The sequence below is a fragment of the Tinamus guttatus genome, unplaced genomic scaffold, assembly GCF_059628265.1.
Source record: "Tinamus guttatus ecotype Peru unplaced genomic scaffold, ASM5962826v1 Tinamus_guttatus_pri_ptg000240l, whole genome shotgun sequence".
Taxonomy (NCBI): Eukaryota; Metazoa; Chordata; class Aves; order Tinamiformes; family Tinamidae; genus Tinamus; species Tinamus guttatus.
Genome location: NW_028288774.1, coordinates 14,931,890 through 15,220,247, shown reverse-complemented (window position 1 = coordinate 15,220,247; position 288,358 = coordinate 14,931,890). Strand labels below are relative to the sequence as shown.

The following is a 288,358-nucleotide window of genomic DNA, read 5'->3' as shown; positions in this document are numbered from 1 at the left end:
GTAATATACATACAACAATAAATTTAGTCACTATTGTTAACTCCTCATGAACAAAGTAGTTTGGTAGGAGGTGTTTTCTGTTGTTTATCTTTTTTTTTTTTTTTTTTTACTGTTTAAAAGTTCTTTCTGTGTTGGATAAATTACCCTCTAGAAAGGTGTGTAGTATAAAACATTTGTGATCTGCCCAGGACTAAATGTGTGTCAGTGCTTCCTGCAGGCTGTTCCTATTTATGATGTTTCTGTGTGTTTGCATTTTTGCTTTTGTACTGCGGTAACTTCTCAGGGGTACCTGTCCTCTGAGCAGCTATCTTGAAATGACTGAACTTCCAGTCGACATTTGTTCCACATTAATAATTTGTTGAGGCTAAAAAAAAAGCCCTAATCCAGTGAGTGGGCTCTGAGATAGCCCTGTGGTCCCCCTGGGAGAGTCTATGATGCTCCCAGCAGAAGCCAGACAGAACCTGGGGAAACCTTCCATTGAAGAAGCAAAAAGGCAAATAGACCTCAGCACCACCAAACCCACTGGATTTCCCAGCACTGCTTCATCTCAAGCTACTTGAAGTCTGCCGTGATGGTTATGTGGCTTAGCTTCCTTTCTGATTTGAGATGGCAGATTTGGTTTAAAAGCACCTCTGTTTGGAAAGCTGTTTACACAGGTAATCTACATAACCAGGAGTCCTTTGATCACCTACACCTTCAATCTTTTGAGCCATTAATGAGATGCCAAAGGCTGGTGGAAGCTTCTAGAAAGGGAAGATGCAATTAAAGCATTGTATTTGGGTCAGGCTGAAGATGTTGAGAATTTGTTAGGCTTCACTTTCCTCTGCAAGGGACTGAAAGAGGAGACTTGGATAAAACCTGTGTCTTTATAGTTCATCACGTTGTGTCCACATGAATGCTGAGTTTGCCGTTTCCTCAAGGTCTTAGCACAAACTTACAGTAAGATTGCGAGTGCTTTTCCTGAAACGGAGAAAGCTGATAGCCTGTTTATGTACTGTTCACTTGCTCTTCTAAACTGTTATGTATATTAAGAGAAGCACACACAGATAGAGAGAAAATAGTCTATTTTGAACAATCTCGATTGTGATTTGGTACTACAGATTTGTTCATTTGTGTCTGTTCTGTCTTCTTTTCATAGCTTTTATATTTGAAAATAGAAATGTAGGTATTAATGCTATTTTATTTTCTCCAAACCTTATCTACATAGTAAACAGAAAAAGGGGTCATTTAGCTTGCACAGTGATGTGGTATCACTGGGTAGGTTGCAACAGTTACATATCTAATACATCCTGCAATATAAATTCTAATTTTCAATGTTGCTGTAAAACAGTTTTTTGTTTGTTTGGCTTTTAAAAAGTCGGAACAATTATTGCATAGAACAGTTACAAATAAAATGTTTTTTTCCTCAGGTGTTCAGGTCATTAATACCTCAAGTTGCAGGTGAGAATAACTATATTTGCTATGATCAGTTCAAAGGAATCCATAACAGTTCTGTACAGCCACAAAACTCGCCAGATTGCTTAAATGGTAAGTGCCCAAAGTGGCTTATAGGTGTTTCTTTTGTTTTGTTGTGCTTTTGGCTCCTCTTACAAGCTTAAAGAAAGATGTAAATAGATAATGCAATAGTTTCTGGAGATAAGAGATTGCAGCATAAACCTATACTTACCCGGTATGCTAGTATAGCTAAGAGGATTTGAGAATGGATCACTGCTTGTTTGTATGTGTTCATGTGCTTCAACCATGTAGTTCAGTGTTTTTTTTTTTTTTTTTTTTTTTGAGGCGGGGGTGGGGTGTTTTCTGCTCCCATGCTTCTTTCCTATTCATTCATGGACTGGGGAGAAGATATTCTTCCCTGCAGCACAGTTTTTTTTTCCTTTCATACTGAGGGATGAGGTTTTTATTTTGTTTTGAGGATTGACTGCAAAGGATGGCATTTGGACAAGTTGCACTCATGCTGCTGCTGATGTGAAGTTCTTCAGCAGTTGTTAGTATTCTGTTCGTGACTTTTCCACAACCCTGCTCACAGCTGAACTGACTTCCAGATTTGGTCTTACAAGGTTTATCCTGGAGTCTGACAGGACCAAGAAAAGTGAAGAGTCTATGTTCATATCTGCTGCTGATTTTATAATCTTTAAGTTGTTTGTATCAGTCACTGCTAAGTGAATTTTAGCAGAAAGGCAAATAAACCTTTGGAGAAGCATCAGACAGACACACATAGAAGCTTCTTTCCCAACAATCCTGAATTTAAGTTTCTTGTAAGAGAATAGTCATTTTTTTTCCATAAGAATGCAGTGCTGTAGTGGCACTAAAACTTTTTTTTTTTTGTTCTTGTTGATACTATCAGGGGCTCCTAGTCTATAATACTGATCTCTTAGTAAGTAAAGTGTTCTTTATTTTACATAATAGACTCTGCTGCTGGTGACTGTGCCTTACCTCAGACAAGTGCTTCTCTCTACGATGAAATTGTAAGTATGCATGTAAGATTTTGTTGTTATTATTGGAAGAATTTGTTGCTTATTTTTTATTTTAAAAAAGAAGAACTAAGTACCTAAAACAGTTTTTTTTTTCCAAGTGCCAGCAGGCCAAAGGTTCTTTCTGACACAGGACTGTTTCAGAATCTAATCTTTTCATGGAAGAGCAAACAAAAAAATGCTGCTCCATAGATGTGGTACAGTGCTACACAATACAGGAAGGGCAAATAGAATCTGGATTTTTCAGCTATTTCAGTTCCTATTGGCTCAAATCCTGTTGACTGCTCTCTGTCACTTTCATGTTCTGGCCAATTTCATGTTTAGACCAATTAAGGATAGGGCAGCTTGAAGAGATTTAGACAAAAATCATTCTGTTCAAGTATTATAAGAAGCTAACTGTCCCCAATATTACATTATTTACTTTGATATGCATGATTTATACAGTTAAAATTTATATTTATGTATTTGCATTGGAATTTAAAGTATCTTTTAAAGTATGCCTTTTAATATGTGAAGATATTTATTTTTTTTCAGGCTGAAATAAGAGAGGCAGTTAGTAACGTTATGGAGAATGACCAAGATGAAGCTATTTTTCAGAATTCAAATGTAGGCGAGTCTGGCTGCAAGTTATTAGCATTACACAGTGTCCTGGAAGAACCCAACTGTTCACACAGAAATGATTCCAGTCCTGTGGTAATTACATCTTGAAATCGATAGCAGAATTATATGCTAAAAGAAGTTATTAATTTATTTGTGGCACTAGCAGCGAAAGGTCCCCCTTACTAGGTGTGGTAGCTAGAATAATAAAGCAGTTGCTTTCTCAGACTCATTCTAAATGGTATCTATTGATAGTGATATTTTATCACTGTATTTGTTTTTACCCGGGAAAATCTAGATTTACAGAAATAAATGAAGTGAAACTTAACAGTTTCAGTTCAGTTTCATGTTCTGGTCAGGAAACTGAATCCTAAGACAGCATACTACAAAGCTAATTGGAATATGTCCTGCAAAACCCCATAGAGCATAATAGAGAACCAGGAATTCATCTCACCTGGGCTGAAGAGCTATAGTGCTGGTGCTTAGTAGTTGCTTCCAAGAACAAACAAATTGAAAATAAAGGTCAAAAAACAAATATCTAAGTGCATAATGGTTCATTCCTCTCAGACAGAGACTCCAATCTGTGATTATGCAGGATTTTTTTTTTCCAGGTGGCACTGTCATGAAAACCTTTGCACCTATATACAGGGAATTGCTGTTTCTTAGATGGAAGATAATAATTAGTTATTTATTCCAGGTGATATGCCAGTTGGATGGAGGTACTCAAATACTCTGTATAAACAGTTCTGGCACAAGAGAGCTAAAAACAGTGCATTTAATTCCCCAGTATCAAGACCAACATAATTATCCTCAATCAGGTACAATGAAAATGCAAATTATCTCCAGCATGTCAAATAGTATATCATAGATTGTTAATGTGCAATTGCATGTGTTTATGTTCCTAAGCAACATCATATGAGTTGAGCCAAAGTTAATGGAGCCATCACCATTTATTATTTTACTTTATCTTACAGTACCCACAAAAGTGCTCTGCACTTAAATGAAATAACGAGAATGATGTAATAAATAAGTTGAACTTAATGTTAATAAATGTTAAAGTTGTTAATATACAGAGTCATTTCTATATGAAACATGTTTACCATAATCAGCTGACACATCTGCATTTACCCCAAATTGCCACCATATGTCACTGTTTCTCTATCAATAAAGAGTAACTTTGAGGGCTATGCTTGTATTTTAGCCTTGGGTTTCACAACCTGCAGAGTATGTGTCATTGATTTTTACATCACTATGTAAACTTGATTTCCATTGTTTTTTAAATAAAGTGTTTTCTGTTTTACCTGTTTAGATGCTTAGTAGAGTAATACATTTTCATCTGATCAACACTACAGTTTATAAGTGTAGGTTAAGTTTAACCTAAATATTTCTTTTCCTAAATATAGCTTCCTCAGAAACAGTATTGTTTATTTTATTATTTGTTTTATTACTTATAAAACACAAAAGCACTTAATGGTGCATATGAGTGGCAATATGAAAACAAGGCACTTTTAATATTAAGCATCATACAAGCATTGACTGCATCTTTGAATAGACACTCCAAATATAGATTATGTTTATTATGAAATAAGTACAGTTCTAAGAATTATCTTGTTATTTCATTAAGCCTGATCTTTGCTTGTTTTCTGCACAGGCTGGGATGCTTATATAATTAAAAGCACAGTTTCACCAGGACTTATGCAAAGACTTACTCTTATGGCTGTGGTTTTCTCCATGGGTTTTTAGTATTTTTTTTCTCATAAGCTCAGTACCTCAACACTAGATGCTCTCTCAGGACTTTGGAAAGTCATCTCAGGATAAACATATTCACATGTTTCTGCCATTTTCTTATTTCATCAAAATAATTTAGGACTATGGCTTTTGAATTCAGATGTACTTGATGTCACGAAGTAAAAAAAAAAAAAATCCTGTGCTTACATTCCTAGCTGACACATTGTTGGCGTTCTTTTTCTGACTATTGTTTGTGTGTGGTGAGGTTTTATGAGGAAGAATATTGTTTGAAACAAAAAAATCTAGGCCCTCACCTGACAGTGTTTATTGTAGGAAGAATGTAAGTTTGTTTTCTGAACTGAATTGTAGCAAAAAGTGCTACAAGAAGACAGATAGCATCAGGATTTTTTTTTACTAAAACAAATTAAAACTTCCCATTGGTGTCTGTGCTTTGTTCAAACACCATCATGTGTAGAAGAAACTTCATATGTGGTGAGTAGTTCTATTTTCTTTAAATAAGTGTCTTTTCAGATGTGGGTAATCCTGTAGCAGCTGTACTTGGTCAGCTTTTACCAGTTCCAGATAAACTTGATTTGAATGAAAATCAGGTAAAGAAACCTTTTTCTTCAGATTTATTAAGCACAATATAAACTCATTTTTCTTTCCTTAAATTGGTTGTAAATCTATATAGGGAAGTGACAGTTGCATGTAGTCTCTAAAGAATGCTTGGTTAGCATATACACTTTCAGTGCTGCATCCAATATACTGCTTAAATATAATGGCTTCTAATTGATTTCAACATTTTCTAGAAATAATACCAAGAATTAAAATCACAGATTTTCATGAGAAATAAATTTGTTACAAATTGAGACTTGAATTCAGTATTTGTATAGGCTGTTATTTCTGAAAACCATGCTAAGACTTTTCTGGATGGTAAAGGAAAGCACATTGACTTTTAACAGAAGAGAAGGAATATTTTCTTCCAGTAGGATTTCTGGCTCTGTTCTCTTTTGATCAAGATTTAATGGTAATCTTTTTTACTTTTTTTTCAGTTATTTTTTTGCTGATGGAGTAAGTAGTAGATCAGTATTACAATTTATTTTAGATAACAAAAGGTGAACACAAAGCTAATAAATTTTGGAACTGTTTGATTTCTAGTGAAATCACTGATTCCAGCAGAGTTTCTACAATGTTTCTGCTTGCAACAGAGGTCTTAGCAATAGTCACCAATGCAATAATCACCAATTTGCACCAGCAATGCAAAATTTTCCCTGATATCTTTTGATTTGTGTGAAATGAATATGTGATATCAGTACAGGCACAGAGGATGATTCGTGGATAGTGGCCACTTTTTTATCCTCAGTCTGTTCTTCTGTAGATTCCCTCATCATGCTTTAAATATACTTATTTTCCTCTTCTTGACTATCAGCTAGATTCATCAATGATTCAAATTAAGGGTGATTTGCAGTGATTCCCTGCCTGATTTATCTGTAAATCCAACATAACCTTTCTTACCTTGTCTCTCCACAATAAGGCCCTTATTAATCATATGTCTGTCAAAGAGAGCAGCAGATCTGCAGTCTGTTCTGTTGGCTTGTGAGATGATTCTCTTAAGTTTTGCTTTGTCTTCAAGCTATTACATGCCTTATTTCATCCATATTTAATATAAATAATCAGTTCACTAGCCAATTTGAGATGGCTGGAATCAAAAGTAACTGAACCCAGAATTATGAGTAAATTGAAAATAGTGTGCCACCACTGTGCAGTATTGGAAACTGTTCTTGGTTCTTTGCCCTGGGGGATGCAGGGGTCCCAACATACTTTAGATTTCAAAGAGAATGAGAACAGTTCTCATGACTTTTTGCCTTCATGAGTTTTCTGGGTATTCTTGGTAATCAAATAATTCCTGGAGCATTTTCACTGTATTAAATTTTCTCTGCTAATTTCCGGGAGCCTCTTTAAAAATGTAAGAAGGTTTTATGCATTTTATCTTGAGCAGTTTGAAAATGGATCCTTACAATCAGTAGCTAGTACTGCCACATACCATTCAGAATCAAATCTCCAAGGACCAGGGAAAATAACTTCGGTCAGGTAAGAAGTGTGAAACAGTCCATGATTACTTTTGAATTTAAAGCTGGCAATGACTTCTAGACATTTTAATGTTCCAAAGCTTTCCCCTTCTAATAAAAATGCAATTCCGTAAAAATGCTTTGTGTATCTATATGAGTAGTCATGATGCCAGTTGCTGGCAGTCAAGACTGTCACCTGCTTCAGAGTTTCTTAGGATCAATGTAGTTATGCTATCCATATGGCTGAAAATATTTAATTTTCTAAGTTAATAGGAACATTTTCAAATCTACCTACTATGTATTTAGCTTGTATTTCTAATCCTATTGGAAGTCTTCTAATAATGTTTAATTAGAGATCCTTTTAAAGTAAGACACAGATGCAATTCCAGTGTGAAAGGTGAGAGACTTTAGCAGTCACATAGCCCGTACTTGATTGAGAAGTTGGCAGCCCTTACTGGTGACAGTTGGTGATGCTACTTACTTAGTCTTCTCTTTACCTTACTGCACCTCTGGGAGTCTATGCTTGTTAAATACTGCTGATATTAGTGTCAAGAAAAAAGAAAAGTATTTATTTTTTCAAAAGTATAAAATAATTGATTTCCGTGCTAACTGTATTTGTGTATTTTTTCTATTTTTTTCCTTTTACAATCTGTCTAGCTTACAGTTTGGCTCAGGGGATGCAAAGTCCAAAAAACCATGTAACTGCACTAAATCTCAGTGCCTGAAATTGTGAGTAATAGTTTACTTTAGAAAATGTAACATTGAAAGAAAAGCACTTTGTCTATGTGTTTGTTGTACTGCATCATGTTTCTTTCAAACTAGACTACTGTGAAGTAAAATAAAACTTAAACCCAGTTAATATTTTCATTTTTATGTTATTTTATATGTTCATTACAGATATTGTGACTGTTTTGCTAACGGTGATTTTTGCAACAATTGCAACTGCAATAATTGTTACAACAATCCACTTCATGAAGCTGAGAGATTTAAGGCCATTAAGGTAATAAAAGTACAATACATATTGATATTTGCTTCATATATGAAAAATACAACAGTATTGTTTTTTGCTTTGCAGTAATTGGAATATATTATTTTTAACCTAAATGAAGTAAAGCCAAATTTGCCTTTATGTTACTCTTGCATAGAACAGATTTGGGGATTTTTTTCTTTCCCTTTATGGAATTTATGCTACTCTGCATTTTAACTAGTGGTATGTTAATGGAATGGTCATTTTTGTTCTTGGAAGGAAGCGTGCAAACCCAAATTTCATTTCAGAACATATTTTCACTTGAACAAAAATATTTTGTCTCCCCTAATCAGACAGTTGTTAATAGAAACCAAATAATTGTTATTATTACCTAAATTATTATTTTCCCTGGACAGATTATCTGCAGTTGTCTGTGTTGTTCTCTTTGTTTGACGTATGCCGTAGTCCAAAGAGAGCTCCCACAGCAGCAGTGTTGCTTCTATGCTTGGGGTCTCTGAGTTTACAGTGTATAAAGAATAATATGTGGGCTAATTGTGGGCAGCAGTTTAATCAATTAGATATGTCTTATATTATGTTGTAAATTTTAAAGTGAAAATAAAAATATTTTCTACTGTTTATACACTACAATAAACATGTTTTGCTATCTTTAGACTCCTTGTGTGCAGTTCTTCTCTGTATCATTCACATTATCTCTGGATTGTAGGAGTTATTGATCTAATTAGATTTAGAACTTTGAATGCAGAGCAGTTTTTGGTATTAACATCTAACAGCTGTTACAGTAATCAGATGCTCTAGAGTAGTTGAGCTGATGGACTTGGTGGTGTTGAAGCACTCTCTTCACTGTGCAAAAAGCATCTTTTAGAGTAAAACAGGTCTTGTGTTTCCCTGGAAAGAGCGTTCTAGTTTCTCTGCATCCATAAATATTGTACATAGAGGACATGGATTTTTCAGTTTGCTTTTTAGCAAGTCATGGCAGAATGAGGTCTTTGGACCTAATTAAAATCTGCTGTTCCAGAGGAGTGTCCAACACTGTTTTCAGTAAATGGGCTTGTATTGAGCCATTAATGAAACAAGATATTAGTCTTGTTAATCTTGTTAAACTCTCTCTGCTGAGATACGCACACCACTATTCAAGGGTGCTTTTTTCATTGAGAACTTTTTATTTCTGGTGAGAGTGGTTTCAGTAGTGAGAGAAATTCCTGCTCTCACATGCCCTGCAAGACACCTCTACCCATTCACTTCATACCTCAAAGGATGAGAGTGACAAGTAAAGTTTTTTTTGTTTGTTTATCATTGAATAGCAGTCATTTAGGTTAAATCACTTAAAAACATGTGTATGAATTTCTCATAATCTAATACTTTCTGTTCTAGGCCTGTCTCGATAGAAACCCAGAAGCTTTTCTACCCAAGATTGGGAAAAGAAAACTGGGAGAAATTAAACCTCGCCATACCAAAGGATGTAATTGCAAGCGCTCAGGATGCCTTAAGAATTATTGTGAGTGCTTTGAGGTCAGTCAGGTGAATTTTGCAATCATTAGTCATGATCTTAACATGGATGAGTTTCTGTAACTATTTGTCACTAAAAATAACTTCTTTTTTTTACTGTTCATCATAAAACTTACTGAAGATGAGGGGAGGAGTCTCTTTTTTGGTATGGCTCTAGCTTCCAACAATTAAATCAGGCTGAAGTTGATCAGCTAAAATGTTTGATATCAGGTTCTAAGAACTCTAGTTCCACAAGAAAGAAATGAGGCATGGTTTTCTGCTAATCCTGGTAGTTGACTTTTCATTTATTTTTTATTTTATATGTATATAAATATATATATAGTTACCTTGCAAAGATACCTTCAAATTGAGAGGAGTGAATTGTCCATGATAATCCAGAGATAATTCAGATACAGATAATCCTTGGAGAAAACTAACTTGCTTCCTTACTATATTGATATTGATGATCTTAATTTGCAAGTGTCCAAGCCCATCACATCTAAAATAAGTCCCTGGAGATACAGCTCAAATGGATACTCATATGTTTGTTTAATATAAGATTTATACATTTTTTTATTCTGAGTATTCTATATTTGCCAGGCCAAAATTATGTGTTCCTCTATTTGCAAATGCATTGGTTGCAAAAATTATGAAGAGAGTCCAGATCAAAAAAAGCAGTTGAATATGCCAAACTACACGGACATTGGAAATAATGAAGGAAATAGCCCAGTTTTAACATCAGCATTTGAAATGTTCCCAAAATTGAAGACAGACAGGTGAATATTTGGGAATGACAGTGCCTAATCCATCAATCTATCTGGCTTCATTAATTTTGTTATGTGGTCATTATTATACTTAGCAAAGTGACTAAATGATACATGGCTTGTATACACACATTTGTATACACACGTGTGTATAATGCATTTTCACTTCACATTTTTTATTTATAGAAAAAAGAGAGTACAAGACTATCTTAGGGAAAACCCTTTAGAAATATGGTATGCATATTCCTAAATATGTAGAATTAAGGGTTATATTTATCATGCTCACAAAACATTAATTATTTATGTGTTTATCACATATTTCATTGTCTCTCTCATTTTAAAATCCTTTATCTACCATATATTTTTCCTTCAGTTTCTCCTTTCTTTCATTTTTCTGTGCTTAGGTATCAATTTGTAGGAAAACCTTGCCCAAAGGTAAAGTAAGAAAATTATATCAATACAAAGTTTGTGTTGTTCAGTTGATGAGCATGTTTGTATCCCATGGTCCATCTCCTCTGAATTTTACCTCAGTTGATAAATTGGGCAGCATTTGCATCAACTAATTTTGTAGTGAATATAGAGTCTTTCAGGGGATTAATTACAAAAACTCAAGCCATCTTCTGGCAGCAAAAACTATTCAGTGAAAAACAGTGAGATTCCTACAGGGATATGTTTTGCAGTAACAGTGCAGTGACTCTGATTCAGCTCTTTGCATTCTAACTCTTAGTTAAGAGTTTTAAATACAAACAGTAATTTGTCTTTTAAATTACTTTATGTATTTAAAATGGAGATATTTTATACTAGTTTCTTCTTCCCCGTCAGGCAACCGGCTGTATGTATATCTTGGGAAGAAGTGAAAGCAACGTGTGCTTATCTCCTGGTGCAGGCTGAAGAGGCAGAAAAAGGAGGTTACTCTGTCTGTTTATCTGAACGAATGATTTTGGAGGAATTTGGGAGATGTTTATCCCAGATACTACATGCATAACTTACATTTAAAGAACTGAAAGTTGGATGATGTTCAATATAGTATAAATCCAATGAGTGTTAATTTTGATATGTTGCTACAGTCTCCATAGTTTTGCCTCTTGATGATGTTACTTTAATCTTTCATAGGACTATTTGCATTGACTTTAGCTGAGTAGTTTCTGATTATGCTGGGTTGATGTGATTGTAATCACACCCAGCATTTTTCAGAGTAGCCGTGTTAGACTAAATTTAATATATTTTCCACTATAACAGATTTTTTGCTGTAATATCTATACTCTTAATAATAGTGAGTTTAACTTAAAATGTCTTTGAGATGTTTATGTAAGTAGAGATATAGTAAAAACAGAGTAAGAACCTTAGACTTTTGTGTTATTACATGACTTGGGAAAAAAGTCAATTTCCAGCTGTAGTGGGTAGTTCTACTAAATTGAGCTTTGAGACTTCCAAAATTTGGCAATTAATTTTCCCAGTCTGCAGATTTACTTTATTTGGATTAACATAATTTGATGTTTAACATTGAAAACGACATAAAAAGCAATTTTGATATCCTTCTCACAACTCCCCTTCCCAGTGTTAAATAGTAGATGTTTTAGACAAATGATTCCCATAAAAACAGGAGAAAGATGACCTGCTTTTTTCTTCTATTTTAAAATGCCTTTTACGAGAATGTGACACCCTTTTTTAATATACGTAGAATATAGGATCAAAATTTGCTGAATCCTACATTTGCAGTCCACTTTACTGTAAAGCTCAGAAGAGTTTTTGTTTATTTTTCTTTATGTGGACATTTTATCTGTGGGTTTTTTTTTTCCTCTTGTCATTCTTACTGGTAGGTTAATAGTTTTAATTCTCCTTAGCTAGAGTAAATGTGAAAAAGAAATAAAAAGTACTGAAAATGAGTTGAGTGATTATAAAAAAAAAAAAAAAGCTAATGATATTTGGTTCTGACATTTTATGATGCATTAACAATGTGGACTTAGATATTTTTAGCTTTTATGCTTAAAAGAATAAAGGTCTTGTGTTTTGTTGAATCATGAAGTTTCTTACCAGGACAGCAGGTAAGACTGCAGGCTGTTTCAACCATTTGCTTAATAGTGGGTGCTGGGTGGCCTGGGGGGGAAGGTTATGAGCTGTAGCTGATATGTGGCATTTGTGTCTGTGTTTTTAACAATTGCTACTGGCAATTGCTGAAGGTCATGGAAAAAAATGCCTTCCTGAAGTGCTGCAAAAGGCATCACCTATGAGCTTCGTATTTTCCTGGCTGTTTCACTTCCTGAAAGCATTTTCTGTGGCTTTTGGAGTGAACACCTATGTAAAGGCATCATCTTAAAAGGTACTTGTCTCCAGAGAAAGTTACAGTGAGGTTCACAAGGGCTATAGAGCCTCCTCTAAAGGAGAAATGAGTTAATCTCAGAAATCAGCTTGCTAGATTCATTCCCAGTAACGGTGGTGTTCAGTAGGATGAAAGGTAATAAAAAAAAGAGACTAGGGTTGGGACTTGTGACAAAAATGGATTAGAGTAAAATCAGAAATAGAACTGCGAAATAGAAGTAAAATGATTGAAAGGAAAGGAAAAAATAAACTTAAAAAATTGTCAGAATCTTTGGAGGAGAGAAAAAAAAAAAAGAGAGAATCTAGTTTCATCCTGGTACAGATGCATCTCAGTTTGGAAACAGGCATCAAGAGACGCTGCCATGATGTAAAGTGACAAATTATTAAGCCTAAAAGAAAGATGACCTCATATGACAAGGAAGAGGGGAATCATAATAATAAATAAATAAGATTGTGGCTATTGTGGTTGGAAAATAATCATAAAGAGAAAAAAAATGCAAGGAAAAAATAAAAGTAGTAATCCAGAGAATTAATGTGGAAACAAAGTGGGAAAGAAAAGATAATTCTATAGCTAAAATTAAAGCATAGAAGTGAAGAGAAGCTGGGCAAATAGCAAAAGAAGTGAATGAGAGAAATCCTGGGCTACCTCTCTAGGCTCCCATCTCTGATAAACATAATACAATGCCAAAACCCAAGATGTCATTTAAGAACTCTTAGGAGTTTTCATCAAATTTTCCTAATAAGAAAAAAAAAAAATGCTACAACAGTAAGGATCATGATGGGAAAGTGACTGTATAAATGAGAAGAACAGAAAAGGAAAACAGTAGAAATTTGAGTTCTGGGTGATACAAAAGATCAGAGCAGCACTAGAATGGATAAAGGGTAAAAAAAAAATACTACAGATGTAAAAAGCTGAAATTCATTATTTTCTGATATTTTAAGACCCATAAAAGCAGTTTGAATTAATATATTTTATATTGCAGGTGACGTAAACTCAGTCTGTAGAAACACTGCCACACTCTGTGTTGATGAGGAGTGAAATTATATTCTAAAAATAAATACAGGGCAATAGTTGGCAATATAGGATGGAATGGGCAAGTCTAGCAGAAACACTTTCTATTAAAGTTAACCGACTTAAAAATAAAACTGTTACCGAGAGTTTGTAAGCAATAAAGAAAGCTAAAACTGGCTTTATGTTGTTGATGGGTTATACGTAAAACATTGATAAAAATACTGGAGAACAACTGGGGCACATTCACAGTTCTGAGAATGTCAGATAAGAAAGATGTATCAGTTCTTGTAACTAAATGTAACCCCTTTTCTACTAAACAAAGGTTCGGTTTCATAACAAATACCCCAAGAGAAAAGTTATCTTGGGGAAGAGAGAGCCATAAAGCCAGTTCTGAGTAGGTCAAGGCAAATTGAAATTTGTACAGAAAAGACTCAGAAAAAAACTTAAATTGATTACAACGGCAATACCTATGTACTCCATTAGGGAAATATTAGCCTTTCAGGTAAGTTCAGAATTTGCTTTTTTTGCTTCATATAAGCATACTAAAAAATAGCTATGAATGAATGAAATTTCTTTAAATGGCTTTGAGTTAACAATTGGAACTAAAGGGCTGCCTTATGGTGCTGCTGCGCCATCTAGCGAAAGAAATCCTAGTCCCTACAGTTAAATACAAGAGAAAAGGATAGCTCAGAGCTCTCTTTACAGCAGCTATTGTGCTGTTCTTGGTAAATCATCCTCTCTTTTTACAATATTTTGTGGATGTGTTCAATTTCTGAATGTAAAATTATGACATAGCAGAGATAATTAGATATTCACCTTTCTGAGAAAATTAAGAAGGAATTAAGAGTAACAAGCAAGCTTGTGGGTTTGTGTAACTCTGTGAGCTACTAATATTTAAACCTTGCAGGTGAAGCACAAAGACCTTTTTGGATCTGAGAATGTGTCAGTCTGGTCTGAAAATGATCTTTCTTAATATCAAAACTATCTAAAACAAACTATTTATTAATTTTCCTGTGGATGTACGAGACAGCAGTTTAATGGCTTGGCAAACCGTTTTCAGGATTTTTAGTGCAGAGACTGGGGATCAACCTGTCAAAATTACTGAGAACTTCAAAGATAAGGTGTTTCTCTTGACTCAAGGTAGTGGCCTATTATCATGAAGTTCTACTGAAGGATGTTGTAATACGGTATGTGAAATTTTATTTAGAGCTATGGATTGATACAACCACGGAAAAATTATGTGAAGACTGAGTTTCTCATTTTATGTTGGATGAGAAAGCCAACCATAATACAAACCATTCCTTGATATCTCTACATAAAAATTAAAAACTGCTTTCTAATGTCTTGCCCATTAATGAGCTTGTGTTTTTAATTTAAAGTTTTGTAACAAAATCTGACAGGAGACCAGAGGAACCTGAAAGCAGGTGGAGCTGTGAGAGGGAAACCTGGAAGAGAATCACAACTGCAGCAATGCAGAGAGATTTAGAAAATAGCTTATAATTCTTCCATTTTTTTTTTTTTTGCATCAATTTGAGGTGAGTCATCTCAAAGATGACACAGTTTTCCTATCCTTTACTAAAAAATATATTTTCTAATATTTCCTACAACAGCATTATTTTTTTTTCAGAGCTGTGAAACACTGCTACCTCAGAGCCACCTTCTGATCGACCAGTAGTTGCCAGACATGCGACAGGGTAAGCCCAAGGTCAAACCACATCAGCAGCTCAGGATCAGAAGGGTACATGGCTGTTCACAAGCATATTTATAAAGCAGCTCAGGCCAAGAGTAAAGGACTGAGCTTAAACGCAGCTCCTGAGGAAAAAGGGGAGGTCCCCCTCAGGGGTTCTTTCTAACATGGACCATAAAACTAATAATGTCATCATTTGGTCTCTGTGACTTAGGCATTAATTATTTACATTTTTCAGTTGCAGGAATCTTTTTTTTTTTTTTTTTTTTTTCCTCTATTCTTTTCATTAGACCTGTTGCAGTAGGGGTTATGTGTATGCTTGGCACATGGGACGTTTGCAGCGCTGCTCCTAGGGTAAAGCGAGGATAGCTCAGCTCATTCTGTAGGGCTGTGTGTAATCAGCTAATGGGGCCTGGGCAATCCTACCAGATGAGCTCCATGCCAACTCCTGCAGCGTGGCAACCTGCTGAGAGGGCGTAACTCAATTGGGCTTAGACAGGAAGACATTCTGAGAGATGCTAATACATTGGTTGGCAAATGTACTAGTTGATAGCACACCACCAAGTTCTGTGTTGCAGAAATTGCGTGGTTTGTGGCTAAGGAGCAGAAGGGGGATCAGGGAAACCCGAATTCAGGTCTTAGCTCTGCTACAGGCATCCTGGCTGATTGTAGAGATATTCACTGAATTTCTTTGACCTTAATTCAGGAAATATTCAAGTCTACATTGACTGATAAAGTTCAGCATGTTGTAAAGCCCTTTCTTGAAGAGGACTTTTGTTGTCCCCTCTATGAAGTGGGATAACAGGCCACCCTTTTTGTTCTTTCATCTGCCTATTATTAGGGACTTGACCCCCTCGCCCACCCAAAGTCCCTCCATTTGCTTCAGCAGACCCCTTTAGGCAGGAGACTCAAACCCTGAACCTGTCCTCAATACAGTGGGGTCCTGGTCACAATTGTGGCCTTTACTGTAATGTAAAATGTAGAAATACTGTTCTTAGGTTAAGGAGAGGAAGAGGTGTATGGTGGATTTGGACAAACCCGAGAGCTGTCCTGTGAGATGCCCCAAAATAACACTTCCATAAATCTTCATTATAGTGTGGATATTTGCCATTCAGTATTACCCACTTCAGAGACCAAATGTGACTCATTATTGAATTACTGCAATCTGTGCTGATGTAGAAGCACCCCTGACACTATCACTCTGTGAGCCATTTTTTCAGAGTAATTGCATTAGTAATAGCTGGTTACACAGCAATCTCATGTTCCTACAAAATTAAGGTAATTACTGTAGCTAGAAACACATCCTTCTCTATTCTGTGCTAGCAAGGAAGCTGGTAAAAGACAGTGTAATGTTTTCAAGTCTTTGTAACAAGAGAAACATTAAGGTATAATTATATTATTGACTTGGGGGAGGGGAAGTCTACATATTTGCGAAGAGCTTGGAAACAAATTCATATCTTAAAATTACAAATTACTGTTGCACAAAGGGAGAGAAATAGAAAGAAAAAAAGATCTTTTTTTGTTTAGGTTCCTTATTGCCACTAGTATGTAGGAAATGTATTTGGAATATTTGAAGAGGGCTGTGTTCTGTGCTTTGGAAGAGGCAGATGTCTGTCTTTGAAGCAATTTTATTATGCAGAAGGTAGTATGTGCATTTTTTCTTTGAGATGGATTGGCCAGCTAGTGTGGATTCATCATTAAACTAATGTAAATAGGAATTAATTTGTTCTTATGACAAACCTCCTGAATACTAGTTCACCTGCTGTAGAATTTTTAATTTGCTTTTAATTTTTACCTCAGTTTGGTATATTTGGGGAAAATCTGACATTTCACATTTTCTTTAGCAAAGTATTAGATATTTAGCATAAATCTGAAGAATAATAGGCCATTTCCACAAGCTTTGCTAGTGCATGTTTAACTCCTAAATAGTTTAAAAGAGATACTTTTCACAGGTATTTTGCAGTGTCAGAATTTGTTAGATAGAGGGTGATAGAGGTAGATAGAGGTCCTTTGAGACCAACAGCATGCCAGGATTTTTGTATGAAGAGAAAGGCTTGGTGGAAATACTGTATTTATCTGATATATGCTAAGAGGATCGGGGGCCACAGAAAGCAACTTGAGTAAGAAGCTATCCATATCTGATCTGTAGTCTCATTTTTCTATCACTAATTCCAATCCCATTTCATTGCATATCTTTTCTCTTGTCAAGGTTATTAAGATGTAAACACTGTCATAAGCAGGGAGATGTCCTCAATCAAGTTTCTGACTGCAGTGAATATAATAATCATTGTCAGATGTTGCTGCAGATCTGCTGTGGTTTGCAAGCTGTAAATGCTAGTGCAGATATAATTATAGAAAAAGTATGTAAGCTCCGTATTGTCAGCCTCTATTCCTCGTGTCTGCACTGTTAATAGAGCTCAGTTAAGAACTACTGTTTGCAAATGAGAAGAGTAATAACAACAACAAAAAGCCCACTGGTGCTTCAGTTTATCCAACTTTTGGGGGGGTTGAGGTGGAAGAGGAATGCAGCGCTGATGCCCTGCTGCTTAGGAGATGTTGTTGATTATTTATTTTATCTCTATGAATCACAGTAGTGCTTAGATAACAGCACATGCCAAAATTGTGACTATTGCACTAAAGCAACGAGAGAAAAATCGTTCTGAAAAGAGCACGGAGTCTAACCCACAGATGTAAATAGAAAGTAAAGAAAAACAAATGTTAGTTATCTATTTTTTTTAGACAAGAAAACTAAAGCAGAAAAATTAATTGTCTGGTTTGAAGTTTCAGGGATTTTCTCAGCTTAAAGACTTAAATTTCAGGCTGTGTGTTGCTCCATCAACACAAAGGGGCCTTAAAGAAACCCATTTTTGTAGTTTTCTACTTATTCCTCAAGTACTAAAGAAAAAGAGAGGAACAGCTGAACACTGAATACCTTTTTTGAGTGAACATGAATCAAATCTATTACATTGTTTTTGGCTTTAGTGGCAATGAGTATGCTATATTTTTCTCATTTCCATGTTTTAACATTTTTGCTTCTTCAGAAAAGTTTTTTCAGAGCTTTAGGCTACTTTTTACTGAGAGTCTGTCTTCTAAAACAGCTTTTTCCAGTTTTAAAACTTACATATCCCTTCACTCCTGATGGACCTGAGCATGTGCCACAGCTGACTTATTTGTTGGTGCAAGAAACACTGGGCGTTGAAAAGATCTCTTCCTTGGGAGTTGTCCTTGCAATTAGACCTGCCAGTAGGATTTTCATACCCACATGGGTCATGTTGAATATTTGGAGCATGGTTTCTGCTTTATAGGACTGGGACAGATAACAAGGGAAGATTTTCCTGTCTGATACAGGCATAAGATTCAGTAGTTAGTGAAATCAGTGGAATTCACTTGGCTTCAGTGAGTTGTGAAAGACAGTGGTCTGTTAGAAAGACTTGCCTGTATGGAGCTTTGTCTGTTTACATCTCACCCACTCACAGCACTGTTTCTTCTGGAGATAGAAACTGGTGTCTCTGCAGCATCATTCCCCCTTTCCTTGCACAGTTCTGCAAAAGGGAATAGCGAAAACTCAATCTCATATTTTTCCCAGCTTTGCTAGAGGGCAGAGTGTACAGCATGGGCTAGACAGCTGTAATGTTAAAAGCATCATGTGCAACAAACTTCAGCAACAGCAGAGCTGACAGCCAAGGTGACCCTAGGTGATTCTTTAACTGTAAACTCTACGGGAGATTATGGAAATGATCGTCGTCTATTACAATGATAAAATAATAAACTTAGATGACAGCTCCACTGTTACTGTTTTGTTTGCTTATATTACTATTGTACTTCGGATTCTCTTCCTGACAGCTAATGGCATAAAACCCATAAAAATTCCTTGAGGGTAAATTAAAAACTAAGCCAAGGAGAACTGATTAAAGAACATTATAAATGTTAGTGTGAGCAGGGTAGGAGTGCAAAAGGGGAGATGCTACAAAGCAGAGTGAGCTCAGATCAATGTTTGAAACTTATGTCAACTTCATACCCCAACTCCAACTGTGACTCTTTGCCAGATCGTATCAGTATAAATCAAGTGTTCTGTTTTATGGGACTGAATGCAACAGCTGTTCCTGTGTCAGTGTGATGAGGGAGCAGCTGACGCAACATTGCTGTGGGTAATAAACAAAACTTGACAACTTGACATTTGCACGGAAAAGTTCAGAAGCACCTTGCTTGCGAGACGCTGTTATTTTTTTCTATATATCTTGGGCAAGAATCCAACTTTTTTTTTGGAGAGAGTTCATGAAATCGTCAAGTACAACAGTCCTTAAATATCTCTTCAGACTAGCAAAGTTGGAGAAGAAAACAATCACTGTAAGTTTAGTTGAATTTAAATATATGAAATGATACCAATATAAGATATCACTTATCTGCATATTGATGCTTCTGGCAGCTATCTGAATGAGTTACAAACACATTTAATTCTTATTGAACCTGTTTTAAAGATAATGTGTCATGTACATATGAAAGATATTTGGCATTTTCTGTGCTGGAACAGAAAATCACAAAGGCTCTCTCTACAGGGAGACACCTCATTCTCTTCAGCAACTGAGTAGGTGAGAGTGAGAGGCCCAACACAAAGAGAAGCTGAATACGACTTGTGTGGAGTTGGATAAACATTGTCTCATTGCATAGGGCAGGTTTGGAAACATTTGAAATAATCTTTCTGATGTTCTGAATGGTACTGCTTCCCATGGGCGTTTATGAAAATTACAAGGGCAATTCTAAACTTTTCTTTTACTTATGTTGTTTCTTGCTTATAGCGTAAGAAAAAAAAGAAAGAGAAGAACCACATAAATAAACCTTTGGCTTCCATTACTTTCAAATGTATTTTTAATGATATAACATGAAGATTGTGTTGAAGCAAACAAATTTAACATTCTCTAGTCTCTAGAGAGACTTGCACTGTGACATTTACAGCAGTAACATTCAGTTAACATTTTTTAATTATTGTTTTTCAGCATGAGGAGAGGTTTGCAGCAAGTAAAGGAAAGCTTTGTTTTATTCCAAGTATTTAATATGCATGTTTTGGGGCTGTAAATCTTCTTCTGATGTTCAGGAATTCCATTGGTGCTGAACTCAAAAAGCCTAAAATGAAAGAAAACAAACAAAAAGATATGTGTTTCCTTGGCATTCTTCTAGCAGGAAGCAGAGCTTGCTATCAATAGCTAACTGCTATAAATTATTCCAGCTCTGCTGAGTTCAAGATCTAGTGTCTGACATGAGCAGGCATTGGCTGTGGAACCGTCATCTGTTCTACAACTGCTGCAGGTGAAGATTTGTGTATCTGAAATATTGTTCTTGTTCATGCAGCCTTGAAAACATGCACTCACCTCGTGGTATAGACAGAGTGGAAAACCCTAGATGTTCTCTGTTGTCCCAGTTCAGCTGTGGTGCTTTCCACAGTAGCGATCCAGGAAGGAGGAAAAGATTACTTGGATGACTTTTGCCCTATTTTCTTTTAGCCTTTTATCTAAGTCTCCCGGGACAGAAAAGCCAAGTTGTGTACTCCATTTTCTGTGGGTGGCTGAATGGGTAGTGGGAATAGCCTTTTCCTTCCCATTTAAAGCTTTGTCGCTACCATTGCTCCTCTGCTAGAGCTTGCTTATAGGGGCGCTGTTCCAGGAATGACCCGGGGGACATATTTAAAGTAATGCCTACTAAGCAGGTGCTTAACCACTTCTCTCATATTAGAATGTTTTCCTAAACTGTTGAATCAGTCTGTTGCAAATCGATCCTGTAAGGCTGACAGTTTCTCAGAAGCATTTGAGGATTGTACTAAAGACTCCTATCTTCCTCAGAATTTATTTTGGCCTCAGTTACAATAATAGGTCTGGTAACTTGTGTGGCCCTGCTCCAGAATATGTGAGGAAATGTAATGTGATGTGCTGTTGTGTTGCGACTCAGTGGTGCTGTGTCTCCAAACAGCCACTTCCCAACAGTGCAGCTCTGCTTTGTGCTTTCTTAGAGGCACTCTCGTGTCATGAGCAATGGAGAAACTGTGAACTTACTCTTCCTTTCTGCCTCCTAGCACTGTCTCATTTTGCCTCCATCTGATATTGGGACTACTTCACCACAGCTGAGACTCTGCATCCTTCTCTTGCCAGGACTGCGCCTGCTACCTGCTCTCTTCCTCTGTAGTCTAAACTGTTCAGTGAAGTTAGGACTATTTACACAAGGAAAAATATTCCTGCTGCACAAGGATTTTGCCTTTAATATGTTGAAAAGAAAAGAAATATCTATAACTTATATACTGGTAAGTTATTTATACTTCTTTTCTTTAAATACTTATTAAAATTAAAATTATTAAAAACATACTGAGGTCCTCCAGGTTAAGCTTGTAATGGTGTTCTTTGTTGTCAGGGGCATACCTTCTGCCATCTAGTAATAAACAAGAGAGAAAAACACACAGTTAGGAAAGCTGTTCCCTCAACACTCAGTTTAAAACAACTTTCATACCCATTCTGTGCATAATCAAATATTAACTTGATTTTGTGAATTTGTGATATTTTTCCTTATGAGGGAGTAGCAAGTACCATTAACTATTCTTTTAATGCTAGCGGTATGAAAAGGTGTGATTTTTTTTTGGCTACGTAGGAGGGAAGTCTGTAGCTTATATGATCTTAGGCAAGGTAGTGAGTAAAACTTCAGCTCTTTGGAGGAAGCCCTGAGGCTGTGTTTTCCTGTTTCCAACAGACAAATAATTCTTTGCCATCATCAGGCATTCTCATCAAAAGAAGTGAAACATTTGGTTGACTGAATTCTCTGGTATAACCAGTGTTTGTAGATTAATATGTAAATATAGTCTATTTATGGAAGTATTTGTAGCAAAAGGTATAGTCATTTAGAAATACAAAAGCCTTAAGCTTGTAAGTTTTTAAGACCTTAAGTATTAGAAATAGATGGAGGTAAAATCGTTGTCTTGCATCTGAAGTCTTTAAAATGTTTGTAAATTTTGAAGTATTAGCTCCAATTTAGCTTACAGAATCTTTTATAGCAACAACATACTCTTTTTTTTCTAGAGAAATCCATGTGGCTGTACTTCTTCGAACATTCTAGTCCTTAGGTTATGAACTGTTTTTATTGAAGACACCAGCATCACAAGAATTGACATTTTAGGCTGTTCTCAGTTTTGTTTTAGTTGGCCTGGTGCTGGGGCATTCAGCTACAAACCTAATGCAAACCAGAAGCAGCAGAAAGGTAAAAGTAATTTTTAATTCATCTCTTTATTCCTTTGGTTGTGCACTAACTGCTGCTGGCTTGCAGCAGTCTTCCACCAGCACAACTCCAGTAACTTGGAGAAGCTCTAGTCTGCATTGTTTTAATGGATTTTTCCCTGGAATTCCTGGATATTCCAGGAATAATTGGAATTGCTGTGGAAGCAGCAGTTTGTACCCAGCTTTTTTTCTCAGGTACCAGTGAGAGAGAGGCATCTGCAATATTGCATTATGGTGTCTCTATTTAGCCTCGATTATCCTCCTTGTCCTGGGATGTGTTAAACTCAGAGCTATTCCATATGTGCCTCTGAAATACTTTGTTTTCCAGCTGAGCCACTCCATGATTGTTCTAGTAATATCTCAACCTACATAAACTTTCTCAAAGAAGGCAGATTTTGGAAATAAGGAACTAAAGGGCATATAGTAATTTAGTAATAAACCCTTGGCCAACAACTATTCTTTGGGAAACATAATGTTTCCAAATTTTGTCCATAAAACCTTAAAGTCAAACAAGCAGATCAGGTGTAGTCCATAGTCTCAAGAGCAAGTGTCACTGAATAATCTCTGAAGATACTGAGTAGGTGTGCTCAATATGGAGCTTTAGTGTTTTGAATACCTCGTTAATTCAAATGCTGTGTTTTCAAAGATAATTTTAGAGGAGCCACCTACTCCGTGGCATTCTGCTGTCAAACAGGAACAAACTTTCCACTTACTCGTCACTCACAAGCACTTGTCTTCTTCCAGTTATTTAATATAATGAAGTGATTGCTTTCTGTGAGGATTCCTCTGAGTATCAGCAAAGCAAAACAGCTATTTACCAGCTAGCCTTAAAAATTACCAGAACAGGAGTTTAAAACTGTGCAATGAAACACATGGTTCAATTTGCAGGTAGGAAGACAGACCATTATGTTAGGCTTTGTTTTGAAAGGTTGGACATAAGCAGAACCGTAAGATAAAACATGCTTTAGTCATATACCATCAAACCATCACTAAAATTAAGAATCTTATAATTCTGCAAATACTATTGGACAGTTGCTCTATGAGAAAGTGCATATAAAATAAATATGCATTTTTTCATATAGAAATGTGTGTGTGTATATATATAAGTATTGTCATATAAACAACAACAAAAAAATCTTCTAAAAAGAAATTCCTGCATAATACAAATGTGCTGACCAGTGCTTTGTTTTGGCTATTGCCTAATACAGGATATTAATCTGAAAATTCGTTTTTGGCACAATTTTCATATCTTAACCAGCTAGATTAACAGATCAGACAGCTTAAATTTTCTGTGATTGCTAAAGAATCTATTAATACTCTTTTAGTTTTTTAGTCCAAATAAACACGTCTTCGCTGTTCACAGGAGAGGTTTTTGACTCTGACTTACAGCGTCCTTTGAGGTACAGCATTGATTGTGGGCCCCAGTTTCTCCCTGTGACTTTACTCTGCAAGTTACAAAAAGAAAGTGGGTATCATTTCACCAAAAACAAACCCTCTCATAATAGTCAATAAGAACATTTTTAACCTGCTGTTTACCTTTGGAGCGCACCAGCTTTCAGCTACAAGGAAACTCATGAAGATGGCACAAGCACAAACCAGTACAGTTTTAGCTTTCTGAAAGAAAATAATGGTAATTATAACTACTTTTGCTTTCCTGCTGCAGTTAGCAAAACGGAGCAATGAGTATGATGAATAGCTTCATGCACATGCTGTGATCTTACCATACTACCACGTCTCCTGTCACTCCCTTGTACCATCCAAGTGTGTGTCAAAGGTTTGGTTTGCTACCGTCTTATGCGTACAGAGCTCAAGTAGCTGAAGATCATAAAATACAAAAATCTCAGTTCAGATGATCATGGTTCTTTCCACCCCTCTGCCTGACAGCTAACAATATGTGCATGCACATTAGTTTGTAAGAATTAGATATAAAGTATTTACCTTCTTTTGTGATTAAAGCAAGAAAATTATGTGTCGGGCTCCTTTATACCAGGGTAGCTAATGACAGTTGGCCCCAGGGGATCTGGAAACAGCCTGTACCTAAAAGAAAAAAAAAAAACCCACAGCACAAAAGTTGCCTAAATGTCAAGCACTCTCAGTAGGTGGTGCACACATGTAATCTTCATCGGTCCTGCTTCCTTCAATAACAAACAAAAGGCTAGAAGGTTTGAAAAATCATTTCCTGTGTATAAAGAGTGTATAATGTTGTGTCATAGCATTCATGGGTCTGTAACAATTTTGTTTTACCCTTATGTATTTTTCAAAGCATTTTCCATGCGTTCATTACAGCCATTATTTATGTTTTTATTGTCCCCTTATTGTATAAAAATACATTTTTATTTCACTTTTTTTGATATGACTGTTTCAAGCCTTTGATCACTTGATTGTAGTAACAGTGACTGCATGCATTTAATATAATTACAAGTAGTAAAAACAAAGCAGTTTGTTCATGTTAAAATGCCCCCAACTGATCATATAAGGTTTGATACTGATCTGTTAATTTTATGATTTATAGATTTAATAATGAAACAAGAGGTTAATTAACATTTCACTTTTTCATAAAACACTCCAGAATTCAAATATATTTGTACCACAAAAGAAAGAAAGGTTGTATTTTCAGAAACCAGTATATGAAAATGAAGCTAAGGATTATAGCAAACTATTTTGAAAAAATAAAATTAAGTGATAAAGAAAGTATAGTATCTTCAGAGGTCCTAGTACTTTTTATTATAAGATAAAAAAGATGGAATCTGATTCTCTGTTTCATTTTCCACTCAAAAGTTCCTGTTGTGATTAAATTGATTTTTGGAAAGGTCTGAAAGATTAAAAAGAAGCCAGGTCATTTTTTTGCTCTAATTTGTACTTTTCCAACAGCACTGAAATAAACAGCCTTATAACTCATGGAAAGAGACACTGAATGGAGCCTGAGGATCACAGAAGCTGTGATACCAAATGGTGGATCATCAAGGAGGGACCTTTCGGATTTGTCATGCATGTGACCAGATAAAGAAGAGAAGCAACACGTCAGTGTGCACAGTTAGTCTTTTTCCTGCTCAGATGTGGCTATCTTCATTATAACTATACTGCATTTTTTTTTTAGCCTATATTGCATCCTAATGTTTTGTGATTCATGACAAGGAAGGAAAGGTACTCTTATTTATTTAAATATTTAGTATGGTCCTGACTTTCTGGTCCTCATTTAAGGATATTGCACAAAATATTTGGTGACCTAGAAGAAGATCAGCAAAGAAAACTTATTCTGAGGAATAGTGTGAGCTAGTGTATCTAGCAGAGCAGTGTGGTACTTACACTGGCTCAATGCAGATATCTAGAGAAAACTCTGCAAGGTTTTCATGCCAATGAAATTTGTGGTGTGAGACTTCCTTCTCCTTTCAAATGCTTTGGAGATTAACAGTTATGTCTAGAAAAGTACATTTACTATTTCCTGTGGAATGTGTCTACTTGCATTTTTGTCTGCTTATACTTTTGTTGCAACCTCTTGTGATGAGTTCTGCTATATAACATGTTGCACGATAAATTATTTTCATTAACTTGCTTCTAGCTTGTCCTACGTAACTTTTGCATTGTAAGAGTGAAGGAAAACTATTCCCTATTCACCTATTTCCTATTGTAGGCCCATGTCAGATTCTAATATACTGATCTCCATCGTTCTATCTATCTTGCATTTCTCCTTTTAATGAAGGATCTTCCATACTCTACCCTCTATACCTGTTCTTGCTGCACTGTTTCCTTTGCTGGAGGAGGTGACCAAGCCTGTATGGTGTTTGGAAGATGATTGCAATGCCACAGACAGAACTTTTCTGTCTTCCAGATCCCTATGAGAACTCTTTTTAACAGCAAAACTGTTTACATGTGCACATTAATATATTCTTAAAGACATCAGTTGCCAGGAAAAAGCAAAACTTACATTTTAAGAAATACTGCTGATTTGAGTAGGTAAATACAGGTCCTTGAAAGGATCTTAATTTTCAGAGGATAAACATGCATTATATTGAGAAATCCACTCCTTGGAGCTTCTAAAATTTCTTTCTGAAAGTTTAGTCTGTTGGAAGTTTGCTGTGTGTGTGTTGCCAATGCAAGGGATCTCCTCAGCTTTAAAAATACAACTGAGAGAATTGTTTGATTTTGCTCTACTATCAGCTTTCGGGCAGTGAAAAGTGTTGAAATCTGGAGATCTTAATTTCAAAAAATGTGAGGTCTACTTTTTAATATATAACATCCTCTGTTTTTTTCAGAACTCCTAACTACAAATAATTAAATACATTGTGAAAATTAAACTTTTAATTTTCCTCACAAGCCAGTCTGCTTAAGCCATGAGACTTCTACTGTTTCTTGTTTGGTCTGTGTGCAATAGCTGATCTTTTCTTCACTTATTACTGACTTTGAGAGGTGCCCCTTTGGAGGGTTTGTCTGTCGCACTCCATTGACTTCTGTGGCATATGTTGTTAGGCAGAGAAGAGCCTGTGGTTTTAATGTCATTTAGTCCTTTGCACAAATGCATCTTGACAAAGCCTTCCAATTCACTGAGAATCAGACCATGCAGATTGCGTTTTATGCTAAAGTTTATTCTGTCTTGGTATGGGTAAGTTTCACGTTTATTTTAATGAGTTCAAAGGGCACAGCTGAAGAACATTCAGTGCAAGAGATAGGGGATCTCCCATGAGAGCACTTGCTAGAGATTACACTGGAGGAACATAGAGGGATACCTCTCTTGGAAAAGGTTAGCTTAAGCTATCCACTTGCTTTGCTGACAGAAACCTGTGCTGCGTTAGTGTGAATCATATAAAAAAAAATGTAGCACAAATATCTGTTCTCTTGCTGTTGCAGAGTGATGTCCAGAGTATCACTATGTGCTGAGATGTGCATCCTGTGAAGAGTGGAAATTTGGTTACTTTGTGTGCCTGAACAGCTGAATGTGGACTTCTCTTAGCCTGTTTTTTTATTTCTCTGTTAGCATACCTGTATGTAGGAAAGATAAGATGGTGAGAATACTCAAATAACTGTTTCCCCCAAACAACCCAAGAGTTTTGTTTGGCTGCAGTTCAAAACATGAAGAAACTAACTTTTCCAAAGTGAGTCTGCCCATACATAGTGGTGATATGAATTTTGAGAAAAATTGCCCTGCCCCGCCAAGGAAAATTCAAATTCATTGGAAATATCCAGAATGTTTTCCAGAGTTCCAGCAGCAGGCATGTAGACAAGAAACATAGACTGACCTATTTCTATTGTGTTTTTGGCTGTTGAGCAATTCTTTCTTTCTGGAACTTACTCTTTCAGAGCCAGGATGATATTTCGTGAACTGGTCCTTGATGAGATGAATTCTGCCCTCTCACAAGTCTTTCATATATTACAGATGATAAAAGGAAGAGGTGCAGGTGGCTTGTCAAGTACTCAGCTGTTTCTTAATGGAGAAATAATGTCAGCTTTGGAAGCAGCTGTTACTTGTGTTGTAAGGTGGTGTGATAGCAAAAAACACAGGAGAATCTTTTATATAAGTCTAGTGTGAGTTGGTTGTTAAGACTATAACTATAGTCAACCTACAGATATGAAGATTTTTAACTCTCTGCTAACTCAAGAAGCTCTCTGAAATCAATGAAATAGTTTCATACTGTCTATATGCTGCCTTGTTAAAAGTTGCATCAAAGCCAGTCAAAATCAACTTAAATCAACTTTTCTTTTTCATGCTGGTGGACTCAAACCATCCTGAAAACAGCAAGCTTTTTCATTGACCTCAGTGTCTTGGAATAAAGACTTCTGTGACCAGCTCTCATAATTTTCCTTGAAGTCCTGTCTGAAAGCATCTAATTGTGGCAAACCCTTGTTATATTTTTTCAAGTAAGCTTTCAACTTCCATAATTGCGGAGAAGATGATGAAAAATGGAACTATGTGTTTTCTTTTAAAATGAAGGACCTCTAATACCACACTCAGTTTATTTCATTTTAATTTCCAGTTTTTTAACCTTCCTCATATTTTTAGTGGCTTCAACAACAATTTTTGATTGTCTGAGTTTGGCAATGACTCTGTGTAAGACAGCATAGCACATGGTTTCTTCTGCGTTAACTGTCATGAGCTTTTCCCTTTCATTTAGCAATGGACAATGCTTTTCTTTGTCCTTCTCTGTAAACACAGAAGAACCACCTTGTCTTTTTGACTCTTGTGATCCTTGCTAGTTCTGAGCTGTTTTTCACTGCAGTTGCTCTGATATTGTCTTTACATGCTGATATTTTTTCTTTATACTCCCCTTTAATTATATATGGCCTTTTCTCGGGCATTTCTTTTTCAACTTGCAGGCACTGACACAGCAAACCTGGTTACATTTCCCTGTCCTTGGGTTGATTTGCTCTTGAGCATTTAAAATGGTGTCTGTTACTATCTGCTTGCTGCCTTGTGTCCTTTACGCCTTAGCTGGTGTTCGCAAGTAGCCCCAATTAGCAATTCCCATTTCATTATTCAGCTTGCTCTCACTCCCTCCTGTCATTTGAAGATGTGATTGCTTCTACCCTTATCTTCTAACAGTTCCTCTTCAACTGCCTAAATCTAAATCACCCACTCCTCAAAGAAATTCTTCCTTTTTAAAATCAGCAATATCGATACCCAGTACACTCCAGGTGTTTGATGGATTATTATCCTGTTTTCCCAGGCCAGGTAAAGGCCCCATTGCTATAGTTTTTGATCCTTGAAATGCTTCATCAGGGCATTGCAAAAAGCCCCCTTTCCTTGAAGAAGAATTTTATAGGATGTGTCCCATTATATCACTGCCTCTTCATCTTCCTGTCCAGATTTTGAACAAGTTTTCCACTTGTCATCTTCTGAATTTCAGGAAGGAGTAGGTACACTCCTAGATAGAAAGAGTCCCAAAACTCTTCCTTACCTCCTGTCCTATCTTTTCCTGAGCATACTGTAGCAATCTGTAACAGTTTGCCCAAGCAAGCTCTCCTAATGTCATTTCAGTCATAGCTTTCATTACCTATTAAGATTTCAATCCAATATACATGCACCCCTCACACTAATGCTAGGCTTAATTGATAAAGGGAATTGTCAGGCATTCCCCTTGTACCCACTTAAATCTTTTGTTGCCTTGTTCAGTTTAGTCCCCTTGATGCTCTCAAAGTTGGACTGAAAGGATTTTGATTGTCTTTCTGTGAGGAATACAGGAGGAATATTGGATAGGTTATGACAAAGGAAGATGTAGCTTTCTTGGTTAGTTTCTGTGAACTAGCTATTTCAGAGCATCCATGTTGTGATGGTCATTCAGGACAATAAGCCAAGTAATTGCATTAATAATGTAACATGATGCAAAAAGTATTCACTGCCTGTTGAAAGATGTAGCATTTGGTTAGGCCTATGCAGCATGTGCTCTTGTAAGGAAAGTGCTGAAGGCATCTGTCAGAAATGTTGCATCTTGAATGAACTTTGCAGAGGTGCTGGCTGGTTCAACCCTCTAGAGTGACTTTTAAGCTGAAACTCCTCATACACGGTCCTTGCCTTACCTGTGTTGCAGCAGTTGCCATGCCATGTCTGTGTACCCTGTTGATCTGGACCCCAGCCTTGACCCAGACTTGACTTCTTGGCTTGATCTGGGCCTTCTTCATTGCCATGTGCTTTGCTGGTGAGTTGGGCTGTGGGCTGAACCTGAGCGCTATCACTGGGCCTGCTCTGTCCTTCTTGCTCTAGTGCTGTGGGACTGCTATCTGACTGGTAAGATCCCTGCCTTTTTGCCACCCTCAGCTCCTTCCTCGGTTTCCTTGAGGAGTAGCCTGTCCTTGCTGTTCCCACACACAGAGTTGTTGGACTGTGAACAATTTTGCAGCAATATAGGCCTAAAAATACTGAAGATTTTGCCTGCCCTTCACCATGACAGTGTGCCCATATGCTAGAAAGATATACATCTTTTTAAGAGGCATCTGATATTTTGCTGTGCGCAAAAGGTCTATATGAACTGGTTGCCAGAAAGATGAAGGGACAGTGCTTGAATGTTTTAAAAGGTTCTTGTTTTGTACAATCCCTGAGAGTGGAGCCTTTATACTTACTGTGCCATTCTGCATACTAATTGCCCGATATTAATGGCCGATTCTGCCTCAGCCAGTTTGAAAGTTGTTTATTCTTGTTGCTACTGGCCCTAGTGGTGGTTTCTTCTGAAAATCGTTAACACAGTTCAAATCTATGTGCTAGGCACCCCATGTTCAAATAAGCTCTTCCCTGTTCAGCTGCTGAATTCACTGATGTTCACTGCACCATTACCTCTTTCACAGGGAAGGTAGGGACTTACTGTAAACTTCAGAGTGATTAAAAGCAAAATCTTCAGATAGGTCAATGAGGTCAGGAGGAGGGAGACAGCAAACAGGATGATAATTAAATCTCAGCAGAGAAAAATATAATGGCAGGTTTGCAGGAGGAGAAAAAAAGAAAGTCTGTGAGAAAGCAGACTAGTCGCTGTCCTGTTACATGCTTAAGAAGGAACCTCTTTATACCATGACAAAAGCAAAGTGCTGTAGGGCAAGGTAGTGTTATTTTTTTATTTTTTTTATTTTTTTTCTAAGTGACCTGCCACCATTGAAGAGATTACAAGCTCTATCCAGAATGTCATTAAATAGTCTTTTTCTTCAGCCTGTATGAAGTAAACTCCCGTGTGAATAGCCAGTGATTTATGAGCTGGGTCCTTATGGTGAAGAGGGCGTGAAGAACACTCATTAACCTCAAATTAGATAGCTGGAAGATGAACAAACTATTACTCACATAATTCAATAATCCAATTACTGAAGATAATTGATGCAATCATTCTGCTTCATTCGGCCAAGGATAAAAGGCCTGATCCTGATACTCTTTCTAGGGCAGGTGAACTCTAATAGTGCAAATAGTTGCTCTGCTTTACAGAGGAGAATGCACCAGACTAGTCTCAGAAGCTGGATTCACTACCGTAGTATTTAGATGCATAGTTTTCCTGCTCACTGGGTAGAACTCCGTAGGCTATAAAGTCTGGCACAGGTCGCAGGGCTTGAGTACGGTGGGAGGAGAGTTACAGACCCAAATCCCCACCCAGCTGCACCCGCAGATTTGGATGCAGTTTTAAATTATGAAAATACTGCTTTTCAAATATTACCTTATACGCAGTAAAAGCTTGTAATAGAATGGCTCCCCACATAATATTTGCTGAGCTGCATGATTGAAAATCATGTTTCAGTTTGCATGTGTCATAGCCTCTATTCTGCTGGCATATAAGCTACCTCCATCTTCCAAAAATTAATTTTCTTTTCAGGCAGCTTTAATGCCATTGTGTCCTTGGAGTCCATAGGGAGACATAGTGTTCTAAAAACATATTTCTGAATGTTTATTATACAGTTCAGTGCTGCTGATTTGCCTGAAGGTCAGACAATTGATTTATTCCTAGGACTGATTGCACTATCTCCAAATCTTATGTCAAAATTTATGATTTGGAGCTCTCAAAGAATAAAATTTACTTAATATTAATCATAAAATTAAAAAAAAAAGAGAAAATTTGAGCACAGAAAGTATACTCCCATTTTTTCTACAACCACTAAAAATACACAGCTTGTGGTATTATTAAAGAAGAATGAGATTCTCTCATAGTTATAAGACTTCAAGACCCAGAGCTTTAAACAACACTCTAGAGACAACAAAACTAATAATATCCCCAAAAGCTGGGAAAACAGCATCCTCTCGAGACATGGCAATACTCTTCCAGTGACTGACGTTTTTTTCTGAAGGAAATGACTGTTCAGGCTTTCCCTTACTGTGTCCTTAGCTTGGCAGGTGACATAAGTAGCAGCTTTAAATCAAAGACTTCTGGCTGATACTACCCTGCTAGTAGAGGCGGATGTAGTGGACATGTAAAACTGATAGGTTGGTTCTCCCTTCAATGAGAATTCGTTAATGAACTCACTTTATGGCATCTTTCAGCAGTTTAATTCCTTTTTGCTTTGGATGAGATACTTGGATGGATGAAATCTGACGGTCGGAGAAGTTTGCTTCAGACAAGTAAAGGTTTTTGTTTGTTTATTTGTGTGTGCACGTGTATATATATATATATATATTTATTTATTATATATATGCGTATGTAAAAATCGCAATCTCTTTTACCAGCCACTCTGACTGTGGTTGGCATCACTCACTGTTGATGAGCATCTGACCATGACTCACTCCATCTTTCTATCATGACTTAGATGCATTAGACTGCAATTCTAAGAAAATGACTTTTCAAAACTCTTTCTTCCTTTTAGGTCCCTCAGTTTTGTGGGACGGTAGTGCCTGATATCCAGTGCTTCAGGTCTGAGTCCTCCAAATGATAGTGTCATTCTGAGTAAGGTAAGTCAGAGCCACCAGTGTATAACTTATAATGCTAGACCTTAGCAAGTAAGCAGGCAAGATGGTCCTTATCTCTTCACTCTGATTAGTTGTGCTCTGCCTGCCCTCTATGTCACATCATGTCTTCTTGCTAAATGTCTTCATGTCACATTATGTCTTTTTTTTTGCTAAATTAGAGGCTTTGTAAGAGGCAACTTACAGCTGTGAGGGGAGCTGAGATAGCTATAAGAAAACATGCAAGTAGAGAGGAGCTTCAGGTTCTCGCTTTCCTGGTGACCACGATGAGGTGGGGTAGCACCATGTCTGCTGCCTGCCCTGTGCTAAACGTCATCTAACTGAAATACAAGATGCATTTTCAGTGTTGCAATTTTCCTGTTTAAATATTACTGCAGCACAGCATATACCAAATATTGGGCAATGACACCTTCCTTTCTAGCACCCATGAAAATGAGTGCCAAAATTCTGTATGTAATATTTTACACTGACATCTCATAGAAACGCCCCAAGTGCCTCTAAACTTGGGGCCATCGCCCATTAATGATGAGCACAGACTCTTAAATTGACACTTTCCAAATCCAGAGAATAAATTCGTTCCAATGATGTTCTTAAATGTTGTCATGCTAGTGTAAGGGCCTAATTTTAATAACAGGTGGGTATTGCTAAGCCACTGTATTTCTCTCCATTTGCTACACACAGTGTTTTATTAATTATTTTTGCTTCCTACTTTGTAAAAGCACACTCCAGTAATTGCAGTTCTATGCAAATTAGACTTTTGTACTGATTTCTGTTCTGCATTAAACAGCCTTGAGATTTTTGCTGTAGAACAACATTACCACCTCGTGGCTGTTCAGGTCATCTACTGTTAGAACAAGACTCAACTGCCTAGACTTCTGCTAAACTTGGCAGCTTTATAGTTGTTCCCTACTTTCACTTGAACAAGAGAAAAAAAAAAGAACAACTAAAACACTAAGAATAGTGACAATGAAAGAGTTCTATTTATTATTTTAAAGCTAAAACCATTTTTTTCTAAAAGAAACAGAAAATCTATAAACATTGATACTGCAAATACTGAACTTCATCTGTTGGAAACCCCTTACTGTGTTACACTCACTAAACCCTGATAATTCAGGTAGTATCACAAAGTTGTCCTGTTTAACACTTTTTTCGAACTCACCTTTGCTTTTACCGTCCTTCTTCAGGCTGACTCTCCAAATAGTATAAATCCATTTTGTTTCCCAGAAATCGACAAAACTTCTCAGCTTATACCAGTCCAGCCTTTGGCTGTCTAACACAGTCACATTGAACTATACTGTAAAAGAGCTATAAGGCTCTTTTACAAATAGTATTTACAAATGAGGAAACTCAGGAAAAAAATTTAAAAAAAAAAAAAAAAGCAGTCATCAAAGCTTTTAAAACCCTGTATATTGCAAATGCTACTGGCCTGTGTGGTGGGCTTAAAACTCTACCTGCAAGTGCTGCTTCAGAGCTGACCCCACAGAACAGGAAACATTGCCAGGAAAACAGAAGTGTACCCTCTGGATATGATTTTGCTGGGACTGTGGTTAGATGTGTTTGAAAGCATAATGACAAAGAACAACTTTTGTCAGGACAAGTTAGTAGTGTCACCCAGGCTTTCTCCTGTAGGAGTCAGATTTTTTTAATGTACTTTGACATCTTGAGATTCAAATTAGCATCAAGCTAATACTTATAAGTGTACACAAGTTCTGTCTTTAATAATGTTTTACTTTGCATATAAATAAAACTTTGACTCTCTTTGCAAGTTCAACACCTGACCTGCTTGCACAATTCTGTAAATTGTCATGTGTGTCTGCATCTCAGCATACCTTAAAGCTTCCAAAAACCTGGCCTTAAATCGCTTCGGAAAATAAAGGATCAGAATCCTGTATCTTGATTCTTCAGAAAAATGTACCTCAAGTCTGTCTATTGCACATACGATTCTGCTCTGAATTCAGTAAAAGTAGCAAGGTAAAAAGGTTATTTTTATATTTGCACAAGCAAAAGCAGCCTTTCTGTCTGGCTGAAAAAAAGGATAAGACTTATGCATAATGACTACTGTAGAGTAGAGAAACCAAAACATGGTAAATCTGCTTCCCTTACCCAGTCAAGAAAGTGTGGCTTGTTAACACTATCATAAATATGCATTATTGGTAATTACTCTGTATTATGCTAATAGGTAGGTAGACTGGGGAGTAGGATACCAAAATAATGATTACTGTGACAAAACTTTTATCTTTTATCAAACCGAGTCCTGGAAATAGATGTGTGAGGGCTGTGGTGAGTGATAAAATACTGTTTATAATATATGATGAGAAATGAATAGAAATGAAAATGGAACAAGAAGCAGAGAGAAAATGTATTAATTTAGAAAAAGTTTTATATAGTTTGCACTAAATGAAATTAATTAAGATTTCACAGATTAGGGCACATTTCTAAATTATCAAGAGAAACAGTATCATTTTTTTTAATGGCCTCTTCGAATCAGTGGAGGATTCTGAAGGCATAAAATGACAAGAGGATTTTGTGAATAATGTACTGTGTGGCTGCAGGGAAAGAGAACAGTGCGCAGAGTGAGAGTGACGATAGCCATTTTTTCTGAAGATACATTCAGTGCAAAATCTGCTATGTACAGATCTAAACTGTTCTGTGATACTTTAAGTATCATAAAAAATAGTGATACTTAAACAAATGTGTTATACCTTTCTGTAAAAACATGGTTATTTTACCTGTAACTAAGACCTAAGGCCTGCGTTCATCTTGTTTAGTTTGAAGGAGCCAGGGAAAGCACCTAATGGAAAAACTTCCTCTGAATTCTGAGCCAGGCTCATTTTTCAGCCAGCAGAGAGAAAAGGTGATTCACATCTCCACATAGCAGAACTGTCCTCTTCAAGTTCTCCAGCTCCCTTTGTCAGGTTATGGGCCTGAAGTTGGTGGGAAGGGTTGCCCTGCATGTGTAGCTGTAAATACTGATTTTATCTTGAAGCTGCAGAAGGACCTTTGCAAAGCAGGATACGATCCCTCGGCATAGAAATCTGAACAAATAGCAAGCAAAGAATACTAGTTCTACAAATGTGAGATGGGCACTACATTGACATGAATGATCACAGCCTCAGTTTTAAATCTTTTGGGAATGTGTTTTGGTAATTTCCCAAATGTGTTTCCAGAATTTCCCCTGAGATAGATATTCTGTATGAGAGTTGTGAATGTCCCCTAGCAGTCAGAAAGGCTCTGTAATTGAGAGTACTTAATCGGTGAAGAATCTATAGCAATCAAGTCAGACGGAAATAGCACAGATGATGGGACATACATGAGCTGCATCTCAAGGACTCCAAGAATGCATATTTGGGAGAAAAGTAGTGCTTTAAAAGGAAGGACGTAAAATAATTCTTCTCTTGTAACTCACTTGTGACTTTGCAAAGCTCAGGTCAGTGAAGCGCTTGTTGCTGCACACGAAGTTACAAATGCCTTTCTTGGCAAGATATTAAATATTGAGCCTGACTGACATTCACACACCCAAGCACTGAGTCTGAATAGTAGAGCAGTCTGTGAGCTGCTGCTTCCTCTAGAGAGTCAAGATACACATAATCCCCAGTCCATGCTCGCTCCTCACAAAATGAAGCAGCAGAACTCTTACTTGCTTTAGTGTACAGATGATCAATGTTGCTCAAAAGGCAAAAGAACAGCTTAGTTGTTAGAACCTTTTGTGAACTAACTTACTCTGAGCCGCTCTGTCCCCTCTGTTAGTGTGCTGGTCAGGCAGAAGGGACTATAGTTCCTTTTTAACTGGTATAATACTGAGCTTGAAAGCAGATGTATGTTGATCCCAGTATCAAGCTTTCTCCGTATGCTGAGTACCTATCTAATTTTTGTATGCTAATTTTTATGCAGTCTGACCTTTACGTGAGGAGACAGGTGGGAAAATACACGTATCCTGCCAGCTGCGTAATGACTTCCTCATCTGAACAGTCTGTTTTATCTCAGCCCTGCCACTGGAAATAGCCTCTTCTACAGCAAGCCAATCTTCATTTTAAAAAGTCTCGGTGAGATTATCTTATAGGTAGAGCACTGTATCAAAAGCATACTTTTGGGGGGGGTTAAATTTAGTATTAATTTCTGCAGAATTGTTAGCCAAAAAATTGGGATTTTTAAGTCTCCTTTGTAAATTGGTGTGGGATGCTATGCACATGAGGAATCTTTAATTAACTTTGAACTGTGGGTCATGTTGTAAGGGCGGTTTTGTAACTCTGTGCATGCAAATGTCAATAACGTTCCAAGAAACAGTTCAATCTGGGGCTTTCTGGACCAGCTTGGACCAGCAGCCTTTGATGGACTTTTCTTCCATGAATTTAGCTGTTTCCTCTCAGAACATGTGAAGCTTCCACAATGCACTGCACCTATCAGCACCCTGATTTCATTATAGAGGACACAAAAAAGGACTTCTCTGGGATGCGATCCAAAACCTGTTGCTTGATACTTTCATCAGGTGAGTCATTAATTCCTGGTTACAGGGAGTGAATTCCCCAGGCCCTTTCTCTGTGACATTCCAGACTGTCAACTCTCCCCTTAATCTTTCTCTAGATGAAGAGTCCGATCTATTTAATCTGTCTATAAATCCCTGGCACTGAAGATACTCAGCCCTTTTCCTATAGCTTTTCTAGTTCTATAGGACTCTTACCTGCAGTGAGGCGGCCAGAGCATCAACTGGTGTCCAAGCTGGGCATGGTGGTATAGGGATGTTTTCTGGGTTGTTTCGGCTTTTTTTTCATTATAATTCCTAACATTCTATTTTGCCTTTTAACTGCCACAGTGGTTTAAAGCGAAATTTCGAGAGGGCCGAGTGCAGTGAGTGTATACTTTTTTCCCTGAGGTAATTTAGACTACTATTACATGTAGGTAAAATGAAGGTTGTTTTTCTCCACGTGCATTTCTCTCCTTGTGTCAGTATTTAATATCACCTGCCATTTTATTGTTTGGTCTCTCAGAAGCAGCAAGCCTCCTGTTCGCTGTTGGTTCTAAGTTTGACCACTGAATAATTTCCTATCATAGACAAACATTACAGCAAAATTTTACTCATTTTTTAACCTTCAGCTTTTGTCCTGAATGCAGATATGTTTGATCTAGTACTGTGCAGAAGTGGGATATGTTAGGCAGAAATGGACAATTTAGTAAAATAAGAGTCTCTTTAGTAAAATAAGGCTGTCTTTTATCCGATATTTGTTTGAGAGACTGATTATAGAGATATTTATCCAACTATTTATGACTTTAGATCTGAGACATGGAGATGTAAGAATTTCTTTAAATAAATAAATAAGAACATTAATAAAATAAGAGTGTTACTGAAATTGGCATAGGAAAAAAACCCACCATTTACCACTTTTCCTTTGATTTTAGAAAGTTAAGAGCAGTGGAGGATAAAGAAACTTTACAAATTATATCTCTCTGTATTTTGGAATATGAGTTTCAATGTGATAATCACAATGTGAAAGGGTATGCACTATCTTAGGCAATTAAACAGAAATGATTCTTTGTGTTTTTATAATCTGTGCATATAACAGAGCAGTGTAAAGATCTTGTGAGACTCCCTGCCTAGATGCTGTTGGAAATCTTCCCAGGAACTTGATCTCATGAGATTTTTCACTGCAAAGAATTTTAACCAACCATTGCATTGCAATGAGGTTGACAAAATATATCTTCCACCATGCAGGATGCATTTTAACTTTAATGTGGTTGACAGTGTGCTAATTTGACTTAAATAATATCAATTGTTCATTTTAACACATAGTTCTTGTCTTATGTAACAAGAAAACAAATTAATACTAGAAAATAACAATATTAACCAATGGTAGGATCGCGTTCTCTTTATTTGATCGTAGATTCAGTTGCTTTTTTATAGAAAGATGTCTTGTGACTGAGTGCTGCAAATGCATACTGCTTTTTAGCAGTTCAGAACCAGACTCCACAGAGGTCAGTGGAAAGAATCCTCTCGGTTTTCATAGGCTCTGATCAGGTCTCTAACTGGAAATCTGACTGTTGCTGGTGAGAGCCTGAAACTCCTGAATTATGTTAATATATGCAAGTTACTTTTGATTCTATTCTTTTTGTAAGTTTTGGAATTCCACTAATTTCTCAAATAGAGTAGGTTCAGCAGGACTTTCAGTGTACACTTTTTATATTACACGTTCTGAAAAAAGAAAAACTCCACAAGGTAAAACTCTGCAAAGCTCTTGCTTGAAAGCCCATTGAATCTGATGGAAAATGTACTCTGATAATACGGGAGATTAGATCAGAGACTGGGTGATTATCAAAGGGACAGCACAAATTGATTGACAAGGTGAGCCCTGTGGCTTCAAATTAGCCACTAATGGCTTGGCTTCTAGAACATATTCAGCTATGATAAAAGTGAAAAACAGGTTATGTAATAGTTGCTCTGTGAAATTTCCTGTCAGTTTGTGTGCTCTGGTAAGTAACAGTTTGAAAAGACAGAGTTTCATTACACTATGGCTCAGCAAGAGTGTCATCTAGATGTGAAGAGCATTAATAAAATTTTGCATCTTTTCAAACTTTTTCTTAATCTTTATGCAATATTTATTCTGTAGGGGCAGAACATTCTGATTGTGGTGCATGGAAGCTCTTAATGAGGATGCCTACTTCCAAATTAAACAGTTAAAGGGCACAGAACCAGTATGGTAGGCATCGTAGGAAGCACAGAGCTTGTGTAACTAGTCCTTTGTTTAAAACGGTTTGTGTGAACTTGTGCAGAACAGTTACATTTGTATCCCTTAGTGACAGTCTGGGACTGGTTTATTACAGGTGAATAATATGAAATGGGCACCTGGAAATGTAAACCTAGTTCATGTAAATGAAAACATGGGCAGGAAGCTTTCCATGTCTCAAAGAATACAGGCACGCCAGCTCTGTGCCATAAAAAGACTGTGTAGCAGCAGTCAGTCACACCATTGTCCTCAGAATCATTCAGCTGAAGTGTTTAATAGGCAAAACTTCTTTATTGTACTATAATTTTCATTAATATAGATACACTCTAGTCTAAATAAATAAACTTGGGTTTGGCATACTAGGTAGTGTGTGCTGTTATGTATTTAGTTTTAAAATTCCACTCAAAGGGAAATGAATCCAAATGTAGTTGCTTCTTATTTTTATTTTATCATTTACCTACAGCAAAATTTTACCAAGACAAAATTTTACAATGCAATGTCACAGAAAAAAAGAATAAAGAAAAAAAAAAGAAAAAACAAGAAGTCATAAAGCTTTTTGCCATTTGTCAGATTATTGTAACCAGTAATTCTCATTTTTGGTCATTTGGAACTTTTGTTTTGTTTAGAATTCAGTTTAAATTTACAACAAAATAAGAGTTTTTTATTTTTTGTTTTTCAAGATTGGTTTGTTTCATCTGTTGAAGGTAGACTGTCAAATGCTCCCGCCTCTGCAAAAAGAAAAGAAAAAAAAAAAGAAAAAAGAAAAAGAAAAATCTGAGAATTAACAAATATGTAAGTATCTGTTTAAATATTCACTTTGTGTTGCAGGTGAAAATTTATGTCTAATTGGAATTACCATTCCCCAAATGCCATTTTCAGGATTGTTTTTCCAAGTGAAAATATTTTGACTAAATGTATTTAATGTAGCACAGTGAAATTTAGGAAGTTTTAAAACACCTCTACTATGTTAACACCTAGTATTGTAGCAAAGATTTTCACTCTGAAAATCCAAATTTCTGATTTTGTGCAAGAGTTTTTAGCAGAGACTGCTATAACATTGTGTCTTTTGTTACCTGGGTATACAAAACTGTCTCAGGGAAAAGCCATTTTATGTAATTTGGAGGTTTCTTTTCCACTTATTCTGAAGCTAATGGTAGCAATACAGTCTATTCTGGCTAGAAGGAGCTGTATGTCATTGCTCCTAAAGAGCTCACATAGCAGGATATTTCTACACCCTGAATGTTTTTATAGCCCTACATGGTTAGGACTCCTTTTTCCTTATAGTGGCACAGTAACCATATAGTAAATTTCTTCTTTGCCCAACAGTAAATATACATGATTAAACTGCTTTAAATATATATTTGAGTTAGGGTCTTCATACAATGGCAACATTCTCACATATTTTTTGTGTATTAAGCATAAGGAATTCCTGTAGCATATGCAAAATTGGTTTAGTAAACACCCAGCTGACACTTTCTGTAGAGAGAATTATTTTGTTTGGATGGGTGCAAATCATTTAGAAAGTGGTGACAAAGATGGCTAGAGTTTCCTTCCAAAGATATATAGCTTGAAATTGATAAATATGAGTTCCTTCTTTTAATATTGAAATTAAAAAAACAAATGTAACAGCTCTTCGGTATTATTCCACAATATGCACCTTTGCTACAAAATTGGTTGTAATTACAGGTGAAGGTAGGAATATAGTAGTTACAGATTTAGTGAATTGTCTGCTGCCTGAGTCAGAGAACCTCAGTCTAATAGTTACACTGACAATGTTTTTTCCCCATTATTTTATTTGCAAGAAGTTAGTACTTTTTTTGTAGACAAGAGCTTAAGAGGGCTGGAAAAGTTACAAAATTGTTTGCTTTTTTTTTTTTGAGAGCCTAATTCATAAGTTCATAACTGATTAAAAAAGTCTCATAAGTCAGGTTTCCCTTTCACTTCATGCTATAATAAAAGCTCCAAAGAGAATGACTCCAAGAGAATTTAAATAGCAGCATTTTGAGCTGTTTATTAACATGCAGCTGAGTTTTTACAATGTTACAGTGTGAATTTATTGTAGAATACATACAGAAGGGGGAGGTGAAAGTCTTCATCATGAAAATAAATGTTTTGGAATCTCCACCAACTGTTCTTGACAATAAGTTTTAATACTTTTTAATAATTAGGTTTTTAATAATTTATTGTCTACCCTGTACTCAGACTATAAGTAGTCTGTGTTTTCAGCTTTTCTAAAACTTGGGTCCATACTATTTTAGCAGTAGATATTGTTATTTTTACAGTGCCCCGGAGGAATCAAATGGGTCGGAGATTCGTTCACCTGCACTGTACTAAAATGGAACTGACAAGCCTTCTCCAGAGATGCTCTTGCACACACAAATGGGTAGGAAAGCCTTGTACTTTCAGGAAAACTCCTATTTCTTAATATTTTTTACACTAATAAGACTGACAGAATCATATCTCTAGTGATTCTCTTAATTGTAACCAGATTTAAAAGACATTCACTAACCTTTAAGATGCAAGTAAGTCAAAAATTCGATTACTGTGCGCACAATGTTTTCATCAGCCAGTGGTCTTCCAAGATTGCCTAGAAAATCTGTTGGTTATTATTTAATGTTAACATGATAAAAGTTTAATGTATGTACTATCATGTCTAACTTTGTAAGCACTTGAAAAAAAAATCTCATTTAAAAAAAAAAATCCTTAAAATCATTAATGGAAAATGTCAGGGCAATATTTTGTCCTATACAGAGAGACATTCCATGGAAGAGCAAAGGAACCGAAAAGTAATTGTGACTCTCAGACTTAAAGTTGACGAGCTTTACATGTTGCTGCTGTGTAAAAGCTGCTTTGACACTTTAATGGTCATGCTTTTTTTAAGGCCATTTGAATAGGCCTTAAAGTTGAATTTGATATCTTGTCTTCCACTGAGCTAACATGAACATGTTGATATTTCTTACCTTAGTTATATTTGTATTTTTATTCACTTTTTTCTTAATTTTGTTTTTGTTATGGTCAAAATTTATTGCAGATTAGCAACTTCCCTAGTTTTTATTGGTAGATTTTTTTGATCTAGTGTTCCACATTGTCTCGAGAGCTTGTAAATTCTGCAGTATTCCTTCAGGAACAGAGTACAGCCCATTTCATCAGTTGAATGTAACTAAAAATTTTTTTGAGATTCTGAATACCTTATCCAATTTTATATTAAAATCTTGTTTTGATAGAAACTACATAAGGAACTTCAGACTGAGCGCAAATTTTGCTAAAGAACAGTGCTTGAAGCCTTAAAATCATAGATTTTCCTCTTCCTTATTTCATCCAGACAGGTTCATTCAGTAGGTTTGTTGATAATTGTGGACATGCAGCAGTACCTCACAGAAATAGTAAGCAATTCCTTTTGCATTTCCATAGCTTTTAACATAAAGATCACACTGACAGCTTGTTTATAGAGTATGTCCACTACTGGCAATGTTATCCAACAGTGCAGCTCACAAGGCAGCACAAGCACTGCCTTCCTTTCGTGTTTCTGATTGGGAAAATATTTTTATGCTGGTATTTGAGGATATAGTTCTTTATTTGCTACTATTTGCTGTTAATGGAGGGATGAACATGTAATAATACTTATGTTTAAGTACTGCTTGCTTTTATTGAGGTGGGAACCTGACTGCTCTGCCAATCAGGGGATGAGCTTCATCCTGTCTCTCTTAGAGATCTGCAGCAATTTAGTTTCTTACCATCAGGAGAAAGAAACAGGTGTTCCTAGGTCTTACTAAAAGCTGTTTTAAATAGGTATCTAAAATAGATCCTTAAATTGAAAATATCATGGGACATAACTCTTTAAATGTTGAAGAACCGTGTGACCAAACAAGACCATACAGTTTAGATGACAGACTTCAGGTCTAGACTAGGCTAGCTGCCAGTTGCCATAGCTTTTCCTATGAATCAAATCCTTTACGATCTCCCTTCTTTGCTGATGAAAAGGAAATCACTTCAGTGTCTAGGACAAAGTTTGAAATACTTATTTTGAATGTACATAAATAAAAAAGTTCATTCAAGCTTGTTACTTTACAAGTAGTGGGCAGTCCCTGAGCTATTTAAATTATAAGTATGTTTTAAAAAAAAAAAAAAAAAACACACACACACACACACACCTCTTGTCCTTTTTCTCTCTTGCTTATCTTTAAAGAGACTTTTGTTTCCACGTGCAGGCATAACCTTGTTTTGAAGTAGCTGAATAACTCAAAGACAGTAAGTAAATCATTACACATAACAAATTAACTCTACTGGTTTTCAGAGCTTCATTACCTGCTTTTATATCCTCTTCAGGCTGTATTTCACGTTTACCACTGAAACCATGTTTGTCATTAAAGGACCTGTGGTTATCTACTGCATCTGACAAAGAAATAGAGATTAGAGTAGTTAGCTGATTGATAATATAGTTCGGCCTTTTGGCTTGCTTTTCATGGACTTCAAAGAACAGAACACGATGGGTGCTTTTAATGGAGTGTTGCTTATGTGCAAAGTGACAAAGAAGCATTTTCTGTAATGAAAATGTCACTAAATAGCATTTCTTCCAAAATTGGGCTTATGATTTGTATCAGTCATGGACCCAGTCCTGTAGTACACACTCACCCAGACTCTTACTGAATACAGTGGGAGTTATACAGGAAATGCAAGTTTGTACATTCATGCTTAATTTAGGGGGTTATTTTTTTGCTACTCTTTCCCCTGCTTTTAGAAGATGTTACCAATGAGTTTGCTTAACAGTAAGCTGCAACTAGTTTACATAAATAACCTTCAAAAACTATCTTACATTCCCCTGGTGCCTCTTCTCTCCCCCTTGCCATGGGCATTTCCTTTATCAGCAAAAGCTGATCAATACGACCTGCAACAAAGGATGAAGGAGGACGCCTATTACCCCGCCTTGGGTACATGCTGCTTGGCAAGTACATTTCCCCAGAGGCTCTTTGCCAATTCAGTCAGTTCTGCTTTGGGGCAATATACTTAGACATTTACAGAGCCAGTAAGCACATTTAAGACACATTAATTTGCTTTCAAGTATCCTTGAAAGAGGATGAATGAAAACAGGCATATTAATGGATAGTAACAGTCAGTATCTGGGAGACTCGGCAGGTATCATCAAGATCAAAAATATGCAAAAACTGGTAATGAGTATTATTAAATTAGCACAAAATAATGATAAAAGAAAGAGAGGAAATGCAGCACTTAGCTGTTTTAAATGTTCTTTTATATTAGGCATTTGGGCTCTCAGTCTTCATAAACCAATGTCCCAACTTCAAATACACATTAGATAATTTTCCCCATAGTGAATTGTTAATATTTACAATCTTTGATTTTATGTTTTATTGTTTTAATTTGTTTTGTTTTTATTGAAAGAAATAGAACAAACAAAGCAAGGTAGTGGAGGCATTTTCAAGTGGATTTACTGTTAAATCTGAAATATTTTCAATACAGTCAAATGCCATTAAAAATTGTAGCAGTTACACAGGAAAAACAGTCTCATGCAACTCTGAATTCAGAGACCAAGGTACAAATTTGGGTAGTTTCATGTTTGCTGCACCATACCTGCAGATACCTGGCTCACGGCACAGTTTGGCTTTAGAAAAGGCAAGTTATTGCCTACAATGACTTGATCCTATGCAAGGCAGGAAATAAACATCTAAGCAAATACTCTCCCAAATGAGTCTCTTAACAGATTTAGAAAACACTGCTAGTCAGACAAAGTGGGCAGCATGCTTTAGCAAGGGAAAAAGCTTTAGAGTTTTGAAATAACACACGCAAAATGAGTAGTCAACTTACGTGGTCCAAGCAGGTAACCAGCACTGTTCAAGGTCCACCCTCTTTTTTCTTTTGCCTTAAAGAAAGAAAGGAAAAATGCATGTGAGTGCAGATGGAGAAGAAAGCAGCACACACACGTGGTTCTGGGGGCAGAAGCACCTTCCCAGGGCTCTGGGGGCAAGAGGAATTTTGCAGGAGGGAGAGGAGCCGATACTGAGGTGGGTAGGGGGTGGCCTCCTGCCTTTCCCTATCTAGCTGGTAGCTCGGCTGCTGCTATCCAGATAGCGGATGCGGTTCTATAGACACACAGCCACAACTTACACTTCGGCAGCAGCAGTTTTCCCCAGCCGCGGAAAGCGCGGGCTGCTTCCCGGCCATCACCTTAGCAAAGAGCAGCTTTTTCCCCTGAACTCCTGCTTGGGCTCCCGAACTCGTTCCGGTGGGAGCCCATTCAGCCACGGGAAGACATCCATGGAAGTCTACTCTAAGACCCTCCTCTCCGCCCCGGGGAACTAATATTCTGAAGTCTAATAGCATTTATTAATATTGCTGCAACGCTCTTAATTAAGAGCCTGCTTGTTGCCTAGGTCGCTTCTGCGGCGGAGCCGATGCCCTCGGCCGCGCCCCGAGGGCGGCGGGCGCTTACGGACAGGACGAGCCCGAGCGTCTCCGAGAGGGCGGCGAGAAGGATGAGGGAGAGAAGCAGGAAGCCGGCGCCCTTCGGCATCTGAAAAGAGACGCTACGGTGAGAGGCGCGCGGGGCTGGGGCGGCCCGGGGCAGCCCGGCCCGGCCCTCGGGTACCTTGAGCCGCTCCTCGCCCGGCGGCGGCTGCTGGTGGCGGCTCGGCGGGCGCTCAGCGCATGGCCGCGGGTGCCAGGCGGCTGCCCCGCCGCTCTTTATGAGCCGCGGGGCAGCCGAGAGCCGCCCACCTTGGCCCTCTGCCCGCCCCCGCCGCCGCCTCCCCTCGCTCTCTTCCCCTCGCCGACTCTCCGCGTTAGGAAGGGCGCAAATGACAGCAACTCAATTAGAGGCGGTTGGGAGCGCGGCGCGGGCTGCGGGGAGATAACAGCGCGCGCAATTACCTCTCATTATGGCAGGCGAGAGTGGATCTGGGCGGGCAGCCCGGCCTCCCCCCACCTGGCACCCTGCGCAGCTTCGCCAGGGCTCCCTTGCCTCTCGGCAGGGTAATGGGGAGTAAACCGAGCGCAGCTCCCTTCGTTGAAGCAGCTGCAGAAGCGAAGCTGAACGGGGACATCTCCGTGTGATGCTGCCTAAGGAGGTGCACAAGGTTTGGGCACAGCATCCGGGAACAGAGGATATTCCCCTCTCTTCACGAGCCGGGGATCTGGTGGTCCCTTAAAGCCCCTTTGGCTCCTGCCTTCTGCTCTACCGTCAGAACAAAACGGGACTTTCTTGCTGCTTCGAAGTGTTATGAGGTGAGGGAGTTTAGAAACCTGTCTTGTTGCCCAGGCTGCAAGCCAGCAATATTTTGAGTCTGCGATAAAACTTTTTTTTTCTAAAACTTTTGTCTAAAAGGGTAAAGATTGCCCACTGACAAACAAAAACTAGCCCCCACTGTGTCAGCTTGTGCACCAATGAAGTTTTGCTCACTCATGTAACTTAATTGTGGTTATGGCATGCAGAGGGATGTGCAAACAGAATCAAAAAGGAAGCAATGTCAATGTCAGGTTTTTTTTTTTTCCCTGCCAAATTATATTTTCTCTGCAGCAGATGAGCCCCTCAAATTCCTCTGTCAGCGTGAAAAGCATGATGGATGTTACACAGAGTGCGCCAGACGTGCAGCTCCTTCCTCTGAAACTGCTTAAGCTTCCCTGCACTCTTGGACGTGGCCTGTGTGCTTGAGACACTGCTGAAGCAGAGGCAGCTATTGAACAGCTCAATGCTCTCTCCTTTTCCAGGTGCTAAAGCAGGTAATGCTTTTACTTGAACGCAGCATAACATTCACAATCCAGGCGAGGAACGCAACCTGGTCTTGGGGTTCTGTTTCCTACCTGCCAGTTTGTTCTTTCTCTGACAGGAGCAGTAGGGTTTTAATAATTTCCCTGTCAACAGATCCCTGGTATAAAATGACTTGAATACGGTTTATTGAATACAATCATTAAAAGCTAACGTACATAAATAAGAAGCATGAACTTTGTGGATTTTGTCTGATAATTCATATTGCTTTCTGAGGGTGTTCTGTCAGCCATGACCTGATCTGTAAATTTCAGACTGAGTATATCTGGAAAATAATAACACATTTTTTTGCAAAATGTAATTTTTCCTCACCTTGTGAAAAATGGACTTGATGAAATTTCCTGGCAATCTGTTCTAAACTTTCAAAAAGTCTTTTTAAAAACTTGAACCTTCTCTGCAACAACAAAAAAGTTTTATTTGTATTATTTGAATAAAATCACAAGAATTCTGTCAGTGGCATCAAAACGTGGATTTAAGCAACATATAAAAATATGTTAATTCTGCTAGATTTTTCTACAGTTTGTTCTTCAATTTCCCATCAAAAGTATTTGAAACAATGTATTTAATCTGTAATTTTTATTCTAGTTTCCCAACATAATTCTTGCATCTTCCTGTCAAATTGTAGAGCAGAATTATCTTCTCATCTTCATTGGAGTCAGATGCAAAAGAAAGCCGCCTAGTGTACCCAAAGGCTTCATCTGTCACTTGCCCATCATACTTCTTGTCTTTAGGTTAGTGTCAATTAAACAATTTTATCAGTCATTCCTGCAATTTATGTTCTCATTCCCTCAAATTTCCCTGTCAAGAATGCTATTAGTCTTTCCTGTATTCCTTTGGAATTCTAACCATCACTGCTCAGACAGAAGAATTAGAATTTAATCTGAGGCCTATTTTAGCTTGGAAAATGGCCATCTATTTGAGTATACAGTTCATTTTCTTATTGAGGTGACTCTTCAACATGCTAATTCTTCTAGTGAATTATATGTTGATTTTTTGGTTGGGGAGGCTTGATGCATTTTGCACAAGCTCTTAGGTTATGCCTGGTCCTCAACCACAAGCTCACCATGAGACAAACCCGCAAGGAAACTCATGTGAAAGCTGCTGAAGACAATTGTACAATAAGCACAGATAATGAACCTGTCTCTGGTGTCTTTAAATTGATTCATGAGAGACTGGATCACTGCCTGTCTGTCTGTCTGTCTGACACAGGAACACGTACTCTGTTCTATAATTAACTGCGTTTCCTAATAATGGCATGAAAAGGAAGAAATATTGGGTTTTTTTTCAGCCAGAGTAAATCTTTCAAAGAAATGTTTGAGGAAATGATGGCATGGGTTAGACAAACAGAGTAGTGTAATATTGGGCTCTGGCAAAAAAATAACTGATTTTTGTCACTGAAGATTTCATTCTAAGGACCCATAAGCAATAAATAGTATATATTTAATAGAGAAAAAATCTTTGACGTACAGGTAATGAAGTAAGAGGACCTGTTTTGTTTTTAATTAACATAAGCCATTAGGAATGACTACTTTGTACGATGTTCAGGAAGAACACCAAATAAAAGTGGATTTTGCAGAATATTTTGAAAGGATCTAAAGATGCAGTGACTCCCCTCACCATAGAACTTCTTGAGAGATAGTGAAGTGTGAAAAGGCATCTTTGCTATTTCTGTGTGACAATCATATATGACTTCAGTGTGTGTATAGCAATGGATTAGTAGTATTAATAGTTCGGCATTAATATCAGCAGCTTAGCTTGTGCTACCAGTTTCATTCACTCTGAAGCAATTTTAAATTTTAAAGATCAGTATTTTAACATGGAGATTTACCATAACTGTGTGGCAATCACAAGTGCAAGGCATTAGCTGATGCACAAATTTCTCTCAAACAGAATACAGAAACTGTCAGGTCTGAGTATCCAGAACTAATGAGGAATTACAGTTGTCATAAGGCTGTGAGCTGCCTTGCTGACCTAAAGATTAAATGGTGGCAAATTACGACAATGTCACAGAGGTGAGAAGTTATTTGGAGTTTTTCTTTCTATCCAACAGCAACTCTTCGAGATCTGAGTTGCAGACAACTGTTCTTTACTGAACTGAGGATCTCAGTGAAAAGAGAAATTGAAGATGATACTATTTGCATTTGATCCGGAGATGACATAAAGCTTCAGTTTGCAGCTGTATCATTCTTTTAAGGTAGTTAGCCCTTTAAATCTTCTGGAAACCTCAAAGCTATAGAATCTGTTTTCTCCTTAACGGAACAGGGAAAATGAATAATAATAATAAAAAGTAATAGTAATAGAAGGGTCATTTTCTTCATCCTTCAAAGTTTTGCTATTGTCTTCTTCCCATTTTCCCATTTTGTAATTCTCATCTAACTCAATAGCTGAAATGTGGGTAATTTTCACTGAGTTAGTCTTTTGCCCATTTTACCACCTGCAGCTCAGTGTCAAATAGAACTAAATATTATAGATATCTTCTGAATGAAGGATTATTTTATCTTCTAAATTACACAGGTATCAACTAATAATTTCCAGTTACTATATCAATCAGTGTGCTATTAATGCTATTATTCACACTACATAGATCACTACAACAAAAATGTGATGAGGATACATTAAACTATCTTAAATGATTTTAAAAATGATTTTTTAATGATTTTTGGCTCAAGAAGCACATGAATTTTAGAACTAACTTCATATGAGAAAGATATAATGGTGTAAAAAGATTGAATAATAGAATTAGAGAGGACAATTCTGGAAATAAACTGCTATACACATCAATAATATTACGAGAAGTGATAAAAATCAATCTTGATTCCTGTGTCTTAAAGCTTACTTAAGGAGTGTTATGCGTCTGTAGGATTGATTAAGTTAGCTAACTTAAAAACCAGTTCAAAACCAGTAATGACACATTGCCAGCCAGCACAATCAAGAGAGCTTCATATTGTAAAGAAGTCAGACTAGAATAAAATCTCTTTCCATGCAGGTTTATATAAAGATCCAAATAAAGGTCTGAGAGTCTGGAGTATTCCAAGAAATCTTGTATGCCGGGGTGTCTGATTGTCGTAGCAGAGGATCAATATAGGTTGTGTGTCCCACTGCCAGTATGGAATCACATAGAGCACGTCAGCCCTTGGTGGTGTCACCAAGCTGCTGTAAGAGGCAGCTGTTAAGGTGCTAAGCTTAAGCTTAGCTGTTAAGGTGTTAAGCTGTTAAAAATGAGCCCATGTCTACCCAAAGCAGGACAGCTCTTTCTGCTCCTTCAAGATCTCAAGAGGGAACAGCGCCTACCTGCTGCTGAGAAATGATGGGAGAGATACGTGTTGCCAGCCTCCTCTCTTCTGCTGAGCAAGCTGTAATCTCACCAAAAGTTGAGAAGCTGACCTTATTTAGAGGCATCAAGGATGTTAAATAGTTTTTTCAAGCTCTTGTTGGTGTGAAATCATACATCTATTACAAGCTATTTCTCATTTTAATTACTGTGGGTACACATGTAATGGCTCTTCGGGTGTAGTATATAGGTGTGTCATGCACACAATATCCTTTTTTTCTTTAGAACATCACATAAAATAATCTTTTGGTGCATTTCAGTGTTAAACAATCTGAAGATTGACTGCTTTTAAAAATATTTGCCTGCATTACAAACAGTATTATTTCCTTATTTGAAAACAACATCATCATAACTCAATTGGAATTTCTGTAGTGGCTTTGAAAGCTCTTAAAATGTGCTTATGACTCATGATGCAAAAGGTTCCTATTATTAAATTATAGCTTTGCATTTAGATGAGAATGAAGCCGATATTGTGCAGATATTGTCATTTTTTTCATAAGACTTCATCTCTGTGTCCCTGGATGAAAGAAATCTGTCAAATATAAACAATTACCACACATTTTCTTAAATTGCATTATAGAATGGAAATTAAAATGGGTTAATCTAAACATTTTCAAAGAATCACAGAGTGGTTGAGGTTGGAAGTGGTCTCTGCAGATTATCTAGTCCATCACCCTGCTCAGGCAGGGTCACCTGCAGCACATTGCCCGGGACCATGTCCAGACAGCTCTCTACTTTCTCCAAGTTTGGATACTCCACAGTCTTTCTGGACAAGCTGTTTCAGTGCTTCTCAGGAAAAAAGTTTCTCCTGACATTCCGATTGAGCTTCCTGTGTTTCAGTTTGTGCTCGTTGCCTCTCACCCTAGTGCTGAGTACTAAAAGTGTCTGGCTCCATCCTGTTTACAGCCTCCCTTCAGATGCTCACACACATTGATAAGATCCTGCCGAGTCTTCCCTGCTCCAGGCTGCAGACTCCCAACTCCTCCAGCCTTTTCTCATATAAGAAATGCTCTGGTCCCTTCATCACCTCAGTAGCCCTTTGCTGGACTCACTGCAGTAGCTGCAGACCTCTCTGGTCCTGGGAGCCCAGCACTGGGCACAGCAGCCCAGGTGTGGCCTCACCAGGCCCAAATAGAGACGAAGGATCCCCCGCCTCGACCTGCTGCCAGCGCTGCCCCTAATGCAGCCCACGACACCCTTGGCCTGCTTGGCCACCAGGGCGCATTGCTGGCTCCTGCTCACCTCATTTTCCACCAGGACCCCCAGGGCCTTCTCTGCAGAGCTGCTTTCCAACAGCTCAGCCCCCCAAATTCCCTCCAAATATTATTTCTAAATTACAAAAAGTGAATTTTCAACTTGAGTAATAAAGTAGTATATGTTTCACACACAGAAAAATAGGTTAGTGCTTTTATGGCCTTTTTTTTAACAGGAGAAAATACCAGTTACATCTTAAAGTATATTCCGCTATTATTATACAAAGAAAAAGCCTCATTAGTAGCCAGCTCAGACATAAAGCATATACAAAGTAATGCAATAAGGAGATACAGAATGATATTTACATTAAATACTTTGCATCACTATTTTTATATTAACTTTTAAAGTATAAAATGAAGTATAGAGTATATTTTAAAGTATAAAATAATTGGATAGAATGTTTAAAGATATATTTGATTACAAAATACATTTTTATATCTTCATTCTTGATATTAATTTTTGTTAAGGTACAAAGCTAAACTACTAAGGTATTATATTATTACATACCTTTCACCAGGTATGTACCTTTCACCTTTCACCAGTGCCATGGCACAGAATTAGTCTTTTTCTACTTTGATAAGAAATTATCTATTTACTTTTCTAGGACAAATGCATATTTTGAAACACTCTGGGGAAAAAAAAATGGTGTTTTGCATCATGTTCCAGAGACAGAAGGGCTTGGGCTCATTTGATCTCTTGGAGGGAAGGCTGAAAGCGATGCTAAACAACTATCACTCCGTATTCTCCCATATTTTCCTGTAGGAAATAGAAACAACTTTCTTCTCTCCTGTAAGTCTTTTCTCTTGTTGCCCTGGTGGTGGGAATACACTAGTTAAAGCTGAAATTGGTCACCCCAGTGCTACAGAAATCCCTCCAAAACAAAACAAAATGAGCAAACAAAAACTCCAGAAAAAGACGACCATTTGATCTCAGGCTTAAAACAGTTTTCAGTGGTGCAGCTTGCAAATGTGTAATTTCAGCTCAGATAGAGATAGTGGATTTTATGAAGCATTGAGATGTATGATTCAAAAGAGATTGTGTAAAGAAAAAAAAAAACCTTAAAGTTATCTTTGTTCACACCTACGATTCATACGGAGGCAAAGCCTCTGTTTTACTTGTTAGGATGTATCCTCAGATCCTGATGTGCACTGAGCACTCACTGTGCTTCTGATCCCTGTGGGAATGGAAGTACTTAACAGCTTTCAAGATCCTAGCTTTCCTACCTTCCATCAGTATTTTTGACATATAAGGTGGACACATTGGCCTTTTTTTATATTTGAAAAATCTTTGGTTAGTACATTTTAGTATTTTCAGTGGAATAAGGAGGAGAAATGTCAATATGTCTGTGCTGCATGTGACCTTTTCCATGGCTTTGCAGAATAAAAATGCCAATTATGTCAAAGTGCTGCAAAAGATAGGATAAATAGGATGCCTGAGCAAGGGTGTTATATTGCTGAAAAGGAAATGCTCATGCATTCTATACAAAAAGTAGTTTGTTTCTGCTTAGATGCTCTTTCTTGCCCTCTAAAGTGCCTGTTCTTTCCACTGACTACAGAGGGAGCCCATGCTCTTAATTTAGACAAGGATTTTAAGCAAGACAGAACAATATGGTCCTTTGGGTTTGGGGGTAGTTTAAGGCTGAAAGTGTTTTGTCCAGCCAGACCTACAAAGGAAGGGCTCCTCGGGTGCAGGCCCCATCTCTAGAAATGCTGGGGTGATGGTTGTTGCTTTGAAAGAGCTATTAAGCCCTACTGATCCAGTCCAATATACAGTGAGTATTCACTAAGTCTTTGCTGTTACCAGCCATTTTATCAAGCCCACTAACAACACGGAGAGTCCAGAGGCGCAGTGAATGTGCTGTCTGCACGTTGTCTGTAGTGCCTTCATTGAGTAGCTCAGTCCTGAATAAATCCCCTAGGTTCTCACTAGCGCAAGTATGTTCTGTTGCTTTTTCTTGAATCCCATGTGTACTTTTTACCCATAACTGCCTGTTCTTAGGGCTGCACAGATGCAGGGTCTCTCTAATAGCAGTCCAGGCAGGCACATCATGATGGTCCAGGAAAAAAATCATGCTCTTTCTTCTTCTGCTTACAGGGCTTCACAGATTTGTTCAGTTTCTTTTTACCTTTCCAAGAAAACAGAAGTGAAAGAGACCTTCTAGCTGCTTCTAGACATCCATGTTGGGTATTAGATGTCAACTCTTCAGTATCAAACAAGAAACCAAGAGAGAGTTTCCAGGAGTCCCTTTTTTTTTCTGCTCTCTTGTGTCAAAGAGGTAATAGATTTCAGTCCAGTCTGTTACCGGCCAAGGCTGTTCTTTCATCAAAGAGGAGTTAGAGGAAGAAGCAAGGGAAATTAATAATCACAGAACTATGAGTCATTATTGTATCCAAGGGATTAAAGAACTCCTCTGGGATAAAAGACTGCGTGTATATCCATTATAGAGGCAACGTTTGTGCATTGCTTTTGATCAGGGACAGCTGCAGTGGTTGGTTAAACTTCATGTCTTGGGGAAGCCCCAAGAGTTTTTATTAAATAAGTTAATTAGGTAATTTTCATGGCAGTAATGGGGTTAGGACAGTACATTTCCTACTTTTTTGCTACTGAAGTTGCAAAGGAAAGCTTCCATTCAGTTTACAGAAAAGTGCTGATATTACATGTATTAAGAAAACCTTTGCACTATCCTTTTATCTTCTGAATATGAAGGGTTATTCTGTTCAAGATCACACACTTTGTAGGTTGACACATCGTGCTCCGCTTGTCGTACCAAGAGGATTTACTGCCTGACAGTGTCAATATAGCATCCTAAAGCCTGGCCCTTGGAAGGCAGGATTCTGGATGCAGCAATCTCTCTTTTTTTTTTTTTTTTTTTTTTCTGTTATATCAGTGGACCTGCACAGAGTTCACATTGGCTTTTAATAGTTGCAGTTACAAAATTATAAGGCTTTAAAGCAACCACATTGCAAGTAATAACAAAGTAGATAAAGCATACTTCCAGCAGCCTGAATATGATGCTGGATGCAGGTAAATAGGAATGGGATTTGATTATTGCTGAGAAAGTGAAATATGAGGCTACTGTGCAGTTTTGAGGCCACATGGTAAATTATTAATAGAAAAAGAATTTAAAATTGAAAAGTTCCCAATCCTTTATATGTTGCAGTACAACATGAAAGCTGCAATTCAACATGATTTCTTAAATGTCAAAGCGTATCTGTCGTCACCTAGTAGCTTATATTCATTTTTGTAATGGTTAATATTTGTTTTAAACACTATTGATGGCCAAGTTCTATACATTACTTCGTTAAGCATAGGAAATCAGTGTTACTCACTACAGATTAGCAGCACACAGACTTCCTGACTCCAGCAGCTACTTTGAAATTCAGATGTCAGTGACATTTGGGCTACTCTCCTATAGTCTTTTCAGCTTCGCAGCAGGATCCTGATCCCAGTCCTGCGCCGTTTTCATTGTCCTCAGGAAACCCCCACACCAGTATATTCTAAACCTTTCTTCTCAAACGCTGACCACTCCTGCCTTTCTAGCAGAAATTCTCTATATTAGAAATCCTCTATCATACCCCTTCCTCAGTATGACTTAAGAGACCGGCTTTAGGTTGCCCTAAAATCTACTTAGTACAAAAGCCATGTGTCTAGAACACCATAGGGAGGCACTGAGCCCCTACATTAGCTTAACATTTCCCTTCGCTGTGAGCCTGACTGTTTCTTAAGTTACAATAAGTATTTTACCTTTGAAAACCTGCTATGCTCTTCTCTAAAAGAACTGGTGATTCAAACTGGTGAATTAAAAATGTCAAATGAGTAAGAGTTGTGTGCTGCTGTTTAATGGGCTGTGTTAACATTCCGATCTTGAATCGAGTAGTTGTAGTGGAGACTGGTGGAATCAATAAATACATTTGCATAAGGCAGAAGATGACCTACCTCAGAGTCTCCCTTTGCCGTTGAATAGAGTATCTTATTTCTATTAAAGATAAATGCTTCACAAGGATACTTAATATACTGGCAATGACTCGCCAGATAATATGAGCAATTTTTACAAATCTGGCCTCTGGGAAAACAAAACCAGTTATAAGCAGCAGTGCCAGTTATAACAAACCCCGAAGTCTCTGATATTAAGAATGTCTTCTTTTATTTGAGAGCTGCATCACGAAAGGGCAGATTTTCATAACTGTAGTGATGAGAGGTACCCAGACTGAGGCTCTGTGTTTTGTAGGTGTGTGGTTTTACACGAAATTGAAACAGCCTCCGATAGGGACTTTGTGTCTTTGAATTCTGTTGCACACCTCCTATTTTTCTTTCGCTTTTCTGTGTACTTTGCTAAGTATTGTTGCTGTGATAAGATAGGCATAGAAATGACTATTCTGTAAATAACTGAGTTTTATGAAAGGTGGAAAAAAAGGATGATATAAATTTGTTCTCAAGTTAAGATTTTCTTGATATATTGCTTAGAAAACTATCCTTGGCAGATATTATTTTTCTTTTAAATTTTCCAAAATAAGTTTTAAAAACCAGTGGATCTGATCAAAGATCTGACTTCTTTATTATATACATCAACTCAATTAATTCTAACTTTTTGTTGTTAGCAATGGCTTCAAAAGCTTATGAAGGTGTTGAAATGGCTTAAATCCCATAGATCAATCTGCATATAAAACTGCTAGATTTTTGCTCTGATTGCTCTCTGTTTGTTAGGTAGAGTATCCTGGGGGGGGGACTTAATTTGTGTTTTATTTTGCAAAAAATAGATGAGGTTGGATTTTCGTCATAAAGTATGACTGAAAATTTTTGTGACCTAAATTACATCTAAAGGTTTCCTTGGAAGAATAAGATTTTAGAAAGTTCTCTCTTACCTCTCGATATCCCTTACTGCTCTGAGTCAGGGCAGCATGCCATCTTCTTCGACATGCTGTTCAGGCTGTTTTCTGGAAAGATAATAGAAATCGTTATGTTTATACTACATCCTGTAGAGTATCATAGAAAAAATTCAAGCTAGCTTTTAGCTGAGCTAGTTTGGATACAAGGAACATGATGCTCCTGCTTTTCTTGGCAGAGTGCATTGTTTCTTGGTAGGCTAATTGTGTTATTTCAGTTAAACTGTTACTGGAACCTGAGTCAACTTAATCTCTCTACGTATAAACTGCCCAAACTAACCAGATATCTCTACACTCCATTGCTGGAGAGAGATTGTAATAATTTTATGGAGAGGAATTCAGTAAATTTCTTCTAGTCCACCTATGAAATGCCTCCAGAAACATATCGAAAAATGGTTTCAGGGGATGTCTCAGCACAGAGCACAGTTTAAGCCTGTCCCCTTGCTGGTGGCATACACACTTTGTGCTGATCTGGAAGGACTCATTGTGCTTGAATGTGGTACTCCTTTGTCATGTTTTCTCCTCTTAGATGGGATTCATCCACTGTTGCTAAAATTGGGCTGATACAGCCTGGAATCTAAATGTAACAAAAGGCACCTCCCGGAGAGATTTCTTCAGGAAACGTTCCTCTCATCAGTCTCTGCTCATGAAGAATGAAAGTGATGCTTCACATGGATTCTGCTTTAGATTTGCAAGCACCTCTTGCCTGTGTAAAAAGATTCCTTGCAGCTGCACCTCTGACAGTGGTGACAGTCCATGTCTTTTTCCGCTACAGACATAAGAATTTGTTGACAACTATTATTTCTCACATCATTCCATCTTACCAGCAAGAACAGTGAGGCAGGACATGTTCCATGTTCCTCTGCAAGGCTGGCAGCCCAACAGTGTAGCTGAGAGCGTACTTTGGGATTCAGCTGCAAGGCTGTCCTCTCTGGGAACGCCTCCTGGATGGATAAGGAAGGCCTGAGCAGCAAGTGCGGCCCGATTGCTTACATGTGTAGAATTTGTAATGTGCTAAATTCTCATAAAGGAAAAGACAGGAAAATAATCACATTCGCCCCTCAAGATGACCTGCTGGACCATCAACAGCCCCAAGGCTAATCCTGAGTGGACAGGTTCAGGAAATGACTTAGGTACATGGGGCTGGACTCAGAGGGGCTCTGGAATATCCTACTCCAAAAGTGAAGTTTTGATATCCCTTCCTGAGCTCTCACCTTAACTCTGGAGATGCCCAACTTCTGTTTTTTTAACTTCAAGTTCCTTTGCCTTGAGTCTGATGGATCACCAGGAGCACCTCATCCTTCACAGCCTGGGAAGGTTGCAGAGCATTCACAGGGTAGCTTGGTATCGGGTGACTGTCTGCTTTTTTTTTTTTTCTGTTCTCAAAATGCTTCCTTAATCATTCTCTTATCTGCCAAACATATGACTGAAATCCAGTTCTCATGAGCACTTGCTTCCTTTTCTTCTTCTTCCCCAAAGATTTTTCTCCTAACTCATCTTCATAGATTTACCCAGATTTTCCAAGTATCTTGCCTAATACTCTTTTGCTAGATTTTTCTATAACTTGATTTTTTTTTTTTATTTTGCATGCATAACCGGAAACGTCTAAAGCGGAAGAAAGGTGATTGCTGCTGTTTTAAACTGAGTATAGCCAATCTATATATGATTATAGAATACTTGTATTGCCAAGTAGATGTTTGCGGTCAGGCCAGAATAAGATATCAACTTTAGCTTGCGTTTACACTGCCCATTCTGTGCTAGTGTGCACAGTGCCAGGCCAGGTGTCCCTGTGAGGTGTTTTAGAGGCTTTTCTGTATTTCAGTATGGGTGAGCAGTGCCAAAACACCTGGCCACTCAGCAGAGGCACTAAAGCTGTGCAGGAGGGCAGCTAACCTACAGGCCTGCTCACGCGTCTGCATTGCTTTCGAGGTTCTAATAGCTCACTAAATTTGTCAAGGTGCAAAAGGAAAAGAGCTTAATCTCTTGCATCCCGTCGCATTGTGTACATGTTTTGACTGTCATATGTGTCTTTCAGCCACACTATTTTCTGCTTGCACACTGTAAGATTGAAGACATCACAGTACAAGTTTGATGCTTTGGACCAGAAATTCTGCTGAAATTGTACAGTTGCCCCCTTAGGCATAACGCATGTAAGTGCCTCCCTGCCCAGTGTGGTTCATTTGGCTTCAGCCCCTGGTGCTTGGCATGCCCAGGAAGAGATTGGCTATTCAATGTGGCTTCAGCTCATGTCCTGCTCTCTGAATGTGCCACCTGAGTAGTTTTCATTGAGGTAACCTAAGAAGAGATTGTTAGCTTTCCCAAGAGGTTCCCCCAGTCCAGACAGAGGGGCTTGAAAGATTTTCATGATGCCTTAAAAAGAGTAATTCCCTTTTAGCACATTCCACTAGTCAAAAAAGAAAATCTCTCAACATCTTTCAATCCCTCAACAGCTAAAGCAAATGTTATATACACCTAAGAACAGGCAAATATCAAAGAAGCAATCCTGAAATCCATCCTGGAACTGTTGCCTCCGTCTATCAGGCACAGCAAACACAAATCACCACAGCTCTTATCCAGTGAGGCAACTGAAACCACGTGTTTTTTTCAGATACATTAACTCAGTAGTTCCTGCAGCTGCCAAAAAGAGCTGTTTAGTTCATGAAATGGATAACAATAGGTCAGGTATTTTGGACAAGTAGTCAGATTTTTATAAGGTCTTCAGCCAAAAATAACAAACTGCCAGGCCCTCCTCACTTGTTGCAACCATTATGTTTATGATAAGATAGATACTCTTCAGTACTCTTACCTTTGTTGTCTGCAAGAGATTTCCTAATCTGGAGGTCATTTCATCACAATAACTTCTTTAGAGCAGAGAAAAAAAAAAAAAAGCTTAATTTGGCTAAGACTGTTCTGATTACAGCATCTCTGCAATTTGTTGCTGCAGGTTTCTGTGATGTTGCCCACAGCCCCCTGTCTGTGTCTGGAGCCTTTGGAAGAGCTGCTCTGTCCTGGCTGCAGGGCCTTGTGCTTGTGGCTTGGGTGCCCGTGGGCACAGGAATGTACCATCTTTGCATGAAAAATCCCATTAATAGTCCTTGCCTCTATAAAATGAGAAGCAGTGTCACCACCATAAACATTCCTAGGTGGTACACGCAATACCTTTTCCTCTTTTAGTTTTCTTGCATTCTGATTAGGCTGATATTGTTTCTGATGTGAAAACCAAAGAGGGGCTCCAAACTACTGAAAATTCTGGAAGTCCTGAAATCTGGATGAGCAACTGCTGGAATGGAAGGTGCAAAAAAGCACATGATAATACAAGAATGCTTGTAAGGAGCTTGTGGCTTCTTAAGCCACAGGCTTCAGTCATGCTGTTTAGAAAGCATATTGCAGAAAGCTTGAAACTACATTATCCAAGCCCCTCATTGTATATGAAGCAGAAATTCTTTGTAGCAGGAATTCAGAGTTCAGTGTTAAAATGCTGTGGTGGCCATGGCTGCTACACTCAAGAGGAAACAAATGAAAAGAAATGAATGGTTGTAAATTTCCTCTAAGGATGTGCGTCCGTCTGCTGGTCTGTCCTTCTGTCCAGAGAGCTGTTCTTCTGGCCAGGAGCAGGAGGCTGCAGCAGCGCAGAGAGGAGGCGGCCAGAGCTCATCTGCGCCTCTGACCTCACACTGATTCATACGGGCTCTAATGGCCTTGCTGGCAGGATGGCCAGAGGTAGTAATAACATTACCACACACACACACACCTGTATATACATATATGTATACACACACACACAGATATATATATATGGACGCAGCAATGCTGCAAAAATCACTCTGTCTGCCACAAAACAGCACCCACTCAAAGGCCTTTTAAAGAAAAAAAATGGATGCTTTAACTTATGAAAACTTTTGTGTTGCCACTTTTGGAAAGATGACATGCTTTTACTATGTAGTCCTGAGTAGAGCCAGTGTAAAAATGCCCTCTGGGGAATTCATGTTTCATTCTGAATTTAGCTGGTTTAGTAACTAGAAAACAGTACTGAAATTAGTACTTTCCCGATCACCTCTGTTGAAGTGCTTTTTTTGTGTGTTACTCACAGTAAAATAATTGCCATCTTAGTCTATAATATTATATGCGTTGGGCAAAAAAGCTAAAAAAAAAGAATGACTGGGGCTAACATTTCAGGCTCTTCAAGAGCTCACTGCACACGGCATCATGGCTGTAATCGTAACACTGGGACTGTGTTTTTTGGAACAGCATTTTTCACACCAGGTATTTATGCAGCCACATTAGGAATCTGGGCTTCTATGATCAGTGAGGTCTCAACGAAGTTGAGTTGGAAATTCACTTGGAAACTTCAGTTGGAAATTTCTCTCTCTCTGCTAACAATATCAGTAGTCATTCTTCACCCCAAATTTTAGTATTCCAACTGTATAAATGCTAAAGCAATAGAGTGTGTGGGTTTTTTTTTTTTGGTTTGTTTTTCAGATTAGGCTGGTGGTTAGTTACATCCCTGTGTGTTTGTTTATTTTCTTTCTTCCTTTTTTCTTTTTTTTTTTCCAAGACAGCACAGCAGTTCAATTATTACTGAAAATTTACAGGCTCCATTTTCCCTAAATAATTGAATAAAGCAAATTAAATAAACCAGAAAAAAGCAGAAATATGCTTGGCAGACAGCTAGCTTACTAGTTTTCTTGGATAATTGAATAATATTTATGAAATAAACTTTGTATGTACTGAAAAAAACAAGAAACATTATAGACTATTAAGATACTTATGCCTGTTTTTTGTTAGCTATCGACTGTCTTGAAAAGGTAAATGGTGTGCATTAGCACTTAGGAAGAAAAGAAGCAATTTCATAAATGTTTCAGTAATAGTAGTGATATAAACACTTGTCTCAGTGTATTTTGCTAGCATGACAAGAAGAGGAAGATTTTTTTTTCTTATAGAGTATTTTTCACTATAGAACCTAGATGCCATTAATATATTTATGTGAAATAGATATGTATATCAGTAGCATAGCACGGGAATCTGGCACCATCTGTGTCTCGCAATTCATAAATGAAATAGTCTAGGTGGCCAGAAAGACTACCTCTACTATTGGTTAAAAATAGCACAAAAGTAGGAAGGTGAACAGAATGCCTCACTCTAACCCTTGGAAATCAGTGTTTCTTAATCAAAGTCCTCATACCAGAAGCATATTACTGAAAACCTATATGTTTTGACAGATGTCTCAGTTGTAAGATGATATTCTTTGAGAGGGATGGTGTTTTCCAACAGAAGGGTTTTTAATTCCTTCAGGCTTTAAAGACTGTATCTGGTGACTCAAGTTAGGGAAAATAGGCAGCTTCAGAGTGTGTGTGGGGAGGAACAGTGTGTGTTCCACTTGCAGACAGCTCTCTAGACTTAAAAAAATCACTGTAAAATTTTTCCTTTGACAAAATATGAGGAAAAAAAATGGAGGTAGGAATTATTTTGCCTACCTACTGGGGGACCTGCATATGAACTTATGAGGGTCCCATTTGCGTTAACGGAGATCTATTCCATCTAGTTAGGGAGCATTTCATTTAGCAAAACATAGCTGTGTCTGATCTCTTTCTAGGCTCCGGTGCTGCAATAGCAGCTTGAACAACTGGCTCCTCTGTAGACAACGTACCCTGTGGACATGGAAAGCTCCTTCTCAGAGCCCTGCGTGCAACCGCAAACCTTTGCTTCCCTCACCCAGACGTCAAGGCCAAGGTGCAATGCGCAGCCGAGCCGCACGATGGGCTATGAGAGAAGACAGCTGAGAAGGCTATTGTCACAAACTGGCTTCCATTGCTTCAGGTTCTGGGTATTACAACCAGGTATCTGTGGTGAAGAGCTGGTAAGAGCTTGCTGAAAACGGAGGTGTTTCAACAGCTCGACTTGGAGCATAAGTGGTTAGAAGATTTCATTGTATTACATGGGGAAATCGTGCAAAGTCATGCTTCTGTTTTGATCTCGGTCCCTGTTAATTTGTTCCATTGTTCTCTGAGAAAAATAGACACCTCAACAACATGACCAGAGCAGGATGATCACTGGCCTTTCCCGTAATTTATGTCTTTTTGATTCGACAGTAGAAGTGATCATCTGTTCCTTATTTTATTCATTTATCATATGAGTAAAGTGAAACTGGAACAATAAAGAAAACATTTGCAAAATAATGCTGAACAATGGGACTATTGATTGAATCTTATTTCTATTACAGATTTCAACCAGCAAAAAAAAATGGCTTGTTACCAAAAAAATTAACCATGAAATTGAAACAGTGTATTTTATGCTGTCCTAAGATTGCACTCAGTTGCGTATCTTGAATAAATATGGCAGATGTTGCTGTACATTTCAGGCTGCGCCTGTAAAATTGCATTTTTTTTTTAGCCCCTCTACTTTTTATTTGAAATACATGCATGGAAATGCCAGCTAAAGGGAAAAATTGTTGGAAGAGGCATTAGGGACTGTAAAGAGGAAACACCTGCCACAAATTCACTCCTTCATTGCAAAGGTCCTATAGAAACTGTGCACATTATACTAGCAATTACTGTAGTTTTGGGACCCCCTAAAAGAATTTATGCTTTGAAGTGGCAGTTCTTCTTTTTTCTGATGTGAAGCTCAGATGTGAGAAATAGCTCAATCTTTTTCTTTTCCAAGATTTCTGTTGCCACAGAGGTCTTGCTCATGAGTTCAGTAATTGCTACCATATCTTTAAAGAGCATCACATTTTTCTGTCAGTTATCGCTGTATGGCCTGCCGTTTGAAAATGACATTCATAGTTTATATAAATGAAATTTACTCATTTTGCCTGTATTTATGGTTAGCTTGCTTATTTTATTTGCATTTTTATTCCAGTATTAGTGCTTATTTGAAAAATGTATGTGATATTTAGGCAAATTTTAATGCTTTCTAAGCCATTTTAATATTTAGAGGTGTTTAAAATATTTTTATTAGACTTTTTAAAACTAAGACCTTTAAAAATGCAATTGGTGTCAACCATGAAGTTTTGTGAGTCATTCCAGGCTATTAAGAAACATACTTGTATTTTTTTCTGGCCATATTTTGTAAAAAAGGCCTAATTCATAGACAATTTTTAAAACATTAAATAGCAAATATTTGTCTCATCTGCAGATCAGTTCTGGATGGAGGTGATGGGAATTGCAGTTGTCTGTATACAGTTCTGGGTACCCTTTTCATTCGGTTTGCTACATACAGTCTCGTTGCTCAGTCTGCTCCCTCAGGTCTTTTTCATATTGAAGTCTGCTGAAACAGTCTTGCTCTTTGCTGTTTCCTTTCTCTCTTATTTGTTTTGAACTTTTCCCTCCCCAGGCTCCTACTGACTGCTGCAGTGGAATTCTTCATGGAGCTTGAAGCTGACTTGAGGAGCTGACTTGAGACTGTATTAAAATACAGTGGGGACCATGGGAGAGGGGAATGGGATACAGTCCTCTCCGCAGAGCAATAGCCCCAGCTCTACCTCGGCTCTTTCGCAGCAAATGCTACCATACAAGGGAATTTGGTATAAAAAGATTAGCAGGTAAGATGCTAACCTCTAACCTCCCTTATTAAACAACACTTTTTTACATACCTAAATTTAGGAATCTAACTGTGTATTTAATACTTTAATATATTATTTGATTACCTCTAATTTCTAATTAACCTCCTCTGTATCCCTCTGTATCCGCTCTCTCCGCACCCACCACCGCGTGTGCTCAGCGCAGGTGCCTCTCACAATTTACCCTTCCTCTGGGGGGCACAGGGTGCGAGACTCCCACCACTGAACCACTCCAAAAGAGCATAAATTTGGGCTGGCAAGTTTCAGTGATGCAATTGGTGCAATTACTTTAGTAGTGATCTGAAAGCTAAAAACTTGTAAAACTGTTTTTTTGTACTAACTCTTGTTAATATGGTATTCCATACCTGGTCTTGTCCCAGCAAATTACAGTCATAGCAGTTTCTTTTCTATGTCATATATTTGCACCCTGCACATTTTGTTTTAATATATTTCAATTCAAAGTAGAATCCTCAAGAATACAAAGTATTTTGCTTACTGCTACTAGCTTTTTCAAAAAAAACCTACCCCCAATAATTCTCTGTTATAGGGAAAAAGGTTGAAATTCCAGTGTGAACACTTTTTTTTTTTTTTCCGAGAAATCTATGGGCAAATAGAATAATTGAGGATGAGAAAAGGCAAATGTTTGTTTCTATATAATAGCAATTACAGCTATTTCACTTCCAAAATGCGGGACTGGAATCTGTGCTTACTAGAATTATGATGCACAAAAAGGTCTTTTGGGAATAAATGGCCTCAGGCTAAATTCCTGTTATAAAACCGCAGTCAGAACAACTGGAACATTTACACGGAAAGATATTTAAAAATGTTTGCTTTGTGTTGTTTGGTTGTGGATTTGGAGAAACCGCTATCAGTTGCAATAACTACTTGCTTCTCAAAGGGTTATGTACAACCTCAAATGATTATGTATGAGTTCTTGCAGCTGAACACTTTTAACATTAACTATATTATTTTTTGGTTAGTTCCCTCTCTAAGAAAGCTCATTCCTCTGTTTTGGAGTTGTTTTGCCCTTTAAAAGCATGTCATTCTGGTCCACACTGACATGATGCTCTGAGTTGCAGGGTTTGAGGAGACTGAGGGATAAGAAGAGAAAGGAGCCCGCAGTTATGTTGTCCAAGGTCACCTGGTTGTCCAGAAACTCCCAAGGTAGAACATGTGCCAAGTGACTGTGAGCTGGAAGTGTTAGAGATAAGCAAAAACTCATGCTTGCGGTTCCTTCCTTGGCATTTAACTGACAGCACGACTGAAGTGCCTTGTTCTTACTGTACTTTCAACTCGGTTTAGTCCTAATGATAGCAAGGTCAACCAGATGGCTTGCTTTGGAAGGAAAGCCACCAGAAGAAGCTCCTTTTCTTCCCTGCTTTTCCCAGTCATTTATTCCTGCCCTGCAGAGACTTTTTACAAAGTAAAACCAGGCGGGGATTCAGTTCAAAGTATAGCTCCTCACATAATTACATAAACTGCATTCAAGGGCATTGCTTTCTCCACTATGTGATTCAGTTTGAAGCAGCACATGCAGGAAAGCACGTTGTATCATAATGCAGCTTTATTAGAATATAGACACCTATATCTAAGCAGAAACTGCATGTGGGAGTTAGGATAAACTGTAATCACTCATACTGGCATTTGAACATGGCACAAAAGTCCCTATTATTTCATGTCATGAATATTACAAGATGCTGATGACTGCGAGCGGACAAAGCGGCTCATTTAAGCACGTGGTTATCTCTGTAGTGATGCCTAGTTGGTGTCTAGTCCTCCTACAGCCCTGATTTTTTTTGGCAAATTTGGTGACAACCTTTCCTCCAAATGGAGACCCTATGTGACATAAGTCTAATTTTCAGTAAACTCTGCCCCTTGGACAGTTCTAGGATGCTGAGCAACCTGGTTGCTGCTACAACTTTTCATTAACATTTATAATTAATCTTTTTAGCAGAGTAGGGAAGGCTCAGAACTTTGTGACTAATCCTCACACACAATAGTTTTCTTTGGTGGAGAAAATGCCTTCTAATAGCTTTGTCTTGTTTCTGCGTGGATCAGGAAACTAACCCAGTTTCTTTCTTTGCTAGACCTTATGCCCTCCGCAGAGACAGACGTTCTTATAGCTGATGTCAAAATGGCCCTAGGCCCCGTCTCTGCAGCACCAGGTAACATTCTCCTACCATTGCACTCATTGCTTAGAGACCACAGGATTTGGTCAGCTCTGTTCAGGTCCTGTTAAACTAGTAGCTAAGTTATGTCTGTTGCTATACAGCTATGTATGCGTGTTCACATATGTATACATATATATATACAGGTACACATATACTCATGCGCACACACACGTATATGTAGGGCCACACACATGTATGTGTGGTAAATATGTTGCTATTGGAATAATTCATAAGTGTACTTCCATCTCCAGGCATTAGGATACAGTTACTGTGTGCTGGACTCTGATAAATCACTCAGGTAAATTTCAGAAAAGAACATACGGGGGACTTTTGGTACTCACTGTTTTTTTAGAGACTGTCAGAAACCAGCTGAGCACCATGCCCCAACTTCAGGGTGACCCAGGTGGCTTCCTTCCCTCTATTTTCCTCAATGATTTCAGCACTTTCAGAGTACAGACCAGATTCTGACCTGTGCTGCCTTCTTGTCTAACTATCATCTGCTATTACACTTGCTCTTCATAGTCCTTCTGCTTATTGGTCATGGGTGTAGCTGATTTTTTTTTTCTACTATTCTGTAGGTATGCCTTGAAGAAACTTTTTTTTTAGTGTGTTTTAGTGTTTTTAATGGAGGTTTTATGATAATTTCATCCAGATTTTGGCATGACTAACTCACTATCACAATGACATGGCTTAGCCTCCACAGCTACTAAGCTCAAGTGTGAGGCAAGGGGCTGATGTGTTATAGGCACTAACTTGAAAACTAAAATATTTTTTCAATTGCAGTGGGCAAAAGCAATTAACTGACACAAAAGGCCTGTATCTTGGTAATGAATTAGATGACTCCAAAGTCAACCTCCACATTCAAAACCATTTTTATCCCACTAGACGTATCCAGCACAAAAATCCAGTGACGATCAGGCAGATTGCTTGGGGACACGTTCCTGCAGCTGGCGATGCTGCTGGAGTGCTACTGATAGCTCATCTAATAAATCCAATACTTGCTGGTAGGAAATTTCCATCTGTACTTTAAAGTGTCTTCCTTGATTCCAGTATTTCCGTGATTAATACACAACTCTGTTTACACGAATGAGAAATGTTTTACATTTTAATACCTCCAGTGATAGGGATTTGGTCCAGAGCTGAATCTTTCAGGCAGGCGTCTGTTGCGGATCTGACTCAGCGAGGCAGTAATAGATGGCTGGGGAAAGAAGACAGAGCGCAGTGGTAGCACTCCAGTTATTCCCCCATTTACAACAGTCTGTGGCACATGCTGGACCTGAGGGATGTATCTAGCTGTTTAATAGCCCTGATGCTCCTATTCTTTGTCATTCAGTTACTCAGTCACTTTTGAACCTTTTGAAACTTTCTGCTTCACTTGTAGTTCTACATGTGGCTCAGTAATTCAGTTCAATGCCCTGTACTTCTTACAGTGTGGAAAACAGTGATCATTTCTGTATGTATGATTTTATAGAAGTTTATCATGTTCTCTCTTTTTTCCAATGCAGAAGACTCCAATTCTATTTCATCTTATCTCTTGAAGATGCTATTTTGTATTTTCAATCATCTCTGCTGTTGTTCTTGGCAATTTTTATTGTTGTCCTCTCTTCTTCTTGTTTTTGTGGGGAAGCAGAACTACACAGCATGTTCAAGATGAAGGTGTGTGATGGATTCAGGCACAATTAAGTTACTCACTTTGTTTCTAGCAATTCCTAATTTTTTTCCTGGGTTTCCTGATTACCCCTCCATCATAAAGTTAATAAATTAAAAAAACTGCACAAGCAGTTCCAAGTTCTTTTTCCTCAGTACATTACCTTGTTCGAAGCCTACTATTAGATTCTCTCTGTATATTTTTGGTTGTTTTAATCTCAGCCCCTTTTCTTCGAAATTACCTGAATATGATTGAATGTGCTCTGTTATTGTCCACTTTTATTCAGCACTGTGCAGTCATTTTGGAACTCCCTGCTTTTGGGTTTGCTTCCTTATTTCAGACTGGCAGGCAAACTGCATTGCCTTCCCATGCTCACCATTTTCTGCTTTTGTAGGAATATGCTAAAAACAGAGTCCTAATTAATAGAGTTTCCAAATAGGGAGAACATCGTCTAATAGGACCATAAAAAACAGAGAGAGGGAAACATGAAAAACCAATATGATATCTAAACACTGGAGTCAGAAAATCCTGTAGTGAGTATCAGCTGGTGATCGGGCTGTGCCAGCACAGTACAAACTTAGCCAGTAGCTGCTACTCCTTTGGCGGAGCAAGAGTTAAAAATCTTTCGTGTTAGTGAACCAAAGAAAGTTGAAGGTAGGTGTGAGCAGGGGCTCTGCTGTGAGCATAGTGGCAAACAGCCTGATCCAGAAGCAGAAGACTGGTTCAGCTGTGGGCTCAGAATGACTCGGTCTCTCTGAACACGCTGTGTGGTTAAGCGCCGTTTTTCACAATATTTTGTTGCTAGGAGTTAGGCCCTTTTTTTTTTGCTCTGCATTTTACAGGTATTCTTGCTCTCTGGCAGGAATCTGGTTCAAGAGATCGTATTTTAGAATGCTTCAAAGCTTACAAGCTTATTCAGATTTTTTTGCTTTACGAATTTAGTCAAAGAAAATTGTATTAATAAAATGGAAGGTAGTAGAAGACAGTGGAAAGATCAGCTCTAAGGACATATAAGCAATAGCAGTATTAAAGAAATTAAATTATGTCGAATGCACCTCATTTATTTCATGAGCGATATGAGTAAGTGTGATAGAGGAAAAAGCAGTTGTGGCTCTCTAATGTGAGCATGGTGGGCAGTTCAGCATCAGGAACCACATGCGTTATAGAAATGAGATTTGCATAGGGTCAGTATTGACTAATGTGCTGCTGACTACTGCAGCCAGCCAAAATAGTCTGTCAGGGCATGCAACGAACACAGGAAGCAAGTCCATTTTCCACAGTATTTCTGTTTATCGGTCTGTGATAGACAGAAATAACACAGAGCCTTTGGCAGAGCTCTAGAGTCTGTGCAAATGCACTGTGCTAAATCTCAGACATACACCAGAAAGTGGCAAGTAGCTGTGGGATGAGGACAGGAACGAGCAGCATTTGGGTCTGTTGCCTGCACTTAGCAGGCAGAGATTCCTAAATCCACATTTTCCCTTAGTGCAGGGGGACTTACTACATTTCAATAGGAATGAAAAAAAGACCAATGTTTTTGTGCACTGACTTGATTGCCACACTCCCCACCCCGATGAAACTAATATAATATTGCAAGGTTTGTCTAGGCCTGGGATGAAAAATGGTGCAGTGGTACAAATTAGAGGTTGTGGATTTACAGATGTCCTCATGCACAGTACTGCATCCTCACAGATCACAGAAATATTGGGACTCCCTGTGAAAGTGTCAGCTCAGTGGCAATACTCTGGTATTGCCAGCACTTCTTAAAATACATGTGTATATATATATATGTGCATTGGAAAATTTACTACCCATTAGGGTTTGCTAATATAGAAGTATCCTTGCATAAATTGTGCACTGTATTTTTGTGCCTTCCAGAGCAAGCACAGTCTAGTGTTTGAACCACAGTATTCTTTTTATATTTGTAGGTATGAACTTATGCAAACAACTCGTGACGAACAGAAGCACTCTCTGAGGGTAGGGAGATACAGCAGTTTGCACATTTTTCTCTTCAGCCTCACACTTGTCTCAAAACCACTTAATGCTGGCCTCTTAGAGAGCTGCTCTGAGCCCAGGCTGTGAGGAGCGCCGTAGCCTTCCAAATAACATGGCACTGTTTGCCCCAGAAGAAAGAAACCTTCCAATTGCAACCTTAGCTTAAAAAATGAATTAAAAAAAAAAATTCAGCAAGCACCTGGCAAGGCAGATTGAAGCTGCCAGCTGCTATCACTTTTCCAAAGCCTAAGATTTACCTTGGAATGTTGTTGTATGATGTGTACTTCTGCCCTTTAGCACATCACTGTGTGTTGCTAGAGATCTCCACACATGATCTTGAGCACAGAGAGAAATGTGCTCATCCCACTAATGAGCCATGGCAGTCTGCCACAAGCAATCATCCGTCTGGGAAGGAGGGGAAAATACTTCCTCGTGTGCCTATGGGTCCGGAGCACATGGAGGTGACTGACAGGATGGATCAGAGATCCAACACCTCAGCAGGCTGAACATGCAGCTGAGCATGTCTTGAAATTATTTTCTTCTTATTTTTGAGCAGCGCTGGATGCAATATGCTTGCTGTATATGTTCTGCTCTTGATTCATTTCCTGGGGATACTTTAAATTGCTTGCTATGAAGGGTGCACCCTTTAAAAACCCTTTAGCATTTTCTTTTTAGTAGTGTAAATTTGAGTCTTTAGACACTCTTTATTAATATTCAGTAGTGTTGACTGTTACTATGTGTGGCATTGTGGAAGTGCAGGGCTCTATCTGTCGACTTAACTATAATTCTTTATTACCTCTGAAAGCTGAACTTATCAGAATGTGATTTATGGGGGTGTGTGTCTCAGTTGAAAATGTACCTAAAGCTAGAATTGAGTTAAGGGCTGGATGTTTTACAAGGAGACCATATGGGAGTAAGACGTATTTCAGAGTGCATGAAAGGGCTCATGCGAGCTTGAGACTTCAACTTGAATCAGATTTATACCTGCAAAGGGGTATTAAGGTTATGGAGAAAGGAGCACGGGTATTTTTCAACAAAGCTAAGCTAAAAAAAAAAAAAAAAAAGTCTTGAGTTTAGCTTAAGCAATTCCTGATGATGACTGATTGAAGGTCAGACCCTTAGGCTGAGGCCTCTGTTTGCATAGCCATGGCCAGGGCCAGTGTAGAAGAGCCACAGTTAAAGCTTCATCCCATTTAAGAAAAAACAAAAACCAAAAAACCTATAAAAAGCAAATATTCTGGAAAAAAAACCACAGGTTTGCCAGCAGAAGTGCAGTGGGAAGCAGTGAGGCAACTTGAGCTCATGCTTTCATTTAAACAGCCCTTCCTGGGAGGCTCCTGCGCACGACGGGAGGGGAATCGCCACGTAAAGCGCCCGCCGTCGCTGCCCCACGCGGTGCCGCTAAACCCGTTCGCTCTCCCAGTGAAAGGCACACGCATCACATCAACTTGGAGGACAGACTCCAGTAGTAGCCCACAGGCAAGGGGCAGCTGCACAGGATGACCCTTAGCTGGGGTTGGACAAGGGCAATCCAGCGTTATCAGCTTTACTGACTCTTTCTTTTAATCCCATCACAGGGAGTTAGAAGCCCTGACAGCCCGTGTGTGGCACAGGCCTCAGGTGAGTGGCCAAAGCTTGATCACTCTGCCTGCTGGTAGAGCTTCTGTTAGGAGAATAGTGGCAAAAATGGAGAGCCACTAAGGATGGACACTGTCCTCCTTTAACAAAATCTTCCCCCCCTAAAAAAAAAAATTCAGTTCTGAACATGAGGTACCTGTTGCAAAATATATGTGCAAACAAGCAAAACTGCAGATAGAGACTGTAAAACAGAACAGAACAAGGTTCTTCATTCAAGCTCAAATTATTTAAGCTACAGACTTAAAATACAGGAGAGGTAAGTTTACCTTTTGAATGAAGAACTAACAACTTCTGGTCTCTAATAAGGACACCAGAGAAATCCACAAAGGAAAAAAAGACACACCTTATTTTTACTTTTTGTTTCCATCAAAATAGTCTTGACATTTCTGCAGCAATATTTTTGTGAGTCAGTGCAAATGAAATAAGCTAATCACTGCGGGGCTGTTTTATTTGTCGTTTCATTTCTGACTACAGAGCACTGTGTGATGCCTGCTTGTGTGTTTTGCTCACGCAGTTCTGCATATTCCACCTTTGAAGGGTGTGTTCTCCCGTGCAGGTTTGCATGAGAAATAGATACCTGTGTCTTAGAACCATAAATATCTTTGTATCATAGGAAAGCAGAAAATAAGTTCTGGGTTCCTTGTTCTGCCTTTTCCCCCCTTCCCTCCATGCTGTCTAGATACCCTATCTGCGCTGTACATCTTCACAGGATTTTTTTGCATTGCTACCACCTAATGGTCATAATGTCTTGCCTTAACTCTAATGGCAGTAATTTCGCCTTACTCGCACACAGCTTTCAGACAGAAAGCATACAACAGCTTTTGTTCACTTTAGCAAAAAAAAAAAAAAAAAAAAAAAAGGTAAAATACTAAAATTACTGTCAGCCTTTCATCACCCAAATTTTTCTCTTTGCCTGGTAAAGTCTTTTTTTTTGCTCAGTTTTCCTGAATTTCTCATAATAAAGAGGGTTATGATTAATTTGCAGATTGAGTAACCTTTTTCTCAATGCATCCTACTCAATAAATGAACAAGCTGCTTGCAGTAATTAAAGTAATGTCATCCTGTGCTCAAATTGCTGGTGCTAATAAGGCTAATTGGCAACAGCAAGCATTAACTGTGATTAGTCATATGCATCTAATGTCATCACCAATGCCTATAATTTTCCACATAGAGGGAATTTCACATCTGTTTTAAATCAGTTGTCTGTTGTCTGCATTGGTGTTCATCCCTAGATGATTGTATGAAAGATTCCTTAGTACAATAGATGACAGAAAAGTTGATTTTCAAGCATACAAAGACACATGACAGAGGACCAGACATTGAGCTTTTTTGAACCACTCACTCTTAAGCAAGCCTTTGATTTCAGTTAAATTCATGTTTCTCTTCTTTTGCAGTGGTCTCTACAGCCTGATATCCCTTTCTACAGGGTACAGATTATTCACAGCAAAGCTTTCATCTGATCAGTTCAGACCACAAACTTTGTCGCATTGAAACAGAGGAGTCAAAGATTCATTTTGTGTGTGTTTTGGAAATCTGTGAGAAATATTTATCAGAATGATACATTTTCCAGGCTTTCCTATAATTTATTAACAACTTTTTTTTCTGTAAATAATCAATTTGTTGTGTCAATGTAATTTGGCAGGCGTTAAATTATCAAAAGCTCAGCTGTCTGATAACACACTTTTAGAGACCAACTTTTCCTACTTCTTTGCAACTTCTTTTTTTTGTATGTGAAGACTCTCCTCAGGCTTCTGTCAGCCAAGTGATGGGTTCTATAAGCATTATTCTAGACATCCAATTTGGGCAGTTTTCGGTGTTTCTGGTCAAACAGCTACAGCTTTTCCAGGAAGCTCTACACTGCTCACGCGCTCACGTTCAGCTGGTGTTCAACCTTGGGCGCCACAGCTCATTGGAAACCTAGATGTAAGAAAGTTGCCTAGCTCCTTGCTTTATTTGGTCAGGTCATTGCTTTTAAGCCTTCACTCACTTGTCTAAGACTGCGCTTTCAAGAAAACCCTCATAACTCTGCAGCTTGTCCTATTACTCATATGAGTTGTGTGTATCACTCTGACTTGCCGCTGTGGTTAATGTCACATTAACATCAGCGTCCTTATTCTTTCAGAGACGACAAGAACAACCTTGTTCTAAAGATGCAAGGTGCACGATCCTCAACACCAAAGCAGCAAGTTCAAATTCCTTGATTGTTTTTGCCTATAGAGAGCCTGGGTGGTATTTTTTGGAAGATCCTCACCATAGTGAAGGAGGATTGCAATCACTTAAGCACACCAGACACAGACAAGTCTGTCAGCCCTGAGAGCTGAGGGGGCTGGTGGATGCAGCAGTTTTGGGGAAGCCAGAACAATTCAAGGCGGAATTCAAAGCATAATCTATCTGAGCAAACCGAGGTTAACATTTAAAACTAAGAGCCTAGGCAGTTCCAAGGCAGCATAGCTATGAACAGTCCTGGGCTTGCTTGTATCTGCAGCTCCAGCTTTAGCTGAAACATTTGCATTAAGTGAAAGCCCTCTTTCCAGCCAAATAGGCTTTATTGGCTGCAGTGAAGGTATTACTGGGTATTAGGATGCATTGCTCTCTCTGCAGCACTAAGCATAGTGCACTACAGCAGATGATCAACTTACTCTTTGCAAATTAGTTAATAGATTGAATAATTAATGGCTATGTTAAGACAAACATTAGAAAATTAGTCATTTTTTGTCTGATGAAAAATAGTACATGATGGGATTGTGCCAGACATTTATTTTGATGGCTGCTTTTTATTTCAGATTTGACAGAAGATTTGTTTAAAGCCCATTCTTGAAGTAAAAAAGAAGAAAAAAAAAACTAGCTCTTACCCCTGCCATCAAAACTTTCAAGGAAAACTTTGCTTACCAGGTAAGAACAGAGTCCTAAAATAATGACAAATCCATGGTCAGTTTAGAGACTGGATATGCTGCAGAAAGTCACAGTACAGAAGTCATCCTCTGCACTTAACACTGCCCCCTAATACCCAGGGCAGGATTAGAGATATTTGGACAGCAACATGTGAAAGGGGATAACATTAAAGCTTTTCTTTCATAGCACAGGAATCTTGATAATATTAAATGAGGAGATAGTAAGAGATGAGTACAAAGAATTTAGCACTAACATTCCCTCACCTAAAAATTTATGTCAAGCATAATATGCAATACCAACAATTTACAGAAAAGTTATCTCTGTCTTTGCACTCCAACTTTTGCAACAAACACTTCAACACAAATAGTACCCAGTTCTGTCTATATTGAATTTAATGACTGCTTAAGGTTGATGTTGGTTTTGGATGGAAAGCATTGTGCACTGCCTTCCAGAATTTCAGTGCTACAACCAAGACAGGCAAATGTGGTTTTTAGTTATGGCTTTTCACACTTGAGTGGTATAGTTATCCACAGTATTGAGACAGTCTGTATTAGTTCATCACTAAATTTCAAAACCTTTTTTTTTTTTTTTTTTTGTAAAAGAAATTGTCTAGCTTTTCCTTTCTTATTTTGTGACCACACCAGTCTCATCTCTATTACTATAAGGCCTTACACGGTGCTCATAATGAGACATGCAGCTGAGGTGCTTTAATATGCTTTTTTATTAGGTGTGCTGGAGTCTGACAGAACTGAGGAGGAGGGGAGGTATGTCTTTTAATATCTCATTAACAGCTGTGTTTAAGAACATGCCATTACATCCCACACGCTGAAGTGGTAAACAGTTGGAAAAGTTGATGAAAATAACACAGCTTTACTTTCAGAACCATTTAAGCTTTCATCTTGTCATATAATACCCGTAATTATTCAAAACAAATACATGTCTTGAAACTGAACAAATTGCTTTCTTTAAAGGTAATATGGGACATCTCAAGTCACAGTCTATATAGTCATTAGTAGAATACATAGTAGAAAATGCATCAGAATCCTTCGAATCCTCAGCAACTGTGTATGGAAGGCATTACTCGTAGACACTATGACCCAGTGGCGCCTGCCTTCACCTCCTGTGGAAGGAACCATATTCCAGGCAGCTGGAGTGAAACCCAACGTGCTGCAGACATGGAGTTTAGTTCACAGAGTTTTATCAGCTCCCTGTGCAGCCTCGCAGGAAGCTGCTGGGGCAGTGAGCGCATCTCCCCCACGCACTCTCACAGCTCAAGAGCCAGCAAACAGGCAGCACCTTAGAGTCAACAGCAGCACCTTTATTTCTCTTCAAGAAAAGCTAGAGGTTAAAAAGGTTGCTTATTGCAGAGTTCCTAAGCATTTTTACAGGTTTGTAGAACAAATCAAGGCCATGGATTGCTTAAAGATCATCTTTGCCTCCTCACACTTAAGTCAGTCATCCTCCCACAACCTCACAATGAGGAGAGCAATGCAACTTTTAGCATGACCTGAGCAGAGACCAGCATTAAGGATGTGGTGCTGCTTCAATGAGAACAGAGCTCTGGCTGCACCCAGTCCAGGTCTGCAAAGGCAGGAAAGCAGCACCCACTGGTGGTCAAAAGTAACAGATCTGACCAAAACAGAGCCTCTTCCTTGTGTCCTGGAGAATCAGCCAGGCCAGTGCAGTGCTCAGCACACCTGACAGACTGGGGTAACAAGGCAGCCAGATGAACATCACCTGAGCAAGGGGACAGGCAGAGTCCCAGAGAGAGCACAAGACGGAGCAGCTAGAGCACTAAACATTTCACAAAAAGGGTTTTGCTGCTACAATAATTTATTCCAGTTTCCAGGCATAGGAAACTGTGCAGACACTTCTCTAACCAGGGGCTTGAAGAACTGCTGTGATATGGAAAGAGAATGACTATATTGAGCTGGTCAGCAGTGACGTGCTTTGGTGTATGAGCAGAGCCATAAGCTACGTACAGCGCTTCTTGCTACAACTGTGTAAGACGTGTCATAAAACAAGGTTATCTTCAAGGAAATAAAAACTAATTTCAACAGGAAAATAACTTCATAATGAAAGATAATAGGTGGGGCCAAGTCACGTTCCATGTAACTGCTCTCAAACTCTTGAGATTCACAGCCTCAATCAGCGAGGGCACTGACTCTCCAGCCTTTTCAGAAAGCACCTGCAATGCTCCAAAACATGGATTTCAACAGCAGCAAAGTAAGCTTATTTAATCCTATCTGCAGTCAAATAGGCTACAGGAACTTTGTGCACAAACCTTAAGGAGTTTAGTCCATCGTACAACTGCATTAAAATGACTTTTACTAAATAAGTTCTACTTGAGTAAACTGGATGTGATTAAAGCAAGTTTGTTAACACAGATACTTGGAAATCTCCAAATACCTCCAAACCTTCCCAAGATATTGTGAGCAGCATAAATGCTACAAGATACCGTATGTGTGCATGCCAAGGTGTCCCCTTGCCCCACCAAAGCTTTCCCTTGCAGCTCAGCATTCCTGATACAAGCAATGCAAAACCCCAAGTCCATGTCGTTTGTGTGCAGATCCTATTGCAGAGCCTCTCTGGACAACCCCTCCTCAAACCCAGCTTATTCCAGGCTTACCTCATGTCCTGCACATGTTGTTACACCCTCTGGATCACTGCAGTCACCCTTACGCAGGTCAGTGCTGTTCTCCTCAATCTGCACAGCCGCTAGCCTCCCATTGGCACCATTTAAGCAGAAGACAAGCTGCCTGGGGTAAGAAATTCCCCTTAGCATTCACCCACCTTACAGGTCAGGAATGGAGAGCAGGGGGACACCAGTCCCCCTTCTCGAGCACCAGCACAGGCAGGTATGAGGCCGACACTGCAGTCCACAAACAGGAAAGTGCCACGAGCCTGAAAGGACTCGGCCAAAGCGCCCGCAGCAGGGCCGGGCAGCTGCATCCCTGCCTGCATCTCAGCCTGCTGCGGGAAGGAGGGACCTGGTCTGAGCTGCAAACACCTTGTACAACAGCAGGCCAGAAAAGAGTAAGCTGAGAGCTGCCGACCTCGCTACCTTTAACCGTGCAGCAAAATACTCAGCACCAATGGTAGCAGTTTTGGCAGAACTGCTCTGGAAGTAATTCTGAATTCAAGGAGGAACAACTTGCAAACTTGGATTCCATTATTTGCACACAAATAAAAGGGTAATTATAGCGGCCTCTTGTTTTCTTCCTCCATTTTCAGAGGATCCACCAGTTTACAACAGTTTGCAGTGACAACTGCCAACAAAGCTTGCCTAGGGAAATGCAAGACAGGAAGAAATAAGGGCAATGCCATTATACATTTGTTTTTTTTATTTCTGTACGCAATGTAATGTTTAGGCACGTTGCTTGGGACACTTTCTAAAATAAATCATTGGCCATTGTTTAGAGTATCCTTTTGGCTTTAAATACTGGTCAGGAAAACAAATGATGTAAAAATAAATGAATATAACTAATACAGAAATAAAAATGGATTTGCATCTAAAAGTGCAGGAGGTGAAGTACTTTAACCCTTTCACCAGACAATGTGGCAATATACAGTATATTGCTTCGGTTTGTTTGAGAAGGCTGTTGGAATTTTACACTGACATAGAAAATTATAAATTACACAGAATTAGTTTCCATAATCACTATATATATATACACAAACCAGCTGTGAAAAAAAACTGGTTCAGAACATACAAATGAAAGCCTCACACAGATCAGTACAGTGAAAGTAACAATTAACATGCTCTGCTGCCAAAATTGGTATTAAAAAAACACTATATACTTTTAAAATGCAGGTACTGTAATTACATTAGCAGCACGAGCATTTCATTTACTCGACTCATCTAAGAGGATTACAGCGTCTTAAATACGCAGATTGTTCTGAAATGTTTCATCGTATAATGCTCGGTAGTAAAGTAAATCTTGGTGAATGGGTTAAAAGGCAGGTGAATCACTTAAAAAAACACAACAAGCCATGTGCACTTCAAATATTCTAGTGTTTCACCTGGAAGGTATTGTTTCAAGCAAACAAGACTTAACAGAACATATGGCTTTACAGTAACATCAATTTGTCAACTAAGTTGTAGCAATAAATACTTAAAATCTCTACCAATAGACTTACATTTTTTGATCTGTTTTAAACAATACAGAAAACAATTACCAATTAAAAAACCTGCTGTAAAATGTTGAACACCAAAAAGTCTCATTTAAATCACTTTTGTAAGCTAAAACAACCAAAATAACATTTATAGGGCATTTCAGTTCTACAATTCTTTGCCAACCTGGAAGAAACATGAATTCATTTTTTTTCCTCATTTTCTTTTTACAAGGTGAAAAATGTATGAAAACTGCTAAATACTTTGGTCACACTAATTGTCAAATAGTTATGTCTCAAATACATTAGATTTGTGTATTCACTTTTTTATAAAACTATTCTTACAGCCATTTTAACTATAGTAACACTACTGTCATTACATGGATGGCAAGATCTTATTTCACAGGCCACCCCTTCTTTAGAACAATACAATATAAACATACGCAAAAATTATTGGTATTTCTCAATGTGCAATATTTTTTTTTTACACTTATGAATTTCTGTACAATGTCTTAAAATCTAGAATATAAATGTTGCTGGTCCTGATCCCTTGCGAAATTAGTGCAGCAGTGACTGGCTTCAACAGGCTCTAGATGAAATCCTCAGCGAACACTGGGCCCTCAGAGAGCAGTTCCTTTCCTCAGCCGACAGCAGGAGGCATCACCTATCATACAGGGCCGTTAACAGAAGTCTCTCCTAAAAGGCTGCGCTGGCCAGGCCTGAGGGGACAAGCAAAGGACATTAAGTGCACAAGAAACAAGGAGGCACCAAGATAAGCTGCCCCGAATGTGTCGGCCAAGTCTTTCCAGAAGAAAGGCACAAAGAGGGACAGAGCATTCTCAGCCCGTTGCTCCCCCGGGGCTCAGCTGTACTCCAAATGCTGCCCAACCAAGTGCAGCACTTAACATTAACTGAGCACACCTGAGACTAACAGAAGCACATTTGGGACACTTGTCCACATCTCACCCTGTGAGGGAAAGCACAGTGGCAAGAGGACTTAAGATAGCTACTTATTTTCAAGGGCAAATGTGTAACAAGAAAAAAGTGTGTAGAATTGTTCCTATCTGATCTGCAACCCCCAACTTGCATGCTGCTTCGCAGACTGCAAGCAGCGCTGGGGCTGCGCTGGAGAAGTTCCTGCAGCTCCAGCCCCGTGTGGGAGACGTCCCGGGGAAGCCGCGCTCCACACGCGCGGGACCAGCCGAGGTCCTCAGCTGAACTCCTGGCTGCTCCGCACCACAGCACGTGAGAAGGGACACCAAGGGGGACAATGGCAAGTGCTGGCCCCGCAGCGCCCACAGCCCTTCCTGCCCCGCACGCTGGTCAGGAGTGACAAAATCCCACCAACAAAAACTGTACCTTGGGCTAAAGCAGGTGCCAGGAAAGAGAGGAGACTCTGGGTTTCCCTGCTTCAATTACAATATACAGGTTTTGCAAGTGAAACGCATTTCTTTACTGAATTTATCAAGTCAAACAGGAAAAAAAAGGCCACTAGCAGATGCCTCCTTTGGAAGAAGCATTTCTACCTGACAGCTTAAAATAAACATTTAAGCAAGAACAGTTTCTGTGCTTAGTGGCAGACTCCTCCAAATTGTACCCCGAATTACTAGACTCGGAACTGCACAGCTAGCCCAGGAGCCAAGGCAAAGCGTCTCCACATCTTTGCTCCAATACATGTGCTGAACAATCCAGGCGGCTCCGACTTCAAGAGAATTTTATTTGAAACAGTCGGCTTAAACACTATGAACACTTTGCCTCTACCTTTGAATCAGTTACTGTGTGTACCCTTGCCCTTATCAGACATAAATCTGAGTGCTTGAAGGTTTCAGCAATTATTTAACTAGCTCATAGTCAAGTGGTACTTAAGGCATCACTTGACACACCTGCAGCTAGGGATCCCCTCCAACCATTCAGCAGTTGGAAGAGAAAAAAAACTCTAGCTTAGACAATTTCTCAGGAAAGTCAAGCTTAATCCACTAAACTCCCCCAGACACACTTTTCACAGGTGTATCAAGTCCTAATGTATCAAGACAGCAGGGGGATATTTGCAACATGCTATGAGACAAACACAAGGCAAGTAAACTTCACAAGTCTGGAGACTTGGTATCAGCAGCAAACACAACTTACAAGATCCATGTAAAACATGCAACAGTGAGTTTAGGAGGAATTAAACCGAGAATTGACCGCAGCAGGCATGGAGGAGCATCTTTAAATCAGCCCTGCTGGAAAGCCGTGCAGACTGCTGTCAGGAGAGGTCAAAGCAGCCTCGGACACCGTTACCTCTGCTCTGGACTGCTGCTAGGAGGTTGTAGATTAGAAGGAGCCTCTTCCGCAGCCTCTGTGTTCTCCTCCACCACGTATTTACAAGAACTATCCTGCGAGGTAGACAGTTTTCCTTCCTCACTGAAGAGAAACAAGTTAATTAGCCTGTGGTTTAGTCATAGGGCATTTCACACAACAGGATGAAACTGGGAAAGGAGGAGGGGGGAGTGTATTTCACATGCAAATGGATTTTGAGTTATGACTGCAAAATGGAGATCAAGCAACATGGCTCTGCACTCTGCAAATATCCAATAACACACTGGTGTTTACACCCATTAGAACTGGACTGGAAAGGGGGGCAGGAAATACAATGATTACAAGTAAGAGGAAGCAAGGGAAGCATGTGATGCCTGAAGTGGTGACAGTCATAGTTACTGTACATACCGATAAGATTTCAACACTCTGAAGCCAGAAGTATGCAAAAATGGAAGGAGAGAGGTATAAAAATTTCAAGATCCCCTTAGAAACTGGCATCAATACAGTCTGCCTATGAAAGCGATGAGCAGAGGCAGCAGCTCATAACTACCTTCACTGAACTCCACCACCTCCATAGGGAAGTGGAACACCCATGTGAGACAGGACCAGCAACACCCATGCCCCAAACCTGCTCTTGGTGCCGAAAACCAAACCTGGCTCCATGAAGGAGCAGCACAGCCACGCTAGGCAAGACACCACCACCACGAATACTTTAATAACACTGTCCTCTGCTGACTTATTTAAGAGTTCACCTTTCAACAGATCCTTCTGCTTTCAAATGATCCTCCTCCCACAGCTCCTTACAGGCCCTATGACCTACTCGGATATTCTTTGGCATTGCAATCTCTTGTCAAGGTCCAGTTTTGCAGCTATGTCACTTCTATTTGTCCAGAGTACCAGTCACACCCCCATGAACACCCTGCTTGGGTAGTCACCCCCACACCCCCCTTTCAGGGGGGAAGGACTTGCACAGGGAAGTTTCTTCTCCTGAGACAGAAGAGTTCTTCAAAGCAACTCAAGACATAGGGTAAGTTTATTTCAATTTTTAAAGCTGAAAAAGGAACAGAACAGATGCTAGGAAACAACTCTGCAGGACTGAGTACCCCAATGCTGCTAGTAGGCTCTAAGCTCAAGATGGGCAGAAAAAGCAGCTTCAATGAATACAGGCAAAGTGATTTCTGCAGGTCAGACTGATTGTTGCCTCAGTTTTCCTACAGTTTTGATACCAAAAGAACTGGCTGATGACTGTAACACATAGTATATTGGACATATGTGTTTCACTCCCATACAAGGGCTCTGTGTCAACATGTAACATGTGGTATGCAATCATGCACATGATTCCCAAATCAAGGGAATAATGTTTTGGGAAAACAATTCCCAAAACAAGGCCATTACTCCCAAATCAAATGCTTCATAGCAGAAGTTACCAAAATGAAAAGGTTCATTTTCTCAGTTATTCCAGAATTGTATATGCCACCTACAGTCCAGAACATTTTAGACACTGGTGCCAAAAGTGTCTCAGGAGCAACTTGCCCAAGCACTGCCTGGGGACCTTCAACCTCTCTCTCCAAGTCTCTTGGATGAGGAAGATCCGATTCTGATTTGAAAACCAATAATTCTGTGTCAATTTTGAAATGCTTTAATATCAGGCTTAAATTACTGCAAAGCCATAATCTCCTGGGCAGCCTCATTTAAAAAACTCCCACTGTCTATTCAAGTGCAATAAGGAAAATTCTAAACCTTCAGATTCTAGTTACTAGAAGAGAAGCGCTCACTTCAGATAGTAGGTTTCAGTTAAAGCCTTAGCAGTTCTTAGCAGTTTACAAGTTCTTTCCAATAAAGAAGCCAGGTAACATTACATCAGCAGTGCTTGTTTTACAGCGCAGGAAGACAGCAAACAGGTATTCTCACCTTTTGAAGACAGCTGTTTCGGTTTTAGCATCTACAGTAAGGCTCAGGGTCTCCTTCATGCTGCCATTCATCACCGTTTCAGTTACCTTGTCTGTGTTTTCTGCATCATCTTCTCCATCCGAGCTGGCCTCCATAGCAACACTGCCTGGGGCTAGGTAGGAAGCAGCACTTTAGTACATTGCTTTTTCTTTCTTGGTATTTCCTGAGCAAACAGGGGTCTCTAGATAGCTAGAATCAACTTCCTTTTATAGTGAAAGATTTGCAAAGTGTATGAAGTGGCAAGGAGTTATATCTTCTGCAGCTCCCCCCTATATACATATATATAGTGTAAGTATGTAGAACCACAAGAGAGACTTGTGTAATAAAACACAACCATATTCTATGAGACAATACAGTAATGCTTTTCTGCTCACAACAAAAGTATTTAAGGCCACAGCAACCCTGCTCTCTACTTTAAACAGGACAGGTTAAGTCCAGAATGCCTCTGACAAGTTGTTTGCATCACCTGGCCAAAGAGCAGCAGAGCCTCAGGGAGGCCTCAGGAGACCTGAATTTTAAAGTTCAGGCAGGTCTTTCTCAGGCCCAACTCTCAGTCTGTTTGCATTGCTGCCGCATACTTACTCTCCAGCTGCGTTGCAAGAGCTGTTACATTTGCACTCAGGGGATCCATGGGTTCTGTATTAGTTTCCATTTCCACAGGAGAATTGCTTCTTAAGGAGTCTTTCGGACTTCAAATACAAAATAAAGAAAAAAGTATTAGAAACATTTCTGAACAGCAGTGTGAAGCTTATGCTTAAAGTTATTTTTAGTCTATCACAGCTACGAGACCTAGAACTCGACTGAAGCTGAATGATGCCAAGACTCCTACAAAAGCGCAAAGGAATGCCAAGCACAGAACTCAAGTAACACAAAACCCACCAAAACTGAGCTCACAGTGTTTGTTTTTTTTAGTTTTGTTTGTTTTGATTAAAAGCAGTGGAAACTTCCTGGCTAAATATGGCACATTAAGTATTCCTGGCTCCTCACAATGTTTTCAACATCAACTGTCTTTGTGAGCACATTCTTTGGGACCTGAAAGATCCAAAGGGTTTTCTGCAGGGACTGCCAGCGGTTCTCAGTCATCAGCAGAAGGGACTTTATCCTGCAATTTGCTTTTCTAACAGTAGCTAGAGAAAAGCCACAAGTTGTTCATTCTGAAGGAACGCAGATGAGACATCGAGTTTTGACCATTAAAAACACTTCACAGCTAAATGAAAGCAAGAACAGCAATTCATAGGTTTTACCTCGGAGCTTTTTAAAGCCCAGGCAGACAGATCATGGCCAGGAGCACAGAGGCAACACTCTTCTGCTGGGAAGAGAGGCTTGTTCAACTGCTAACACTTGGCAAGTCGAAAGAGCTTGTGCTGGGTCTAACAGGCTCACCTCAGTGAGGACGTGAACTCCGAAAAGGAAGCCCAGCCAGTTTCCTTTGCTGGCATGGGCTCCTCCGTGCTCCACACGTCAGACCCGACAGAATCCAGGTTGGCACCGTGGGCTGTTTCCATGGGCACATCAAAGTTTGCTGACCAGTTGGGTGCTAAAACACAAACAACAGCTTCATTAGCAACACACTGCTGTAAATAGCACCAATATCCATATCCTTAATGCACCGAATCTCTATAAACACCCACCCAGAAAACAGCAAAATTCTTAGCTATAGACCTAGTGCACATGCAGAAGTTCTCTGTACAGGCAAGAAGTGAACACATTTCTTACAAGGGAAATTCTGCTGGTAAGGCTCATTTTAAGCGCAGTAACTCAGAGTACTCTGAAAATACAACACAACTTGTCTGAAGAACATAAGCAACAAACAACATTAGATCACAAATACAATCCCACTAACCTAAAACCAACATTTGGATCATCCTCAACACTAATTTCTAAAATAACAATCTATATATTTTAGATCCTAAAGACTTTCCATCCTTTATTTGCCATTTCCTATGCATGTTTTCCTCCACACAGGTAAACGAGCAAGCCAGATTAAAGATGGACACAAACTTCTCATGCACTAACAGCACTGCTCAGTTTCAGAAAAGCTTAACATCTTTCTGAACTGTAATTGCTGGGATTTTAATTATCAGAGCAAATTTGACTTCAAAGCGTCTAATTTAGGATAGGTCAATTCAAAATACTTCACCTACCCAAGGGAGATTTTTTTTGATTAACACTTACATACAAAAAAACAGGCTGAAAAGGAAGCTCTGACTAGCAATTAGAAATTCCAACCCAGGCAGATATGGGAGGAGACCCACATGGATCAAAACTTGTTTGACACACAGATGCCAACGACACCAATCTGACAAAAGAAAAGAAAACCCTTAACTTTTCCTTCTATTTTAATATTTATTTCCTTACAGTCTAGATAAGAAACAAAGGGCTTATTTACCTACAGATGTTGCCAAATCAACTAAAGGCAGTTTGACTTGTACGTTAAAACTGACAGAATTGTCTTAAGTGAGCAAAGTTTCCATGTAAGAGTCTGATGCACATCTTAAACATAAGATTCACACATGAAACAAGACAACTAATCTAGGGTTGTCTACTTAAAAGGCCCTGTAAGGTAAAATTTGGTCTGAAAGGCTTCCAATAAATATATATTAGTATTAAATTCCAAGCTTAGTAACCTACGCAGGCATTCAAAATGGGTAAGTTACCTTTTTTCAACCCCTTACCCCGTTCCCTTGAAGGGGGGGGAACCTGAATTTGAGACAATACTGTAGCACAACTACTACCCAATACTGGCATATTCTCAATAGTCTTTACAATTATAAATCTATATAGCTTGCTGTAACTCTGAGCAATTGGGATGAGAGCTACCTACGTTCATTTAAGTCTACTTCCATTTTGTCCTCAGTATTGGTATGCGATTCAAACAGGTCTTGTTTCGTTCCATCCTCTTCCTCAGAGTCTGTGCTTTCCTCGCTGTCCGTACTGCCCGAGCTTAAAACGCAAAGGAAAACGGTTAGCGCTCCGTGATTAGCATCTGACCCAGGGCTCAGTTAAACACCATCAAATGACAGAATGAAGAGAACTATCAACTAATAGATGAACCAAGTTACAGTTTATTAGCTGCTAGCCAGTCAATCTCTTTTCCCTCCTGGCCAAGAAACAAGGCTTTAGATTTGTCATTTCATCAGGTAGAGAGGTTTTGCCTTCCCTCTCACAAGAAGCAGCAAACAAAAAACCCCACAGATTTTTGTCACTGCTGCCAAGCAAAAGGCAGCCGAAGAGGAGAGCAAGGAGTCACACCAACATTATCTGGAAGAGATCCGTTCACCATCTCCATGCTAGACAGAAGCACCAAAGAAGGTGCCTAAATATAAAATTGTTCCAGCCCATTTAACAACACGTAGCTCAAGCTTTTTGAAATCTAACAACCAACCCAAGCATCCTGGGACATGGGCCAGCTACCCACTTCACAAATCCTCTGGAAATCTCTCTCCCTGGAGAGCAGCTCTGGCACCACCAACCCAAGGCAGCGTCAGAGGAGGTCCGAGCCACGTCCCACTCGTGGCCGTGACAGCCAAGTGCAGCCCCAGCCGCCCAGGGCAGCTGCTGCCACCTGCGGCAAACAGAAGCTGCAGGAGACCAGCATGAGGCTCAGCCCTCTACTTACTCTCCAAGAGCATCTGAAATGCTATGCCAGAAAAAAATAGGCGTTAGGAATTATGAAAAATGAATTTATGAAGAGTTATGCCAGAGAGCCACTGTGCAAGCAGGCAACTTGAAGCAGATGTGCTCAGTAGTGAGGACTGCCTTTAGTACAGTTGGGATGAGAGAGTAAGAAAGAGTTACCTGGAACGCCGCTGGGATTCTGGTGCAAATGCAATATGTTTTTCTTCCCAGATATCTTCTTCATCAGAGCCACCATCATCAAACTGCTGTATCCGCTCCTTACAGCATGCCTCAAACAAGGCTATATTACCCTAAATAAATATATACAACATCATATATATGGGCTCCGTATCTATGACTAACTACTACTACTTGGAAACATGCAATTATTCCAAAGAGACTTAACCCAGTGAACACAGTTATTTCCCAAAAGCGCAAAAAAAGGGCAAAAAAAGGCAAAAAAGGCAAAAAAAAAAAAAAAAAAAAAACACAGAAGGCCTCGGTAACTTGCAGCTTGTCAAGAAAGCCCTCAGTGACACTTGTTTTAGCACCATGCTACAGGAACAAGGCAAAGGAGCTGTTCCCTAAAGATGACAGGATGGACAAGGAAGTGTAACAAGGACCACTGCCAGAACGCTGGGGTTGTAGGGAAGTTCACAAGGCAGCAACTGTCCCCTTCCAGACACAGCAGCTGCAAGGGCAGAGCCCCATACTTACACTTTCATTCGTATTGAGGGTAAAGTTGATATCTGACACTCGATCAAAAGAAACACTGCAAAAAAGGAAAAAAAGCAGATATGTATGCAATAAAACAGAAGAGAGATGATCTAGACACAAAAGACACTTAATTTTCAGAGACCTCCAGTTTAAGATGCCTCTAGGCAGTGATTAGCTGTGTGAACACAGCAAGCATCAAACACTGTGCTGTTACGTACTGGAAAAAAAAGGCAGCAAAAAAGGCACCGGGAAAGTGTTTGAGCTGACCACTAACTAGCACGACACATCTCAACACTCTGCACAGCTCTACACGAGCAGTCCCAACTTCTGCTGATTAAGTTCACTACTCTAAGATGGATCAGCCCGGCAGTGGGCAAAGCGACAAGGGAAATCCCAACTTCCATTTCTTCAAGGAAAACCCAGACATCTTTGTTATTTTTAAGCCGAACACTGAAAAGAAGTCAATCCCTGCCCAAAATGAATGCAACATGCTAGGTCTTAAAACTTTGTGATATTAAACCATCCACAGAATTTCAACAAGTGAAAAACAAATATTAAAAATTGCATTAAGCAAACAATCTTTTGGGGAAGTAAGAAAGAGGAGAAAAACGTGGGAAATTCTCCCAGCCCTTCCTTCTCCAGCCCCCTAGAGCGGTGCGCTTAGCTGAGCGGGTTCACTTCCTCCCCCAGCGCCCACTGCGTTACAGGCCTGCGAGGAAACCAGGCGAGGGAGCTACGGGATGGCAAATGTAACGATCTGATACCAGTCACATCCTGATGCAATCACTTTGACAACCTCCTGATACAGCAAGTTACTGGGATGATGGCACTGAGCTGCAGGGCCCATTTCTGCACAGCACTGAGCTGATTCCAGCTGCAGCTGATTCCTGCACAGAAAAGTGTCCACCTTAAAGCAAAGGGCATTTCACCAGCAGTTGAATTGGGCCGATACATGCGACACTAGCCCACCTACCACATACCTCAGATGTGGTTCGACAACACTTCGGGGAACATCTTTCCAGCAGGATCCTACACCACTGCAGGCCTGACCCGAGCAAGGGGGTTCTGATCCTCCTCTTGTAGGGTGCATTAGCAGGGAAGGTAGGGGTTAAATAGCTAATGTAGAATAAGCTGAGTCTTAGAGCACAAGGACCCATGATAACTGGCAGAGTCCGGATGTCTTGCTCATGGCAGGGGCAGAACCCTTGATAGATGGCAGGGTCAGGATGCCCTGCTCATGGCAAGGTCTGGACCCTTGATAGGTGGCGGGGTTAGGGTGCCCTGCCCTCAATCAGGATGATAGGGGGGCTGCTTATCCAGATGTTTTAATTCAGCAAAATAGATAACATTAACAAGAATGCAAAACAGGAAAACGGGAGGGGGAACACTCTTGGGTAAGAACGGTATAAAAGAGGGACGCTCGAAGTGGTCGGGGTCCGTGGTGTGACCCCTGCGTGGGAAAGCCCGGACCCCAGCTAGCTGGTAATACTTATTATCTTTCTTCTATTAATAAAAGACAATATATCTATGGTGGTTGTCTCTCTCTCCCTGTCAATTCGGATACCGGACCTAACATTTGGGGGCTCGTCCGGGATCCGAATGCAGGGGAGGAGAAAGAGATAGAGAAAGATAATAAGTCAAGGGAGGCCTCAGGGGGTGAGAGTGAGCCGACAGAAATCCAGGTGGACGCACCGAAGGATAGTCGGCTGGAGTCTGAGGGAGACGTCCCTCAGACTCCCACGAGAAGGAAGGGTGGTTGGTTAGGTTGTTTGGGAACACCGTATCTCCTTAACGAAAGGAGACCGGTGTGGGAAGGGAGAATTCTGTTAATAATCGCCCTTACTGGTTTACTGGCAGTTGTATTAACTTTGGTTTTAAGCGACGAGCTTGATACAATGGGACAAGGGAAATCCACCCCTTTGTCATTTATGTTAAATCATTTTGGATATGTTAAACGTCGGGCACATAATTTGTCTGTAGAAGTGTATAAAAACTGATGGGAGGCATTTTGTAAAAGTGAGTGGCCAAGTTTTGATGTAGGCTGGCCGAGAGAGGGAAGTTTTGATTTAGAATTAATAAGGAGAGTAAAAGAGGTAATAATGAGACCTGGGTCAGAAGGATACCCAGATCAATTTCCATATATAATCACATGGGAGGATTTGGTTCTGTATCCACCCCCATGGCTGAAACCTCTTTTGGGGGAGGGTAGGAAAGACGGAAAAGTTGATATTTACGTAGTGAGAAAGGAAGATGAAGAAGGAATATCAAGTACCACCCATGCCTTCCCAGTTAGAACGATTGGAACAACTGGGCCACAGGGACAGCGTACGTATCAATACTGGCCATTCTCTTCTAGCGATTTGTATAATTGGAAAAGTCAAAACCCCTCCTTTTCCGAGAAACCGGGGGCGTTAATTGATTTATTAGAATCCATCTTGTTCACGCACAACCCTACCTGGGATGACTGTCAGCAGCTTTTAAAAGTGCTGTTTACGACCGAAGAGCGTGAGAGGATCCTGACCGAGGCGCGAAAGTTGGTGCCGGGAGAGGACGGGAGACCCACCGGGCAGCAGAACCTTATCGATGAAGGATTCCCATTGGTAAGACCACCGTGGGATTTTGAACAACCTGAAGGTAGGGAGCGTCTCCGAACATACCGGCAAACGCTGATGGCTGGGTTGCGGGCGGCGGCGCGTAAACCTACTAACTTAGCAAAAGTAAATGCTGTTAGGCAGGAAGCCGAGGAAAGCCCTGCCGCTTTCTTAGAGAGAATATTAGAGGCGTTTAGACAATTCACTCCTTTAGATCCTATGAAGGAGGAGAATCGGGCAGCTGTCATCTTGGCATTTGTAAATCAAGCTGCCCCGGATATAAGAAGGAAATTACAAAAGATTGAGAGGTTGGGGGAGCAAACCTTACAGGATCTTTTAAAGGTAGCAGAGAAAGTGTACAACAACAGGGAGACTCCAGAAGAAAAACAGGAGAGAATAAGAAGGGAGGATTGGAAACACCAGAGGGAAATGGCTAGAAGATTTTTTGAAGCAGGAGAAAAATCAGAGAGGCAAAGAAGGGGACCGCCACCCCCCAGAGGAACAGGGGTACGGTTAGGAAAGGATCAATGTGCAATTTGCAAAAAGAAAGGACACTGGAAAAATGAGTGTCCAGAAAAAGGAGAAAGGAGGCCACCTAGAGTACTGGTGGCAAAAGAAGATAGTGACTGAAGGGGCCGGGACTCGGAACCCTTCCCCGAGTCTTGGGTAGAATTAGAAATGGAAGGGAAACGTGTAAAATTTCTGGTAGACACAGGGGCTGAATACTCAGTAATAAATAAAGCAGCGGGGAAACTATCGACAAGGAAAGCTCGAGTACGAGGGGTAAATGGGAGTAAGGTATATCGGTGGACATCAGAAAGGAAGGTAGATGTAGCTAATAGACAAATCACGCATTCATTTTTGTATATACCGGAGAGTCCGGTACCCTTAATGGGCCGGGATCTCCTAACTAAATTGGGGGTAAGGATATATTTCGAGGACGATGGGGTAAAGATCAATGACCGGGAAGGACAACCGATACAGGTCCTGACTGTTAGATTAGAGGACGAATATAGACTGTATGAAGAGAGGAAGGAAGAAATTGGACCAGAAACTCAAAAATGGATGAGGGAACTCCCAGAAGTATGGGCAGAGAATTCAGGGGTAGGAGAGGTTAAAGGGAAAACTCCTCTGGTCGTGGAATTAAAACCAGGAGCTCACCCGATTAGGGTTAAACAGTACCCAATGACCCCTGAAGCTCGACAAGGGATAGCGAAGCACATTAAAAGGTTACTGGAAGCTGGCATTCTGCGTAAATGCAAATCTCCTTGGAATACTCCTCTACTGCCAGTAAAGAAGCCCGGAGGAGATTTCAGGCCAGTTCAAGATCTGAGAGAAGTTAATAAAAGAGTGGAGGATGTGCATCCTACAGTCCCGAATCCATACACTCTGTTAAGTACGATGCCACCAGATATGGGATGGTATACAGTTTTAGGCTTAAAGGATGCCTTCTTTACCATCCCCCTGACAAAATAGAGCCAGGAAATGTTTGCTTTTGAATGGGAAGATCCCGAGAGTGGATATAAGGGTCAGTTAACTTGGACCCGATTACCACAAGGGTTCAAAAATTCACCGACTTTGTTTAATGAAATACTGCAGGAAGATTTGAGTGAATTCAGGAGACAGAATCCTAGTGTGAAATTGCTTCAGCATGTGGATGATCTGCTGCTAGCAGCAAGAACGAAAGAGGAGTGCGAGGAAGGTACGAGGAAGTTGTTGCAAGAATTGAATAAACTAGGATACCGAGTAAGTGCTAAGAAAGCTCAGCTATGTAGTCCTGAAGTAACATAGCTGGGATATAAGATACGAGATGGTAGGAGATGGCTAACTGATGCCATGAAAGAGACTGTTCTTCGGATTCAGGAGCCCAGATCTCCAAGGGAGGTTCGAGAATTCTTGGGGACAGTAGGATACTGCCGTTTGTGGATACCTGGATTTGCAGAGAAAGCGAAACCTCTGTATGAGGCGAGTCAAGAGAAACCGGACTGGCAGTGGACAGAAGCTATGGGAAAATCTTTTGAGGAACTGAGATTAGCCCTGCTAGAGGCCCCTGCACTTGCACTCCCGGACCCAGCCAAGGATTTCCATTTATATGTGAGCGAAAGAGCGGGAATCGCTAAGGGAGTGCTAACTCAAAAACAAGGACCTTGGAAAAGGATAGTGGCGTACTTATCAAAGAAATTAGACCCAGTCACCGCAGGGTGGCCCTCGTGCCTTAAAATCATTGCAGCCGTGGCAATGATGGTTAAGGACGCAGACAAACTCACGTTTGGGCAAAAACTGTATGTAACGGCTCCTCATTACGTAGAGGCATTACTCAAACAGCCGCCTGAAAGATGGATAACAAATGCTAGGCTGACTCATTACCAAGCCTTACTTTTAAACCCAGAAAGGATTATGTATACGTCCCCAACGACTTTAAATCCAGCCACTCTCCTACCTAACCCAGAATATGAAACACCTGTGCATAATTGTCAGGAGGTGTTAGCTGAAACTGCGACGGTGCGGGAAGATTTAAAGGATGAGCCGCTGCAAGGGGGAAAAGTGTGGTTTACAGATGGAAGTAGCTTGGTCGAGCAAGGAAAAAGAAGGGCGGGAGCTGCAGTGGTAAATCAGAAGGGAGAAATAGTTTGGAGCCAGCGTTTACCAGACGGCACTTCGGCTCAGAGAGCGGAACTGATAGCCTTGGCTAAGGCACTAGAAATGGCAGAAGGAGAGCGAGTGACGATTTATACAGATAGTCGCTACGCATATGGGACAGTGCATATACACGGAGCAATATACAGAGAAAGGGGATTTCTTACCTCCGCAGGAAAAGAAATCCGAAACAAAGAAGAGGTTTTGCACTTGCTGTCAGCTTTGCAGAAACCAAAAGCAGTGGCAATTGTGCATACCTTAGGACATCAGAAGAAAACCGATACGATAAGTAGAGGGAATGCAGCTGCAGATAGTGCAGCCCGGCGAGCTGCATTAGAAGGACAAATACAAAGGGTACTAGCCCTGACTCACAACACTTTAAGAGAAGAAGAGGAAATTGGAGAGGATGAATACACCCCAGAGGAGAGGGAGTGGATTCAAAAGGTCGCAGAAAAGCAAAGTGCAGGAGAAGGACATTACGATACAGAAGGAAGAATGTTAATTCCTAAGCGGTTGGGACAGAAGATGGTGCAACAGTTACACAGTACCACACACTTGGGGGAAAGAAAAATGGGACTGTTAATAGAAAAGTTCGGGTTGAGATTCCAAGATCAGAGGAAAATATTAAGAGGGATAATAGAGGGATGTCAAGCATGCCAGGAAATGAAACCATCGAGGGTCAGGAAGGTACACGAAGGTATAAGGGAAAGGGGTGGTGAGCCTGGAAGGCATTGGGAAGTAGACTTTACAGAAATAAAACCAGGTAAATACGGATATAGATATCTGTTGGTATTAGTAGACACCTTTTCAGGGTGGGTGGAGGCCTTTCCCACTAAGCGAGAAACAGCCCAGGTGGTAGCAGTCCCATATATGCAAACGGGACATTCTGTGGGACAAATGGGACAGTCGACGGGTTACAACAACGATTCCCTGCGTGTGGGATTACCCTTAGGAGCATATGGGGGGGATCCATCAGGACAGGTACATAAGAGGACAGATTTACTATGGAATAATGGTACTGCTAAGGCCTTGCCAGATGGAGTGTTTTTAATTTGTGGGGATAGAGCATGGCAAGGAATACCTAAGAATGCCTATGGGGGACCGTGTTATTTAGGGCAACTGGCAATGATAGCCCCGTCTAAAGCTAAGTTGTTAACTATGAAGCAGGAACAAAGAAGGCAAAAGCGTTCCCTTGGTTTAACACCGGAATGTAATGATAATGTACAATTAATATCTGTAACTGCGCGGGTTGCCTTAGCTATCTTTGTGCCAGGAGCTGCAGCAGGAAATGCATTAAGGGGGCTTTCGAAGTTAGCCTGTTGGAGTGAGAAGCAAGCAAATGCTACAACCGAGGTATTGGAACAACTCCCGATTGATCAGAACAGCCTGCAACACGCACTACTACAGGACAGAGCGGCTATAGACTTCTTGCTCCTCGCCCATGGACAGGGATGTGAGGAGTTTGAAGGACTATGTTGTTTTAACCTGTCGGACCATAGCCAATCGATTCAACAACAATTGCGCTGGCTCAAGGAACACACTCAGAAGATAACACGGGAAGAAGGACTGATGGACGGATGGCTAGAGTCGTTGTTTGGAGGGTTACCTGGGTGGATATCAGGACTGATAAAAGAAGGATTACGCGTATTTGTAATTCTGTTATTACTGTTACTGTGTATCTGTATAATGTGGAAATGTGTAATGGGGATAATGGAAAAAGCTACAAATCGAGTTAATTCTATGCACATAATGTTCATGCGACAAACTCAGAAAGATCGAGAAAGGATTCTCTGATATTAGCAAAAGAAAAAGGGGGGAATGTAGGGTGCATTAGCAGGGAAGGTAGGGGTTAAATAGCTAATGTAGAATAAGCTGAGTCTTAGAGCACAAGGACCCATGATAACTGGCAGAGTCCGGATGTCTTGCTCATGGCAGGGGCAGAACCCTTGATAGATGGCAGGGTCAGGATGCCCTGCTCATGGCAAGGTCTGGACCCTTGATAGGTGGCGGGGTTAGGGTGCCCTGCCCTCAATCAGGATGATAGGGGGGCTGCTTATCCAGATGTTTTAATTCAGCAAAATAGATAACATTAACAAGAATGCAAAACAGGAAAACGGGAGGGGGAACACTCTTGGGTAAGAACGGTATAAAAGAGGGACGCTCGAAGTGGTCGGGGTCCGTGGTGTGACCCCTGCGTGGGAAAGCCCGGACCCCAGCTAGCTGGTAATACTTATTATCTTTCTTCTATTAATAAAAGACAATATATCTATGGTGGTTGTCTCTCTCTCCCTGTCAATTCGGATACCGGACCTAACACTCTCCCCCAGTCCCAACACACCCCAGGGTGCAGAGATTTTCCCTTTTCTCTACTCAGCCAAAACCTCTCTCATTTCTCCTCCACTTGCTCTGACCACAGGAAAGTGTCTGGCCCTTGGGCACAAAGGTAGATTTACAATGCCCTTCCTCGCTGTTTCCTGGAGAAAAGGGCGCTCACCGACATGTTGTTCCTGCTGCCTTTTCCAGGTGAACTTGGAGGCAGAGCTGCAGCTCTGCGGTGGCACACAGACCCAGAGGGGGAAGAGCTCACAGGCACAAGAGGGAAGGGCTGGGCTATGGCAGCAGCGCACGGCTCTCAAGGACAGAGCTCTGCTCTAGTTACTTATTCCCAGCTCCGTGTTCTCCCGCCAGCCCAGGCGGGCACGGCATGGCAGGGAGGACAGGCAGGTGCCGCTCAGCGGGTGTTCGGGGCACTGGAGCACTCAGTCCAGTAACACAAAATGACAGGACTCACTGGCCATTGCTCCACATCAGCATAGGCTGCTGGTCACCATCAAAACACAAATACCAAGTTAAAAAAAAAAAAAAAAAAAAAAACAACAAAAACCACACTCCAGCATAACGTTATACTCACTTGCCGATGTCATCTTGATCAGCAAACTTCTCATCGTTGAAGCCAAACTGGTCAATAAAATTGGACGTCATTTGTTGCATCTGATAATCAGAAAAGGCCTGGCAACCCCAGGACCAACGACAGTGATATAATGATTCTAATAATACTCTAGATACTATTTGCCCATTTTGCTCCAAAGAAATACAACTCTCTAATCTAGACATACAGAACAGGAAAAGGATTTGTCTGAACCTTTACAGTTTAAGAGGTGACACTGACTATGCACCTGCTCACACTTACCCAGGGGAAGGCCAGTCTAATAGCAGCTCTTAATAAGAAAGTTAAATCTCTAGTCTAACCACATCTCCATCAGTACCTTTCCAAATGCACCCCGGATAAACAGCACTAAAACTGAGTTATCATCTGGTCCTTAGACACTTTTAACAGTGGTATTTCCATGTGCAAAGTCCATCTAGAAACCATCTCTCTGCAGAAGAAACTCAAGGCAATTTAAGAAATTTAATGGGCTTGTCCTACCCTAGAGCACAAGGCAGAGCCATATGAATGCCACTTGCCAATGTAAATGAAAACAAGACATGAAGCTCATACCATGAGCTGGCTATAAATCCAGCATGCAGTTTTAATACAAGTGCCTACAACGCATAAAATGTAGCTCTAAACTGCTAAGTTGCCCAAGAACAGGAAGTTTTAGCCTGTGCTCTCAATATATTTTCAACAGAAATTTTAAATAGGTCTCTGTAGAGAGGGCAGCACAGTAACTATCCTCCTGTTACGTACCCAAAACATCTGCTCTCACGAGGCCCAGCCTGCACAGGCGGCCTCGGCTTTGGAAGGAGGCAGAGTTGTGCTAAGCCCGTGGCTGGCAAAGGGAGGCACAAGTGCTGGAAACGCAGATCGTGTAGCGACAAGGTGGAAATAAGCGGGCAATCCTTTCCTGAAGCAAAGCTTCCAGTGCCAGAGAAAGACAGCATGTGAAATACTACTGGCACAAGGGATTTTACATACCAAGACTAGGCTGAAGAAAAGCTTCAAGCCAGCTTTAAAGTTTCCTTGGAAGTCAGACAGATAAGTACTCTGGAGGGAAAATTTTGAAAAGTTCCCCACTGTGGAGTGAAGGGTCTTCATTAAAACCCAAACAGCATCAGATTGGATTTGGATACTGCAAGAAAAAAATCCTAGCAAGTGTAATTCAGCACAGGCCAAAGCTACATTTGACAAACAAACCCAAGGTTAAGTCAGTATTTCAATTCTTTACCCATTTCCTAACAGGGGCACTTAGACCTTGAAAGTTTACCTCCTTGTCCCATCCTTTCACTATTGGCCCATGCAGGGGTATGCTCGCTGAAGTCAAAAACACATTTATCAAGGAGTCTGCATAACCAGACCATGCTCTAAGTAACTTCCACGCATTCCTACCAGCTATTCACCTTGTCTAACTCTAGATTTCACTACCCTAGCTCAAGGGTAAACCCTAGGAAAAGGGTGACAAGCTGTAAGGACACGGCAGCAGGCCATCTGCAGCAGATGAGCTACCTGCTGAGACACACAGCACTTAAGGGGTGCATGAAAAGCACAGATACATTTAGAGATCTTACTTTCTCACCAGAGCTGCTACAGAAGGCACCCGACCTATCAACTCTGTACTCAGGTGCATCTTACACACGCAACAGCACTGAAACGGACAGAAATTGAACAAGAATCTCTTAGAGCAGGATCCACCACCCACTGTTAAAGTACAAAAGTCATTATAAGGTTTATCTCCTACTGCTTCTATAAAAAGTCAGTTTTTTTGCTCAAGACCATATAGTTACAGCAAAGGTTTTAGTTAGAGGTAAAGGTTAGAGCACGATTTTGGTTAACAGCCCGAACACCCCTGCGCCCAGCTCGTACCCACGCTCTCATGCCCATGGCTGCGTGCCACCAGGACCCGCTCCTTCCCACGGAGGGGACACCCTGTGCGGAGAGGGCAGGGACACTGGAGAGATCACTGCCTCCTCCATCGAAAATGGCAGCAGTGTAACCACATCACCCCAAAAACACCCCAGAGAAACACGCCATCCCCACATTAAATCAGTTAGGAGGCTACAAAGCTGTCAGACACTCAAGCTGAAAGTAGCTTAGGTCCAAGTTTTTGGGCTGGCCAATCCCTGAATTGTCTTGGCATGCAGACTAAGTGAGTAAAGGAGCAGAGATCTGCACGCGCAGCACGACCAAGGGCTAGAAATCCTGAGTTGCTCCAAGACACCATGACTTGGGTGAAAGGCCATGCCTCCAGGTGCCACAGGAGACCCCACATGAGTGACTTGGCTTGCAAGCAAATAATCTGAAGTCTAAAAGAAAAAGCAACCAGTTCCACTGAAGAAGTATCTTGACAAAAGAGAAGCTGAGGCTGTTAGAATTCAGCTCACCTGCTGCAGGGAAGAGTCCTGTGAGAAGCCTGTTTCTTTAAAGTCAATTTCATCATCGCTGGATGAGTGGATATGGCAGGTAGTGACCTAGGCAAAGGAATGGAGTCAGCAGGTTAGTACACGAGAGCAGCTCAAGTATACCTGCACTATCTGGCATAGTCTTCCATTTAATCTCAAAATATAAAATTATTCAGTTTTTGCAACTGCCTTGCCACATAAAAGAGCCTCAGAAGTGTTTCAATAGCAGCATTCCATGCATAAGAGTCACTGAAATCTTCAGTTACACACAGCAGTTTTCTTCCTTTCCAGTATAAACACTTCCTTTCCATGAACATCAAAAAGGATATCTATAGCACTTACAAAAACAAAGCTCACCAGATTCATACATGGGGTGTGGAGGGGGAAATCTACCCTCAAAAACAGAAAGAAAGAGCTTTACATATAATACACACACACACACTTACAATATTCACTTGCAGAAGTAAACCCCAAATTGTAGCAACAAAGACCACTTTGAACATGACCCTGGAGCAGGCAGGTTTTTTGAAGGGGACAGTTTGTTCAGCCACGCTGCTCCCTAAGTGCCACCCACAGCACGGGAGTCCCCAAGGAGCCTTAGCCAGAGTGGCAATGAGCTCAAGTGCCAACAGCTGAGCCCTGACACCTACGCATGGAGCACCAGGTCTTCCTGCCAGACACACCATTCTCGCAGGACACCACTCCAAGTGGGGGACACGTGCGGTGCAGGTACCTTGTGCTTTTTTCCCCCACTTTCTGCTCTTCTTTCAGGACAAGGCTTGTTTAAAAGCCCTGTCATTCTGCGTGCTTCACTCTCACACATGTACCCCCTTGCCATCTGCCCACTAGGGCCAGGCTGCTTTCGGGCAGCGTAAACACAACAGCTCAACACAGGTTGCTGCTCCGCAGCCACAACAGCAGCAGCACATCAAGTACATCACGCCTTGCCAAGTCTGCACTTTTTAATGCAGTTATATAGGACTTCATCACAACTCAAGCAATCCTCAAACCCCAAGTGCTGACATACTTTTAGAGAGCAAAAAATTAATCTGCTCCTTCTAAAATTGCAATCTGTAGCAGGGGGATGACAAAGGGAATGTTGCACACACTCCAAGGACACTATGGATGAGGAGCCGCTTATTTAGTTTCAGGCACAGGGAAGAAGCTCAAGGCCAGTCCCCTGGTCAGAGGCTCGGACCTTTCCTGCCCCAGGCTCCCTGCAAACCAGCCACGCACGGAGCCATCGGAGAGCGACTTACACCTCATCTTTCCTGACAGCTGCCGCTGCGCAAACCCAGCAGCAGAACCCCCCAGCATTGCTCAACCCAAACCACCAAACCATTACTATGGTTATGGAAGAATTATCCCAGTAGTTTTTTGGAGGAATGGATTGGAGTGGGATATCAAGAGGACAAGAACGACCCCTGCAAACTCCAGCAGCTTCAGGTAGGTGAGCAAGCCTGCTGCTCAGGGGCAGCACTTCCCAGCATCCTGCAGCTATCAGGGCATTGGCACTCTTCAAAAATAACTCATCCTAGCATAGGACATTTTCAGTCCTGTTTCCTGCAGTTACTGAGGGGGATTTTCCACAAGAGAAAGGAACGACATGGCTATTTTTAGGGGAATTAGGAACAATCCATCTCATTAAGCTGTATTTTTAGGCTGAGGGGAGGTACATTCTTCTTACCTGGTATTTATGTACCTCATGAACATTCAATATCATGACTAGTATTACTGAAAGAACACTATAAAAAGCCTTTTATTTGAAAAAAGTCTCTTGGGCAGACCTAGTTATTACAAATTGTACAGTGCTCTTCACTATAGTAGTGCCATTAAATACATCTTGTCTAAAGATAAGGTGAACAAGTACCCCTACACGTGTTTCACTTGCAGCTGTATTTTTAGCTAGGTAAGTCTAAGCAGGTAAGCTCAGAAAATAAGTGCCAGCTGCTTGCATCCATTAATGGCAGCAAAGCCAAAAATAAACTCCCGGGGAAGTCTGCAAGCTGCCTGAAGAGCCCAAGATTGAAGCAGGCACATAGCAGAACCAAGCCCGCAGTTACTGTTGCTTCACAAGAGGTAACCTGAACTTGTTAGAGACACCAAAAGCCTCAAGTGGGAGAGAGTGGGGCGAGAAGATGAAAGGAATAAAGTGCAAGTCCTCGTGTGCGGCGCCCCAGGAGCACCTACTTTGCTCCATTACAGCAAGAGCTCTCGTCAAGCTGAAGGGCTGAAGTGTTGAAAATCCTCATGAGAGCAGCTGTGTCAATAGCTCTGGAGAGCAAGACGTGTTTATGCATTTCCTACACGAGCTCCCATAAGCAGAGCTTGTGCCGCCCGGGCACCGTGCGCACAGCGAGCTCCAAGAGCAGGCGCAGTGGAAAGCCCAGCTGCAGCCGCCGGGCCAGCCCTGCTCACGTGCTCCGAGCGGACCGTGCTCGGCCGCTCGCCCCGCGCAGGGGAGACGTCCCCGAGGGAAGAGGGCCTCCTTAGTGACCCAGCTGCAAGAGCCAGGCGAATCCACACTGAAGTTTCCTGTCCTGGCGATGCTGGGAGGCTGCACTTGAACATTTTGCAGATACAAACACAAACACTTTTCATCCCAAGGTGCTTTAAAAAAAAAAACTTGGGAGAGGAGGTCAAAGACTCAGTCTCCAGACCATGGTCTGTGGGGACCAGAACACAGGGCAAACAAGCACCAAGACTGGGGCTCCCCTTTACACTCAACTCTGTAAAACGAGTTTTTCCCCCCCCCCCCTCTTTAAACCATCTCCTGTCACATTTTACTGCTTGTTAGCATTTGTCTTTGAAATAAGCGCCAGTTATCTCTCATGAATCTCAGCTCAAAAGAGCAGAAAGAAGATGAATCTTAAAAGTTCAAAACCAGTCACTGTATTTCAAAAGTGAATTTCAGACATGAGAATGTGTTTTAATGCTTTATATTTCCATTCATCTGAATTTTGTGGAGCTTTAAGGGGAGTCTGCTGTTAAGTAAGTCCAAACAACAAAGTATCTTAAAAGTTAAAGAAGTGATATAATGTTATTAAGTATAGACCAGCTTAAAATTCAGCCTCTTTAGATGAGGTTTCTCTTGGCCTTGGTCCAGCTGAAGAAATGTCTAAACAAGGGAAAAATTAATTACATATGAAAAGTTAAATACTACTCTATAATTTAAATATTTAAAAAGTTAAGTTGCATATTAAATCTATTATACAAAAATGCACTACTGTATATATACTGTACAGGAAGTCCTGCACTCGGAGCAGACAGGAGGTTTCAGGGAAGCCAACCCAGGTGTGAGGACCAGCCTCCTCCTCCTCAGGGGCTGTCCAAGAGAGGCTGCCCAGTGAGCTACTGCAAGGCCCTCCTAGGAAGCACTGGTGATGCAGCCACACTGAGGAAGGAAACTAGAGACCTAGCAGCCTAGCTATTCGATGCGCTTGCTCACACTACCTGGAGAGCAGCACAGCAGTTGGAAAGACTGAAGCTAAGGCTGGGTTTGCAGCACAAACAGGGGCCCCAGGGAAACAGTAACGACTTGCAAGCTTACCAGGTCCACTGTATTCCTTTTATTAGTTTCTCCTAAAGAGCTTGTGCAGAATGTCTCCCACCGCTCTCTGACCTCTTCTGGAAGCTCTAGGACAAGAAACAGGCAGAAATATTTATATAGAAGTATTCGTGACAGTGAAGCATCACTTAACTTTTAATTGGTCTTTTCTTCTGAGAGAAGCTACCAGAACCAACATAGGGACCCTACATAGAAATCCCTATGGATTACTCTGCCCAGAAAGCAAGTTTAAGCTAAGCAGGTCTGTTTCTCTAATTTTTTTTTTTTTTTTTTTTTAAAAAGGGATCTTTGCTACAATTCAGGCAGTTTGGAGCAAACAAATATATGTTTAATGATAGCTGATTTTAAATCGTATGGGTCAGAAATCAACATTTTCCTTTTACCCAAAACCCGCCTTTTAATGCGAGTAGGAGCCACTCCTCCCAGAATGGCCAAGGAGAGCCGTGAGAAGCTGGGTCATTCCCCCTACCTTTGAGGAGCTGCTGGACTTGCGCGCTGTTTGGCCCCTTGTCAGTGCTGTGCACGATGCAGTTGGCTATCCTGGTGAGGTGCCCCATGTAGCCGTGCCGCCTTCCTCCTTCGGCCCTGCAGCGGGGAGAGGGGGCCGCACCGCTCACGCTCACGGCCCTTAGGGCGTCGTGTCGTGAAACGCGATGCTAAAGCCTAGGTGATCTTGCATGCCCCTAAGGGTTCTCCAGCTGAGCGGCCACAGAAACACTCCAGAGTAACACAAACAAGTTGAGCAACTCTAAGCTAGTTTAGAAAGCTAGCAAGCATGTAAATCATCACCAAGGAAATGCCCAGTATTTGAATACATTCCTTCTGCTTCCTCTTTTTTGCTCATATGCGAAGCTAGGCAGCACAGTCAGATCCAGACAAAATGAACAGCAAAGCCTTAATTATGCATCAAAACCAACACACACACACAGCCCTCAGCCGTGGAAAAGTATTTTTCAACATGGTAATTCCCTTAGCTTAATTGGAGCTGTAAGCCTAAAACTGTCAAAAGCAACACCCTGTGCATTCTAACATTGTACAGGTCTCCAAATTATTTATATTTAAGTCAGGACTATAGGCTACTGCTTTCCTGAAGTTTACAAGTAACAGTTAAGTACTCACAAAGAGTTACAAGCACTATGGCATATGTGATACTTAACTGACAGATCTGCCTCCTAGAAACCAAAAGCATCAGTTTCCAGACTAGCACTTTAGGTGGCCATGACCAACTGGAACTGCTCCAGATCCAACCAATGTCAGATTAACTCCAAACCTGGGCTGAACTGCCAGCAGTTAGCTGCAAACCAGTCAGACACTTGCTATCTTTCCCTTCCTCCCAGCAAGTCAGTGTATCGGTATATTCCAGCAGAAGAAAGTTTCTAGAGCTGCTAGAAATAGTATTAAGTGATAAAATGCAAGGGCATAAAAAGCCCTGACACCACACTTAATCCAGAAGAAACTCCCTTATAATCATACACTTCATTGTGTTCAGAAACCCTTGGCAGCTCCTTACTGGGGAGGCATGCAAGTGTTTCTCTGCCCCTCAGCATTTGGGCATGTCCCTGAACTTGAACACGGCTAGACTCAGTTGCTAGTTTGCACAGACTCTATGTACTATAAGCTTATATATGGCAAGCATTACGCTCAATTATATTCTCAAATGGAAAGGCAAAGGCGCATTAAAATACTACCAATACCACCCCCAACTTCAGACAGCCGTAAATGAGAAAGGGAAGGTCTTTACAAGAGCAAGTTCACTGTGCTTGGAAGTGCTAACTCAAAGTTAGAACCCAAGCGCAAGTCTTGTTTTTAGAACTTCGTTATTGTCGTGTTTAAAACTGTACTTCCATACTCCACTCAGAATTAAGTTGCAAAGAGCATTAAACATGCAGTATACTTCAACGGACAGTTCCTTAAAAAGGACATTTTAAAACAGAGGCAAGAGAATATTAGCTGCCCCATTCTGAACTATTCAAATATTCATACCAAGTCATCTCTGACATAGACCTTATTGCAGGGAACAAAAAAAAAAAAAATCTAGCTACTCACTGTTTCTTTTCATTCATCTCCCATGCTTCAAGTATTCGTTCTACTAATTGGCACTTAAGGAAGAGCTAAAAAGGAAGATTAAAAATACATTTATTCAATGCTTTAAAAATAAGGTGGATGCTATTATGCATTTTAGAATTACTTTTAATAGACAAAAAAAATCTTATACAGCAAATTTCAAGTTCATGAGAGATTCCTTTAAGGGATTTAAAATTTAGGAGCAGCAGTCACACAGATCCCAAGCTCAAGCCCAAGATCCAAGACTCTGCTAGGTTCATTACTTTTTTTTATTGGAGCTGCTAAGCTGCACTATGGTGCAGGCAATGAAAGAGCTGTGCTTGTCCACAAAAAAAATACAAGTGAGCTCTCAAGTAAATTTGCAGCTCTGCACACACATTCCCTTTGAGGGCAGGAAAAAGCAAAAACAAGTATCTGCTGAACCTTCAGATTAAACAGGAATATACATATTACCAAAACCCCCAAAACACTCCTGTGCACTCTATGTACATAAAGCACACCACATTTTTACTTGGCTTAAGAACCGCAGCTAGTATATCCTGGGGAGGAGACATTCAAGAAAGAGCCCCTGAAACCACAGCTTACATGTTTCAGTAAAAGATTGTCCCCAGTGGAATCTTGATCTGTAACTGTGCCGTTTTCTGTGCTTTCAAAAGGACTTGCAAGGATCAATGCAATACAGATTTCTACTTGAGTATGCAAAAAGTTATTCCACGTATATTTGAAGAACATGTCCTGAAAAACAAGTTCAACAAGGTTCACACAAATCAAGAATTCCTCATTAGGCAAATCGAACAATCTCATCCCGTAAGTTATTTGACTGACTGTGCACAAGCAAGTTGTTCAAATGATACAAATAAGCATTCCAGAACAAAAAACTTGTGACCTAGAACTAATTCCAATGAACACCATGCACCTAATCCTCCTCTTAGTCCTCCATAGTTCTCTTATTACATAGCAAAATAGTTTTAAAAATACTTGAAAATAAGTGGACATGATGCTTTTAAATACAAGCTCCAATGCCTGTCACCAGCAAAGAGTGACAGTTACAGAAGTGTGTACAACAAGAAACAGTATTTGACAGAGCCAGTGAGGTCTCGGTCAAAAAATGGAAGAGAGACCTGTGATCCCCTTCCAAAGCTTCCAGAGGAAGCGTGTCCTCTCCCCAGGGCTGCATTCCCAGAACTAGACCATTGCTACTCCTCTCCAAGGCAGCACAGCACAGACAGACCTTGTTGTTTCAGTAGCAAACGCTGCAGGAGAGGTTTAGGTGGCTCTCATTACTTCTAGTGTCTCACTTAAACATTACTGAACTCTGCTTAACAACTTACTTGCTTAGAAACAGAATTCTACATTTCTTGCGAAACTCTAGTGTGCAAGTTCCAGACAGTTTTGCTGGCTATCTGTTAACTGACACATGCACATAACCTTTCTGATTAACCTAAACGAGGTTTTCAGCAAACAATGTGTCCTGCTATATCCAAGGCAGGAGGTGGGAAGGGAGGTCCTTCAAGTAGCTGCTTTTTTTGCTAGTGTTGCATGTACAACAAACCGCGAGTTAACCGGGCAACAACCTTCTTTCAAAGGAGTTTGAAAGGCACCGAGCAAGGGAAGCTGACCCTGTACAGGGCCACACGGAGATACCATTTGGTGTCCTGTGCACTAGGAGGCCAGGAAAAGAGGTTTTGATGGAACAACTTAAGAAAAGGATGAGAACTGCAGCCAAAAACTTGAAAGCAGAGATGAAAAATAAGCTTGCTAAGAAAAAAAAGCTTTAAGAATCACATCTAGGAGGGTTTAAAAAGCTGTTCAGATGATCCGAGGAAAACATTGACTTCAAATAGACCAAACTGAAGAGAAATTCATGTATTTGAATTCTCAAACAGGACAACAGAAGTCTCAAAACAGAAATAACCTGGAAGTTATGTTGAAAAACGAAGTATAAATTTGCAGTGACAGAAAGATTTGACAAGATCTCAATATCAACTCACAAAAATAATGGTAGCATAAAGCTCTTACCAGTATAACTCCTATGCTGTTCAGCTCTATCAGCTCCTGATTCACACTGTTTGTATTTGTTTGTAATAGGCTAGATATCAATCTAATCACATTTAAACGTGTGTTCCCCACAGGTGGATCCAGAACACCCCATGTTGTCTTCATGACACTTTTCTAGGAGAGAAGCACATGAAAACCATTAATACTTGAAAGCCAACTCAGCATTACTACGCTTAATTAGAATAACAAAAATACTTATAACCATTCTCTCAGTACCACTCTTAGCTTATAACCTGCAAAAAGGTTACTTTTAGTTCTGAACACTATAGTTTAACTAGGTAGGGAGCTCTGAAACAGTTGGTCATATGAAAGCAAAGACAACTTAAACTGAGTGGCAGCTAAGCACCTACTTTGAGGTCCCTTTCTCACCCATCTCAAAGGAATTTGGAAATATTTATGTTTCTCAATGATTAATCCATGTACAGCCATACTCCACATAACCACAATGTATATAAGCAGCTAGGTAGACATTCCTTTCAAGATACTATTACACCCTGCTAAGTCTGACATAGTCCACTTTAAACAATTTCATGAAGCAGCAAGCTTCTCTGGCACATTATTATGGAGTCACTTCCGATCCACCGGAAATATTTCTTTCCAGGCACAGCTTTGTGTTATTATCTTCCTAAACATTCCAAAAACACTTCAACAAACAGACTCTCTGAAGAAGAGTCCCAGCTTGGTCTGAGCATCACCGGCTCTTCAGAAGGCATCCAGGAAAAGCCTGGCATCCTGCCTGTTCATCCCATTCCCTGCCCAAGGCAAGGTTTGGGCATAGTCCTAACACAGGCTCATTTATCTATTGCTCAGAATCACCAACAGAGATGGGGTAACTTCACTATAAGAGGATTTACTAAAATACTTAGTACTTCCAACCACCAGGAAACTTGCAAACTCCTAACCTGTCCTTTAACTAGACTATAGATCCATTTCTTGTCATGCTGTCGCAATTAAGTGACCAAAAATCATCCACTCGTTACCTCTTAATGTATTTGGAAGCTTAAGTCTCTTCTCTATGCCAAAACAAACCCTTTTTACCACCTTACTTTCCCCCTCCTCCAGCTCCTCCACCACCTTTTAGCTGTCAACATTATACACTTTAACCACTGCTTTTGCTCTCGCCCACAGGCCCTCCTGGCTCAGGAACTGCAGCCCCTAAATGGAGGGGCAGGCCCAGGTCAGTCGGGCTGCAGATGGCCTGTACAAGTAGATTACAGGTTTAAAAAAAAAAAAATCTCTATTTATATAGCTTGCTGTATTTGTCTCTCGCAGCAGTGTCGTGGATACTTTGTTTATCAGGAAAAAAAGAGGAATTAAAGAATTGAAGAATTTGCCATGCCTGGAACACAGGGCACTTGTCTGCTTGGTCATGGTCACGCCTGGGACTCCAGGCCCACACCAAGACTGTATGAGGCCCTGCACAACCGAAGCTCTGCAGGCCACCTCTACGCAGACAGGGTTTTCAAGCAGGAAACACCACCTGCCCCAGAAAAACCCAGGCATCTGTTTGCATAACACAACTCCTTCTTTGGGCACCTACTAAAGATGTCAACTCCCTTTTCCTTTAGCTTAAGTTTAAGCAGCCAATTACTATGGAGTTTTATGATTTCTGGCGTTTTAAAATCCATCTGCATGATTCACCTACCTTGACCCTCTCTTAAGTAAATCTCTCTTCTGTACTGTCTTTCAGAAGATGTTTTCATGCCCTCTAATAACCACTTTTCTGATCTATCTGCACTTATTTTTGGCACACATCTGTTTTACTTTGAAATATATAGCAAATATCTTGTCCTTGATTTCAGAAAAAAGCAATTGCTTTAAGGCTATTTTGCCAGGTGAACAAAGTTCAAGCTGGAAAAGCAAGTCAATCAAGAAAGCAATAATGAAAAAGAAAAAAAAAAAACTTGTGGCAGGGACAACTAATGAATTGCAAAGCTTGGAACAGGCCAGGAAGGAGCTTTGGGTCTTGCCTGGAAGTTGTCAGACAAGCTAAGCTCTGTTTGTCATTATCTTCTGTCTAAACTAGGCATGCAGCAAAAAAGTCTTGCTTTGTTTTCAGCCGGTAACAGAAGACTTCACTTACTTTTGGAGGTTCAAGTAGGAGTTCATGGAAGGATGAAAGTCGTGCTTTTATGGCTTCTAAAACACTTTTATTGACTGAATATGTTGAATGGCTCATGCCTGGAGGGCAGATCTCTATATGGCCTTCAAACCTAAAAAAGCACAAAGTCTGACAGTTAATATCAGAGTCAGTTCTAAAACATTACCAAGATAAGATTTTGAGAATGTGATAGCTCTGAAGGCACATAAATAGAAAAAGCTACAGATATAAAATAAGTGATCTAACAGTGGCATGGTATTTTCTAAATTATAGGCTTACTGTGCTCCAAATCTCCAGTATGGATTTCAACATCATATCTGTTTCCTTTTTCAAGGCAGAGGAACATTTACTAGGCTGAATAACATTAAGAAACTGAATGTACCACAGAAAGATCAAAGCTCTGCCCACTGGTTTCTCCATTGAAGTGGTAGCATGGTACTCATTAACTTCAAGTCCAAGTTAAAGAAAAAAGAGTTAAAGACAAAAAAAATACATATATACATGCCACTGAAGTTTAACTAGTATGATCTTCTAAGTGGAGCTTAAACTAGTTTCTAGAGTAAAAAGCTCAAAAAGACCACTCATTTGTTGAACATAATGCCAGTAGCTATTGCTTGTTTTGCTCTTACTTCTGCAGCTGTAGAAAGCCACAGAATTGGTTCAGTCATTCACACACAGGAGTCCCTTCAGTTCCTGCTCAACATCTGCCCAGCTGAGTTGCACAGGCATAGCCTAAATAAGAGCAGCTACACTTACGTCGGCCGTCTTGTCTCAAGTAAGGTCAGCAGTATTTGGATTGCACTGACTATTGCAGATTCATTCTTTTCTTTATGAAAAATATTAGACAGCAGCTGCTCTATGATTTCTTGCCTGAGAAGAAAAGCACTGATGTCAGATACAGCACTACTTAGGATATAGCAGTTAACAGAATAAGCTTCCAAAATAAAACTTGAAAAAAGAGAGAAGAGAAATTCAAGTCTGAGCTATTTCAAGCCAGCAGGTATCACTAGATTTATTAGTCCCATCCTCCCCACCCCAATCACATCTCCCTTCTCCCACTCTCATATTACATTTTTACTCTGGCTTACAAACCCTACAGAGGGGGTCAGTTTTCAGCCAGATTAAAAGAACAATTTTAAACAGCCACACAAACACGAAATTGCCAAAAGGAAGCAGGGAGTCAGACTACCTTCTCTGATAACAACTTAGATTAACTTAAAATAATCCCGACCAAAGCCCAAGTCTCCCATGTGTACTCTGCACAGTACGGAGCTGCCATCCGCACGCCTGAAGCTACCACCTCCTCTGGTGGCCCGGGACATATTCGAGCCTTATTTTCTTTACGCAAAGGCAAAGCAGCACAATCTGACAAGAACACATGAAGCAGTAAGGAACGCACCAAGCGGGCTCGTTGTGCCTGCTGCGCTGTTCCACATTGCACAGAGAGAGGACAAGCAGCCAGAGCTCGCCAGGCAGTGCGGAGCTTCGCCTCTAACTGTTTTAAAGGCCAAAAGTTAAACGCTACTCTTTTCAAACCTTAGTACGAAATGAGAAGCTCAACCAAGCAACTTACTTTTCTAGACTTGCGAGCAGTGGATCTGGCTCCGTGCTGTTCTGTACTTGTAACATCTGGTCTCTGCTTAGACGAATGATTTCGCAGAGTGACTGCGACGCATTCGAATGCCTCTGGAACAGAAAAGGAGAGCTTGTCACAAGAAGAATAGCAGCACACTGAACCAAAAAGTCTTCACTGAAAGAGCTGGAAGTTTTGGCTCAGATGAGATTCTCCCCTGAAGAGAAACATTTCTAAAGCAGTAACTCAATTCCATAATTAAAACTTAACAAGCCATGGAAAGACATTTCAGTCTTTTGCCTCAAGTATTTCCAGTGTGGAGGCACCAAAATTACCATTGGAGGCAGATCTTCAAACAGTGCCAAGTATGCATCCAGACTAGGATTTGACCAGGGTCTGAAACTGCGCAAAACCTGAGCTTAAAGGAGAAATCAGCTTACTGTAGAAAAGTAGGCAGAAAATGGTAAAGCTATGAAGATCTGAAGCTACAGCACCGCATTTGTTGAACAGACAGACCCAGAGGATGGCAACAGTACTTACATCTTCATCTTGAGATGGATGTACAATTTCCACAAGCCGCTGGATAATTCTCTCCTCATTTAGCCACTGTAAAAATGTTTGTGGGCATTAACAGAATGCTATTGAAGTGAATGAGTTAATTAGTATAAAACGATTTTAGAAGTAGCTTGAAAATTGCCCATTTCTCTAAACATGGATTAACAACACTTCAAAAAAGTGTGTGGGGGAAGTAAGGTTACTGCAACTATAGCTCCATAGCTCTATGATATGAGACGGCTCCAGTTATGTTTAACAGGTTACATTTATCTTTTGCAAATATTCTCAGGTTATCCGAGTTTAATTTTTGGTACCAAGGTCAATGTGCTCTAGCTGCTGGGAAGCTGAGATGAAGTAAGCACTAAGCATGACAGTTATGTCAGGATGACACGAAGGACTCTGCCAATTCCATATGACCAGCAAAATAATTTAGCAAAGTCATAACTTCAAAAATAAACTTCCCGATGCAATGCAAGTATGCTCCTTATTATCCAAAATGGTTTTAAAACTGCATCCAATAGCTGTTGGCTATTAAAGCCCAACATAATAGATGAGTCACTCAGGTGTTTTTATTTAGCTTTTAAGTTGGTCCCACCAGTGCCACAGCTCCTCTGGAAAAGCAGCAGCAGATCCAAGCACAGATCAGCAGCACATTGAAATTTGTCACATTTAAAAAAATGAACTTAGGAAAACTAGTACTAGAGAAGCCACCTTACAGTTCACCCATGCCATTACATCATTTAAGAAGTTTTACTCACATTTAACACTTCTTGCCTAGGTTGTGGAGGTTCTATGCAAGTCAGTAGCCTGAGCAATAAGTCCATGATAGCAGAGGTCCCTATGTGCTTAATAATGAGGTCTACAAAATCATGTTTCTTCTTTAAAAAATCCACAATCTAGAAATGAAAGACAAGACTTCTTTGTTTTGTGTGGTAGATTATAACAAAGCATTTTAATTTGATTTTCTCTCCTACCAGTTGAAGACACACAAGAACTTCTTAAACACTTTCACATCCAAGTTTGCAGTACAAGGCAAGATAAAATAGTGCATGTTTAGAGAGCAGCAAGCATGCCCCAGGACAGACCTATACTACATTTAGTGTGTCCTGGCCTACTCTCATGCTGACCATAAACTGCTTGTAACCAATGTACAGCTTTCCTTGTAGATATGAATCCCCCATCCCTCAAAGTGCTCAGTGAGCAAAGCTGGATACTGCAAAGCCCTGATGCAAAACTTTCAGGTGAACTCAGAGCTTGCTGAACTAAAAGCAGGGAACTGAATGAAACTTAATTCTCTGGGGACCAGAGCAAGCCAGAGCAGCTGTGCACAGCAGCCAGACACACCAGGCAGCAGCACAGCCCTTGTGAAGGACACCCAGAAGTCTGCCCCACTCAGACAACAGCCCTTCACTCCCAGCTGTGGTCCTGCATAACTGGACCCACTCTCAGTGCTTCAATCACCCCCTTCTCCAAGTCACTCAACAGAAACACCCCGGTGTGAACACCGAGCCAAGCCCCACGGCGAGCGCTCGCACGCCGACAGTTACCAGCCATGAGAGCAGCTCGGACGAGGCCTAACGGAAGGCAGCCCCCTCGCCCCATTTATAAACCTTGAGCAGGCTGGAGCAGTCCACGTCCTCAGCTAGCACAGAAACATGAACGCTGTTCTTTGCCTCAGCCCTTGGGAGCGCAGACTTCAGGGAACACTACTGTGTACTGCAACTTCACAGAAGCACTTGCTAAACTTGCTAAACCAGAGAGCTGCGAGCATTTACCTGTTCTGGTTTTCTGCTTATAAGAATACTTAGCACCTTGCTGAAGAAACTGGCCAGTAAAGGGTTTAGAGGCGATTCGTTTAAGAGAAAGCTGTACAGTTTCACAAGTAAGGATTCTTCTTCTCCCAACCTATCGTTGATCTGCGAGACATCAGATGTAAGCAGCTCACAGGATATGTTTGGGTATCTGCAGAAAGGAGAAAGAAGGCTCACTATTCATACGTACTATACATACTTATACTATCAAGTCTGAATTCAGAAAAGCAGCTGCCTTGTAAGGCTTCTGACCAAGTTTAAGTACCATAGGTTTGCAGGAACATAGTAATGGTCTATGAAGGGGAGTGGAAGCGTGTTTGTCCTCTGTTAACATTAGCTCATCTATATTCAGGAGGTCAAAATGATCGAGTACTTCTCTACTTACAAAAATGGTAGGAAGTTGCACTAAAGTAGTTGAAGGCAGCCTGACAGAGCTTGCCAAACTACCCAGTGCATCTTCGTGCCACAGCAGCAGCACGGTCCACAACACTGCTGCTTCAGCCAGGAGTCCAGTCATTTCCTGCAGTTGATATCAGGCTTGCCCCCTCACACTAAAAGTGATGCCAGTGTCAGCAGTTTAAGGCCTTCCAGGGGAAGACACTCCATTGCAAACTCACCTTTTAAGAGACAGAGGAGGCCTGTTTCATCCTAAGTGATAAAACTAGGAAGGTTGGGTTTGTCACATTAGTTTTTCCATGTGACCAAAAAACAAACACAATGACTTCCCCCCCCCAACCCAGACCACCCCAAAACTGGAGGGTAGTAAGGGCACAGGGGGCACGATACTTTTACGGGAATTGCTACAGGGTCTGCTAAGTTGGAGCTTTCTTAGCAAACTCTCCAAGCAGTCGGGGCTGCACTTTTAACCATCCTGTTCTAGCTCTGCCATGGGAAACACCAGCAGGAGTGGTAGAGACTTTCCAAAAATGCATCTTGAAAACATCTTATTAGTCACTGATAAAACAAGACTACACACCCAAACACGCTACCCCAATACGAGTTTTCAGTCAACTACTTTTAAATCACTCCAAGTAGTAACAACGATTCTTTATGAGAGTTCTGGCATTTTGTAAGCTTTTTGGGCAGCAATGGTTTTTGGAAGCATTTCTGTAGTAAAAAAAAAGAACCTTTCATGAAAAAACTCCCCAAATATTAGTGTGACTCATTTAATTAAAAGCCCTACAACACCCCTTCAAAACAAACTTACTCTAAAGCTACCAGCACTCTATACACACCCGCAGGCAGGACTTCAAAACACACTATAAATTCGAGTAATTTGTCCCTCTTTCCACCTTTCAACCCCAGAATGTTTTCCTACTTGTATCGAATTTTTTCATCCATATCTTGGGGTGGTTCTTCGATAATAAATGAAACTAGATCTTCCAAACATTCTGACTTCAACAGAAACTCTATAAGTTTGCGATTCTGAGCCTTGCACTCTTGCAGAACATCTTCTTCATCCATCAACTCCTTCAGCGTTACATCTTCTCTCTCTAGAAGCGTATCTATGTGGGATGACGAATGGAGATCAAATTTCCAAAACATGCTGGTCTGGATAAAAAGACAATATACACAAAGCAGTGAATTTAAGAATCTATTGAAACGGTACTTGTAGTTTTCCCCCAATAAAAGCCAACTCCATGTCCATTTCATAGCTTCTAACCCCCCAAAAATCTGCATACAGGAAAACTTTCCAGAACGAGACAGATTAGTAGATGCTGAAAGATGAATCACAATGTTCCAAATCAGACTTGATTACTACAGTTTATCCAGTCATCTTTAATTTTGTACCATTAGTAATAAGCCAATATTTTAACATGAAGTTAGCTTCCTCCAAAGTTTTATGTACAAGAAACATGCTAATTTGCACCAAAGAAAAGGTTACTTTCTGGGTTTCATTTCCCCTTGTTACACGTCTGTGGCACGACTCAGATTTGTGAAGAAACCGCTCAGCAACTACCAGGACTGGCAAAAGAAACAGGCATGGCACAACCCCCCAAGCTTCTACTACCTCTACCCCACGTGGCACTGAAGGAAACACCTCTGAAGGTGCAGGAGACAGAGCCAGGCTCAGACAGCTGCAACAGACTCCACTTGCCTGTATTTCTCCTTAAGCCCTGCACAAACATTCACCGCGTGCTCAACAAATGCTGACTTGGACACTACATTTTACTTCTGATTCAGCATCAACAAGTCTTGCATGACTAAGAATTTAAGGAACAAATTGAACTGGTGATCAATCAGGGAAATGGTTCTTTCCTGAAACTAGAAATACACAACAGCATTATTTTGGGAAGCACTTGATGGGGGGAAAATAAAAGGAAAAAAAAAGCAGTAAAAAGACAGTCTTTTTGCTCTTTTAGTAACTGCCTTCCAGGTGTGAGGTATTGACTCAATGTCACACTATTGCCAACATGACTGTGGACATGTTACCATGAAGAATCCAAATGAAGACCCCATTTAGCAGGAACACATCTGCAAGCTGCAGTTTTGGGTGCAGAGGGAACTAGCTTGCAGACAGCAGCTGAGCCCAAGTTGTGTCTTTGCCATACACACTCTTGAGATAAACTACAAAGTCTAAGCTAGAAATACCTGTTCCTACGTAAATCAATAGGTCAGCAGCTTTAGGCACTGAGATCCTAAATTTGCACAGATTCAGCATGGGCACCAAAACTACCGAGCACAGGGAAGCATCCAATTCAGCACTGTATAAGTTTGGGAGCCACCAAGACTAGAGTCCAGGATTCAGCAGAAGGTTACAACTTTCCTTATTACTAAGATATCAGTATTTGCCCTACAAACAGGAATAAGCTTGGTGTTCTCCCAATGGAGGAGAGATTTTGGTTGCTTTGGGGGTTCTATGACAAAGATCACAGATATGGGGTAAGATATGGGAGACAAACCAAAATAAGGGGGGAAGATGGGAAGAAGTACAAGTGACCTCAATTACAGAGCTAGTATTCAATCACATGAGACCCCATGCAAGAATTAAAGAGTAATTGGTTAAAAACCAACAGAAAAGTCTTTCTACTAAAAGTATTAGTAATCTTGCAGAAAGTTCGAAACACCTGATTTTACTTACAAGAGATATTAGCATAAATCAAATCATACAGAGTTGTTATTAAAACCATTAGCTTAGGGGTATTCAGCTCTACAAAGGCTTATTGTGAGCAAGTAAACTAGTGCTTTGGTAAAGTCAGAGTATTTTTGCTTTGGGCTTTTTTTGAGCTTATAGTAGGATCAAATCCCTCCCCTTGTCCCAGTTAGGGCAGGTTGCATCTTTGCAAGCAGCCGCTACCAAGGCTACCTCCAGATGGAAATCTCTCTGCAGAGGTTAAAGTTTATTTTGGTAGCTTCAAGTTACTTCTCAGCTACTTAATTTAAGAGAAATTTGGCAATAGAAAATAGCAACAACAAAAAAAGAGGCATACTACTGCAAACATGTTACAGCGTTATTTCACAAATTCTCCCAGGCAAGCGCTTTTAGGAGATGCTCAACATGTCAGGTGCCGGCCAGAGATTAGTCCATCGCTTTTCAACAGGAGACCGGGTCCCTTGGAGTAAGGAAAAAATAAACACTGTAAAATGTGCCAAAGAATGAGTCCAGGAACCCTGAAGAGAAGAGAAATAGGTGTTATCACTAGTGATCATCAAGCGGCAGCACACCATAGCTCCAAGCGGGAAGTCTTAGAAGGAAAAAAGTTGTTATTTTCTCATTTCTGTGCTCGCACATTAGGCAGGAGGTGGCCTCTCGCCCCCAGCTTTGGAACACGCTCCCTCCCCTCCGTGCTCCTCACAAAGCTTCAGCATGTGCACATTTACAACCAGCTCTCAAGGTTAACAGGGATGCAACATTGGTACCCAAGTCTCATACCAGTGTAAGCACTGAGATCCAAGGGAGACCAAATACAAAGCATGCTCAAGATTAGGTACTATAAGAAGCAAGGTAATCCAGCATAATATTTAAAACAAGAAAAAAAAAAAAAAAAGCACCATACTGCACACAGATGTAGAAAAGTTGTTGTTTTGAAGATGTCTAAGCTACTGCAGTGTACCTCACTATAACCCATAACCTTTAGTCGGGTTTGTCACCCAGTGAGCAAACCTAACAGGCTCCTGATGTACACAGAGTCCTTCCAAAAGCTGACATCAGCTAAAGGTAAGTTTTGGTGCCGAGATGAACAGTGGGCATTCAGAAAAATGTCTTGTTCTCTGAATGAATGCTGAAATACCATGCCATGTAGTAAGCCCCTCACCAGTTCTGAAAGGGTAAAAAACAGGTCAGTAAGTGACAAAAGCCTGACACTAATTTGAGGCACAAGTCAAAAGTTTTCATTTAATCGCTTTTTCAAAGGAAGAGGTAAAACTTGAGTGATCCTTTCAGCCCAGGTGGCCCTAAAGCCTCTGCCTACCATTAATCAACAAGAAGCCACCTGCATTCAACTGTAGATTTGGACTGGAACAGTTGCTCGCCAAAAGAGCATGAGTAAATCCTGTCAATGCACTCCTGTGGCGTGACTAAGTCCACGCTTTCTCCCCACAGTGGGTGCAGGCGAGAACATCCAATACCCAGGCACCTTCTGTTGGTGCTCCTGCATTAACAACTCAGGGCATAAGAGGACTGAGGAAACGCACATTTCTTTGTCCTCTACCACATTCACACAGTAGTTCAGAAGTGCAAAATTTTGATCCTTTGTTACTCATTACTATTATATTTCAAGTAAGGCAATAAAAAAAGAAAAAAGCTTATCCAATAACTTCTAAAAAATTAGATCTCTTCTGTTAAAGCAGCCAGGTTCAGGGGTTTTATCTGCCTTCTAAGAAGTCTAGCAATCATTCAAGTGAGAGGGGGAAAAAAAAAAAAAAAAAAGAGGAGTTTCCAGTGTCGTTTCTGGCTTTCTTAAATGAGATGCAGGGCAAGCAAAGTTATCCTACTAAGACCTTGCCATCATTAAGTGCAAGATCCAGAAACTGCGAGGAACCATTTCATTTTAAATAACCTAGTAACAACTCAGCACATCGAACCACTCCTCAGCACAATTTCATTTATATATCAAAACAAGGCACTGCAGTTTCCTCCAAATACTGTCTAGGATTCCTGAATAAGCAAAGGCCATTTGGGAAAGCAAGAGAAAACACTTCAGCAACTCCATTGAAGTTTCTACAGCTTATGCTCACTGCACTATCGATACCACTCCCTCCAGCCACCGCACTCATTTACAGTGTATCCCTCTCAGCTAACAATATCCTTGGCGGAGAACTACACACTTGAGTGAAATGGGAGCAAGAGATGCCCACGTGGCAGTATTTTGAGGGAGACAAAGTGCATTACCAAATAGTATGAAGACATAGCAATTTTTGTGATATGCTCTTAAGCAGCTGCTTCCACTTCCTAGGGAGAAGGCAATTTACTCAGGAGGGGGAAAAATCCATGCTTAGGATCACATAGTAGAAGTGGGATCCTGCTATGGCTGCAGAGCATTCAGAGTTGGACTATGGGACTAAAATCAGTTTCCATTATCTCTTTACAAAACTAGCTATGCTTTTATCTGGCTCAGGATTATTTATATTCATATATTACATATTAGAAACATACACACAGAATGCCCCTGTAGTCCAATACCACCTCGATGTGCCAGAGTGTGCAAACAAGTTCCAAAGTAGGTAGCACTTGAGACAGACACCAAATCCCTCAAAATTCATCGAGTCCGAGCAGTCTGGTAAAAAACTAGAAAGCAGCTGAAGCCTGCAGTCTGCAATGAAGCTACGAGAGCAAACCTGCACCAAACAACAAGAATATCCTTGACAACACCCATAGGCCATACCTCCAATCACTGGTTAATATAAATGCAATCTTAATGACCTCCAATTAGTCATTGCTTTCCCTGGTCTAAATTGAGAAGGTAAATGACTTCCTAGAAGCTCTACTTCAACAGTCAAACATTTACACTTTTACAAATATTTACTGGTCAAATAACTCAGATTCTGTATATTTTCATCTTCTGCATCAGCTACCTTTGAAATGGGAATTAAGACACCTGGACCCTGAGGAAAGCAGACAGTTCAGCCATGTTATAAACAGACAGCTGAAGAACACACAGGAAAACCTTACTCTGCAGCATGCAGTTCAGCATCAGGAACCCAGGTAAGCAGACAGAATTGCCATACTGCACTACCACAACACTGAACATTGATCATATCTAGCATAGGTCAGTTCATGAGCACATTTACTCTGAGACTCTTGCACAGAACTGGAGGCTGGGCAGCTGACACCAGCCACAAAACAAGACCACTTTGAAACTGTAAAGAAAGTCAACACACTTCAAACCAAGTCCCCTGTAAAACAGAGAGCAACCACAACAATGAGCCCAGGTAACTCCTCATTCTCATTATCAGACCAAAATAAGAATAAAGATAGGAGGTAGTGCAACAGCAGGATGAATAAGAAGATAAAGTTTAAAAAGAGCAATTAGGAAGTAATGAAAAAAAAAAAAAAAGAAAAGCTGCAATAAAAGGGAAAGAACAGCCACGAAGTCTGAACTGGAAAGAAGGAAAAGCAGCTTAGAAGGGGATAAATCTGAACCTATAGGAATCAGGTAGGTCAGCCTTTAGTGGACATCAGGGACAAGAAAAGAAGTTAAGGCATTCGGGAACCACTTATTTTAAGCTAAGGCTTTGCAGGTGCAGCAGACAAATCTACCACTATAGATGAATAGCAATGTTTCTTACCTGTTAACACAAAAGTTTTAAAGACTTAAATAAAACAGAACGATCTGTATTCTCTGAGGGTCCTTGCCCATTACAGGGGATCCTGGCAACAGCAAAAAAATCTTTCAGTCTACAGTATTAGCAGATTAGCAGGACTGAATTAGGTTAAGATGAAGTAGATTTCTTCCTACAAGAAAAAAAAAACATTTTGCAATTTAATAATGTTAACAGGGTCCATTAAATAGCTTAACAGCTGCACGAACAGTGTTACTTGCAGGAACGAAAAAAAACAGGAACAACAGAAGAAACAACTTGCTAGGAAGGAAAATAATCTCAGTCCATTGCACCATACACGGAGAAATTCAAGAGGAGTCCATCACCTGAAAGAAAACCATGACAGACTTCATCCAGCAAAAGATCCTCCTTTGCTGCTGGGAAGCATAGGAAGCAGCTTTGGCATCTTCATGGGACAGGAGCCAGGGGTAAGCTCAAAGGCAGTTTGCCAAGGAAGGCTACATGAACGTGGAGTCTGTTATCATTCTTTTGTTTAACTATAAGCAATTCCATGAGAAATCACATCTCCAGATCTGGAGGTCAGAACTGCTCATTGCTACACCTTAGTTCATCCTCAAAACTACTCTCTGGCTGCTGATATACTAAGACCCGATGTATGCATAATCTTGCACAAAAGCAAGGGTACAAGCATTAAAAATTCCATTTTTTTGGCATAAATCTGCATCAGAAATTCAGACACCTCCCATCTGATTTATCTTACCAAAAAACACCAAACAAAAAACCCACAGGTAAGCTGATAAGCCTACGTCGAAATGAGAGTTTGCACACAGACTTACAAAGTAACCACCTGTGTCAGCAGAGCATTTGATCTCCCAAAACTCAAAGACCTCTGCTTTTGGACACTCCAATTCTGCCAATATAAAGCAAAGTTACATAAAAAAAAGCATCCATAAGCATCCTCAAATACAAGGCTTTTAAGAAGTCAATACCATGTAGGCAAGAAGAGTTTCATATTAAATAATGCTTCTTCCACAGACAGCCATTTCTGGCAACCTCGTGAAGAAACGCTAGAAACAAAAATTCACCTTCCTTTTCCCCCATGTGGAGTTTTTTTTTTGTTTGTTTGGTTTTTTTTTTTTTTTTTTTTTTTTTTTGAAGGGGGGCACTTTTTTCAATGTAGGCTTCAAGCAACATTACTTTTGCTGCTTTTAAAAGCAAGAGCAGTGTTATCCTTGAAAAAAAAAGAAGTATCTGCAACTAAGAGGGGTGGCAAGCTGAGCAGCAAAGTTCATGAATTTGTGCCAGCATCTAGTACTTGGCTGGAGGCTTCACTATCAGAATTTTAGTCATTAGGATATCTTCAGCCAAAGAAAATACGTTACCATGCTAAGGGCAAGTGCTCTGCCAGTGGACACAAGGATGACTTAATACTAGTCTTCCCATGTTACAGATAGAGGCTATTTAATGAATATTCTGCAAGACTTAAACACACAACTGCAACTATGAACCTAGACATACGTACTACAAGATATATTCCTTTTGAATTAAAAGCAGTGTTTACATTATGGTTAGGCGAGCATCCAAGACCAAGTGTTTTCATTAAGCTTTGTTAGGCTAGTAGTTTTTCTGGCTTCAGACATCACATTATTTGGTATTGCCAACAATTGTGGAGCCAAAAGTCACCTTATTTTACTTACAACAGTGCAAAGGCTCCAAGCCTTAATGTACACAAACACTAGATACAGCCCTCTCTAAGGCTATTTTGGTAACCAACACACACGTGAACTGAAGGTCAGTGTAATACACTGACCATAATACTTTCAAAGGTCAAATGTGTTTTTCATCCGTAGCCCTTCAGGTCTAAATGTCAAGTAGATTTGCCAATCCCTTGCAAGTTAAGTGACTAACAAGAGGAAAAAAGTAAACAAGTCTATTGAACTTGATTTGCTTTACCAAAGCTGACTTGGTAATCATTTCTGGACTTCAAATGTTCACTTGTACTCAAAGGCTGAGCTCCAAGTTCAGGCAGACTGCCTATTCCTCAGCTATTCCATTCACAGGAAAATCAAGAAGCCCAGTTAGTTGAATCCACTTCCAGAGAGTTTACAAAAGCCCCAGGGTACTGTCTATCCAGATTTCATTTGCCTATAAAACTGTGCAAATGAAAAATCACTGTCAATTATTACACTCCTTACTCCTTAAGGTCTCCTTAAGGATATCCTTCTGCTATTTCTTCTCTTCTTGTATTAAAGACAACTTTGATGTCTAAATACCTGATAAAGATACTTACACTTTTTTCTGGATAGGGAAGTTGAGCATTATCTGACCAATGGTCACAAACAGGGTGACACATTGTACTAGCACTGCACAGACTGGGGCATGCTTGCTCCTAAAACAGTTTCCATACATCCCTTGTCCAAACGCATAAGGTAAAAAGGTGTCTTCCAAGCCTATTTTTCACCCATAGAAGCCAAAGGAACATTTGTGCATCCCAGCAGTGAAGTACAATAACTACAACACACTGACCACTGCTGTTTTATTTAAGAGTATTCCACATCGCATCAATAGTAAAGGTGTTGAGACAACAGTTAAACATGGGAAGCACAAGCCATAAAGTGGTTTAACCTTATTTCATATACCAAGCCCCAAAGCAGCATAACTGCTTTTCTACAATAATGTGCTTGGGGCAGGGGGGAGCAAAAAATGAATGGATTTTTTTTCTTCTTCCACTGGCTTACTGCCTCAGAACCCCTCAGTGCATTTACAATCCATTAGTACTAAGCTGTTAAATATTAATGCTCCAAGCAGTACAAATATGAAGTCATCACCTACTAGGAGACTAAATAGACTCATCATTTTGCTTTACATATCCCTCCAAACGTCTAGGTGACTGGTTCTGATGACTGCTGGGAGAAGCAGCTAAGACATCCCGTATATTCTCAAAAATATTACATTATTTCCCCCCATGCCCCCCCAGAGGGAATTAATTCACTGATTTTAAACACAACAGCCTTTAGAGCTGCTTAGCACAACCACAAAAAAAAATCTCCCCTTGCAATTGTTACAATCAGGTTTCAAGTCTCAGAGTGAGACTGAAGCAGGCAAGCAACCCCATCAAGGCACCTGTAGGCTGCAATGAGCTTTGCAAGCAGATTTCCCGAAGCCCGGGTCAGCACTACACCCACTAATCAACACTTCAGTTGTATTCAGCTTTTAATAGCAGCAGAGTGACCACGGAATACACAACATTTAACAGGTCAGGATGATGTCAAAATACACAAAACAAGACACAAACACCCTACACCACAGATTTACCCCCCTTAAATACCAAGTGCTTAGGCTGTTTCTCTAAGACAGCTCTTTTGCGCTAGGGCTTAGGTTACCCGCCACAGCCGCCGTGCGGAGAGCGCGCAGGCAGGGGAGCGCACGCGCGGCAGCAGGGCAGGCTCTGCCAGCAGCTCGTGCCAGCCAAGGCGGCTCCGCCACGCAGCTCCCATGGCCCCTGCCCAGCCGCTCCCTGCCAAGCGGCCGAGGGCAAAGCCACTCTTAGATGCTTTATTTGCGATCATTTATGAAGAATGTTTCCCTTAGCCTTACGATGAGATGTTTGAACTTCAGCTGAAGGTTTTCCCTGCCTTTTAAAATATTTATTCCATTCTACTCCAGTATGTGCTCTCAATAATGGTGAATGTTTTATTTTTTTTTTAAAAGAGTCAAATCTCAGAAGCTGAGTCAGATCACACCAGTACACTTGCCAGCACAGTCACCCTTTTGCCAGGCATGACCTGAACCATAGCTGTAATCCTCAGCATCTCACGGGACCTGCCCCACGCTGCTGGCAGCGCACCAGAGAACGCCAGGGTTTGAACAAGCCTGTCGGTATTACGCAAGGGTACGATACAAAGTCCCCTAAGGTCACAGCTAGGGCAGCACTACCCAGAACAGCACAGCTTCAAGAGACTGGGCAGCACTGAGGCTTCTCAGCCCTCATTTGTCTTTTCTGTTAATTAACACGTAGCTTCTTGAACCCAAGTTGTACTTGGCCTGGCACACTGTAAACATAAAAGCACATGCACAACTGGGCAGACCCTTCTAATACAGCACACGGTGCATCACATATACCCACACACCCTCTCCAAGCAACCTTCTGATACAGACAAGTTTATCCTCCTTTTGCCTTGCTTATAAGGCCTTGAAAGCTGGTCACGCAGCAAGTCGGACTGCATGAAAACATGCAACTAGCAAAGATAACAGCAAGCTGCTTATTTCAGCGACTTTAGCCTGTGAAGCAAAGCGCGTTCCTGCGGGGACAGTGCATTCAGGTCTGCTAGGCGTTTCCTGGCTATGCAAAAGCCCTGTCTGGAGAAGGAGAACTTGGGATCGCTTGCAGAATGGGACTCAGGTGGTGCCAGGAGCTGGGAATGCTTTGCTTCAAGTTCCCGAGAGCAAGAACAGCCAGAACCAGAATGGACTTCCTTACAGGAAGACCATTTATGCAAAATTAAGCCCAAAGCTTTGCATCACTTGCTTCCTTCTTGCGTGATTTTTCGTTTTTAAAACGAAAGGTGTAGCCACCCACTCCCAGGGCAGCAGATGAGAGTGTCCTTTAATGAGAGTATCAAGAAGTGAGTAGTTATATTAGCTTTGATTTCTGTGCTACCATCTCCTGTGATGCCTGACAACTTCTCAATCCCACTTTGCTTGCAGACAAGGGCTAATAAACCCAGCCTGACCACATCGCAGCAAACAGGTTTTTCTTTTCAGACCGGGTCCCCTAACACGCTTCAATGAGCCCATGGGTTGGGCTGCTACCCCAAAAAACTAAAGTTATTCTTCCTCTAATCTTCAATTTAAGACCATTAAATTAAGCATATATGTTACATAGATAGGCCCACCATACACACAAATACAGTTTACCTCCTTGATTTTGACTTATTTTGGGAGAGCTAAATTTCATTTCACTTTTGGAAAGCTTAGGCCTGGGCTACAATCCCTCGGTTTTGATCATCATCCACACAATTCCTAGAATCAAAATAGAAGAGTTATTCCCATGTAGCTGTCAGGAAATGGAAATATATTACACTGGCACAGACAACTGAACACAAGGAAAGTGGTATTATTCTACGGTATTTTCTTACTCAATATATATGAGTTTAGAGTAAGTTATAGCACCACCTGGAACCTTACTTAGCTTTGTAAAGATGCACCTGAGCTTTTGCAGAAAAGTAGCATGTTCTGCCCATGGGAAGCCCTTGGATTTTGATGGACGATAGCAGGAGAAAAACCTTTGCCCAGTTATCTAAGAACAAGTCACCTTTTACGAATACATTGCACACACTATTTATGAAAAGACAGTTTGATACAAAAATGCTCAGTGATCTTCCAACTTTTAAAAAGTATCTCCCCCTCTAACTGCACCTTCTCTTATAACTAAAGAACTGGCAAGCTACAATGAAAGTCCACCCCAATCTTGTGGTATTTCTGAAGGAAACTTCTCATTACTGTCACATCCTACATCTTCACTCACACAAAGCAACCATCAACTGAGAAATACTGTAGATGCACAAATCTTTGTAGATTTTTTTTTAATTAAGCATTAGAGCAACATCCTCTATGTTGAGAAGCAGTACTTCACACAAATCCAAGTTTCTTTTGCAGCAGCCCTTACCGAAATACTTTTGCGTGGATGTATTAAAATTGGCTGGTTTTTCCCTCACTCTCTATGCTTCCTCTCCCAACAGGGCTATACCACAGCCACTGACCAAAACACTTTTGGCATCCTTTCCTTCCTACAGCTTCTGGTCACCAGCCTGCATGTTAACAGTTTTCTCCAATGCAAGAGGAGGTCTCAGTTCTGCAAAGCAATTCTTTACTCTTTGCAAGGCGGAATTATTGAGGCCACTGCATAATTATTAACCCAAGTGCAAGACCACAGATACCAGCAAGTGCACTGATGCTTCTCTGCCCTATGTCCATTCAAGGCATTCAAAAAAAACTTTAAGTTCTAAAAACCTTGCTTTTCTTGAAGTAGTGAGATATGTTTAACAGCACTGTGAAATAGCTCTGGGCACAAACACTCTGCTAAGCAGAATTTGGGACTCAAAATGTTAAGATCTGAGCTTAAATTATGGTGTTGAATGACGTTTAGAATGCCACACAGATCCTGGAAATTAAGTCTTAGCGACTACCGACCAATACTTAAGTCAATAGTGTGATTAGCAGCAAGGCAACTTTAGTAAGAACAGGAAAATCTCAGAAGTTATTTTAAAACACCTGAAAGTTCAGAAATGAAATTTTAAAGCTGCAAGTGTGAACTCAAAATTATGAATTTCAAAAGAAATCTTCTGATCGCAAGCTACAATATGCTAGCTTCATTGCATTATTTTTAACTGCCAGTTTGGTTTCTGTTTTGGAGGGATAAATTCACCTGCTACTACTTGCAGCTTTTCCATAATAGCAAAAATAAAAAATTAATAAAATCCAACTATTTTTAGCAAAACTCATCTGCCTTGTTATTTATATTCTGCTGTATATAGTTGCAATACCAGTTTACCAATCCGTTTGCTTAAGAAATCTCATCCCACAACTACAGACACGGAGATAATCTGTAATGCTCGAGCTCATGATAGTGTCCTGTGTGCCACAGTTACAGATTTTCTTACTTTATTAATAAACTCAATTCTTGGCTATATAGTGCTACACGTTCAACAGGAGAAGCACACATCAAGTAATCCTATCGCACTTGGTTCTCCAGCCTCATGGTTAGTATGTTCTTCTAAAGAGCAGATATCAGTTACCCGCTGGAATTTCAGATTGAGCCCTGCTTTGCATGGACACCACCATGTAAAAAAGTCTTTCAAAACTGCCTGCCTTTGATATCCCATCCCTACGATTCTAATCAAGGAAACTGCACTTCCCATTGAGCAAGTGGGGAGAGTTTTGGATGAAGTTGGACTTAAAAGCTGCTGAAGTACAGCAGAAGAGTATACTGGAACAGCCAGAGGGAAAAGGTGCCCATCTATAACAAAGGGTACAAAGCAGCAAGGCAACTGCAACTGGCAAAGCTACCAAGAAACACTTAAAGTTTGAGAAAGCTTTAAATTCAATCCCCAGCCACAGAGTACTCATATTACAGCAAAACTTCCACACTTTTTTGTAAGTGACTCTAGAAGAGCATCTTATCCCTGCAAACAATAAAGCCAAAGCAGTTATGGACATAAGCAGCCTTTATGGGCTGATGACAAAGTTAAATTCCTTCTAAGTGAGGAAAGACCCCCACCACCACTGGAAAAGAGAAAGGAAGGGCTTGGTGATGTCAAAGGCAACTGAAGTTTTAACAAGCTCCAAGATGCTCATAAAAGCTAAATGCTGGCTGCTATTGCCAACTCACAGCAATGACAGCTATTATCTCTTCCTTCCTGCAAGCAAGAGTTGTACAACAAGTTGTGCAGTACACAGATCTTACATCATCTTCAACAATTACTGGATTTCTACTTTATCCTTTCACCAGTAAGTGAGAGGTGGTGGGCAGCAACAATAAAGTGCCTAGCATCACATATGCACCATAAAAAGATCCTTATATGAAGCTCTGTCACAGTTAAAAGCAAGGACTTGTAGAAATGGTACGAAGCTGGTCATGAAGCAACTGTCACATGGGGAAAAAAGACAGACTCAAAGGAAAAAAGCTCCTAGTTGCTACAGATGCTAAAAACACCAGAACAGCCCTGAAAAAGGATACAAAACAACAATTGTGAAAGGCAGGAATACAAAGGTCGTGCTGTTGCGGTTTTCAACCAGACTTCCACCTGGGATACATGCTGGCCAGCATCAACACTGGAGGAAGCTGGTTTCCCACAGAGGCTACTTAAACCATCAGCAGGAAACCACTTTCCAAAGTGTCCGCCTGTGGTTTCCACCACTGCAGCATTACTCTGCTCAACTCTTGTTTCCAGGGAGTTTGGTGAAGGCTGCTAAACTAGACAAATTAGTGTAGTTCACCATTAATTTTCAGGGGGGGGGGAAAGGGAGGGGGGGGTCACTCTCAATGATACTTTATATCTGGCAAGTGTGTCAAGGCAATAGTGGAAGAAATAATATGAGTTACATACTATTCAACTAGTTCAACCTAGTACTGAAGTTTCTAGATAAACATTTTAGATTTAAGATAGGTCAAAAATATCTGGTACATACAAGAACAGAACATTACAAAAGTCCCAAGTCAGTGCATTTCATAAAAACAAGAGTCTTTTCACCAAGACTTTGCTGACTTATTTTGACCTACTCTATCTTTTAGTAAAGTGATTTTGGTTTTGACTATATTTGGGGGTGAGGGGGCAAAGCAATCAATGCATGAAGTATTGGGTTTTTACAGTTTCCCTAAGAGGCACACTAAGCAAATACTCATGATGATAGAGAGATGAAGAAACTCACACTGTGAGAACAAAGGTTGATCTTCTTTCATTATGTAACACTGAAGTATTGAGTAACATTGATTTGTAGCAAGTCAGGCTGTTAGAAATTTCTATTACTCCCCTTTTTCCTGATCTAAGTCAATCACCGATTTACAGTGCCATGAAAACAGACATAATCACATCTGTATTAATACTGCATATGGACACTGTATAAGTATTGCCTGAACACTTACTGCCTTGCTTTTGAAGGACCCTAGCCCTGCAAATGGGAAACACGCATGACCTACCTGGGGAACTACAGTCCTATGCTTTGCTGCCCTACTGGAGCATAACATACACTCCGAGAAAGCATCTTTCATACTCTACATGAGCAGGGTATGAAATCCACTCCAAAAGCATCTTCAAGAAGTTGAATCTGCATAACAGAACCTTATTTTATATATTAGCAGCTGTTTAAAAATCTACCAATGGTCACTGGAGGGGTCACTGTGGTACAGTGCACTGCAAAGTAAGGATAAGAACACTTTTAACACAGGATTTTTTCTCTATTCAGGACCAAATCTAATGATCATGGGTACAAATCACTAGTTTTTGCTGGAAATGGAAAGCAGAAATTTCCATCCCCAATTCTGAATATGTTTGTTACAACTTTGGGAATCGCAAGTCCCCCTCACAAGCTTCGCTCAAGACCTCCTTGGTCACCAGAGCAAGGTTAAGAGTATTCCTCAGGCTTGAAATCATCTCCCAGCACAACTGAGAAGAGCTGCCAGTGGTCATTCAGTGCTCATTTTCCAGAGGACCCAATGGAAGCAGGAAGGAGGCCATGAGGTCACATACTCCATCTCCTTGCCGATACATACCTCAAGCCATATGTAAATGCTTGCACTCATCCAAATCAAAATGGGACTTTTTCCAGAACTTCTCCCAAGGAGACTAATCCTCACACATTGAGGCAGTTACTGCTTTTGTGTACGTTTCACCCCTTTTCCTCAGCCCTGCCTCTCTCCACATCAAATTTCAGTTTTACCTAAACACCCATTTAGTTCAGGTTCTTGCCAATTTTACAGATGCTCTTTGCCATTTGGCAAACACAACTATACTGGACATACTACCATTTACTCAATGGTTATTTCTGACTTAAGAAGGTTTTCTGTCCAATCCAATCAGTTGTATTTAGAAGCAGTGTAACAGGAGAGGAAAAATAAGGCAAGAAACTTCCCTCCAAACAATATACACCACATCGGACATGCTTTTTGGCACTTTTGGGTACTGCTGAATGAACATAGCTCATGAGCTGTCTTTTATTTCATAACAGAACTTTTTAAACCCTGTGCATAGACTATTTCACAAACAAAAAAGCTTAAATCAAACTTTAGCTCCATCCCCCAAATCCATCTGTCCCGATCTCTGAAAAATATCCCAGAATATAGACATGCATTTGACTTTAAAAAAATATTATAAACATATCGTTTCTACAACAGATGTAGACACCTACACCACAAAAAGCAAAGCTTTCAACTTTATGTTGGTAATCCTCAGACGTTTTGTGACTGATGTTTCAGTTTCCCATCCCCAAAACACTAGTGATCATGTTTGATTCTGAATAGTTTAAGTCCTTTGCTCTTTTCTTTCCCTTAACAAAAATCACTTGAAATAAGTAAGATGTTATTTACTATCTATGGCTGCACATCTTGCTCTTAAGATAATCCAATCAGACAAGTCTAGTCTTCTGGAATCTGAATGTGGAGACTGCTTTAAGAGACAGCTATTTTTCTAAAGCATTTGTAAGCCATGTGAAATAACTGAATATACATTACTCTTAATGGTTACAGATGAAGATGTCACTAAAGCCACAGGATAGGATGGTAAGACTGACATGCTGACGACATTCAGCCTTACTATACAAATGGATCACTATGCTCACACTAGTGCCTCTCCTGGGCAAGCACTTGAAATAAAATAATAATAAAAAGCAGTGGCTTCCATCACAACTTCCAAAGGCAGAAAGTAAACCCAATTTATATGCAACAAGTGAATAGAACAAGCCTCCTGCCTACCAAGATGTGCAGGTGGCCTACTGGAAAAGAGAAGCTGGCAGATATCTTTTTTCCAGCACACTGATAGAGACTAAATTTCACAACTAACTGCAGAGTTAAGTAAATACTTCAAAGATTTTTAACACCTGGACAGACAAGGATATAATCAATAGAGAGCAGAGCAAGCAGGCCAAGCCATTCTTTACAGTGGTTCTCCCTTCTTATGAATCTTAGGATTTCAGTCTTTTAATGGTTGTGCCTGAATCAGCTCTTTGGCTTTTTACAGTACAGGCCTTTCAAACTTGATCTGAGTGGAGAGACACAGCTCTTGAGCCTTAGCAACAGACTTTACTCAAACCCTCTTGTTACTGTTAAATACATATATACAGACACACACTACTTTTCCCCTTTTGCTGCTATTTCAGGTTGCTTTCTATTTAAGTCACTTGAATTTCATGCTCAGAGCATCATTCAACTGGCAAATGGGCCACAGAATCACCTGTGCGAAGTGCAAGCAGAAAGCTATCTGAAAGAAACAGCAACAATTTCTCCTGTAGCCAGACAATAAATGCACAAAGAATAGTTTGCAGGCAATATTCTGAAAGAGACATAGAAGCTCTTTAATATCTTTAATTCCATAAAGGAATAATAATGAATTATATTTCACAAGTCCTAAGATACTACAGTCAAAGCAGCTTACACATAAACCCAACTTGCTTGCAAAGAAGCCATAACATACTACCCTGTTTAAAAACATTAACCTTAAACAGGCTGCTTTCCCTGAATTGCTAAACTACAAGCTTCATTTAAACCCTGTATTTTCTTCCAGCTTGTGAGCCTCCTCAGCAGCATTTCCAGACAAAAAAAAAAAAAAAAAAAAAAAAAAAAAAACACACACACACACACACCCCCCACCTCCTTTACTTCTGTTAGGAACATCATCTCACTTAGTAACCTGCAGGGTACACGATTCAACACTACACAAACATGCTGCTTTACACACAGAAAATAAAAGGAAATATTTCCAGGAATCATAGATGGATGAAAGATGCAACTTTAGCACATTTAGACAAACGCACAGAGTTATAAAGCATCAAGAAACTCCTTTTTAACATACAGACTGGCTATAAAACCAGGTAGGGTCTCCTTAACAAGTTGTATATTGAAAGATAGTTTTGTGATACTCTTTCAAATTTGCATAACACAACTCCTCCAAGCTATAAGTAATCCATGCCCCACTAGCAAGGATATAAATAAATAATACTGAGCTAAGTAATCACACAGAAGTGTTATTGGAATATGTGCTGTAGTTCAAACAACTGAACAGCAGTGCAAGACCTCTCATGCTTTGGTATTCCAGCAAAAAGCTGCACAAGCCCCTGTGTGGTTCATAGATTACTTAGATATTATCAGGAAAAAGTTATACTAGTTTAATCATCTACAATTAAAGACAGAAAACTCACACCATACTGTCAAAGTACATTTATACTCCTTCCAATTAAGTAGATTTGAAAGCCTCACCTTTCTTTAAGCTGTCAACTTCCCCCAAGTAGGGCTTCCCAAAGTCAACGAGTCCCTCCTAACATCTTCTGCTCTGATCCACTAAAAACAGCTAACAGCCAGACCCCTATTTGAAGCACCCCCCAATCCCGACTTGGGCAATATTTTATCTTGGCAGAGGGTGCTCCAATTTTAGCCCCAGCTGCACCTATGTCACACGACACGCATGACTGTAACACTAACTCTCTCCTTCCTATGCCTTGAAAAGTTTTCAGCCACCAGAAAAAGAAAGAAGGGGGGGAAAAAAGGAGGTAGAAGAAAAGAAAAAATGACAGGTTCCAAGCTAGATTTTGCCAGATGTACTTAACAGCAGTTAAAGCTTATCAAGACACCTTTGTACTTTTAATAAGTTTTAGCATGGAAGAAAAAAAAAAATTAAAAAAAGCAAATAAAATAAAATAAAATAAAAAAGCAAAGCAGGCGGCCGTGCCCTCACAGCAACACCAAGGCACTGATTTAAAAGCGGGGAAGCCGAGGGCAGAGGCGGCTATCAACGAGATATTTATTGCCCGAGATAACCGCGAGGCCGGAATAAAGTTCTGCGAGTTGCGGCCGGGGCAGGGGCGGCTGCCGCGGGCGGGGGCCGCTTCGCCCACACTCCTTCCCCGCACCCCGGGGCTGCCCCGCGGCGGGGGCGCTCGGCGGAGGGAGCAGCCGCCGCGGGGCGGGGGGCGGCGGCGAAGGGCAGCGCTGGGGCCGCCCGGCGGGGCCTCCCCGCGCCCGGGGCGGCGAAAGGCGGCTCGGGGGGAAGGGGAGGGGGCGCCGCGCGCAACGGCCGCAACAGCCCCGCCAGGCCGCGGCCTCCCCGGGCCCCGGATCACCCCCGCGCGGTAGGAGCGGGGAGAAGCAGCCCATCCCTCGGCGGGAGGGCCCCGGCCGGGCCCCGCGCCACGTCCGTACCTCGGCAAGCGCGTCCCGCCGCCACAAGCCCCGCTGCCTCCGCTCAGGCGGGAACGGCGCCGCTCGCCACCATCACCGACGCGCCAAGATGGCGGACATATCAGCCCTCCTCTCCCCCCCGCCCTCCCCGCCCCGCCTGCCAATCATACCGCCCCGCCGCCGTCCCCTCCCCCGGCTTCGGCCTGCGCCTTCCTATTGGACGCTGCGCGGGGCTCGGCCTCTCATTGGCCTTTCTGCGGATGTCAATCAGGCTGGCACAGCGTTGCGATGGGGGGAAAAAGGGAGGAGGGGGCGGGCTCTGAGCTGCCCGGTGGCCAGTCAAAGCGTGGGGGCGGGCGCCGCTGCCTTCCCACCTTCACGCCCTAGCAACAGCGGAACGTCATTGTGACAGGCGTCTCGCTCGCCCAATCGCAAGGGCGAGTTCCTTTTAAAAATAAACCCTTCCCAGCCAATCCGGAGGCGACGTGCGAAGGCCCAATGAGACCTCGCGGCGGGATGGGCGGGCGCCGGGCGCAGACACCTCCCCGTGGCCACGCCCATCAGCGCTCGCTATTGGCCGCCGCGCGGGGCTCCGCCCCCCGGGGGGGCGGGGCGCGGCCGCCAAACTGCCTGACAACAAGGTTGGGGGAGGGGGCGCCGCTGAGGGGGTGACGCGCGGCGACCGTTGGCGCGCGGGGAATTAGCTCAAATGGTAGAGCGCTCGCTTAGCATGCGAGAGGTAGCGGGATCGATGCCCGCATTCTCCAGGGCCTTGTACTCCTTTTTAAAAAAATTTCTTTTTCCTCCCCTTCTGTTTCTGTGGAGCTCTTGGGCTGCTCCAGGCGGCCTCGAAACGGGTAGACGACTTTAACGAGAGTTTGCTGAAATAAAGCAGTGCAGAGTAGGGCTGCTCACTGCGGCTTCAAGAAAGGGGGGAAAATGGAAAAAAGAAAACCTTTTCTTTAAGACACAAATGTGTGCGGCTGGCAGAGCAGCCAGCAGCTTTCCTGTAGGGGCATCGCATGCGGTGGTGCCGCCATCGCCTCGTGAGGAGACCCCGTGCCCATGATGGCGCCTGCGGGAGGAGGACGAGGACGACGCTGGCGCCGTGGGGAAGAGGCTGGCTGGGCTCCCGGAGGAGCCGGTAGGTACCGGCGGGTCCGCTGTCTGCCGGCCGCCATCCCGAGCGGCTCTGGAAAGCTGCGTGTGCGGGTGGCGCCAACGGGGATGGCGCCGGGCGGCCGCCGGAGGAGGCACAAAATGGCGCCCGGTGCTGAGGGCGGCTTCTCTGCGGGCAGGTGCTGCTTCTTTCTCTGCATTTCATTTCATTCCTTTTTTTTTTTTTTGGTTTGTTTGTTTTTAATTCAAATGCTGTTTATTTATTTATAAGAAGTTAAAAAAAGTAAGGAAAACAACAGAGCTGAAAAAGACAGTGCAGTGATGGGGGTAACCCCTATGGCCTTCTCAAGTAAAACATATGGACACTGAAGGACATCATTGATCAGTGCATATATTTTATGCACCGAAAAGGAGGCTCAGGTGTGCACAGATGTCCCTGTGAGCTGGTGACAACCCCCACCAACTCGCTGCCTTTAGAAGGAAATTACTGGTGTCCTGATGAAGTGTCACCCCTCGGTGCTCGCTGCAGGGCTGAGCCTGAGGCAGCGCCGGCCGAGGCCCGCGGGAGCAGGGTTTCCTCTGCATAAAGCATCCCCAGATGGAGGGGAGAAGTGACAGGTAAAGCTGTGTGCTTGTCTTGCTGTGGACACCCTCCTTCTCAGGGGTAGGGACTGTATTTTGAGCCAGATCCCGCAGGTCAGGAGCCGACACCGTCCGCTTTGCAGGTGCTTGGTTGCACACAAGGCAGGACGTGGTGTCAGCTTTCCGCCTCACCCCACGTCTTTCCTATCAGTTGACCAAGCATTAGCAACAGTTTCCTGCGTTTCTGGGACCATTGCTCCCTAGGACTGAGTCACTGTGTGATTTACCCCTCTCTAAACGCCACCCTGGTGCACGATACTCCCCAGAAAATGATGATACATCCTCACTTTTCACACATTTGCTGCCAACAGAAGCCCTGCCCAGGCCGCAGGCTCATGGGTTGTTCCCATTAGAAATGGAGATTGGCAGCGGCTGGCTCAGCCACGCGATCATCTTTCTTTGCCTGAATAAGTGAGTGGAGCTGCAGTAATTACGGGTGCATGCGCTCGAATGTGTCAGAAACACACGGCAGAGCAGCGGCGTCGCGTGCTTGCGTGCGCTTCAGCTGCTGTTCGGTAGCTCGCTCAGCTGCAGAGTTAGGCAGGTAGGGCTCTGAGCACAGAGCCTGCTCTTCCTTTTTTCTTTTTTTTTAGTGCAAGTGTATTTATTTAGCAAAATGTACAAAAGTTGTTAATGCTGAAAACAACCTGTGTGAAGTGGGACACTCTTACTTCACTCGTGGTTTCTGCCAGTGCTCAGCTCAGAAAACTCCCCCGCTCTGTGGCTTGCTCCGCATTTATCCCAGTGGTCTCTTCCTTCCTTTTTTTTTTTTTTTTTTTTCCTGTGTCTGATTCTCGCTTGTGTCACACCATTCATGTTTCCCAGGAGTGAGTAGCTCACGACAGCAGATATCATGATACGCAGCGGGCATAGGCAGTGCTGGTGGTGTGGTCCATGCAGGAAGCACCTTGCCCCAGACATGGTGAGCAGCAAAGTGAGGGAAAAGATGGGTCTGCAGGCTCAGGAGCAGCTGAGGAGAGTGCCACGTTAAATGGCATCCTCAGGACAAGCAGCTGGGTTGTTGAAAGGGCCAGGAGGTTACAACCTCAAGCACCAGGAGCAGTGTCTGGGGAGGGGGTTAAGAGTTTGAAAGGGGTGCAGCTGTCAACAGCGTCTACCCATTCGGGCTCCCTGAGCGCAAGGTTTGTCCTTGCTGTGTGTGGTGCTGAATGGTGCTGCCGGCGGCACGTCCCACATCCCGAGCAAACGTGCGCTGGATCTGAGGGGTGGATCGTGGCACGGGAGCAGCAGGATGTTTGTGTTGGCGCACGTGGAATTTTCAGGTGTCAGCTCTGCTCTGCCCAGTTGGGAAAGGTTTGGGACAGTGTTCTGGGCTGTAAATATCCTGTCAATGAACTTCCAAAACTGTTTTTTTTTTTTTTAATTATTTTTGAAACTACTCCAGGTGCTATTTCCATCTAAATTGGTAATCCAACTGGGCTGCTACCTTTCCTCTGCAGGATTTGCAGGTAGATCCAGAAACTGCTGCAACCATTCCCTTACCTGTGGTTATAGGCAAATCAGAGCAACCCGACCCATGTGTCGGGTGGCTCTAGGTTTAATGGCTGGCCAGGAGACTCCACAGGCAGCAAACAGGGCGAGCTGGGATGCGAACCCTGCTGATCCATCTGCAGCCCCTTGCAAAACCCCTTGTGCCCTTCGTAGCTGGGGGGAGAAAACCTCCCCACTTAAGGAATTTTAATGGCTCAATATTTAGTCCACCTTCTCACAAAAGCTGTAAAGACTAAATAGCTTTATGAGGCAAGGAGGAACGTTTTCAAACAAGGCTGCACAGTTTTGCTCCTGGAGGGGGACGCACGGCCGCACGGAAGCTAAGAGCTAATCCGGTTAGTTGAAACAAAATGTTCAAATTCAGTTTTCTAATCTCATTTCCACCACTGATCCTGTTAGCACGTCTAAGGCGAGGCTCCCGGGGCAAGGACAGGACCTCCTCACCAGCCCTGGAGCCCCTGCGCCGAGCACCAGCCCCTTCAACAGCCACCAGGGCCTCGGGCTTCACCGTCCTCTGCGGTCACCACGGGAGGGTTTATGGCTGTTTGGGTCACCCTCGTCCCTCCTCGTACGTTTTCTGCCGCAGCGGAGGATTCCTGCACATCCGACAACTGGGCCTTGTAACGGAGCAAGGGCAGAGCCCCCTGCACAGCAGGGCCTGCCAGGTAGCAGTGCCCAGGGCCAGACACCTCTCACCAAGGCTCTCCTGCCTTCCTGGAGTTTAACACCAGGGCAAGGTCCTGATGAGCTTGGCAGGCTCGTTAGTGGGAACCACATGCAGGTGCTGGTCTGATGGGAGGAGGCTGAGGAGCAGCTGATTTGTGGCTTCGTTAGGGAGAAGCTGGCAAAGCACATGGTGTGGAGCAAGGTTACAGCCTCCAGGAGACATGGATTCCTTGGCTCTAGGAGGTGGCCGGATAAGGCTGTAGCTTGCATGGATTTGGTAGGAGAGCATGTCCTCCTTGGGAGATTTTGGGGAGGGAAAGTTTGGAAACACCAGAAGGAGCCATAAACCAGCTGCTGAGGGCTGGGGGGGTTTGTTTGCAGTGAACTGAGTTCAGGAGGTTGCTGTGGGTAAAGCTGCAGGTGGTGGGGAGAGGGCACTAGCAGGGGTAATTTGCTGCCCAGGGGAAGGAAAAATGAAATTTCTCATAGATCAGCAGCACGTTGGGAAGCAGAAGGTGCTGGGTTTTTCTCTTGGGGAAGTTCTGTGTGATGGGGGATGCTGGGAGGAGAAGGAGCTTTGTGAGGGCCCCGGGATAGCGTGCGAGTCTGCGAGCGCTGTGGAGACAAAGCTGCCCCCGAGGGGAGCGAAGGATGGGGCTGCTAACCCAGGCAGCGCGGGAGGAACTGGTGAGCTCTGCAGCTGGCTGCACTGCTGGTTTGCCCTGGACACCCCCGTCCTCCAGCCGCTCCCCTCCGACAGCAGGGCCCTGTTCTCCTGGGAGAGGCGAGGGGCTCCGGGCGCTGGGTGCCGAGGTGGGAGGGAGCAGCACCTCGTACACAGTCACGAGCTGTGAGCAGGGCCGCTACCCGCGCAGGGCTAAGGATAGCCCTAAACCCCTGCGAGCTTTTAGCAGCTAAGCTGATTACACGAGCACGGCGGGGAGGGAGGCAAGGCAGCGATGTGGCTGGGGGGCTCCCCCTCCTAGGGAAAGGGAGGTGCTTTCCAAGCAGGCCAAGCCTGCGTGGCGCTTCCCGGCTTGTCCCAGCGGGTGCACAGTGTGAACTATGCTCAGTTTATCCTTGTCCTTCCCTCCTTTTCCTCTTTTCTCCTTCTAATCGGCCGTGGAGAAGGGAATATCGTTCCCCAACTTTAAGCTCATGTGGCAAGAGGGAGACTCGTGCCAGGGTCGCAATGCTGAAGCCAGAGTTGAGCTCTGCAAAATAGCTTACTATTTTAATCTCTTGGACTTGTGGACTCCACCTGAGAGTTTCTTATCCAACCATAATACTGAAAAAAGGCAAAAAAGGTCTCTAGTCCAACATCCCATATTACCTGAGAAGCCAGGCCTGAAGGAGAGGCTGCTTCCTGGTGGCTGCAGCCTTGTGGGGGCAGAGGTGGATTTTATTCTCTTTCTCTGTCTGTTTTTTTGATTGTTTGGTTGTTTGTCTTTAAACATTAGCTTCCTCTCCCTGTGAATATATAAAATGTGGATGCAGAAAATATATATATTTATATTTCATTTTTAGCAGATAGTCTAAACTACTAGCTGGGCCTGGCAGGTCTGTGCTCGGGGGTTTCTGGGGCTGCTGTGACCCGTCTTGTGCCTTGCTCCCTTCCTTGGCTCTGCCAGCGCCGCGGCGTTGATTTTCAAATCCCCGATGGGCCGAAATAGGTGACCTACTTCTGTAGCTCTGGACATCTGCTATGGGGATCCTGTCCCTGCCTCCCGCCGCCCCTTAACCCTTCGGTGCTGCCGCAGAGCCCTCCCGCGGGCGGCTCGCTGGGGCCTCGCTGCAGGGGTGGGCTGTGCCAGGGAAGAAGTGCAGGAGCGGGAGCAGCCACGGGGCGCTGGGTACCTGTGTGCCCTCTCTGTGTCAGCGCGTGCCTTGCGTGGAGAAGTGGCAATAAGCAACCGAAGTTTGGTGCCTTGTGCTTGCTTCCACGCTGGGCCTCCCAGCCGAGGGAGGCTTCTGGCAGGTAACTGTGCCACCGTGTGGCTTGCTGCAGGGATAGCCTCTCGATCACAGGATTGCTCTTTCTGAATCTGGATGCCTCCCTCTCAGCACAAGATCCAGCGAGCTGCTCCCGTAAGAGTTTCCTGAGCCGGCTCATCCCCTCCCTTGATCTCTTGCTGGACTCCCAGCCAGATGGGAAATTTCAGCAAGGGCCCCCTGGAGCTGCCTCTGAGGAAGCTCTGGGCCCCACTGGAGGACACGAGTTTGCTCCTGCTGGCTCGCCCCTGCAGAAAATCACAAATCCGTCTCCAGAAGAAGCAGCTTAAAGCATTTCAGGCAATTTTGATTGACAGTGCAGGAAGGAAGTGAAAGTTTATTTTAAAATGACTCTCACTCATCTTCAGAGGGAAAAAAAAATCTTTGGGCAAATGGGAAAGATGCTGTCCCATTGACAGCAGCCCTTGCCCTAGTTTTGTCTGTCCCATGCCCAACTTGGCATGTTCCTTCCCCAAACCTAAGTTAAATTCTCCGTTTCTCTGAAGTTACTGTAATGAATCCTAGTCCCAGGGAGGGTTTCGTCCCCCAGATCTATCTGTCTCTGCAGCATCGGAGTCACAGGGATTGTGCGTGATTCCCTTCCTGGCTGCGTAAAAAATAACAGGTTTCCTGAGTGCCTATCCGAAACCCCTGGGAATGTGTTCAAATTCCATGTGGAAAAAGATGCATGTGAGGGATCTCCCAGCTCACATGTGGTCAAATCTGCCTGCTGCTAGCATGGAGCACATAGCAGCTCGCTAAGGAGAGGAGACTCCCGCTCTACAGGAAAGCTGGCTGTTCCTCGAGGTGACATCTCCATCCAACAGCATGATGGATGGATGACCTGCTCCAGGCTGTGCACAGCCCCCTAGATAAGTCCAGACCCCTCCTGTTTTCTTCCTGAAACAGTAATGTCCCCTTAATCCGAGCCATGGCACACGTCCCTATGGAAGGGAGTTTGTCACACGACTGCTCCAGGGCCCACGGATACCAAGCAGTGCTGCCCAGCTGGAGTTGGAGAGGGGATCCTGGACATCTGAAAAAATCTAAGTAAGGAGATGGCAACACTGCCTTTATCCCAGTGTCCAGAACAGCCACAACGTGGGACTCGCTGCTGCTGCAGGTGATGGAACAGCATCACTCGTGAAAAAGGCTGCTCATCAAATCTTTCAAAAATATTTATTATAAAACAAAATTCACAGAATGTACAGTACAAATGCAGCGTTTGTTAACTTTACATTTATACAAAAGCACAGTTACTTCAGACAAGATTTGGGTTTTTGTTAACTCAAAGATGCAATTTCAAGGCCTGAAAATTAAGTGAAACCCTTGAACTATTTTGTCATCAGCCAGTTTCCCACCATTCACTTGGATGCCAGAAAACCATGCTTTGAAAAATAATTGGTAAAGACTTTCTGTAAGAGCACAAAATTCTTACAGCTTCAGTGAGAAACACTATAGTGACAGTTGGAAAATAACGTCAGTTTAATCCCCAGATACACACTATGAGTTGCTGGCATTTGCTTTTAGTGCAGTGCTTTGTGAATGGATAGTGAGTTGTGGAAAGCGATATGGATATAGAACTCAAAACTCACAGAGAGTAAAGCATTACTTCACCATATGGCAAACTCGGGATGTAGATGCTCTAAAAAAGTTCAGAAGTTACCAGTGTTCAGTTAGTGCCACGACTCACAAATGTGTTTTAAATGAAGAGAGCCTAAGGGCAAGAGAAATCCCAGCTAAAACCAGAGTACAGTCAGTGTCTGCCTCTAGAGGCACCTGTGGTTTAAGGCTTTTCTTTCTATCCCCAAGCTTTTAGGATATTCAAGGCACTTAAGTTTTGGATTTGGTTGCCTCGCGCAATGACAAATTCTACAAAATGCTACACATATAAAGCTGTAATAATTAGGCTGTTTGGGGGATACACTCTTTTGTATAAATATAAAAGATCATTTCTTTTTTTTATCATAAAACTTCTCAGTAATGGGTAAATACATTTATAATAGCAGCAATGGCGATACATCTCGGTAAGAAGGCAAGCAGGCTGGGGTAGGGCTCAGCTCGCGACGCCCCCAGCCCTCCTCTGTGCTGCGCGGGAGGAGCGTCGCTCCCTGCCCGGAGAAAGGTGCCTGGGGGGAGCATTTGCTTTCCCAGGACGTGAACGCAGGTGGATGGGTCCATCAGCTGCTGCAGCTCTCAAAACACGCTTCCCTCCTCTCGTGACTCATTCCAGGCATCTTCTCTTTTGGCTTTGCCAGTGCCAAAGGCCCCATTTGGGACTTACCAGGGAGATCTTCCGTCAGGCAGGAGCGCGAGCTGTTTGCATCGGCCTCGTTTCCCTCAGGTTTAATGTCCACTTAATCCCAATTCCTCCTTTCTCCCCACAGGGAGCATGATCTTCCGTGGAAGGGTCCACAGAGTGGTAAAATAAGCCTCAAAATAAGCAACTTTAAAGGGGGAGTTTGTAAAGGCCAGTTTTTTTAAAGTACAAAGTCTTTAGTGGCTGTTTCAGGCAGCAAAGCCAGGAGACAAGACAGGCTTAAAAACAGTGATGTATGTTAATATTCCGTTGGACACGTGGTAAATACCTTGAGCTGTTTGGCTAAAGAAAGTTGTTTTTTTTGTTTTTTTGGTTTTTTTTTTCCACACTTAACTGGGGCTGGTGGGGGCCAGTCAAGCTCCTGGCCAGCACCGTGCTCAAAAGTCATTCAGACATGAGCAGATGGCACTGACACTGCCGGCTCGGGGGCTCACAGCAAGCACGGGCAGTTGTGAAGTGCCCCTTAGCACTGTGAAGTGGTATTTCTCATTCTAAGGACTCCCTCCGTGCCAGGCACTCGGGTGTGTTATTAAGTCCTGGGAATGCAGTTGCCTCCTGCTTTCATTTGCTGGCAGTAACACAGATCACTTGTAGCACAGTTACAAGCACAGCCCGTTTGCGCTGATTCAGTGCGTCCCCAGCAATGTGCCTGACCTCAGAAGAGATCCGCTCCTGACCAGGCCCAGGACAGCAAACACAACACACCACCCCTATGAAGCTTGACTTGACCGAGCCCCAGGGGAGCACCTGCCTCCTCTGCAAGCCAGAGATCAAGGTGTATAAACTAACAAACCTGTGTTTCAGAAAGAAAAAATACAGCTCCACGCAACTGACTTCTTTCAACGTGGCTGTAGGGGCACAGGCTCATTTCTGGACCTGGGGTGTTAGGGACTACAACACTGCCATCTCCCATATAAACAAATTTAGCCTCATCTTTGCCTTAGTGCTCTTCAGAGATGCTGCCAGACAGAGGGGAGTTGAGACAGTAAGTAGAGATGGTGCTAGCGGCCTTTTCCCAGGGTCACCCAGCAGCAGAGCAACAGATTTCTTAACGATGTTGCAAATTGCTGGGTGCAGGGCCCGTTGGCCAGCGGAGCCCAAGTAAAGCTATAGGTGACCCCGGGCTTTGCTTGAAGTTCAGAGACACTTCCCTCCTCCAGATCCTGACTCAATCCTGACCCATTTTCCTTACAGCTTCCTGCTGCTGCTACCCCTGCTCGGCGGGAAGGACCAAGTCCCTGGAAGAGACGACGACCAGAGCAGCAGCTTTGGTGCTGAGCGGCCAGGCAGGTAGGCTGCTCGCGGCTCGGGAATCTGGCCCCTGCATCTAACACAGAACCAGCCATATGCTTTGCCCCTCATTCGCAGCTCTGAGCTGCTCTGAGTGCAAACATCCAGCCCCAATGAGCACAGAAAATATTTGAATAAACCAATTGAAGGACTTGCAAGCTCCAACAGATGATTCAAATACACGCAGGGAAGAACTGGTGTAAAATTTCAACCAGCTTTCTCACAGCACACTTTGGAACTAGTAAAACTAGGAGTGAGACCCACCAAAACATAACTTTTCCCCATTGTACTTCCCATTCAACATGGAATTGCCAGAACTTGTCCCTTACATGCAGTAAGTCTAACTCACTCCCTCATCCTCATATAGAAGAAAATAGCATCCAGTTTCTAAGTTTTAGCCCGCAAGTTCACAGGATGCAAACCACCCCTGCCAGGAGCACACAGAGTATATTTCTGGAGAGCAAAGTGACACTTCCTACTCAAATCCGTGGTCTTTTCTGGCACCAGAAGTGCTGCAGCCCTCTGAAAGCCCGTGGAGCCCACCCCATTCCCAGGCAGTGCTGCGAGGCTCAGTGTCTGGTTGCACAGCAGGTGAGGCAAGCAGGTAAGTTCTCAGGAAATGGCAGCAGCGAGAGGCTCTGCAAGTCCAAATGAAGTTAAAAACTACACAACTTAATTCATCCTGTTCAGCTACAAGGGCTTCCCTTCCTTATAAATACCTAAGGTCCAGAAGAGCTCAACCTTCAAGACAGCTTAACTCTCAGTAACACTGCTAGTTTTCTTAGCCTCAGCTCCAAATTCGTATAGGATATAGGTATTCAGATAAAGTGGTTAAGATTGTAACCATGATCGGTGATGTAAGGAAAAAAACAATGTCCTTTTGCATCCAGTGTCATCACAGGAACACAGGAAAATAAATGTGCCATTTCTTTAAGCTATAACTGTAACATGAGAATAAAATAATGAATTCATTATAACTGGTGAATAGTTATCAAGCATGAAGTTAAACAGGACGTGTGGATATGGATATACCAACTGCTGCAGTGCAGAACAAGCATTCCTTTATATGACGGATGTGATACATAAAATATCCCACGGGTCAGTACTCGTAATCTGCTTGTCTGAAACACGATCATGTGGAAAGTGCTCTTTTATTTCAGCAAATCATTAACACTTTTTCAGAGACCTACCAAGTCACCCTGGGGTTTACAGACTAGGACCTTGTCACTCCTGCAGAACAGCTTAGGTCAACTGGGGATGGGGGAAGACAATCTGTTCTTAAACCCCAGTACTGTATTCCCAATACTGTATTTTTCTCCGTGCAAAACAGCAGGCATCTCTGTGCTGAATCTCAGGCTCAGAAGTGAACCAATGAAGCGTAGGCCTGAAGGTAACAAAAGCGACTTGAAGAGTTTTAATAACACACGGTGACGATGCATCCTGCCCTGGGATAGTGACAGCAGAAGGAGCAGACCTGCAGAACAGACCCGAAATCCAAACTGCATCACAGGGTTGAGCAGTTTGGCCACTGCCAGAACGAAGACCTGTGGCCTAGAGCTGCGGGCTTCCTCTGAAGTGCTCTCAAAAGGCTTGCTAAACAAAAACCCAAACCAAGTACAATTTAGGTTCAAAAAGAAAGTTTTCCTTGTTGTCAGCAACATCAGTGCTGTCAAAGGCCCAGCACATCTGCTGTGCAGCAGCTGCAGGAACAGGTGCAGCTCTGCACATTCACAGCTCTCCTCAGATGCCTCGCGCAGGCATTCACAGCACCGGATTTACACGATACTCCAGCCCTTTTGTTAGGGCACGAGGGGAGTCAAAGCAAACGTTTCTCTTCTGTGTTCTGAACGAGAGTGAAGCCCAAGGGGTTTTCGGTAAGGTTGCATGAGCACTTGGCTGAACTGAGTTGCACAGATTTTTGCTTTTGAGCTCTGCAGATACCATTTCCTACACATATCAACTACCAAAAACCAAAGAAGCGTTCCTCTTTGAAATAATAACATGACCATATCAGTCTAGGAAACGGACATTTGATGGGCACTAAAGCCCCCCAGGGAAGCAACTACTAGAAGCTGCAGGAGCTTTGGTTTCATCACATCAGAAACTCTTCCAGTTTGATGTTGAGCAAATGCAGGGGGAAGCCCAAAATGTTGGTCTCAGGACACACATTCTGCTAGGAAGTGTTTAGCTCACAGGAGAACAGGAGCATCCAAGGCTGGTATTTCTTGGCACATTTGCCCCCAGTGGTGGAGAGGGGATGAGACAAATACTTCTACTGAAGGGGGTTTTCTTCCCCTCTGTGGATAATCTTCCTCTTTTCTTTAGCTTGCTCCTCCCACAAGCCCCGTTTCTTCCTTTCCTCACATAAATAAACATTTCCATATACTTTAGAAGTAAAAAGGTGACTTAAAAAAAAAAAAAGGCAAAAAGGCTCAACGTTCCCCAAATGCTTTGGAGATCAAGTCACTTTCATGATTTCAGAACAGAAAACATGGCACAAAAGAATGGAAATTAAATTAAAAAAATCGATTTTATAAATATTCTTCCTCTGTACAATTTTTCACAGCCCCATCCCTCCCACCCATCCTTATTCACATTTCTCTTCTTTTTTTTTTTTAAATTCCCACCCCTATTTATTCTTTAAATCATAAAATATATATTTTAAATCTGTTCATATTTAAAAATATTTACAGGAAAGGTCCTTCTCTTGAGGTCAGGAGGAGTCTGTACACGGAGAGGGCGGCGGGGGGTAGAGGTGGAAGTAGCTGCGCTCGGTGGCGGGGGACGGGGGGCAGCTCTCCTCGGCAGACATGTACTGGCTGCGGGGTGTCGGGGGCGGGGGGTAGGGGTCTGAGTCCGAGTTCAGGTCCATGTAGTATTTGTTGGCCTTCCACCGGCTCGGCGCGTAGTCGCTGTCGCACACGTCCGTGCTGCACGGCGTCGTGGGGGGAGCTATCCCTCGGATCAGGTACGGCCTGCGACAAGTGGGGGGAAAGCAGCTGCGTTAACTGCCCTTCGGGGAATAAGGGAGGAGGAAGGTGAAAAAGGAACGGCCGGGTGTGGGGACCGCAGCTCGTTCCTGCTGCATAACTCGGGTTTTCAATCAAAACGCTGACATTTAACACAGCAGCTAGAACGACATCCGCTCAAACGGATGCTTATCAAGGGAGGGAAAAGCTGCTTTTTAAAAACAAGGTACAGTCTGAACAAGAGCATTTGCTTAATATCCAGAATGAAAGGACAGAAGAAGCACCAGACCCCCTTGTCCCAGCCATACCTGTAAGATCTTGTGGGGGAAGGAATGTTTGAGGAGTAAAACATCTCCGTGTTGTACAGGGAGCGATCTGTTGCTGGCGAAGGAGGTGGATTCAAGATCTAGGAAGGTGAAGAACAAGCAGGGCAGAAGTTTCTGTTAATTGTAAAGCTCTTCTAAAAGTTTTATTTATGCATTAAACAGGTCACTATCAACTCATCCTTACTTCAGCTTCCTCCCTTTGCAGCTTGGATGCATTAATGCACTTCACAAGTCAGAGAAATCCATTCTGCTTCCAGGTTTAGGTGCCCTGAAGGCCTTTCACAGTAGGAATTACTCCTCCTAAAGCAGGAAGATGAACCTAGTTTTGCTGAGTCTCAGCAGCTCCTTGGACATAAGGGCTGGCCTCATCTGCAGCAGATGAGGGTAGGAGCAAAGACTGTTCCATCTGCAGCCCCTAAACATCCCCCATCCATATATATTCAGGTCGGAAGGCCAACTTTTTTTGAAATAACTATTATGACTCCATCCTTCCCTCAATGCTTCCTTTTTACTGTTCTTACATAAACGTATTGTTTTGGCAAAGCTAGCAATGCAAAGAGCCCAGCAGCTGTGAATAGTTAGGACTTGCCCTAGCCTGCGTGCGCACATACGCAGCCATCCTCACACCTATGGAGAGTTCATTATGCTCCGAGAAAAAGGCAGTGCTCAAAGGCTCCTCCTCCCGCATGAGGAGCTCTGCTCCGGGAAGTGGAAGCCCTGGCACGGCGGGCAGGACATTGGCACTTCCAGCGCGGAGCGGCGCTGCTGCCGAGGTGGGCGTCTTGCTCGCAGCCTGCTGGGAGCGGAGCCCTGGCCGGCCAGAGCCACCGCATCTCTCCTCTCATCCTCCTCCTCCTCGGAAGGACGCCTGCCTGCTCCTCCTGGATCTTCTCCTACATCGACCCAGCACTTCCCATCCGCGTGGAATACAGCAAATGGCATCCGCCGGGATGCCTGCAGCCCAGTTCCCAGATAACCAACTGGCGCAGCTCCATATCGGCTCCTCCCTGGCCCTTATCCTCTGCCGAGGACCACCCATGGACACCACCACCCAGAACAAGTTCAGCAGAAGAAAACCAAGGCAGCCAGGACCTCAGACCTCTTCTTAATTATGAAACTCAAACTGGGTAATTAGCTACCGGGTAGAATTGATGAGAATACCAGGATCAAGCAGCACCATCCGTGGAACAAAGGCTGCGCCTCAGCTTCCTTAGGAGAACCTGGCATGCCACCCCTCTCCAGGGAAAGGCTGATGCTATCCCGACAGGCCCCAGGTCACATGGCCCGGAGAGGAAAACACATAAAAAGATTCCCAGGAACACGGGCAGGTCAGTTTAGGCCACTATCTGATGAAGGAGTCACATTTTTGGCCTGTCCAGTTCCCGTAGAAAGGCACAAACAGATCAGCTCTGGGGCCTCTCTGCATTTTCCAGATTTATCATTTTTTTTTCCTATTAGTGTACCCATTTCTTTTTTCTATACATGCTTTTTAGCATAGCACTGACAACAACCTGGCACTATCATGAAATTGTCTGGCAAGTTATGGAGCCTCTGGGGAAGCAGGGGCCAAACTGAGCACAGAAGTGAGGAGGGCTGCTGGGGTAGGCTAAGAAACACCTGCTAATCTTTACTAGCTTCTTGATGACTTTTCCAAGAAGGTACCAAGGAATACAGAGCTAACCAATATTTCCTCATCAAGAGATAAGCTCACAAGCCCCTCTCCTTCATCCTTATCTTTCCAAAACAAAGGGGAGAAAGCACAGTTGCCTTTAGATAAAACACTGTCAGTCAAAATGCCTATACATAACACAACAGTTTATATGTTTTCAGATCTTCTTTTCCACCCATGCTCCTTTAAATTAATGAAATTCTGATCTGGGGGACTAAAAACGCTGACATATTCAACCAATCAAAAACATAAATGGGGAGAGCTGGGAAGACTGAAGCACAGTAAGGTGGCATGCAGGTACCAGTGTTTTCTCCTTCTGTTCATGCTTGGTTTTCTGAGTCAGCAGTGAGTGTTTCAGATAAACAGCAAGCCAAGCTGGTTCATTAGACTTTTTTTTTCCTGCTCAGGTCGTGTTTATCTTTTCGTGCCACAGGTGCCTGCAGCATATTGGGCCAATGACATCATGATTTACAAAGAGCAGCAGAGGTGGTTCACCTAAATCTATTGCCAGGAACATCAAGAGGAACTCCCAAGAGCAGCTGTTATTAGCATTAGATTCAGTAATGCAAGTTTTCATCTTCCTTTTCCATGTCCTCAGCAGGAGCTAGCTAACTGAGGGGTCTGTTTGCACAACATACCTGTGGGTAGAAAGTGGCTTTTGTGCTGGATGAGCTACTTGAAGAGGCTCCAGTAACATGGTTTCTGTCATACAGGGGGGCACCGCTGCTTCCTCCCATGAGACTCATGGAGCTGATCATAGACTTCCCACAAGAGATGCCTGCAGCAAGACAGAGGAAACCACAGTTAAGCAAACCACAATTTAACCTAGCAGCACAAAGCAAAAAGTGGATCCTCCGCTTCGCAAAGCCTTGGCAACTGTGCTAGTTGTCACTCTGCAAATGATGTTTTATATAACAGCTTCAGGATTGCTAGGAACAACAGAGTTTCAGCTGAGTTTCAACTTGTTATTATATAAGCAAAAAAACAACAACAACAACAACCACCACTCCCTGCCAAAAAAAACTCCCACCCACGGTCTCGCTGCGGCACCGAGCTCCCCACGGACTGTCCTCCCAGCCTGCTGAGGCAGGAATCTCCAGAACAGCTGGTCCCGACTTTCTACCCAAGGACTTCACCAAGACTTTTTTTTTCCAAATAAACAAAGCTTGCAAAAATCATTATACATTTCACAAGGAAACTTTCTTATTCCCATGCAAAGAAGTTCAGTTGCAGTTGTTTGAATAAGAAAAATGAAATCCTTTTACTGGGGCAAAAAAAGACATAAAAATCACTGCTTAAACTGAAAACTGACAAAGGCAAAAGGAAGGAAACATGGAGGATAGGAAAAAAAGAGAAGACAACATTCTCCAAGCTGTTCAACACCAGCTTGTACTTAACTCAGAGAATATTTGAGCTTCTTCCTGTCAGACTACTTAGTACTCACACAAGAGTTTAGTTTGGAAGTTTATGGAAATTTTTTAGACCTGGGAAAGATTTCTTATAAGCAGGGTGACCTCAATTTTGACCATCAACCACATCAAATAGCATTTTGCTTTTTCAAAACTGCTGTGCTACTAGCAACGTCCATCATCCTTTTAGCATCAACACTTAAGTGAGATTTTGAACTGTTCTAAATTTCATGGCTCTGTGTTGCTATGACAAGTCCACTCTAGGTAAGAAAAAGCTAGCAAATGAGAATAAGCAAGTAAGTTTACCCTAGTATATAGCAAGGTACAAAGGAAGAACATTAAACAAAAATGCTTGCCTCAATTAAGAAAAAGATAGTGGGAAACCCATAGAAGTTTAAAAGACCTCTGAAAAGGTGGCTTTTCACCTGCTTTTCATCTTCAAATCTGATTTCCCACCCTCAAAACCTCTTGATAATCCCAAAAACACACTTGAAGGAGCAACAGTTGACCACAGTCATTAAAGTGCACAGGCGGGTGAACTGAATTTGTGTCTGGCTGTTCTCAAAAGTAGAAGAAATTAATAGTCTGCACATTCAAAAAAAGGTCATACATGAGTATTCTAACCCTGCCTGGCAGGGTTAAAGGAGACCATTTACTTGTCAGATTTCTGAATAATTTCAAGAAATGCTCTTCTTCTCCAGAGCTTCGTATTTAAGAACTTGCTACCTTCTCTGCGAAGTGTATATTCTACATTCCTAAATGATTTTAAATTAAGTGTTTTCTTTGATGGCTACATTAGGTTTCTAAGCTCTTGTTTTTAGCTGAACATTGTGTATACTTTAAGGCCTTCTCCTATCTCAGCAGTGTAGCTGTGTGCACTGCCCTGAGCACATGTTTTGATTCCTGTGTGAGGTAAAGGAACATGCTTTACAGATGAGAAGTACTCTCAGAGAGAATAAATACTTTGTCCAAAAAACAAACAGAAAATCTGTCTCCGAGATGGACTAAACCGAAGGGGATGTTTTCATTGCAGAGACACTTCAGGCAACAAGTGGACAGACTGGAGCACCACACAGACTTGTCCACATCTGCTCTTACAGCTTTGGATTTCTGGCTTTCTAGGCTCCCGAACAGAGCTAGCCTAACCATTCCAAAAACCTGCCTGAGGCAAAGGCATCTAACTTGTGTCCTTGGACATGCCGCCTCCCGAACCCTCGCTAGCCTCCAAACCGCCCGAGGCAGAAGACGCAGTGGGATCGAGGGGGTGCCGGGTCCCTGCCATCCTTACCGGTGAAGGTGCCGTGCTGGGAGCTTCCCGGGGCAATGAAGTTAAGCGGGACGTGAGGGGTGCCGCTGACGTACTCGTGCGGGAAAGGGCTGTTGGGTCCTGCGTAGCGCTGACACACAACTCGCTGGCAAACAAAGTACATGCCTCCCATGACGAAGAGGGACAGGATTATTCCAATGACAGGCCCAATGGCACTGCTGTGTGGCTGTGGCTCATCTGAGGCTGGCTTTGTTTTTTCTGGAAAGAGGCAAAAAAAAGAGGAAGTCATTAAACACAGGACAAGATATATGATGGAGCACGTGCAGCAAATCAGTCAAACTCACAATCATTCACACAGTGTCTCTGAAAGTTTTTGTATGAAACTCATGCAGATATGATTTCATATATTCTGAATTACTGCATTAAACTTCATGCCTAGGTCTTCCCTTTCTAAGGATTTTTCTCATATCAGGATTGCTTTAACACTTAAAAGTTTTTTTTTTTTTTTAAACAGTTGCAAGCAATGATCTTGATGCAATAACAGACTGAAAAGTTTTCTCTTTTCCCTCTGAACTGTATTGGCTAAAGATATAGGATACGTACAAACATTAAGTCCTTAATCAAAGAGCAGTCTGGTCTCTCAAAAAAAAACATTGCAGCTCACAATAATGTTAAAACACTGAAAGAATTTAGGGGAGGGACAGTATAATATCAAGCTTTGGGCATCTTCCTGGCTAAAATACCCCCAAAATATTGACATTTTAGGAAGGAAAACTATTCTAAATGACTTGCTTTCTTCAAAAAGATCTTAGAAATTGTGAGGAAAACACAATTCCTATCATCTCAAGCACTTCTACCTCTTATTTCTCTCTCCCTACACAGCACAGTGTTGAATAATAAAAGATACTGCTGTAATTTGAGATGAACCACATATCACATCGCCCACTGATTGTGGGTAGCACATGCCAAATTCTTGCCCAATAAACCTGACACCTCCATGTGTTTTGCATGTGTGACACTCTCCAGCAAAAGATTTTTTTCTGCTGTTCACATATTTCTGCAAATAAAGGGAACAACACAAATACACAAATATATATAGAGAGTGTGTGTATTTTTATACACACACACATTATCTATCTACGTGCACAAAGTAAAAGACTGAAAATGGAAATGGCCAAAGCCTGTAGGCTGTTATGTGATCAGATTGAACTATAGGTCCCATTAGTGTGGCTGCAGGAAGTCAAGTGGCTCATATACTATTCAAGTCTTGGCTACCTAATATACATAACATTGCTGCATTGATCCTGGAGAAAGATTTATGCCATCTTAGATGACTGTTGGGCAGGAATGAAAAATGACTGAAATTAGAGAAGGAAGCTAAGGGAAATACAACAATACTACAAATAAACTCAGCAGTTCAGCATCAAGATTTCATTTCTCTCAAACTCTTCATCTGCTTTTTGCACTTACTAGTGCAGGAAAGCTTTTATGTCAGCTAAGGATCTCACTTGATATCAAAATTAATACAGACTATGAAAAAAAGGTAGTCAAAATTAGAACATATTCCCAAATGAGTCGATTTAAAACACAGAAAACTCATTTTGGTAAAACCTGGCTTCTTTCTAATGCAAAATCCTTAGCTAGAAAGTCACAGTCATTTTTACTCCCTACTTGAATTCCTCCCTCAGTCAGGCAAGAAACCACAAAGGGCTCTGTCCCACAAAGAGACTCCAGAGGAGAAAGTCCTATATCTACAGGGACCCATTTAAATCAGTTAAGACCTATTTGCAGGACTGGACCCAAAATGCAAACAGGAAACCACTGCATTAGCTTAATAGCACAGAAGTAGTCTGCCAAATGCAGAAAGAAAATAAACTAAATGAACCCACTAACTTTACAGTATCCAGGAAACTGTAGAGAATTGGGTGAGGGTCATGAGATAAATGGAAGATTTGGGAGAAGCATGAGAAGCATGTTCAGTCTGAAACTGCCAGCAGGAGAGCTAAACAGATTCTTTTATTAAGTTGCTATTCTGGCCTCTTCTGTTAAACATTTGGGCTCTTTTCCCTTCAGTTCCTTGCTGGACACCCTCCCGATGAGGATGGGAAGAAGAAACAAGGTCGCACTGGCAGGACCTGCTGACTCCTCCGCTCATGCCAGCGGTGTAGCCTGCACTGGTACAGCATACTGACAGCTGCCTTCCCTGCTTCAAACCTTACAGACCTCTAAGGTATTAAAGTAAAAAAGAAAATAATTGTGAGGCATTAAAACCCGTGCAATTAGCCAGTGACCTAGAGGCCACGTTATTAAGCAGCAGGAGCAGCACTTCTCTGCGCTACACAGGGTGTCAGTTCAGAATGAATGGCGCGTGGATCGGCTCCGCGGTTACCTTGGAGCCGGAATGCTACATTGCCACCGAGTCTTGCTGAGCCACCCGGGGCTGCTTTTACTGCCCCGCTGCCCGAGAACTTCATGCTCCTGTCACCCAGATGGGCAAAAAGGTAGTCCCACAAGTCATCCAGATGATGCCAGCTACAGGCTAAGAGCACAAAGTCGGAGCTGTCATCAGGGTACTGTAACTTGCACAGATCGACTGCCAGTAGACTTCACAGTAACAATCTGTCCAGAAAACTCAAGGTCTCTCCTTGTATTCGTTTTCTGCCTGCAGTCAAGAGTGGGACACTTGCGCTGTGCATGCTAGCTCCTCCATGTAACTAACCCTCAGCTTCCTCGTGTAATGCATATTTTAAAAGTCATCTCAAGCTCAACAGCAGCTCCACAAGCTCCAAGCCATCCAGCAGGCTGGAATCGGGTCCCCCTGGGTATGGACGTGAAAGCAGACCCATAAATCACAACAAGACTGTTGTATCCCATGCAGCATTCTAGAACTATCCTGAACTGAAATCCAGATGTTACTTGATCTTCACAACTGCTGCTGCTGCCTCACCTTGAAGAACAGCACTATGGGCTGGCTACACCTCACACTCCTCCTCCTGCACAGACCCAATCAGCCTGGATGAGCATGACTACAGTTAGGGGTAACTCCAAGTGTGGGTGCCCAGCACGACTGCTGGGCTCTCCTAGAGCAGCAGCACTGGGCAGAGGGCAGGGCAGGGGTGCCAGGCATCGCGCCAAGACACGGAGGACACATTTGAATGGCAGCACATCTCACCGCACATGAGCTCGTCCGAGCCGTCGATGCAGTCTGGAAAGGAGTCGCACTGCTGCTTCAGCAGGATGCACTGGCCACTGGCGCATCGGAACTGGTTGGGTAGACAGATTGCTGCATGGAAAGACAGGAAAGATCAATCAGCTTGCATGGGAGCATTTGGGCCTCTGAGGAAAACCAAAAGATGCAAGACACGAAGCCACAGTGCATTTTATCTTTTAGCCCAGAGGCAGCAGAGCCCTTGCTTTGCTCTTGGGGGTCAGGGAGAATGCCAGCCTTATATTGTATAACTTGGATAAATAACTAATTTTCCCATCCCTATGCAGATCCCTTTGTTTCAGCAAAAAGGACTTGACTACTACTGAACTTTGGAGCCTCTGCTATGTAAAAGCACATTAAATCATTGGTAAAGAGATATATTACAGGGGCCAGGGGTCTTCACTCCTGAAAGTTTCAATCTAGTGGTTATTCCAAAAAAATCCATAATCCAAAAGTCCATATCTTCCTCCCCATGGCACTTTGCAGTGGTCACTGTCCAAAGATGAACTGGACACCACAGAAGCAGCACAAGCAGGAATGGCAAAGCAGAAAAAATTGCACATGGGACTATCTTGCAGGACATCCTGACAGTTTCTTTCCTCCTTAAGCTCTCTGAATACGGGCAAGCTCCTCCTCCCAGGATAGGAGGGATGGAGAGGGAAAGGAGAATCTGTGCATAGTTGAGCTAGAGTTTTATATTTAAGGCTTTTTCCCCCTTTGAAACCAAAGATCCAAAATATGCATCTAGAGTAAGCAGAACCCCAAATGGGTATCTTACTGTCACAGTCTGCTTCATCAGATTTGTCCTGGCAGTCGATCTCGCCGTTGCACCGCAGGTGAGCGTCGATGCACTGGCCCTTCTCGCACTGGAACTGCGCCGCAGAACAGATGGGGCAGCTGTCCTCGTCGCTCTGGTCGTCGCACTCGGGGAAGCCGTCGCAGCGCCACGCCATCGGGATGCAGTCGATCTCTCCGGTGGCACAGGTGAATTGGTCAGGGGAGCAAGTTGGGGGCTCTGGAGAAAAAGAGAGAACAAAGCATGTTTGCATGTTCAATTTCAGCCCTTTCAACGGGTTGCAAACAGGACAAGCCTTTTTTTTTTTTTTTTTCTCTCCACTGAAGGTCTTCTGTGCAAATGGAAAGATTTCAGGAAAGAGAGAAACATCATCTTGCATAAGGCATGAAATCTTCCCAGCCATGAACAAAAACTGGTTGCCTGCTGATAGAAGAAGCTCACTTTAGCATGCAAGCACTGAGCTAAGGGCAGGAACTCCAAATACTTTGGCTCTAATAACCACCTTTCAGAACAGACTGTTCTATAACTTAAAAGAATACTCAATTTCTGCTGGCAAACCATGTTTTGCAGCACACTAATCCCTGCGTTATACTTGCCTGGAACAAATCTAATCAGAGCTTAAAATAATCTTCATACAAAACTGGGTTAATCATTTGGTTAGAATTAAGAAAGCTGGGACTTCCTTGGAACCTGACTCTTCATGAACCCTAAGACCCTGGGATGATCCCATTCCACACCCACACTGTTGCTCAGCTTGCAGTCAGACAGAGAGCACTGAGCAGCTGCATTTAAAGAGATGCAAAAATTATGTTGCAGGCGGATGGTCAGTGCTGTTTTCTTCTGAATGGCAACAACCAAAGGACAAAGATGATGCTGATCAAGAATCTATTGCAAAAGACAAAAACCCAAACAAACAAAAAACCAAAAAACGCCTCCCAGGTCTTACATAGAGCAAATTAGCAAACATTTTTTTCACCACCAACAGATCACTACAGTTAGAGATGCATTTTCCCCTCTCTCCTGTGGGTGGTGTTTAAGTTATAGATCCTAGAGCCATGCAATTACATGCAAATCATTTTTAAAGCGCAGCTATCCTTCATCAGCAAGAAATGTTCAAGAACAAGACCCAACTTCATCCAAAACTTGAAAAACAAAAGGTTAATAAAATCCAAAAATGTTTTATTTTTAAAAAAACCTTACGATTTTGAAGTTCCTGATTAATGATTATTGGGTGTAGCCATGCTGAAGATTACAAATGTAGCCAGTGACCTGGCAGCTGTAGATAAAAAAGGTGCCAGATACACACATCAACATAATTCTTGAATTAAATTTTAATTCGAGGGTACCATGTAGATAATTCAATAGCTAGATCACTTGCTTCTGATTTGCAGCCACATTTAATGCTGCACAAGTTTCCATTCAGAAACTTGTCCAAAGTGTTCGTAAGGGCACATAGACAAATGTTCTTCAGCCAAAAAAGCTATTAAATCTGTTGTGAAATGCTGGCTATGGGCTGCCACTACTGTAGACCAAATAGGTTGAAAAGGTGAGGCAGGCTTAGGGAAGGATTAAGATAAAGATGAATAAAGACCGAAACCAAAAGGGAGGCCCCTGAATTTTTAGATTTATAGCTGAAGATAATGAAGCAGTGGGACATAGGAATCTCTCACTGGCAATGTCTTGCAACAGCAGCACAGCAAGGAATATATAGCAATTGATTTATTTTTTTCTCTTGCAGAAGTAACCGCTGCTACTCAAACCACATAGCGTGTTGTGGTCATGGGAAAGAAAACAGTTTATAATGGAAATGACTGTCCCTAGGGAGGTCAGAGTTCAGCCAGAAAATGAAATCCACTGCTAAATGAGTACATAAAAACAACACAAGAGGACAGGCAGAGCCAAATGATTTCGGGCAAATCTAACCCGTGATGCTTCCCAAAAATAATATTTTTTTCTGCTTTTTGAAAATCCTCACTGCGAGTGCAATGCAACAATTTTCAAAAATCATGGGACTGCGACTAGAAGTCTAAAAACAAAGTCTGCAAGGTGGGAAAAGAGGAGCTGTCTTAACGGAAAAGGAGCAGCTGAGCTTTTGGCCTACCTTTTGTCAACTGGAGAGCAGTGTTTCACATTCCCAAGCAAAATTGATTTGAAAGATTGTCAAGTATCACACTATGGGGTAGTATGCCCCATTTCTGCTGTGAGCTCATCAGAGGTTGATGCAACATCATGTTACAAGAATTTTTTCACAGCACAAACCTATCACATCATTTACTCCAATCTCCTACTGAGACTTTTCTAAGTGTTTTAAGGTCAAACGAGCATTGTGCTCATAATGAAAAGTCACATAGGCCTAAGAACTGAAGCCAAGAACACCTAGCAGAAGCATCAAAGGCCAAGTTTAACTCATGATGCAACACATTTTAGTCCAGAAAAACGCAGTGTGTAAATTCACGTTCTGGATTTGTAACCTTCTGCAGAAAAGCTGGTGTCATTTTATACTATGTGAAATCCACAAATCCCCTTTTTGAGCAAGTTTCTGGCACCAGTTACTCTTCCTGGTTCTGGTCACTTGTTTCATTCGTTCAATTAAGTTTTGAAAACCTCTTCCTCTAGAAAGAGAGAAAATAACAAAGGAACCAGATTGCCCTTCTCTCACTTAACAGTGCTTCAGCCTCTCTCAATCGATTTTCCAGTGGTTCCAAGTCTTAAGTTCCCTTGGACAACATCTATTTGACGTAACTCACCTCCACACGTCAGCAGGTTCTGTAGAAGCACCAGGTGCTCTGGGCATGAACATCTGGGCGTGCCGTCCCCCTTGGCGATGCAGATGTGCGAGCAGCCGCCATTGTCACGAGAACATGGATGTGCAGCTGGAGAAGCAAGTGCACAGGAAGGAGCATGAGTGTAAGAACAGTAAAAATCACTATTCCTCAGTAGTGCAAATTCACAAAACCCTTCTGTGAAAGTAACTACAACATTTCACTACAAGTAAATAGAGAAGCGAGGATAAAATTTCTCAGAAATTTGCTCAGAAGCTGATTTGCTACTTCATGAGGACTATATTTCTCCCAGTGGAAGTGATGCAAACACCTTTAAATGACTTCTAAAAACAATTGGGGAGCTCAGGCAAAGGGAAGCGAGAAGGTGGATTTGATTAGGTCACACTTCTGAGGTTCCTAGACATTCTCACTTCTAGGCTAGCCAGGCATTAAGAAGTGCGGCAGGGCTCTTAAGCAGGAGGAGCGGCTCCCAGGTTATGACTTGGTGAAGTAGATTGCCTTTTAAGGACTTCCTAAGAGGTTTCAGCTCTCCTCCTCAGAGAACTGGGGCTAAAAACAATCAGTCCAGAGAAGTAAAGCAGACCCTAAATGCCCCCACCTCTGATGGGAGAGAAATTTCTCATCAGGAACAGAAATTCTGGGGAGCTTCCCACTCACCACCCCTCTTTTACATCAGCTGTGCTGCGTCAAACCAGTGGTGCTTTACAAAGTGGTCTGAAACCTCTGGGGCCAAGTGCCATCCTTTTTGTTTCCTTTAAAAGGTTTTCCAAAGTCTTTTATTCGGTCGTACTTACAAAATTAACCACCATGACTCACAGCAGCTTTTGGAGTAGAATTAAGTATCAGATGCACATTTATACAAATCAGGTAATTAGGTGCTCTGAAATCACATGTTCTAGCTATGGAAAAAACCCTCCTCCTGTCAGGAATAATAAACTTGTTTCCCCTTCTCTTCTAGGGGTCTGACCCTGAAAGTTGAAAGTACTCTGTGACTTTCTTCAAACCCAGAGGGCAACGCTATTAAACTGCTGTGCTGGACCAGGAGTTTAAGGGAGCACAAGGCCAATTGTGAGGGACATCAGACACTGAAATGAACTCACAGAATTCCTCCATGTCGAGCTCTTCCACCGCGTGGATGCCGGTTAGGTGAGCAATTCTGCCTTGAATTCTAGTCCTCTTGTAGCCGTTGGTTTTCTCCACCCTCTCGATCATCTGCTGCTGACGATCAATCCAGTACAAGTGGTTACCCAGCACAGTCAGTCCCATCGGCTGAAGGATGTTGGAGTCTTCCAAGGTCACTCGGTTGGCACCTGAGAGCAACACAAACACAGTGATTTTACAGCAATCAGTATTTAACTCGCACAGATTTTCTTTAAAGAAAAAAATCTCAGTTCCAAGACATGCTCTAAGGTAGTTTTTGAGATTTCCAAATCCAATCCCACTAAATTCTGAAATTATTCAGTTGTAAGGACATTGGTTCCATTTGTCTTTGCAGAGCAAGGCTCTGCTTGCACAGCCTTTCCCCAGGTAAATGCAATTAATTGCCACCATCAGCATCATGTTGATGTACTCCCTAATAGCTGTGTGCAATCACTAAAACACCTGTGACACAGGGAGAAGCTTCATCTCACGGATCAAATTTTCTTGACTACATTTGCACACTTCCCAGCACACCTGGTAGGAACCCCCGGGTGATACTGCACAAGGCTTTGGCTTTGCTAGAATCACGCAGTGATCATGCAAAGCACGAGGCCATTCCCTAAATCACATCCACAGGGATACGATCACAAAAACACACCCATCTTCTAACAACTGTACTTCTTTTCTCATCTTCTTTTTTCTCCAGTAACCAACCAGAAAGCCAGAAGCAAAGTGTAACTCCATATGCTTTTCAACAGTAACATCACCAAACACTCAGGTTTACTGCTCTACAAAATCATCTCAATCAATACGTAAAAATCAGGTTAAATAAAAAAGAATTTATGACTGCTTTTAACTTTAATTGCTTGCAGTCCTCCACTGTGTGCTGTGCTATACTTAGTGGCATCTAACTGTTGCTTTTATATCCTTGTCTAGAACGAACATGAGGTTCCAAATTATTCTATTATTTCACAGAAACCATTTTCAGATTGTGCATGTCTGTGCATATCAGATATATTTGATTTTAAAAATGTGGAATGCAAAACAGACCATAACCTAGTGGTTTCTCTGCTGTGGTGTTTCACTTAAAATAACGACAGTTTATGTCTGTTTGCATTAAGAACAAGTTTTTGGATAGCAACACTAAATAAGATTATAGAATTTGGATATGCAATTAAAATGCTAATGAGCACTGACTTCAGCTAGTTTTCTGCATAAATTACATAGAACTCAGCCAAGCATACAACTGTTACATTTATTTCAATTACAGACACTATTAATTTTGCACAGGGAATTGTTGCCTGCAATGACTCTTACTTGACTGCCATGTTGAATACTGCCCATAATAAACACAGAGAGACAAAACAAAATATGTATGTATGCACATACGTATGCATGTATGCACATATGTATGCGTGTATACATAAAGCCAAGAATCAAATTCCCACTGCTGAAGCAGGTTTTGCAGTTTGCAAGGCAGGGTGCTGGTCCAAAGAGCTTCCTCCTCCGCTGTGAGCATGGAAGCACCAAAGGAACTTTTGGAACCAGCCAGTGGCTGGGACTGCACCACTTGCTCCAGGAAACCTTGTGCCTCTATTCTCACAGGCTCAGCAAAAGATTTGGAAGGTAAAAACCTCTACAGAATAGACAGGCTGCACTGATTTAACTGAAGGGACACTTAAATCTGACCCTTGATACTACTGGTGCCATTCCTGAGATGGTCTCTGAGATGGTCTCCATCTTCTCCTAAACACACATATCCTGTAAATACTATTACACACGTGGTGCTTTGACACAGGAAGGTATTTAGTGAACAAAGTCCAGGGCACCTTGTTAATTACAACCTGCTGAGCACCCTTAGGTCCTACAACTGCCCAGCCCCTCTCAAGGAAGGTGGTCATTGTGGCAAACCGAGCCTCAAATTTGGACTCCAAAATGCAAGTTGCAGCTGCATTCAGGGCACCACGAGACTGGGAAAGCCTCACTTGCAGCTTGTGGTAAAGGAACCTCCCCGCTTTCATGATCTCTGAGAGCTAAATCGGTTGCTGGTGTCCTGAAGGATTTCCTAAGGCATCCTGAAAGCAGGACATGAGGTGCCAGGTGACTCTCGTAAGCTGGTAACCCTGCTAGAAGACCATTTCTTTTCCAACAGTCTCCTAAACTCAGGCTACGAACAGGCTGTATTTAATGATTTTGGGGGTATATTTCAAGAATTGTGTTTTACCTCCCTCATCTGTAGAATCTGAACAGTGGCATGGTGAGAGGCTGCTGGAGATTGCGTGCGATAAGCTGACTGATCTGTAGCACAGTTACCTTGCATTACCTTGCATCTAATCTTGAGTAAATGCCAGTCCAAGTTATTAACTAGCAATTTTGAAGGGAAAGGCAAAGGGCATCTATACCACTGCATGACTCCATGAGATTGTTGTTCAGAGGAACTAACACAATGAAAAGCTCAATCTGAATGACTGAAAATGTTTTCAATAAATATATTAAAAATCCCATTACAAATAAAGAAATGTTGAATTTTCATAGAAATTAAATACTTTGATTTCCAGCATGAAGAAGACGTGTTGTCTTTTCAAGGTGGAAATTAATATTTACATTGATGTTAAGCTTGAAGGACACACAGTATGTAAGGTCTAATTGAAAACAGAGTATTTGCTTTTACCTTAATTTTATAGCCTTTCCAGTCACTTTAAGAATAATGAAAGCCACTACTGTTTTTAATTGACTGACGGGACAGACTAAAGTTATTTGCAAATATTTTATGAGATCCTAAAAAGCATCCGTGTCTCCAACTGAAAAAGTCAAGCAGCTTACAAAGAAACCTGTCGCTCTACAGGCTGCTTCGTAGCTCCTCCTTCCTTCTCTGAAAGTTCAGCACAGGACAGCTAAGGTTATTCCATCCTTTGGCCAGCTGCTCTTAACTATCTGGGTACAGCAAAATCTCCATAAACTTGTCATCTCCCAAAGCCTGTGACAAAATAAGATTGACCAGAACTGCCTATTAGCATTAAGGACACTAAACAAAATTTTGGTCTAATTTATCCAAAACCTTCACAGTTTATACTACAATCCTTTTGCTAATACACGTCTGCTTTAAAATGTTTTGTCCCACAAACATACTTTAGAGAAACTTTTTCAAGTCAAGATACTTCTGGCTGTTGAGTTTCTTCTGAAGTTGCAATACGAGACCACAAAATATTTTTAAATTAAAAATACACTCCTAACTTGTTAAGCAAAATCAGTAGGTCAGTGGATCAAATTATGGTGAGCTCAGCTGGAACCGATGTAAGCTCAGCTTTCTGGCTACATGCAGTTAATACCTTTTTTTTTTTTCCTTTAATCTTCTAGCTTTTCTCATTCTTTTTTATCTTACCTACAAAGGTTTGAATCCTTAGTTGTGACTCCAACGAATAAATGTGCATTAAAAGCTTTGCTTCAATATTAAACACGAAAAGTTTAGTTTTCACTGCAAAAAGTTCTGGAGAATTAGATTAAAATATTGATCCACTGTCCAAACATATCTCATGGAGCTGCCAAGGCACAGAAAAACGAGGAATGCACCACGTGCAGCAGAAGCTGTGGCTGCAGGACACAGCTACTGTCTGCCAACCCATGGCCTAGCCCATGTGATCTTACCTGAGTCCTACTGTCACATCTTACTTCTCCAAGACACAGATCTAAAACAGTAAAAGTAAAGCCACGTGTCTCATCTGAAGGACTACAGAGTGCATTTTATTTCTCAGCTGCACTAATTGCTTCCAGGCTGCTCGGCACTTAGTGCTATCCCATGCAAGGAGGGTCTATCTTCCAAGCAGGAGCCTAACACGCAAGAGCAGCTACAGCTTCATTAGGAAGTGAATTTTCCTATCTTTTGAGGTCACCTTTTCACCAGTAAGAACAATAATTATCGGTCCCTGCCTGCCTGCTCGGTTCAGAAACTTCTGCCTGGCACATTTTCCTCCTGCCTACCCCACTGTCCTCTCCTCCATCTTCCTGGGGCCATCCCTCTCTCCCTTCTCCTTTTCTTCATCCCCTGTGCCTGCAAGATGTGCTACATTAACCTCCTCTCCTTTCATTGCTGGCTGCCCTCCCTTCATCCCTAGATGAAGCTCTCAGCATCTCCAATGTTTTGGTGTCCTGCTATAGTAGCCATTCTGACACAGGTGTTTTCATTAGTCACTTTTTGTCTTCCCTCCAGTTTTCCATTTCGCTATGGAGCCTTGGTGCTCCCTGACCCTCCGCCTGGCTACTTCGTGGCTGTGCATGCAGTCCAACAGAACCACCGTGTCCAGCTAAGTAAACTGCTCTTCAGTGAAAAGCAGGGGTTGCTTTTCCTTCCCAACCCCAGCTTCATGTTCTCATCCCCCCGGGCAGAAGAGACCCGTGCCAGTTCTAAGGGCTCGACACTGAACTGACCTCGCAAAAAAGTGATCATTTTTTCCCTATTTTAATTCCTGAATTGGTTCACTGCAATGCAAGGGAAGGGACTCTATTGGGAGAAGAGAAGAACCACCAAAAAATGGAGAACCAGCCTTTTATAGCAGCTGCTAGTCATGAGATCAGCGCAGCTCCTACTCGCTTGTGCTGAGGTTTAGTTCTCGGTGCAGTTCTTGCAGGAGTTTGATTTCTTGATGACGAGAGAATGAATCATGAGAGAGAAGCACGGACACTAAATCGTCCTTGCTGAGGCGCTCACCTCATGAGCTTGGAGGTTTCTCTATCACGTCTTCCAACACTGTCAAGTGCTTTGCAAAGTCAGTGATGAACAGTGTTACGTAAGAACCATGAACTGCTGTTGCTAGGGCCTGGACTAATGTTTGCATTTTACTGATATGGGAAAAGTGCAATGAGTTGACATCTTTTTAAATTTTTTTTCCCTGACAAACTGCTTTATGATTCAGCTTAAAAGAAAGCCATCCTCTTCCTTCTGTTTGTTCTTAGCCTACCTTGGTATTGTAGGCTGCACACCTCAAAGAAAGAAAAAATTAAAGCCATGCTAAGTTTTCAAACCAACAGGAAAAAATGACGGAGGGGGATAGGACTCGATGACTGGCAACACCTCCTAAGTCTGATCCTGCTGGAGTTGCTTTCAGAACGAGTCAGATGTCCCTCTTGGAGGATGGCAGTCGTTACAGCCATGGCTATTCCCATCACATCAAAGACGGGAGCCCACCAGCAATTGTTATCTGGGCCTGCCCACACAGAACCAGCAACTGTGGAGCTACAAGGAGCTACTGGGGTCAACATCAAAGAGGAGACAACACTGCTCCGAATGTTTAAACCGCATAGCACATACCTGACAAGTCACAGCTTTCGATGCGCTTCAGATCTGCATCCACCCAGAAAAGCTTCCCAAGCTTGTTGTCGATCACCAGCGCTACGGGCCGGATCAGCCCGGTCGTAAAGAGCACTTCCCTCTCGGTGCCGTCAAGGGCAGCCCGCTCGATCTTGGGAGCGCGCTCTTGCATGTTGGTGAAGTACATGTACCTGCAGCAAACACAGCGGTGTAAGGGGGAGCATGTCCCCCCTTGCACACGGCTTCCTGGTCCTGAATGGGGATGGCTGGCACAGGGATGACTGTGGGGACTGCTGCTCCCAGCTGCAATGGTCCAACCTGTTAGCTACAGAGCCACCAGCATTTGCCAGCTGGAATACTGAGATAGCCTGAATTCAGTAGTGTTTCACCCTAAAACACGAGGCCATAAAATGCAATGACTCCTGGAAAAAAAAGTCTCAAAAAAGGAAAAAAGATTCTCCTTAAGAAAATGTATATATATACGTTATATATAAGTGTGTGTATATGTGCACATATATACACATCCATCCCGACTCACACGCCCAGCTGGCATACCCAGCTCCCCCAGACGTGTGCTGCAGGAAACCCTCACCCTCGCTCCGCGTTCACTACGATGGCTCTGGGCTTGTCGTGGTCCCCTCGCAGCACCATTCCGATGGCCTCGCCGTTCAGCCTGTGCACGTTCACCGAGTTGGTGGCCTCGCAGGTCCAGTACAGCGTGTGGCTGTATATATCGATGCTGAGGTCGTGCGGCTGCTTCTCGGGATTCTGGCTTTGGTTTGGAGTGCTCATGACAGTGAAAGGCTGCAAGACACAATACGGGAAGCAGCTTGTAGGAATTGTTCTAAAAAACATACAGAAAGCAGGGTTTACCTACCCAAAGGACTACAAATATCCTAAAAAATATATATTTCTGCTGTTTTATTTGCAATCACAGTTGCTTCGCGTAAGCCAAACAAATTGGCCACAACAGCACCATCTACAAAAGTTAAAGACATTTTCACAATTTTGCTTTAAACCTCCATGTTCCCTGCAGTGATATAGAGGCTTTTTTTCTTTAAACCCTTATACTTCTTTTCTCTTTCCTTCTTTTCCTTATATCAAGGACAACATTACCCTGAAATGAAAGTCATAAGCATCATTTACAAAAAACACCAGTTAGCAAAATTCAGTAAAAACAAACTTGGTGAAAATTGGAAAGACAAAATTTGCAGAGGAGCTGCATCTTCAAAAGCTGTGCAGCCAGGATAATGCAAAACACGGAGCAAATCAATCTCCATTGCAATTTGCACCTAGCGAGTACCAAAGAGAAGCCAGACTCCAACAATTAGCACCTAGCATAATCCAAAAAAGCAAGAGCAACACTTCTTCAAAACTCACCCGCAACCCAGCCAGTTGCTCATCCCAGCAGACCTCCTTCCAATCTTAGCAGAAATGGCCAAAAAATAAGAACTGATAATCTATTTCTTGAAAGGATACCATAAAATCACCTAATTTTTTAGATGTATGAAGATACCAGTTCAGTGCCACCAAAATCATGGTCCCTTTGTTTAGATATGGCTGGCCAAGAAAATGGAAAATGCACCTTGCCTGTTCTCTATCTGTGTTTATATTCTTATTGGAAGTGTAGTTTTTAAATAATCTCTTATCCTGCCCTGGCATTTAAGCTATATTAACACACAGCACTGCCTGGAAGAACAGCCGCGTTCTCCCACTGCTGGGTGCGTAACTAGCACAAAAGAATTAAGCCCCCAAGGCAGCGAAACAATCGAGCGCGTGCACAAGTCTATCCCGGGTGAGCACTGTCAGCTCTGTGTTGAATCAGGGTTTAAGTACAGCTTGGAGAGGCCAGAGAGCCCATTCTGAAAAGGCTTTACAATGATGACAACACGAGCACACAACTGGCATGCACAAGATTGGCTCTGGTGCATCATTTCTCTGCCTCGAGGATAACCCAGAGATAGTGAGTCTGCCTTACTTACCTGTCACTATAATTAGGATACATATCACCTATCCTTACCACTTAAATATTGCAGTTCAAGGCTTATAATTTCAGATGTACATAATGCTACAGGTAGCATATACTTATTTGTGTACAAACTAAAATCACTACCTTAAAAGTCTTTGGTAATTGTTGTTTGCAGAGTAATACGTGACTAAATGTTGGCAAAACTGAAGTTTAAACTAATGATTCCTTGGTGCAAGGGAGAGAGAGGAAAGTCAACTATGAAAAAAAGCACACAAAGAGGCTCACACACAAGAGTATATACACCACGTAAACTTGCCTGTGTGCCATCATCTTTGGCTCTTTTTATAATATTCTGACGTCCATCCACCCAATAAATCAATTTATCTAAGGGATCATAATCTATGGCCTTGACGTTCCTTAGGCCGTGCATAGGCAGAATGATATCTGGACTCTGCTGGTCATCTGGTATCATCCGACTGATTGCAGACTTCTGGCTAAACAGGAGGAAGCTGCCTGGAGCTGAAACAAGCCAAAAAAACATATTCAAGACACTGTCAAACAAACTGTTAACAAACACCTACACATCCAAGATTATGTAGAGCAAAACTCCAAAGAGACAAAAATATTCACAATGTAAACTAAGATAATCACATTGGCAATTTCTGCTAGTAAGCTAAAAAGGTCATCCTGTATCTTCTTGGAGCATGAACCCACACACCCTCACACCAAGACAGCATTTACAATTTATATGATGAAATAACTTTCACGCAGGCTTTAGATAATGCCAGCAACCTGGTGAAGGAGAGACACATTTGGTTTTTTTTAATATTACACTCTCATCTGGTTAAAATTTCCTTATAAGCTTCTGTGCCAGCATATCTGAAGGTCAGTTTGTTAGTTTAAATCAACAGCACGTTTCCTATGCCTGCTATCTTCATCAGAAATTTAGATTTCTACACGCAGTTGGTGAACGGACAGGCTCATACCACTGCATGCATGGGGAAGATGACCTTGTGTGATCTCACAAGTGCATGTTTCTCAGACTGTTTAGGACGCTGTTTTCTTGGATGTTATTTTTGTTGGCTTTATAACACTTGCCCAGCTACAACACTTGAGAGGAAAAGATGTCTTGGCTTCAAATGTCCCCTCCACTGCATACGCACGCAAGCCCCAGGAAGCTTCTCGCACCCATCTGAGGCGCCTCAGCCAGCACCGTGGCAATGCGAGCAGCCAGGAGCCATGGGCACCGAGAGATCCTGCGGGAAATGGAAACACTTACAGCTGCAATTCCTGCTGTTGGGATCCAGGGTGTAGTGAGCAGCACAGCCGCATCGAAACCCGTTGGGTACGGCGAGGCACAGGTGGCCGCAGTGGCCGTTGTTTTGCACGCAGTCGTTCAAGCCATCCTGGCGGGAGGAATGGAAGACCAGTATATCCATGACAAAATCCACATGGCCCTGGATAAGCGTCCTGTTCTTCCCATTGGTCTTGTCTGCTCTTTCTATGCTGTGAAGGTTCCAGTCTGTCCAGTAGATGTAGTCGCTGTACTGAGTTAATCCAAATGGATGAGGTAGATCGTCTGCTATGATTTCTCTTTCTTGCCCTGCAAAAATAATCAACCAAAGGATAGTTGCAGTGAAATGGAGGATGAAATGATCAAGTAGAAAATGTAATGCATATTAAGAAAAAAAAGTTACATCCATTCTTAAAACCTCATTTCCCAGGTCAGCATTGTGGGGTAATGGTTTAATTATTAAGCAGTATTTGCTGAAGAGGTAAAAACTAAATACCTGCATTCCAAAATCTTAACCTGATACCCTCTCTCTTATAGAGCAATTTGAAAATGTGCTTAACATCCAAAATAAACACCAGAAAACACCTTCAGGAACACCTGGAACTCCAGGAATCATTTAAGCCAATAAACTCCCCAACAAAAGCAACATGTAGCCGGTTTGAGAGGTACAGAGAAAGAGTTATAAGAAATGGCATTGCACTCGAGAAACAAAAACCATCTGCAGTACAATTTAACATACAGCTACCTGATGGGATTAGGAAGCCATTTGCTTGGCAGAAATCCCAACACTCCCCCACTCTGTGGCTCAGTTAGCAACATCCATAACACATTTAACACCTTCTAGAATATTATACAACACTAAAATAGATGAACTCTTACTGTAAATCACTTGAACATTTTCAGACACAGCTATCACAAATCTATAGCATTTTATATTAAATGAGAATAACCTTCATGAGCATCATCTCCCCTGCCTGCAACATCCTATGCTAGATGCTATAGGACATCCTTTTTCTTCCCTTGCCCTCCTTTCCTTCTCTCATATTGTGCCAAGAAGGGATAAAGAAAAAAAAATGAAAATGAGAACATGAAGCCATTTTCCTATAAACTACTACTAGAGCAGAAGCAATTTTCCCAGCTACCTGTAGGCATCTAAAACATAAAGGGAAGAACACCACTGTCCTGCACACTCTTGGATACTTCTTAAAGCCATTCTGGTCCACTGAATGGGTTCAGGACCAGGTTCCTTTGAAGGAAGCAGCAAAGCTACTTAACTGAATTTTGCTAGTTGCTCAATGGAGGAGCAGTCTCCCAAGAGGCTGATTTTTGCCCCCTGCGCCTTGTTTATCACGCCGGAGGGCAAGCTGGGACTGCATCACTCACCCACGTAACAGTGCTTCATTTGCTGCTGCTAGGGTAGATGCTCTTGGCAGCAGCTCTGCTCCAGATCCTTTCCTGGCGAGGGGTCCAGCCCGGCCTAGCGCAGGGCAGGTTTTGGCCTAGCCACGTGTCCCTCACCCACCACCTGCTTGCTGGACGGCCACCTGAGCCCTCACACTCTGCTGACCACAAAGACATGCCTGTCGCTAGCGGCTTCAGCGATTCTCCTTTAGCCTTCCCACCACAAAAGGTTCATGGTTGGTTCAGGATCAGCTTCATTCGCCACAGACAGTTTGAAGATTTCTTTGCAGTACCACAGTCTGGTCCAAGTTTGCCTGTGGTTATTTTGTTTCTCTAAGTATTACTCAGAAACTTAGTGACAGTTTTGATAGATCATTGACTCTTGATGGGAAAAAAAAAATAATCCCGCATCCTCTGGAGAAAGAAACCACCTCACTGCCATCTCCAAACAATATACCCATTCAGCAGTACTTAGAGCAAGAAATACAAGCAAGATGCAAAAGCACTGATAGTCTTGGAATCCAAAGCTGTATGGCTGTGTCTCCTTTCCTGAGCTTTAATCCTTTCAGTTTAAACTTTTCAGGAAATGCTTTCTCTAAACATCACCAACATCAGTTTGTCAATAAACAGCAATGTTTCACTGCAGCTGGAGCAGAGAATAGTGCACTGTAAGCGGGGGCTGGCGTGCAGCTGTCACCAAGACAGCGTGTGCTTGGTTCTGCTTTCCCTGTGTGTATTTAGAAGCAGCAGCTGGCCTAAGCGCGCATTACCTAGCATATTCGACGACTCGATCATACTCGTGTCCAGGTCAGTCCAGTACAGCCTCTGGTCTGTGTAATCAATGGTGAGGCCATTGGCGCGACCCACTTTGTCCACCAGCGTGATGCTGTTGGTTCCGTCCATGTAAGCCCGCACGATCCGGGGCTTGCCGCCCCACTCTGTCCAGTACATGTACCTGCAGCGGCACGCGGAAGGAAAGGGTTACGGCAGCTAGCTGGCACGGAGCTCAGCTCCACGGCCTCATTTTGCTGAATTTGTTTGTACTTCAGCTAAAAGAAATGAGAGTAACCTATATGACTATGTATATTACACACTCCTGTCAAATAAAGACAAAAAAATGTGATTGACAATTCTTAATTTTCCACGACAGCCCAGAGAATTGTGGAATCTCTGAAACGTTTATCATGTTTCAAAAAGCCTGAGGAAACAGAGCTATGGAAACACCAAGTATCCAGAGACATGCAAGTAGATGCAAACAAAGCTTAGAAAAATAATTGCGCTCCTTACCCTTTGGTAGGATCGAGAGCTAAAGACCTTGGGTTGTCCAAGTCCTTCCACACAAGCACCTGCCTGAACTGGCCATCCAGGCGGGCCACTTCAATGCGGTTGGTTCCAGTGTCCGCCCAGTACAGGTTCTTTCCCATCCAGTCCACAGCCATCCCCTCCGGATAATCTAGTCCAAACTCAATCACGTGTTCAACAGAGCTCCCATTCATGAAAGCTCGGCTTATGGTCTGGAAAAAAATTATCTGAGATTACTATGGTGCTTTATGGATACCCCACCAAAATCAACAGAAGTGATTATGAAGTTAAGTGTATATTTTTAAAAAAAGTTTCTGCTGTCAAAAAGGATGTATCAATTCACAAGATAAAAGGGCCTCTGTTTTCAGAAAAGCTAGCAGCTTCTCATGACCAGGCCAAGAGATCTTAAAGGACATAATTTTCAGAGAGCACTATGCATCTGCACATTCTCCCTTGCCCCTTCTTCCTCTCCTCCATTTGCATAGAGAAAATAAATATATTTTTTAAAAGCAGTTAATTCTTTAAGTCTTATGAACACATCTCACTTCACATGTGTGGAAATACTGGACGACTCGGGAGGTCACAAGCAACTGAAATGCTTTCCAGTTCTGCGCAAAGTGTCGCTGGGAGCTACTCCTTGATATGGTGGAAGAAAGGTATTTTCCACTATAAATGGTTAAGGCAGCCCTAGCTGCAGTTCTCCACATCCTTGTGAGGGATTTATTTAGTAACGGTGTCTGCAGCACATTGATTTATCACCTTGGCACTGTTCTTAGAGGAGGTGTGTGTGCCCCACGGACGGCACTGTTAGTGCTGAAGCGCAGCCCTCATCAGTCTTCGGAGAGGCTCTGGAAACTGCAGCAGCACCACAGTCACCACAAGTGAGCTCTGCCCTATTATGGCCAAGGCACACTGGCAAGGAAACTTTGACTGCTCACAGAAAGCCTATTAAAAGGCTGAACAGAGGAACCAAGTCCCCATTTTCTACCCTTGCTTCATTCACTTTAAGAAGTTAAGTGACACTGATGAACGGCACATGCTCTCCTAAGCATGTACCTGGATATAAACCAGATGTGTCACATTGAATTTCAGACTGCTGGGAACACTCTGACTTGGAACTGGAGGTCTGGCACAGCATGGAGAGGACTAGACTCCCTGGCCTCCTCTGAGGAGCTGGATCACACCAAGCTGGAGCCACAGGCTCACAGTAACTAATTCAAGGTTCACTTGCCAAATGTTAATATTGAATAAGGTTGTCTTCCAAGTTAAAACTGGAGGGGGTTAGCAAGCTCAGGGGGTTGCCAAGCTTGATGTTTCAATTTCCCTGCTACGTGGCATGAGTGTAGCTCTCCTACAATAGATACATATATGGATGCAACACACACAGCATCCAAGGTTTAGATGTTCGGCACGAGCAGACACCAACTTGGGTTTTATTTGAAGTGGGACCATGCCCATCTCCCAGCTGTGCCTTCAACAACGCAACTGTCTCCATCCCCAAGAGTCTCCTTGGATGCAAGTCAATGACAACACTAGCAACTGCATGGCAGATCATGTAACAGGGACCTTTGTTAGATCAAAAGAGCTGCCCCGTGACTTTCTATTTGGGGCACGCGCCTGTCAGTAATACCTTCAAACTAACATCAGTCCAATAGATCCTGTTATCGGACACATCAAAATCCAGAGCAGATGCCTCCTTGACTCCAGTAAGAGGAATAGCAACGTCATTGTTGTTGGTTTCGAGGGAAATCCTATGAATCGCTGCTCTGCTGGTGAACACTAAGAAGGCTTCAGGAATGATGCAGGTCTTCATGTCACTCAGCAGCTCGAGGCCGATGGGACAGGCGCACCGGGTCTCCTGGGGTGTAAAGAAACACAGATGGCTGCAGCCTCCGTTGTTCTCCGCACAGGGATTAGTTCCTTAAAAACAAAATGAAATAGATATTGGTGCATTGAGGAGGAAAGGAAAAAAGAGAGAGGAGATAGGCTGAATGTAAATGCAGTTTAATTTTCAAAAGAATTTAACACTGCATTACATGTATGTTTAACCTGGTTATTTTTGGCCAAGTAACTTAGGGCTGTATCCCTTTGAAAGTGTCAGTCAAAACGCGCTCAGGTTCCGTGACACGCAATGGTGTGCAGAGCTAGATAACTGCCCTTCTTTCCCAACTACTTCATTTAATGCTGAGATTCATTAGCAGGAGCAATTCCAACAAGATCACCACAGTTTCACACTTAATTTTCTCCACATGAACAAAACCAGCTAATTGGGGAGGGGATGTGAGAGCATAAACAAGTGTCAAAAGACAAAGGAGCACCTTTCTTCATCAGCGGGAACCAGGGATGGACTATTTAAAACTGCTACCACAAGGAAATCTCCAAGATCAGTCTCACCCAGGTTTCTTTTCACGTTCCCTTTCAGAATGTTTCAGACTGATGCCTTAGCTTATACAGGTTTGTTTAGAACTGTTTGAAATCAGTGGATCAAATGGGTTTGCCCTGGTGACCCACCAACGAAAGGCAGAAAATCTTCCAAAAGCGAAGTTCCCCCTGCCCCCAACGACCCCTTTTCAGACCCACCCAAGGCTCTGAGGCCTGGGTGTGGAAGTTTCCTGCTCTACATAGAAGACCACAAGTTCAAGACCACCCTTGTAGCTACTGTTCTGACTTCGCTGGGGCGGTCGGTATGAAATGCAGTTTGCGGTGCCCTGGTAGTGCCGTGACACCCAGTGCTGTTAGGAATAACCCCTTTCACACTATATCACATTGCAACATGAAGAGTTTATTATGCTTAAAGTCTAGCTTCCTAAAAGGTTGGAAAATCCCTGTACTGGCAGGGTGCGATTTGGCAACACGCTATGTGTCATTCTGCTGCAGCTATTATCAGTTATTTTGATAGCAAACCCATTAATCCATTTACTGCCACGGCCAGACTCCTGTCTAGCAGGTAGCAGACGGATCTGCAGTCTTCCCTGTCACGAGATGTAACAGAAGCCTGAGGGATTTCAATCTGCTTGGCAACACCCGTGACTTACTCCACAAGCAAGATGCACTGAGCAAGATGCATTCAGAACAGTGGGATGTTGTACTGCAAGAAGAGAACAACCAAAAGTGGAGGAATTTTTTGAGCCCTTGGTAGTAAGGACGCCAGCCTTCCTACACATTGGAGACAGGAGGAAATTCAAGCCGTGGCTTTTTCCACAAGAAGTCAAAGACAGCATAACAGAAGCCGTGGTGGACTTAGGTAGAGGGTCAATAAAAAACAGAAGCAAACGCTTCTTTTGAAATACTATGCTTTCTCAACTGCACAAAAAAATCCTGTTAAAATCATTTAAGCATACAAGACCATAGTTGTTCTCATTGCAAGTGCTAATAAGTTCCTTAATGGAAGCAAACCCATCCAGAAACTCCTCGAAATCCGGCCTCTGACTGCTTGTGCTTACCAAACACTTTGGTGACACTCGTTGCTTTGAGGCCCATCAAGTCTGGCAGTTGGTCGATGATGATGTCTCTGCTGGCCCTGATCTTGTGCACCCTTTCGATGCTTCGTCTCTGCCAGTCTGTCCAGTAGATGTAATCTCCCAGCAGCGTGAACCCAAATATATGGGGAAGCTTATCTTCCAGCAGGGTTTTCCTCATCGTTCCATCAATGTTTATGACCTGTGGGACACACAAGGAAAATGAATTGTAAAAAAAAAAAACAGTTCTACCATGGCTGCAATTAAAAAGATGATACTAATCATATTTGGACAACTCCTCTAGCTTTACATGATGACTCCTTAAAAGCAACACAGTCGTAGGTGTCTTCAAAGAGAAATGGATGGAATGCCAAGTGTGCAGATGGGCGATCGTACCCCTTGCCCGCTGCAAAAGCTGCACACCAGGACATCAGAGCAAACCTGCCGAGGCCGTGGCAGGGCTTTGGAGAACGGGGGTGACGTTCAGGGATCCTTCATCTTCATTCATGTCTTGGTCTCTCTTCTGAATTCTCCCCCAAAACAAATTGCTGGAGTAGCTTTGCCACTTGACCATGAGGTTCATCAAAATCCTTCTAATAACAGGACGATCAGGTAGAAACTGCACCTGGTAGAACTGCTTCTTAAAATAACAGCTTTTACTACAAAATAATTGCCATTTTCTTGCTCTTGTGATAAAAAGATGTTTCAGATGCTGAGTACTGACTGATAACCAATCTGCCTTCCTAGAACTGCAGAGAAAGTTTCAGGACAGTGGCGAGGGGGAAGCCCCTCAGACAGGCAAATACTTCTCACTAACAAAGCCTTGGGCAACCCCACTTCGCTTGACACGGAAGGAAGGAGATTCACACAGACTGATCTTTTTCAGTCATCAAAGCAAGGGTCATCTCTGTCAAGCCCTAAATATCTTTATTAGTGCCCTCTACGGAGGTGGCAAAACCCAGACACCTCTCTGCCCTACTTCTTAAAACTGATAGCTACAAAGTAACTCTATGTTAAATGTATTTAAGTGCATTGAGTTCACTGGCATACTAAAAACAAGGGCCACCACACTTAAGACTCTCTATTTTCCATCATGATTCAACTAATCCTCCCTACTTGTTGCTAGAAAAGCTTCACAGGTGGAAATGTGCTGTGACTGAGGCAGAAATCCATCTCATTGCCATCCTCATTCGCTCGTTTATTCAGACTCTGGATATCTAGCCTGTACCTTGCGGGAAACAAGGTGTCTTTCCCTGGATGACACCTCTATTTTCTTGCGACTTCAAGACAGCTGCGGTGATTTTCAGCACACAATTTCCTGGTAAAGTGTTTAAACACTACCTGGTTTTGATTAAAAATGTTTTACAGTTTCTTCCACAAGGCAGTTAATCTGGGCACAACATTCCCTTTTTTGAGAAATCCAAATAAGATATGGTCACCAGTTCTACCACATGAATTTTACCTGATAAAAAGTTTCTAAGTGCTAGCACCCAGCTACCACGAGGCAGATCTCTCAGCAGAGGGGAGCAATCAGCTACTGCATCTTATATTTATATGTACTGATATGCATATTTCTCATCACTAACACTGTCATTGTCTTGCATTAGTAAGGTGCAAATGTCTTGAAAGGCAGATGATCACAAACAGCTTCATAAAAACTTCTAGACCACCCAACGGCTTGTGTGAATTTGATCCCACACTATAACATAAACTTTGCGAGACAGCAAATACGAAGTCCAAAACAAGAAAATGATCAAATTTTGCAATGCTAGAATCAGAAACCTCTGGGGAGTCAACCCCGAAATTCGCTCTACGAATCAGCAAGCACCTCTTTTTTGTACTCTTATCCAAGAAAATGGCTCAATTTTTAATTCAATTCTTTTTTTTCCCTTGTTAATTAAAAAAAAACGTAAAGACTAAGCAGCAGAGAACACATGCATAGGCATGGCCTGCAAGCACCGAGAAATTTCCCAGCCACCCTGGAACTGAGAAAGGCATAAGGAAATCCAAGGATTCCCTGCAGACAAAAAGCCTCCTGCTGGAGACAGTTAAAAACAACAGAGACATTCCTAAAATTGGGGGAAGTTGTGTGTCAACCAGTCAAGCTATAAAATTCCTCTGCTACTGGGCAAAGTAGTAGGGACTGAAGATGAACGTCTTTTTATTTAGTTAAGCTAAATAGAGTACATTAAAAAAAAAAAAAAGGTTATGTCTGCGGTTAAAAGCCAAATGGTTCTGCAATTATCTCATTACATCATGTCCAGGCAAACCCCAAATGCTCGTTTATTTAAAACAGTATCAATCCCAGCGGCAATACCGCGGGTTCAAGAGTTCATCGTGCATACTCAGGTGCTCGAGCCAAACCGGAGCCACGGCAAGCGCGCAAGCCACAGCTTCCTTCGCAAACACGACGCGGCATCGGCGGGGCGGCCATCGGGCTGGCACATCGCAAGCTCTTCGCTTTTGCAGAGATGGGCGGGAAAAAGCATATTTCAAATATTGGCCCTGTCAACTAAAATACACCAGTCTCGGATTGCATCCAAGGGTGCAGGCGCAGGCGTTATTTATACTCGCGCACATCTGTGCATGTTGTTAACTTGCACGGTCGCAGTCGCTGAAGCTATGAAACGGAAAGCCTGTTGGGCAACCTAGTCCTATCCTGTCCCAGGAAAGAGCGAGCCCCACATCGTACCACCGAGGGAGCATAAGGGAATGGAGAGCAAAAATAGGAGATAGCTCGTCCAACTTGCAGAGGGGTGCGAGACCAATCTTGCAGGCAACCCCTACCCATCCGATACATTTTCTCTTTTGATTTTTGCTGTCATCCATCTTCCCAGAGATTCCCCTCCTCTTTAACCCACGCACCGACACCACAAGGATGCATACCAAGGAGTTTATACATTAACTCACCGTGTAATGTTTGCAGTGGTGCCGACTGCAGCCCAAGGGAAGCTATCAAGGGGCATGCAGAATTCAGGAGGAAGGATCATGTTATCGACAAAAAACTTAAGTGCATTAAGAAGCTCTCTGCAAGGTGCAGGTACCTAAGGACACTGTCCCATGGAGAATATAACAGATTAGCTGCATTCAGAGAACTGCAGATCACAGGCGTGTTCAGTTTAGGCAGCTGCACTACTCCTCTATCCTGCACTGAGGCCACGCTAGCTGCTTGCTGGAGCGCATAGCAAGCCCATGCAGAGAGCTGTTCCATGAAAATAAACAGGATTTGGGGGCACAGCTCTCAGGCAGAGTCAGTGTCTTGACCTGGTTCAACGCTTGGCTTGGTACCAAGCACTGGTACTAGTGCACCTACCTGAGCAGGAAGATGCCCTAGAGCAGGAGGAAGGCCTCTGGCTTTAAACACCACTCTTAGGTGGTACCAGCACATTATTTTATGATTTCCTTTTCCCTTCCATTATGCAAAACTTTGCCTCAAAACACCTTGAGGCCAGCAGAGGCTTGTGGTACTCGGGAATTTCTTCCTCTTTCTGTAACTGATAAAGGAACCTTGACCCAGGTTAAGGGATAAATAAACGCAGCCCTAAATCTGCTGTGCTCTCCAAATAAAGCACCATGAGGCCCTCTCGAACGGAGGCAACACTAAAAGCCCCTGACTACTCTTGAGCCTTCAGCGACAAATCTTTTAATGAGGCATCACCATGTATAGCTAAAATCCATCATAGGCAATATCAAATCAACATCAAACACCTTAATGAACTGAATTAGCAGAAAACGCGGAAAGGTGATAAGGTGTGATTTTGCTTAGATGCTGCTGCAGCATATGCAAAACCATTTAATGAACATTTCCAAATATAACACTCAAAAGCTCTTGGTGCTTTGAAGGAGATTAAAGTAAAACAATGCAATTAAATTCTACACATCAGGGTGATTCATGCAGCCAGCCTGTGTTTCAGGCACATCTGCGCAAGAACAACGATTCGCCACCCATACAGAAGGTCTCCTGGCAAACAACAAAGCCAACTCCGACACCTTGCTCCACTGTTGAATTCGTTAAGATAAAAACACAGTTTATTCAATGGCTACAGACGGAGAGAAGCAGCAAACTCGAGGGTCACAAACACAGCCCCAGACAGAGCAGAGGGAAGCAGCTGGGAACGGGCTGCTCCACATTCTATATTCAGCTGAGTCTAAGCCGTTCATTAACATTTCCAACAGCTGAAGTGGAGCCACCTTTCAGCAGTGCTCCAGGATAAAAGCGCATTCCTCCTTTTTCACCCTGGAGGGGCTTAATACTAGGGACGTACTGGCAGAAGCTGGCAAGCAGAAAACAAAAGGAATAATATTAAAAATGAACGGTACCAAAACTCATCACCAAAGAAAGGGAGAGAGGAGGAAAACTTAATCTGGCTGTTTTCTACAAAAACAGACTGCTCAAGTCTTTGAGGAAGCTGTTGGCTCAAGCACTCAGGACAGAAATGAGAATCTAGAAAATAACTCCTCACTGCTCTCAACTCTGTGAGATTATACATGATCTTTAAAAGGCTGCCCTGCAATAATTCCAGTCCATCTTGACAACATTTAGGCTGTCTGTAGAAGATACACCATAAATAAAGTTAGTAGTGTTTTGCTGTCATTGCATGGCATGGATTAAACATTCTAGCATGACTCTTCCTGGATCTCTCTCACGTCAGGTAAGGTTTGCTCTAGCCACAAATAATTTCTATCATTTTGTGGACTATCACCTTGCTTAAGTATCCATGCTGGTTGCCAATTGCAAATAGTGTAGTCATTTATTTTCTATACATTTCATCAATTCTACCTTTTCTTTAATCAGTCCAGCTGCAGGTACCTAGGTGCATTTGGGATAATCTGCAAAGCAAGGTCCATGCAGAATGAACCTACACGACATCAAGAGGAAAACACCCCTGCAGAACAGCAGATAACGAACCTACCAAGCATCACAATTTGCCAAGACACAAAATGACAAAATACTGCCCTTTTGTTACAGACCTTCCTCCCTTCTCTAGGAGACAGTTACCTTTTTCCCATGTCATTTTACCCGGTTGAGGACAGGACAAGTTACTTCTCGATGGCCGCGTCAGGCTCGTATTTTTGCTCATAAAACAAAGCCACTTCCAGATGTTCAGCGAGGAGCGTTGCGCGGGCCCGTGAAGCGCCTCTGCGCCGTTTGGCAGCCTTGCCAACTCCTGGGGTGCAGGGGCTGCATCTCCTGCCCACCAGAAGCAGCTTTCAGTCCCAAAGCAGGCCAGATGCCCGTGCCTTTCAAGGGCAGAAGCAGTCAGTGCTGCGCTCGTGTAGGCTGTGTCCACCGCTCCAGGCACCCCAAGTGAAACCTGTACCAGAACAGCTCTGGTAGCCAGCTCCAACCCTCATGTAGAGCTCGTGTAGACCCCTCCAATCCAGAGCTAGAACTGCAAGGTGGGGCTATATTTGCAACTTTGCCCAGTGACCTACCTGGGGACCCAGTCACGCTTCAGTCAGGCTCCAAAAGCACTGCTGGTAAGAACTGACTACACAGGAACAACTGCTAACATCCCCTTCACTTATGCTTTAGATAGCCCAGAACACTACTATCTTATCAGGTTTTAATTCAACTCAATTATAAGGTTGGTTTTCAAGAGAGACCTGGCTTACTGGGTTCATTCTTGGGTTGAAACAGCTTGTGTTAAGAGAGCAGGTGGAAAAGCAACTCTAGTAAAGCCAAAAATCCAGACAACAGCACAAAGTCCGAGACACTCAGTATACCCTTGGAAAATCACGGCCCCAGGAATTGGTGTATATTCATCTGGAGGAAATTACAGCATCAAAAACCTGATTGACCAAAACATCTGGAGTTACTAATTCTTTCCTAAATGTATCTGATTCTTTCAGGCCACTGTTTTCACGCTGAAAGACAGAAGGGGCCAGTGGTGCATGAAACGCATGCTGCTGAACACTCCTCAGACTGCATCAGCATTGAGGTGCACAATCTTCACCCGAGATGCTACAGGGCAGGCAGAGCTACCAGCAGGTTAGCAGTTTTATTTTTTTTTATGCATCACATTATAGAATACGAGGTATTTTTAATGAAAATGAGGGAAGCTTGCTTAAATTTGTCAAAAATATCTTTGAAAAAATACATCTAGGCCAATGAAATGAGTACACTAAAATGGGTATAAAATCATATCTAATTGATCAGGACTCAAGGGATGTTGCTTTCTTGAGTAAATACTCCAAAACTGTTTGTTCCAAAAAACAAGCCACAACTCTAGAACATTTGCTTTCTCAATTTGTTCTGTCTCATACAAATTAAAAATCTTCACTTCCAAAGGAATGTCAGTTAAGCAGTCACTTGTTCAAAAAATTACGAAGAAGCCAAACGTAACAGAACATTATGAAAATCAGAGTACTATCAAGTTTACAGTGATTTCTTGTTTTTCTGTATACCCATTGCAGTGGTTAGCTTCCCTCAAAATAAATAGCTTTTATGCTCATATTATCACCATGTGAGACAGTTATTTATTTGCACTGTAATTCTGTTCATATTTCTCATATGAAATCACTAGAACTACCACACCTGATTTTCTCCCAGGACTTCACAAAATCTTATTAGTTCCAGGGTTAGCATTGCATTTGCAGATAGGCTTTTCAAAACTCAAGCATAACAAGCTCTAACAGAGACAGGTCAATGGATGGATTTCTTCTTGTTGGCAAGCTTATGTTGACATGATTGCAATCTTGAACTTGTCTATGTTTTATGAATCCAATCGAGCACTAGTTAATGTCCTCCATATGAAGTCCTGCTCCAGGAGCCTGACATTTCCAGAACTTTGTTCTGCTTACAGGATATCAAAGGATTAGGGGTGCAGCTGGTCAGTTTGCAACTCCTCTCTCCTAACCAGGAACTGCAACGCTATGGCACGTTGCACTCCTTAAAAGGGGAAGATGTCAAACACAAGCTTTTTCAAAGTAATTTACAGCAACTGGTTGTAAGACCTTACAGCTGTGCATGGAAGATGTACTGAATATGTATTTCAGCTTTATTTTTATGTAGAATTTGTTGATTTAATACACTCCAGGGAAATCTTTCCTCTGTAAACATGTTCTTTTTTTTGTTGTTGTTCTGAAAGCCTGACCACCGTTAGTTGAATATCAAAGAGCATGCAACAACTCTACAATCTAGCTAACATCCTTTATGAAACAACCTGAATTTCCAACTCCTGAACAACAAGCTAACTTGGAAGAGGAAGAATTTAAAATTTTTACTATAATATTGAAAAAACAGCTTAATTCTTCTTGCTTCTTCCCCAAATTCCTTTTTCTTGAAAAGTGATTTACACACTTGTACCGGATTTGTATCCTCTCCTTCTCGAATCCAAACATTTTCCCAACAGTACAGACACCTAAAACTCTGTGAAAATGATATACCATGTAAATATTTACCATGCTATACTCCTGCTAACAAAATTGGGACTGTACTTATATTTCTAACCTATATTTACAATATAAAATAGACTTTAAAACTCCAAACAGTTTGATAAGAGAAATAATATTTGCAAAATTTTTGAATCTGAAAAATAAGGCAGCAATTTCACTAGCCAAGTTGCAAAATCTCCTAAAAAGTCAAAAGGACGTCAAGAAAAAGTACTACAGTTGGTTTAGCCTTAAAGTACAGGATGGCAGCAGTCCTGCTCAGTCTTTCTGAAAAAAAAAGATCTCCCCCCTGTGCAAGTTGTTATGCTTGCTTAAATCTGAAAATAAATCAAAATTACTCTAAATGTGTTTAACCAGTGCTGTTTCTCTCCTGTGTGTTAGCTTAATCAAATATATGTTAAGAACAAACTCCTTCAGGCATCATCTTTTATCTTACAGACAACGAGGGGTCCATGAGAGACTGAGAAACATGGCTCTAGCCATGACTCCCTCTTGAGGTCCCATCTTCATTTTAAATATGAATCTAGGTCTTTCTAGATCTCATGCAATCAAATTCTGTCCACAGCAAGCTAAGATGCAGCTAGGAGTGTCTTGTGCTGTGCAGTGGGAACTCCTGCTCCGAAATCTGCTTCCCATTCTTTCCTTGGAGATTCACAACATATTCACTTTCTTAACCTCATCACTGTGCAGCCACTTGCAGGTCTTCCACCCTCTTCGCACTGCAGCAGACACACGTGGACAGTGCTTCACAAAATCAAATGATGAATCCTATATGGCTCAAGTCACCAGAAGCATCATGTATGGAAACCCCCTTGGAAGTCAAAATGTAAGAGAGTAGACCCTAGATGAGCTGTCACACCCATCTATACATGGCACTACACTTGGAAGCATGGATGCTTGCATCTCACTTAATAATGGATTAGCCAAGCCTCATGCAACTCCTTAATAATTCCTTGGAAATGGAATCAAAGCATGCTCATTAAACCAATATTTATATCAGAGGGAGATATATGAAATACTAATGCACTACAGCCACGCAGCAGCCATACCTCTTGGGAGGAAGGTAATGAAAGTCTAAGGTCTTCTGTATGCATCTAGGAAAAAAAAAAACATTCACTTCCTTATCTCATGAAGCCTCCTGGATCAAGAAAACAGTGAATTCTGCACACAACTGCCGGCTCCTCTCACCCTTTCTAGAAATTCTGCATTACAAGCAGCACAATAAATCCAGTCTTCCATGTCACCATGCAGGGCATATATCCACACAGCACGAGTTAAGACCATGCACTGAAACCCAGAAACCCAAACCAGCACGTCCACAGCCAGATGTACCAGGCCTAAGCCAAGGTACTGCACTGATGTTGCTAGCTCCTGCACAACTAAAGCAGGTATCTCTGTAATGCAAGTCCTGTCACACACAAGCCCCCTCACAACTGCAGTGTTACCGTTCAAAAGAACAGATCCTGACAAGACCCTTCTCTTCCTGCCTTGGTGAGATGCTGGCACTCCACTGCCACTTTGGGTAAGCGGTCCCATCAATCATGTTTATTGGAGACACTAAATTCTTGCTTATAAAATTCAATCCCATTTACAATTAATAATTTGTGCTGGATAGCACTCAGAGTTTATTGCTGAAATGTAGTTATGCAGATGCTCTTTGGTCCCTGCAAATCATTAAAATGCCAAACACATGCTTTTTGATCAGCGTAACCTTCAGATATTTTTAAAGAAAGCTCCCCTTCTCTCTCAGGCCAAAACGTGACAAAGCAGACAGACCTCAGAGGATGTTCTGAAGCTCAACCCCTAGGTTCACCACAGGAAACCCAACCCCGAGCAGAAGTCCCTGTCCTGAAAGGCTGCAGTACTGGATGTGCTGTGTAGCGCTGCGTGGGGAGGGTGCCGCCCCTGCAGCCACAGCTCGCTTGCTCTTGCGGGGCAAACACAGCCAAGCAGCGTGCACCAGCACATGAGCCTCCCCTCAGCGCCGCGGCCCGCTTGGAGCTCCGGCTTCAGCTCTGCGTCCTGCATGTGGCATTCCTCACATAGACCCTAGAACCACGTGAGCTGGCACTGCCAGCCCTGCTCTTAAATGGCTTTTTCACTGGATGAGCTCAGCGTGCTCCCACAGAAGGGGAAGCAGCATTGGGCTGTTCTCCTGGCAGGGAAAGCAGTCACTTCTCCACCTGCAGCATATGGATAAAACATCCCTTTTCCTGCCTTGTCTGCTCAGCCTGCTTCTCAAGACCAAAGGCAAGAACCAGGCTGAGATTTCTTCCAGGGCACAGCATAGCTTTTGGTATGCTGCACTGCTCAGGCCAGTTCAAGCAGAGGTCACCTTGCCTCGGGGCCCTCATTCCAGTATTCAAACTGCCACCTTCCTGCTATGTCAGCACTGCTTGTGTGGCCACACGGCAAGCGGGGCACTGAAAAATATAAAGCTTCCTGCCTGGGTTATTCCAGAGCTGGATCAGCTCCCTGCTCTGGTATGCCTCCAGAGACCCCCTATGCCACACACACCAGGGCAAACACCACCAGAAACTCCTTCTGGTGGGCAGCAAGAGTGATTTAATACTTCAAATTAACTGGGGGCCACATTCTTAAATAATAAATACATTAACTAAATGAAGAACTATGGGTACTCATAGACCACTGCACCCGAAGGCACTGATAGTTAATTAGAAACAAATTACAAAGCTTGTGCTTCCTTATTCCCATGCAAATGCCTCCTGCAAGCTCATATTTATTGTGAAGCCAAGAGAGCTTGAAGACAAAAAAAGCCAGCTGGACACCAGAGAAAAGGGGATAAAACTGGGGAAACTGCACACACAACCGAGTCACCCATGGGGTGCATCTGCAAAGCCAGGCGTCAAATAACTAGCTACGCACCACCCCCACGTGCAACGTGCCCACCAGAGACCCTCCCCAGCACAGTCAGAAATCCCTAACGTCAGGCTGGGTTTTCAGAGCCCACAGGTGGAAAGCAGGGAGCCTGACATGAGGAGAACACACCAGCACCTTTCCCCTCACCTTATAGGGGAGGCTGGGACTCCCCTCTTTGCACTCCAAGATTCATCATTCTGCCCTGTGTCTCACTGATCTTGCAAGGCCTGGAGAAGGGGAGAACCTCGTCTTTCCAAACAGCAATTGCAACATTCTCCTTCTCAGCCCAGAAAGACTTGGCTGAAAATCAGTTGATTTTAGGAGAAATTAAAAAAAAAATCCTCAGTGAATTTGAACTGTATGAATTTCTACAGCATTCATTAATGACACTATATCCCCCACTGAAGGCCTGATGTTATAGGAGGCTGAACTTGCAAGAAAAGAGCCATGAAGCAATAGTCACTGTTATGAGTGGAGGGCTTGTTTTTAAAAGGATGCTCCTTTGTACACAGCTCACATAATATGTGCTAAGAGCCCTGATTTAGTGTAGTTAACCCAACTTGTTCACATGTTGCTGTTGCAACCGTGGAAGCCCAGGCTGGAACAGCGGTGATGGCGTAGTAGGTTCAAAGCAAAGCAGCCCAGGTGAGCCTCATGTGCACTTTTCCAGCAGTAAATTTTAAAACAGATATAGGGCAAAGATAGAAAAGCTGCTCACTAAACATTCAGCCACAAGACTCTCCAACTATTTGGGTCGTCTGTTGCCCTGTCACATCTAGTGAAAGCCCCTGAACTGAAAAGCATTTGGAGCACGGGTGAATAATGTCATTAATGTTAATATAAAGAATTTTTGCTCTTTGGGAGTTACCTGTTTCGTTCACTGGTGGAATCAGTGACTTGGGGTAAAGGGACTTTAGGTAGATGGACTTTGGCCTGACTCCAGATGCCCTTTTCTAAGTTCCAACTCAATAGCTTAATAGAAAGTCCTAAAGAGAACAAGAAATTAAAGTCAACTGGAAAGAAACACTGGGAAAAATCAAACGAGCAGAGCGTTTCCTACCTTCTGACTTTAACAAGAAGGGGAAGCGTCTCCCTGTTGTGTCTGTGCTGGAGCTCCAGCACGTTGCCAGTACTCACACTCGCGAGTAAAGGGGAATGAGCACATGCCACGCACCCACCTCTCCTCGCGAGCATCTTAGTGAGGTTCAAGACCTTTTCAAACAGCACAACTCTCGAGTACAGCCTGGGTGCAGCTTTTGTGCTGCTGTAGCACAAAGGCATGACCAGGACGTGGCTTTGTGTAAGTACCTTTAAGAATATATAACTTAGAAATACAAGAGCCTGCATTGTAAAAATACTGGCAGTCACTTCAGCAGTCCATTTTCCCATACCCCTGCAGCAAGCTTGCAAATTAATCAGAAACATATGTGTGAGCTTTATTTAAACCTGATGGAACTTCTGACTGTAAAAAAAAAAAAAAAAAAAAAAAAGCTTAAAGAAATCACTGCTAAGTTTCTTTTGAAAACCTGAAACTCTGCAAGAAATACCTGAAATAACATTTATTTTTGAACAAAAAAGTGAGCACTCAATGGTTACTTCTGGAAAGAATGCAAGCTAAAGCTCTTAGATTTACAAACAAAATATGCTCCGTTAAATTTAATCTTAAAAGCAATTTTTTAAGCTATGTTAAAGGTAATTATTTTAACCTTGTTAAAATAGGAAAATTCCACACACTCAAAATTATAAATTGGAGCAAGGCAATAAATAAAGTCATTTTAAAAATCGGTCTCCTTGGCTGATGAAATTGATAATAATGAGATTTAGCTTAATTAGAAATGACAGCTTTTTACTAACGGTTCATAGAAATCCCGAACTACTGCAACCACAACTATGGGAGACAGGGAGCTACCACAGCCGGGAGATACGGAGCAGGGCCCGGGAGAAAGAGGAGCTCTCTGGAACAGGCTTCATGCCAGCTAGAATGGGAGAAGTCAACGGTCCAGCGGAAAGATATTTCATTTAGGAGTCGGACAACTGATATTGTAAAAATATTCACATTCTACCTGAAAATGAATCCAAGAGCTGCTTCTGTGAAAACAGTTAAACGACTGAAGAAAAATGATTGCAGAAAGTATTTTTGTGTTAAACAAAACACACAGCCTAAAAACCTTACTGTCTTCTAGCCAACTAAAGCTGAAGCGTGGCAATACAGACAGTATTAATTCCTCTCTCATTACTACCCCCTAGTAGCAAGACTTGCCAAGTTGTTACCTCTGTTTCTTTCAGAGTCACATAAAGGTAAAAAAAAAAAAAAAAAAAAAAAAAAAAAAAAAAAAAAAAGTATTTCTCATTGCTGCTGCAAAACCTTCTGAAACACTTCCTAGGCCAAAATCCTTTGACTGGACTGTCCTCTGGCTTGCAGCTCTGAGCGCTTGGCTCCATGTACTGCAGAGATCTTAAGCCAGAGGTAAACGTTTAGGCTGTTCCTTTACCTCCCAACAGAAGCAGATGAGCAGCGGTCCTGATTTTGAGACCCGACAGCGCGGTCCTTCGCTGTCGGTTCAAACGGAGCCGCGGAGTGTCAGGCAGGGCCCTCGCCCGCAGCAGCCTTTGCAGCTCATCCTCTCCTCCAAGGCCACCGCTGCGGCTGGGCACTTAGCTTGGCCAAGGACTTCACTCGGGGTAGACGGAGCGGGAGAGGCGCGCTTCCCACCTCCACTGTTTGCACTCCGACGCGCACCCTGCGACTTCCGCGCCGCTGTGGTCTCCGGCACATATGGAACGCATTGCAGACAGACAAGCCACCAGCTGCCGTGGCCACTTCGAACCGCAACGTTGTTATAAAACAAGAAACTTCAATCCCAGTTTTGGTGCAATTATGCTAATAACCCGCAAACATAACCGTAACAAAAAACTACTCTGCATTTTCTTTAGATTGTCTTAATTAGGGAAAAAAGTAACTCTGGGAATTTGAATCCTAATTCAAACCCCAGAGGATACTGCAGTGTGGAACGATATAAAATAAACTTCATTTTGGTGAGTGAAGATAAAGAATTCTTAATTTTCCCAAATTCAAAAAAATGTAAAAATCTTTTAAAAACTAGTTTTATAAAATAATTTTAAAATATCTTTAGATTGCATATATGCTTCTGAGAGTACTTTCAAGTAGATGTATTATTAGCAATCTGTTTTGCTTGGCTTTGTCATCCATAGGTTATAACCATCTCATGGGTGTAGAGTCCCCCATAGGTATCCAGAAGCTGCATCTAGACAGACACTGACTCTAAGTACATTTTAGAATATCCCATAATAGATGACAGAACCCTTGAAATCTCAACTTCCTTTCAAGATCCCACAGTTTTTCATAGAGTTGATTTATCTATCAGTAACAGAAGAGGTACCTGTACAATATAAGCATAGATTTTATGGAACTTCCCATTAGGTCCAGTCTACATGATTCCAGAGTTCAATTCCACCCCCTTCATCCCCTATCCCCCCCTAAAAACAAAGAAACAAAAAAAAAAAACCCTCATCAGATCACAGTACAAAAATTTGAGGAAGTGTTAATATAGTGGGCACTTCCATACCATATGGCAAATTATCACAAAGCTTTCTTAAGTCCATGACATCCTTAGTATGCCACAGTTTCGCCAGCGCGATGCAAAGAACTCAGGTATCAAAGAGAAACACCCAGATCTTGCACCCTGAGCAATGCCAAGGTTCATGACAGTCTTGAGATCCTAGTATGAGGCATCTTTATCAAAGCCAGCTTTTGAAAGAACAGAGAATACACTTTTAGTTAACAAATGCTTCTCAGAGGGGGCAGTATTCTCATCTTAACATTTATTGTATTTTATGTTTTGTTTTGCTTAGCTTAAGACCACAGTCCCACTGTCTCCCAGTGTACTGTTTGCTGGGCTACAAGAAACTTTTTGCCCATTTGTGCTTGTGTACCTCCTTTATCCATGCATTTGCAGACAACAAAAGTGCGTTTCATCTCTAAAAAAAAGATCTACCTCTATATAGGAACAAACAAATGGAAAGAAAGAACCTCTGCTTTTGGGGGTTGCACTTGCAATGTTCTCTTTGCGAGTTTTGTCCAGGAAACGGTCATGCTCATTTTTCCGACATTTAGTCGGGGCGCAGTCTCGCTTCTTCAGCGAATATTCCACTCATTCCTCTGGCCACATTTCAGGCATTAAAGAAAGGCAGCTCATAAAAAGGCTAGACAGTCCATTCCAGCCACCTTCTGCCTGCTCATTTAAGAGGCTTGCAGCAGAAGCCCACCAGCTATTCGGAGCAAACGCTGGGCTGTGTTGAGCCTTCGCACAGATAAATCCCTCCCTCCTGCATCTCCCGCTTGGGCACCGTGTCCTCCCACAGGGCTCCAGGTAGGAGACTACCAGCCCCAGCTGAAACACATCAGTAGGCCATGGAGCCCCAGCTTAACCCACGTCTGCCAGCCTCACATGGTAGTCATTGCACATTTACCTAACTCTGTGATTGACGGAGCTTTTTTTTTCCTTTTTTACTATAATCTCCCCCAATTCTGAAGACCTGCAAAGAGAGCTGGTTTCAGTTTTCACGACCACAAACACTCAGCTTCTTTTCTGAAGTTAGCTCTCTGTGTTGGCTTGAAGCAGAGGCCCTCAGCACGTGCGAAGCGCTCCAGCCCTGCTCCCAGCAGGGCTCAGCGCCCCTGCCACGGCTCCTGCTCTGCTTTGCAGCTAACACCGCGCGCAGCCCCGCAGGCTTCGAGCCTGCTGGGCCACGCAGCAGGAGTCACACGATGAAAGGCTATAAGACCTTTCAGAAGAAATCTTTGACCAGAAAAGCTTTGCAGAGGGCTCTCTAGGATCCAAGAAGCAGCCTTCTCTTTACAAAGCAATAAGTGTAACATCATGCTTTGAGAAGGAAAAACCTGCTGCCATATCCATTTTCAACAGGAAAAAGACTCTAAAAGACACAAAAAACCCACCATTTCTAATGCCCCACTATCTGTAGGGAAAAAACAAAACTCAAAGCCAGCATCTTATATAGTTCTACTTAGCCCCATCTATAGAGAGAAAACAAGCATCTAATCAGTGACGTGAGCATCAGCAGTGAGGCAGCTCAATATCTGGTGCCTTACTGAAAGAAGAAAAAGCCAACACATCCTGAAAGCAAATTTATCTGATGCAACGGGTTCAGCTGAATAACTGCTAGTGCCTCCTCACGTCAACAAAATGCAAACAGGCAACTTCAGGTCAACGACCACCTGACAGACTTGTACTCTTAATGTAAACTGAGGAAAAAACCACACATTAAAAATCCATTGTGATATGCAACTCCACACATCAAAGATCTGGAAAGAGGAAGCTGACTTGCAAACTGAAAAACAGAGTCACATTTGTATGTGCAGACACATATATGAATATTTGCTGCACAGTAAACACATTTGAGTGATGGTTCCCCCACGTTGCACAAAAACTGGTCTTGATACAGGCACAGGTAGCAGCCAGGGCAACTGAGGAGCAGAGGTTTGCTCACAGAAACCAGCAAACACCTTGTACTACAGATCCATCACATTGTGGTTTGCTCTTCTCTACAGAACAGAGGCTTCTCACAGTAGCTGTTAGGCAGTGGTAACCCCCAGGTCAAGGGCTTTTTTCCCAGGTTAGTGAGCAGGGCCCAGCCAGAACTCCAGCATCTGACTGTGCTTGCCTTGACTTCTGGTAGTCACAAGATGTTTCTCCTTTTCACCATGAGGGGTTGGCTGGAGAACTTGCCACAGCAGAGCTCAAGGAAAGCAAAGCAGAAGAGGACCACAGAACTGTAAAAAATGTTTATTGCCCTGACTGGAAAATAAGAATGTTGTTGACTTAAAAAGATGAGGATCAAACAGCAGCAATACCCACTCTGTAAGGATGAAGGGTCTTGGTGCCCTGGCAAGGGCAGGGAGCGCTCAGAGCAGGTGGGGAGCTCGACTCCATGCAGCTGGGGCAAGGGAATGCTAATGTTCATAACTGCTGCAAGAGTTCTGCCATAAGCTGGGCCGAAACTCATTTTAAACATGTGCAACTCCCTCTTGTGCTTCACAGGATGTCTGCACACACAGCTGTTCAGACCATTAGTATCCTCTCAGACCTCCTAAAAGGTTCAAGGAATTATCATCTTTATACCTATTAAAGAGCAACTGGAAAGAGTTTCTGGCCTTGGTCTTTGCTTACCAAAGAGCGGGGGAAGATCTTCATCTCTCAGCAGAGCTGTACGTAAGCTCCAGAACTATTCAAGTGGGGTAGGTAGAAATTGAGGACAAAATGTGAAGGATGTAGGATGCATCCAAGTCCTCTGTGCTTAGGAAAAATGCAATAAAAACTGGGAAAGAAAACAAGGAAAAGTAATGACTGCCACCCTGTTCTGATAAAAGAGAACCTGACTAGGTCAACCAGGATTTTAACCTCTCAGGAAACGTGAACCACTTCTTCAAGGACAGGGTTAAGGAGGGGAGAAAAAAAAAAAAAAAAAAACACTTTTCTCATCACGACTTTTCCCACAAGGCTGCAGAAATGGGGGACGCACAATTCAGTCTTTCTGGTAGCCCAGGAACCTCTCTCCATTCCCTCTCTCTGGGGACAAAGAGCTCCCCCAGCGCCAGGGGAGGGCGTCCCGCTGACCCTGCCGCCCCTGGCTTTACCAGCTCCGGAGACTTGCGAAACCTTCCCTTGCCCTCGGTGAGCAGAAGGAGCGGGAGGCTGCAGTGGGACACGCTCTCCCCGCTGCAAGACTGAACGAGTCTCTTCGTCTCAGGGCCTCCGTCTCCCCCTCTCCCCTTCCGTTTTGTCTGCTTAGCTTCTGGGCTTGGCGGGTGGTGGACGGCTTCTTGCTGGTGTTTTGGGTTGGCTTCTTAGGTTACTTAAATCCAAGTGCTTTACCTAAATCTTCAGCTCCTGAGACACATTGATTGGGTGGGAATCTTGGCTTAATTTCTAATGTAACTGTTTCAAGTGTTCTTGGTTGTGGAGAAATTCAAAAAATGTAACATGAATCCCTGAAAGGCTTAAAAGAAAAGGGCAAAAGGCAAGTTACAAAAAGTCGTTTTACATCCGAGTTTTTAAGTAAATCTTCTGGAGGGAGAAGGGCCGTTTCATGCACAAGCTGCACTGCCTGGGGCAGAGGGACCAACAGCTCCCCGGGGTTTGGCAGTGCCACAACAGCCACACACTGCGTCTGCGGGCTGTGACTGGCATTAGCAAGTACCACAGGCCTCATCAAAAAATAACCACCTTGACTTGGTCCCTATCAGGAACATTCGTATGAAAGCGTCCCTTGCGTTAGAGCTGAGGAGCAGCTCCAGGATTCAGCTATGTATTTATTTTTATATATATATATATATATATATATGTATATATGTATATACACACAAACACATACACACGCACATATATACACACACATACATGTATACATGGTGTGGAAGACGCTTTCAGAAAATGCTGTTTCCTGTTGGAAGATTCAAGGCGGCAAGGAACCCACCCATGGACAGATCTGCTACACGTTCTTCACTTCTCAAGCCAAGTTTTCCTGGTGATACATAATGAGCTTTTACATACTTTGTGCCTCGCTGACTAATTAGATGAGCACAGGCTACTCCCCCCGTCCCTCCCATCTCGGAGCAGGGACTTTCATTGCCCGTAGCTACACAAGTGTGGCTGCTTTTGCCAAATATTTGGAGATACTGCTAATGGCTGCATTTGAACTTTGCATTGCTGCCTAGAAGGAGGGAGGAGGGGGGTCTGTGTATTTTAATCCATATCGCAATCGCTTTGAAGTTGTTTGTTATGAAGAATATGTTTTTATTTATCCATATCAGAGCTGTTGAAGAAATACATGCCTCCCAAAGGATTAGATTTCCACTATCAAATGAACACAGGGTGTAGTGAGGAAGGGGGGGCAGGCTAACTACAGGTCATCTTCCTCTCAAACAATGACATTTAGTCTCTCCGACTGCTCTTTCCACCCATGGATCCACTCTGTGGAGAGCTCCCTGCCTTAAAAACAGGGAAATCAAGGCAGGAAAGCAGCACCCAGATGGTTAATGCACCATAAGGAACAGGGCCCCTAGACCCACTGCTGCCCTCGGACTGACACTGCCACCCCCACAAATCTCCAGAAAACTGATGAATAGTTTTCATATCCTTGACAGGCAGGAAGAACACTGCTGGGGAGAGTATTTAACCCAGGACATTTTTAGAAGGAATTTTTAAGGAAAAAAAAAAAGGGGGGGGGGGATTGTGCACAGCTCTTGTGCAGCTCCTGCTTCCAAGGGCTGCAGCAGAGCCCAGTGCGCGGAGAGACGGGGAACAGCACACATTCCAGCACTGCTTCTGCCTCCCAAAACTCCACTTACAAATTATTATATGCTCTTGAAATGGGGCATTTATGCATGGGGCAACCACACAAGCACAAGACAGGTAAAGGCCACCCTACTGCAAGTCACCACGGTCAAGCACCCAGTACCCAAGCAGCTGCTTTGAAAAAAAAATCTCATTAAAGAAACTTTCTGGAGCAACTCACTTCCATGTAAGGTAAAGGCGAACTGAGCACCAGCTCACACTGCACAAAAGCCTGGAAAGCAAAGTTGTCTTGCCAAAGTGAGCTTTAACTCCCAGCTGTCATGTTGAGAGGGCTGCAGCATCATTTTAGAAACGGAAATTCTTCTCATCCTTCTTTCGACACTTATTTCAACACCCTCATCTTTTGAAGTTGCTCTATCTAACCACTTGCTACGGAAGAAGAACTTTTAAAGGATTTTGTGGAGTCTCCAGGGAGTATCTCCTTCTCCCTTCACAGGGATTCAAACGTTTTGGGGAAACTGATTTATCGTTAAATTGAAATCGTGAAATCATCAGTTTGGCTCAGGGAACTCAAGTCGTCACAGCGCACGTAAAAATTGCCTAGACCTCTCCCCACACTTTATTGAGGAAGGTTTTAGACCAGGGGCAGCGACATGAGCAGAGCGACAGAACTGCCTCCCTGCCCCAGTGGCTGGGCTGACGGAGGGAGGCCGTTCGGAGCAGCCAGCCCGCGGCTGCTGGAAACACGTGTCCTTTTCCAAGCCCCAGGGCACAGGAGGCGGTAGCCAGCATGACTACGGAACGCCAGCTTCCTGTTTAAGGTTGGGAGGGTGTTTAGACCTGACACTTTATGGTGTGCGAGGCCTCTTGGCGGAGGGTGTTTGTGGTGCGGAGACGGCAGCTTCCACTGCTGCGCCCCACGGCGAGGGTTGGAGCTTTGTGCCCACTGGTCATCAGGACAGAGCGACTTCCTCAAATCCAGCCTGGGAAGGACTTGTGCGGTACATCCAAGCCCAACTCATTTTAAAATAAGGACCCTGACACTTCTATGCTAAAAGTATTGCAGATTTCAGAGGTGCTTGGACTACACGGTTGTAAATTACTCTAAGATGCTCACGGGAATTTGCTTGCAGAGAGTGAGCTGGAGAGACCAAGAATAGGAGACTTTCCATGACCTGCTGCTGCACATATCCGACTGGATCCACACAGGGCAGCCCTCTGCCCTCCCCCTTGGCCAGGGACAGCTGGTACTGCCCACTCGCTGGGTTCTCCAAGGAGCTGCCACAGGCAGTTGCAACAGGAAGGGAAAAAAAGTACTCGCCAAAAGCTAGGGTGAAAACTTTCACCCACTTATTCAGGCAGGCAGCAGGGCAAGAGATGGAGAACACACATGCATTCACATCTCCAAAGCAGAAGAAATGCGAGAACTTCCCAAAATGAACTTCATTCCACTCTTTGCTGGGGGCTGTAACTGATAAGCTCCAGATAATTTGCTTTAACGCACCAAACTAAGAACATCCTGCTTCTCAAGTTGATTCATCAACAGAGGAACTCGAACAAGGGCAAAGAGCTGGATATTAATGCTGTCGGCTACCTGAGCCTAACCTGTGGACATAGATTTGTCAGATTTTAATAACCACATATGGCTGCACACAACCTTTTCACTCTACCTCTGCCTTTCCTACAACAGGCACTCCTTTCAGCTTGGAAAAGCTCAAAAGCAAAGTGCGTGATTCATACCAAGCTCCACTATAGCCGGTTTGGGAGAAAAAGAATAGCATCATGTGCACTGTGTTGCGGAGCAAATGGGCTTCCTGCACCTGGGAAGCGTGTCTGGAGCAGGCACAACCAGGCGAGAGGCAGAGCAGTGGCGAGGGCATTGAGCAAACACCATGACTGCTCCAGACTACGCTCCACGATGCAGACCATGCGAAGTGTTAAAAGCAAGGACGGGAAGACATTCCTTAGCTGTCTGCATAGCAGTGCTTCAGTCTCCCTCTTGCCGGCATCCATGCAGCATTGCATAAGCATTAAATGGTACGTAAGGCTGAAGCAAGCTGGAAAATAACTGCCTGCACTCTAGGAGGAGCTGGGGCTCCTGCTGCTCAGCTGCCGAAGCCAAGGTCTCGTGGCAAGTCAATACAGGTCCCACCTGCTGGGGAGCAACTCTGCGCTTCGAGGCATGGCTGGCACAGCCATGGCATGGCATGCTCCCGAGCACCACATGTCCCCAAGCAGGTGACCTTCCACCAAGCCCTCACGCATGCTCTGGGCATGGCACCTTTCACACTCCCAACCAGTCCAGCTCAGAGACCCGGCCCAAGGCCCAAAGCCAACCCCCTCGAGGCAATTCACTTGACCGAAACGTGACCCGGTTTGATGATCTGTAACATGGAGGGTAACAGTGCTCCCTACCCATAGGATACAAGTCCCACAAGATATAGAGCAACGAGCAAAGCCAAAGCTCCTCTAAAGGGAAAGGGCCAGGCTCCACTGCCTCGCAGGATGCTCTTAAAAAACTGTAAAACAGAGTAAAACTTAAAACAGAGTATCTGCCTAGCAGTATTCCAGTCCCTGAAGGAAAATGAGAGGGAGCAAAGCCAAGGCAAAGCCTTACTTAACCTTGCTGGTTCTTTAGGATGCAGCCAGCCTGCTGGGGCTGAAGACCATGAGTTTCACCCCCAGCACAGTGGCAGAGCCTGCCACAGATCCCGTCTCGCAGCCCCCACACAGGCTGGCGCTCAGTGCTCGTCCTCCTCGTGCCCGACGCTTCAGAGGCTCGGCAGGGCGAAGCACAGCTCCTCTATCCACAGGGCACTAGCAAAATGCTATCTCCAAAGCGAAGCACAGTTTGCAGCAGTAAGGTCTAATCCAAGCATAAATGCACAGGCAAGAGGTTTCCCAGCTGCAGTGATTTATACACAAGCTGTCACAGGTAGTGACAAGCTGGGTGTCAGAAAGCTGCTTGACATTATTTTTGTGGAAGCTGTACAAACAAAACCAGGCAATTCCCTTTTTAACACTCATGACAAATATTTCACACCTTTTAACAAACACACATGCTTTCAGTCCAGCTTCTGCTTCATGTTGCTGCATGCAGGTAGTACCGGCTCTATTTTCAAACTGGATGCAGCTTCTCTTTTAAGGGCAAACATTTGACTCATTGCATTTACTAAGAGGCATCCCATTAATACCCAGGGACGGGGCTTGCCCTGCCAGCAGGCCTGGCTGGATGGCTACATGACTGCTGGGGAGCACGAGCAGGCGTCAGCAACACCAGGGCACACAGACAGCCCCGCATGAGTCAGTGGGGACGGGGAATCTCTCATTATTCTGGTGTGCCAGGGGATGGCACCAGAGTGGAAAGCAGAGAACCCTTTTTGCCAGAAGAAAGGTTATCAGCTTTGTTTTCCAGAATTCGAATTCAAGCATTGACAGCAAGTTCTCCACATTTTGGAGAATATTTTCCCAACCACAAATCAAGTTATCCTTATACGAATTATAATGTTTTACTTCCCAAATAGCATATCTAAGTAATTATTCGATATATGTTAAGTAAGCATATAGAATGATAAAAATATATTAATATAAATAGAAATATATTTTTAAAATTATTATTATATTTTTAAATTTTTAAAATATATAATATAAAAACCAAAACAGTCAATGCAGTATTTGAACTGGAAAAACACTGCATTTTTTGTTAGAATTCTTCTTCTAGAATACTTCTGAAAGTAACTTTAGCTCCAGTGAAGAACTCAAAGGCAACTCGAATGAATAACTGGCAAAACATAACCTGAGCAACCCCTCATCTTTCTAGGCTAAGACCTACGCGCGAGAAGATTTATAAAAGCAAAGCCCTGCATGCACCAAAGGCAATTAAACTAAAGAGACAGGGGAAAAAAGAGACCAATAGATACATGCAAGTGAGGTGCTAAGATGGGAACTGGGGCAATCAGAATTTAAAGCTGTGAAGGGATGCCCGGTGCCACCTCCAAGGCGGCCTCAGCCGCGGAGCCGAGGCAGGACGAGCGGGAGCGCCCCGGCCGGGGCAGAGGCGAGAGCAGCACCTGCGCGAGGCCCAGGGGCAGCGGGGCCCTCCTGGGTGGAGGAGGCGACACAGTACAAGGTGACATGGAAAACATGCGGAGCTCCGGCCTCAAACCGCCCCCCGGCAAAGTGACAAGGAAAAGCAAGATGTCCCAAGGGCATTTCTATGGAGATTTTATTATCCCTGTGCCCAGCTATGAAAAACCCAAAGAAACTGTGGTTTAAGTGAAGGAAACTACAATTTAGAAAACTGCAAATAAGTTACAGATTATATAATACCTTTCCCCTTTAGCCTGCTTGGAAGCCCCTTAACTGCTTTCCTAGGCTTGCTACAAGTGTATTTTGTTTTCCTGATTTTTTTTCCCTTCTATCAGAAATGCCTTATATGAACAGCAAGCTTGGATTACTCCTTTTATTGCCTGTTTGTTAGCTGTTGCTCTCATTTTATGTCAACACTAATGAAAAAATAGACATTTCTGCTACAAACCATGAACAGATTAAAATACAGGGTGGGGTATTTTTCAATCTTTTCATTCCTATGTTAAGAAAAAATATATAAATGAAAGCTAGGAATCCAGCAGTAATGAAAACAGCAACGTAAGAAATATATAAAACCATTCTTTAAATATTCTGCATAGCAGGGAAAAAAAACAACCCTTTCTGCAGAGGCAGCTATCCATGCTCAGTTTTGAGAATGCAGAAAAATCCATGAAACAAAAGGTTCAAGGGGAAAATTAGAAGCAGCTTTCAAAATAACACTGCACAAAACAGCAGTGTGTTCGGATGAAAAAAGAAAGAAAGGAAGGGGAAAAAAAAGAAAAAGGAGAAAGAAAGAGAAAGAGAGCAAAAAGACAATCCAGCAACTTGGGTGCAAGAATCTTTCATTCTGCCAATTCACAAACCTGTCAAACATTCTCCTCCACTCCCCTACACTTCTCTCTCTACCTTCAACAGCAATTCTGAAAAGGGAGGGCAGGGAAAAAAAAATACACTACATTTGCATAACTGCACAACACAGGGGATTTATGAGCATTTTAAACAGCCAAATCAGGCAAACAAATTGCCTGAAGAACGGTAACAGTAAGCTATTGGGGCTCGCACGTCGGCAACATCAGAGGTCTGCAGGGAGAATCACATCTTTTATAATAAAAATCAATCACGGTCCCTATTCTCTCCCTCAAACTTGGAGAAAAAAAGAAACCCGAGTGCCACTAATTTAGCCTTCTTGCTGAAGAATGAAGCTGAGATGAAAAGGCGCCGACGGCTGGCGGGGAGCCAAAGAAAAGCTTGCAGGGGCGCAACGCCGGGAACGACGTCGGCGCCGCGCTTGGGCTTTTGCACCAAACTCCGCACGGGCCGGGCAGGCGGCCGTGGCTGCCCAGCTAAGGAGCGTGTATTGATTATGGTGAATGCTGCCTTTAAAAGGAGAAATAAATTGGACGTTTATCGGTTTGTTGTGAGGAACAAGGTCCCTTGGAGCAGCCCCCCATCCCTGGGAAGGGCGCTGCTTCACGGGGAGCCGCGACCCAGAAAGCGGCCGCTCCGCGACGGCTATTTATAGGCAGCGAGGCAGTGAATGGCCTCATTGCACATGCCACAAGGCAGATCGCAGCCTTTTATCCTGGGGACCTGATTTGTGCTGCATTTCAAAAAGTCCAGGGCTAGGGGGAAGAATAAAAAGAGGGGGAGAGGGGGAGAGGGGACTGGCCATGCAACAGGCAACAGAAACTCTTCTTTTCTGTCATCCCTCCCCTCCCAACTTTTCCTTTATGAAGCTGCTGTAAGAGTATGGAATAGTTTTCCAAGACTTCCCGGTGGAAAAAAGCAGCAAGCGGGCGGGTGCGCTGGGCGCCCGCATCGCTGCTCATTAGCGCTCAGCGCCAGCGCGCGGCAACGCGAGCGAGTCGGGGCGAGGGAGCGCGCGGGGCGAGAGCATTTCAATTAGCTGCCTTTGAAGGGCCCTCCTGAATGAGAAAGGCCCAGAAAACACTTGTCAAATGCAAGTTCAAGTGAAAGGCACTTGTGCCAATGAAGTGCGCAGATGGCTGTGGGGGTTCCCCCGAACCCAAAGCGAGCCTCCATTATGTCTTTATTGCTCACAGAAAGGCCGGGGTCACCTTGGGCTGCGAATAAGTTGGCTTCCTTTCCCACACAGTGACTCTGGTCAATCACGGCAGCAAAGGGAGCCTTCCTTTGAGTGACTGCTCGCCCCTCGGTGCGCTGAAGGGCCTGTCCAAAGGCTAAATAGGCACAAAACCCTTTGGGCTCGTCTCTCCGCAGCCGCCATTCGTGAGGAAAGTTTCCCACCGTCGCAGGCGATCGTGGGAGCCCAGCGGAGGCCGGCGGGGGCTGCTCAGCTTCGTTCTTAGCAGGGCCGCGTGATGCGAGCCGATGGCTTTGGGAGCTTCCCAAATGGGACGCGGCATCAGGAGACACCTCCCTCTGCGTGCAGGTCTTGGACACACAGGAGCCCCTGTGCTGGCTCGGGCTCCCCGACAGGAGGGAGCAGGGAGAAACACCACGGAGTCAGCACCACGGCAAGTGAGCTCTAGGTTAGTCGACTAAATGAAAAGTTAACATTAACATCTGCCAGCCCAATAAGGGAAGCCCAAGTTACAAGCTAGAAGCTGCCTTTTCCTTCACAGCTGGAATATCCTGAGCCAGGAAAGATCCTGGGTCCTTTCTAAGGGGGCAGACCTGCCCCCAGCTCCACACTGAATACAAAATCCCTCTTTTAAATATGGAAAGTTGATCCCAGGAGGGGAAGCCAAGCAGAATTCACCCCCTAACAAAGCGGAAAAAGGTGATTTGATATCAGATAGCCTAAAATAAGTCTTCAGTGAGAAGGCAGAGCCTCAAGCATGTAAAACTCAAGTAATTCCTCAACTTTGTAGTTTAATACATCCTCAGGATTTCCTCCTGATAAATATAGCAAAAGCTGCACATACAGAAGTTATTCGTGAGTGCTTGACAAAGACCAAAATTAGCAGCATTCAAGTCAGCTCCTCGGTTTTTAAATTTTCCCTTAAAAAAGTACCAAACTGTATGGTCCCTGGAAAACTGACCACATTTAGAGAATTTTATGACTATGCAGCAACCTGTAAAAAATCTCAATGATTGTAGAGGAAAGTAGTTCTATACTAGTAGCAATTCCACTGCGCACAGAGACTCAACTCAACAGTATGGCAAACTGCAGCTGCCATTATCCGTGAAGCTAATGGATTAAATATCAGGCTTGGCATTAAAAGTTTGGGAGAATCCCTGATCAAACTAGGACTATCCACATTGCGTGTGGATATCATGTTCTGTATCCCCAAATCTGGGAAGGGAAGCCTGTGCTGTGCACGGGACAGGGTTTTGCGGCAAGGTTAGCCTTGCTTTATTTCTTTACAGATGTGCAATCCTAGATATTTATAATGGTGAAGGCAAGGTCAACTAATATGAACCTTGTACTTGGAACAGCGAGTACTGAACTTTCTGATGTTTTTTTAGTTCCCGCAGATTGGGTTGCGTATGTGTGTGCATGTGTTTGATTTCAGTGTCTCAGCACAGCCCTTAGCAAAAAAAAAAAAAAAAAAAAAAAAAAACTTTCCTATAGACCAAACTCTCCTTTACTGTAGCAAACATACTGATTCTCAAAAGTACTGCAGGCTGTAGTCTTCCCCTCACACCAGTATGCTGTCTTTTTGACATGCTAGTCCTACACCATGAAGAAAAGAGCTGGAGGTGTTCAATTTGATTTGCAGTTCTGTGGGAACAGTCAGATTACAAAACTAAGAATGCCTTCCTAGTACCACACGCTGCTCAGTGGACATGGTGCAACATTTCTGGCCTGTGAGGCTTCCCTTGAGTTCTGGTGTCTTTACACTTCTAGCAGCAGCCTAGTAGATGGGTGATAGAGACGAGCAAACTTGGGGCTAGGTCATCACCCAGCCTCAGGGGCACCCACATCCCATCTCAGCAAGGGCAAAAAACTTTAAAGCATCCACTTCCTTGCTCAACACCGTCATAACTTCCTCAGGGCTCAGGTTAAGCTTCCCTCGTGGTAGGGGAGGCTGTCTCCTGACTACATCAGTGAGAGCAGACACACGCAAAGCCTACACTATGATCGTCTGAAGTCTCTCACCCTGCAAACCTGGATCTTGCTTTCTCCAACATCTTCCATATTTGGTATCTTCTCTCAAAAGCAAGCAGAGATCGTGTGGTGTAAGGTAAAAAACACCACAGGGAAATCCTAATTAAACAAGTAAGGAAATACAGACAACTAGTCTTGTAATTAGAAGAGTGAAGCTTGAAGGCTCTCTGCTCTCAGACATGCTATGGACATCTGGTGTCAGCAGGTCGTGCCCGACCATATTTCTGTGTTCCAGAAAGAGGCAGTGTCACACCAGGAAATCCTGAAGCAGATGGTCTAAAAAAAATATAACCAACTTGAGAGCTTAAATTCAGAAGAAGCCATCCAGATCTGAAAGCATTCAGGACTGCGTTTCTATTCTTGAAGAACAAAAGATAAAATCATTTTTCCCCCTAGCTCCTGTTTTTTTTTTTTTTCTTCTTCCTAGAGCTCCATTCCTCCTTTCCCCTGGGCAGCCTTGTTCAGCTTTACATCATTTTTCAGGAGTAGTGAGAACCTGTTTTATTTTTTATGCAACTCTCAACAGATACTCATAGTAGCCATCATTATAGCACTGAAGTCAAAGATACAACTCTTCCCTCCCAGAAAGCCCATTCCAGCAGCATCCCTCTGGGAAAGGCAATCATATCTCATTTGTCATCAGTCCTAATGAATTCCAAGAACTGCCGTAACCCTGGGACAACACTTCAAGATGGGAGGAGCCTACAGTGACTATCTGACTGCTGGCAAAAATTCGACCCCAAGCTCATGAGCATAGATGATTCCTTCAGAGTCTTCAAAAATAAACAGGTTTATTGGACTAATGCTGTGCAACAAGCCTGGTTCTCGTGCAACCGTGGCGTAGATGCCAGGTAGCTCCTTAAAAAAAAAGTCATCTACAACAGTGTTTGTATTTACTGATTCTCCAGGTAAAACACATTGCATTGCTGGAGCCTAGAAGTTACTTGCAAGTACTAAAAAAACAAGTGGAAAGCAACGCTCCCAAACTGCATATGCAACTTCCAGCAGTCAACAACAGACCCAATGGCCACAAATGGACAGAAGTCTGTATGCAATGGTAGGAAAGCACACACCATTTGGCAGCCCAGTTCTGTTCTGCACTCTTCAGGATTAATAATATTATGTGGCACTTGCATCTAGAAAGGGTACAATCTGAATGCCTACCTAAAGTGAAGTATTCGAAGCTGTAGTGCATGTTAGACACCCAAGTAGAAGCGCTTTGACTTACAGTTTATTTGGCTGCCACTTAATCAGGACAGCTCTAAAGCAAATCGTCACTAAAAAGTTTTAAAATCATAGAATGTAGGGCTCCCTCCCTATCATCAGTTTAAGTGATTTTATTACCATCTATTTAGACTGGCATACTTTTTACATCAAACAGATTCTATGTTTCCCATTTCTAGATCCATTTCATTTTTCTGCTCTCACGCATTAATACAAATATGTAGTATGGGGATTATTTACTTTAATATAAATTATGTCTCCTAAAATATATTCACATCTATAGAGACCTGATACATCACGTTTTCTATACGGGCCTAATTCGTCTTTGGAGATATGCTTACGCTAGGTATTTTCTCTGAGAGATTTGTTTGTTTCAATACACTGTTTCAGAATAAATCAAGCAGACGAAATGCTATCGGTTACAGCTTCTCCTCTAGAAATGACACATTTTTCAGGTCAGATGTCTGGGAACCAAACCACAGTATGTGAAATACACTCAGCCTTGTTTAGAAAAAGCAGCTTTCACAGAGATTAATAATTATTTTTTCTTCTGAGTACAATCAATTTATGCCAAAGTCTACTCCAAACTTAAGTAGCAAATTGCTCCCAGTGACACTGCCTGCTATTTCTATGCAGTATTTGTATGCACTACAAACTAGTTACAGCAATTGCAGTTTCTTTTAACTTTCAAGGAGAGCCCTAATGACTGCACTTTGGAACATTTTTCAGTTAGCAGCAGGACTGTTGGCCACTGCCGACTTACACCTCAGACTTGAACATGCTACAGATTTGCAAAAAAATGCCGTACCTAATTAGGAGCCTTCCACAAAGAGAAATGAAGACTATACGTGTGGAGGAGGATGCTGGGGGTGTGCAACGAGGGGGAGCTGCCGGAAGGGATATTCTCCGTAACGTTTATCCCAAGATTATTGCACAAATCTAAGGAAAATGCATCCCTAATAACAGCCACCTGAGAATTCAGTAATTGTTCCTTACGCAATTACACCTGAGGCACTTTAAGCAAACACTGCAGAAATAATACGTGGAAAACTCGGCTAACCACAAAATTGTTTTTTAAGGAGCAGTAGGAAACTCTACACGTGGATGCCATTGGGTCTGTGCTTCTCTCTCTGCTGGAACCCTGTAATCCTTATTAATCTGCCGCTGGTTCCTGGAAAGTACCTTTTCTCCGTCAATAAAAATCCAGAGTTCTGTTGGATTAATTTACGCCCCTTACTCATAGCTGAAGCTGTGCAGAAAAACGCACGATTTCAGCAGACATGCCTCAAAATTTACTCTATATTTTTCCTTGCTGCAGACTCTGCCAAACTAAGCAAAAAGAAAAAGAAAAAAAAAAAGAAAAAAGAAAAAGAAATCAAAGCTGGGAACAATGTTACCGCAGGGTGCCAAATTTGCAGTGAAAGCCCCATCGGCTGCTGTCACGCAAAGTTTGACACGTCTTGCCAAATGGTTTCTTTGCGATACAAACCGCTTGCAAAGTGACTGGGCCCTTTGTGTCGCAGCTGAATGCTGCAGATGGGAAGGGCTCTGCCAGGAAAGGGGAACTGCTGTTTTCGCCCCATGAAGCTTCATGCACGCAAATACGAGCACACTCCCCTGCTACAGGGCACTGCTCGGTACCCCCGGCAGCTCGGCAGCGTTTTTGTTCCGATTGGTGCAGGCTGCACCCAAAAAAGCAATGACAAGTTGTGTTGCTTAAAAATCAAAATAAAAGAGAGGCATTCACGATGCACTGCAAACCCAAGGTCCAGCACAAACAAGACAGATGTCTTTGGCTTATCAAATTTCCATGCTGCATAAAGTTTAGTCTCTGTTTAGGAACTCAGTGTATGAAGAGACCTTCCTAGGGAGAGTTAGACGATTTCCTGTAGATCCAAAATACCATAAACCAGAGCAGAATACCAAGCAGAGTGCCGCACAAGTAGGCGCAAGATATAGTCATCCTTGTTCTTGCCAAATAGAAATCAGTTGAATACGCATTACATGGTGAAAGCTGTTCCGACAAGCAGTTCTTCAGAAGGCTACGGAAAAATCTACATGTTTTTAATAAGATCTTTTTTGCATTATCAGGCCTTAGACTTAATACTATTCCCCACACACACAAGCTTTAAGTGCAGCTATGCTCTGTAAGGTAGTAGAGATGATGATTTCCATTTATTCCACTTTGTAATTTATACACAAGGAAAATTGTATCGATTTTTTGCCCTCTGCAGCAGTGCAGCTGCAGAGCAACTCCTCTTCCTAAACTGCACAGGGCCCCTCCGATCCCTAGGAGTCTTCCTCCTTCGGGAGTGCTCACCACACATCTGAATGTTATTTTGGATGAGCTAGGACCTCTCTTCTCTCAGTGCAGCAACAGAGAGAACCACTCTGAATTTCACCAACTTTTATTTTTTTGCTACCATAATGCATTACAACATAGCTCTCTGCCTACCATCCTACCTTGGTTTTTAGATGTTGAGATCTAGCCAGTGACTAGCTTTAGCCAGTGACTTGCCCTTAGGAGGTTTTAGGCGCTTACTTGGTAAAAGGAAAGAATCCCAATACGCAGCCAGGTCAGCAATAGTGTAAAATATTGACCGTGCCTCCTTGACTCCCTGCCAGCTGGGCTTTGTTGGGCAAACTGCAGATGCGACAGACACACGCGCACGCACGGAGTGGGTCACCAGGCTGCCAGCTGCGGCGGCCAGCCACGTAAATGGCACGTTCGTGGCAAGGGAAGACACGTGTGAGAGGAGGAGCTCATGGCCAAGCGAAGAATAGCTCCAACAGCAAGTACAAACTGCTGCTGGAAATGCAGGTACTGTGCAGGGAGATTCACCCACCCTGGGGCAGCAAGTGGGGCTTTCCAGGGGCGTCGGAGTTATTGAAGGAACCTCTTAAAGACAGAAAACTTTCAAGATCAACCTAGTAGGGTACAAATATACCAAGATGAGCAATAAATGTGAAAATACTGTCAGATAAATTTCTTTCCATTTTCAAATCTCTCCTGAGTGCACTCATTTGATCGTGCAGAGGGACATTAATAAAAAGGTCTACCAGAGACCAGTGTTAAACTGGCCAGTATCTGAGCTGTGTCGACGACTGTCTAAGTCATGCAAGGCTCTCGCAAGCAGCCAAGGGAATGCAAATGTGTCCAGCATGTTTTCCAAAATGGAAACTGAAAATTTGCTTTCTGCTGCAAGTTCTGCAATAGCCATTTAAAACCCATTGCTGCTGAGAACATGCCAGCGCAGTTTTAATATGCACAGCTGCACATAGCCAGCCCAGAAAAGGCTCTTCAGAGCTCCACAAAAACACTGCTGACATTTTTTCCCTACCATGTCCTAAATGGGACCATTTAGGTAACTGTAACTGTCAGAAGGAATCTGTTGCAGATAGCTAGCAAAGGTAAAGCCCAAGCATAAAGAGAACAAGATAAAAGAAGGCATTTAAAATAAAGCTGTTTATATCTGTTTTAATCTGAGAAAATGTGGAACCAACCAATTGCTAGGAGGCCTGAGATTCAATTTTTGGTGCTAACAAAATTAGGTTGACCAATATGTTGCAATCAAGAGATTTACAAATGTCATAATCCCCGTGTAAAAAGTATCTTCTCTTTGCCAGACCCCGCAAATCACCTTCTCTCCAATTTAAAAAAACAAAGAGAACCACAAAAAGAGTAAGTATAAGAAATAAAAGACAGACAAAATCTTTGCTGATTTTGCTAAATTTTGAAGCTAAGCCAAACAGCATCACTGACTTTCCTATCTCACAGGGAAATAAGGCAGGCAGCACAGACTGCTTAAAACAGTGAACTGGGTGGTACAGCTACAGCCCAGCTGTAAAATGCAGAGGCTGCAACGTTCTGCCCTGCAGGCTGAAAGGTGAGGGAGAGGGCTGCTCTGCTATTCCTGGGCTTAGCCACTGCCAAGATCTAAAGTTACTTCTCCAGAGCTACGGGACAGTCTTGCTTCTCATTTTCCTGTGTCGAAAGGAGAGACTTCAGAGTGGAGCTATTTCCGAAAGACTCAGAATTCATTTATCCAAAAATGCGGCACGTACTAAACTCCCGAGTGGCATAGGACACAGCCATGGGTGAACTTTCTGTATTTCTTTGCACACATACTGGCACAGAAATAGACTGCTACAACAGCCTAGTCCAAACTGCACTTCGAGAACTGGTTTACACCACAGGAAGAAAACGTTAAGCTACTGTTCTAAAGAGGGGAAGACATACTTTCATTCTGACATTCTGGTTTGGTAATCCTGTTTATGAAGCCATCTCAATTAGCTAGGTTATTCCCCTCTTCTTACTTTGAAGCCATTTCAAATTCCCTGGAGAATTGCCTTTTGGAATTAAAGTAATCAACAAAGCTAATTGTTTAGCACCTTCAGTTTGCAAACTGTTTTTGGGTCTTGGTGGAAGCTCTAGCTCTTGCTACTTCATATTAGCAACCCAGCTCAATTAGCTGAAGGAAACTATTGCCACCAGACAGCCAGAACTGAACAAGACATTGAAAAGAACATTTGTCTGCGTGACAAATGTAGGCATTTGTAAGAACTGGGGGAATTATTTTTGAATTTGACCTCAGCTGTGCTTCAAATTTAGCTTAAACTTCAAGCAATAAATCTCAGAAAAGTTATGATCTCCAGAGACAATTCATGACTTCCCTCCTGGGAGCCTATTGCAATGGATGGATAACTCATCCAGTTTTGCCTACCACAGAAACATGTCTGCATTAGATGGATAAAGTTTGAGCAGTAGAAAGATGGTTAAACATACTGCAATTTAAAAATATTTCTTCCCAAAGGAAGGAGGGCACAAGGGAATCACACTGTATTCTAGCTGGTACTCTTTCAGCTATTAGGAACGAACACTGTGAGGAGGATTCCTCCTACACGAAGTCAGAGGTAGAAAGCAACAGTGTTTTCAGAGTGGATGGAAGATGAAAATTGACTTTTCTTCCATGTGTCTGGACACCATGTAATCCAATGAGGTCTGGAAATAGACTCTCTAGGGCCCCCACAACCATCTTCTCGTGTACACAAACCTTGCATGGTGTCTTTTGCATGCAGCAATTTCAGATACTAGTGTCAAGCAGCACAACCAAGTAAAAGCACTACTTAAATAGGTTCTACCTGAGCATCCCAATTTGTTTCAAAAAGCCTCAGATAAAACCTGAGATTTTAAGTAATTAAATTATACCTGGTACAAGGGCAGGAATGTTATCTTTTCCAATGCCAATGCCATAAGCATTTCAATGGCATACTAAACCACATTTGTTACAAAAGTTTTCGGAACAAAGAGAGCACATGAGCGTGTTTCCTTTCTTCTCAAAGACCTTGTCCTGTTAACCATAACATTCAGATTAATAGGACAATAAAGTTTCTTGAAAAAATGGATAAATAGATGCAAGACAAACCTGAATATAAGAACAGTGCTTTTCTTCTCCCCGCCTCAAATAATGTACACAGCTACTCCTATATCACTCACCTCAATTTTATCTGTTTTTGCATCTCCCCAGTAAAGCTTGTCTTCCTCAAGATCCAATGCCAAGCCATTAGGCCAACCCAGGGACGTATTCACCAAAACTTTCCTCTCCGAGCCATCCAAGTAAGCACATTCTATCTTTGGGCTTTCACCCCAGTCTGTCCAGTACATGTAGCTGTAAACAAATAAAAATAGGAGAGAAAAAAGTCAGTGAAAATGATGTGCAAGACAAAAAACTATCAAGATTTGTTCCATTTTTGAAAGAACTTGCTCACTTCCTGCTCTCCAAGTTTGATCCAGAAACAGCAAACAAACCAGTTCTAACCATAACTAGTGACACAAGTCTAAGATTTCAGGTTTAAACAAACTAGTAAAAATGTGCAGGATCCCAATTCTTTAATATTTATGATAATATTAGAGATGTAGAAAAACATGTATTAAAATAAAACAAATAGACAACATATAGTTTGGCTGAAGAACATTATATTTAGCAGTCAGCATCTATACACATGGTGCTTAAGAGGTGACGGAAGGGAAAGCCAATGATTTCTGGTAGAAAAGAAGGAATATTTGACAACTAACGCACATCTCATCGGATAGTTTGTTGATTTTTATAGCAGTTTTAGGAGAGCAGAAATTGGACTCCAAGACCTGTCATAGCTCTACCATTAAAGAAAAAAAAAACACAAACAAACAACAAACAAAAAAACCCCGCACACTTACCCCATTACAGGATTGAGCACTATTGCTCGGGGCTCATCTAGGTTTTCTGAGATGAGGATTTTTCTTGCTGTCCCATTCAAGCGGGTCACTTCAATGCGGTCTGTCCCAGTGTCCGTCCAGTAGAGGTTCCTGGCCACCCAGTCCACAGCAATGCCGTCCGGGTGGTTGATCTCTGTGGTTACCAGAGTCTGTGCCCCAGAGCCATCCAGGTAGGCCCGTCGAATTGCCCGGACGTCATCATCAGTCCAGTAGATGTAGCCTTCCACAGGATCATAGTCTATGGCAATCGCATGTCTGATATTGTCTATCTGCAGAATAATGTCAGTGAAATCTGGCATGTCCAGGGAGATTCTCCTCAAGTCAGTCCTTCTAGCTAGCAGCAAGACTTCTTCAGCTCCTGAGGGAGGAAAAAGAAATTTAGGACACTAATCTGCAACTGCAGCAGTCACAGAGCAAGCTTCAAGAGCACAAGTAGCCAGTGCACCACAGTGGAAGTCTTTGCTTCTCTGCGTCTCTGAAAATAGTTGAAGTTAAGCAAGTTAGTCCAAGTTAAGCAAGATTCAGGCCTCAAAACTCAACGCAGAGGGAAGAACATGTCTCGTCATCAAGACGTTCTGTCAGAACAGAAGAGCGAACACAAATTATTTTAGTTTAACTGTCTCGGAAGGCGAGCAGCCGCTTATCCACAGTGCTGTCCCCTACTCCCTGCTCAGCAGCTGAGGCTCACCCTGCTGAAGAAATTGGCCCATGCTCAGTCCCAGGGAGGAGCGTGGCTAAAAAATGTGGACCAGAAAACCAGCACACTTTAAACTGAAACTTAGGTAGAAAAGAAATAATAAGTGGAGTAAACTACTTGATCGATTTAAAGTTGTGGCTGCTTGACAACTTCTCCTTCAGAGATGCATCTGCTTCTAATGAAGTTAAATTATTACACAACCAGTTTCTTAACAGCCATGTATCTACACCCTTAGACATTAAAAGAGCAAAGCGAACAGAGCAAATGTCTCGTTAAGTCTGCCCCACAGCCTGAAGCATCATTCTTGCTGCCAGTTCTGTAATAGGTACAGGAATATTAGCCTCTATCAGAGCACAGCCAGAAATCAGAGTGTTGGTTAAACGTATATTTGCCTTTAGTATTATTTTACTTTATTATTTTTGCTAGAAAATAAAAGCAGCAGACTGAGTGCAGCACTAGTTGCTGAGAACCTCTCAGCGCTGCCACCACTTCGCTGCAAACCTGGACAAACACGCTCCTCTGCCTCATGGTGTTTTATCTCTGCCACAGAGACATTTTGATTATTAATGCTGGTAGACTGTTTTGAAGAGTTGTGCTGTGACATGTCTAGCATAATATTAAAATAGAGCCTAACAGTCTACTCTTTGCCTACTGCTAAAAAGTTCTACAGCACTAATTTAATTCAATCAAAGTTCAGAAACCTCTCCTGTAGCAGTCACACTCACTTTCTTAATCACAGGACCAAGAGATCCCCAGCAGAATTACAATCTATTACAAGAGAGTCATATATAACACCTCATAGGGAACAAAGGCCACCTTTTCTCCCTTTTGGAGAAGACAAACCATTCTGAATAACACAACAGCACAACTGCAGCAACCAAACACTCCTGCAGACATTTATGCAAACTTGTCTATGTCTAGCATAGACCAGAAAAAGAGGAAATGGGGTCCCTCTAAAATTTCCATTTAGAAAGCATTTCAAAAGGCCCAAGTCCCAACTATTATTTTATTTTTCCAACTGGTTTGAACTTTGAAATGTTTATTTTTCTCTAGTCTTTCCCCCCCGCCTCCATTAGTCCAAAGCTTTCTACAGACCTTCCACAGGCCGCCTGAGCAGGTCTAACAGCCATACAAGCCCGTCAACCATTCTGGTTAACATGCAGAACCGAGCTAACAATATCTGAATTTAAAAAAACAAACAGAACAGAAAACAAAATAATGCAGTTCAGGAAAGTTAATTGTTACTCCCTGAAGACTATATTCTCTCCTTGCAATCAAGGGATCCGACAGAAACAGTTTAAGTGCCTTTTTTTTGTTCGTGCATGTGATATTTTCCTCCCACACCTAGTAATCCATTATTTTTAATACCCATGCTAGGTATAGTGTGTGCTGTGATTCTCTTGTTTTGTGCTCCCACTATTAAAAATTCATGCTTGAGTGCTGAAAATGGCAGCTGTATTCTATTTGCAAAATTAACTGCAATCAGAGCTGACAGCACTGAAGCAGGCCATCTCGCCAGCCTGACAAGAGCCTTTTTCTTCTTCCCTTGGCCCACTTCACATTTGACAAGTGACAAGACATCTATAATACAGTAACAAATGCTCCAATTTATTCACCCAACCTAAACAAATGGGGACGGCAGCGGCTGCGTTTGCTAATCCGCGCAGCAAGCGCCATGCTATTCCTTTCCCATTTGTCTGTCTGCTAATCAGGCTAGAACAAGGCTCCGTTGTGGGAGCCTCTGCCAGGTTTGTGTGCGCGCATGCGTCCGCCAGGATACACTCGGTCCACATAGTGCTCGCAATCCCTCTTGTAGCAGGAAAAATCTGATAAACTGCAGAAACGTTTGATTGTTTAGTGCTTCTTCAAGGAACAAAATAGTAAGCGCTTTTGGAAAACAGAGCATTAAAAATACTTTGACTGGAGGCAACTTTTTATGAGCTGCTTGAGTGCAGCTATCTCGGCACTCTCAATAAACCAAACAGTTACACCAGGAAAGCAAGGGACCGTGTGAGGTGCAGTAATTCAGCGCGCTACCTGCAAAGTTGGGGGATGGCAGGAAGGAGGGAGAAGGCAGAGCACAAAACTCTGCACGGAGCACATGAGCCATAGGCAGTGATGCTGTGCCATGTAACAACCTTGCCAGGACTCAAAATAATCGCAAGGCCTCATGAGAGCATTTAGGAGGAGGGATGCGCTGCCACTCGCTATGGGAGGCCCAAGCTGGTACCGAGAGCACCGCGCAAAACCCCACCCCTGCAAGCAGCTTCCACCAAAAACACTAATACTTGGGAGATGAAACATCTAAAGATAAATGGAAAATCTTCTTATGTATCCTCCTCGATTTTGGTACCTTACCAGAGCCAGCTGCAACACCAACAGGATCTTGTATCCCAGTTGGGTTCTTGATTAATGCCCCATGTCAGAGGATCTGCAGCAGCAATGGGGCCGCTTTGGGAAAAGCAGGGCATGGACTGTCCCCCTGGACATCATGGGTTGGGACACACGCTGGGTTTCTCAACTGAAACCAGGAGTTGGAGATGGTGGGAGCAAGCAACCAGAAAAAAAGAAAGGGGAAGGTTTATCTGAGAGAGGGCCTTGCATGGCCTCGCTCAGGCACAGCTCTGTTTTGTTGGAAGGTGTTAGCAGGCACAAGGAAAAGCAGCGCTTGTGACAAAGACAGGAAATACCAGAGTGCTCACGTAACTCATAAATTACATCAGATCTGTCTGCATGCTCCTGTGAAAGCTCCTCGCCACTGTTTCTTCTACTGCCTCTGCAGCAGGCGTCTCACAGCTGCTTTCCCCAAACCAGGGAGGGAGACAAAATAGTTTCAGACAGTTCTGGCACATGGTTCATGCAGCCACTGGCAGGGGGGGAACAACCCTCAGACAGAATATTAATTAAAGTTCCCAGCTGATAAGATCATTAGCACAAACCAGCTGACCGAGGCGAAAGCAAAGTCTCCTCCGGAGCAAGCTGCTGCAGCGCAGGCGACGGCTGCCCGGCCTTGCTGCGGCGCGCCACGAGGGAGGCTCTGGGCAGGACGTCGCTCTGCACAGAGCCAGCCTCACCCTTGCGAGCCCACGGCTCTATAAAGTCACCTTGTGAGCCCACGGCTTTATAAAGTCACTATTGAAAGAGGACTACGTAATTCTCCTGCAGGCTTATTCAAACTGCATTTATTAGATCAGTCCTAACTGCACCGTAGCCTCCAGACCCGAAGTCCAGCACAAGGGGCCGTGGCTCCACCAAACAGATGACTTCCATTTTGGCAGGGACTTCATCAAAAGATCTCAAAGAACTGGAACAACTAAATCTTCTCCTCTCTCCTGAGGTCTGACCAGCTATACTCTGTGTGAACCATATCTGAATGGTAGATCACAAGTATCTTAGTCCCAGCAACTAGTTAGTTATTTGCAAAAATGTTCACATGCCTTTGCACAGACATCCTAATGACAGCTCAGAGCAACTCGTAAGAGAAAAGGATGGGCCAAGAAAATGCTGCCAGGAATGCCCAGTGCCAGAAAAGGGTATCCCAGTATTTCCTTGGAAAGCCTGGGCTCTAGAGCTCTAAGTAGTCTATTCTCTGCTGGAAAAATACAATCCTATGGGCTCAGAGTATGAAACTGCTGCCCTCAAAAGTGGTTCAATTTTAGCACTTAGTTTTTGTTAAACAGAATTTTGCTGGTGCATCTTTCAATACACAGACAAGCAAAAACCCATTAAAGCCCATCGACACACATAACAAGTACATTTTCACATCCAGCACAGGCAGAGAATGGCTTTACTACATGCCAGTTCTTGAGCTCTCCACAAGACCTTGAACCTATCCGTTTGTCTGTACTGCAATTTCTTCCTTTACACAATCAGGACTAAATACTTCATGTCCCACAGGCCCCTGCGGAGGTTAATAGCTGCACCATGCTTTGAAGTTCAGGTGTTAATTATTATGTTCCAAATATGACAGAGCCACAGAAAATTCCATTCTGTGCTAACACCATCATCTGTCCAAAGGGTAAACAAGATGGGAGAAGTTATAAACAACTGCAAATCGGGCTTGGCAAAGCTAGGGAGCAGCTCAGCCTGACTGCCACAGTGAAATCAAGCACTGTGCCAAAGAGCAGTTGAAGACAGAGTCAAAGCACAGCAGCTTAGCGAGTTTCCACTGTGTCTTGGGAACTTCTCACAACTGTGTACTCAGCCCAGGATGAACACAAGACAACAAAGTTTACCTGTAAACCTCTCCAGGGAGGTTTACTCCAGAGAGTCAGCGCTATTGGGAAGCGAGCGCCTGGCTTGTTCCTTCACACATGCACAGAGCTAGTCACCATCGCTCAGCAAACACAACGGCTACACAGGTCAAAGAGTCCAGGACAGCATCCCCCTGAAATGCACACCAAGACAGCAAAGCACTTCGTTCAGCGGGCCTGGAAACTCTCGGACAACGTGCCTTATAGCATTAGAAAACATGGTTTTCAGCCAGTGAAATTTTCAAGACAGCTATTTTCATAAGAGGTTATTTCATTTTTTTGCTACTGCCCATTTAGAAGGTAAAAGCTGTTATGAGGAGAAAGTGCTGAATTTTTTCAGAACAAAACAGAACAAAAAATATAAACATAAACCAACAAGAGCAAGGAGAAAAAAGCTCATAACAAGAAAGGCCTACAAATAAATGAAAAACACAAAATTTTCATAGAAAGGATTGGAAATAGAAGGGGGAAAATCCTACGCTTTACTTAACACATACATGAAGAAGAAAAAGACCTCCAAAAGTTGAGGATGGGGATCTCTTCTGGTAATCAGGCACCAAGAGTAGGACAGAAGACACCAGAGTAATCAAAACATCTTCTAACAAAGAGACCGGGGTTTTCCACTGCTCTATTAAAAAAATCAAAGCTTATATGTCAATACATGAGATTCCTCTTCCAGCATCTCCCAAGTGCTAGAAGCCTCCTGACAGTTATTTTGTGTTATTCATACAATGCCAGCAGCAGCTTTCTCAGCTCCTTGAGAGCTCCGGTTTACAACAATTTTCCCACATGACAAATGACTCCCTAATCCGTCCCTTTCACAAAGAGGCTGTTCATCTCTAATTAGCAGTTGATATACTTAATCAGAAAGTCTGGCTTTGTCCACACTTTCTCTTTATTACTCAGAAAGGGATGTATTAGCAAAGGGACCTTCTCCTTTGGTGGTCATAAAAGTTAAATTGCATGGGGAGAAATACTTTACAATGGAGGTATTTGTCTGCCTGCTTTTCTTGCTTGGAGGCTTCACCACTCGAAAAAGTTGGTGCTCAGCCAAAAAATTGCACATACCATATTTTTAAATGTATTATGTGCACCAAGAAATACACAAGAGATGGGCAGGAAGGGCCTCAAAATTTCTTCCTTCCATAACGTCTTCTACATTAAAAAGCCCCTGTGATGGCTGCAATAGCAGCTGGCAACACCCTAGAAGGATGTTTGGTGAAGAACAGCAAGGAGAAATAAGGCACTTGGGGATATTATCTGATATTATCTGGGAAATGATGGGAACCACCTCAGCAAGAGGGGCATACGTCTCTGCCAAAAGGCCGGCCAACCTGGTTAGGAGGGCTTTAAACTAGGCGAGAAGGTGGAAAGGGAGTGTCACACAGACAGGGCAATCAAGACCACACAGCCAAGGTCAGATGGCATCCAGCGGGAGTATGGTAGTGGGGGAGTGAGAAGAGGATATGATTATAGAGGGTCCTCTTTCACCCCTCCCGGGGAACCTGCAGGCTCGATTACTTCCCTGAAATGCCTGTACACCAATGCACGAAGCATGGGGAATAAGCAGGACGAACTGGAGATCTGTGTGCGGTCCCAGTGACATGATCTCATTGGAATCACACGACTGGGGCGCTGCCATGGAAGGCTATGTGCTCTTTAGGAAGGACAGGCTGGGAAGGCGAGGTGGTGGAGTTGCTCTTTATGTGAGAGAGCAACTGGAATGCATGGAGCTCAACCTGGGGGTGGATGATGAACAAGTTGAGAGCTTGTGGGTAAAGGTTAAAGGGCAGGCTAACATGGGAGACACTGTGGTGGGTGTCTGCTACAGGCCACCTGACCAGGATGAGGAAGTTAACGAGGCCTTCTATAGTCAGCTGGATGTTGCCTCACGGTCACAGGCCCTGGTTCTCATGGGGGACTTCAACTACCCCGACATCAACTGGAAGGACAACACAGCCAGGCACAAACAGTCCTGGAGGTTCCTGCAGCGCATTGATGATAACTTTTTTGATGCAGGTTGTGGAGGAGCCAACGAGGAGAGGTGGGCTACTGGACCTCGTGCTAACAAATAGAGAGGGACTTGTAGGAGATGTGAAGGTGGGGGTAGCCTCAGCTGCAGTGACCATGAGTTGGTGGAATTCAGGATCCAACGAGAAGGTGGCAGGGCTGTAAAGTAGCCTTGCGACGACGGACTTCAGGAGGGCCAACTTTAGCCTCTTCAGAGGCCTCCTCGGAAGAATCCCACGGGCTAGTGCCCTAGAAGGAAGGGGGGCCCAAGAGAGCTGGTTAGTTTTCAAGCGGCACTTCCTCCATGCCCAGCAACAGTGCATCCCTGTGTGTAAGAAGTCAGGCAGAGGGGGCAGGAGACCTGCGTGGATGAGCAAGGAGCTTGTGGCAATGCTCAAGCAGAAGGCAGCAGTATACAGAATGTGGAAAAAAGGACAGGCTCCCTGGGAGAAATACGTAGTCAAGAGAATGCAGAGATGCGACAAGGAAAACTAAGGCACGCTTGGAACACAATCTGGCAAGGGATGTTAAAAATAACACGAAAAACTTCTTCAAATATATTAACAGCAAAAGGAAGATCAGGGAAAACATGGGTCCGCTGGTGAACGGGATGGGTACCCTGGTTATGAATGACACAGAAAAAGCAGAGTTGCTGAATGCCTTCTTTGCTTTGGTGTTTACCAAGGGCAGCCCTTTAGAGCCCCAGGCCCCAGGGACAGGAGAAGAAGCCTGGAGAGAGGAAGACTTGCCCTGGGTAGAGGAAGATTGGGTCAGAGACCACCTAAGGGAACTCGATACCCACAAATCCATGGGCCCTGATGGGATGCACCCCAGAGTGCTGCGGGAGCTGGCAGATGCCATAGCTAAGCCGCTCTCCATCATCTTTGAAAGACCCTGGAGAACAGGAGAGGTGCCAGAAGACTGGAAGAAGGCCAATGTCACGCCAGTCTTCAAAAAAGGCAAGAAGGAGGACCCAGGCAATTACAGGCCAGTCAGCCTCACCTCCGTCCCCGGAAAAGTGATGGAATGGCTCATACTGGCCGGTGTCTCCAGGCACGGGAGGACAAGAAGGTGCTCAGGAGTAGTCAGCATGGATTCACCAAGGGAAATCATGCTTGACTAACCTGATAGCCTTCTATGATGAAATGACCGGCTGGATAGATGAGGGGAGAGCGGTGGATGTCGTCTATCTCGACTTCACCAAGGCTTTTGACACCGTCCCTCACAACATCCTCCTGGGCAAGCGCCGGAAGTGTGGGCTAGATGAGTGGGCAATGAGGTGGATTAGGAATTGGCTGGATGGCAGAGATCAGAGGGTGGTGATCAGCGGTGCAGAGTCTAGTTGGAGGCCTGTGGCTAGTGGGGTCCCCCAGGGGTCAGTCCTTGGTCCAGTCCTGTTCAATTTATTCATCAATGACCTGGATGAAGGCACAGAGTGCTCCCTCAGCAAGTTTGCTGATGATACCCAACTGGGAGGAGTAGCTGATACCCCAGAGGGCTGCGCTGCCATCCAGAGGGACCTGGACAGACTGGACAACTGGGCAATGAAAAACCTCATGAAATTCGACAAGGCCAAGTGCAAGGTCCTGCACCTGGGGAGGAATAACCCCAGACACCAGTACAGGCTGGGGACCGACCTTCTGGAGAGCAGCTCTGCGGAGAAAGACCTGAGTGTCATGGTGGACAAGCTGACCATGAGGCAGCAGTGTGCCCTCGTGACCAAGAAGGCCAATGGGATCCTGGGGTGCGTTAAGAAGAGCGTCTCCAGCAGGTCGAGGGAGGTGATCCTGCCCCTCTACTCAGCCCTGGTGAGGCCGCATCTGGAGTATTGTGTCCAGTTCTGGGCTCCACAGTACAAGAGGGATGTGGAGCTGCTGGAGAGAGTCCAGCGCAGGGCCACAAGGATGATCAGGGGCCTGGAACATCTGCCCTATGAGGAGAGGCTGAGGGAGCTGGGCCTGTTCAGCCTGGAGAAGAGAAGGCTGAGAGAGGACCTGATCAGTGTCTATAAGTACCTCAAGGGAGGCAGTGAGGAGGATGGTGCTGGCCTCTTTTCAGTGGTGGCCACTGACAGAACTAGAGGAAACGGCCACAAAGTGAAGCACCAAAAGTTCCACATGAACTTAAGGAAAAATTTCTTGACAGTGAGGGTGACAGAGCACTGGAACAGGCTGCCCAGAGAGGTTGTGGAGTCTCCTTCTCGGGAGATCCTCAAAACCCGCTTGGACGCAGTCCTGTGCCACGTGCTCTAGGTGATCCTGTGTGTGCAGGGGGGTTGGACTAGATGACCTCTAGAGGTCCCTTCCAACCCTAAGCATTCTATGATTCTATGACCCTGCTAAACTGCTTCACCAAGAGCATCAGGATAGAAAATAAGGGAGAATGACTCTTGAAATGCTAGAAGCTACTGTCTTCTTCCCCAGTTATGAAATGATTTTTCATCCAGAAATGATCTTGGACACAATCCCTGGTCCCTAAGTGAAACTTATGGATCTCAGTAGGGTCAAGCTTTCCCGTCCACAGCATCCCGTACATTTCTTTCATGATGATAAATAGATACAAAAGCACCTGAGAACAGGGAGCAAGGAACAAGTGAAACTTCAGGGAAGAGGAAAAAAAGCCAACATCAAAAATAGTATAGTTTATCTATTTAAGGGCCCAATCAGGCAGTCACCCTTGTATCAGGGCATCTTCTATACCTGCATTTAGCTGCAGTTAATAAAGGACCTGCACTTTCAAGGAATATAAATACTCTTATTCCCATTATTTCTCCCCTAGTTTTCCCCCTCTGTTACATCTCAAACCAAGGCACGTAATTCCCAACACTGAAAATGGCTAAAATTTTCTCAAGTCTTAATGTCCTAAAGGCCAGGGCCTGAACTCAACCTGAGAAGACGGGAGCAGCCAACTTCTGGTGCAGTGCTCCACCAAATGCTTGCTGCTGTCAGACTGTGGTTGCACTTGATGTGCAGTGGTCCAGGCTGGTGTTTGTGCAGCACAAAATGCACCTGCAGCCCAACTGCTCACGTGCCTTCTGACCAACAGGTTTCTCCTCCTGCTTTCAATGACAAGAAAGCAGGGGCTCATGGTTTTTCCTTACACAGACGAAGGGAAAGTCAGTCTATAATTAAACTTTGAAGAGATTTCAATTTAAACAATGCCTGCAGGAATATATAAAAAATATTTTTTTTGGTGAAAGTAAGCACAAAGAGCCCTCTCAAGGGAGATTTAAATTTAATAGGAGAGGAATTTAAATATAACAAATGGGTATAACATTCAGAGGAATGCTTGATTTATTAAAAGTAAATCCAGCCACAGCTTGCACAGGAAACAGAAGTCACTCAATACAGAAGAAGCTGATAAAATAGCGGCAATGAACCTGCCTTAAACTGGAAAGTGAAATACAGGCAACCTGCAAAATTAGAAAGAAAACTTGACAGAAACAAATCCCTCCCCTCCAGACCTTAGGCAAGATAAAGTTGCCAGAGCTACTGTTCACACCATTTTAGGAAAACGGATCAAAACCTGCACACAGACCAAACAGAACAGTTATAATGGAGCTGCATAACAAATAAAGCTCTGTAGTTTACCCATATACTGTAGCAAAGCATTATGCATTTATTGAGAAACAAGAATTAAATGGGAAAATGGTTTTAAAGCCTCAGGGGAATGCTGCTTCCTGAAATTACTACATGGATCCTGGACTGATTTTCAGCTTACAAAGCTCTGAGTGCCTCTACTAAAGTTAACAGATTTGTTATAAATAATATTAGCTGAAGTCCAAGCTGCTTCTACTCCTTACAACTCTGTAGCCATAGCTACAACTTGGTGGGAAAGGAGCAGTATTGGAGCCCTCACTCAAAATAGTTTGTGGTATCAGCCACAGATGACAGGTTTTTTAATTCAGTTAAAGTAATTTTAGTCCAAATCAGGTTGGCTTATTTGGTATCATGATACCAGAAAATGATGTGCAATGAGAGGGAGAGCCTTTGCTGCTTCATGTTGTGTTTTCAAAAGAGGCAATTTAAGAAGCTAGAGGGACCTTTTACTGGTAAACAAGAAGCCATATCCACTTTTAAGAAAAAAAGATGAGGCTTTTGATGTTCATCTCTAAGGCCTGCAGCAATAGCTGTATGCTAGCAATGGTGAATACAGCAAAAAACTATGTATTTTCCAGAAGGAAATAAAAAAGACGACAGGCTGAACACTATTTACAAAAAAGGACTCAATCTTGGAAAGATACATGCCCTATGGTATGAGGGTTTAATCGTAATTAGCTGACAAGACACATCACAATCCTCTACACTTGTCTGAATGTGATTAAATTGAACCACATGGCAAGCCAAAGGAGGGAAGGAAAAAAGCAGGAGGAGTCATCCAACATTTTGAGACTGCACCTCTTTCTGGCTGAGTCAAGCAAATTCACTCCAGAAAAGCAGAACAAGATGGAAAGAGCCTGGTTTCCATTTTGTCTGGGAATATTCACATCAAGTGGTGCAAATTATATCAAAGCTACACCAGAGCTGTGGTCAGAAATAGATGAATTCATTCTGTTTCGTGGGTCCCAAGGAAAAGAAGCCAAGAGAAAAGACTGCCAGAATAAAAAGCATGAGGAAGATGAAGCTGCTCATTCTTAAAAACCAAAAGAAGATGACATGCAGCTACGACCTCAAGATTGCACTGCAGGCTAAGCAAGATTCATATGGCTTGCTATGGGAGACAGGATGCAAGCTATGTCTTTCTCCTTGCATTTCAAAGCACTGCTGGGTCAGTAATCACACTCAGCAGATCCTACCAAGGGAAAGGAGAAGGAGCACCTTTGTGACAGCAGCCCTCACCAACATTGTAAAACAGACCCAGGAACACAAACAAGTTGGTTAAAGATTAATGTTAGATAAATGCAAGGAAAATTAAAATAATAATTAAAAGAAAGAAAGAAAAAAAAAAGCCCCTCAAAGTCATTTAAAGTCAAAAGTTAAGCTACCGTTTGAAACAAGAAATTTCCATGTTCAGTCTCCCTGGGAGTTACAGGGTCTAACAGCTGCTCCTGTGAGGCTGCGCAGCCATTTCACAGCAGGCCTGGGGCTCTGCTGGCCGTCACATACTGGGATTTCACCAGCTTCTAAATGGACAAGAGCAGGTCTGAACACCTAGCTGAAATTCAATATTTGGACACATCCACAAAGATCATATTTTAAAATCCAAACAGCAGCAAAAATAGCCCCAGTGCTGCTACAGCTCTGCTCAGAGACATGCAGTATAAAAATATAGCTCTGGTTTCCACATAAAGTTGGATCAACTGGGGGAAAAGAGGCCTTCTTTCAAATGTTCAAATATATATATATATGATATATATATTTCTCCCTAACAGGAGAATGGAAAGAGCTCAAGGAAAAGAAGGATAAAAAGAAGAAGGCAGGCATGCATAAAACACCAAACTTTTTAATGGAAAACTCTTACCATTTTTTCCTGTGCTACTTAACTCTTGTTCACAGCAACGGAAAATACTTTTGCATTGGCAACTAGGTTGGGTTAAGTGTGTTGTGAGAACTACAACCTTTTACTGAGCAAGCCCGCGATAAACCAGCTGACCTTAACAAGGAGGCCACAAAGCAGCGCACCCCTCGCACACACGTTGCGCTCGTTCCTCCCTGCAGAGCAGAGCCCCTCTGTTGAAGGGCAGCAGCGAGCACAGCTGGATGGAATTAGCACAGTTCATTAACAGTTCCTTTCATTCGAGGGTCCCAAAGATGTGCACAATTCTAGCACATCTAGCAGCTTGCCCGCCTTCTGGTAAGGGGATTTAATAAGTCCAAAACTCTTGGCTGGAGTGCTTACTTTCCTAAGGGCATGGTCACATGCAGCTGATCCTCATTCCAAGTTGTCCAGCCTCTGCTTGTTGGTACGGGGGCTTCAAGCAAACCCAGAGCATTTTCCCTGAACTGCTTCAGGAAACAGCTTTGCTAAGATGATGAGTAAGATGCAAGGTTGCAACCTCATCACCGAACTCTAAAACAGCCAGAAATACAATCACCTTGGCTGCACCTTCAGAGTTCAAACACAGTGAAGAAGAAGCACATCCACACTGGGACAAGGGCCACATTGCTAACACCTTTCTAATACCACACCCGCCTCTCTCTTCCTAATTCAGCTACACACATTGAGGGACAGGAGACAGAAAGGAGAAAGCTTCAAAAACTAAAGTTTCAGGCAAAAGGCACTTTGTTTTCATGATAACCTTGTAATTATGGCCTTTTATTCCTTTTACAAGTACAAAACCTGTCCTTGTATTGCAAACAGCTCCATGCAAGCAGTTCTCTGGGTACTTTGTAAGGACTGGTTCATGTTGTCAGTGAACACAGGAGGCCACAGACAGACAGAGCAAAACAGACCAACAGCACAGGTCTGCAGAGATGCAACTCCAGAGCAGCTACCTGCATAAAACAAGTAGGCCTTCACAGAAAGCAACTTGTACTCAAGGCCAGCTGCAAACTCTCCCCATATACAGAGCAACAGCGTAGAACCACAAAGAAAGCAAGAACAAACCAACACTGGAAGCCAAAACTAGAGAATGAGAGGCAATTTACATTGATAAAGTTCTCATAGCCTCAGCAAACCAACAGTTTTGCATTTGGAATTAGAGCAAAAATCCAGAGCTTTGGCGTTTCGATGCATGAGGACACAACCTGTAACAAAGCACTGAGCGGAAGAGCCTGCCAGGGAATTCTTCCTCCCTTACCAAGGCCTATCACCATTCAAGACACTTGCTCTGCAGAGAGCTTCAGAGTTCTCTCTCACATCCAAATATTCTGCATATGTATACTCTTCAGGACCCAAGAGCTGAAGTCACTTAAAAGCCTCAAAAGGCTTTTCTACACAAGAATACTTACTTACTTGTGGAGCTGTACAGTAACATCATAGTTGTACCTGTAAACTCGGCATGTGGGCACAGATTTTTGAAAACTAAGAATGCCTTTTCCTCTTAGACACAAATCTTGGTACCATTTTGCAATTCACTTAAAAGCCTAATGTCAGATAAGCTGATAATGCTTGCCCAATCTAATAGGGAACAAAACGGAGAGGTGGTCAACACTGCTGCAGCCAGAGTGCCCAACACAACTATCACAAAGGACTCCTACAAAGAACAAAAAGTCAGTTCCTTGCAAACAACGAGTTAATTAATAAGAGTGGAAAAGAGAAGCACATGGATGTTGGCATAAGGCAGACGGGACCACAAAAGATGTGGGGCTTGGGAAAGAAATAATCCATAAAACTGAACCAAAAGGCCACATTCTTATGCAAAACCAGACTTCCTGTTCCCATCCCACTTTTTTGCCCTCCTTTGACACAAAACTCTTGACAGACTGTCTGGCCTGACAATGGAAAGGTGAAAGCACAGCCTAAGCAGTTGCTCCTGTTTGTGCTATCTGCCAAAATGCCAAAGCAGCCTGACCTTCATTCCCCACTGCCAGAAACACGGGGTCAATATGGATGTCTAAAAGGGTGTCCTGAGCATTCAGCAATGTTTTTTAAAAGCTGTGAAAGGGAAACTTTCCAGGGCCAGAAGAAGGGAAATGAAAGGTCTTTCAGCAGTTGCAAAAACTACCTTATAAGTCTTTCAATCCCAGCAGGATGAGCTAATGAAGCTGGCCCTTAAACTCTGTAGGTTCAGTGTTAAAATTCTGCTTCAAGCTCACAAATGAAAACAGTCTATTATGCTTGCTTTAGCACTCAGAGGAATTGAGCCACATCAGAAAATGACTGTACTCCTCGTATTAGCGAAGTCTTTCAGACCACTGGCAGAACTTTCTTCAAGACCCTACCCTGCATGTGCCCCCAGCCACAGCAGGGTTAATCCCTCATTTTCACAAGGGACATACTGTAAAAGAGGCTTCCTGATTGATCATAAGAAGGAGAAGAAAAAAAGAAAAAAAAAAAATCTCCAAGCACACATCTTGCCTCACGCAGCTTATGGATACACAACATACACCCAGTTATGCTCTTCAGTTCAAACACCTAAACTAGACCCCAGCAAGTTTTCCCTGTGTCTTATCTTGTGTCTCTCTTGGACAAGGAACAGCCCAAAAGGAATGAGAAGAACAATTAACCTTCAGCAGCAGTAGAATGACATTTTTTGTTGTTATTTTAATTCTATTTTAGCATTTTTCCATACAGATTATTTATTCATAAAACTACAGAAAGCAGGAACAACGTAGGATGTTACCTCTGAAATGACCCAGGAGTGTATGGACTTAGTTTTGACCAGCCATGCCGGCACATCAGTATCCAGAACATGTCATAAGCAAATTGTCCTTTGAGACAACTGGAAGGCAACGGCAGAGTCAGTGCTACTGCATGAGCAGCTACTAGCCAGTGCATGGGGAGCAGCAAACCTCTTGCCCATGGTCCACTGCCCAAATGAAAAGAAGTCCTACAAGAGCTTCCTGCAAGAGACTCAACTTCTAAGCAGCAACTTCCACGCAGCAAACCCAACTCAAGCCAATGCTGTTACTGTAGAAAATCCAAGACATTCCTACCTGATTTGCAAGTCCTGCCGTCATCTTCCAGCTGCACTCCCGTGGGGCAGGCACAACTGTAGAAGGGGTCTCTCGGAGACAGCAGGCACAGATGGGAGCAACCACCATTGTTTTCTTCGCAAGGAGTGTGAACTTCAAGAAACAAACAAACAAAAAGTTTCTATTTTATTTTTAGCGGAGTCCTAAAGCCTTCCTCCTTCCATACTGAACTGAATTGACTAACACCGGCTTTAGTTAGTGCTAAAAGACAGAGGAACTACAAAATAAGGAGTATTTCGTATTCAGCCTTCCACCCCAGCAAAAGCGTCTCTTGGGGAGCGTCTAAATTGAGATGTTCAAAAGATGATCTTGAAAGAACTGGCAGCTCTTTCCCACTATACAGTTCTCCAGTGTTTGTAAAGCTGCACATTGCTAAGAACTTGGGACACCAGTGGCTTTGTCAAAGCCTGGCCTTCCAAGCAGCATGATAAAAGAACAAGAGAGTGCGAGTGGAGGAGCACCCAGTTCTGCAAGGGAAGGAACAGTATAGGAATGTGTACATTGCAGCAGTTCTGGATATTATTTTTTCTCATCACAAGCTTTTCACAGTAAGACATATCCCTGAATTAACAGGAAATATAGAAAGGCAACATGCAAAGTCCCTTAGATACTACTTCAGCTTTAGGAAAAGCAGACAGAATACTTTGTCTTTCTTCTCTGTTCCTCAAAAATTTTAAAAACTAAACATTTTGAGGGTAGAAGAACAAAAATGACTGCAAGAGATGAAACATGAAACTGTCAAATCATTCGTGCTTTGAATGAGCATTTAAATTGCTTTAACATAAAAATAAAAAATTGTGTCTAATTTAGCTTGTGGTACTCACACCAGCAGTCACTTGTTTACTTTCAAACGTGCTCATTGACATCCTATATACTTTATTGCTCCTATAAAAGCATTATCTTTAGGAAAGGAAACTTTAGGGCCGGCTGAAATGATAGGGCAATCCGACTGGCAAGAGTATCTGCCGTAAGCAAGAGCTGGTTCTTCCCAAGGCCGTTGCGTTACTTGAGTTTTCCACTCTATTGCTTTTTGATCTCTGCCTTTGCATCTGCCGCTCTTAAGTCTCATTCTCACAACCACCCCACGCCAGCCTAGACAAATCACCCTCATGCAGACACAAAATGCATACAGACTGATTCCATTCTACATTCTCCACACATGGCTTTTATTGAGGACACATCATACACAATGAACAAAAAAAAGAGAGACAGTATCTGTTTCATATAAAAGCTCAAGACTAAGTCCCTCTCATACTTCAACATTCATTAACAGACTGAATATTATCAAGATCAATTCTGGACTGTAGAAATGATTGTTTTTCTGGCCAAATAGATCAGCCATTTGAGAAGCTTAGAGAAAAATGACACATACAGTATGGCTGTCGGTCTGGACTCAGGACCTGGATGTCCATCGGTGAATAGAGGGCACTCAGTATTTCTCTCCTTTTTTCTCCTGTCCTTTTGTTACAGGCATGAATGGAGCGTGTCTGCCAGTCTGTCCAATACAAAGTGTCTCCAGACAACGTCAGTGCGAACGGGTGAGTGAGACTCCCTTCAACAACTTTTTGCCTAGGTCAAAGAAAAAGCAAGAATTAACATATAGAGCTTTCACTAGATACACACAGAAGAAATGTCAATGTGTTTTTAAATACTCATCTAAAGAATTATCCTCTTTTAACAAATAAATTGGAACTGGAGATTCATCTGGTAATGAAAGCAACAAGCACATGGAAAAATTAAAACAAGTTTTTACAGTAATCTGTAGGAAATGCATTTCTGATGCATTTATTTTATATCTTCATAAACTATTTGGCATATGTCATCCTCTGTTGCATCTTAAAAACAACTACCAACCTTCATACTTCTGTTACAGACTTTTGTCTGTCTAGACCTTGAAAATAAGTTTTCCTCTTAAAACACATCAACTTTGAAAATCCTTTCAAACAAATCACTGCTCTCAGCAGCTATAGCAGTACAAGCTTGAGAATTCCTCTCTGAGAGACCATGTGGAAGAAAATCAAACACCTAGTTTTAGTGACCACAAGTTACATCACATTAGCATGCTCACGGGGCGCAATGGCAGGCACCTTAAGTGATGCGTAACGTAGACATGAAAATTTGGACTTTGTTTAGCTTCTTCATAGCAATAAGGAAACAAACATAGTGTTTCATAGCAACAAACTATCTGATTCAGCTCTATACTGGCTTCTGTAAGGCCACACCAAAGTCCCCTGACAGGACTGGGCAAACACGCAGACACAACGACCTCTTGGAGGAAGCAGCTCTGCAGCACGCTCCTACACTGCACTCCGCCCAGTGAACACATCACTTTTCTGTCCTCTCATGCAACATATGCCAAGTTGACCCAAGAGACTCAAGCTTCCACATTTTGGCTCTACCAGTCATACCCCATCCTTTCTTACAGCAGGAAAAAAACATCTTCAGAGTCTCCTTAAATTATTTCCACTCAGCTTGACCTACAACAAAAACTTTCTTTTCAGATTATATTTTAAAATGGAGAGCAACAACTTTTCCTGCAGAATCACAAAGTCACAGACTGCTTAACAGCATCTAAAATTGTATTTAGTCTAGTACCAAGACCAAACTTTCTTTCCTCTGCAGCGGCCCACACTGCATTTAAAAAAAAAAAAAAAAAGTCAGCTTAGTGATTTTGAAAGCTCAGTGTTGCAAGATCCCTTAAATATCTTATTCTTCACGTAAGAAGCTCCAACTCGATGACAGATTTCTGTTAACACATTCCCTATTTCCTTGCCCTTCTCCTGCCCCTTCAATTAACTTTTCCAGGCTGGAGAGTTTATTCTCCAGCAGTGTTTTTGCAGACATTTGAAATACCAGAGACTTTGCAGGATGTCCAATATTCCTACTGGTGTGGCTCACAATAAATCTGGGCCTGAATAAAGCACCTGCTCTTCACTCTGCTGTAATTCGGTAGAAGGCTGCACCCTGGGCCTCCAGGTGAAAGCTAGAAACTTAAGGAAACTTCACATGCAGAATCACAGCATCTTCTGTGATTAGTCTATCTTTTATGAAATCCTATTTACTTTTGTCAGGCTCTGCCATGAAACAAGTCAACAAAATTTCATGTCATCCATCACGAAAGCCAGACTCTATTCAAAATCATATTCCTTATTTTTGAGTGTTCTTCCTTTCATCATTTATTATAAGAGGAATTGAAAGTTGCAAATCATGCAACATTTCCAGCATATTTTCCTGAACACACACATTGCAATAATTTTGTATAATTCACTTTCTGCAATTTTGGGGCATTTGCTGAGAAAAAGCACATTTATTTGACAACTTCTCAGTCAAAATAATATGAACTCAGTTTCACAGCATTCAAGGCTGCTTCATTTATACTGAGGCAGACATAAACCTTCCTAACCACTGTTCTGATATAGTAAACCAGTATTCAGAATTTCCATTACACAGCTTTAGGAAAGCTCAAGTGTCAGCATCATCCTGAGGCAAAGTGAGGAACACATTTTCATACATGTCTAATCACATCTGCAGTTGCCTTGTTTCCGTAGAGTTTGGGGAAAAAAAAAACAGCTACCACTTGACAGAGAAACGATTCTGTCCTTTTCATGGGCGATGGCAGCATCTGCATTTTCCTGGATAAAGGGTCCCCCCCAAATTCTTCATGTGTTCACCCTGTGTCACACACAAAAGTTGCTTTTGCAACAAATTGCAGGAAAAAGAAAACAAAACAATTCTATCTTTTGTGTCAGAGATAAAATTAAAAGTGCTCTTAAATTTCTGTCCTTCAGCTTATACTAATTCTCTCACCATAAAACATATTTAAAAAAAATACAAACATGGGTTTCCCTTCTCATTCTCACCTTTACTGTTGCTTCTTGTTACCCACAGCATTGGCTGAACTTGCTGAAATTTCTAGTGTTGCAGCACTTATTTGTCACTATTTGTCACTATTTTCCCTCGTTCTGATATTCCAGATATTAAGACTTCCACTCTCCCGTCATGATATCCCTAATATATGAAAGGCAGGTTGCTCCACTACAGAGAATGCCAACTTCCATTTTATTTGAATTCTGAAGTGATTCTGGGATAGGAGTAGAAGGGTTTGAAATACCAGAAGATTTCTTTGTTGAGAAGTCTGTGAGAAATTTATTTTATTCTGTTTAAAGACCAGAGGCCACTTCCTCCCTCACACTTATTCACATATGAAGCAGCTCACTTTTCTTCCAATTTTATTCCAAAGGTATTTTCAGCTTTGAGAAATAATAGAAAAAAATCTTAAAAAAAAAAAAAACCCTTAAGGTCAATATTTGTGGAATTTTATTACTATGCATAACATTTTAAGAAGGTAGTTTTACCATATAGTGACATTATAAAATATACATTAAAATATACACAGGCATTATATTGGACAATGCTTTAAAAGTCCCTATGCAGCTGTAAAAATAAAAGGGCTCTCCGAAATGCATCCCGCATGGGGACAGCCTGACACCAAGCATATATTCAAGCTCTCCAACAGTCGAGAGTAAAATATGCAAAGAAAGTATATTAATGCACAAAAAAATGTTTTTTTGCATCCAAGTGATGCATGCATTATTTTTTTTCTCCTAAATTATCAATTTCCCTTATGGTACAATATAAAAATACATGCAGCTCAGGGACATGGAAGTAGACATGCACTAATCTGTCATGAGCAATTCAGACAGACTGCTGGGATTAGTGTATAGTCGAAAGACTTGATCCCTTACAGGTTGTCTTTTTCTTTCTTAATAAAAAGAAAATAAAATTCTCTTACTAGTTACAATTTCACGTTTTGACACACATACATTTTCAAGTAACTTTTATACAATTAGTATGTGTACAAGAAATGCAGAATCAGATCACAAACTTTCCCATCTGCTACCCACCCCCAAATTAGAGAAATATATTTACATACACGTTTGAAAAATTTGGTATTTTCTTTCAGCCTATGAACCTGCACTGTGCCTTTGAGCTCCCACTCCCTTCTGAAAAAGCTTTTTCCCTTGTCTCTACTTCTGACCATCACTTAGTACTTGTCATTTATTACAATGCCACCATTATCTAGCTCTTACATAGTGCTATCAATGGAACTTAGAGTGTTTTATAAAGGATGTCAATATTGTTATCCATCTTTTATGAGTGTGAAAATCAGGCACACAACACATTCCTGTTAAAAAAAAAAAAATTAGAAAAGACCATGAAAAATGCAGTGTTTTTGCAGTGAGGCATATTATGCCATTACACAGATATACACACTAAATAAAAATTAATCATGGCAAAATGATTTCATAAGAGACATATTTTGGATGCTTTAAAATACATAAATTGGCACTATATAAAAGTCATTGTAATTTCCAATTCCCCTTAGGGGGCTGTTGACACATTGAGATAGCAACCACCAAGACAAGTGACCATTCAAATTGCATTTTACCAGATTCCAGCATTCCTCTGTTTATTTCCTCAAGGCAGACTTCTTTAGAACGAGTGCCAAAATCTCAGCATCCAAAGCTGTGTTGCAGGACAAGAAGATTCAAGCTGGATAATGGAGTTCTCAATATTTCTTGCTCTTTGCTTCAGTGCAGAGCAATAGATTCCACACTCTTCTGTGATGGCAACAATTGTCTGTCTAACTTTTTAGAGAATGCGTTACTTTATCACAGGAATATAGCGTCACTTCTCAGAACACTACAGCCAACTGTATCAACACAGCACTGTGAGGCCACTCCTAAGCACTTACTTTGGCCTTTCCTGAACACCAAAACAACCCCAGTAGCTGGCAGGCCCTACTCAAGGCAGCATCACTCTTTTTTTCATCCAATCAGACCAAGAGCATTTTATTAATCATATATAAATGAACTGCTGTGTAGCACTCAGTAAATCACTGACTATTCAGCAGGATAATTTTTTTTAAAGTACCTGAAGATCAGAGCCAGTGCAGAAGGCAGAAGTTGGCTTCCTTGGCAGGACATTTCAGTGGCAGATGACACCCAACCTGCCCATCAACCATGGGAGAGAATTCAAAGTACAAACTGAAACATCTAGGTCTGGCCTGTCTGAAGGGGCAATCTCTGTCTCTCCAGTGGGGATAGCTGGACCTGAGCCCACTGGACCAAACTGCCATCCTGTGCTTTCCATCAAGCCTGCAAGAACAGCAGCTTCCAGCTAACTCTGTCTAAAACGAGCAGAGTTTGGTTAATTTATAGGCATGCCATGAAAAATATCGTTGGATAAACATCTCTCAAGATACTATTGAAAAAAAATGACAATAACAATATTGTAAAACCCCAGCAACATTAGTTAAATGTTAGATTGCCTACGGCCAGTGATAAAGATTTCCAGATATTTTCAAGATAAATATAAACTGAAAAAAGCAAAACTATGCTGTAGAACAAGCTTATGAACAATCCATAGTGAAATGACACAAATACATTTACTTCAATTTATAAAATGAGTTTTATGACTGTGGGAGGCTGCTTTATTTTTGCAAAGTTATTAACAGTTGGGTTTAGTGAGAACAATAAGGCCCTGCCACTGTTTTAGATTAATGTAAATGCCTCAGTTCAAAATGAATGCTGGGAGATAAACAGTTCACAACATACTATTAGCTGAAGGGAACTTACCTAAAAGAACCGTCCAGATTTGCTCTATGGATGAAGCTCAGTTTTGCATCAGCCCAGTAAAGTTTCTGCTCATCCAGATCTATCGTGAGGCCGTTGGGCCAATAAATATCTGAATCAACAATTATTTTCCGTGTGCTGCTGTCCATTCCTGCTCGCTCTATCCTGGGCGTTTCACCCCAGTCAGTCCAATACATGTATCTAAAAAAAAAAAAAAAAAAAAAGCAGAGACGCACACAGATTAAATCACAGTAAACATTGCTGGCTTTAGGAACCGAAGGGATAGCGCCTACCCACAGGGAGGTGATTTAAGCAGCCTTAACAGAGACACTAGCAGCAGTTGTCAGCGGGAAAGGACCAGAAAACCAAGGGGCAGCAAACTGAAGTCTCCGTGCAAAGCTGAGGGGAGAAACTGTCTCAGCAGCAGAGGACACTGAGCAGCCACCTGGTAAACATCAACCAGGTTGCAGCTTCATCACGCCAGGGGCACAACTACAACACAGCTGTCCCCAAACACAGCCATCAAGAACCTGCTTCCTTAAGCAGCAGTAGCAGCAGCTGGGCTGCCACAGTTCACTGGCCAAAGTATGGAAGTAAATTGCCACTCATTTTGGTTTTCCTTAACAAGCCAGTGTGTAATTTGCGGCAGTGCCGGCTCTGCGATGAGGCAGCTATTGACAAACAAGTGAAGCCAGAGAAGGGCAGACACAGAGGAAGGATCTGCACAAGCTGCTGGCATATCAGACTGAGAAACTGATCCGACCAAATATTTCTTTTTGGCCAGACCATTTTTCAGGCAAATTAGTTCTCTGCTCTTTTTCACCTGCACTAACCTCAACTACTCCAAGGCCACCTGGAATCATTTCTGCAGAAATGAGGAAGGACAAAAGGAGCAGGGGACAGACATCCACTGTCCCTGCTCCTGGAAAGAATCCTGTAATTTCTGCACTTGAATTTTCAGACTATTCCTCTCTCCTACATCTTCCCTGACTTACAGGGCTATGAGACCACTAAATACACTGCAATGTCTTCATTAAGTGGATCTTAGATCAGGCACAAATTCTTAAGAAACACACCAAAGTCAACACAGGAACCATCTTGATGCAGTGTTATCTTCTGGATCTATTCCAAGACTAATCTAACAATCCAGAACAGTCCAGAATATGACTGGGGATGTTAAAAAATAACTGACTGTTAAAAGTTGACCAACTATGACAATCCTGCACTTATTTGTATACTTATATGCATAATTGCAGACTATAGAGGGGTTGACACCAAAATAAGAAATTCTGTGGCAGTTATTTAAAAGCAAAACAAAACAAAAAGACAAAATTAGCTACATTCCATTATACTTTAAAAGCTGGCTAAAGCGAAAAAAGATGAACAAATATTCCCAAAGCACCGGAAATTACTCTCGAGAAAAGCCCTCTCCTCAAGAGTCTCATTAAAATAGGTTTGCACCCTGCCCCAAAGCTCAATGAACCTGGACAAAGTCAGTGAGCCAGAGGGCCTCAAACAAGTATCTTCGGTCGACAAAGACCTTTTGGATGATATTAAAGGGGCTGCAGCATCTGCCCCGTCCCTGCCAGCTGTGCCCCTATTTCCTAGCTACTGTGGGTTCCCATGAAGGATACCCGGGACTGCACAGACATTACAGGACAAAAGTGGCATGTTTTAACTTCATACCTGACTCTAAACTAGTTGATGTGTTGGCCACAAACACCTACACCCCAGGTCTTCAGTCTGCTGACAGGTGTAACCTGCAGCCCTCAGTACTGCACAGGCCATCCAAAGGTCTACAGAGCAGACCTCATGATCCTTTTTCTCCCACTATACTATTGAGGCTTTTTTGACTTTTTTTGGTCAAATAACTCAAGGCACAACCCAGCAGCTGACATGAGAAACTAAGAAGCCATAATATGTCATGTTTTAAATGCTTGTCTTTGTGGGATGTCCAAGAAAATTCACACTGTCAAATTTTCCTTTTTTACCCTCCTCTATTTTAAAAGAGCAACAAAGCCAGTTCAAATTAAGTACAAATATTATGCTGGCTGAGATATCCTATTCTGAGATTCAGCTGAAAACAGAATTTTTCTGGGCAAGTTCTAAATCCTGGAAGAAATCCATGCTTGCTTATTATGGAAAGAATGACACAAGCTTAGCTGCAGCAGCACCAGCAAGCTCTACTGTAACAAGAAGACTAGAGTGAGAGTTTATCGGAAGAGTGAGCACAGGGAAACGGTTAGAACAGCAATAAGCTCCTGAATCCTGGGACATGCAATGGAAATGACATGCTCACAAATCTGGTTAAGCAGTAAGGAAAAGCAGCCAGCTGAGAGGGCCTTTATTACTGGTACTGCAGCTAACGAAGCAACAGCACCAAGGGAAAGGGATTGGGGGAAGAAGAAGAAGAAGAAGAAGAGGCAGCAAGAAAAGGGAAATTTTTCTCAGAAGCTTGAAATTCTCAGATGAAGAAGCTGAAGTAACAATTCGACAAAGCACAGCTTGTAAACTAGCAAAGTAATCATCATCATCATCATCCAGGATATTTATCTAGCATAGATGGATATAGATGTACTCATTCATAGGTCAAGCACCACCAGATGAAAACTTCAGGGCTAGAGAAACCCAAAGAGAAGCAAAGGTTTTATATCTATTTACCAATAGCAGAAGGACAATCCACTCCTGTATCTATCAAAACTACAGGCATGTAGTTCATGGCAACAGTGCTCAACAGAGAATAACAAGCCTCCGTACAATGGAGAAACTAATTATTTTAATAGGATCCAGTAATAGCTATTAAATATTACAGTTTGCATCTTGGGATGCACTGGGGAAAACAAGGGAAGAAAAAAAGAACATGATGAAAAGCTGAGGCCAGGTGGCTTATCAAAGAAAAATCAGGTTAGAGCTTAAGTGGGTAGGGGTTTTTTGTTTGTTTTTGTTGCTTTTTTTTTTGGCAGGGGGTCACAGCTACACAGTGCAACAGTTACATAATGCATTCTGTGAGGAAATGATTTTAATTAACCTGATACTAACTATGCATTCTTAACTGGTTTAAACACTCCTTAGGAGAATAGAGTGATAACCGAGATGCACCAGTACAGAAGTGGGGAAAAGGCAGCAGGGATAACTTCATTACAATTTTAATAAGTCTGTTTTTTGTTTTGTTTTTGTTTTGTTTCTGTTTGCTTGTTTTGCCATGAAGTGTTCAGTGACAGCTGATGTTTTTAGCTTGTTTTTGTTCTTCAAATCTAACCTTGTTGGCTAACAAACCTTAGGTATAATTTTCATTTTATTGAAAAAAATAATAGTAGGATACATAACCCAGACAGGATTTCAGGAATATTCACTAGAACATGCAAAAAAAATGCCAGTCCAATATTATTGGTGCTATTCAAATGCTTCCTGTTTTGGGAGCCTGTTGAAAAGATCCATGTTCAACAATAAAGGAGAGCCTTCTGTGGGCACTTGGGTGGGGTTTTTGTATTTATTTCTCCAGATTAAACAGATTAAATTTCCTTGGGCTACAGCACACTAACATCTGTAAGGAGCAATTACAAAAAAAAGCAAACAAACAAACCTAGCAAACAGCATCTTAGCACACATTAGACAAACTGTGTTTTAAGGACTGATATTTGGTATCACAGGAATTTTGTATCCCATTGGGACAGCAACAGGTCAATGAAAGCAGAGCAACACTGTGGTTATTAAAAAAAATAGTTTCTAAAGAACTAATTAAAAGTTAGCAAAAACAAATTCACTGCTAAGCAATAATCATAAACAAATACTCTTAAAAGTAAAACCACAGAGCACTAGAAAAGCACAGAACCAAAAGCAGCTATGGGGCAATCTCTCAGCTTATTTTTATTCAGTCCTCTGGGAAGCCTTAAGAGCCATGTACCATTTTCTTTTTACATTTACATTTACCCATGTAAAGGGATTTACCCTTTACATCTCAGACCTTTATTTTTATTATTGGGTGTTTTATTTTCTTTTTCCTTTTGGTTTTGAGAGAGAGCATGAGAGATTAACCTCTAATAATTGTATCACAGCACTAGCACCTATTCTGTTGCTAGGGTTTAACCATGCCTGGCTATACCAAACAGCAGAAACAAAGAAGAGCAAAAGCCAAAGCACCAGCAGGGAGAAGACATAACTATGTGCTTCTTTCCGATCACACCACCACTAACAGACCATCAAGTTCCTAAGTCAGCAGTCAAAAGTTTACTGATTCAGTCAGTAAACTTGGGAGTTTATGAAATTCAGTTACTCATCTATAACTAGTAGTAGGCAGAGTAGTTCCAAGCCTTGCCACCAAGCTCTCTAGCCAGTAGTCAGTTTGATTCATGCAGCACAACCATGGTCAGCAAGCTACTGCATTTTGCTATATGTTTAATTACCCCCTTTGAATCAGGGCTTCCACGGTGCTTCCGTAACACCAGAAGAATAGGGCTTGTGAAGCCAGCAGGTTTTAAAGTTGATAAAGTGCACCCAGCAGTCTTACATTTGGCTGCTTAACTCATTTTAAAATCCCAGGTGCAGGAGCGAAAACAGGATGGAGACCGTATTTCCCTTCAATGCTGAAGCTGCAGGTCATTTATCATTTCCTGGTACTTCATCCCCCCCATCATGGTGTTTGACAAGAGCAGAAATTACAGCCCTGCCCTCCCAGAGCAGCGGTGTGAGCTGGAAGCTGTCACAGGTGGGCAGGGAGCCCACACTGCCCCACACTGCTTCCATCTCCCATAGCATCACTGCCAGGTCTTCTGCAACGTGCTTATACAAAGGGAGCCGGGTGCAGAGATGATGTAAATCGGTGCAAACCTCTCATTTCAACAAAGTTCTCCAACTTATACAAGCCTAGGGCATAAATCGGGAGTTTACAGGAAACTGCCCTGAAGCTTAGATTATTTCACATTTAAAGCTTACTTCTGCCATCCTGTTATTTAACAAAAAGAAAACAAAAGCGAAAGAGGAGTAGAAAAAAAATGGGAATGATAAGCTGCAGAACTGACACACTCAACTATGAAATTGTGTATGTGCTCACCACCAAATGAAGGCCATTCTTACCTAGCATTGAACTGCAAATTACTTGCTCAAGTTATCAAATATTTTACAAACACTGAGCTTTGTAACCTAGATGTGCTTTACAAAACACAAGGCATCAAAAGATCTTTCTACTCCAGATCAAGAATATGTATCCTATGTGCAACCCTAACCATGGTCAAAGATATATTTAAAACAAAACAACCACCTCAAGATCCACTTCTCCACTATGGCCTTCCTACATAAGGGCTTTGATTTTCACATATGTTCTTTTAATTAAAAAAAAGACTCTCTTGTATAATATGCAGAGACCGAGAAGGAAGATGAAATGTCAGCCGAGACACAGCTGCACATGACTGCGACGAAGTGCTTTGCAGGAAAGCTCACATCTTTTCCTGCTCACCCATGTGGACAGGAGTGAGTGCTTCCTCAGAGGCAAACAGGCACCTACTCAACATAGCTTCAGCAGCCCGTTAAAGAGCCAAGTTACATGATGCACCATAAAGCTGGAGGATCTTTGGAGAGAGTTTCTCAGAACCTTCAAGACAACTTCTAAATGCCCTGCCCTGCAGGTCAGTAGGATGCAGATACTTGCTCAGTGGGCAAGAATCATCTCCAGCTGATCTCTTCCTGCTCAAAAGTCAGAAACCCAAAAACACGAGTACGCATCAGTGGGACTGGGCCACGGAGCACCGGAAGGACCACAGATAAAAGGTTTCTCAGGCTGTCCCTCTTTGATAAGTTATCTTTAGGACTAAATCTGACTTCAGATTTAGATTCAGATAGGAGGCAGCTCTCCTGCCTCCACTTCACCATTGTCCTCTCAGGAAACCACGTTGCAACTAGGCTGACACCAGAGTTTGCAAAGCAGCATTATAAAATAAATCAGGAAACTGATTTCCTTAAACAAACGTCTTTCAAATGTTTTCAAAGGCAGCAACCCTTTTTAAACATGATAGTTCCTTGAGCTCATTCACAATGCTAGACAGAAACCTTGTACTAGCACAATTAAAGAAGAAAAAATGAAGGAGGGGGGCAGGGGGAAGAATGAGCAGAAGGCCAGAATTCCTTTTCCTTGGGAAGAGCTACAGCTCCCACATTGCCTGGGCAGGGACAGCAGGTGATACAGTGAATCAGGATGCTCTGCAGCTGCCTAAGGAGCTGCAGGCCCCCAGCTGGGAGATCCTGCCCTAGGTGAGCATAAGTCACACAGCAAAAGAATCAATGAGTTGATTCAGGAGATGAGGATTGTAAATGAACTCAGTGATGACTTAGTGACCTATGCCATCCCATTTTTAAACATCATCTTAAAAGTAAACAAGAAATATTTCAACATGTATTCAACATGATACTTGGAAAAATCCCTTTTTTCAGCTTAAATTATTGCTTGATTTTACAAGAAACTACTTACCTATACATATACCTTAAGTTAAACCAAAGCACCAAAGCCACCCATTCATGATCAGCAGAACGGCACAAGACCAACTAAACCAATGCGCCGTGTTTGCCATCACTTCTACATTATTTTTCATCTACTCCAGTTAGGCACTGCACCATCAAGACCTAACCACCACAGAGAAATCCAGTCTTCACCACCCCTTTGGCCCTAGAGCCAATGGCAAAACCAAAGCTACATTCCTGCCTTCTCATGTGAAGCATGAGGCAGCGCACATTGGCATTGAGACAACTGGACCCATCCCAACATTGCAATAATAAGCCTCCTTCCATTCACCTAAAAATGGTGCAAGGATGGGGGAAAAAAAAAAAAAAGGGATAAGAATCATATGGTTTCCAAATTACTGTAGGTGGCTAAATGTGTGCAGTGCAAAGCAGCTCAGCCACAGGTCTCAGCCCCTCCCTTCACATACAAGGAATCACAGGAAGGAGAGTGCTTAATAGGAGAGGGATTTTTACCAGGGTTAAGAAGCCTATAGTCTTCCACCTCTTCCCCAAACACTTCCACTTGGGAAAAAAAAAAAAAAATCCCCATGGCTTCTGCTCGCTCTGAACAGGGAATTCTGCTCTCAAATGAAGCAAGAGGTTTTTTGAATAATTCATGTCCCTTAGTCATATCTATGAGCAGGAAGTGGAGAGAAATAAGAGGGACAAAAGAGAAAGATTAAGCTTTTACAGAGAGGCTGTCACCATCAAGGGCATCCATCTGAAAATTAGAGTAAATAACACTTCCCACAAGAACTTCAAGTTTCTCATGCATGAGACTATTTGCAGCTATTCAGCCACACAATGTATCAAAAGCTTTCCAGCTACCAGAAATTACACCAGACCAGGAGACTCTCTATGACTCATAACCAGTTTTACGGTTGAGTACTTTTCTTATGTTTTAAGAAAACAACCATACTACTCATACATTCATGCCCATTACAGTGTTTCAAACAATTAACTTGAAGTATACGATTATTTTGAAGCTTAAAGTTAACTACTTGGACACATAGCATATAAATTAAACTCTGTCTTTCTAGGGAGAAGTAATCTAGAGTTCCTCTCAAAACAAGATCACCTTCTGCATTTTAACCAGGTAACCGCAACTAAGCCATGCTCAAAAGCATAATCTTTACCCTTGGCATGTTTAATTTTTTCCTTCTCTAATTTTTTTAGTAACAAACTTGTGTCAGTAGCATTCTCCCTCCTCTCAGTGGCTTCAAGAGAGATAAGATCAGACCAATGATACACCGTTAAAACACATCTCGCCATACAAAGCAATTTAAACCAGACTATTCAAAGCCTCAGTCCAATGCAGCATACATAAACCTGTGCTTGGGCACACAGATGATCCCAAAGATTTCAGAACAGGAAAGCCAACATGCTTAACTTAATCATGCAACATAGTGTCGTGTGGGGCCAGGATCTTAGTAAATCAGCCCTAAACACCACTCCAGTTCTACTTAAGTGCAGCTGTAAACACCGCTGTGAATTATGTAAAAACAGCAACAGGTCTGGCTCATGGTGTTTTTGTGGCACTGAGGAAGCACAGGATTAGCACCTAGGTATATTTGAGACTTCTTCAGACTCTAAACTAAGGGCTTTCTAATCTTGATAGCTATCCCTTCTGAACACATTTTTATATCCCACACTTGTCATACTTATTCATCTCATCCTTTTCTTCAGTGTCAAAATACACCTTATTAGCCAATGGCAGTCATTGCGTAATGTTGAGCTAACATACCATAAGCAAACTGGAGAAGGTAGACTAAACTAGGGAACACAAATGCTTCCTAACACTATTCAGAACCTGACTAGACTTGTTTTAACTTCTAAACTAATGACCACTCTGCAGTATGCCAAAGCTGATGATTAATAGCTTTATCCTTTGTAGCCAATAATCTTTTAATTGCTGTTTTCTAATTTGCATCTTTCTCATTTCCTTCCTTGAAAGCCTCTGTCATTCTAAAAAGGGAATGCTGGTACATAAATCAAGGTAGCGACTGCGCTACCCTACTTGCACTCCCCTTGTTCAACAGGACAAAATATCTTTCATGACATTGTATGAAGAACTAAAACAAGGGAGGAAATATAGAAAGATGCAGCTATGTTTATGCATTTCCTCTGCATTTTTTTCAGCCAACCAAACAATTTTAAAGGTCTTTGGCTCTCCGCATTTCCATGAAGAGCGGCAGAGCAAACATTAACAATTTCAAAAAGGTTTGAAACACAGAGAGCTGAGTCAGACAACAACCAGGGCAAAAATTCTTCAGCAGTGTTCTCTTCTGAATGAGCCATAACACAGAAAACACAGAGTAAACCTGAGGAACAAGCTTGCTCTACGTAATATGGCCACAGCCATATCACAACTAGGAACTCCAAGTTTTTTTATGCAAAGTGGATATGTCTAATAAATTGTAGGCTTTAATAACATCAACTAAATCACCTTAGTTGAAATGGTGTCCCAAATTTACCTTCGTTCCCATTTAGCAGTGAACAGAAGGTCTGTGGCTGCACTTCCAACTGCTCAGAGCCAGGCATTACAGGTGCAAGGCAGCAGAATCTCATGCTCTAGATTCAGAGGTCCTGGTCATAATGCCCTTACCTACACACTTCTAGGCTGTTCAGATCCAAGACCTTCCCTATGTAACTGAAAATTCACTTGTCTTGGCTATGCATTTACATGTTCTTTAGAAATTTTTCTTTTGAGGAAACTAAAGTTTCCTTGCATGAACACAGAGTAAACACTTGTTGCTGAAATTCTTTCTTGCTTCTTCATACAACATTTGTATGATTTTGTTTCTCTTCACTTGGCCATACAAAATCTTTCTTTAGACTCAATTAAAGTACACTAGCTTGAGTTTTTTTAGAAATTGTTGAGCCAAAAGCACAGGAACACTTAAACAGAAACTGCAAACTCAGAAAGTTTAGTCTACTGGATCTCCCACAAGTTGTTTACCTAGCAAGAATATATGAGCATATAAGTACTGATGTTTTTGAAATAACATTGAGAACTTAGCCATATAGCTTCAATTAAAACAAACTCAGCTTCACATACAGCCCACATCTGGCCTGGGATCTGAATGCTCAGACCAAATGGCCAATGAAGTTGCAAAAAAATATTTTATACTCCAAGTACCTGGCCTTTACAGAGATGTTTTTAAAACTTTCAGAGTGGTTAGATATTCTAAAATCTATTGCCAAAACACAGAAGCCCTTAGATGACCATTAACTCTACAGAAGCAAGGCAGGTTGAGTGTGGAAAGGATGAAGTTCACTTGAAAAAAATGTCATTTTGCCCGAAACTTCCAAGCTACTATTTAGCAAGCCTGCCAAAACAATCAAAACACATGCTTTTGCATTTCAAGCCTGACATGGCAGAAGACGAGGCTTGGGAAGGAACCTCTAAAGTCAGCAAGTCCATCTCTCACACCCCAAGGCTTGGTCAATCACACCTACAACATTCCTGATGCAGGATCAAATAATTTGCTCTTAAAAGTTTTTAGCAATAGAATCTCCTTAAGTCCACAGCAGACCAGGCTAGAAAGTACTAAGCGTAAAAGAGTAAAATAGTAAAGGGAATTTGACAGCTTTAAAATGGCAAGGCTACTTAGAGCTGTGGAAAACACTGCCTGGGGAGGTCATGAAGCCTCTTCTATTTTACCATAAGTTCTTAGCCTTTTGCCACTAGCAATCTGGTGGCACTTAGCACTGTCCATCTGACTACATAAAGTTATTAACAAAGAAAACAGTGGGTTGGGTTTTTTGTTGTTGTTGTTTGGATTTTTTGTTTGTTCCTTTTTTTCTTAGTAGTGCAACCCATCTTTCTTTCCCAGAAAATAACGGAAGATAAGGACCTATTGACTTTAGGGTAGCTCAAACCCAGGGCCTGTTGTGCCTAAAACCACAGTGGGGACCACTACCGCACAGACAGCACCTAAAAAGTATTTCAGAACCACCACATGAAATGAAATCCCCATAAAATTACTGTAAACTTGAATGTTTTACTCCACAAACAAATATATGCAATGTGTGATGTATTGATTTATTAAATTCACTATGTTAGGCCAACTGGCATAGTTTATTTGGGCAAACTTACATTTTAATCAATAGGCCCCTGTGTGATTACTGAATACTGGATTTGTCACTTTATTCAGAATGGCAGCTCTATGGAGGTTGATTTTAATAATCCATAAGGGGATGAGTGGGTTAAGCATACATGTATCTTGCTAATTTATTATCACATAACCACTTAAAGTTTATTTACATTACTGCATTGCACTGAATTAGCACACGCAAGTTAAATGGGCCAAACATTTACCTGTCTGCCACAGGTGAAAACCAATAGTTAGAGGCTGCTGCAACCATGGGGGGAAATCCTTACAGACTGCATTATCTCAAGCCAAGTCCAATACCAGCAAATACACTAGCAATGCAAGCACACCCAAGGAAAGCTCCAAAGATTCGCCATTCTGTCTTCATCTCAAGCAGTTATGTCAATCAAAACAAAGTCTTGGAATGACTGGCTCACACAGAGATACGTAAAGTTTTGGTAAATAAATCCTATTCCTTATATTAGCTCAACCCACAGTTTCTTTACAGGAGTAAACGCAAGATACTTAGAAACAGAGAAGTCATCCAGGTAAGAGTCCATGTATCACAGACCTAGGGAAAGCAAAAGAAAGATATGCTACCTCACGTGCATCAGGTGACAACTTCTCAGGGTAACTTCTTAGCATGCCAGATTTCTACACTTAGCTTTTGGACACAGTTCTTAAAAAGCAACATTGAGCAAAGAGTTGAGCATAGTACAACGCCCAGGCAGCAGGAAGCAAGGCTGAAACAATGTCTCCATTGTTACACTTACTGGATACTGGGAGTTTCAGAACTAGTGCACATCTGCTCTGCAAGACTATTTGTACTGTTGCACAGAACTGCCTTCCGAAGTCACAAAAAACAAACCACGCCTGTATCCCTTCTCCTTCCAAATGCAAACAGGAGTCAGATTTGCAGAACTACTATAGCTTCACCAGTGGTACTGGAGGATTGAAGAAAAGTTCTCCATTGCAACTATGGTCCCTCTCTGTCAACTGTATGATTTCCTTAGGAGCAAGGGACTCTGACTTGCCACACATCCTTGCAGTGCTGGCACAAGAGGTCTTCAGTCATTGCTGCGTTGAATATCAGGCCAAATTGACCAAGAGTATAATTTGTGCACAGGGACAGTAATTAGCATGTGTGCACGAGTGACAGGAACCAGGCAGAGATAGAAGTATTTTCAAGAGCACTACAAGTATCTAACTGGCTATAACAACACACCTTGCCAGCTCTCTTATTACTTCCTAGCCTAGTCACCTCAAATCAAGAGCACATGATTTCACCTGGCTTCATTCACCTGCCAGCACAAGCGTAATTATTTCAAAATCACCACTTAAAATATCCTGGTTTTGTTTACTAGAACATAGCAAATGAGAACTCCTGTTTTGACTCATGCAGATTTACATTTGCTTGTTGACTAGACACATTAAATACACATCACTTCCCAAATGAAAGTTAACTTATCAGACAAGATAAATGAGGAAATAATAATAAAAATGCTTGGAAAATTAACTACTACTCAGAAATGCAGTGGAACAAGTTAGGCAGACTGATTATTTGACTTGGCACCTATGAACAGCTGTATTTTTTTTTTTTTTTTGGCTCTATGTCTGGACTGTTATTTCTTGCCACAAAATATTCAAATTTAAACATATGTTCAGCTACAGATCTTGAAAAAAATACTTTAGGAAAATGTAAACTGAAACAAAAGACTGTTTCTTTTACTGAACTAAAAATTCAACATAAATCACCACCGTATCCATTTAAGCATATAAGTCAAATTAATATTTACCCATGAGCAGGATCCAAAGCTATCGCCCTGGGCTGATCAAGGTCTTGCCAGAAGAGGACTTTTCTAGATGTTCCATTGAGATTAGCTACTTCTATCCTGTTGGTCTCTGAATCTGTCCAGTAGAGTTTTTTCCCAATCCAATCACACGCCAGGCCGTCCGGGGAAACCAGACCAGAAATGATGACATTCTGTACCACATTGCCAGTTTGGTTAATATAAGTTTGCTTGATGGCTTCTTCACTCACATCTGTCCAGAAAACGATGCCTTGTGAATACTGGAAGTCAACCGCAGCAGCATCTTCTAAACCACTGACCACCACAGTGGACTCCAGCTTTGTGCCTCCAGCATCCACGAGTCGAACATCCCGACGGTTGGCAAAAAGCAGAAAGGGAGATGCTACAGAAGGAAAAAGGAAACCATATTAAAATTATTGGCATCTACATATGCTAAAGTAATGATTATAAATATAACAGAGGAGGCTTTCTTCCCCCGATCAGCCGGACAGGCAGTTAAGAAGAAACATTAAAGTTTCACACAAGAGCAAAATGCACACTACCAAGGCATGAAGGAGATGACAGAAGAAGGGGAAAGCCCAAATCTGAAGCTATGATAGAACCTCACAAATAGTTAAGTGTTCAGAAAGCTGCCTTAAAAAAAAAAAAAAAATAGGCCTAACTCATTTAAGACTCCTTTCTGCATATCTACAAGGGGGCTAATACAAAAAAGCCCTTACATAGAGACTAATGTAGGCAAGGTATTTCTTACATACTCAGCTTCCAGTTGAATTGCAAATGCCCCCAAACTGCATGTACAGATATCTTCCATTCAACCAGAAACCTGGTTTACAACAAAGTCTTCCTTGTGTAAAAAGTATCACGAAGTTGAACAAAAGCAACAATGATACATCAAAGGCAAGTTCTGATGTCTTTCAGTAGCAGGTTGCAAGCCAGTCATACTAGTTACAACACCCTCGAACATGTCTCTAAAGCACCCTCACACAGGGGAAACACTGCGATAGGAGACAAGCTACCATCTTATTCCTCCTGGCATCAGTGAGAGTGAGAGAGACATTCAAGGAAGAGTTGAAGGACTACAATTATATAGTTTGGAGGCTTATGGGGAACTGCTGTGAGAGGCACCAAGAGCAAAAAGTTTGTTGTCTGAAGATCTAAGTGGGTGATGGAAGCCAGCATCAGGGGAGTGGGAGTCTCACTACTGAATAAAAGTGAATAGGAGAGGACAGGCTTTGAAAGAGGCACTAACGTGGGACTGGTGCAGAAAGGAAAGGAAGCTTAAATATGCAACAGAATTATAGCTGTAGAGATGCTCCACCAGCCTGCAAGACTGCTTTTTGTCTTGAGTGTCAGGTCCAGTTGAACAAGGTCATCAACTGGGGGGATAATGTCAGCACTCTTGAAGAGAAAGGAAGGAGGTGAAGAGTGATATTCATTATGAAAGGCAGAGAAATTCACCTATTTGAGCTTAACCTGGCAGTAAGACATACAGAAGTAGCAGAAATACTGGTAGAGATTTTAACATAGAAAAGTTGTTTGCCATCACCTTCAAAAGAAAGTGTGTGCCTGCCTCTTGAGGCTGTCTATCCACTCTCAGAGGAAGAGGAAGATGTGAAGGTCAGAGTCCTGCAGTCCCTCCCGGCCCTCCCCACATAGGCTGTAGGAAGCCTCTGAAGGACACATTGCCTCTGATAGGGGTGGGCAGGGAGAAGAGTTATGCAGACAGGCATAATTAAGGCCAGCTGCTTCTTCCAAAAGAGGACATTAAGTAGATATACTAGAGAACATTCCTTCCCGACATACCAACTAGACTGATGGCCAAATTAACCACTTGACATCTCTCCCGTAAATGGAGACTTGATTCCCCAACTGGCGCAAAACAAGAAAAATGCTTATCCGCAGATATGGTTCAGAAAGAACAGCCCAATACGATGATGCCGCCCTACTTGCCAGGCCTATGAACACCATTGACAGTTTATGAGAATGATAGTACTTCAGAAATGGCACCAGTTGCTAGAAGTAAGAAGTAATGGAGCTTGCTCAGCTTTTCCTAAGATTGCTGAAGTATGGCAGGGATCTTATGCCATCTAATGAATGATGACATCTTCTGTCATCTAATCTATTTTAATTTGCCCCAACTATTTGTCACATTGAACCCCACTACTCCTGCCTCCATTCTTCCTACTCATGCAACAGCTGCTGGAGGTCTATGCCAATCAAATGCTGGCTCCTAGCTTCATGTACAGTCAGTCTGGTTGATGTTGCTGCTTCTCATATGCACTCAGCAGAGGCCCAGAAACTTGCCACTCAACACAAGGAACAACGCACAGAACACAGCAGCAATGGTAGATATGTCATTTCATCTTCTAAGACTTCAAGCCTGTGATATAAATACCTTCAGCTTCAAACTCATATTACTGTATATAATATATGAAAGTTAGCTCTTGATATTGTCTTTCAGATTCAATTCCTTGTGCACTTTAAAAAGCAGATAGTATATACTAGCTCTGCATGCCAGGTCTGCTATACTGGCAGCTTTGCACAGGCTAAGGCCTTTCGCGGGAACCCTAGTCCAACCACATGCTCCCTGGAAAGCTCGTGCCATTGCGTAGGCCAAAGTGAAGTACGCTTATGGTCAAAAAAATAAATAAATAAATAAACCCCAAACATATTCATGTGCAGGTCAAGGAGCTCAGTCAATCTATAATTCAACTTCAGATGAACTCAAAACATGCATAAAATCTCTGCTCCTTTTATTATCATTCTGCTTGGCCTTCACCACTCTGCCCCAAGTTAGGAAAGCGATGGCTTTGTTTTTCTTTTTGGAGGAAGCCTATACCGATGAAAGTAATAAGAAAAATTTAAATCAGCTGGTGAGGCTCTTCGACAGCAAAGACACAGACAATTGTTGCTGGGAGTGTTTCACTGAAAATGTAATATCTTTGTTTTCTACAGTATTTAACTCGAGAAAGTTTATACAGCTTGAGAAGAATTATTTGTTAGGAAATGAAGTCCCAGTAGCACTCCCATCTCATTTCCAAACTTGCCAAGTCTCCTTCTCCATCTTAAAAAACAATAGTAATAATATTACAAAAGCTCCACAGGTTAGTTGTTGAAAACAGAATAAAAAATATCTAGAATATAAAGTGCTTATTCTATTCTCTGCAACTTAGTGGGCCCTTATAGCCATATACATTGTAACTGTCACTACACCAAAGCATTCAAAAACTTGCAAAGATTAGTGTTAGAAGGCTCTGTTAAAATCAGGTTCTTTGGGGCTGAAAACCTTCCAGTTGTGTATGCTTCTTCACTAAATCAATCTCTTAGCCAGGCTAAGACCAAAGCCATAAAAAAAAAAAATCCACACACAAATTAGAAAAAATATTGTCCCAAAGATGTGTTTTGAAGAATAAGAATAGAAAGATTTTTATCTAGTCATTTCCACACTGAAGCCATTATTTACTACTCCTACAAAGGAAAAGGGGACCTGAATTATCAAATCTGCTCGGTGGAGGAATTCAATAGCGTCTTAACTGAAGATCAGACAATGTCTAACTCTATCAGTATCGAAATTACCCCTGTTCCCCATTCCTTTCAAGCGATTTCTTCCCCACTGATGCACACAGTAGAGCAACAGCAAACAGATAGCACATCAACCACTGTGTTCCTTGTCACTTCTCTGCTCCAGAGCCGTCCTGATTGCAGCCCAGCTGCATTGTGTTGCCTCTGGACGCCCAGCAGGGAAAGGACACTGACATGCTTGCAATTGTGGTAAAATTATACTGTGTTTATACACTGATGCAAACTGATTGATTACCGAAAATGGCCAGAGATCACTCCTTTTTAAAACAAAAGGCTATTCAAATTCCAGTGGGGGCAGAGTGAGAACAGGCAGAACTTAGCTTTTGAAAATTATATTCATTTCTCCACTCCTCCCCACCAGTCTATTTTATTTAGTCCACATTTTACAAAAATGAGGGCAGAGTCTTTTTAGAGCATTGCTGGTATGAAGCAAATTAGTGATCAAAACAAGTAACTGGTTCTCAAGATTCATTCTTGCCTGGAATGCTGCTGGAGGAACGCAAGCTCTCCTGACCTTCCAAATAATGAAAAAGCCAGGAGAGTGATTAACTGCTCTGTTTCCACGGTCTTGCATTTAACAAGTCTGGTCAGAGCTTGAAGGCAGCAGCAAAGTGACAGTTCATTAGCAGGCAGAGTTGGTTTTGTTAATGCTGCAGTTTCAGGTTCAATTATACATGACCTTCACAAAGTCCCCCAAAAAGCTTACCGAACTTGACAAATTTTCTGGGGGGAAACCTAGAAAACATTTCCCTTTCTGGAAAAGAAAGAATCAGACAGCAGAATCCATACACAGTGTCAGCCTTTCAGAGTGCTAAGAGATGGAGCCCTCCTGATAGACAGATATCTGACCTCTCAGACTCTGACCAGATTGAAGAAAAACCAGTTTAGACTTTCTAAACAAACCATTAAATTGTTCACTAGACAACCCACAGGTGGGGAAGGAGAAGACCACCACTCATTAGGCTATCAGCATGACTTGTGACTAATATTTCTAGAGCCCTTTACAACCTCGGCATATTTTTAAGACATTCAGAGAGAAATACTTGCCTTATATATCTCAACTTAGGTTCCCAACATGCTGGTACTACTACACAGTGTTTAGCTTCACGGAATTACTAAACTCAATAGTTTAGCAGTTCAGAAGATACATTCAACAGACTTTTCAGGGCATTTGAATAAGAAAAACAGAATGCTACAAAAGCAACAAACAATGCTGACCATAAATTTGATTTGCTGTGCCATCACCAAACCATCCCAGCGATTCAAGATCATCCCACTGATACATGGTGCAAGTTTGTTTGTTTTTAATCCCACATGCATGTGGAAGGGGAGGTTCATTTCCAAGAATGTGTAGACCAACCTCCTTTCAAATCACTCTGTCTTTCTAGCATGCATCAGCCCTTAACTGGGCTCGAGGGTGCAGAGAACACTTTATCCTTGGTGCAGTTAAGTCTTTACTTTGCAACTCTTGACCAAGCAAATTGGAGAGTCAGTTAATTCCAGTTTCTATTCTCATCACTGTCTCCTCCCTCCTCACCCAACAAACTGTCATGTTCATTAAGCCAAATGAGTGAGACCAATGCATTTCTGCTGATTTTATAGTGTGAATGAAAGCAACAACTTGTACACACTGTAACAACAGGCTGTATCCCAAACGCACTTGCCTCAGGTCAGCCCACTCTGCATCCCACTCTCAGCTCTTCAAAACTGAGAGTTCTTCTTCCCTCTCCCTGCCCCAGCTAGCAACAACTTTGATTACTGCTGACCTCCAAGTGAGCTTTTCTGTTACAGAACAAGTGCAATATCCCTTGCTGCAGAAGTTATTTCATGGTTAGCAAGCTACAAGATTCAAATGAAGACTGCTTCCAAGCTCTATTTTGATCAGCGATGCTCCTGACAACTGCAAATTGCTTGAAAAAGAAAACCGACTTCTATTTTGAAAATGGAAAAGAATAAACAGTAACAGGGTGAATGATGGATGTGGAGGACAAACTGTTTATATGCAGCCTATTGCCACCAAAACAACAACATTTTCATGTAGTTAGAAAAAAAAAGTATTCTTTTTCAGTAAAATTAGAACAGTTCATATTTTTCCATAATAGGCAATATTTAAAATATAGTGGGAGTTCACAGTTCTCAGACAAAAAAAAAAAAAAAAAAAAAAAAAAAAAGTGAACCTGACAGTCCACAACTACTGTATTGAATGAACTCTAACCAGATAACAGCCTAAACTGTTGAAGCCTTCCTGCAACAGTTGCACAGTCTAACCTGGATAATGCAGTACTTGACCAACAGCACCTCATTCTAGCAAGCAGATCATTTATAAGGGGGCAGGAGGGGAGGCTTACACTAATTTTCCGGCGGTTTTCTGCTAACTGGAAAACACATTCTTAACTTGATGATGGAGCTAGCTATACAGAGCTTGATTTCACAGTAAGCCAAGGTGAAAGTACAGTATGAAAATCCAGCTAATCAACTCTTTTTGGCTGAAGAAGAAAATCCTGATCAAACTAGTCAGGACTCGAGGAGCATGGGTTCAAATTTTCAGCTCTACTCTGGCTTTCCCGAACACTCTTGGGCAAATCTCTGTGCCTCGCCTATGTTAGGAGGAGTTTAACTACTCTAACTTCATTGTTTCACTTGCATCAGCAAAGCCTTCTTGTGCAGACGTAGCACAACCCTAGAGCATTTTTACACCTTACACATAATTCATTAGACCAGTCACTGTAAGTCACTGTTAACATATCTACATCAGCTCCCTTACCCCTATCTCTATCACATTTCTAAGTGATGCAGATAAGCATATATGTTAAATGCACAGCAGCATAGACACCTCTGCACTTCACTCCAGACATAAAATGGCAGTAATAATCTTTGTTCTCCTCTGTTCTCTATCTATCTCTATTCAGAAAATAAGCTCTATGAATTATGGGGAGTCTACTTACAGCTACTTATTTCTGAATTCAATCATTAACTTCCATTTTTGTTTTAATTTTACCAATCCCAGTTTTAGAAATAGAAGTTTACTAAGTGCTTCATAGACCCCCCATTAGCCCTGGTAGAAGCAACATAGGACAAACAACTGAAAACGCTGGATGATTTTCAGAATAATTAACTGTAGCTTCAACACTGGTTCTGAAAAACAGTTTGACACAGCTCCACTCCTTTACATATTAAAGCCAAGTGATCCTACTGCAGCAACGGCAGAGCAGAGGCTACCAGGAGCTGCTCAGCTGTCACACTGCAATAGTTCTCTTGAAAACAAGCTGAGCACAAGAGCGTTAACCACTGATACTCGTACTTGTAGCCATGCCCATGTTTCATTGGCATCCCTTGAAAGCTGCAGTGCATTTTGTATATGAACCACAGAGAAGAGCCTCACTTGCCAGTCCTTAAAGCAAGCAACTGTGCTAAAGGTCGAGCAAAGCCTTAGCTTAGCTCCTTTTGCAAAAGCAACCGAGGATCGTGGCAGCCTGGTTCAGAGCACCAAGACCTCACTTTAACAAGCACACAAACTAAAATAGCTGTCCAAACTACCAGGATGCACAACAACTTGCAGTTTAAACAGCCCATCAATTCTTACAAGGACAATGGCCATGGGGACCTCTGTGGTTAGGCCGTCTGCACTGCTGTGCGGCACAGGGAATAGCATGTAATTCTCGCAGCAGTCAGTGCCCCAAACCACACAAACATTCATCACCATAGAGCACAAACAATCCCCCCACATGCACACAGGTTGGTAAAAACAACCACGGCCAAACTTTGGCACCAAAGGGACAGTCTTGTGGACACTCTAAGACAGGATATGGGGTAAGCATGCAACAGCTTTTGGGGCTTTAAAAGTAGCTGCTGCCCAGAAGCAGAGTGAGTAGGTAGGGTTCCAGCACCTCTAAATTCATTGGAGTTACCAGTCCTACAGCTCTAAGTGATCCATCTTCGTTTCCAGCTCCTCTGCTTTAGGAACATAAGGAGAGTAGACCTTTGACACTCAGCATAGGGCTCTTCCAAACATTTAGAGAAATAACTCATTCCACATGCTGTCCTCTCCTTAGGCATTATCCCCATCTTTCATGGCTTAGTTCGAGGGGAGCCAGCAGCTGTCAGCAGCAGGGAGATCACGTTTAGAAATACACCAATCACTGCAGCAGCCGTAGAGACCAGGGAAACAAGGTAAGGAGGAGCAACAGATGTGGAAGGAAAACAGAAGGAATCAAGAGTTTAGCCAAACTTGCCTCCTAAGACCAAAACCCATTGTACAACAGCTCACTAAGCAAGAAGGCAATGTGGCACGTACAAATCACATAAACCACACACAACCTTCTTTCACTCCTTGAATATAACCATTACAAGCCAGCACAAAAAAAAAAAAAAAAAAAAAAAGGCTCCCTTTCTTAAAACCCTAAGCTCTCTTCTGCACCCCAGTCCTTTACTGACAGCTGCTGCTGCAGAGCATCTGAAATCCATTGATCACCAACTTCAAAAGATAGATTAAAAGTTGATCTTCTTGTAATAACAGTACATATTCAATCCGAGTTTAAACCTGCCAGGTACAGTCTTCCAAAGAAGAGAGAGCTATTACTTTCATCCTCAAAACACGTTATTCTGGATAAGGTGAATTCCCAGTATAATTACAGAATTATAGAATATTTCTGCTGCAGCAGAGGTAGGTGGAAGTTGTCTGTAGAGCACAGGACTGAAAATCAGCACTCTTCACTTCTACTCCCACCTCAGGGAACCTGCACAGTGCTTCTGCAGCCTGCTTATCACCCCCATTTGTAAAAGTCATTCTGCCCACACCAAACACCTTTCTGTCTTCTGCTAAGTATCTCAAAGGGCTGCTTGAGGCCCCACTATTGCAGGACCCCCTGAATTTCATTCCTGGCATGAACAGGACTCCTCCCTGTGAAGCAGTGAGTGGCAGGGGTGGGTCATCAAGCTAAAAAAACAACAGCTCTTCATGGATGGGATGGTTGATTTAAAGAACTTCTCTATGAGGAAAATACATTTCTTCCCCCACATTCCATCCCTTTCCTCTAACCCTCCAGCTAAATCCATTTGATGATAATTCCCCTTTCCAAACCGTGAAAGAAAATGTTCTGGTTATCAAGTAAGGAGGATTCATTTACAACTTCTCTTATTTTAGGTGGAATCGAGGTTCAAAGTTCAGAGGGAGAGAGAGGTGTTATTTTAAACCACTAAGAATACCCCATATTTATACAGAGAATTTGTAGCAGATGTCAGGCAACCTCTGTAAATTTTACTCTTTCACAGCCTGCATTTTAAATTGTTTACATGGTTACATTAGGCACAAACCAGTGCAAAGTAATCCAATCCACACTAGTATCCCAAAATATGAAATATTTTAGTGCTAGTTTTATTTCTACATGCTAAATATTATATTGAGTATCATATTGCTGAATATGAAGAGACAGCCTGGATCTGGGTGACCTATTTGCCAATAGGCTACAACAGAAGGGAGCCTGTTCATTCTGCCACATACCTGCAACACTCAGCACAGCTTTTGCTGCAGAGATATTTTGGCGGGGGGACTAGGGGATGCAAGTCAGCTACAAGTTTTAAATCCATCTGGTTTAGCACCAACAAGCTGGAAAAGGTCCAGAGAAAAGTTTTTAAAATGAAAAGTGGGTTCAGAAAACATATGAAGGAAGGTTAAAGGAATTTGTTTTGCTTGTCTAGAAGAGTTGGATGGAAAAAGGAGTAAAATAACATTGTCCAACCAGTAAAAGCTTTTATCAGGGGTTGGAGATCACCCACTCAGCCACTGGATAAAGGATGCGCTCAAGAAATTAGACAAGATCAGGCTTTGGAGGGTGGTTTGAGCTGGGATGGAACAGAGAGAAAAACAGGCCCTGAAGATACTATAACACACTAAGGAAGCTGCAGACTTGCCTGCAACAGGTGATCTTAAAAAAGCAATTGGAGAGCCATTGCCCAGACATGGCTTTTGTGCAAACAAATCCTGCCTCAGTGAAGGACTTTCATCTACGCTTCTTGAGATCCAGCCTAATTTTCTAATTTTCCAATTAAATTGGGTCCCTTCTGGGCCTTCACTGGAGATGCGGCTTCCAACGGGATGGGGTTGCTTGCTTTTAAACAAAACTAAAAAACAAAACTAAAAAAACTAAAAAAAAAAAAAAAAAAAAAAAAAAAACGCTCCCTGTAACATAATATTCAAATCATTGTTCCTGCTACCTTCCTGCTTCAGGAAGGTAATTTAGCAGGATGAATTTAGCACTCATCAAATGTTAACATTAAAAATATTATGTTACATAAACTGCCAGATACCTTTTTTTTTTTTTAATAATAAATAGGCAGTAAGTTTTTAAAAGCGCATGTTTTTTTCTGAGTTGTGTAGGGTTTTTTCCCCCCACTAATGACAGGGTTTTAGGAAGACGAGAGATTTACTTCAGAGTTCTGGTTTTTCTTGGCAGCCTGCAGTTTGTTACTGCTAACATTATTATTTACAACAAAATATAGCACTCTGATTATATAGCATTTCATCTCAATTGGGCCGAATTAGTTCATTTCCCTCAGATGACAGATGCCAAAGGATTTCTCTGAAGAACACGCTCTGAAAAAGTCCAAAAGCCCAAAATTTGCTCTGTGCAAATTAGAAAACTCTAGGACTTGTTCAGATTCCGTGGGATGGATGGCAATAAAACGTTTTCAAACCCTCCAGCAGTACACTCTTAACTTATCCCTTCTGTTTTGTCCTGCTCCTTATTGCATTTGCTACTGCAAGCAGGAACCTCCAGGTACCAGAATGACTGGATCTAGTGTGCAGAGCCTAGCATGATCCCAGCACTGCAGAGGCACTCTCCTGTGTCTTCAGGATCGCTTTGCTGTGGACATATCACTTAAAAGGAGGGTCCCTCCAACTTTTCCTCCTCAGACCACCCAGCATGCATGCCACATGGACTCCCCTCCTGGTGTCCAAGGCAATGGCTCTCTCAAATTGTCATTAACATCCTTGCAGCAAACACTGAAATTCATTACATGGAACAACATATTTCATTTTCTTTTAACACAGCTTAGCAGCTGGAAATGAGGACAGCCAAGAGCATGTAAGCAGCCAACAATCCACAGACCACCAAGCAGCACACAGAGCACATTTGGAGATTTGCATAACTAAACAAAAAATAGAGTATCAGCAGAGATTTGAGGGCACTAACATGAAGCTGCTGAGATACTCGTTAGATAAGATGATTTTATTTCAAGGAAAAGACAAATTCACTAGGGTATGAAGTAATTTTCATCTGGTCTATTTTGTTAACTAGAGGAAATTCCTAAAGGTTATTGCAAAACTCCTGACTCTTGGCAATCTCTCCCTATGCATTGCACAACTGATATTCAGCCAAACAGTTGAGGACTGCAGCCTCATGCAATTCTGACTAGCTAATGCTAAACAGATAGTGTCTCTGCAGTCTAAAATTCCCACCTCTTCCTGACCTCAGGTTTTCCAAGTGAGCATTTACAGAGTTTAAAACATCCATAGGATTTTCCCCATTTCATCATACTATAAGCAATACACTATTCATAGAAATTGGTTTATTCTTTTGGGCATTCTACTCTAATTTGCTATTTTAAGCATAGTATTTTTGAAGACGCAATCATTACACAAACTTTTTAGGACAGGATAATAGGACGTGGCCACTCAAGAATCACAGTGCAACAGACAGTTTAAATGCAAATACATTGTCTACTTGGGATTGAAACATTTCTCTTGTAAACAGAAACCAAAGACAAGTTTTCAAGACCAGCAGTTTGAGAACGGCTGTAACCTGTACCTATTGCTATGTAAAAGGATGGCTGACATCTTTAAAAATAATGATGGAGTTACATCGCCTTAAAAGCAACACATATCTGATTACAATCTCTCATTTAACCAGGAGAGAGAAGGGGGAAAAAAAAAAAAAAAAAAAAAAAAAAAAGCACACACACGCACACTCTCTCTCCAGTCCCTGGCTGTACTTTACTTAATATATAGTAGATGTCTTTTTACCACTGAGCAGAAATTTCATTTTAAGATATTCTAAAACTGGCCCCTTTCCAGTTTCACGCTGCAGCTTTTTAAAATCTTCAAGGGATCATTGTAGCTGGACCCCAAGGGCCTGGCTGCTGTCCTCCAAACTGCACGCTCATACAAAGCAGAATACCTGCACACCAGAGGAGTCGATAGCAGCTCCAAGGGCTGAGCAATGACCTCCACAGAGTCATGGGTAAAAGCAGTAGGAGGTTTGAGCCTGCCACTGCATCTGAACTAAGAAGTCAGATACCAGAGGAAAACCATCAGATATGCACGTGCAAACCCTGGCCCCAATCACAGCCAGCTGCAGCAGACTTCAAATCCCCTCTACTTTAAACCAGGGAAAACGTGATACAATGAAGGCTGTCATAGGCCTCACAAACCAGCTGCTGTCTCAAAATATAAGGAGAAAACCACTCCAGATACTCCACAGACTACTGCATCGGAATCTCACTTCCTTTGCCTACACAAACCCATCATCTTTAATGTGCCATCTGTAGGAATGAGAGATGCAGCAAGCAATTAAACTTGTAACTATGCATCCAAAAAACTAACAATAGAAGCATAAGCGATCTTTAGTGGCTAATTACTTACTCCACTGAGGGAAGAGAAATATTTCTTTAGACTCTCTCAAACAATAGGACAGTGACCCTTCCTTGGCAAGAAATGTAGCTCAGAAGTCTGAGAACTATGTTGCGAGGCAGCAGTCATTCAGCAAGTCACCGAGAAGACATCATAAAACACAGTTGCTAAAATACAGATGGCAGGCACATTCAAGGTCAGCTATATGGCCTATTTACAAGAATGCACTGCAGCACTACTACAGCTTGCAAAGCATTTGTTAAAATCTAAACAGTAATTCCAAAATAAGTCTATTGCAATAGCAGTAATTTGCTGCAGGAGTAAAGCAAACCTGTGTATGTTACCATATATATATATATATATAAGCACAAAAAAAACCTCGCAAAGTTCTCCCCTTAAGCATTTTGTGTATAAGCTTCAGCAGCACAGTCAGTGCTCGGCAACTAGACAGCATTCTGTCTCCAGCTGAGCCAAGAGAAGTTCCCTTAGCACATTTGTCTGTCTCCTTTTTCTTTTTTTAACCCTGGATCCCTTAGACAGAAGCAGCTCAAGCAACTATATGTGCAGTCACACAGACAGATTTCAGGGCACTGAAACATCTAAGGGGCAAAGAGGGACTTGGCGAAGGAAGGGAAAAGAGCAACAAGCAGCTGGAAATGGGCAGGAAGACGGAAAAAAAAAAAAAAAAAAAAAAAAAAAAAAAAAAAAAAAAAAAAACAGACAGCTTCAGGCAGAACAAAACACATCTGACCCAGCCCAATACAATGGATGCATTAAAATCAAGACCTCCTCTCTCAGAAAGTGGCTAGAGCTTGATTTGCAGAGAGTCCATGGCTTACTCTGGAATACTGCACTTGTCAGGACTACATACTACAGAGTGCCTGGCCCAGGAGGCTGCGGAACCCCTCCCGCGGCTCTCTCCTTGCACTTTTTGCAGTCTTCCCCAAATACACAGCAATTTCCTCAGTATTGTTTTCATCCTTCTTTTTCAAAGCATACACCCAAACATGCTGATAGCTTCATATTTTCACCCCATCTGTTGAAAAAAATATATCACACAGGAGAAGTGACAAATCAAAGAAACCTGAGGCCTTCCTGCATTCTGTAAGAGCAAATATGAGCCAATCTCTGTTCAGGAAACCTTGCCTATTTCAACAGGACAAGGTAAGGAAAAAAACAAAAAAAAAGAAAGAAAGAAGAGGAGGAGCTACTGGGTCCAGGGCCAAAGTCTCAGATTTCCGCTACTTCCTTCGGTTATATCCTAGCATATTGAAAATTGATTTCCAAGTCCCAGCTGCCTTTCTGAAATGCTCTGAGATGCTTAACATTTTGAAGGGACAGGCAGCACAGACAGCTATCACAAAATATTTCTCCAGCAATTCTGGCATTTGTACTTTGGAATTTTATTGTTCTTTATCACAGACTCCTTACATATTTTCATAATGGAAGGACTAGCTTTTGCCTATTTCCATTCTAGAATCAAGATCGATCCTCCTGAATTTGCAGATACTACAAAACGACTTCACAGGGAAACACCACTCACGCTCTTTCGACAATGCCATACTACTACCAAATCTTAGTTCAGTATTAAGAGTCCCTGCCAGGAAGATCCTGTTGCTTTTGGTGTCAAAATAAATTGTAGCCACCAGTGGGAGACCTTAGCCGTGATTTATGGAGGCAGGGAAGAAAGCGAGCCTGGCTGCACACCATGGTGGCCAGGCAAGCGATAATAGCCTGTGGTCTACACTCAAAAACAAATACATCAGTTAATAAGCAATATTCACTCGCCTTCATTACTCAGTTCAGCTGGAGCTAACCAACCACTTTGCATGTGTATGAACTGTAACATCATTCAAGATAACATTGCAGTTGATTTGCATTAACACTGCAGTGTTAAAGAGCATAGAATCCTATTTCATTATGTTCCTAAAAATCATACGCTGATCACTATAGATCCATAAAATCACATTTTCAACATAGTTACAGCTAATGACACTGTGACACCCCTTTAACTAACAGGAGCACCTGCAATCCATGAAGCCAAGAAAAATTAAGGTCTGGAATTTTGTGTGCGTGTATGCATGTATGCACACGAGAGAGATTTGAATAATTGTGCTCCAGCGGTCATACAGATAACGTCACCTCGACACCGTTCTACACTTAACACATTTACCAATATAAAATTTGATGTAATCTAGACAACAGCTCTTTTCCCTACCCGATTTTTTAATTTGCAGAACAGTTTGCAGACCTCTACTGCAGACCTCTAACTTAACTATAAGGTTAATAATCTTAACTTTATTAATCTTAAACATTAATCCATAAATTCTTTCAACTGCAGCAAGATAATTGGACATGCAATCAGTGGCTCAATGCATTCTGAAAAAAAAAAAAATCAAAGAAACTTGAGGCAGTTAATGAAAACTGGTAATCCCATCTAAATCACGCAAATTGCTCCAACAAACTCATTTTTTAATCTAAGGAATCACTGGACTCCCTAGAGACCTTTGAGTAGTGGAAAATTCTATGCAATTTACAATAATACTATGACCACTTTAACCCAAAATTTAATAATAAGGCAAACTTCTGACAAACAACACAAAGTTAGTAAAATCTTGAATATCTTTTCCTCCCACCCAGCAATTCTACCATCTTCAAACAGATGTTTGAGGGGAAAAAAATAATAATAAAAAAAATTAGAAGTTCCAGTGCCTTTTCCTCCAAAATATTGAAGAACAGTCAGATTTATAGAATAATAACAATAAAGAAGAGAACAGAAAATCTCCCTTCATGTAGTTCCAGCAGGACAAACATTGCTGACCTTAGAGAGAAAAAAAGGAGACATAAGGAATGAATTTAGTTTAATCAGTGTTCTTGGCTACAGCAGAATTATCTCCAACAAGAAGTGATTTACCAAGTTTGGAGTAGATTACTGTATTTATTTGCTACATTAGAGGGGACAAATTAAGTGCAACTAGTCAATATAAATACAAACCAAATATTACATTTTATTAGCTTAAATAATTCTTTTCACTTTACCTCCTTTTAACTCTACTTAGTATCAACCTGTAAAAAAAAAAAAAAAAAAAAAAACACTTGAAATAGACATTACTAGTAGATTTCTACCTTCTGTTTTCAGAGTTAAATATCATGAATGTCTGAAGCAGGCTTTGTTTTAAACAGTGCTGCATTTGTTGAAAATTAAAATTCACCACACTTGAGGATAGTGTTTTCTACAAGTTCTGTATTTCTCTAACAGCCCAACTGGAGGACTGCATAATTATTGAAACAACTTGTCACTAAAAACTTCCCTCAGCACCACACTTTTTAAAGCTCAGTATGATGTGGATAATTTTCTGTAACAATATAGTTTTCTAACAACTAAGAACTTTCCTTTATTAAAAAAAAAAAAAGATACAGAAGTCTATGGAACCTGTGTTTCCATGTTCCACAACCATCTTGTTTTTATGCTTTTGTCCAAGTTAGTAACATTTGCTCCCAGAGAAATCTGGCCCATGCAGTTTCTGAATGGTTTTCTACATTTTACAGATATCCTACATTTTCAAGGGTATATGTCATACATTTAGCAGAGAGAGAGGTAGGAAGTCTCTTTCTAGCTTTCCTAAGACTTGCATCCTTTGGAGTTAACTGAACGTAACATCTGGAACTGAGCACTGGAACCAACGCAAACCAGAAACAGGCATACCTTTGTCAAGCCTCTAGTTGTTCAAGTCCTGGAGAAACTCTGCAAGCCAAATTTTCCAAACGATGTAGAACCACTATTTTATCCATTAAAAGTTTGGAACCATCATTGTTGCATAATCTACTATTATTGGCTAAGCAACTATCTGCTAAACCAAAGAGAAATAAACTAAACTGCACAAAAACAGAGAACAACCTTGCTCCCTTCACACAGACTCTAAAAACATGGCATAACTTTTTTTTTAAATTAAAATTATTCATGTACTGACCTGAACATTTTCAAAATAAAACAAGAATTTAGGTACTCAAGAAGTAACTCCTTCCTCTGCATTTTTCTAATCCCATTTATGCATAAGACCATCAAGTTTAGTGTTTTCTGTAGTTGTAAAATTCCATTGACTGTAACAGGCAGCTGAGGGAGAACAGAACCCATGCCTACTACATTTAAAATAACAGCAGCAAAAATATTGTCACGTACTCTGCGTCCTAGAATGTGAAAAGCCCAAGTATGGTTTTCTTCAACCACATCCCCCATCCGTATTTTTAAACACTGCCTTTGCACTTACCCATTTTGGCAAAGCCAAACTTCGATACCACATACGACCCTATTTCAATGTCACTTCTACTCATTCCAAAAAATCAGTAAATACTAGGAATCTCAGTGGACCAAATGTTTCCAGTTTTTATGGTTACAAGCACAGTGCCATATTAATTCTCACAAAGAAAACTGTTTTGAATCAATTGACAACTCTAGCATGGTTTGAAAATGGTAAATAGTGCTACAGAATTGAAACTAGTGTCATATTATATTAAATGATAGTATCTGTTTGAAAAATTCTTGTTCAAAATTTAAACTTGTGTCACCAAAAGGACAGGGAAAGTTTCAGTATTACAGAATGAATGCAATAATGTGCAATATTTAAGAATTGTTGCACAGGATGGCTTGATAGGCCTGAAAATCAACTCTTAATCTGCCCAGTCTCTTTCCAGTACCATGACCTCAAGAACATCTATTCTCAGCTCAGCTCTTTAGGTCAAACATGGAAACATCATCCTACTTGCTAGAGCTACAACCAACTCTTAGTGATCTTGATTTTTAAAGTGGTGCTCATTTAACTCTGGAAAATTTTGCTTGAGTCTCAATAACATCCTGCTGACATAAGAGATTAACTCTCTATACTGCATAAGCAAGAGAAACAGCCACAATGCCGTCAGATACTCTCACGTTGCAGAAACACTTAAGTGTCATAACAGCAAGTTGGAGAGGGACTAAAGTTCTGTGCAACTCAACTTCAGCAGCAGGCAGGGAGAAAAGTTTTTATCCTTTTCTTCCCTGTTCACTCAGAAAAGTTTCTTCTGCTGACAATTTCCCCACCTGTATAAACAGCCAAGCCTAATTATTGTTTTAACCCAACACACTATCTGTCTTTCCCAAACGAGAAAGGAAATGAATATTTAAACACTTTCAGTTCCTTATGCAAAAGGTGTGAAATTAGAGGGAAGTCAATATGTTCCCTAGAAAAGGGAGGGTGCCAGAGCCCTGGAACAGGGTGCCCAGAGAGGCTGGGTAGTCTCCTTCTCTGGAGATGTTCCAAACCTGCCTGGATGTCACCCTGTGCCACGTGCTCTAGGTGTCCCTGCTGGAGCAGGGGGGTTGGACTAGATGATCTCTAGAGGGCCCTTCCAACCTCAACCCTTCTGTGATTCTGTGAAAATAGGGAAAGGAAAAGATTGTCACAGCTGAAGAACTTGCAGTCTGGATACACAGAACAAAAGAAAGAACATGGAAGATGATTTCGGTGATTAAGGGTCTTGCCTGTGGCTGCACATGCTGCCAACAGCAGCACTAAGCTGAGAATCCAACTGCACTAAGCAGAATACTGAACCAGAGAGCCACATGTCCCTCTCCAGGCAGAACATACATCTCCCTCCCCCGCCACCTTTTTTTTTTTTTTTGGTTAAAAAACTGCTACACTGCCTTACAAATGCATTTTCATACAGTAAGAAAAAGTTCACTTTTTAGTATGGCAAGTGGATCAGGAACAATCTTAGCCACTCCAACTCTCCCATCTCCTTGGCAGCCTAGACAAGGTGCACTGCAAATAACAAAGTGGACTCCTAATAGTCATATTTCTATTCAGATTGCACACTTCTTTTTTCCTTCATTTTCTCCACTCCTCAATTTCAACAATTTTAAGTGCCAAAAGAAATAACTCGAGGACCATCCTACAATGGAAATGGTTCAAATACAGAGTAAAACATATAAAAATGCCACAGCCAGTTAAACAAAACCCAAAATATAAGCTGTCGCTTTAGAGGCATGAAAGACTCACAGTTTGGCTCCAAAAAGTCAGAGGACAACAAATTTAGGCAGCACACTGCTAGAAGGAGAGACTGAAAAAAATAAATAAAAAAAGGGAGGGGAAGAGTACAGACTTTTTCCCCCCTACAAATTAAAGTACAATAATTCCAAAACTGCCTCAAGAATGAGATGACAAAGGGCGTCTTTTTTTATTTATTTCATTTAGTCCACAAACTGCTCAATCATTTTTGCTGAAGCAAAGGTACAAGCCTATTAACATTACAAAAGGAAGTAGCACCAGGGAGAAGAGAGACAAATGCATTTGCTTATACTAAAACAGAGCTAACTCAAACAATGTGTGGCTGTCATGGATCTGATTAGACTGTTTTGTGTACTGTATCCTTTCCTCCACCCTTCATTTGCACTATTTGGCTGCAGCCTCATTGCTAAGGAGAAAGATGCAATAATTACATTGAGATAGCTATTTGAATGCAAAAGTACCAGTGGAGAAAATGAAACTTTTATGTCAAGTAAAAGTCAGACTCTTATTCACTCCTCATCTGTAATTTCATCAGCTACATGCAACATGGAGCACACTGTCTCTATTAGGGTTTTCATGGCAAGATTGCCTATCGGTGTAATAATTACGCTTGTTCTAGCGATTAAGACATAGCCCTGGACTCCTTGCCTTTCAGAGCAGGCAGCATTCTCTCTTTCTGTTTGGAAAAGATCCAGTTTCAGATAAGATGGCATCCAAACAACAACCAAGCCCAAACAGTTGCAACTTGATGCTGAAGTTAAGGGAGAAAAAAAAAAAAAAAAATTACACCCCCCCCCCCACCACTCCAACAGCCTGCTGCAATTAATTCAGGAGGGAATATTAAATACTGTAGAATTCAGTCAATACATCCAGAACTGCAATGCAGTACCTAACATTTAACACACCAATAGTCACAGCTGGAGCAAGCATTTGTGCCATGAGCCCCTCTCCAATGACTGCCTTTAAGTACAGTAAGCTCATTCTAATTCATATATAAACCTCTTCTTTTTCCAGCTGAGGCAGCCTATGTGTGGGGCTGAAATGTTCTGACTCTGCCCTACAGCATAAAGGCATGCAGATTTGTCACATGTAAAAATCATGCATGCCAGTTAGCACAAACAGCTACAGATCCACAGCCTACCACCACTTTTCAGAATTGGAAATTGGAATTGTGTTCAACACATCGAACACCTGTATGCTGTCAGTAACTAAGAAACTACATTTTAAACTTTTTCTGAACAAGACTCTGGAGCAAATTTTAAACAAAGATGAACTAAATGCAAGAAATAACCTTGTCCATTTAAGTAACTCCCCTCCAGGTATGAACTATAATAACAAAACACAGAAGCAGACAACTACCCTCTTAGATTACAAGAAACTTATGGACTCAGTTTAACCCACACATTTACACACAAAGGAGAACAGATGCTCTTTCTACACACTGAAGGTAGAAGAAATCTTTAAATATATATATATTAGGACCCCCATATAAGCCTTACACGATTAATTTAAAAAAAAACAAAAAACACTTTAAATCTCTCTAGTAAATTGCAAGAAAAGTACACATGACGTCTGCATGGAGATTTTGTACGATTCCACTTCCAAGCCCACTTCACATTTGAAGCGGTCTGAAAGAGAAGGCTAATCAGAGTAATGTCAAATAAGAGGAAAAAAGCTACCTTTGCGAAAAGCTAGATGTAGACTGAACCCTAAAAGCACTTCTATTCCTCATTTTGCATTATGAAACTCAGCTTTCTCCTCAAAAAAGAAAATATCCATGCCAAACTGACACAAACTTTAAGCATGGTTGACAGAAGCCCTTCACTTCTGTATTAAGCTATACATATAAAAAATATGCTGAGAGTTAGAACCACCTTACCTCTCTGCTAATAGAAAGCATTGTAACATTACACTAAGCAAAAGTAATACCAAGTGAAAATGAATAACTCAAGCCCTTCATTAAGGTCATCTTGTGCAGAAATATACAAAAGATGCAAAAGAAAATGACAGTTTTCTTTTGCTTTAAAAAATAGGACCTAAAACCCCAAATGTCCCTGCTCAGATCAGTCTTCCAGTAATTACCAAGTACAACATGGGTCAGTTTTGCCATCAACAGACCTCACCTGCATGAGAAGAAGTAATTATATTTTGAGGCCAACTTAGTTGGTTTCAGCTCCTTTGCTGCAACTATTACTTGTGAATGTAGAGCAGTGCTCTGTGATACACATTCCCACTCCAAAGGAATGAGTTTCCAAACCACCCGCTCATTTCACACAAGTCACAGAGGAAACGATGACTAGAAGCCATTACCATCAGTCTGCTTCCTCTTCTCAATGATTGTGCCATGAAGCACTTCAGGAAGAAGATGCATCTTACTTCCTATGTCCTCAACATGCAAAAAATATCAACTTTGTTTGACTTGAAGGCAACGAGGGCATCTAAAATCTCTCAAGAGCAAGCTGTGCTAATTACAGCATTACATTGTTTCCTGTAAAACTCTAGTATGGCTAGAATGTCCATATATACACATATGTATGCATCTGTGTGTCTGTACGTGTGCTAACAACACTTGACATCAAATGACATCAAACTTCATTGGCCATTTCTTCTCTATTTATGTTGAAGCTGTAAAAGTAAAAATGCCATCTTATGAAGTAATTGTCCACAGACACCACAAAACAACACAACATCAAAGGAGAAAACATCTATCTACTCCTGCTTAACTGTTAATCCATGCAATTAAGCCTCTATAACACCACACTATAAATGCAAACACATGTTCCATTTCTGTGATGCTTAGAAGATTCAAGATACTATTCTTGTCACTAATGAGGTACAGAGCAAACAATTAAAGATGTGCAAAAATAACACATGGAGTTGGAATAAACACACACACAGAACAAATCTTCATAGACTGTATAACATCTGAATCGTATGGAAACATGTGGCATTACCCTCCTTCAAATCTGGCTATGCATCAGTTCCTTGGTCTTCAGTATCACAGTTATGATACTAGAGAAAGCTCGATTTAAAACAGATTTTTACCCTGTACCCTAAAGCAACCTCTTTCTGTATGTACTGATGTAGGTGTTTACTGACAGCACATCCAATGTAGAGCTTCATGATTGTACTCACACCACAGGAGCAGCTTTTGCTTTCCAAGCACCAAAATACTGACAATGTGAACATGGCATCTCTTCTTCCCCAAAAGGCTAGGCTAGTTATGTACAGCCTATCATCTTTCACTTTTCAGAAGCCAGCTCAGAATCGGTTCTTACTGAGTCACTGGCATCTACCTGCAACATTCAATTATTTAATTACAAGTGGTTTTGTGCTGTGGATATTTTACTGGATACTCAGTATTAACACAGAATTTCTCACCAACAAGAAATGATGCATAATTTATCAGTACAATGTGGAAAGGGAATTTATAAAGGCTCTCAGAACTACAATATCAAGGGTTTTCTGGTTTTGTTTATAAATACCCTTTCCAAGATGGTACATACTGAATACTGAACAAGGCAGATAACAGTTTCTATGCAGCAATGCCAGTAACCTATTATAGCCTGGTGCAGCTTTAACATAACAGTAAACTGCTTTGCAAAGTATAGAACACTGATTATACTCTGATTCACTATGCGCACTCAAGAGATACGCTTTCCCTCCAACCAATGTTTTGCCTCAGCTTATAATCACTTGGTCAGTCAGTATGTTACTGTTGAAGGAAAGAAAGGCAATCAGGGAAAGGGCAGGTGGCAAAGGACCTGCAGTCTGGAGATGCTCTATTTTGAGTCAGAGCCACCTTTTGCTAAGTAGTTCTTGGTCCCAAACTACATGTTGTATTGTCATACTTGTGTGCAGTCCCTGCTTAACCAAGACAGGAAAAAGATTTGCCTAGGGGTCAGCTGGTGTAGAAAATCTAACAAGGAGAAGAAATCCCTCACCAAAGTTTGCTTTCAGTCCAGTTAATCCTCTAACCTTGTTTACCATATAGTCACATATAGCACTTCTATGCTTTTACTGGACGGGAAGAACACAGTATGGAAGCTGGATGCTGCTTAAAGCACAACTACTAAGTAAAATACTTTCTTAGAAATGTAGACTCTTCTTAATCTAAGCCAAGTTGTGGGTTCCTCTACATGTATGTTTAACATCACACAGTTAATCAAGAAAAGGTTTCAAGAAAATCAGAGAAACTGCTTAATACACTATATATAATTACACTATTACAATCCCACTTGCAGCGACTATGACCAATTAGTGTATCAATCACACATATATATATATATATTCTTATTCTCTACAGGACTTGGAAAGTAGCAGCAGAACAGCTTTTGAGCTCAATTTAAATATCAAGTCAGCCTCTGGGTAAAAACAATAACAACAATAATAATTAAAACCTAAACAGCAAGTTGTATAAACCAAATTCTGGGCCATCTGGGGCTTGCTGGTAAAGTTATGTGTACTATTCAAACACAGCCTTTTTGTTAGCACCAAGTAGTATAAGGAAACATTACTACACTCTTGAAAGACCAGATGTGTTCTGAGGTTGATAATCAAGTTTTAGGTATTTTTGTTTTTAAACCAGCTTCTGAACATGAGTTTACAACTGTTAGTACTAGAAAGTTTTGTGCCCTTTCAGACGCTGGGAAGCATTTTGAAAACATCACTGTTTTATGAGATGCATCACTGAATTTGGATCAACAGGTAGAATTGAAGTCAAAAAATCTGTAATATCTACCAAAGAGAGTCTGATCATACTTCTGGCATGTACTCAGCAAAATCTAAGAGAAAGACAGGAACAGAATGCTATCTGCTGTAGCCTGACCTATTTGTTAATATTTTGGGATCAGTCCAGCAAAAATTATTCACTTAGCAATAAGTTATATTTCTGACAGCATTTCGAATAAGTTGCAATTCCCTTTTTCAAAAAGTAAAGATAGTAAAACACAATCACTTCTGGCCACACACTCAACTGTAGTCTGACCATCTACATCATGTAAGTCAATAAGCACAAAAATAGATTTTTTTTTCCCCTCAGCCATCTTATCTTCCCAATTAAGGATGAAGTTTTGAAATTGAGTTTGGAAGACTCAGCTTGCATTGAAAGAATCCTGCCAAGCACACTAAGGAAACATGATTTATTCACTGTTCCTAGTGTCCTGCTGATGTTTAAATAGGGTGAAAAAACCCTGCTAAGTCCGTTCCTTTTGATAAACGGCCAACATTAGTTCAGACCTTATAATAACAAACTAGTGCTAAAGTTTCTTTTTACAATCCGAAGTGTGCACACATAATGCTTCCCCATCTCTCAGTACTTGACTGCTCTGTTCTTGCATGCAAACACTACAGTTTAATAAATAAAAGAAAAATGTTATCAAAATTGGGAGCTTCCTGTAAAACTAAGTATATTGCATCTACCTCCCAATAAAGTAGCTGAGTGTCATGCAGGACAAAGCCTTCCATGCAGCTATAATCTATAGTACTTAAACTTGCAGTAATTAATATTTAAAAATATTAATTTGCAGCTTGCAAGTTAATATTTTTATTCCAGCAGGTTCCACGCGTGCCTATTGCTCACCAAAACTCCAGAAATGATGCCTCTCAGGAGTATTAGCACATAGCCTCTCCATTGCTATGAACTTTACCAAACCAGTAGCGGGATTTGTCAACACAGTTGTTTGTGACAGCAATGACAGTCATACAGCCAGAAAGAGGTCAGAAGTTATTTTGGTTTGCAACACAGGACAAAATTTTATTTATAACAAGAAAAAGAACTGCTACTAAAGTATCAAGAGAAGCAATAGAAAGAAAGTATAAAGTAACTCCCCACGCATAAATAGCCAGGGACACAGACACGCACGAGCAGATGCTGAATTTAGTAGTAATTAAAGCACCTGAAGAGCAACAGAATTTACAAGTGCGAAAACAAATTCTCTCACATATTAGTTCACTGTTTTGAGTGCAGCTCTCCTATAGTGCAGGCTCCAAAGCAAGGCAGTGCATTTGCTGTCATCCTTTCCAGCACTCCTCCCATCTACCCCAGGCAATGACAAAGGGCACTAACAACTACTAAACATCAGAAAAAAAAAAAAGCATCAAGATGATATTCTTACCACATGACCCAAAAGACGGTTATTTCATTCTCCTAGCAATCTATTATGCAAAAGAGTATGCAAAGACAGCATCTTCCCTCAGAAAGCAGCTTTTGTGGACAGAAGAGTCTTGACAAAAGCTGTCAAGAAGCAGATGAAGGTTGTGTCATAAACAACCATAATAAAGACTCATGATGTGACCACTTAATGATCAGATTCACTAACAGGATCCTGTTATACAGTCACAATTCATACAGCAGATCAGTAAAATAACCTCCAAGGCTCACTTAGGAAAAGACTACAATAATGTATCCCAGAACAGCTAGCGTGGAAATCATTCCACAATGTGAGCACCTTTGGGGAATTTATTCTGAAATAGCTATTATGGCTTCAACTGGGCAAATTTTATTACCCTAAAGCAGCCTCAATCTCATAAGCAAGATGATACAAATAGATCCAAACACACTTGTCAAAGTCTAGTATTATACCATATCTTCTTTGGGAAAAATAAATAAATAAAAAACTTTCTCCTTGCAATTTTTTCTCCTGCAACAGAACCTACAGATCCCTACAGAACCCTAGGAATCACAAAAGAACAAACACATGCCAGAGTCTCTATCAGTATCTACCAATTGCTTTCTGAATCAACATAGCAGCTTTACACATACACACTTGGCATATGCAAGAGCTACTGCCACAAGAAGCAAGCATGATCTGGAATACTCATTTGGCTGTACCAAAAGCTCACAGTACTTCATATCCTCCCTCACTGCACACAGACTTCCTCAGGAAAAAAAAATAAAAATAAAAAAAAAGCAAAGAAGGAAAAAAAAAAACACAGACTCAGAATAACCAGGCGAGAGGCCAATGGTTACAAAGATCCCATAGCCATTGTTCAGAGAAAACAAGTCACTTGCATCATTCCCTTCATGCAATAAGCTTCTGGCTGACTGAATTCTGCCTCTGAGGACCCACGCCAGATGTGCTCTATCTCCAGATGCCAGGAGCTCCCCACCCTGGGGATCGGCAACCAGAGTTATTTTCCATCAGCTGTAATTACTACAGCAGGATGGAGAAGACCTGGATGTGCTGAAGTGATAATCTCCAAGGTAAATGAATCCTAGATCACTTAAAGCTTTTATAGATAACAATGAAGATCTTAATTTGGACCATGTAAGTTGAGAGAGAATTTGGAACAGAGGTCACAGACACAAAGCACTTCTACCTGCTCTTCTTCTCTGCATTGTGCACTAGGCTGAATGCCAAACAGCAATCCTCAAACACAGGCTAAATTGAAGCTACTCCAGTCTTACCATTCTGCTGTGGGTAGACAACATTAGTGGAACCACATGCTAAGAGGACAGCAGGCATTCTCTTGAAACAGCCAGGGGAAAAAAAAAAAAAAAAGGACTTAAGGACTTGGAGGAAGGGGGAGAGATTCATTGAATGATGCTGCCTCATCATCATACTCAGAGAAGTAACCCAACAAGTTTCCAAGAGTTCTCTTGACCACTGTTTTTAATTACCCACCTACACACATTACAGCCTTTAGCAATCTCAGTTCTTCAGACAGTGGGAAGGAAAAAAAAAAAAAACCCACCACACACACACAGAAAGCAAGTAGGCAAAAAGAAAAACAACAAACAAGATCCCTGCCTGAAGAACTTACAAACTAAGAGGAAAAAAATTGCCAAAAGAGAAGAAAAATAGAACATGCAGAAACAGTAATAGGAAAAGACAGCATAAGGAATGGAAAACAGGGGTTGGGCAAGATCAAAGACTTCAGTACACAAAATTATCAGGTATAGAATTTTTGACTCATAAAACACACATCTCCCTATCTTTTCAGGGATACTTTACCTACCATTCTATGGTTTACAACTTCGTTTCCTTTTAATGAAGTACCATTAGAGAGCAATACAACTCAGAATCAAACAAAGCTAGTTTATTACTAGAAAGTTATTTTCAAAATATACATATAGAAAATATGACTCTGAGGTGGTCCTTGGGTAAAGCGCTCCAAGACACACTTACTAACTATTAGCATCAGCTTTTCTCAGATGAAAAGCTACAAGTTCAGACTTAAGGCCATATTTCAGTAACAATACCAAGAACAAATCACAGATACACTGAATTCCATACCTAGTGACTGTTACAACTTTTGTCTCCTTAAAATTATGAATCAATAACTACCAGAAGGAGTTATGGGTCTAAACAAAACCCTCTCCTCTCTCAAAAAAGGGAAGTTAGTCAATAACATAACCATTAGAATGAAACAAAAATCTGAGCAGGAGGAGAAACTAGTTAACCAAATGTTTAAGTACAGGGTATATACACAAAAACATAGCTCCCCCCCACTCTGATCTCTCACACCCTTCCACATGTACATAGTTCAGCATAAGCCGGCCAGCATCCCTTAAGTGATTGCTTCTGCCTCTGTCAGCACTTCTGGGAACTATGAGCAAATCTGTCTCAGCTCTTGGGAATTAACTGGTCTGGTAGCAAATTTAAACACGGACTAACTACCAGTTGCCAAGTGAAATCCAGGCATTTTTCAGTCCTCTGGGTCATACAAAATGTCTTCACTGTGTACAACTGTCTTAAAGGCTCTGTGAAATTTGCAACAGCAGAATGATCTCAGCATTAACAGACATCCAACACATGGATTTTGTCACAACTATTCCGGATTCTTTCAGATATAACAGTTAGTCCCCTTCAACTCCCCAAACATTGTGCTTGACAGAGAAAGGGAAATTTAAGAGTACCCAGAGTAACTCTACGGCCAACTGTTTGCCCCCTTTTTTTTTTTTTTTTTTTTTTTTTTTTTTAAAAAAAAGCCTTAGCTGAACATCTTATCTTTCAGTTACAATTAGATGCAATGGCAACAACAGCGGAAATGACGGGGCCCTTGAAAAAAACATTTCAGAGAGAAAATGTACTCACAATATATATCACATATTTGGCCACAAACTGACTGCGAACAGACAGCAATTTCTCAGAATAAAAGAATATTAACCATCTGTAGAACTTGTTTGTCAAAGTTTATTAGGCAAATAAGACCTGGCAGCAGACTGTTCATATACTAAATTTCAAGCACACAATTTGAAGTTCAAATGTTATGTATCATCTCCGCGGGCAAATTCACTGAGCTTACTGTAGTGTTTTGCTTTGTTGAACATTGCTCTTACAGAACACCTCCAAATAAGTTTATTTACCACATATATCATATAATGCACGCTTAAACTGTTGCTGTTTGGTGTGCATTTCTTCCAGCATTGTCATTAACTATACTGTACTATTGATTTATACTGTACAAAAAAGGCTCCAGGAATAGTTACCAAATCTTGAGAGTTGCATAGCTCAGGTGCTCTTCTAGGAGTCACCATATGTGACTTTTTAACTTGAAAAATACACCTTTTTAAATGGTCTCATAGGTAAAATACTCTCCCTCTATGCACAGACTCCAAGGTCACAGCTGCCATTTACTGCAGTGGGGCTTTGTGGCCAGAGGTGAGGAGAGTTTTGAAGAAAGTAGGTTAGATGAGATGAAAACACAGGATCATACAGGTATCTTGGGGAGGCAAAGGGAAAGATTTGCAAATGATTAAAGTTCAATTTATTGATGCTTCACTATAGTTTTGCCTACATTTGCCACACCCTTTCTAAAATCTCAGCTTGCCTAAGTAGATCCAGATGTTTAACTATTTCTGCATGTACACTTTCTAGCTTGCAAACACCTGCAAATTGAGTTTTGAAACATGGATAAGCAATATTTTTAACTTTATCCAGACAGTAAAAACAAGCTGTTAAAAACCAGACAGACAAAAATTCCCCATAGCTACAGGTTTCTTTTACTTAGCTATTGAAGATTTTTTTTTTAAATCATCTGCAGCTGTGCAGACCTTCTAAGTGGAAAATGCTACCCATGTGCATTTTCACCCTCTTGGCTGTCACTTGACAGTATGAACACTAAAGCAGCAGTTTAATTTGCTTTTGCCACAAAGACAGTAAGTCACCAATACAGATTTCTCAGGTTAACATACTTTCCCCTGAAAAGAATTAAGAAAAAAGTTTAAATATATCATACCTCACACTGCCAACTCCCAAATAGGAGAAGCAATGAGAGAAAAATACAGAGCAAGGGAAAAAGTGCTAACTTTTCTCTTAGTTAGAAATTCTAACTATAGCCACTCTAATTTAAGCTCCTCAGTCATTCTGGAATCAGAAAATCATCATCAGAAAAAAAAAAATCAATGATCGAAATGAAGGTGTGATAGAGAACATGGTTAATTATATGGCCAAGAGTGGCCCTCCTTAAACCAGGATAGACTTGAGAAATAAGCTACACGTTACTTCAAATAACTAATATAAATGAAAGCCTCAAAAGCTACTTCAAACTACAGCAAAAAGTACACAATAGAAACAGATCGAGACACACCTAACACTGAGCAATTTATGATTCAGTTGTCAAAGGTAGAACCTTCTATAAAACAGTCCTTTTTCTTCATTTACTTTTTTTTTTTTTTTTTTTTTTAATTCTGTGGCTTTAAAACATTCTAAAACAACAGTCTGGCTTTTGTATCAAGCTACAAGTGCTAAGAAAGAAAGTTAAGTATGTCATAGAGACATCCCCTACAGTTAATTACACATCAAAGAACAAATTTGATAACCTTCCACTCCTCTTTCTTGAATTATTCACTGTCAACAGCATAAAGCTAGAGAAAACCTCTTATTCAAAAGTCAGATTCTTGCTTTTTCTCCTTCTCAACAATAAAAAATGCCAAATGCAAATACACTTATACTTTAAAAGGTACTTTTGTGTGTGTGTGTGGCTTTACCAGGACACTCAGCCAAACAATTAATTAGAAGGCAGTATCTGAAGACACATGCACAGCAGCAACATTCCCTAGGCTACTTCAAATGCTATGGCTTTGTGATTGCTCCTGTTAAAGTAGACAGTCTCTGCCCCAAAGGGCTGATTTTTATAACTGCACAAAATGTTGTTGAAACTGTCCCTTCACCAATTATTCAGATATATTCCTTGAATAATAATAATTAAAAAGACATGGGGCCTGTCAGATAACCTCCGATATCAAGTATGTCACTTGTAAAATTAAAGCGAGAGAAATCAGCTTAGAAGACTCTAAAATTTTAAACACCAGGAGTTCAACCTCAACCGTCTCTGTAGTCGAAGTCTGGTGACCGAGGAATATGCCACTGCTTACGCAGCATCCCAGAAATGACACATTGATGGATAAGTATATGACAAAGGGCCCAAGAGCCACAGGGTGCAGAAAAGTGAAAAACCTCAGAACAGTCAGGCAGACCACTCAGTTAGGAAGTCTTGAGAAACCATAGAAAAATCCACACTGCAAAGGAATAAAGTTTCAGATGGCATCTTCTAGATACTCTGGAAGGTCAAAAGCTCACAGAGGTATATCACACTTCTACAAAACACTCACCTACCCTCCATAAAACCCATCTCTACTCCAGGAGCTCATACAAAATGAAAAAGGGGCAGGGGCAAAGGCAGCCACGCACAGACATAAACCTTGGGTTAAAAAGCGCCAGGGATCAGGTACTTTAGAACACAGCTACTGTAGTGGATTGTCACATAGATAACACTAGAAAAGCATTTTATCATTTATAGCAAAGCCAAAACCAAACCTTTATTTAAGAAGCATCTAAACAAAAAGGAATACCACAAGTGTGACATAATAAAACATAGTTCATAGGCTGAAAAGTTCTAGGTTAGGATTGCCTATGCATAATAATTCTCATAAAGGCAATTTGTCTGACATGATATTTTGTCATTTAGGCATTCTGTAATTGTTGGTCATTCACATAAAGAAAATACCAAACTTCAGTGTTTATTTATAGCCAACTTCTACCTCCAATTTAACCTATTCTTGCAAGTTGAGTATCAAGAAGTCCCCATGGCTAATTCATCATCTCTACTACCATGTCTAGAAGTTGTTTGGTGGGAAGGGGATACATTAAAGATTAATATATTTTGTGTAGGAGCTCTGTGAAATTTAAGTCATACACACTCAAGACAATGTAAAGGAGAAAAGAGAAATTCTTGAATCACCATTACAAAAGGTTCTCAGACCAGTGGGGGTCCTCTAGGAATAAAATCTGGACAGAACAAACAGATTAAGATCACTGGACTTTCATAGGACAGTACATTCACTTTAACAAGAATCTTTGATAAGAATGCAGAAATGAAGCCCATCTTACAATTGCAGTATCCATTTGGGATATGAAAAAGGGAAAAATGCAATTTTCACGTTTCCACTTTTTACAGTAGAGGGGAGAATTACAAGTTAACACATTCGCAATTCCATCTCCCCAAAATAGTAAGTTCCATCACTTTTCAAGGTAATTTAGGAACGAAAAACTTCATAGTTTTATTCAAGTTACCTGTTTTGCCTACAGACTTTCAAGAGGAAGACAAAGACTTTAAATCTTAATTCTGCCTTCTACATAGACAAGCTTTTTGTTTGTTTGTTTTTCAGCTGTTTAAAGGAAATCAACTTAACCTGGGATAGTCAATTTTATTTATGTATAAATGATAGCTGTTATGTTAGAAGCATGTTTAGAATTAGCTGATGTATATATAGCATTTCAGGAACCAAACTGTCAAACCATATTCAACAACTATTTTAATATTAAGCCACAGCAGCAGGGTCATTAGCAAATACACATGCCAGCATTTGAGGTTCTAAGACTGTTGACAGCTGCCCCAGGAACTCACTGTTGCTTCTGCTATTGGGACTGTTAATTGCAGCAAAATCTCTTCTGTTAAAAATATAACAATTTTGTAGCCGATGCATATTCAAGACTCCCTCTTCTAACAAGCCTGCCTGTAGGCAGGACTGCCCCTAGTTAGCCTAATCTAATGCAACACACTAATATGAAGTATTTATTGGCTTTAAGAGAAGTTTCAGTTGATTTAACTCCTTTGTAGTTAGGGCAAGCTAACGAACATAAACCAAGCATATGCCAATTTACTAGAGTCCTTACAGAAGTTGCCCACAGATTTAACCATGGCGGCATAAAATGACAACTTTATGGCTGTCTGTGTCAGCAGGCAAAGCCTAAGTCACAGAAAAATACAGGAAACAGCAGTGAGAAAACCTGTTTATTACGCAGGCCCTCAAAACCCTCACTAGCCCCTCACCCATTCTTTAAAATTTCTTGGAGCTTCTCGGTAGAATTCTGTGGCTTGACAGATATTTTCCATCCATTTTTTAGTAAACAGAAACCAAAGAGATGAAACACTGTTGAGTTCCACATTCTAATTTTTCCAAGAGAAGGAAGGAACTAAAAGAATTGTTGACGCCTAAACTGCTAACAAACAACAGTACTGAATAATGCTTTGTGGGAAATATAGTTACTTCCAATTTTCTCTCCTCCTGTCACCAGGACTGTTTCATCACCCAAAATCTCAAAAACTTCCTTCATCTCTATTATTATGTGGCTTTCTATGGCCTAGTATAACGGGTATGGGGCTCTCCAGAAGTATTTTCCCAGTTCAGAAGTCCCAGCTGTGCACTGTCAGGAGACAGCACATCTGTGACTTCTTTAGAAAGTCCCAAGTGTCCAAACAGCACGTGGCTTTGGCCAGCCAACATCCCCAGCCAATATTCTAATTATTTGGTCATGCCCTAAGTGAGCTCTCAGTGTTGATGGACACATTCTGTTGAAAAACAATATAGCGTTTCCAAGTTTACAAGGAAAACACGCCACACACCTCAAATTTTGAAACAAAATGATAACTCCATTGTGCCTAATGGAACTTCATTGTTGCTGGCCTGTGCTACAAACAGGGAGAGTACCTTGTCTGCTGCCACTCTTCACTCAAGGCTCGCGCTGAGTGGCACCTGAGTTCTTTGCAGAGATCTTGAGCACAAAATAGCAACTCTATTTCCTACAAGTGTTCTAAAGACTGTTTTCTTCAGCCATATCAACTCCAATGAGAAATAATGAAATTGCATAAGCTGAACATTTTTAATGTTTAATAGCTCCTGGGCTAAAGACACAAGGGAAAAAAAAATGAAAGACTTCTAAGCTTGAAAAAAAATAATGTTATCTACAATGTGGAGATTTCTTTCTAATAATGAACTTAAAATCTAGTCAACATTCTTAACTTCATGATTGCAAGTCACTTTCAAATAATACTGTGTGCACACAAAGTACCGATCTAACATAAAACAAACTATTGTCATGAAAGTCAACTATTTTATAAACAGTGAGTGAGACTTCTTTTTTCACAGAAACAAAATGCTACTTTTAACTCTATCTTACAGGGTAAATTTTAGTCAAATAAGTATACATGCATGTCCACAAGTGACATATAAACCATTATTTGCTTTTATGCTACCAGAATGCACAAGTTGTGGTAACAATAAACAGTGCTAGGTTCTCAGAAACAAATCTCTGTTTACTACCAAAGCTACCTTGATTTGGAGAATTCATTCTCAGACCTGCTTGCTACCTGAATAAAATTTACAGCTGGAACAAAATCAAGGCCTATTACTACTATATTATGAAGAGGTAACAAATTCTTAACTTAAAAGTTTAAGTAGCTGAGGAGGAAAATGGTTCAAAACAGCAAGAGGCAATGATGTAATTTACACCAGGCTATTGAAGAAATACATTCAGACTCTTCTCAAGCGTGGACTTTGTGTGTCAGACTGATTTACGTACTATGTACACATCTACCATACGAGTAATTTTAAAGCATCCAGAACTAACAAATGAATTCACACATGGTTCCTAAAGGACAGTTAAAGTCATTACCCTTTGTTTGGGGAAAGACAATTCAGCTCCTAAAATATCCATATCTTTTAAGTCAGTCTGAAGTTTCATTATTTCCTCACTAATTCAGGGGAATTATGACCATAATTTGTGACAGACCCTCACGTCATGTGAGTAGCAGTTACTAGGAAAACAGACCCCTAAATCTATGATACACAGATCGAATCTGCACTGAAATTTGGATGATAACTCCTACACAACACATTCCCCCTTGCTAAAATAAGCATGTGTCCTATCGTTTAAACATAGAATGTGATGTTTCATTGCCCTTAGGTTACCACAGGAAAAACACTGCAAATGAAAAGCCCTTCTGATGTTGCGTTCTAGTATATCTTTTTATTTAATGTTTGCACCACTAGTTTCAAACTTTTGTAATGATTCCACCCTCTCCTCACCCCGCCTCAGTTCTTCTCTGTTCCTCTTTATTTACTTTATAGGTCCTAATATCAGGCAAAAAAAAAAAAAAAACATTCCACAAGAGACAAGTAGGATACAGTTTCACGATTCGGAAAAACCTTCTAATGTACCACCACCAACAGCTAACCCTTTTTTGTGAATTTAAGCAATTATAAACAAGCATTTCAACTACTTCTAGATTTTTAAGAACTACACATAAAACATCTGCTATCCAATGTCAAATGCTCAGAACCTAAAATATTTTCAGACAAAAATATGCCCTTGCCACAACTGTCCTGGTCATGAATACTTCACACAGGCAAGAGATTCCTCCCCTCGAGGAAGCACCAAATGCAACAATCAGGAAGCACCAAATGCAACAATCATTTTGTCTCATCTCAGTGAAAGGAGAGTTAAGTACAGCCCATTACCTCTGGGTATCTTAACCAGGTTATCATTATGTTAAGCCATGTAAATAAAGCCACTCCTGACATCTCTGCACAGGAAGGACTTTGCTCCACAGCAAAATTATTCCAGAGCCAAAGCATTCAGAATCCAGCACAGTACACTACACTCAGCTGAAGATTTAACATTAAAGGAATCCCAGCCCAGTATTGGGGAGATATATTTACATATTTGTAAACCAACACGAATATACTTTTAAGGGATAAACGGTCTCAAAGTCAGGCACCTGCGTAGCTTTTTCGGAGGCAGGGTCTTCAGGAATGAAAGCTTAAAGCACAAGGCTTTCAGGAATGTCCTCCACTAGTCTGCTGCACGCAAATACAAAACAAGCTATAGTTCTTTGAACTTCTTGAACAGGAATCACAGTTTTATGAACAAAATGCCTGCAAGGTGGGAATACAGTACACATTAAGCTTCTTCAACATATTACAGACTACAATACAGCCTATACTAACATTTAAAGAAAAGACTACTTAACTGAAAATATGAGGAAAGCACCTTTCATAAAACGTTCATGCTCAACCTAAAGGGACAGGTGAGCTCTCCCTAAGTCACCATCCAGATTAATTTAACAAAGAATCCCATACCTTCTTAGCAAGTAGTCAGAACAAAAGCAATGCCAATAAGATACATAGCCAAGACTCTTCAGCTAACTGCTAGATTAAAAAGATGGCCCATTTAAAGGGGAGCTTTTCCATGTGGATTTGATAAAAGGTAACTATCAATATAGGATATACTATATTAAAAGAACTAAACTAAATGCAAACCAAACTCAAAGTTGTCTTGGTTTTACTGAATTACACTATTTCTACTGGAGTCCCAAAAAGTAAACTTCTGAATATTCCTTTTTATAGCCATCCTTTATATCTGCAAGTAAACATAAGATACGCTGTCAACTTGTTCTCAGGGATTGATTGCTTTTCCTAAAACTACACAATTCAATTTAGTCAAGCAGGAACATAAGCACTCAGAAAGGCACAGATCCTACTTTATATTTCTGAAACATTTCTAAAAAGCCAAGGCAACTTGTCTGGAGAGGGAGTATTCACAGATGCAGAGGGCATCTTTTTCACATAAGTGTGACAGAATAAGCACTGCTTAATACACACCTACTAAGAATCCCAACTGAAAACAGAGAACGATGATGCCAGCGGAAATCAGTCAGCTCCTTCACTCTAAATGACAGTTCTGATAATTACAGATGGTTTGGAAAGGTGGGTGGCCTAATAAAAAAGGGCCCGAGGTGCTGTTCTGCCAGCCTTGGCTGCACTGCCGAGTTTTCTAAACTACCTAGGAAATTGCAACAATTAGGTTTCAGTTTGCCGAGCACGAAGTGATGCACCCGAGCAAAGCAGATGGAGCAGAAGTTTCACACGTGGGTGCTCATCTCCAGTGGGGCCAGGGCAAGCGCGAAACAGCATACAGACGACGGAGAGAAGGACGAAGCCCAGACCTCGCCCCGCGGATGCTGCGGGCAGGACCCCGCCGTGCGCGGGTTATACTCGCAGAAAGCACCAAGCGCCTCGCAGAGCGGCAGGGAAGAGGGAGCCGGGGGCAGCCTGGCCGCGGGCCCTCGTGGCCGGCGCGACGGCCGGGATCGGGGAGCCGGCCCTGCGCACCCCGCGCAGCCCTAAAACGGAGGTTGGGGGGGTTGCTCCTTCCCCCCCCCCCCCCCCCCGCCCCCTCTCCCTCAGCCCTGCCAAGAGTTTGATTCCGCCCGGGAGTGACACCCGACACCAGCTCCTGCAAACCCCGGAGAAACCCGTGTGCGAGACCGCGGAAGCGCGGCGCGGGGAGGGGCGGGGGGCACGCACAACTTTTTGTCTCCCTTTTGCAACTCTTGCGCCTTTACCAGAGAGGGGCAGCGCCGGCGCGGGGCGGCGGGGGCGGGTGAGGCAGCTTCGCACCCGCACTAATTGCCGGGACGTGCCCCCGAGGCGAGGGGGAGGGGAGACCGCGTGTCCCCTCTTGGGAAAAAAAAAAAAAGGGGGTGGGGGGGCGAGGAGAAGGAAGAGAAGGAAGAGTTTTGGGGAAGACGGGACGCGCCCAACGCCCTACCCCCGTCCGCCAGACCCCGCTCGTCCCGCACCGTGCATGTGCGCGTCCTCCCCCGGCGGCCCCTGCCCCGGGGGGCTTCGGCCGCCGCCGCCCGGCAGAGCTCGGGGGGAAGTTTGCCCAAGTCCGACAACAAAAGGGCAGAGGCGCTCTCCCCGCCGCCGCGGAACTTACCTCCGGCCGAGCCCGGCTCGCACCGAAGCACCGAGGCGGCCAAGAGCCGCAGCAGCAGCAGCGGGAGCCGCGGGAACGGCGGCGGCGCCGCCTCCATGTTGTGCCGCAGCAGCAGCTGCCGGAGCCCGCCGAGCGTCTCAGGCAGGCTCCATGCTCGGGGCGCTGCGCTCGGCGGGGAGGGAGGCGGGGAAGGGGGGAGGCGCCGCAGCCGGTCCTCCTCCTCCTCCGGGCGCTCCTCTCTGCCCCGCCGCCAGGAAGGGGGCTGGGATCCTCCCGTTCGCACCCGGAGCCCGGGGAGGAGCCGAGCGGGCGGTGGCCCGGCCCTGCCGTCGGCGTGCGGGCGCACCTTCCCGCCGCCGCCAACGGCCGCCGCACGCGGGGAGCGTAACGGCCGCCAAACGCGCGGGGCGGGAGGGGGAGCGTAACGGCCGCCAAACGCGCGGGGCGGGGGGGGGTGGAGCGTAACGGCCGCCAAACGCGCGGGGCGGGGGGGGGGGGGGGGGAGCGTAACGGCCGCCAAAGGCGCGGGGCGGGGGGGGGGAGCGTAACGGCCGCCAAACGCGCGGGGCGGGAGGGGGAGCGTAGCGGCCGCCAAACGCGCGGGGCGGGGGGGGGGGGGGGGGGAGCGTAACGGCCGCCGCGCGCGCGAGGGGAGAGGGCGGGGGCCGCGCGCGCAACGGTCGCCGCGCGCTCGCGGCCCGTTGCCGTTACCTCAAGAAGCAGCAGCTGCGGGGGTGTCCCGTGTTTAAAAACAAACGTCTCGCGCGCCCATGTGCGAGGCAGGTGTGCGGGGCGCCTTTTCGCACGTCTCAGGGCAGCGGCGGCAAAGCCCCAGCACACCCATCCTGGGGGTGCCTCCGAGAGCTGCGTTTGAGGGCAGAGCCGGGGCAGCTCTCCCAGGTGCTCCCTCAGGTGCTGCCAATGTACGAGTTCAGTTGCTGTGGGGCAGGTGGGACAGCAGCAGCCACGATTGCACCTTGGTGGCTCCACATCCCTTCCCAAGTCATCAAGTATTGAGTCATGGCCTAAGGCCTCACTTACCCCCATGCAGGGGAAAATCACATGTTTGTTTTTGTTTCTTCCACCTCTTTCTTTCTATAGTCAGGGGAGTCAACTTACCCAAGAAAGCTCTTAATAATAACAATAATTTCAATAAGGTAAAGGACTTATAAGTGCTGACGTTAAAGTTGACTTGCAAAGGAAAATGAAGAAGGTGCAAGATCAAGCAGAAACACTTTAATGCATAAATAATAGTTATTCTAAAGAAGGCTCATTCTCGGTGTTAGTGAAAACCAAGAAAAATTGGAGCGTGCTTGAAGACAGAAAAAACACAAGTTGGTCTGTCTGGAGAGGAAGCTTGTAATAAAGTAGAGCCCCAACCTGGGCTGCTGTGTACCTTTAATGGCAAGACTTTGTGCAAAGACCAGATGATTAAGGGTTTTGTTTTGAATCTATTTAAAAAAAAAAAAAAAAAAGTTCAACACAAGACAAGTAACTAAAGAAAGGCTTAAGATTGCCATTGGGCTTTATGTGCCAGCTTTTGAGCAGCTTGCCCTCCGTGGAGATCACCCATTACTTCTGGCATGGCAGGAGCTGGGGAGAGCGAAAACCAGAGCCGAGGCAGAAGGGACCTTCTCTCCTGAGGCTGGGGCCTTCTGCTGACACTCAGGGTCTCGGTCCATGGCTGCTGGTTTCCCTGCTCCATCCCGAGCGCTGCTTGTTCCTCACCACGTCTGCCAGGCTCCATCGCAGCCCTGTCAAACTGCACGGGAAATTTAGGCTTGGCAAAGCTTTGTATCAACAGAAATAGCAGCGTGCGACTGGCCACAGCGTAGAGAAGCAGTATTTTATACAAAACTGAAAGAGGCTAAGAGATAAAGAAGAGACTGACTGCCAAGGATTTAGACTGAGAGATTTCAGAGTACAGAAAGAGCGTTTTTTCAAAGGGCAGTATCTGCCCTAAGAGCTATTGAGCCCAGAAAGATCCACTGGTGACTGATCACAGGCACGTACCACCTTTGCTGTGACAGATGACTAGTCACAGGCATAAACTGCAGCGCTACATTAATTACATCAAAGTTTATTCTTCACAGTTGCAAAACCTGGAATAGAAGTTGCTTTTCAGAGAGTGCAACGGTCTTGCCTGGTATCCTGTTCCTGCCTGACTGGACCTACCTCAACTAAAAGGCTGGGTAAAAGCCTCAATGCCAGAAAGAGTAGAGGAAGGAGACGAGCCCATAGAAACAAGCAACCAAGGGAGATGGAAATAGTCTTATCAGGCAACTATTCCTTGGAGCTTACTGTCTTACAACTCACTTAATGTGGGGGGTATTTGGAGAAAATTAAATGCGAGAAACCCCGGAAAGATAACAGACCTGTGTACTGAGAATGCTGTCTCTCACCCCACCTTTCCAATCCATTTTTATTAAAAGTTACGACAATAATTAAAAAAAAAATCAGCAAAGCTTTGACATGCCTGAAATCTCAAATAAATGCATTTTTATAAGAAAGTAGCAGCAAAGAAAAAAGAACTTATAGGAAGGCAACAATAGAGTGTGAGCCCCACTTTTTCCTTCTCTTTTTCTTAACAGAGAGAAAGATAGATTTATTTTAGAGCAGAAGGTGATGTGCTCATAGCACCCAGTGGGACTCTGTTGACATAGCCAACACTGTTTTACCAAAGATCTCTTATGCAATTCTGGGCAAGTTACAGTCTAGCATTCCTCAGTTTCTGCTACACAAACAGGGCAGGGGGAGTAGTTTTCCTAACTTCCATCCTTTCTGTGTGGCGTATACGGGAAGCTGTGGCAAGTTTGGGACTTGGCTGCATGAGGGAGGGAAGAAAACCCCCCGCTGCCAGCCAGCCTTTCCCCTCCAAGTTTCAAGCTGGCCAATTCTTGCTTTCTGCCATCGTTGGAGAGCAGAGGGAAGTGCAGAGCCACAGGAGGGATAATAAAGAGCCCAGCTGTATCTGAGCTCCTAGGGATGTCCTCCAGGATAACCTAGCCACCCCGCCACAGCTGGAAAACTTGGCTTGCCTGCAATGCTGCAAATGGTTTCTGCATATTTACTCCTTGGGGATTTCTCCCCACCCACTCCATTTTACTGCATCCTTCTTTCCCAGCTGCCAGAGCTGTCCGGGCTCCCGTAGAGGAAACACTTAATGACAACTGCAGAAGCCCCTAAAGTGAGTTTACTGCCGTATAAATGACACTCGGATTTGTTTTATAATGACTATCGATACCAAGACACATATCTCTATCGCTCTGGGGCAGTGCTATTTAGCCAGAAGGAAGTCACTCGAGCCAGATAGCCTGAAGAGCTAGTTTGGTGTTCTGCTAAGGGGAAGTAAAGTGAACAGTGGAAAACAGAGACAGCACCAAGCATTTCCAATTCCCTACTTTTAAGGCCAGAATCACTTTCCATTCCCACTGTCTTTCAAATATACTTTTCCATACCTCCTTAACCAGCTCCCAGGCAGAAAGCAGTCTCAAACTAAATATACTTCGGGATCCTTACTCTTCTTCTCCCTGTATCACAAGATAAAATGTTTAAAAGAAATCTCAAATGAGTCAGAAATGATTGTGGAAAGTACCATTCGCCCTGGATAAAGGTTCCCTATCTGCTCCAGAAAAGAGACATGCTATGGAGAACACGTACACGTAACAGCTACGACTAAGATTACAAACCCCCTGTGAAGAAAATCCGTTCAGAAGTATCATTAGCACAGATGAGTCTGGTCATGGGCTCCCTCCAGGAGACACTTCAGAAAACGTGGGTTTAGTCTCCAGCTCCAGGGGCATCACTCCAGAGCTCATCCTTTACCCACATATGTTGCATTTTCGCTCTTCCTTTACCAAGTTTGTTCACAACATCCCTCTCTTCTCATTAGAGGCTACCACAACAGAGGCCTGAGGTTGCATGGGGCTTTTCAGCTCTGCTTTAAAAAAGGTGGCTTTCAAATATCGAACAATACTTAAAGCTTAAAACTTTAAATCAGGGCACCGGCACTAATTAAGTTGCCTGACAGGGTGGTAAAGCGTTACCATTATCACCTCTTTATCCAAGGCGAAAGTGACAGTAAGACAAATACCACCTCTGTTTATACATGCAGTTTCCCTGGCATTGCACAAGGATAACAGCAGATTTTGTTCAGAGAGATTATTCCCCTAGATATCTCAGCAACCTGACTTTGTCTACACAGCAGTTTCCTTTCTTTTCTTTCTCCCTCTTCCTCAGAGAAGCTATAACACAAACTGAATAGTTAAACCAGCACAAACCTGCCATGCAGACACAAAAAGGAGTGACCTTTTTTTTTCAGTTGAGCTCAAATCGGTGACTTTTCGGTCTATGGTTCATATGCTACATTTAAGACATTCATGAAAGCAACAATGGAAAAAAACAAACCAACCTTTGGTGCATTTAGGTTTTCTGTACAGAACTCAATATGCCCCTTGGGAATGCTTTAAGGATTCAAGCCTTGAAAAAGACTGAAAGCCAGAGGTTTAGGTTGCTCAGGAGAGGTTTGAGGTTAAATATCAAAAAAAAAAAAAAAAGAAAAAAAAAAAAGAAAAAAAAAACCCTACTCATCCACAACATAAGCAGCCATGTGGCGGAGCTTGTGTGTACTTTACACGTATAACTGGAGAGCATTAAACATACACAAACCAGAGACCTTCCCTACAAGGGCAGAGCTCCTGTGCCATGCCTAGGATTACAGCCCTGGCATTTCCAGCAGAGCCATTTCCAAGCAGTGTCATGACCCTAAGTGAGGTTATGGCAATTACAAGCAAGGCTCAGAGCCTGCCAAAAATTTGGCTTTGTCAGATAGTCACGCTACATTTTGGGGAGGGAAGTGCTGAAAGTAATCTAGGTGGGACTACAGAAGGAAAAAAATAGAGAAAAGGACCAGAAAATAGCAATCTTCAAACATCTGCCAGTGCTCAAGGTTTTCCATGATATGCAGAGTCCATCTGCCAGCAGAGTCTGCTCCGGCAGAGACAAATAAGACATGCACACCAATAACTCAAATACAGGAAAATCTAGAGACACGGCAAGTCAAGAGATCAAGAGTGCTATGGGACACAGACTTCCTGGCAGAAGCGAGCTAAGGAGAGATGACTGACATAAAGGCTTGCAACTGATATGCAAAAAAAAAGTATGAAATGTCCTGTTAGCATCATCTGAAACGACGTTTAAGGGTTTACTGTGCTAGTGAGATGGCGAGGGTGAAGAGTTGTTCCCAAAGCCTCCTGCTGGCTAGGAGCCTCAGGAACAGAGGGGCTGACACGGCCTGAGGAAGAGAAACATGTCACCATAAAAAGTCCTGAAAACATAAAAATAGTTCTGTGGGTTTTTTCGGTGGTGATCCTTGGACTCTGCCTCGTTCTCTGGTCGCAGCTGAACTCCCTGCTACAGCTCCCAGCGCAGCGGTCACTGCATCTCCCTGCACTGCACAAGCCAGAGTTTCCCTTTAAAGCATCAGGCTGAGCTATCTCCGCAGAGCTGCTTGCAGAATTAACCGTTCCTGGTGTTGCAGCAACACTTTACATCTACCAATTAGTCACCACATTTCTGTAACAGAGAGAGGACATACCCCTTTTGTGAGAAAAAAAGGGAACTCTGAAAGACAAGGGAAGAAGGGGGCCAGGGAAGGTCAGGCACAGAGCAGGGAGCAGATTGTCACCTCCAGTCTCTCAAGGCAGGAGTCTGCTCCTCAGAGCTCCTCTGCCCCATGTTCCCTGTGAAGAAACATCTCTCATCGCAAGCCACTCCAAGGAAAAAATTAAATGGCAAGCAGAGGGATGATGTGCATTAAGGTGAAATCCCCCAGGAAAATACATTTCCTATAAAAAACAAAAATCAGAGGAAGTCGAGCGCAACAAGAAAATATGGTTTGTATCCTCTCTTCCTTCCATTTCTCCCTTTCCCAGGCTGTGAGATCATTAAATTTAGCCTCTGCCGCATGTGTGTAACCAACCCAGTAGGCTTGTTTGAACAGCTAGGCACCCTCTTTGCCCCAGTGCTTGCAGGGATCCAAAACACCCAAATGCACACACCCATTGCTACAAGGCGTTATTTGAGGGCTCGCTGCAGCAGCCAGCAAGTGATATGTACTAAATCTCACTGGAGCGCTACCCAGCACAGGGGAATCCCGTGAGACTAGCTGAGCTTCGGTTCTGGCATGGGAAAATGAGTAACCCGGGGTAGTTCCTCCAACTGAAGCATTGATAAGAGGTATTCCTTGGTCATCTTGAAATACTGAGGATGTAAGAGCAGTCAACGAGCAAGCCACGGAGAAATGCCATGATTTAGGGCAGCATCTTTACATGCCCAAGCACCTTCTGCTGCTCCAAGCACCTCTTCCCTGCATAGGCACCTGGTACCAAGCAGAGCAAGAAAATGTTCATTTGAAAGAACTTGAAAGCCAGGTAACCCTGTTTCCTTGCTTAAAGAAAAAGTATCACACAAGAACTGCAAGTAAATGATCATTCCCAACACCCATCCACCCACTCACAGTAGTTGGCTTTGCATCATGACGTTCAGTTCCCTGTAGCAAATGGTTACGGCGGGTGGTTTTGTTTTCTTGGTGCTCCATCAGTTTGATACAGGTGGCAAATCGACTTAACGGTGGTGGTAGCAAGCAGGCAAACCCTACACAGTCACAGAAGAGCAGCTGAGTAATCCACAACTTCAGTAACACAGGAGGCAACTCTGGAACCGGGCATCCTTCAGAGAGCTGCAGCATTTATTCACACAACAACTAAGCCTGAAACGAGGGCAGCCTGCTGCTCTGCATGGCACAGGTGGCACCGCTCCGTGTGCAGCCTTCGCAGGGTGAGCACCCTTGCAGCGAGCTCCTGGCTGTATGGAAGAAACGTTGCAAAACACCACGACCTGTTAGCATTGGCATACGCCTCGCATTCATTCATACCTTAAAAGACAAAGCTTTCCTCCACTGTTAGGCATGTCCAAGGAGATCATGCACTTCAGCATTAAAAGATGTAGGAATCGTATGAGAGCAACCCAGTGGCAATACGTTACCTTAACTCTGTTATGGCTAAGACCACAGACTGAGATCATTTCTCTGACGTTTTCAATGTTAAAACAAGTTTCTCTTACCCTTGAATGCTGCTCAAGATAAATATGTTGTAAGCTGGGGTGAAGCCATGCACTACTAGTTGCCGTCTGACTAATTTTTGTGGGCGGTTAAGATGCCAGGCGAGACTTGCTCCGTCCTGGCAAGATGGAAATCTTGCTTGTAAGCAGTGGGAAAGGCCCCATGATACGGCTCAGCGCTGTGATTATTTAGCTATTAAAATGGTGGGTGTCGAAACCCATCCAGAGCACAATCCGGTCTGTAAGCTGTAGCTGCCTCTGTTTGCTGACGGCACTCGGAGCAGTTCTGGGTGGGATTTCACGTTCCTGCTGGCTGCCAGGGAAAGGAGATGGGAGTGAAGGAAAGCGGGGAAAAAGTTTTCTTACGTAAGAAAAAGTTGCAGATAGGTGCTAATAGCAGAAAAAGAGTCTCGATAACAAGATTTATATGTTACTGACAGCAGTGCACACAAACTTACTGCACTTAGTACGCTCTGGCACAGCGTTTGGTCCGCACTTTGTAAGAAATAAATATGTGTGCCCGTCATTGAGCTTGCTAGGTGTTGGATCAGATGACTGATGCTCTTACTATACAGCAAGAATATTTCTCAAACAGTTTTAGAAGCGGGCTGAAGGGGTCTGAAGCTCCGTAATAGAGCAGAACACCCTGTAGATGGCAGCATTGGTGAGCTCCACTAGTCAAACCACAGCTCCAAAACGCCAAACTTAAAACACCTATGGCTCTATACGAAGCTTTTGTAGCACCTTTGATTGCAGAAAGTGGTTTTCTTCATCATTAATTGACTTTTCTTTACTTGTGATTCTTCAGAAATGACGATTTTCCTCTCTCGACAAAGTACACAGGCCTGGCAGCAGCAGAGGTCTGAATAAAACCAGGATCATTTCAGTAGCTCATGGGAACTCTGGTGAATGATAAGGGACTCATTGCACCGGGGACCATCCAGCCTGAAAGATAAATTAAGATTTCAGAGAAGACAGAAGGTGAGATCCAACCCGTTGCTCTGTCAGCATTATTTGGAGAGCACTTTCTTCTGTAATGGATCTGTGCGCTGACCAAAGTCACTGATGTTGTTTGACCTTCTTCAAGCGCTCGCACACAAGACCACACACCTTCAGCTGCTGTAGGTACAGAGGTCCGGCAGAAAAAAAGCTCTTTCAGGAAACATTTTTTGGTTTGTATCTGATCTAAGTGGACACAACTGACTGAAGCTGACCCAGGGGAGGATTAGATATACAACCGGCTTATTTGGGGTCATAAAAACCACCACCACTGGTAATCATTTCAGAGTTCATTTCAATGTTGACTTCCCACATGCCAGCAGATACAGGTCGGATTTGTGCTGCAGACAAACTGCAGAACTGACCAGGGTGCGAGTATCCTCCAACAAATTATTTTTATGAGTGTGCTTTTGGGCTGGATTTTCTCTTCTGAGAGTCTGTGTAGTTCTTTGCACAGTCTGCACATTACAGATTTTAGTGTTTGGAAGAGAAGCTGAAAATCTGCTCAGATACTTGCCAGATTCTGGACTCTATACACCTTCTCTTCATCCCTCTCCCTGCAATACCAGGAGGTATCTTGATCTTTACATAAACGTATAGCATTTGCATAACACAAATACATAACGGGCATGCATTTTGCCAGAATGATACACCCACAACACAGACAGTGATTCTGAAGCACCACTTAATCATTGACTTAAATTTTCAGAACATCTGAATAATCTCCTGTGAAAAAAACCCACGGAATTAAAGGAGCAAAATTCAGAGAAAGCCCCCATGGAATAGCAGCTGGAGGGGTAGAAGTCCAAAAGCCCTGGCAGTCGTTAAACAAGGTGTACTTAAAGATGCTATCCGTCCTAATGGAGAAATGACAGGGAGGAAGATAAATTTAGCTAAATCATGAATTCTGCAGTGACCTTCACCATACGGAGGAAGTATACAGATTGCGGAAAGATAGATAAAATTACAAATGAGGTTTATAAGCTACAGTACAAATGTACAGAGATAAATATCAGAGGCCCTGGCAGAAAGAGAAATCTAGGTAGCACAGAGGAGAAAAATAGCTTCCATAGGTACATTAATAGCAAAAGGAAAATAAGTGAAGAATTGATCTACTTAGGAAGGGGGAAAAGCTCTTGATAGATGTAACTAAAAGGGTAGTGTTTCATGAATCATTTGCTATGAAAGAAAAAAAAAATAAATCACAGTGGATCAGATAGCCAGCACAAATAACACCAGCAAGAAAGGAGAAAACACGGGCTCGAATTCAGAAAGAACAGAATAGATAGTTTTTAGTTAGATCTCCTAAACTTCCTAGGATTAAGTTCATCCATCAGAGCCATCCGCTGCAATCTCAGACAGTTTGTGGAGGGCCAGAATATTTCCAGGAGACAGAAAAAATGAAATAAAAATGTAAAGACAGTGCCTTGACTACAATTCTGAGAAAACAAACAACCCAACCAACCACTTGCAATTGCCTACCAGATAACTGGGAGATAAGCAACATCTAACACACATCTGTGGAGAACAAATCACTTGGAACAGGTTTAAATTTCTTTCAAAACAGGTCTTGTAGGCAGAGAAGAAACACGAGGGAACCCACACTGGGGCTCTGCTAAGGGCTTTGACATTATTTCCCTGTGACCTTCTCAAAGGCACTCTAGCAAATACAGGCTAAATGAAAATATTGCAAGAATGTTGCAGTATCTGTTGGAAAAGTATGTTTAGAAAGCAGTGGTGAATATGTTAGTGTCCAAATGAAAGGACCCTAGAAAAAAGTTGGGAGAGGAGAGACAAGGTAGAAAAGGAAAGGAAGGAGGAGATATCTGAGCTGAGGGCTTGGCTGTTACAGGAAAAATTAGAAAGCTTAAGTTCTTTGAGCTTGATTTTTCGAGAAGCCCGTTACATTAGAGAGGCAGTTGCCATCACCAGCCATTGCTTCAATATTTCCTTTGGCTCCCTGACTGCCCCTGGCTCTTGGTGCCTTGATGTCACCCCAGATGCCAGCACCAGACCCCTGGCAGGAGCCGTGGCCATCAGGGGGGCTTCCTGGCCCTGCTCCCTGTTACTCACCCGCTCCCCATTATCCTGCCCGCAGGGAGCAGGCCAGCTTTTGGCTCCAGCATTCCTGTTCTCCTGCCATACGTACTGGGAACTCTCCTGGATTTGCTCCGCGGCTGTGAGAAGGGGGGCTTCCCCTGGGGAAGGTCCACGAGGAGGATAACTCGCAGGAGTTGCTATAAGCGCAGACTCACCCGAAACGAAGCAGCCGCACAGGAGCTGGGGAATAGGGCTCCTATCCGTCTCGTAGGAGCCTTCTGCTGACACGTATCGCAGATGAGACACACGAAATAAAGAAGCTGATACTCCAGAGACAAATATTACACACGGAGAACCAGGGGGTTGCTAGGACTCAAGCTCAACAGGAGGGGCTGAGCCACAGCTATGCTGCTTTGCTTTGACAGTGACCTGCTGCACAGCCCCACGTATTTTATCTCACCTTGTTGCCAGCTGCAAGCAGCAGCCCATGGCATGTGCACATGTGCACGCTCCTAACATATCTCTTCTGCACATTGCTCACCTTCTCTTTGCCCTCCCCAGCCCAGAAATCTTTGCAGAAGCAGCCACAAGTAACAGCGTTCCTGCCAGTCAAGCTACCCCGAGAGCAGAATTTAAAGCAAAATTTTCACACAAGCCACGTTCTTGGATGCAGACGGTCAGGAGACACAAGTCCAGCTGCTAGCACAGCTGGGGATCGCGCTGCAGTTAGTGCCAGGTGAAGGCAGCAATTTGTCGTTTCGGTGGACATGGGGAGGAAAGGGCAACCCAAGCAAACTCATTCAAGAACCACTGGGGCTTTCTGAGCGCGAGTGACCTCCAGCCTCCCTTCCCTCTCTGCGCTGCCTCCTCGTGCCTTTTACACCAGCTCTACCGTAGCAAACAAGGGCTCCTTGTCACCAAGTCCTTCGCTTGCTCCCTTTTAATGGGAAACAGCTGTGGCAGGCATGTCCCAAACAAAGCTTTACACATTCCTGGTGGAACTGCCTCCTCACCGCCAAAACCCCCAGACTTTATATTTACTAAAGAAAATTCAAAACATAACCACTTTTCCTCCTCCAAGCTGTAATTTCCTCCCTGACAGGCCTGTCAAATTTGAGATTTCGTGTGCTATTCTTATCTCGAGTCCCTGCTTCGCCCCTGCCCCGCAGCTCGGCCAGGCTGAGAGCCCTGCAGCACCACGAGCACGGCTATAAGTAGCTCCTGTGGCAGCGCAGCGGCACATTCTTCCTTCGCTACAGAACACCACAGACAACAGTCTGAAGTCGAGATAGGAAGAAATCACGGCAACAGAATGAGAATCTGTCCGAGCATTTCCTTGCCAGGTGGGCCCCTGTTTAAAGCAGGCAGTGAACAGCTCTCTCACTCCCCAGATTTCACTTGGCATCCTGTTTTCTGGTGGTTTTGCCTAGAAACAATTACGGCAACTTTCAGGGCAAAAGGCCGGGCTGTTAATGTCTCAAGTCCGGTTCTGGAAACTCAAGAAGATTCAGTCCATGAATCAGTTTGTGTTTCAAGCTACCAACAGCCTCAGTTAAGCAGAAGCAGTGGTCACTGGGCAGGGAAAAGCACGGAGAGTCGCTCTTTCCTGACCAACTTCCCTGTTGCCTGAAAATGGCCAGCAATTTAAGTTATCAAAATTTGTTCTAGCATTACAGAAACACTGGAAGGACAGTCTGGGAGCCAAGCTGAGCCAAAGGAGGCCAAAGAGCAGCCTCTTTTCCCCATAAGACCTTTACTGAAAATACTACTGCTTGGATAGCCAGTAGGTATTTTGGCTATCTCCAGGTAATAATTCCCGTAACACCAGAATTCTTGTGGCTTTGGAAAACACATCTTCTGCCAGCCAGCCTGTCAGCCAGAGAACGAGTTTCCCTGCATTTTAACCCCTCCCTGGCCCTCCTGCTCAGCCCAGCAGCCCTGCTACACAGCCAGCAAGCTGTACCAAGCACCTTGCCAAAGTAGATGAGCACAGGCAAGTGGAAATATGTTCCTCTTCCTGCTCCACATTGGCTAGTTGATATAAAATTCAGCTGCCACGTGCCTCAAAA

At 42.1% G+C, this 288,358-nt stretch overlaps 4 protein-coding genes, 1 long non-coding RNA gene, 1 other non-coding gene and 1 pseudogene across 11 annotated transcripts in view; 3 read left to right on the top strand and 4 right to left on the bottom strand.

The window, feature by feature from the left end:
• Window positions 1-11,286, top strand: part of TESMIN (testis expressed metallothionein like protein) — a 12,037-nt gene extending 751 nt beyond the window's left edge. The window contains exons 2-12 of the mRNA XM_010222021.2: window positions 1,410-1,527; window positions 2,407-2,465; window positions 3,006-3,164; window positions 3,766-3,886; window positions 5,328-5,404; window positions 6,796-6,887; window positions 7,523-7,594; window positions 7,763-7,865; window positions 9,225-9,362; window positions 9,939-10,114; window positions 10,925-11,286. Of these exons, the coding sequence (XP_010220323.2) occupies window positions 1,410-1,527; window positions 2,407-2,465; window positions 3,006-3,164; window positions 3,766-3,886; window positions 5,328-5,404; window positions 6,796-6,887; window positions 7,523-7,594; window positions 7,763-7,865; window positions 9,225-9,362; window positions 9,939-10,114; window positions 10,925-11,087 (1,278 nt within the window). The 3' untranslated portion in view covers window positions 11,088-11,286. The remainder of the gene's footprint in view (window positions 1-1,409; window positions 1,528-2,406; window positions 2,466-3,005; window positions 3,165-3,765; window positions 3,887-5,327; window positions 5,405-6,795; window positions 6,888-7,522; window positions 7,595-7,762; window positions 7,866-9,224; window positions 9,363-9,938; window positions 10,115-10,924) is intronic.
• Window positions 11,287-20,154: 8,868 nt separating this feature from the next.
• LOC148594535 (spexin-like) lies at window positions 20,155-24,127 on the bottom strand (annotated as a pseudogene).
• Window positions 24,128-39,866: 15,739 nt separating this feature from the next.
• Window positions 39,867-46,118, bottom strand: GAL (galanin and GMAP prepropeptide). Of its 2 annotated transcripts, XM_088525963.1 has the most exons (7): window positions 46,045-46,118; window positions 45,889-45,969; window positions 45,264-45,318; window positions 44,257-44,328; window positions 43,749-43,835; window positions 41,953-42,030; window positions 39,867-40,171 (listed from the first exon to the last, which is right to left on the bottom strand). In XM_088525963.1, the coding sequence occupies exons 2-7, from the start codon at window positions 45,967-45,969 to the stop codon at window positions 40,119-40,121; spliced, it is 426 nt and encodes a 141-aa protein (XP_088382089.1). In that variant the 5' UTR covers window positions 46,045-46,118; the 3' UTR covers window positions 39,867-40,118. The 2 variants fall into 2 exon arrangements, with proteins under 2 accessions (XP_088382089.1, XP_088382090.1); XM_088525964.1 differs by lacking the exon at window positions 44,257-44,328.
• A 31,798-nt stretch (window positions 46,119-77,916) lies between these two features.
• On the bottom strand, window positions 77,917-131,300 carry PPP6R3 (protein phosphatase 6 regulatory subunit 3). 5 transcript variants are annotated; one of them, XM_088525916.1, is made up of 25 exons: window positions 118,311-118,541; window positions 115,013-115,135; window positions 112,900-113,132; window positions 111,546-111,732; window positions 110,529-110,666; window positions 109,756-109,821; window positions 109,216-109,328; window positions 108,399-108,512; window positions 107,625-107,754; window positions 105,503-105,655; window positions 104,069-104,218; window positions 103,466-103,530; window positions 101,889-102,004; window positions 101,402-101,487; window positions 97,834-97,920; window positions 95,426-95,523; window positions 87,287-87,341; window positions 86,750-86,880; window positions 85,776-85,894; window positions 84,335-84,488; window positions 83,534-83,640; window positions 82,913-83,063; window positions 81,410-81,427; window positions 80,984-81,106; window positions 77,917-79,422 (listed from the first exon to the last, which is right to left on the bottom strand). In XM_088525916.1, exons 2-25 carry the CDS (start codon window positions 115,022-115,024, stop codon window positions 79,371-79,373), a joined length of 2,658 nt encoding a protein of 885 aa, XP_088382042.1. In that variant the 5' UTR covers window positions 115,025-115,135; window positions 118,311-118,541; the 3' UTR covers window positions 77,917-79,370. The 5 variants fall into 5 exon arrangements, with proteins under 5 accessions (XP_088382042.1, XP_088382044.1, XP_088382043.1 ...); XM_088525918.1 differs by lacking the exons at window positions 115,013-115,135; window positions 118,311-118,541 and adding an exon at window positions 131,212-131,300; XM_088525917.1 differs by lacking the exon at window positions 81,410-81,427.
• A 584-nt stretch (window positions 131,301-131,884) lies between these two features.
• Window positions 131,885-131,957, top strand: TRNAA-AGC (transfer RNA alanine (anticodon AGC)). The gene has a single exon. It is a non-coding gene; the product is annotated as a tRNA-Ala (tRNA).
• An 11,285-nt stretch (window positions 131,958-143,242) lies between these two features.
• Window positions 143,243-276,278, bottom strand: LRP5 (LDL receptor related protein 5). The gene is made up of 23 exons (XM_088525915.1): window positions 276,132-276,278; window positions 239,854-240,250; window positions 227,478-227,675; window positions 222,212-222,408; window positions 220,801-220,932; window positions 205,265-205,661; window positions 204,545-204,716; window positions 171,013-171,229; window positions 169,200-169,489; window positions 167,555-167,781; window positions 167,038-167,222; window positions 164,852-165,175; window positions 163,889-164,091; window positions 162,196-162,407; window positions 161,604-161,794; window positions 156,259-156,468; window positions 155,123-155,248; window positions 152,358-152,594; window positions 151,544-151,654; window positions 148,393-148,629; window positions 146,334-146,473; window positions 144,009-144,106; window positions 143,243-143,706 (listed from the first exon to the last, which is right to left on the bottom strand). Exons 1-23 carry the CDS (start codon window positions 276,226-276,228, stop codon window positions 143,445-143,447), a joined length of 4,860 nt encoding a protein of 1,619 aa, XP_088382041.1. The 5' UTR covers window positions 276,229-276,278; the 3' UTR covers window positions 143,243-143,444.
• LOC148594533 (uncharacterized) lies at window positions 222,331-226,516 on the top strand. Its single transcript, XR_015913444.1, has 2 exons — window positions 222,331-222,377; window positions 226,327-226,516. It is a non-coding gene; the product is annotated as an uncharacterized LOC148594533 (long non-coding RNA).
• Window positions 276,279-288,358: the final 12,080 nt, after the last annotated feature.

Coding starts and splice junctions, on each gene's coding strand:
- GAL (XM_088525963.1), bottom strand. CDS start 45,969: ATGCCGAAGGGCGCCGGCTTCCTGCTTCTCTCCCTCATCCTTCTCGCC. Junction 45,319..45,888: donor CGCTCGGGCTCGTCCTGTCC/GTAAGCGCCCGC, acceptor TCTTTCTTTAAG/GCAAAAGAAAAAAGAGGGTG. Junction 40,172..41,952: donor GACTTACTTGCATCTTAAAG/GTTAGTGAATGT, acceptor TTCTTTTTGCAG/AGGCGGGAGCATTTGACAGT.
- LRP5 (XM_088525915.1), bottom strand. CDS start 276,228: ATGGAGGCGGCGCCGCCGCCGTTCCCGCGGCTCCCGCTGCTGCTGCTG. Junction 156,469..161,603: donor CGAAAGCTGTGACTTGTCAG/GTATGTGCTATG, acceptor TGTTGCTCTCAG/GTGCCAACCGAGTGACCTTG. Junction 155,249..156,258: donor GCTCGACATGGAGGAATTCT/GTGAGTTCATTT, acceptor TTGCTTCTCCAG/CTGCACATCCATGTTCTCGT.
- PPP6R3 (XM_088525916.1), bottom strand. Junction 111,733..112,899: donor GATGAAAAAATTCGATACAA/GTAGGAAAACAT, acceptor TCCTTTCTGCAG/ATACCCAAACATATCCTGTG. Junction 104,219..105,502: donor ACAGCATAGGAGTTATACTG/GTAAGAGCTTTA, acceptor CTTGTTTTTCAG/GACATGTTCTTCAAATATAC.